This window comes from Aethalodelphis obliquidens, unplaced genomic scaffold (assembly GCF_003676395.1).
Source record: "Aethalodelphis obliquidens isolate GAN/ISIS:26980383/991018 unplaced genomic scaffold, ASM367639v1 scaffold99, whole genome shotgun sequence".
Taxonomy (NCBI): domain Eukaryota; kingdom Metazoa; phylum Chordata; class Mammalia; order Artiodactyla; family Delphinidae; genus Aethalodelphis; species Aethalodelphis obliquidens.
The window spans coordinates 2,551,284-2,839,641 of record NW_020838043.1 but is presented as its reverse complement, the minus strand read 5'-3'; the positions used below and the strand labels follow the sequence as shown (position 1 = coordinate 2,839,641).

At 40.0% G+C, this 288,358-nt stretch overlaps 3 protein-coding genes, 2 long non-coding RNA genes and 2 other non-coding genes across 19 annotated transcripts in view; 1 reads left to right on the top strand and 6 right to left on the bottom strand.

The window, feature by feature from the left end:
- Window positions 1-13,260, bottom strand: part of MAP7D2 (MAP7 domain containing 2) — a 107,834-nt gene extending 94,574 nt beyond the window's left edge. For 2 of the 4 annotated variants that reach the window (XM_027096122.1, XM_027096125.1), the window contains exon 1: window positions 13,143-13,260. In XM_027096122.1, the coding sequence (XP_026951923.1) occupies window positions 13,143-13,194 (52 nt within the window). In that variant the 5' untranslated portion in view covers window positions 13,195-13,260. The remainder of the gene's footprint in view (window positions 1-13,142) is intronic. The other 2 variants (XM_027096127.1, XM_027096130.1) reach the window with 2 other exon arrangements.
- On the bottom strand, window positions 8,607-9,636 carry LOC113614539 (uncharacterized). Its single transcript, XR_003430673.1, has 2 exons — window positions 9,520-9,636; window positions 8,607-9,035 (listed from the first exon to the last, which is right to left on the bottom strand). It is a non-coding gene; the product is annotated as an uncharacterized LOC113614539 (long non-coding RNA).
- Window positions 13,261-19,570: 6,310 nt separating the features above from the next.
- LOC113614553 (uncharacterized) lies at window positions 19,571-23,135 on the bottom strand. The gene is made up of 2 exons (XR_003430674.1): window positions 20,341-23,135; window positions 19,571-20,179 (listed from the first exon to the last, which is right to left on the bottom strand). It is a non-coding gene; the product is annotated as an uncharacterized LOC113614553 (long non-coding RNA).
- A 133-nt stretch (window positions 23,136-23,268) lies between these two features.
- On the bottom strand, window positions 23,269-44,723 carry EIF1AX (eukaryotic translation initiation factor 1A X-linked). Its single transcript, XM_027096182.1, has 7 exons — window positions 44,489-44,723; window positions 33,321-33,404; window positions 31,117-31,220; window positions 29,980-30,030; window positions 27,771-27,852; window positions 26,536-26,627; window positions 23,269-23,591 (listed from the first exon to the last, which is right to left on the bottom strand). Exons 1-7 carry the CDS (start codon window positions 44,502-44,504, stop codon window positions 23,586-23,588), a joined length of 435 nt encoding a protein of 144 aa, XP_026951983.1. The 5' UTR covers window positions 44,505-44,723; the 3' UTR covers window positions 23,269-23,585.
- A 3,427-nt stretch (window positions 44,724-48,150) lies between these two features.
- On the bottom strand, window positions 48,151-165,516 carry RPS6KA3 (ribosomal protein S6 kinase A3). Of its 10 annotated transcripts, none has more exons than XM_027096167.1 (23): window positions 165,103-165,177; window positions 141,596-141,632; window positions 135,758-135,814; window positions 102,374-102,490; window positions 96,443-96,524; window positions 89,042-89,122; window positions 88,210-88,289; window positions 87,521-87,627; window positions 83,242-83,279; window positions 82,864-83,006; window positions 82,593-82,663; window positions 73,740-73,828; window positions 73,483-73,547; window positions 73,304-73,406; window positions 71,217-71,341; window positions 69,479-69,604; window positions 66,069-66,158; window positions 63,959-64,117; window positions 61,731-61,892; window positions 57,832-57,908; window positions 56,963-57,080; window positions 54,224-54,364; window positions 48,151-49,610 (listed from the first exon to the last, which is right to left on the bottom strand). In XM_027096167.1, exons 3-23 carry the CDS (start codon window positions 135,797-135,799, stop codon window positions 49,470-49,472), a joined length of 2,157 nt encoding a protein of 718 aa, XP_026951968.1. In that variant the 5' UTR covers window positions 135,800-135,814; window positions 141,596-141,632; window positions 165,103-165,177; the 3' UTR covers window positions 48,151-49,469. The 10 variants fall into 10 exon arrangements, with proteins under 10 accessions (XP_026951968.1, XP_026951967.1, XP_026951964.1 ...); XM_027096166.1 differs by lacking the exon at window positions 165,103-165,177 and adding an exon at window positions 142,622-142,695; XM_027096165.1 differs by lacking the exon at window positions 141,596-141,632 and adding an exon at window positions 53,487-53,577 and having other exon boundaries at window positions 49,466-49,610; window positions 165,103-165,514.
- On the bottom strand, window positions 75,000-75,102 carry LOC113614558 (U6 spliceosomal RNA). Its single transcript, XR_003430676.1, has one exon. It is a non-coding gene; the product is annotated as a U6 spliceosomal RNA (small nuclear RNA).
- Window positions 165,517-218,369: 52,853 nt separating the features above from the next.
- TRNAG-GCC (transfer RNA glycine (anticodon GCC)) lies at window positions 218,370-218,442 on the top strand. Its single transcript has one exon. It is a non-coding gene; the product is annotated as a tRNA-Gly (tRNA).
- The last annotated feature ends 69,916 nt before the right edge of the window (window positions 218,443-288,358 follow it).

The following is a 288,358-nucleotide window of genomic DNA, read 5'->3' as shown; positions in this document are numbered from 1 at the left end:
AAAAATGCACATACTATGAGTCTATTTTTATAAAGCTCAAAAACAAGCAAAACTAATCTCTAGTGAAAAGAGGTAAGAACAATGGTCACCTTTAGGGGATACTGTCTAGAAGGAGGCACAGGGTACTGGAAATATTTAGTTTCTTGATCTGGGTGTTGGTTACATGGGTGTATATGTAAACGTTCATCAGACTGTATGCTTAAGATCTGTGCACTTTAGTTTCCAAATGCCAACCCCAAGTTTATTTGCACATGATTTGATTTACCTGAATTCGTGTTATCAACACTGTAATGGAAATGGAAGAGAAAAGAAAAACCCACCAGAAGTGTGTGTAGTCAGGGAAGGCTTCAGGGAAGAGGTGAGATGTGAGCCAAGTACTGAAGGGTGAACATGGTAGACACAGACAGGAAGGCATTCTGGACAGAGGGAAGAGCATGTGCGTGGGCGGCGAGGTGCATGCAGAGTGTGCCAGACACTACCAGCTGGGGGTGATCACTGGCCAGAGAAGGGGGGCTGGAGGGGTAAGAGGGAGTCCCATCCCAACACACCCAACCTGGGAAACCCCAGCAGCAGTCTGGACTGTGCTTATGCCAGGCTGATGTCAGAGGAGATCAAACAAGACTGCGATGTGATGAATCCATGACAGGGAGGGGGACCTGGACAGAGACCCCTAAGGCTCTTGTGATTACAGTCGGGACCTAGATGACAGGGTCTGACCCAGGCACTGGCAATGGGGACAGGGTCGTGAGAGATGGAGGCAGAGCCCCCTGCCTTGGCTGTAATGGGAGTGGGAGAGGGGAAGGCTGGGAAGTCTGCTGGTTAAGCCCACCAGCTGGTTAAGTGGCTGGTGATCCCGCTAACCAGAGGGGAGAAGACCAGACTACCCTTTCCCCTGCCTCCTGGGCTGGCAGTGGAGGATCACAGTATGTCAGAGTTGGAAAGCATTAGTTAGATGACCTAGTGTGCCAGTGCACTCACAAGCGACCAAGTTCTTCGCCGAGGCCAGCACAAGGCCACAGTGTGCGGAGCAAGCTGGACAAGAGAGCTAAGGCTCATCTACTTCAGTGAACAGTCCTGGAGAAGAAGGAACTGATTCCTTCAGCTGTGCTGCTCATGGCTCCCCAATGCCCTCGCCAGCCTCGCCTCGGTCTCAGTCCCTGCCAACATCCCCCTGTAAAAGTTCTCCCCACAGCCCATCCATATCCTGCATAGCTCATGGCTTCATCTCATGATCTGATAATGCCTTATAAGTCAACCTGGTTTCTCCTCCAGCCATGCTGTGTAACCCAAACTGAGGCAGGGACGGAGAAGGCACCCCAGGGCCCCCAGGAGCCAGAGATACGTCTTGGCTAGTACGTTCTATCACGGCCCTACAGACCTGATGTGAACCACAGGAGCTAAGTACCAGTTCTGTTCTTGGTGGCCTGTGCACATCTGAGAGGGTCTGAACGACAAGTACCAAATACCAGAGCTTGTAGAGGAGAAACCAAAAATAGACGGGATAAATGAGGAGCTTGGGATGAACACACACACACACTACTATATATAAAATAGGTAATCAACAAGGACCCACTGTATAGCACAGGGAACTCTATTCAATATTCCGTAATAACCTATATGGGAAAAGAATCTGAAAAAGAATGCATATATGTATAACTTATTCACTTTGCTCTACACTTGAAACTAACACAACACTGTAAACCAACTATATACTCCAAAATAAAATAAAAATTAAAAAAAAATAGATGGGTATGAAGGAACTTGTTTGAGGCCCGAAACACACTACTTATTTCTTTTTTAAATAAATTTATTTATTTTACTTATTTATTATTTTTGGCTGCATTGGGTCTTCGCTGCTGCGTGCGGTCTTTCTCTAGTTGCAGCGAGCGGGGGCTACTCTTTGTTGCCGTGTGCGGGCTTCTCATTGCGGTGACTTCTCTTGTTGTGGAGCACGGGCTCTAGGCTTGTGGGCTTCAGTAGCTGTGGCTCATCAGCTTCAGTAATTACGGCTCGCGGGCTCTAGAACACAGGCTCAGCAGTTGTGGCGCACGGTCTTAGTTGCTCCATGGCATGTGGGATCGTCCTGGATCAGGGCTCGAACCCGTGTCCCCTGCATTGGCAGGCGGATTCTTAACCACTGCTCCACCAGGGAAGCCCAACACACTATTTCTAACCTGGCAAGGTCAGTGAACATCTAGTTAACTGCACAATCCAATTCAGGAGCCACTGCCACATGTGGCTATTTAAATTATTTAAAATCAGACACAATTAAAAAGTCAGTTCCTCAGGGCTCAATAGCCACATGTGGCGAGCGGCTACCATTTGGAACAGACGTAGAACAGAAAAGAAAGTTCTATTGGACAGTGCTGCGTAGAGTATCTCCTGCTTGAATTGGCCTGATCATAAGAGGCACTCATTCTGAAGTCATCTTCACACACCTTTACATGTCATCTTTACACACCTTTAAAAAAGGGGGTAAGAATCCTTTTAATTTTTAACTAATAAAGATAAAATTATGTACCACAAGGGACAGTCTACATTCCTTAGTAGAAAGGCACCATGTCTTCTTGGGTCGTTCAGTCGAAACAGAGAGAAAGTAAAAGACAAGTAAGAGAAATGAAAGCTGAACAGGGTAGAGTGAAACAGTCCATTTCACTCCCTTGACTGTTCTGCTATAAAAAGAGTTAATCTCACCCCAGAAGATTAGGGATATGTAGAAATTAATGGACCATTAATAAGAAGCAATTATTCTTTAGAAATAATTCGTGACTGACAAAAACAAAGTCAAGTGAAGTGGAAACTTAGGTGGGTGAGGAGGGGAAAAAAGGAGAGCAGGAACATGTTTTGCAGTAAGAAAAAAAATTACTTATTGTAATTGCAGTTAAGTGCAATTTCATTCCTTATACCTTTTTTTTAAAGATTGTATTTATTTATTTTTGGCTGCGTTGGATCTTCGTTGCTGCGCGCGGGCTTTCTCTAGTTGCGGCGAGCAGGGGCTACTCTTCGTTGTGGTGCACGGGCTTCTCATTGCGGTGGCTTCTCTTGTTGCGGAGCACGGGCTCTAGGCGTGCTGGCTTCAGTAGCTGTGGCTCGCGGGCTCTAGAGCACAGGCTCAGTAGTTGTGGCACGCGGGCTTCAGTAGTTGTGGCTCACGGGCTCTAGAGCGTTTTATAATTGTGGATAACGGGCTTAGTTGCTCCGCGGCATGTGGGATCTTCCCGGACCAGAGCTCGAACCCGTGTCCCCTGCATTGTTAGGTGGATTTTTAACCACTGCACCACCAGGGAAGCCCCACAATCAGTAATTTTTTAGAGGGCTTTTCATCTGAAGATGTAACTAAATCTGCTTCAATAATACTGGTTACCTAGCTGATGAAAATGAACGAAATTTTGTTCATAACACATATCTACACTGGGGGAAAATTTACCCACGTGCAAGGAAAGCTTCCACTGAAGGCTGTCATAATATTTCACCACCATTTGTCACCCCTGACTGGTGCTCAAGAGAACCGAACACACACAGTTAATAAGGTAGAGAAGAGGAAATTCTCCTAAGAGGAGACCCGGCCCCCATGCACAGGGACGTTTGCCTCTCTAGTCAATGGAATGCTGAAAATGCATGCCTAGGTGCTAAGGGAGGAGAACATAGGGGAATCTTGTGTGTGTGTGTGTGTGTGGTGTGGGGTCTTTTTAAAAATAAGCACAGCAGGAGAATCCTGTTTTGCCCAGTTTATGATTCAGATGGTTATTTCAAGTTAAGGGCAAATATTAAGGTGTTGTTTTGAAACAAAGACACAGAGCACTACTTAATAAAGGACTTTTGGTGCCTGGTGAAAAATTCAAGCTGCAGGGGCATTTCCTGCTCTGTATTTATTAATTTCAGGTATTCATTTATGCACTCCTCTCTCCCTCCTTCTGCTTATATAAAATACAGCAGAAATGAATGTGAAAAGTGTGAGAAAGAGAAAAACAAGAGTGGGATAGAAAAATGGAGCTAAGAAGGAAGTTAATCCAATAGCTCGACCATAGCAATTGGGGTTGCACACTGGTTGACCTGCTAAACCAACAGTTAACTCTTTTTTTTTTTAATTTTTTTTTTTTTCGGTATGCGGGCCTCTCACTGTTGTGGCCTCTCCCGTTGCGGAGCACAGGCTCCGGACGCGCAGGCTCAGCGGCCATGGCTCACGGGCCCAGCTGCTCCGCAGCATGTGGGATCTTCCTGGACCGGGGCACGAACCCATGTCCCCTGCATCGGCAGGCGGACCCTCAACCACTGCGTCACCAGGGAAGCCCTTTTTTTTTTTAATTTTTAAAAAAATTTATTTATTTTTATTTTTGGCTGTGTTGGGTCTTCGTTGCTGCGTGCAGGCTTTCTCTAGTTGCGGCAAGAGGGGGCTACTCTTCGTGGCGGTGCGCGGGCTTCTCATGGCAGTGGCTTCTCTTGTTGCGGAGCACGGGCTCTAGGTGTGTGGGCTTCAGCAGCTGTGGCACGCGGGCTTCAGTAGTTGTGGCTCGCGGGCTCTAGAGCGCAGGCTCAGTAGTTGTGGCGCACGGGCTTAGTTGCTCCGCGGCATGTGGGATCTTCCCGGACCAGGGCTCGAACCCGTGTCCCCTGCACTGGCAGGAGGATTCTTAACCACTGCGCCACCAGGGAAGCCCCACCAACCGTTAACTCTTAAAGACTCGGTGTCAAAGGCAAAGACAGACCAACTGCTCAGGAGGGGGACAACTTGGTCTGGGCAGGGACTTGTCCTTCAGGCCCTGAAAGCGAATTCGGGTTAAGTGGCCCTGCCCAGTAAGTCCCCCTATAGCCAGTGCCAGCTCTGCCACATCATCAAACCTAGGACGCGGGAGGCGGGACAAGCCCCTGAATTCACTGGAACTGTCCAATTATGGGGTCTCCAGAGTTAGGGGGTCTGTCCTGTCAGCCAACCAGAACTTGTTGATCATAATCAGAGTGTGGCTTCTGTGAACAGGAACTAGGAAAGCACATCACTAGCCCTGGGGCGAAATGACCAGACCTGCCCTCACAGAGCCCATCCTGACCCAGCCCAGCAGACCCCACCCTGCAGACGGGGTTCCCCACCGGACCCGACACTGAACCTGGGAGAGCCTGCGCTGGCTAATACTGTTCTCCTCCCACTGTTCCATCAGTATCATACCATGCTTTCCCTCCGTAACAGCCCAACATTTACCACAAAGCCGAGCCCACTCCCTTTCCACAGCCTGCCAGGTCCCCGAGACAATCCGTGCCAGGGCCTCGGCACTTGCCCACCCTGGGGAAAGCAAAAGCAGCTTCTCTCCTCCAGAGCCTGAGGGTCCAGGGAGGTTTTGCCTTATTGTAGGGGAGACCGTTTTATCAAAGCATCTTTTGAGTTCCACACAAGAGATCTAAGATAGACTGAATACCGCAGCATACATCCTGTTCTTCATACCACACTCAATACCATGGTGCCCTATGTGACCAACAGAACTTTCTGCCATGAGGAAAATGTTCTAGATCACCGCGTCCAATATGCGAGCCACTAGCCACAGCTGGCTACTGGGCAGCTGAACTGTGACTAGTCCACGTAGAGATGTGCTGAAGCATAAAGTCTTCCACTGGTTTTGGAAGACTTGGTGCAAAGAACAGAATGTCAGATATCTCATTAATAATTCTTTACACTGATTACATGTTGAAATGACAATATTTTAGATATACTGAATTAAATAAATTGTATTATTATATTAATTTCCCGTTTCTTTTTGCTTTTTCAATGCAGTTATTAGAAAATTTAGGAGTACATATGTGACTAGCATTCTGTTGGTATTAGCCAGCACCAACCTATACCATTATTTAGTAGTTTTCTTTAAACTGAATTTTTTTCATTTTTTTAATCATTCTGAAAATATTCGTGAAATTACAGTTTGAAAATATTCATGAAATTACAGTTTGATGTATTAGTTGTATTTTTACAACACAATTAAAGAATCCACAGGACCATTAATCTAAAATTGAGAAGATAAGTTTGTCCACGTGTAACCTAAACCCTCTTAGGTACCACACCCTTTGGGAAATGCTGGCCCAGGACAGAGCTACTCAGAGTGTGGCCTGTGGACAGATGCCAGCCTCCTTATTGTTCATTATCGTCCACAATAAGGACATAAATTGAGAGCACGTATTTAGAAACATTCATAGCAATTTGACAAAGTAATGTGATACCCATTGATATCTTGGAATCTGATATCTAATCTGATATTTTAAAATTGGGACCTGTATTTTACATGTGCTTTATATTTTGTTTCTAGTAAGTCCTTTAAATTGTATTTAAGAGTTAGAGACACACTGGGCTAGAGTATAAGAGAATCTTCCGTGGGCCTTCCAGAGTGATAACCTAAGAGCCGCAGTCCTCAGTCACAGCCAATGCAGTGCTCTAAGACAGGAAAGCATACTAAGGAGATCTTCCAGACCCCAACATAAAGGCTGGCACAGAGGGGATGGGGGCTTAATTCCTGGCAAATAAGAAATTCTGTTAAATGAAACTTCTCTTCCTCTAAGCATTTTTGTTGATAAAACTTTTGCTGTAATTCTAAGAAATGAAGGTCCTCATCACCTCTGTAGAGAAAAACAACTGTATACTATAAAAAAAGGTACACAAAATCCTTATAAAATGTATATCGATAGTACTGAGCTAGAGCTTGAGAGGGGTACAGAAAATGCGGGAGGCATGACCCATGTGCAAAAGGAATTTGTTATAATCTATCTGGAATGGCACAGAGGCATGGAGATTAAAAATACTTAACTCTAGAGTCAAACACACTTACTGTGTGACCTTGACCAACTTATTGAACCTCTCTCTCTTTTTTTTTTTTTTTTTTTTGCCGTGCCACACAGCATGCAGGATCTTAGTTTCCTGACCAGGGATCAAACCTGGGCCCTGGCAGTGAAAGGGCTGAGTCAGGGAATTCCCTTACTTAACTTCTCTTAGTGTCAATGTACTTAGCTGTTACAGTAGAGAATCTCCGAAAAGGGAGATTCCTCCTCTCCTAGTAGGCACTTACCATGCCTCACCTCAAGAGGTGGAGTCTATTTCCCCGCCCCTTGAATCTGGGCTGGCTTTGTGACTTGCTTTGACCACCAAATGCAGCAGAAGGGACATTCTGGGACTTTCAAGTCTGGGCCATAAGAGAACTGGCAACCTGCACTTCCTGGCTCTTGAAGAACAGCTGCCACACTGTGAGGAAGGCCAGGACAGACTCCTTGTGTAATTTGAGACACCCGGACCATGAGAGGCCATCTTGAACATTTCAACCCCACTGAGCTCCCAGCTGACAGCACAGGCAGCAGGAGAACCACTCAACTGAGCCCAACCAACCCCCTGAATGGTGAGAAATAGTAAGTTTGGAGTGTTTCGCTACACAGGAATAGAAAATTACAAATCTCTAAAATGAGAATAAAAACAGTATAAAGGATGGCTATGAGGAATAAAGTAAATAACGTATGACAAGTGCTTATAACGGTGCTTGGGACATAAGTGCTCAACAATTAGCAGCTGTTACTATTTGAGGAGCTAAAATGAACACATGTGCAATATATGACTGCAGACTACTTGGGAGGTTCCATTCAGGTTCTCAGGGCCCTGCAGGCCCCGAGCAGAGGAATGCCCAGGAGGTGAAAAGACAAGGCTTTGCGGTGAACGCAAGTATTGGACCTGAAGAATGCAGCGTGCAGAACGATGGTTTTTAAATCCCTGATGCATGGAGAGCCACCCGAGAACTTCCGGGCAACCACAATATGTGCGCACATCAAGGGCTGAAGCCTAGAGGTCTCCATGGAGACAGTGTAGATGGGTGGCTGCCAGGACCTGGGGAGTGGATGACGGGTGAGGGGGAATGGGGAATGACAGCTAATGGTTATGGGGTTTCTCTGCGGGGTGACGAACATGTTCTAAAATTGACTGTGGTGATAGCTGTACAATTCTGTGAATATACTGACAACCACTGAATTGGGCATTTTAAATGGCAAGAGGAAAGCTACCGCTCCCCAAGAGAGAAGCAGACCGAGGCCTACATTGAGACAGAGCTCAGAGGCGGATGAAGGGGATCCCGAGGCCCAGCGTGCCCCGGAGCCTCAGGTGCCTAGCCGGCAGACTCCTCATTGGAAAGCGGTCACCTCAGACATGAGCCAGGCGGTGAGCAATCCCTCCTGGGCCACGGCGCCCCAAGGGCAGCCACCCTGGACCACTGCCTCTTCCTTCTTCTGGTGTAATTCGTTCAAAAGAGCCTAGAGGGCAGGGCCACGGAAAGTTTTCAAATTATCAGACTGCTGCCAGAGTCAGCTCTGCCTGCGAACCCTCCCTCCCCCACCCCCCGGAACTGGGCAATACCATCATAAGCATCATCAGACTACCTGCCCTGTGAGCACCTACTATGCTGAGCCATTATGAGTTCTACCTTGTTAAATCCTCCCAACAAAGCCCACTAGACTATTGACCAGCATCCCCCAGAAAACCACATCTCTCGTCTACCCAAAGCAACCCTGCAAATCCTACTGTGTTATAAGTCAATCAGTATAGCTACTACAGAAGGCAAGATGTTCTTTTAAAAAGTGAACCATGGCAGAAGATGGGGCATCTGAATGAGAGGAAAACATCCTTTAATTGTGGAGAGGGAGAAGGGATAGAGATAGAAATGACAAAATTTGACCAGTCGGGTCACTAGGGTCAGTACATCAGAAAAGAAACAGTTGATGGTCAGACTTTCAGGAATTTGCCCCGAAGGTCCTGCCAGGTCCGAGTCCTTCAGTGCCATAACTCCACAAAGCCAGAAGCCCCAGATCAAATACAACTTTCTTTCGCTCCTGACCTTGGCCCTTCTCACTGCCGAAGGGACTTGCAACGTTAGGACACACGCACAAGCTCAAGTTGCTCCTCTTGGTCCAAACAGCTCTACGATGACAGTGGTCAATAATGGTTTTAGGGACTTCCCTGGTGGTCCAGTGGTTAGGACGCCGCGCTTTCATTGCTGAGGGCCCGGGTTCAGTCCCTGGTCGGGGAACTAAGATCCCACAAGGCGTGCAGTGTGGCAAAAAAAAAAAAAAAAAGAATGGTTTTAAATGTAGCAACTTTGAGAAAGGATGAAGAACTCTGATTTCTTGGGGCCCTACTCTCAGCCTTTCCTTTTCCCTACTGTGGCCCCTGGGGGGAGGCTCTCCTGAACTTCCAGTCTGCACTCCTCCATTCTCCTGATCTAGGATGGGGGATGGAAGACAGGCAGATGGAAGGACAGCAGGGAACCTCGTCTCAACTCAAAGCAATTCCCTCCTTACCAGGGAACCATGGGCAAATGGACTGAACTCAGTAAACAGTATTTACCTGCAGAAAGCACTGGAAAGTTCAACAAGCCTTAGGAAACATGCTTTGTAATTCCACTATCTCAAGCTCCTCCACCGACACACTTCTTTAATCCAACTCACGAGTATTTCCTCAACCCAGTGGAGCTGCTCCCAGCATAATGCAATTGTCAAACATCAGTTACACACCTGTTGCGTGAAAAAACTGTGAGGAGGGGGCTTCCCTGGTGGCGCAGTGGTCGAGAGTCCGCCTGCCGATGCAGGGGACACGGGTTCGTGCCCCGGTCCGGGAAGATCCCACATGCCGCGGAGCGGCTGGGCCCGTGAGCCATGGCCGCTGAGCCTGCGCGTCCGGAGCCTGTGCTCCACAGCGGGAGAGGCCACAACAGTGAGAGGCCCGCGTACCGCAAAAACAAAGACAAAAACCTCTGAGGGGGAGTAGGATGACCATCCAGTCACCCTCTGCACCAGGCCTCGCCCTCAAGCCAATCATCTAACAGAAGGGACAATGGCTAACCAGCTTCAGCATTTACTGTGTGTCAAGCACTGCTTTACAGATATCAATTCCTTCATCTTCAAGGCAGTGTTTCTATCCCCCCCCCCACGGTGTTCTTAAGCCCATTTTAAAGGTGAGAAAACTAAAGCTCAGCAGTGTCTCCCTGAGGTGAGACATCAGGAAGGGGAGAGGCGGCATTCACACCCAGGCAGTCTGGATCTCGATCGCCCGAGCTCCAATGACAGCAGGAGCCACCAGCACAGGGCCCTGCTCACAGTGGGCACCCAATGAACACCTGCCGAGAGGAACTGGAAGGTTAATGTCGTCACACGTGCAGAAGAAGAAGAGTGCTTTCCTGCAGGTGCTGCAGGCACAGGCAAGACGAGTTCCTTAATTCAGACTGAGAGAAGCCTAGAGGAAGTGAACGCCCGAAGGGAAAAGGGGAGAAGGGGGCATTTCAGACTGAGCGGTGCCCACGACCTGTGTAACAGCGAGGCAGCCTGACAACGGTGACCTGGTGACTCTGCTGGCCCTCTAGAGGTATTGAGGCAGAACCAAGCAACAGGCGCTTGCTCCGCATTCCTGATACTGTGATATAACACAAGCACTAAAGAGAACAGCACATCTGGTAATTTCTCTTCTGGGAGTAACTGAAAGGAAAGAAAGCAAGCATCACTGGTGGGTAATGGGGAAAAAATGCACAGAATTTCAGTATTGGAAGAACCTGTTGCTAGAAGAAACAACCAGAGAGGTATTCCCCTGCGACCTTCTACAACAGCTCCCAGGAAAACCACTTGCCGGCCCATATCGCCCAGCTGTGCTGCCGTGAAATTGTCCGAGAGCCTAAACACCTCAGGCCTCTTAGTCTTTTCTGCCCCTCACAGCACTCAGCACAAGCTTAGGATCAATGGTTGACTCTCAAGAAATGCAGGTTCACTCTCATCAAGAATGGGTCCCAAATGATAAGGCCTTGGGCAGCCAAGAGTAATCAGTACCAAGATGTATTATAATAAAACCTCAAAGGGCTTCCCTGGTGGCGCAGAGGTTAAGAATCCGCCTGCCAAGGCAGGGGACACAGGCTTGAGCCCTGGTCCAGGAAGATCCCACATGCTGCGGAGCAGCTGCGCCCGTGCGCCACAACTACTGAGCCTGCGCTCTAGAGCCCACGAGCCACAACCACTGAAGCCTGTGCGCCTAGAGCCCGTGCTCTGCAACAAGAGAAGCCACTGCAATGGGAAGCCCGAGCACCTCAACAAAGAGTAGCCCCCGCTCGCCGCAACTAGAGAAAGCCCGCACGCAGCAATGAAGACCCAACGCGGACAAAAGTAAGTAAGTAAATAAATATTAAAAAAACACAAAAAACTCAAAAATCAAGACTTCTCTGAGGATGACATTATTTTTCTAAGTACCTAGCCTCACAAAACCCACTTGAAAGAACAAACCATGGTACTACCTGGCACCTAAATTGAACACTCCAATTATTCCACATCAACCCTTATGCACATAGAAGTTTATGAAATATATATATATATGTGTGTATATATGTGTGTGTGTGTGTGTGTGTGTGTGTGTGTGTGTGTGTGTGTGTATATATATATATATATATATATATATACACATTTTGGCCGCATCGCGCGGCTTGTGGAATCTTAGTTCCCAGACCAGGGAATGAACCCATGCCCCCTACGGTGGAAGCTCGGAGTCTTAACCACTGGACCACCAGGGAACTCCCTGAAATATTTTAAACCTTCACACAACATGTCTTTCCATATTTCTAATTTCAAATGAAGGAAAAGAGCTTTAAGCTATTTTTCTACAATAAAGTTTCCAACTAGAACTTAATAAGGATGTCCCCTTATTGAGTGCCTTCAAATAAATTAAAATATCACAGATATTTCAGGCTCAACCATACAGCTCCGCCCTGCCTCTAAAACATCGAAACGACCTAATTGTTTAAACTCGACCAAATAAAAATGTGAACTTTAACAACCTCCCTTTTCCAATGTTATATTCTACTAGGTCCCCCTCCCCCAAGGCTGGTTCTGATGGATGGGTGGGTTTTGGGTTTCTCCCTAGCACATGCAGCCGAGTTTCCCAAACAAAAAGGACGAAAACAGAAGTACATCTTTTTAGTATTTATATCACTATCCTGTGATATTTGTTAAATTCTGCCTTCAAAACAAATGCGTGATGAAAAACGCAAACTGGGAAAGATTTAAGCCACCTCCTCCTTCTCGAAATGATGCAAATGAAGGCCCAATCAGAACATACCCCTCCCCCATGAAAACCATGTTTTAAGTGACTAAAGAACATTGCCCTTGATTTCCTTCCCTTCCTTGGTACACCTTACATAAAACACGCAGATCTTCACTATGTGATAATTCTCCAAATCCTATACTTAAGATCTGTGCGCTTTTGTGGGATGCACGTTATACTGCGGTAAAACACGCCTTAAAAATACCTCACACTAACTTAAAAAAAAAAGGTGTTGCCAGGAAAAACATGAAATCGGTTTCCAAGTTGCTTACACACCCGCACTACCTGCAACCACTTTACAGAACGTTAGAAGATGCGAAACCAGCTTATCTAAAATTCTGCCAAATGTCCTCAAAATCTCTCCCTGCTTCGCTCGTTTCCAGGCAGCCAATCCGGGGACCATCCCTCCTTAGCTCCCAGCAGCTGCAGCCTCTGGGGCCGGGGGACTCATCCGTCGCGCTGCCACGCGAGGGAGCCGCGACCCCGCCAGACCCCTGGGCAGCGCACCCGCGGCCGCCGGGAGCGCAAGCGGGCGGCAGGGGAACCCGGCCCGGGGCTCGCAGCTGGCCACCCCTGCCAGTGGGTGACGCGTCGGTTCTGCCCCCCGGGGACGCCGCGAAGCATGAAGCTGGGCTGCCCCTCGCGCGCGACGCCCGAGACGCAGATTGGGCAGGCGCGCAGGCCCCGGCCACCCCCCGCGCCCGCTCGGTCGGCCCCAGTGCCCCCCACGCCTGCTGCTCCGCGATGCGGGGCCAGCCCCCCGGGCCCCTGGGGCATCAAGCGTGGCCCCGGTCCCCGCACGCCAAACATACCTGCCACCCACCCTAAGCCACCCCCAATCCCACCCACTCTGGCCACTCGAGAGCGTACTCTGCCACCGGCACCGTGAGGGGCGCCGGCCCCGGGGTCCCGCGCCCAGGCGACCCCGGGCTGAGGAAAGGACATTAGCTCAGTTCCCCGCCCCGCCCCCCACAGCCTCGCGCTCCACAACCTCTACCTCTTGCGGCCCGCCCGGGGGGCCTGAGGCTCCCACGCGCCCGCCGCATCCCGGGAGCCCTACCTGAAGGCCGGTGGTTGGGCGGCGAGGTCCGCACCGCGCCCGGTTCGGCCATCTTCCCGGGAAGCGGGGGGGCCCGCGTAGACCCCTCCGTCCCGGCTGCCGCCCCGCAGTCGACGCCGTGCTCCATCGGGATGCCGGGGCCGCACAGGCGCACTGCCCCTGCCGCCGCGCCGTATCGGACCTGCGCGCGTCCGTACGCGCACGCGTCCCCCCCACGGCGTGCACGTGCGATGTGCGCACCGGTTCTCAGGCCGCGCACGAGCACCGCGTGCACACGCGAGCTGCACACGGGTCCTCAAGCAGCAGGCGCCTACCTCCTGCACTTGGCAATACGCACACCAGCCCTCACACAGCACGAGTACACGGCGTGCACGTGCAGTGTGAGCACTAGTTCTCATAGCGCTCCCACACACCGCGTGCACGTTCGATGTGCACACCAGTCCTCACAGCGCGCACGCACACACGGCATGCACACGGTTCCTCATACAGTGCGCACACACAGCATGCACACAACCAGTGTAAACACACGTCCCCACACAGTGCATACACTCAGCATTATATATACATGGGATGTAGTTTCTCACACAGGGTGCACACACATCCTCACGCAGTGTGAACACAGCGCGCACACACCATGTGTACACACCTGCCCACCCAGCACGCACATGTTCTCACACGGCTCGCAGAAGTTCACACACACTAGGCATCCACATACGTAGAGCTGCAGCTCTGGAAACAGGTCCTCTTAGGGCCTCGGGCAGGCGCCGCTTGGGCCAGTGCCACATGTGCAGATGCCTCCCTCCAAGCACAAAGGTGCACGGGTGGCAGGCGCTAGGTCTTCCCTCACCGCAGCGAGGGGCTCCAGGAAGCCAGACTGGTGGACCTTCAAAGAAGAGGAGGGGCACGCAGTCAGCCTTCCAACCATGCCCCCACTCCCAGGCTGATTGCACCCGAGCGCTACTCAATGGCTTCTTCCTGGTGTGCAAATAATGCACTAGAGAAATCTCTGTGAGAACATCTCTGGGAAGACAAATGAGAGTGCACTGAACGTGTAGCCTTGGGAGTAGGCGTCTGGACAGGGTGTGGGGGCCTGTGGAGGTGTGTTTCCCCTGGATGTCCTTTTACCCCTGCCAGAGCACTTAACTTCTTTTCAAAAATATACATATTGAAAAAGACATCTTCGCAGAGCCAGCTCAAGCCTCCAGGTGTTTACCCAGATATAGCCTGCCGAGTGATAACCCACCCCAGGGGAGCCCCAGGCTGCACGTTTCTCTGGTGGGCAGTGACCAGCCCCCGGGTTTTAACTTCCACCCCTGGGGGAGAAAGAAATGCAAGGTTAAAAAGCCGAATAGAGCTGAATCAGGGTACAAGGTTTCTTTGGGGAGGGTGATGGTAACATTCTAGAATTACATTATAGGGATGGTTGACTCTATACTAAAAGCCACTGTACATTTTAAACGGGTGAACTTTATGGTGTGTAAATTATACAAAAAAAAAAAAACACACACAAGTTGAAACTCTCAGTAACTGACAACCAGATTCTTAGTGAAAAGCTTGGGAAGAGTCCCTTTGTTGGCACAAAAATGTGATGAACGTGTTCATGACACTCCCAAAGGTGTGCTAGGAGTAGGGCGCAGCTATGGTGAGAAAGCCAGAAGGGGAGTTTAGACACAAACAAGCAGAAAAGCGGGCAAGTTGGGGCTGGCCCCTTGTTTGTAATGAAAACTGCTTCCAACTCAATAAGATTGAGACAAGTTAATTAGGGCTTGGGAGCTGTTTTCACTTTTTCTTTTTTTCTTCTTTTGGTCTTACAGACCTTGGGTACGAGCTTATAACTCATCCACCTCCTGAGCTCAAGGCTTGCTGACTTGTCAGAATACCCCTGTCTAGTTTGATTCTATTTTTTTCTCTTTTGATTCTATTTTTTCTGTTTATTTTCTATTCCCACTTGCATTCCTCTCTTCAATCATATACACCTCCTGTTTAATATATTTTTGTAGTTCTACTTTCAAACATATAGTGAAGATATGCGTGGTTTAAATTTATATAAATGATAAGGCACACCAGCTATCATTCTGTTTTTCCTTGCTTGGAATTGTTTTCAACATCTATCCATTGCAACTGTATACAAATCTATCAGAAACAGATTAACTGGGACTTCGCCTTCCAATGCAGGGGCTGTGGCAGCTAAGATCCCACATGCCTGGAGGCCAAAAACCCAAAAAACATAAAACAGAATATTGTAACAAATTCAGTAAAGACTTTAAAAATGGTCCACATCAAAAAAAAGAGATTAAGCATTTATTCTGGTTTACTCTTCTGTAAATTACCTGTTCAATCCCTGTCTTTCTATTGGGCTACTTGTCTTTCTCTTGTTGATTTCCAGGTTTTTTGTATTCTAGATAATCCTTATGGGCTTAAATATTTCACGCTAGTCAACTAACGTTTTCTAAGATTAGCAAAACGTCAATTTTTATGCCAAAATCAATCCATTTAAAAAAGCTTCTTATATGGAAATAACCACAAACTTACAGAAAAGTTGCACAAATAAGAATTTACAAATAAGTCATATGCCCTTTACTCAAACTCACCTATCCCTGACATTTTGCCCCATTTATCATTTGTAATCCTAGCTGTGCCTCTTTTTTTTTTATCCTTGGTTCTTTTTCTAGCAAGCTGCATACATATACACGGCCTTCCCCTTAAATACTTCAGTGCGTATTTCCTAAGGATATTGTCTTTTTATTTTTGGCTGTGTTGGGTCTTCGTTGCTTTGCGCGGGCTTTCTCCAGTTGCGGCGAGCGGGGGCTACTCTTTGTTGAGGTGCTCGGGCTTCTCATTGGGGTGGCTTCTCTTGTTGCAGAGCACGGGCTCTAGGCGTGCGGGCTTCAGTAGTTGCGGTGCACGGGCCCTAGAGTGCAGGCTCAGTAGTTGTGGCGCACAGGCTTAGTTGCTCCGCAGCATGTGGGATCTTCCAGGACCAGGGCTCGAACCCGTGTCCCCTGCACTGACAGGTGGATTCTTAACCACTGCGCCACCAGGGAAGTCCTCTCAGGATAGTCTTAAACACCCACATTAGTTATCAACTTCAGTAAATATAACATGGATACAATAATTTTACCTAATTGGCTGCCAGTTTCTCCAGTATAGAGGTGCTATTTTTCTCTTGCAACTAATCAGCAATCTGTGGGGAGCCACTTTAAGGCCAAGCAAATATTCTACTCCTTGCCAAAACTTCTTCCTAAGGTTTAACATCCATTGATAGTTCTTCATTCAATCTTTCCCATGGTTACAAAATAAAACCTATCAATTTTCACCTTATGCTTATGGTTTGTGCTTTAAGAGGTCTTGGTTTTGTTCTGGATACAGATGTAAAAGGTCAAATTGTACGATGTTTATTGTAGTCCCTCAACTCCGGTGGAGATGAACCTCAAGGGGGAAAGAGAACAACTCAAATTGTAGTTAGAAGGAATTAACGAGGGCCATAGGTCTTAATTATATACTTGCCCACTCACAATAGTCTACATTTTCATTAGTTTACAGATTTACCTTTAAAGCAATTTATTTTCTGTATACGGTGACAAGAGATCCATATTTACTTTTCTCTGTAAAATGTAGGTTTGTCCAGCACCAACTTTTAAGTACTCTATCCTTTCCCCGATGATTTTGAAACCACTTTTATCATGTATCAGATTCCCATATGTACATGGGCTTGATTCTGAGCTCTTTATTCTGATCTTTTTGTCTGTTACTGCATCTATTATTTATTACTATGGATTATGGTGTGACAGTATCTGATGAAGTTCTTTGCTCTGCTTTTAAAATTGCCTTAGAAATTCATAATTTCCATATGAACTTATTCTAGAATCAATTTTTCTATCCCCCCCAAATCCTGTTGGAATATTAATCAGAACTGGCATTTTTATGACATCATACCATCTATGAGCAGTGTCTTTCTATTTAAGCCATCTGTTTAACAAAATGACATTAGTTTGCTGGGCTTTTGCCATTAGGCTAACTTCCTAAAAATCTAGTTAGAGCTGAACGACATTTTTTTTCTTTTTAGCATCACCGCGCAGCATGCAGGATCTTTGTTCCCTCGAACCCGTGCCCCCTGCAGTGGAAACACGGAGTCCTAACCACTGGATCACCAGAGAATTCCCTGAACATCTTAAAATCTGTTATACCATCTAGTTGTTAAGTCTAGTGCAGCAATTCTCAATTTTTTTGCCTCAGAGTCCCTTTACAGCAAGGGTTGGTAACCTACGGCCTGTAGGCCAAATGTAGCCCACCACCTACTTCTGTTAATGAACTTTTCCTGCAATGCAGTCTCATTCATTTGTTTACGTGTTGTCTCAGGCTATTGTGCAACACAACACTGACAGAACTGAATAGCTGTAAGAGAGATCATATGGCCTACAAAGCTTAAACTATTTACTATCTGGTCCTTTAGTAAAAGTTCACCAACTCCTATTTTACACCTAAAATTGAGACTCCCAAAGAACTTCTGTAATCTGCTAATGGCGGTGAATGTTTAGTTTTCCAAAACTCAATTTTTACTTGAAAGCGCATGTGTGATATTGCAACAAACACTCAGTTTTCCTTGAAATGACAAGTTCACCTGTGGGAGTATTGATGTGCTAGAAAATTTTTAAAAGATTTGTTACTTTAACAGTAAGCCTAAATAACATACTTTTAATGAAAAGTAACAACCCCCTCCCAATTTGAGAAGAGTGGCGTTGTTTCACATTTTTGCAAATCTCTTTACTGTCTGGCTTAAATGAAAATTGAGTCTCGGGACTTCCCTGGTGGTCCAGTGGTTAAGAATCTGCCTTCCAATGCAAGGGACTCGGGTTCGATCCCTGTTCGGGGAACTTAGATTCCACATGCTGTGGGGCAACTAAGCCCACGCACCGCAGCTAGAGAAGCCCGCATCCTGCAATGAAGATCCCGCATGCTGCAACTAAGACCCGAGGCAGCCAAATAAATAAATATTTTTAAAAAAGTAAAATCGAGTTGCATATCTGCTTTTGTATTCAGTGTGTTACAATATGTTTTCGTTAAAGCACATGAAGAAAATCTGGCCACTATGTAGTTGGAAAAGGGAGAACTATTTTAACGGCTTTTCAGGTAACCGTGTATGCTCTTGACACTATACCCAATCCTGACAAATGGTAACTTCTTAAAGTTAGTTGCATTGTGGAATCTAATACTGAATCAGTGATCTTTTCATACTAGTACGTTAAAACCCACTCATCATTTAGAAAATACTGCTTGACTCCGCTACGATCTTCCAAATGTCAACACACTTCATTCTACAGTATTAAAAAGTCACATTCATTATTACCACCTCTGATCTCTTCACTGCGAAGCCGTCAAGCTAATGGTGGCAACATCAGTTTCCCCAAACTCTTATCACCTCCAACAAATGCTGTCAGTTGTTTTCCTTAAAGTGACAGGGTTATTTTGAGAAAACCTGACCACAAACGCACGTTTGCATAACCAGTTTGTCTGTTGTTCTTTCAAGTCAAAATGGTATTCCAAGAAAAACGATGGCCAGTTCAGTTTGCAACTCAATAATCGCACGAGTGTTTTTCCGTGAGGCAACTATGGTACTTCACAGCACGCAGATGTGTTTCATGGAGCACGTTTTAACCTTGTCACACGAACTATTCAAAACATGTGTACTCAAGGGTTGGATTTAGTAAGATTAATCATTTTACTGCTTGTCAGGGACATTCTTAAGTAAAATTCACTTTTTAAAAGAAATTGTGAGTTTCTATGTTTGCTTTCGGTAGATAAACTATCGAGTTAGGAAAATCCCGATTATTCTTAGATTTACAAGAGATATTTAAAAGCATAAATATGCATTGAACTTTATCAAACGTGCAAAACTCCAACTAATTCTATACCTGACAGTCCAGTGGATCAAATCAGCAATGAGACTTTACTCAGGTTTTGTCCCCACTTTTTGATCTGCCATTATCAGATTGTGAACCGAACAAAGCCTGGATTGGAACAGAAAAGACTGGCTTTTTAAAAGAGAGCAAGTTAAAAAAGAAAAACAAAAGTGAGCAAGTTGACCAGAGGATAAATATCTACTTCACCTATGTCTTTGCACAGTATAAAATAAGGTCCAGTGAATGGGATTCTGGAAATTTGAGATCATTCTGGACAACTGATTTACCATCAGAAAATGTCTTCAGCACAGGTTTGTAACAAATTCACTTGCCCAGAAAATGCAACCCTGTAACTGCAGTCTGACCAAACGGATTCATTCAAATCAAACAACCAAAAACACAAAAATAAAAAACAGATTAAGTATACATTTCCCTCATACATCAAAATTTTCAGAAAAGAATGATCATGAATAAAAGTTTAGTTAAAAATGTCATAAACAGTTTGAAAAGAATCAACTGCATACACTGTTGAAAGTTATTTCATATTTTATTTCTAATTGCAATAGTTTGTATCTGATTACATAATTCCAAATGATGGGAAAGGAAACCTCCAAATCAGTACCAATTAGCTGTCATGAATCTATGGTAAAAGGACTCATTAAAGACTTCAGAATGAAAGATGACCAGAGCTACCAATATTACTAATTATAAGCTTTCTCTAAAGAAATATAGAGCAAGTTGGTACTTTGCAAAATACCTTTCTTTAAGCAATTTAGAGACTTCCATCTGTTAGTCTTAGGCTGAATTAAATGAGGGTGGTAGCAATTATTTTAAATATTGTGTCGACATGAATATACAAATATATATTCTACACACTTCTTTTGTTATAGGAACCAAAGACTGCAAGTAAAAGAAATGGTAAATAGAGAATAAAAAAGACGTGCATATTCTCTCTTACACAGTCCTGGATATCAAGTGAATAGTGGCGGACACTGCTCTAAGTGGATCACACATACGAACACGCATTATTAATCCTCCCAACATTTCTGTGATTCTGCAGGTACTCTTCTCATCATCTCCATCTTACAGGTGAGGAGCCTGAAGCTCAGACAAGCTGGAGAAGGTGCCCGTGGTCACCTGCAGGTAAAGGGCAGAGTGGGGGTTGTGGCACAGGCTGCCTGACCTCAGAGGCCATGTTCTTCACTCTCTACCACATGCCTCCTAAGCACTAGGCGGCTGTGGGAGGAAGAGAAGACACAGTCCAACACACCCTCCGAATTCATCGGTTCACTCCATACCTGAGAGGCTAGTGTCTTATCACACTTATAGTAAGACTTAATTCAGATTTTGTTCTTTTCTAAAATAGGAAGAAAAAAGCAATGATGGTAGTTGAAGGTAAATAAAAAACACAAAGTGGTATGTAAAAGCTGTATAAATGAAACTTCCCCTTACTAAGCAGGACAGAGATCTAAACATCTCACACCAATACAAATCTTTTTAATCTTTATGACAGGTAACATAAAGAACTTACTTTCATTTCACTGCCAAGCCATAGTTAATACTGGATGTTGTTAAATCTGTACACAATACAAATAAAGTATAAATCCAGCTAGGTATTTTATTTGAAACATGCTTTTACCTATTAGATTACTCACTTGCTCTGAAGTCAATACTGACAGCAGTTTGTATCTATTCAAGATGTTATGCAATGTCTTATAATTTAATATTTACACAAGATAGATGAGAGTAAGTTAAACTACAAGTCACCAGGAGTTCTGTAAGCAACTATACTTATAGCCATGATTCCACAGATGTGGTGAGTAAACCAATGGCCACTCCTTAATAAAATACAAGAATTTTCATCATGCATAGTTTACAGGCTCCTTAAGAGGTGGTCTCTTTTGAGAGGCGGGATTTTCAAGAAAGATTCAACAGTCAAACAATTAAATCTTGGCAAGTCTTTTTTTACACAAACACTTGGTTTGGTTATTTAGCCACCTTAGTAATACAACTTATTTATATACTCTAATTGGAGGTGGAATAAACACTGCATGAAAAATGCATGCCTATCGAACTCATTAGTAATAACTATTACATTCTCTTAGCAGTAAGAATCATTATTCTTGGATTTCAAAGACTTTATTTTCTTTCAGGGCATACTTTCTAGCATTGTATTATAGGAATCAAACAGTATAACAACAAAAAAGGTTTTTTTTCTTGAGGACCACTTCCATTCCACCTTTGAAATATAATCAAATCAATGAAACTAATTTCCACACTAAAGACAAGTTAGTAAAATAATTCCTCCAAGTAGTGTTGCATATGAAATACAAGTTTACCCCAACTATTTTAATCATTATAATTTGAGATTTTCTAGGGTACAACAGCACTAGATTGGACTGTTACTACGTAGACAAGAAAAAAAATGTCACCTGCAAACACGTGAATTGGGGTAAGAATCTTTAGACAAACCATATTATTAGAGGAGGTTAAGTAGAAAAACTAATGTTTGAGTTGCACCACCCGTACCATGAACTGTAGCACAGATGCAGAGTCAAAACATTCTTGGTAAAACAATGTGGAGGAAAGATCTGCATATACCACAAATTTACCAGAACACTTTTATGTACAGAAGCCTAAGTATCTTAAGAGGTTTAGATTACCGACGAAGATGATCACTCAGTCAACTCTTCAAGGCTGGTTCCTTATGAGTACTAAAAACCAGTCCATGGTCTCAGACACATTCCACCTAGGTTAAGTGTTCAGGGACTCCATAGAGTAAGAAACATCAACTGCAATTGTCCACTCTTAGTTTCTGGTTTTTGATTTAATATTTTATAGTACCTCAGATTTTTATTCCAGAGTTTGCACACTTAGGAAAGGAAATTATACTAAGCATGGGATCAAAGATGTGCTTACTAAAAAAAAAAAAAAAAAAAGATGTGCTTATTTTCTGAAGCCATGTGAAGGTTTAATCCTCTGTGTATTACTTTTCAACACTGAAGAGTTCTCTGGAGACCAGTAGAATAAAAGTTTCACAAGCTACATGAAGGATTTCTTTTACAGTTGCATACCACTTCAATGTGGCTAGTTAGGTCTAACTAGCCCTGCCCTTAATTTCATCTTACTAGGGTTGATGATGAAAAACTAACAAAGGGTAAATCTAAATTCCCAATAAAATACAAGCAAAAAACACCTGTACACACAATAAAATACATCCTAAACGCAAAGTAAGGGTATAATATACTCTGCAGCATGATACTGTCTTTATTATATTTCTCCACTGTATGTAGTTCTTCCATTCAGAAATAAGAGACCATCTTTTCATTAAGTTGTTATTCCCTCCTCTTTCCCCAGCTTAGGGATACTTTCCCAAAGGCTTAATTTGTACAAACTGTTATGAAATTAAATTTTCATTTACACATAGTTTAAGTGTTTATAAAGCACTCAAAATTGTAGCTCACACGTATATGACTTCTGAAAATAAAACGACACTTTGAACATAATCCTTTTGTTCTGCAAAAATATTCTACATACATGCATGTGTTCAAAACAATCTTTTGTTGTTTGGGAATTTTCTATGCACAGTAAGTTAAAAAAAAAAAAGTTGACAACTATATCAGTATCTCCAATGTTAAGATAACTGGGTGCCACCTAGTGTTTGATTTCTGCAACTACCAACTTTACAAATTCAAAACTGCTATTAAAACTCAGGTTCTAAAAACCGCCTTTTTTGTTGATGTTTATAGTGGCAAAATAAGATCATGAAAAGAATGTATACAATATCAAAATCAGTATAAAAATAGCCACATGCTACTTAAATATGAAAAACAGACCAATCATTTTTCACTTTAAATGCAGATTTCTGCCTCCATTAAACTGTACCAAAATCTCAAGGGAAAATTCATGTAAGTAACTGGAATATACAAAAATTCATTGTACAGTAAACAGGCTAGTCAAAACTAGGGCTTAATTATGATTCATAATGCGTGTACGGGGCTTCCCTGGTGGCGCAGTGGTTGAGAGTCCGCCTACCGATGCAGGGGACACGGGTTCGTGTCCCGGTCCGGGAAGATCCCACATGCCGCGGAGCGGCTAGGCCCGTGAGCCATGGCCGCTGAGCCTGCGCTCCGCAACGGGAGAGGCTCACAGCAGTGAGAGGCCCGCGTACCACAAAAAAAAAAAAAAAAAAAAAAAAAAGTACATAATGCGTGTACGGCAAATGGTTTTACTCAAAACATCCATTTACTTACTGGAAGTGGTCAAAGTGGGAAAGGCAGTTAACGCATTTTTTTTCTTTTAGAAGAGCAGATGTGGTCTTTTACCCACAAGCTCCGTCACATCAAAAGAACAAAGTGGGTTTAACATTTAAGAGAATTCAGCATTACTAGTTTTTAAAGAAATACCTTAGAAACAAATCAGTCTGCTTTAACAAACTGCACTCATGCTAATGAAATTTTAATCTTCTTTAATGGGTCACAGCCCAAATCCAAATTGTTGAATAATCCTCAAAGAAAGTGGAATGTGAAAGGTTGAGTTCGACTTAGATCTGGAAGGAAAAAGAACATCAGATCAACCAAAAGAAGAATTTTTATATTCCAACAGTCTACCACATGTAAGGGACACATGCACCCCCTTTGGCTATCTGGGAAACAAATCCAGTTTGAAGAGGAAATTCTGAACACTAGGTTTTTCTCAATTCTGGTCTGCTGTCATTGAATCTTTACAGCAGCCTTCAGAATGCTATACGTTATGCAGAATATTCTCAATAAAGTTTACTATTTTACTATCTCCTTCCTTTTGTGCTACTAATTAGAAATTTATTTTGGGGGTAGGAACAGACACAGGGAGTGTTACTTCCTTGAGAAACGGAAAAGTGAGATACCAAATTCTCCTCCCAGTCAACCTGGTTATAGGAGTGAAGGCTAGAACACACAGAAACCATTTGGAGAAACACCTTAGGGAAGAAGTCGGGTTCTCAGGTGACAGACAAAGCGACCCTTACGAAATGGCCAAGATAACTCAAATTCCTTTAATAACCACTACCTTTACTATCCCTTACTGCCAGCCTCAGTTCTGAAGAAGCATTGGCACAAACTGAGAAATACTTTTCTTAGAAAAGCTTAACCCTATCTAGATCCTCACCCTATCACCTCTGTGTATGTGGCTTCATATTGAGGTATGTACTCTGACTAGGTTCTTTATTTCCTAAAAAAGGTCTTCTACCCCAGCTAAGCTGTCAAAATGTTGGGATCGCTCCTTAACCTATAACACAGTAGTAGCTCCATGTCAGGTTCTTGTCACAGAGTATCATCGATATATCTACTGTCCAAGTGTCATTCACAGCTTAGTCACAAGAATCCTCTGGCTCAGGGGTTTCCAAAGGGAGATAACATAAAAAATAGAATGATATGGTTCATAAGAACCTAGGGGCAGGACAGGAATAAAGACGCAGATGTAGAGAACGGACTTGAGGACACGGGGAGGGGGAAGGGTAAGCTGGGACGAAGTGAGAGAGTGGTATGCACATATATACACTACCAAATGTAAAATCGGTAGCTAGTAGGAAGCAGCCACATAGCACAGGGAGATCAAGATCAGCTCGGTGCTTTGTGACCACCTAGAGGGGTGGGATAGGGAGGGTGGGAGGGAGGCGCAGGAGGGAGGAGATATGGGGATGTATGTATATGTATAGCTGATTCACTTTGTTATACAGAAGAAACACACCACTGTAAAGCAATTATATTCCAATAAAGATGTTAAAAAAAATAGAATGATGGATTTATTTCTTATCCCTTTTCATTTTTCTATTTTAGGGTATGCTCTGAAATACAGTATTGTATGTTTAAAAATTCATAAATGCAAATACACACTGGAGATATGTACTCAAATTTTCTTTAATTCATCATGTATTCTAAAATGGTTTGGAGATGCATCAAAATGTAAGATGGACTGAAGGATGAATAAAGGTATAGGCAGATATGTGATAAACCAAGTACAGAGATGTTAATTATAGAATCTCAGTGGTAGGTATCACTTAATTCAGACTTCCCCGAGACCAGCCTTTGTTTTTTTGGGGTTTTTTGGCCGCGCCGTGTGGCTTGTGGGATCTTAGTTCCCTGACCAGGGATCGAACCCAGGCCCTTGGCAGTAAAAACACAGAGTCCTAACCACTGGACCGCCAGGTAATTCCCAGCCTTTGTATTTCTGAAAAGCTCCGGTAATTCTGTTGCACAAACAATCCCGGTCAGGAGCAACTACTCTAGGTATACTAAAATTTCACCTTTGAATAAAATCAAACATTACTACTATTATTTTTAGATTTATATACACAGGTGTTCCTGAACTACATTTTTATTTAAAAGGGTTTAAAGAGCCCAACCCAGATTTAAGACTAACTTATAATACCACCCCAGTTATTAAATAGATTTATATTGCCAGAAACTAAGTTTGAATTTCATTGAAATATTTTAACAGCAGAAGGGCAATGAGGCACTTATTCTTGTGAGCATTACTGCTTTATAGTGAGAAAAAAACAACGCATTTGCCTCAAAATTAACACACCAACTCCAAACCAAGAGTTTGCCAATAGTGCATATCCAACAGATAAAATAACTGGCAAAAGGCCTCAATTTTAAGAGGGCGCTTTATTTTTTTGGTGGCTGCGCAGCACAGCTTGTGGGATCTTATTTCCCTGACCAGGAATTGAACCCAGGCCACCACAGTAAAAGCGCCGAGTTCTAACCACTGGACCATCAGGGAATTCCCTTTAACAGGGCTTTTAATATTATGCTGTAATTCCAACACTTCATATGAAACTGGTTCAAACAAGATTATTCTTCTAACATACTAGTGTTTCAATTAAGAGAAGGCACGTTTGTATAACACAGGGAATATAGCCAATCATAGTAACTATAAATAGAGTATAACCTTTAAGAATTGTGAATCACTGTGAACTTCCATGGTGGTCCAGTGGTAAAATTCCATGCTCCAAATGCAGGGGGCCCGGGTTCGACCCCTGGTCGGGGAACTAGATCCCAGATGCATGCCACAACTAAGAAGTCCGCATGTCACAACTAAAAAAAAAAAATCCCACATGCTTCAACTAAAGATCCCGTGGGCCACAACTAAGACCTGGCACAGCCAAAATAAAATAAATAAATAAATATTAAAAAAAAAAAATTGTGAATCACCTTACAGTACACTTGTAACTTATATAATATTGTACAACTATATCTCAATAAAAAAGGCCTGTTTCTTTGATAAAATCTTGTATTTCTCATAACTGTCTGCTAAATTTCTTAATAGCTATCTCTCTAGACACCCTTAACTTAAACAAGTTGAGATTCCAATGCCTAGCATTCATATTGCCAAAGCAAATATTGACCTTTTTAGGAAGAAATACTGAAAAAGATGATAAAATTCTCAAAGCATAAACAGTTTGACTAGCACAAACAAAAGTTGAAAAACTCAAGGTGAAAAATGCTACTTACATCATCAATGTCTTCATCATCATCTCCAATGTCATCAAACTGGATTTCATCATCATCTCCAGGACCAAATGTATCAGTTTCATTGATTTTAGCTAAAGAAACAATAACAAATATACTCATATAATATAACCAAGATGTTAGTAAAATGAATAAATTGCCCACTAAAAGAAGTGGTTGGATATCAAATGTTGCAGTATAAAAGGAGACTCTTACAAGTCAAACTTTTAAGTTTCATTACCAAAAAGACCCTCTTAACTTCTACCTAACAACCCTAGTATATAGAACAGTATTTTACACAACAAAATCTCTAAGTCAAAATGCAAACAAGTTTCTTTTGCTCACAAAGGTATTTTTAGTGAGGCAGGCTCTAATTACACAAATTCTAAAGCTATTACAACTTCCAGCTACACTTCAAAAAACGTCTGAGCACACGCTAACAAGCCACAAATCATCAGATAAACTCATCAATCAGAAAAATTTGGTCAAATCGTGCTTATCCCTAAATAACAGAAATGAACCAGGAAGTGCTAGTCCTATTCCCAGATATATTAGCATTTCCTAGATTGGAAATGCCAAGTAAATAATTTCAGCAGGGTTTTCATGCTCAAGTAAAATTATAGTTTCCTTGATAATATGCAACAGAACCAAAAAATAACTTCCAAGCAAAAAATGTAGGCTTACAAAATAGTATGTAAAGTCACTTCCCCTTTGATGAGGTCATGAGAAACTTATTTTTATTTAAGTTTTATGCGTTAAGAACGCCTAACTTTTGTACTGCAGGGGAGAAACAAAAAACGTTGATTTAACAAAATCCTATGGATACTATGACACTAGGATAAGATGAACTGAAAACTGACTTTTTAATAAAAATCGACAACAGTACCTAATTGCTATCCTTGCTTCACATTTAAAGATGAATAATGACAGTCTCTTTAGAAAGGAACTTTCAAATAAATACTATAATCAATTTATTCCGTTGACTGGCATTACGCAGAAGTTTAGGGCTTATAAAGGATAATTCCTCACCAAAAGTATATTTATTAGGAACAGAATCCCAGTTACTTTTTTCTTAAGGTGTCTAGTATTATGAAGTACAGGCAGGCATACTTGGAATGAATCACGTAAACTCAAAACTAAACATGCAAAATCCACAAAATTCTACCAAAATTCCTTCATCTAAATACCACCAGGTAATAACACCATATAACAGGTTAATGTAATATCTCAGACATTACCATGTTCTGGAAGTTCGCCATATGCCTTCAGACTTCTAGCCTCATCTGCATTGTACTTTAAAATTACATCAGCTTTATTATCCTTAAAAAAAGACAAATAAGATTTACAAATGATTATGCCAAAATATTATCCGTTATTTCATAAATTAGTTTCAAACTGGATAGAAAATTAAATTTTACTGTTGTGTTATAAACTCCTGTCCTTTTTCTAAAAATTTAAAGTTTTCTCCTACCCTCTGAAAAACATCCTTGGGTTTAACCCAGTATAAAGAAGCTTGCATGCATAAATGAATAATGATCAACAAGCTTAGGGAAGACAGTTATAGATTTCACTTCAATGCAGAACTGTACAGACCCAATCTTTTGGATTATTTATAGTTACCCTTTGATTAGAAGTCTTTTGAAGTACAAAAATTCCCTGGGACCATAATTTACAGGTGATTAAATACTCTAATTCAAAAATTGAGAGCGGTATAATGACCCAAGGAAATTATTATACCTTTCCACGTATCAGTGGTTCTTAGGGTACAAATCCATCAGAATCTCCTATGGAGCTTTTACACCTCCTAAAGACAGATAAATTAGGAGATGTGAAGCCCATGAGTGTGTATTTGTAAAAGATATGGGTATTTCTGATGCAAGTGTCCCACTGAAAACTAATGCTTCAGAATGTTCACACTTCCCCATCCGAAAGGAATCTGACTCAGTTAAGGAAGAAAAAAAGGGTTGAAGCTGATTGTTTCAACTTCAAAAATTCTCAAAGGCAACGTAAGTGATCACTATGATCCAAGAATCGTGTGATTCACACCAGCACTTCTTAAAACGGTAATGTGTACAGAAGCCCAAGTGGATTCTAGTTAAAACGCACATTCTGATTTAGGAGGCCTGGGGTGAGGTCCAAGAATCTGCGTTTCTAACAAGTTGCCAAAAGCTAGTGATGCTACTGGTCCCTGTACCACCCTTTAAGTGGCAGGGACATAAAAGAAGGATCATGGGAGATTACGAATTGGAAAACTTAATGTGGCTGTCATTTTATAGTATGAATGTTACACCTTTCAGAACCTTGATTTCCTTATCTGTCAAACAGGGAACTAACTAATTGCTCCTACTTCTGGGGTTATCTTTAGGATCAAAAGAAGAAAATGGACATTAAAATGGTACGAGTTTCAAGCAGGCTATCTCAACCTCAGCACAGTTGATATATTGGACCACATAATTCATTGTTGTAGGGACCGTCCTGTGCATTGTAGGATGTTTAGCATCACCCCGGTCTCTATCAACTAGATGACCAGCACTGACCCCTACCCCCAGGTGTGAAAACCTGAAATGTCTCCAGACACTGCCAAATGTACTCTGGAGGAAAATAATCACCCACGGTTGAGAACCACTGATTTAAGGTAAAGATTTTAATTCTTTATTCTAGAACATATATTTAAAAAAATCAAAGTACGATCAAAGTTATAAAAATAGAAACAAGATCACTCAAAATGTAAATACATGGTGATGAGTTCCAATAGGTGGAAACCAAATGGATTTCATAGCCCTAGCATGAGTAGAGTCTCCAGGTTGACATCATGAAGGACAACTACCATTTTCTTCCTAAGTGCTCATCTAAATTTAGAGCACATACTTTTATCATGGTTTGTACTGCAATTACTTGTGTGCCTGTCTTACCCTCTCCACTACCAGGCCATAAGCATTTTGTGAGATGACAGCTTGACTCATTCAGTTGTATCCCCTGGAGTAATGGTTTCCAGATTTTGATTTCAAGACGTGTAAGTTAAAAAAAAAAAAAAAAAAAAAAAAAAAAAAAAAAATGGAGGCAGGCAGTCCAACATAAAATTATTTTTATCTTGCCAACTAAGAACACCAACAAAACCACCACAATATAGTATCCCTCATTCCAAAAAAGGGAACTTTTTAAATATCAAAAAGGGAAAAAGGACTATTTAGCTTCATGAAAAATTCACACTGTCTGTGATTCTTCTATAGTGAAAATGCAGACTCCACAGACTGGCATTTGGGAACCATGATCCCTGGGGTACCTAGCACAATGCCTAAGACAGAACTGGCCCTTAAGAAATGTTTGTTGACACAACAGTGAATAGCATACTGGCCTGGAACTGGTCAAATATGGTTATGACTTATGTTCTAAACATTAATTGCTCATAAAATTCAAGCAAGTAAACAATGAAAATTTTATTTTTACCTGGTAATCCCGTAGACCAACCAATATAATGTCTGAGGTATTTATCCAGACCTATAAAAGTCACAGGAGGTTACATTTAAAATAAAAATAATCAATCAAGAGCAATGTTGAGTCAGTCTTCCCATAAAATACACATACTATTCACCCAACTGTGGGTAAAGTACCTGTATTTAGAATTAGGAAAAAAACTACAGTAAGCAGCTGAGCCACTTTCAAATTTTCTATAATTTTGGAGATTAGAAAAATAACAATCTTATTTAACTACTTGACAGTTTAATAATTCCAGAGGACCAATGATTAGTTCAGAAATTAAGGGATTCTTAATACTGAACCCCTCTAAGTGGTCAGTTATCCATTACAACATATGAGAATAGTAAATTAGGAATGTGGTTTTATCTCCCTCCCTCCCTCCCTCCCACGCACCCAAATACACACAGGAAACAGAACTCCTTTAGTTTGGTAACATGAGCATTAACGAGACAAATTTTTAAAAAATCATAAAGCCAGGGATGGCGCGACTTTCAACCAACCTGATCAATAAATCTGCCTGAACACCTACCCTGATGAGAAATTAATCACTACTTTCCAAGGCAGCCCATTCATGATCTCAGTTCAGGAAATTTAACAGTAATACAACACTTATTTACTGTAATTCATATTCAAATTTTCTTAACACTCCTTACAGCTATTTCCCCCACCCTCAAACCGGAACCCAAACAAGGGCCACCTACTGCATTTAACCATTGCATCTCTTTAATCTCCTTTACATTGAAATAGCCCGCCCTGCTGTTTTTTTTCCATTCGTGACATTAACATTATATATACTAGCAGTCAGGCCATTTGTTTTGCAGTGTGTCCCTCAATCTGGACTTGTTAATTGTTTCCTCATGATTTGATTCAGGTTAATCATTTTGGGGCAGGAATAAAACACAGGTGATATAAATGAGTCTTCAGACAGATACCTGTATAAAATTACCATCAAAGATCTTGCTGTTTTGACTTAGAGGTAAATCACTGTTCTACTGAAATCTTTTGGGAACTTAGAAAAATGAGGTCCTTGGCCCATAAAAACCTTAGAGCCATTTTTTCCCCTTAACCATAATTTTATATTAAAGTAAAACAAGTCTCCACACTTACCTTTTTTCTCAGTTTCCCTCTGATGTGACATAACCTCTTTACACCATCAAAACACATCGCTTCTAATCGTCCATTTCCCAACATTTTGATTACCTGAGCATACTCTGGAGGAGGGAAAAGTAAAGGGTATAGGATATTGCTGAATTTTTGATAAAAGCAACTTAAAAGTCCACATACAACTGATTAGAACATACAGGTGTGTTGGTTAGGAATAAGTATATGCAGTAAAATAAGTACAAGGGAGTGATAAAACACCAAGCTAGTTAACGGCAGAGCCAGAACCAAGACTGTGTAATGCCATTTCTATGACAAGCTGTCCCTGCTATCAGAAATATTTTAATTATCTACTCATTTTGAGTTAAGTGGACTGTCCACTGTCTTCATGACCGTATGCTCTACTTCTGGAGATCAAGGTGGCCTGGCCCAAAATGTACACTAAAATGTATCTCATCAATCTCTCACTTTGGATCCTCGCCCAATTTTCGTCTCCTTTCCCTCAGAGGGTTAGTCTTTAGAGGCTAACTGCAACACAATTTTTGGTACACTGGCAAATAAAAATCAGCTTATATGTTATTAATGTCTTTGTTAAATTAGAATATCTTAGTGATTATTCTGAAGTTTTTGTAAAGCTGGAAAGATGCCCCCAGACAAAAATGCCAAACTTTTAATCAAAAATCTTTCCAAAAGGGTACCCAGGAAGCCACCCTACTTCACTGCCACTTGAAAAACTGAGATGATGAGCAGTGGCTTGCACACGGGCCGTCTCTTCTGTCATTAAATGACAGAAGACCGGGGGGGGGGGGTCACTTCAGAACCTTTAGTTTACTCAAGTTGTATGCAAGACTGATTCCCAAAGAGGACATCCACCAATTTGTAAATACGCTGAAACAAAACTTTCAAAGGCTCGACTGTGGTATTGACAAGTGGAAGTGAGTTACTCAGACTACAGTGAACCTAGCACCCACCTAGGGCCTCAACACGGTTGGTCGATTTAAAGGCAGGCTCTCTTCCAAAGTGGGGGGAAAACGTGAAAAAGAAAAAGTAATGGCAGTCAAAATAAAGTCAACTGCTAAAGGAGGGCAAGAATCAAGGGTAAGAAATAAAAGGGTCTTTTAGCCAAATAACATGTTTCATCTTTAGTGGCTTATATATTCATGGCATGAACAAATCTACCAAGTTCTATAAAAAGATAATTAGAAAAAGTTCTTTGTTAAAAACTGCTGAAAATTACTGGGATAACTAGAAAAATTTAAATATGGACTATATATTAGATAAATAATATATTCACGAGTGTGATAATCCTACTGCAGTTACGTGAGAGAATATACTTGTTCTTAGGAGAAACATGATAAAGTAAGTAGTAAGGGAAAAGTATCATGATGTCTTCAACTAACTTCCAAATGGTTCAGGAAAAACACACACACGCACACAAAGATGAAGGGGTTAAAGGAATTCATGATACTTAGAGTGCAACTTTTCTGAAAGTTTGAAATTACTCAAAATAAAAACATGGGAAATGGGGATATATGTATACGTATAGCTGATTCACTTTGTTATATGGCAGAAACTAACACACCATTGTAAAGCAATTATACTCCAATAAAGATGTTAACCACCCCCCACCCCGAAAAAACCCCCAAAAACATAACTCTCAAAAACCAAAACCAAACAAAACATGGGAAACTACTGTTATGTATCTGGCACTTAACAAAAATCTTAATCAGTTTGAAAAGGTCAATTGTTCAGTTTCATTTTATTATGTTATGAAATTACATGTAATTTACATGCCTCAGATGCATTCCTCAAATACCCATGGTCTACTGAACATACTATGTAGCACCATTCGCTATCAAAAAAAGTCTACTAAGTCATGGAATTGTCAACCATAGCTTTTGAGGCTTAATTCCCTCTGAACTGCTCAATTCATTCTTAGTTGTAACATGAGTGTTCACATAAAACAGTGAAACATACACATTTACAGAAATGCCATCAATCCTCAGCGCATGCTGAGTATACCAAGAAATAACTACCAGAAGAAAGGCTCTGGAGAAGTGTGGGGGATGAGAAACGGAGAAGAGCAAAAGGGGACATGTGGTTTTTTGCTCAGGATTATGAACAGTATCTCTTTTATGTTGAGAAATTGAAAACCTTACTTAAGAAAGAAAACTATTACTGAAAGAAATCTAACTTATGAAAATGCTTACCTTGCCCATCTTCTTTGAACACCAGCTCTCTCTTTTCAGATTCATTCTCATTCTTACCTCTGCGTCTATTTTTACCTCCTTTACCTGATGGTTTTAAAGAAAAAGACATTAATTATCTGCAAAACAGAAAAAGAAACCAAACTAGGGCTTACAGAATGTTCTTTAAAAGCCACTTAAATTATAAGAAGTACAATCTAGTATGTGTAATATAAATAAGCTACACGAATATATTATACAGCACAGGGAATATCGTATTTTACAATAACTTTAAACAGAGTCTAATCTACAAAAATACTGAATCACTATGATGTACACCTGAAACTAATATAATGTTGTAAACCATACTTCAAACAAACAACAAAAACCTGAAAAAAATGAAAAATTAAAAAATTCACCTAATTTGGTCATGTATCTCCAATCATATTAAACATATACATGTCATCACTTCCCTACCCTTCCTGGAAATCCCTTTTGGGATACTGCTGACATAAAATACAAACAAACCAAAAGGAGATATCATAAACATCACGACTACTTGGTTGAATACACTGCTCAGTGAACTCCTCCTACAGTGGCCCACAAGGACCAAGGAGGGATATATAACGGATCATGATAAATTTTATAAAATGGGGTCTCTCTTGTACCTGCTCCCCCAAATGAAAGGTCTGTGTGCAAAAAGAAGATAATTGGGCCGGGGCGGGGGGTGGGTAAAGTTTTATCAACTGGAAAGGGACACTGATTTTGTGGCAGTAGAGGGAGAGCAACAAGTCTGGCAACCCTGAGAGCTTACATTTTGTCCTATAGCTGTAGGATACATCAAGCAAGTTAAAAAGCAAGGTACTTAGAAACAAAAGACAATGGAGACACGATGACCCAAAACCTATGGGATGCAGCAAAATAAGTTCTAAGAGGGAAGTTTATAGCAATACAATCCTACCTTAAGAAACAGGAAGCATCTCAAATAAACAACCTAACCTTGCACCTAAAGCAATTAGAGAAAGAGGAAGGAAAAAATCCCAAAATTAGCAGAAGGAAAAAAATCATAAAGATCAGATCAGAAATAAATGAAAAAGAAATGAAGGAAACGATAGCAAAGATCAATAAAACTAAAAGCTGATTCTTGGAGAAGATAAACAAAATTGACAAACCATTAGCCAGACTCATCAAGAAAAAAAGGGAGAAGACTCAAATCAATAGAATTAGAAATGAAAAAGGAGAAGTAACAACTGCCACTGCAGAAATATAAAAGATCATGAGAGATTACTACAAGCAACTCTATGCCAATAAAATGGACAACCTGGAAGAAATGGACAAATTCTTAGGAATGCACAACCTGCCAAGACTAAATCAGGAAGAAATAGAAAATATGAACAGACCAATCACAAGCACTGAAATTGAAACTGTGATTAAAAATCTTCCAACAAACAAAAACCCAGGACCAGATGGCTTCACAGGCGAATTCTATCAAACATTTAGAGAAGAGCTAACACCTATCCTTCTCAAACTCTTCCAAAATACAGCAGATGGAGGAACGCTCCCAAACTCATTCTACGAGGTCACCATCACCCTGATACCAAAACCAGACAAAGATGTCACAAAGAAAGAAAACTACAGGCCAATATCACTGATGAACATAGATGCAAAAATCTTCAACAAAACACTAGCAAACAGAATCCAAGAGCACATTAAAAGGATCATACACCATGATCCAGTGGGGTTTATCCCAGGAATGCAAGGATTCTTCAATATATGCAAATCAATCAACATGATACACCATATTAACAAACTGAAGGAGAAAAACCATATGATCATCTCAATAGATGCAGAGAAAGCTTTCGACAAAATTCAACACCCATTTATGATAAAAACCCTGCAGAAAGTAGGCACAGAGGGAACTTTCCTCAACATAATAAAGGCCATATATGACAAACCCACAGCCAACATCGTCCTCAATGGTGAAAAACTGAAAGCATTTCCACGAAGATCAGGAACAAGAACAAGGTTGCCCAGTCTCACCACTCTTATTCAACATAGTTTTGGAAGTTTTAGCCACAGCAATCAGAGAAGAAAAGGAAATAAAAGGAATCCAAATCGGAAAAGAAGAAGTAAAGCTGTCACTCTTTGCAGATGACATGATACTATACATAGAGAATCCTAAAGATGCCACCAGAAAACTACTAGAGCTAATCAATGAATTTGGTAAAGTAGCAGGATACAAAATTAATGCACAGAAATCTCTGGCATTCCTATACACTAAGGATGAAAAATCTGAAAGTGAAATCAAGAAAACACTCCCATTTACCATTGCAACAAAAAGAATAAAATGTCTAGGAATAAACCTACCTAAGGAGACAAAAGACCTGTATGCAGAAAATTATAAGACACTGATGAAAGAAATTAAAGATGATACAAATAGATGGAGAGATATACCATGTTCTTGGATTGGAAGAATCAACATTGTGAAAATGACGCTACTACCCAAAGCATTCTACAGATTCAATGCAATCCCTATCCAACTACCACTGGCATTTTTCACAGAACTAGAACAAAGAATTTCACAATTTGTATGGGAACACAAAAGACCCCGAATAGCCAAAGCAATCTGGAGAAAGAAAAACGGAGCTGGAGGAATCAGGCTCCCTGACTTCAGACTATATTACAAAGCTACAGTAATCAAGACAGTATGGTACTGGCAGAAAAACAGAAATATAGATCAATGGAACAGGATAGAAAGCCCAGAGATAAACCCATGCATGTACGGTCACCTTATCTTTGATAAAGGAGGCAAGAATATACAGTGGAGAAAAGACAGCCTCTTCAATAAGTGGTGCTGGGAAAACTGGACGGGTACATGTAAAAGTATGAAATTAGATCACTCCCTAACACCATACACAAAAAGAAACTCAAAATGGATTAAAGATCTAAATGTAAGGCCAGACACTATCAAACTCTTAGAGGAAAACATAGGCAGAACACTCTATGACATAAATCACAGCAAGATCCTTTTTGACCCACCTTCTAGAGAAATGGAAATAAAAACAAAAATAAACACATGGGACCTAATGAAACTTCAAAGCTTTTGCACAGCAAAGGAAACCATAAACAAGACCAAAAGACAACCCTCAGAGTGGGATAAAATATTTGCAACTGAAGCAACTGACAAAGGATTAATCTCCAAAATTTACAAGCAGCTCATGCAGCTCAATAACAAAAAAACAAACAACCCAATCCAAAAATGGGCAGAAGACCTAAACAGACATTTCTGCAAAGAAGATATACAGAATGCCAACAAACACATGAAAGGCTGCTCAACATCATTAATCATTAGAGAAATGCAAATCAAAACTACAGTGAGGTATCACCTCACACCTGTCAGAATGGCCATCATGAAAAAAATCTATAAACAATAAATGCTGGAGAGGGTGTGAAGAAAAGGGAACACTCTTGCACTGCTGGTGGGAATGTGAATTGGTACAGCCACTATGGAGAAGAGTATGGAGGTTCCTTAAGAAACTAGAAATAGAACTACCATACAACCCAGCAATCCCACTACTGGGCATATACCCTGAGAAAACCATAATTCAAAGAGTCATGTACCAAAATGTTCATTGCAGCTCTATTTACAATAGCCAGGAGATGGAAGCAACCTAAGTGTTCATCATCGGATGAACAGATAAAGATGTGGCACATATATACAATGGAATATCACTCAGCCATAAAAAGGAATGAAACTGAGTTATTTGTAGTGAGGTGGATGGACCTAGAGACTGTCATACAGAGTGAAGTAAGTCAGAAAGAGAAAAACAAATACCGTATGCTAACACATATACATGGAGTCTAAGAAAAAAAAAAAGGTCACGAGGAACCTAGGGGTAAGACGGGAAAAACGACACATACCTACTAAAGAATGGACTTGAGGATATGGGGAGGGGGACGGGTAATCTGTGACAAAGTGAGAGAGTGGCATGGACATATACACACTACCAAATGTAAAATAGATAGTGGGAAGCAGCCGCATAGCACAGGGAGATCAGCTAGGTGGTTTGTGACCACCTAGAGGGGTGGGATAGGGAGGGTGGCAGGGAGGGAGACGCAGGAGGGAAGAGATATGGGAACATATGTATATGTATAACTGATTCACTTTGTTATAAAGCAGAAACTAGCACACCATTGTAAAGCAATTATACTCCAATAAAGATGTTAAAAAAAAAAAAAAAAGCAAGGTAGTAACTGCCTGATCTTGGAAGTAACCAAGATGTCCTTCAGTAGGTGAAAGCATAAACTGTGGTACTTGCATAGAATGGAATACTATTCAGCAATAAAAGGAAATGAGCTATCAACCCCCCCAAAGACATGGAGAAACCTTAAATGTATATTACTAAGGGAAGGAAGCCAATCTGTAAAGGCTGAATAGTATGATTCCAACCATATAACATTTTTGAAAAGGCAAAACTATAGAGAGAGTAAAAAGATCAGTAGTTGCCAGATGGGGAGCGGGGAAGGAAGGACAGGTGAATAGGTGAACAACAGGATTTTTAACGCAGTATGGTACTGTAATGGTGGATACATGTCACTATATATTTGTCAAAAATCCATAAAACGTACAACACAAAGAATGAACCTTAATGTAAACTATGGACTATCTATAGTGGCTCATGTAAGATATTAATAATAGAGGAAACTGGGAGGGTGGGAGTTGGAACTCTGCAATTTCTGCTCATTTTTTTATCAACATAAAACTGCTCTAAAAGACAGTCTGGTAAAAAACAGTAAAAATCAAGGTACACTAGGGATGCAATCAGCAAAATCTAGCTGGGGGTTGGGGGATGACGGGGACGATGACAACATGGGGACGAATCCACAAGACAATCTGTTTTCTTCAACAGATACATTATGAAGAAAAAAACCCCCACAGATGGATGAAGAACCTACCAGTTAGAAAAGACTTAAAAGATATCAACCAATGACAATGTATAGCCCATATGTGGACCCTGATTTGGTGTGGACGGTGCAAGTTTAGCTGTGAATTAATGATGTCCGAGGCCAGGAGTTGAGTACATGGAGGCTCATTATACTAGTCTACTTTTGTATATGTTCAAAATTCTTCATAATGTAAGTTTAACAACAAATAGAGCAAGCTGAAGAAGAGTATAAAGCTACCATTGTGTAAAAAAGGGATATTCATACTTGCTTACATATAAAATGTCTCTGGAAGGGCACGTACAAGAAAGTTAATGACTGCCTGTGAGAAGAACTCATTGGCAAGAGGACACACTTAGGAAAGACATTTCATTCTACACTTTTTGAAACCTGAATCGTGAACTTTACTATTCAAAAATCTTAAGTAGGGCTTCCCTGGTGGCACAGTTGTTGAGAGTCCGCCTGCCGATGCAGGGGACACGGGTTCGTGCCCCGGTCTGGGAGGATCCCACATGCTGCGGAGCGGCTGGGCCTATGAGCCATGGCCGCTGAGCCTGCGCGTCCCGTCCGGAGCCTGTGCTCCACAACGGGAGAAGCCACAACAGTGAGAGGCCCACGTACCGCAAAAAAAAAAAAAAAAAAAAAATCTTAAATAGTTCAACAAAAAATAGAGGTGTGACATGATCCTCTGGGTGGGAAAACTGGTAAGAAGGTCACTGTCCTTATTACACATAGAATGAAGCACACCTAGCCTGACCGTGAAGAGGAAGACACAAATAAGAGGAATATTTCTGAGATGGAAACAACATGGGAATTGTGACCATATGTGAAGGGAGGAATAAAGGATACATGGAGCTTTCACAAAACTTCTCAGGATCTCAATTCCAGCCTCTATAAAATGAGGGAGTTAGTTAGAACAGAAGATTCAAGTGCCTCTATATTCTTTCTACCATGTAGGGTTCTAGAATTCTTCTATCTACCGGTAGCCTTAAAAATCTGTACCCTCCCTCCCATTTTCCATACTTTAAATAATGACACTGCTGATCATTTCTCAACTCTTTTTCTGACTTTTAAAGGGCCACTTGCACTATTCTTGACCTTTCATCACCCCTACCCCTTCACTATGCCTATCCCTTTTGAGCTTCATTAAGTCCAAATTCTCAGCTTCTGCTTACCTACTTTCTAAGGAAAAATTTCTCTCACCTACCACTTCTATGCTAAGAATTTTACATCTCATCCTACTATTTCAACTAAGCTTTGGCCTCATTTCTAATGTGAGGCTCAGCACATTTCCAGTGAATGGGCTACTGTCATTCAAATTTTACTCAAAACTCAAATTACTTTCTTTTACAAAGTTGGTCCTTAATAAACATCCTTATTTCTGTTAGTGGTAACATAACTACCTTAAAGAATATAAGTCTTTCAACCTATAAGCATGACAGCAATCTACCTCTCATTACTCCTCTTCAATTTCCCTATGCTTCAATCCAAGCAGACTTCTCGCTGTCCCAGTAACTCGCCCTTAACAAGCTTATGCCTATGAGATAGGCATTATTTTGTCTTTATCTCACAAGAGAGAATGAAGTGAGAGCTGGTATTTGCATCAGGCAGTATCACCCCAGTGATTATACTCTTAACCAGTATGCAGTAATGCCACCCATTGACTTGTCACTATCACTCTATGAGATAATAAGTCATTTATGCCCAGTTTACCAGTGAGTTTACTGAAGCTCAGAGAAGCAACACTATTAGTGAGTGGGGGTGACCAGATCCAACCTAATCCTTTTTTGTTCCTGGCCCCCACATTAGGGTATCTCTCCACAGCGTTCTGTTCCCATTCTAGAACCTAAACCACATTGGCAGCCATTCCAAAAGACAGAAGAAAGGTGTTAAGTGGTAGCGACACTAAGGGACTCACGGGACGAGCCTGGAAGCAGCAAAAACAGTTCACAGCCCAAACAGAATAAAGAACGTGTACCTGGCCACTGCAAAGACAGACTCTTAACTTCTTGAGTCATGTGCACTTACTCTGTCCCAGGGGCAGTCTCACAATGCTCTGTGCTATGTTCGGCAGGCCTCTACAATGTCTGACCCACCCAGAGTCCTCAGAGCTCATTTCCTAGAAAGAGAAAAGTATCCTCTGCTTCAAGCCACCAACCATGCCAAATCTTCAAAGCAGAGTGGGCATCAGTGCAAGTATCACACCTACTTTGTTTACTGAGTCACATATTTAGTTGGAAAATTCTTTGAATCAATCACTCAAGAGTAGCCCATACATTCCTAAAGGACTGGTGATTTTAAAACTAAAAGTAGTAACTTCTTTAAAGTGTGGGAGCACCTTACCCCAACTGCTCTTCATAAGTGGGCCCAAGGCTACCTTTTTTCCCTGAGGTAATAAACTGACAGAGTCTAGAGGATTCTAGAGGAAATAAGCTGGTAAGAATCAATCCAAATCAAGTCATTCAACACACAGTTAGTGGCAACACAGTTAGCGGCAACATACAGTTAGTGGCAACACAGTTAGTGGCAACACACAGTGACAATACGTGTGTAAACATCACAAAGATTATGTTCACAGGCTCTGGCTTTTCCAAGGAATAAAAACAGAAAAATAATCATGAATTTATTTCACATTAGTAAACTGCATCTCATAAAACTCGGGAGTCTTGAAAAGTACTGTTCCTCTAAGATAACAAGTAAAGATAACAGATGGGTTTTACAACTATAGGAATGCTTAAACACCAAATTCAGAATGGTGGCTACCTCCTGGAAGAGATGAAGAGAGGGAGCGGAAGGGGATTGGGGAGGGGAACACAGAGGGCTTTAACTGAATATGTGTTGTAATTCTCAAGTTCAGAGTAATGGGTTGATTCCCCAGGCATTCACTGCATTATTTATAATTTTTGTATGCCTCATGTGTTATTTATAAAAGAATGATTCATTGCTTGTCAATTTACCAGAATTAACCATACCCTGATCATCCCCTTCCCTATTTTATTGCCATGTAATGAAATGAACTTTAAAGGAGGTTTGTGAACTAGATGTGTTTTAATGTAGTTCAGTCCCTTTGGAACCAAGGGAGAGCCTATTATTCACCTAAGGGTGGAGTCAACAGAAGGGAGGTGACTTAATCCAACAATTATTTACTGAGCATCTACTAAGTGTCAAGTGCTAGCAACCCAATGTGGCGTCTCATTGCAGTGGCTTCTCTTGTTGTGGAGCATGGGCTCTAGGCGCGCAGGTTTCAGCAGTTGTGGCATGTGGACCCAGTAGTTGTGGCTCGCGGGCTGAGCTCCTCCATGGCATGTGGGATCTTCCCGGACCAGGGCTCGAACCCATGTCCCCTGCATTGGCAGGCGGATTCTTAACCACTACACCACCAAGGAAGTCCGAATCGCTCGCTCACTTTAAAGTGGCTAACTTTATGTGATGTGACTTTCACCTCAATAAATTAAAAAATATAGTATACGACATTAGGTATATTATATACTTACACTCTAGACACCCTTGAGACAATAGGGGAAATTTGAAAATGGACTGGATGTTGGATGATGTTAAGAAATTACTGTTAGAAATTTAGCATTGATAATGCAACTGTAAATATGTCCCTCTGCCATTTGGGCCACTGACACCACAAAAGCCCGCCCTGAGCTGTGGGCCTCCGGGAACCCCACCCGGACAGAAGTTGAGCACCAGTGCTGGTCCTGCAGCTTTCCTCTCGGAGCTTCCCCACCCCCGCCCTTCTCCTTGGCCCGCTGCTGCCAGTTAGGCCCTGCCGCTGGGACGCTGCAGAGGGCAGGCTGGAGCAGAAAGGGGATTTGCTTCTCGGTTTTACTGGCATAAACTCAGCAGCAGTCTTCTGGCTGTAACTGCTTTCAGTGGTTGCAGATGATTCCCTTTTGCTTTGCCCCAGAACCAACCTCACAGGGTCCTCAAAGACCCTGCTATCGACAGCGCCCCCTCTTTAGAGGTCTGGGCCCCCCCTCCAAGTTTTGTCAGGTTTGTTTGTTTTTCTTTAATTGGAGTATAGTTGATTTACAATACTGTGTTAGTTTCAGGTGTACAGCAAAGTGATTCAGTTATACATATATATGTATATATCTAAATTCTTTTTTTCTGATTCTTTTCCATTATGGTTTATTACCATAAATTCAAAATACTGAATATAGTTCCCTGTGCTCTACAGTAAATCCCTGTTGTTTTTGTCAGTCTTAATAATAACAACCTCTCTCCTTTTTTCCCTCCAGTTCTAGGAGCCATAGCTGTTTCTAGCAATTGCTACCTTAGGGTGGTTCCCTTTTTGCCTTTTCAGCTCTCCAATACATGGGTTAACCAACCTTTATATTATAATGATTTTTTTTTTTGATGTGGACCATTTTTAAAGTCTTTATTGAATTTGTTACAATGCTGCTTGTTTTATGTTTTGGTGTTTTGGCCGTGAGGCATGTGGGATCTCAGCTCCCCAACCAGGGATCGAACCCGCACGCCCCGCATTGGAAGGCGAAGTCTTAACCACTGGACCACCAGGGAAGTCCCCTATTCTTTATATTAAATTTTGTCTGTGAAAATAACTTTTATTGCTATCTTTTGACAGGACATGACTGATGCATCAACTGCAGACAGTTATTCATTATATTTGCTTTATAGCTTATTGTAGGTCTGAAATCTTTCATTCTAATATTTTCATTTTACCATTTTAATTAGCAACCAAAAAATATAAGGTAGCTAGGAATAAACCGGACAAAAGATGCACATGAAATGTAAGGAGATATTAAACAACACCTAAATAAAGGAAAGATATACTACATTCAGGCATGGGAAGACATATATCCCTAAAGATGCCAATCTTCTCCAAACTAGATAATACTTCTCCAATAGTAGTATCTAGTTTGTGTCTTCTCCAATAGATACAACCTTCTCCAATAGATACTACTATTGCCCTTCAGAACTTACAGTCTAGTGAGGAAATCGGAAATCTCATCGCCAGAAATAAAGGTGAAAAATAAGATTTCTATTGAATGCATCCAGTTACCATCTCAGAGGGGATAAAAGATGATGTAGGTTACAAGAAAACCATGACTTTGAAAACCCTATTTTGTCACCCCGTCTTTACCAGAATAATTAGCAGTATAATACTTGCTACAAAAAGGAACGGCAAGTAAGAGGGCAGTGAGGTGGAGTGCCCTGAGAGAGCTGCACCACATCTCGCACAGAACTGCAACCAAATACATCAAGGAATAAAAGGAGTAGTGACAGCTACAAAGAGGAAATGAGGTAGAATTCCTGGAGCCAGCTGTGAAGTAAAAAAGAGAACAGAGTAGGCCTGGGTCAGGGCAGGGGTCTCAAAGATGACTAATCAAAGGAAACTTGTGGGTTGTGAAATACATGCCTCTCCTGTAGGAAAATACCTTTTCCCTGTTTCGACTTCCACAATTTCCTCTGAGAAATTGTAAGAATACTGAAGACAGAAACACCATTAAGTCTTAAAAAAAGAATTTCTTTAGGACTGTTCTGCTTTTACCTAGATTAGGCCTTCCATTTTGCAAATTCCAAATAAAATTATCCTCAAATCTGACAGTTTGTGAATGTTTGGCCTAAGAATGGTAGGAACTGAAAGGTCTTTACTCCCACCACAATATATACCGATCTGGAGCAAAAGTAGAAAACTTGGCTAAATATGGAACAGGTGTTCTGGGAAAAAGAAAGCCCCGTAAAAGGATGGGTAAGAGTAAGTCTCTAGAGAGGAACCTTAATGCATCGAGGTTTCGTCCACTATTTACAAAAGAGAGAGGGAGTAGTCTCAACAATACCCAACAACTGCCCATAAAGAATTCCATGCAGGAGTACCTGATGGCCACTTAAAACAGGCATCACCCTTTGAAAGTTAAGAACTGCCGGGAAGGCCAAAGACGCCCATTTGCGAAGCCCAGGCGGCCACGGGGGAGGTCTCCCCACAGGTCCCTATAGTGCCGGGGTCAGTCTGGCGCGAATCTGGAGCAGAAGCACACGTCCTCCCGCAGGAGGCCCTACAAAAATGGCGTCGGCTCCACCCCAATGTGACCAAACTGGAAGACAGGAGTAACTTCCCAGCTCCTCTCCCGAGCCCAGGATCGCGTCCGGATCGCCCAGCTGCGTGCAGGCAGGGCGGAGAGGCAGGTTACTGCCGCCTAGGAGATCCGGAGGCCGCGTGCACAGCCGGGGAGACCGGGCCGAGCGGAGTCGTGGTCCCGGGGTCCAGGCGGCATTACCTTTATTCTTAGGCATGGCGGTGACGACGGCCTCGCTGCGTCTCCGACTCCTATCTGGGTGGCGGCGGCGACTCCTCCGAGGGGCGACGCGTGGGACAGCGTGACACGAAGCAGGCGGGGGAGAGCGGATCGCGCGCGCGCGAGAATCTAACAACTGAGCTCTTCCGAGATCCGCTTGCACCCACGCTGGGCCGCGACAAATGGCGTCGCGGCTGCTTGCGTAGCTTTTCCCCGCCTCCCAGCGCCCTCAGGGCCCGCCCCCACTCCCGGCCCTACGGCGTAGGCGGGGCCGACTGACGCCTATTGTCAGAGCGGAGGGTGACGCGGTCCCGGAGCGTTTACCGCAGTTTGCCAAACCCCTTGGGGGACTGGGCCGTGAGCAGGCAGAAGGCGGAATCCGGGAGGGAGTGGGCGGGGCCCACCACAATAAAGGCGGGTTCTGGTAGCGCCCGCTGCTGGCTGCTTTGTGGCAGACTGGCGTCTCAAGGTTTGAGCTGCGGGCTCATTAACTCTAATCTCAACAGCTCAGTCTTAACTTGACCCAAAGCGTAATATTTGCATGACACTTGTTATTACTTTATAAATATCTGTGTTTCCTACCTCACTGTAAACCTTATTTGGCAGAGATCACATCTCTTGCTTACTATTACCAGCATTTAGCAGAATGTCTGGCACATAGTAAGTGCTCAACACACAGGAAGGGAGGGGAGAAGACAAACTGAGTGTTAGGGGCTGCATTGTATCCTCCCAAAATTCGTATGTTGAATTCACAACCCCCAATACCTCAGGATGTGACTTTGGAGATAGGGTCTTTAAAGAGGTAATTAAATTGAAATGAGATCATTAAGGTGGGCCCTGATCCAATATGACTGGTGTCTTTATAAGTAAGCAGAGATTAGCACACAGCACAGAGGGGAGCATCGCGTGAGTAAGAAGGCAGCCATCCTAGAAGCCCAGGAGAGACCTTAAAAGAGACTAACACTGCGGACACCTTGATCTCAGATTGGTAGCCTTCAGAACTGTGAGAAAATAAATTTTTGTTGTTTAAGCCACCCAGTCTGTGGTACTTTGTTTATGGTAACTTCAGCAAGCTAATACAGCTGACTATGCAGGATGAATATAAGTAAGCTTATTTTAAATAAATCACCTTTCTGAAAACATTAGCATTTCAACATTTTCTAAGGAGGTGGACATACCTAAGTGACAGAGAAATAAAGTACAATTGTCAAACAAAGTGGTTCTCTACCAGGGACATTTGACAGTGTCTGGAGACACTTCTGGTTGTCACATCTGGGGAAGGAAGGCCGTGTTGCTGGCATCTCGTGGGCAGAGGCCAGGGGTGCTGCTAAACATCCTACAGTGCACAGTACAGGCCTGTCACCCCTAAACAAAGCAGTATCCAGCCCAAAACATTATTAAGAGTTGAGGATGACAAACCAGTGACAGATGCACTTCTTAGAGGAAATGGAAAGATCCGGGTTTCTCTTTCCATCTGTAGTATTTTGCAGTTTACACGATTGAGGATGAAAGGATAGCTATAAAATTTATTTAAATTTTACTTCCAGGCCAAATAATTGTGAACTTGGGCTTTGGAGTTAGAGAGACCCGGTTCAAATTCAGCTCTGCAGCAACTTATTACTATATGATCTTGGACAAGTTACTTAACCTATTTATAAGGCTCAGTTTTTTTCATCTTTAAATTGGGTGTAGGAATAGAACTTACCATTTTGGGTTGTCGTGGGAATTAAATTGATATAATGCATTCAAGTGTTCAGTAATTATGCCTAGCACGTGGCAAGTAATCAGATTCCAAATATTTTAAGTTTAAATATTTAAAAATCAAAAGTCTCTGTCAATTACCCAATATAAAACACCAAAGGAGAAAAAAAATCAGGCTTCATTTCTGTTACAGGATGGCTCCCAAACATGACTGATCATCAGAATCATTTTGAAGGAGGTGAGTCATGGGGACATCTGGGGGAAATGTGTTCTAGGCAGAGGGAACAGCAAGGACAAAGACCCTGAGTGGGAGCGTGCTTGGCATATTCAAGAAACAGCAAGAAGGCCCATGTGGCTAGGGGAGCTTGGGGAGATGAGATCAGAGAGGTAGGGAGACCAGATCACTTGTTATAATCCTTAGTAGGTTTTGAACAGATCATTTTTGCTTCTGTGTTAAGAACAGACTGTAGAGGGGCAAGGGAGGAAACAGACACCATGCAGGAGGCTACCCCAAATAGTCCAAGCAAAAGACAATGGTGGCTCTGACTAGGGTACCAAGTTTCTTTATGGGATGATGAGAATGTTCTAAAATTAGATTATGATAATAGTCACACAACTCTGTAAATATACTAAAAAACTTTAAATGGGTAAACTTTATGGTATGTAAATTATATCTCAATAAAGCTGTTTAAAAAAAAGAAATGGGAAAATGGGTCTGTCCAAGGAAAAAACAAAATAATTGACAAACGATACTGAGAGCTTAGCTGAGATCGGATAACATAAATCTGCAGTGGTATCCTTTTGCATAATTGTATGGTTTCTTCCAGCATAGTTACTGCTCAGTGGATGCAGTATAAAGGCAACGATGTAAGGAAATTCAGGGTGTTCCTGAGATAGAAGTTCAGGTGATCAACCAATGAGAGGCCTCAGAAGAACACAACCTGGCCAGCACCTTGATCTTGGACTTTTAGACTCCAGAACAGTGAGAAAATAAGTTTCTGTTTTTTAAGCCACCCAGTCTGTGGTATTTTGCTGTGGCAGTCCTAACAGACTAATGCACCATCATAGTATAAAACTACTAAAAATGTCAACTGTGAAGAAAAGGGCTAGCTGCAGGCCTACAACCCATTCCCTCTCTACCAGGAATCAAGACCTCAATCAAATTTTCATTTTATTTATTTTGGCTGTGCCACGCAGCTTGCGGGGATCTTAGTTCCCTGACCAGGGATCAAAAACGGGTCCCCTGCAGTGGAAGCTTGGAGTCCTAACCACTGGACCTCCAGGGAATTCCCCAAATTTCCATTTTAAAAGTGCTAATAATATTTACTAGCGGAAAGAAAATGAAAAATTCTTCTCTCTCAAAAGCTTGTAGCAAGACGCACTTGGTCTATAGAGATGGCTTATTGTAAAACCTGGAATTTATGAATTTATGAGGCATGGTTGGCTGGAGAATGAGGCTCATCATTTAAATTGTGTAATTAATGAGGTATAAAAAGAGGACGATGCAAAACCAAATGACTCCCTTTGTTTATACAATGTCTCTGAAAACACTGCCCAGAAGGAAACTGTCCTTTAATTTGGAATTCAAAATGCACCGTAATGAGGGAGAAAAAGGGCATTGTGGAGCTAAGCGTGGTAATGTTGGACTTCTCCAAGAGAAGACTGTTTCACCTGTGCCTAGTGATCGCCCTGTATCCTTTAAATCATTAATCAAATTTGGTATTGGCTACGATCTATGACTGATGAGTCTGATTTGACAAACTCTTTGGGTTAACCAAGACTTTGCATAGAAAAATTATTTTGCACTTCTTATTAACTCAGAAACATTCCTGTTTTAAGGTCTATCAATCCAATTTGATAAATGTATACTTCAGATAGAATAATTTGATAATATGAAGGATTAACAGTCATATAATTGAAATAATCTCATAAAGGGACATACATGAATTTATTTGAAACTTTATTATATAAATTTTCATTTCTTTTAAAGATTACAAAACCTGTTCTGTGACAGGAATACAAGCAATATTGTTCCAGGATTATTCATGGATACATCTGAAAGAGCTTTGATTACACATTAATAGTATGATTTGAAAACTTCCCAGATTAGACTCTTAAGTAAAACAATTTAAAGTATTCAGTGATATTTAATCCTTTACAAGCATTTCGTAATTATGGCAGCAGGGCCAAGCATCTGATGCGATTTAACCACCAATAAAAGGTACAATACATATGAACTCATGATATGGTGCCTTGGGCTTCTGGCATGCCTTACTAGAGAGAAACTAGTATAAAGTAAAATCATATATAATAGTAGAAAAATATTTGTGATTTTTTTCTTTTTTAAAAACTGTTTAAGTAGATACCCATCCCTTTCCCACCCATGGCCAAAAATGCAAAATAATTACATCCCTTAGGTGTATACCTTCCCTTTTGCTTAGGGTAAGAGTTAAGATAAACATAATACAGGTATGTAATTTTAAGAGTTAAAAACTCATCACCCATAATCATTAAGGATGCTAATGAATGGCAATACCTTGAAGCTTTTTTTAAAAATTAAAAAACAAAGCCTTAGATGGTAAACTACACTTAGAGAAACGCAAACCAAAACCTTTATCCTTATGCCCTTGCTTTGTATTTAAGTTCTATTTTAAGTACTTGTTTGAAAAACTCAGTATACAGTTCACTCAGTACTATAGTGATAATAGGAGTAAAGATTTTCACTTCCATTAGATATTGAACTAATCTACTCAGAGAGGACTATTATAGCGACTCTCTTCTCACATACGTTTACATACATTGTACTCAAATGGTATGTGCTCTAAAGAGGTTTTCTTGAGGTTTGCACCTCTGAACTTAGTCTCTAAATTTTCCTTTCCACTAATCTCTATTCAATGTCATATACTTTGCTAGTTGCTCTGGGAGAAGTCATGGACATTTAAACAGCTTATCATGCACTTCAAGGTTATATGGCAAAATAATGAGGAAAGTGCCTTAAGAGGTAGGAAGTAGGCTCTCATCCCAACCCTTGGTATGCCCTGGTATGAACAGTTAAAAGACTGGAATCAAAGTGGTAAATGTGAGACTGATAGTAATACAAGGCTTAAGAAAATTAAGTCGACTTAGTTACTAGAATTCTTTGCAAACAGTCACATTGGAACCAGTTACAAGTCACTCGATCACACAGAATACAGCAGTGTCAAAAATACATAAAGCGCACTGTAGATACAAATTCTTCTTGGCCATCCATATTTAGTTATTATCATTCTGTAGATTCTTCACTAGAAAAAGTGGTTAAGCGTGGCTCTGCAGAATACCACACTCCCAAGAAAGCGAGTTTCATTCCTTCATTAACTGGTCTCCACCAATGGTCACTTGGGGAGACCAGCAAAATGTAAGCAATCTGGAGGTGAAAAGAGGACTATTTTCATTAATTGAAATAAAAATGCTGAGTTAAGTCAACTTATCTGTGAATTAAATAAGGCTCAAAGTATACATCCAGTTTGTTAGTCACATGGAGTTGGACCTTTCGGAGGGACAGAACTCTAGGACTGGATTGAAACCTCCTGGTTTAAGCACCAAGGTCAGCCATGGAACTCCCCATCATATCTGTTCGTCACAGAAAGCAGACCTTTTCTGACCATTTACATTCCTGAGATATCTGTCCTAATGCCTTCATAAATCTCAAATGCTGGATACCACCGTAAGAGAGAATTCTCAATAGTAAAGAAGACTGAAAAATTTTAGCTCATTTATAAAGGCCAGGAAGTAGAGAAAATCAAAGCCATGTTGAAATGTGTATTGCTGACTTTCATGGTGATGCACATCTATACCAAGCCCCCAAATCTTGAACGCTTTTCTGCTCTCACCTGAGGCTGGACGTACCCCAGCCTCTTTCTTACCCAACCCATGCTGCCCATTCATGAAATCTTTCCTGGGCTGAGGGTACAGGGCACAGCTAACAGGCTAGCCCCACCTCCCAAGATGTCCCCTGGTCCCAACAGCAACCACTTCTTAAAAATAGTTGGGAAATGGTTGGCCCAAACCTGCTCTTTGCAGCCCACTGTGTGTGAAATGTAGAATCTCTACTGCATACACACCACACCCTCTCCAGATACTCACTAAGTGACTTTTCCCACACGTCAGTCTCCAGCCTCACAGCATCTTGATTCTGTGCCCTGTCAAAATTATTATATTTTTGGACTTTTGGGGTTGCTTGTGAATAAATGAATCCATATCAGATCTGTTAAAGTGAAGGGTCTATTGTACTTAAAAGACATATCTATAAATTAGGAGCTGAAATGACTTACTTATACGACAGCTTAAAAGGACAAAAAACTTACCTTAATTTAGCATCATCACTTGAAAGGGAAGCTAGAAAACACATGGTAGTGTGATCCATATTTTCCAGTACGTGCTTGGTAATGTTAAGTCTACCATTCTGGATATTATTGTGGATTATAAGCTAAGAGGAGGTTTGTAAAAGTGGCCTGATAGTTTAGTTCCTTCTTTCATATTGAAATATCTTTCAGATTGAAATAAAACCTCCTGGGAGAAGCCCTGGTAACCAGCAGGACTAACTGGGAAAGGGCCTCACTACCACAACTATAGGGGCCAGGAGGAACTGGACTTGGAGAAATTAATGGAAAGGTTATCCCAGCACAAGCATTACATTTAGAGCACACTGTTGGCCAAGTTTGTCTGCTCTGTCAAAGGCAATAGGAACACCAGAATCACAGATGAAATAAATTATACTCGTGAACTGCTTTTTAGGCAGAAAGCCTCCAGTTTTGTGAACATATAACTTGCTTTTCTCCAATAAAACTGGCAGCTGTACTAGGCAAAGAAGGCATTCATATACTAGTAGAGGACTGCCCCAGGAAATATATAGTTTTTGAACAGCTCAGTTTGTGGTCGAGTGATAATACGAGGGGAAGGCAGCACGGGGTTATGAGGGAAAAAAACTGAAAGGGAAGTTAAGGATTCTAGTCTTTGCTTTGGGTCTCAGGTTCTTTACCTGCAATATGAGAAAGTTGGACTAGATAATTTAAAAGCATTTACACATTTACTTCTGGTTCTAAAAGACGATGATGGGCAATACACCTAAGCACTTATGGAATAGTGTTAGTGTCAAAAATCTGAAAATGCTATCTTTTTTCTGCCTAGAGTTACATTAACATTTTAAAAGTGACAAAAATTTGGGATGACCATGGTTGGGAACACTTAATAGAGGAGAAAGAAAAACAAAGCTTTCTTTCCAGGCATTGGAAAGCAGCTGTTAATAGTCAGCATCCATATACTCAAGAATATTTAAAAACTTTCTCCATCTAGATCTTCTGAAATCCCTCCTCCTATACATTTTTTATTTAGAAGATAAACTTACATTTGCTTTCTATGCAATAATCATTTTGTGTCACTTGGGCAAAAGGCATGATAGATTTCCTCTTTCCCTTTAATTGCACAGAGGAGAAATTAAGGATTAATGAGCGGCTTCCAAGATATTTAGATAAACCATGCTTTCCTGGCTTTGTACTCTCAGGGGAAGATTTAAAGCTTCTGGCAGGAAAAAAAGAGTTCTGATGTAAATGACTTAGTACATGACTAGGAAAGATCTGTTCAGGCACATTCTTGATGAGATAAGTTAAATCACCTTTTCCTTGCTCATATGTTTTTCATATTACATATTGATGTATGCTAGGTAGCTTGGCAAAGATACAGGTAATAATGGATGCAGAAGTTTCTTTAATGATATTGTGGAAACTAACAAATTAGATGTAGATAATGAATACTCTAATCTAAGCAGATCCAGCGACCATTATGAAAAGTGATCATTTCTGAAGTTAAAGAAAGCATTATATGAAACTAACACAATACTGTAAATCAACTATACTCCAATAAAAATTAAAAAAAAAAGAAAAGAAAGCATTATATGGCTATAAATCATCAGGAGGAATTCAGAAAACACTCAATGCTGAACATTCACTTAGCCTACCTCAGCTATGATTGATCAAGAATGTTTTATTCTCTAGAATAAGAAAGTTTAAGTCCAATTTCATAGAGAGGCCTGTGGCCTTTATTACATTCAAATTAGTGTTTAATATAGAGCATCTTAATGGGATAGAATTATGATTTACTTTTTTTCCCCAAAAAAGCATACTTTTCCTGCAGGTATACAAGAACAGGTATCCTGTTATTCATATGCTAAATTCTGCAATTTGATCTATTTAAACATGAAATATTCAATGGGACTTCAATGACCTGTTGCTAAATTTTCCTTCGCCAGTCTCTTCACCATGCCTCTTAAAGGCCTTTGATGTATATTGGGAAAAATCCCAAATTTATGTCAACTACTAAGAATGGATACTATTTAAGATTAAAAGTGCAAGGACTACTTCCTTAATAAAGGAAAAAAGACCCTAAGGAGTTGCAAAGTATATGGACTAACTTCACAGGTGTACTCTTGATGTCATACCACACACATATGATAACTTTCTTTACCATAACAGCTCTCTAGGTTAGCCTGACAGAGCACCTGACTTTAAGAAACAAACGAACGAACCAGTGAAACAGACATGGGGAAAGATATGTACATTTTGGAAGTATTACATTCAACAGCTGTTCTACAATCTGGCCATTTTTAGGGCTGTCCAACAATACCGTTAATCCAGGTGAACTATTTAACCAGAATTCATAGTCAATTGATTAATAATAGATTCCAAGTTAAACAAGGCATGTATACATTAAAGAAAGCAGTACAGAAATGTACTGTATATGAACTGTTTACAAAAACTTACAAAATGTTGGATGGCACAAGGGATACAGTGCTAATATAAACGGATTGTTTAAGCTAAGTGCTTAACATAAACTGTCCATCCCTATAACTAACAAAGAATATTTAAGGGACATGAAATATCTCCTATAAAAATAATGCTATGTGGTGTAGAGTACTTTATTCAGTGTATTTTTAGGTGGTATTCATATGTTCATTATTCTTCTTGTTGATTCAGTGAATATATCTTCATCATGTTTCCATTTTCAATTCAGCCGAAGCTCCAGGAAAATCTAACCTGCTAACAATCATTTAAAGCGAGAAGAGACGAAAGCGGGAGAGCAGCAGGAGCAGCAGCATTATGGGTACCAGCTGGGACAGTGTGTGCCTGCAGGTGTCTCTCAGATATGTGCTACCTGTCGCCAGAACTTGTGCTATCAGCTTACACCATGGTACCAAATATCTCACTGAGGTCACTTCACAGGGCTGTAGAGGTGATTTTTTTAATACCTCTCCGCTGAGCAAGAGTAGAGCGGCCTACTGGTTCCAAAACTGGTGACTGATTACGGTTTAAAGCAGAGTATGTAGCTGCCATGGCACCCTGAAAACAGGAAAGAAAGGTCACAAATAATGACAATGGGTAGTCACCTGTACACAGAATATGAAATGATTTTTTCCCAGATATTTTCTTCATATGCAAATTTATATAGATTTTATTAGGCTCATAATGAAAATAACCACACAGGTCAAATCCTCTGATTTAACTAAAACTGAAGAGGCCAATGTGGGAGGTTGAAATTATCGATGAGAGAGGACACAGGTGGGCTCATAACAAGCAGTCCTTACTTTTCTCAGGACTATTAAATTTGTTTTTCCTTTGCAATCCTTTACCATGAGAGTCAGCACGGCATGCTGTTTTAGAATTTGTATTTTGCCACTGCTGACAACCTCCAAGAGTCTGCTTTGGGTTGTGCGTAAGAAAGACAGGTACAAAGAAAAGTTAGGAAATCCATAAAGTTTATCTGATTGATAAATTCAGAAATCATTCCTAAACTGGTTTTATTATGCTATTTTGGCATGCCTTGACTTTTTCTTTTCTAAATCACCCACTGTAAGAGATTCCCACGCAAGAACTGGATGCAGGTTGAGAGGCAAAGTGAAAGGGCAAGGTGCTGTGGTACGGAGAGGGCGTCTCATAATCTCTCCTGGAGGACATGTGGCACACAGTGCCCAAATGGGCTGCTCACCTTGACTAGATGCGGTGCGTCCTGTCTGTTTAGTTGGTATTGCGGCAGTTGGTCCCAGTGGACGATCCAAGGATGTCTGAGCACAAGGGCAGCAGTCAGTCTCTGATGAGGGTCCACATGAAGCATCTTTGACACCAGGTCCTACAATGGGAAAAAGAATAATAAAATAAACTTAAACCTTTGTTTTTCCATAGCACCTGATACTGTTGAGTATTCTTCCTTGGCTTCTATGACACTATTTTTTTCCCACTAGCAGACCTTTGGGTGCAAAGCAATTTAGTCAGTATGACAATTTGTTTAAAAAAAAGCAAAAACTTAGGTCTTTGTTTTCTCCTCCCTGAGTAACAGTAATTTTGGTGTATTACAAAGGGTAAATTTACCACATTTTATGTATCTTTAAGGACTTTGGCTCTTTTTTTCCCTCAGATATTCTGAGTTTTCTACATTTTTGTGGATTTATTTATAAGTAATTTTCAGCTACTTAAGACGTTTTTGTGCTATTGGTAATGCTGAAAAGCAGTACATAACTGTTCAATAACAGGAATTAACTTGAGGGCTCTAAATGCTCCCCTCAAAGATTACAGAGTTATTTTAATTTTTTTTCTACTTCCCAGTTTTGTGGGTATTCACCGTATTACATTATACTTGTAATCACAGGTCTTAACTGGACAAATTAGCAAACGTTATTAGTAATCACATGGCATTCATAAGATAGGCTGTGAGTTGGATGCAATTTTTTGTGCTCTATTTGTATCTCATCCTCACCTGCCTTGCACTCAAAAAAGCATAATAAAATGCAAGTGAATGAGAACCAAATTATAAAATTATAGAGATAACCTCGACTTGCTTTAACTTATTAAAAAAAGCAGGCAGTATGTAAACTCTGATACTTTCTACGGTAACATTACTTGATATGCTTGACAACCGATCGTGACAAAGTTTTTGGTGGACTCCAATGGATAAGAACTACTACTTCACAGAGTGACCTTGAAAAAGGAAAATCTGATCACTACAATGCTTAGTATTTTTCAACAGTTCCCCAATACTTAGAGTAAACTCCAAATCTTGAGCATGATCAACAAAGCCTTCCATAATTGGGGTTCATCGGCTACCCTCTCACGTGTACCTGGTACTAGTCATACCAAACTCCTTGCACTGCCCTGGAGGCATTCTGCCATTCCCATTCCATCAGGACCACGCATGGGCTGATCCCTCAGCCTGGGATGGACTACGTCCTTCTGCTTCCCAAAGCTGCGTGGCGAATCCCTTCATTGCTTCTGGAAAGCTTTCCCTGAAATTTTTCTGATCAAGCATCATCTGTGAACTTCTTTAGCATACAAAACAGAGCATTGTAATAGCACATGTGACACTGTACTGTATATTTCTGGCTATCTCCCAACTAGACTGTGAGCTCTCTGAGATCAGGAATTCCATCTGAGTCACATCTTTTATCCCTGGAGCCTTCACTTATTAAGCACATTGTAGGTGCTCAATACATGAATTAAAAAGTAAACAAGGGGCTTCCCTGGTGGCGCAGTGGTTGAGAGTCCGCCTGCCGATGCAGGGGACACGGGTTCGTGTCCCGGTCCGGGAAGATCCCACATGCCGCGGAGCGGCTGGGCCCGTGAGCCATGGCGACTGAACCTGCGCATCTGGAGCCTGTGCTCCGTAACGGGAGAGGCCACAACAGTGAGAGGCCTGCGTACCGCAATAAAAAAAAAAGTAAACAAGTACCCAGGAAAATGAATTATCTGGTTTAAAAAATTTTATTGTTAAACAAGGGGAAGGGCTAACCTATCACTTTAAATACAGTTACAAAACTAAGTATTATCTACACAGGCATTAAGCTGGTCAACTGAGGCTTCATCTCTATGCCAAAAGTATCTATAAAAATTTCTGACATACCCTATTTACTAATGCAATCACCTCAACTCAAGCACCCACCTCTAAGCAAAATGAGCCAGCACTTTTTACCAATATGTATCTTCCTCATCTCCTCTATGTTTTCCTTATTTTGAAATGAAAAACTTTGCTCTTCTTTTTAAAAAAGAATTTTCTCTAAATAAAGTGAAACTAAAAAAAAAAAAAAAAAGTGAAACTAGAGCAGGGTTAGAAAGCAAATCAGCGTTATTCAGGGGATGGCAGGTCTTCCAGCGAGAAAGGCTTTCCAAATAGATTTCAAGCAGACATATAAAACTAAATTACTGTCTACTGTGAAGAAGATTGACCCTTTTCTTCATAATATGGACCAAAAATAGAAAATGGTGTAGTTATTCTAGGGAACAAGGGCTTTGGAATCAGCTATTTATTTTTGAGCATCCACATGTGCCTGGTGTGTAACTGAGGATAAGTTCACACTAAAATTCTGGGCCTTGGTTTCCTACTGTGAAATGGTGATACTACCACCTATTTTACAGGGTTGTTAAGAGGATTAAATGGGATAATTTAGGTAAAGTGCAGTGTGAGGCACAGAGGAGACACACAAATCATGAAGACCACCACCATTATTATTCATCATGTTCATCAGTAAGAAGTAGTTTGAGATATATAGATAATAAAGCCAAACCAATATATTCTGGGAAAGAAACAAAATTAGTTGTCAATTTTTGAGTTTGAGTTATTTGGTAACATCATTTCAATACAACTTTATAAACAAGTTTCTAACTGATATTATTTTTTCTCACTAGGGATTATGAAAAATTATTTTCTCAAAAGCTTTTAATAGGAAGCCATACTTACCTTTGCTGTGTCTGAAACAGAATTCCAGTAGCCACCACTGAGTGAGAATTTTCCACTTCCTATCCGTGCCAATATTTCCTCTGGTGTATCATCAGGGCCATTTGCAAATGGAGTGTAACTAATTTATAATAGAATTAAAATGCTAATGAATAAAACTTCTTTTTTGGTTGGTAATTTTTATATTTATTTGCAGTAACCAAAAGTACTCTAAGTAGTTCATTTAATGTAATACTTTATTAAAACCTACTAAAGTAAAAAAATAACAACATGAAGCTTCATAAAGCACCAGGTCAAGATATAAGTTATGAAATATTAATTTAGATTTAATACACAATAATATAAATAAGATATGACACATTATAGAATAAAATATTTAAAAGAGTATATGGGGCTTCCCTGGTGGCGCAGTGGTTGGGGGTCCGCCTGCTGATGCAGGGGATGCGGGTTCGTGCCCTGGCCCGGGAGGATCCCACATGCCACGGAGCGGCTGGGCCCGTAAGCCATGGCCGCTGAGCCTGCCTGTCCGGAGCCTGTGCTCCGCAACGGGGGAGGCCACGGCAGTGAGAGGCCCGCGTACCGCAAAAAAACCCAAAAAAACAGTATATGTTTATGACATAACTAGACTACAAAAAAGATATGGAAAAAAATCAACTTATGACCTCAAGACATTAATAACACTACACTACAGAAAACAGTAATGATATAGCTATAAATATGAGAGAGAGAGAGGGAGATAGGATTGTATTATTAAACAAGATGAGAAAATATGGAAGGAAAGATATTACAACATAGAGGTTGAAAAAATAAACCTAGATAATTTAAACAAAATATTGATAAATAAATGCTTACAACATATGGTACATACTCACCCAGTGAGCATTGTATAGAGGAGGACACCAAGACTCCATATATCACAAGCCGCATCATAGCCTTGTCGTTTTAAAACCTAGAAAAAGTAAAAATTAGTATTAACACACTGCTGTTTATTATATAGATTTGGATAGGCTGTGAACTGAATTATATCTCCTAAATCAATGCACACAAGAAAAACAGAACATGATTAACAAACAAGGCAATATAGTAATCCTATTCTAGAACCTTCTACTACTAATAATTCATATATATAAATTTAATTTTTTTTTGGCATTTTAAATCTTTTTTTTAAAAGCTATTTTATTTTATTTATTTTATTTTTGGCTGCATTGGGTCTTCGTTGCTGCAAGCGGGCTTTTCTCTGGTTGCGGCGAGCGGGGGCTACTCTTTGTTGTGGTGTGCAGGCTTCTCATTGTGGTGGTTTCTCTTGTTGGGAGCACGGGCTCTAGGCGCGTGGGCTTCAGTAGTTGTGGTACACGGGGCTCAGTAGTTGTGGCTCGCGGGCTCTAGAGCTCAGGCTCGGTAGTTGTGGCGCACAGGCTTAGTTGCTCCGCGGCATGTGGGATCTTCCCGGACCAGGGCTCGAACCCATGTTCCCTGCATTGGCAGGCGAATTCCTAACCACTGTGTCACCAGGGAAGCCCCCGGCATTTTAAAGCTTAAAACTTTATTTCCTTCTCGGTGAACTAACAACTGCTTGGGACTCTGGCCATGGACCTATGTCAGACACGTTCATAGGTGAGAATTGTATAAATTTAAATTTTGATATTCAAATTAATTTACTGAATGCTGCTGTGGCACACAGTGGACTATAAAAATAAATTGAAGGTAAATTTCTTATTTAAATGTATTTATATTTTGTATGGGGCTGCAGAAACGATTAACATAAAACAATTAAGAAAACATATAACTAAGTATAAATGGTATAGTGCAAAACTGTTCTTTTATATATATATATAATTTGATTTACTCAAGCATTTAATAATCACCAACTATTATCAGGCATAAACTGTGACAAATACATTGTGACCACCTAGAGGGGTGGGACAGGGAGGGTGGGAGGGAGACGCAAGAGGGAGGAGATATGGGGATATATGTATATGTATAGCTGATTCACTTTGTTATAAAGCAGAAACTAACAAACCATGGTAAAGCAATTATACTCCAATAAGGAAAAAAAACTGTGACAAATACAAAACAATGGTTTTCCTTAAGAAAATCAGAATCTGGCAAAGGAAATAAACATATACATAGTTAACAATTCAACATGATAAGTATTCTAACAAAACTATATGTGTAAAGGATATGAGTACAAAGATGAGGAAGCAATTCATTCTTGATATGGGGAGAGAGGGAAAGCTAGGAGCAGCCTGCTTCTATTGGGCCCATAAGTAAGAATTCAGGAGGCAAAGTGAAGAGGTGGGGGAGGGCAGAGGACACTCAAAGGGCAGAGGCAAGAGAGCAGAGCCTGCTTAGTGCCAGGCCAAGTTCAGTGTGGCCAGATTTCCAGACAGGGGATACTAGAGAGACTGAAGGGCTTTTTAAATTATTTATTTATTTGGCTGCACCACACAGCTTGCGGGATCTTAGTTCCCCGACTAGGGATCAAACCTGGGCCCCAGCAGTGAAAGTGCTGAGTCCTAACCACTGGACCGCTAGGGAGTTCACTGAAGAGCTTTTTATAAAAAGCTTGTTAAGTAATCTAGATTTTTTTCCCTGCAGGCAATCAGATGTTATTGAAGCATTAAAGAGGAAAATAAAATAAGTGGATGTGTATACCAGAAAGATAACTCAAGGCATAGAGGAAATGCTGGCAAGAAGAGAGAATGGAGACAGGCCACCTCACAGGAGGCAATTTGTAAGGCAGGACATGAAGGGGAAGACATAAAGATAAAATGGGAAGGACTTAGTAAAGATTGGATGTATAGGGCTTCCCTGGTGGTGCAGTGGTTAAGAATCTGCCTGCCAATGCAGGGGACACGGGTTTGAGCCCTGGTCCAGGAAGATCCCACATGCCACGGAGCAACTAAGCCCATGTGCCACACCACAACTACCGAGCCTATGCTCTAGAGCCCGCGAGCCACAACTACTGAGCCCATGTGCCACAAATACTAAGCCTGCACTCTAGAGCCCATGCACAAGAGGAGCCACTGCAATGAGAAGCTCGTGCACCGCAACGAAGAGTAGCCCCCGCTCTCCACAACTAGAGAAAGCCCGCTTGCAGCAACGAAGGCCCAATGCAGCCAAAAATAAGTAAATAAAGTAAATTTTTTTAAAAAAGAAAAGCATTAAAAAATATATCTTACTGTATGTTATACGGCAAGATAAAATTTAAAAAAAAAGATTGGATGTATGGGGTAAGGGAAAAGGGGTCTACAATATTTAGGAATCAGAATGGAAAGGATTTGGCAACAGACTAAATGTGGAGAAATAACAGAGAAGGAAGATTTCAGGAGGACTTTAAAGTTTTAACCCAGATGACTAAATGGTAAAGAGGAGACAAAGAGTTAAAGAGGTCTAAGGACAGTATGATCACCGAAGACTTCCTGAAGGAGAATTTAGAGGCAGGGTCTAAAGCAAAAAACATTCCAAAAACCATTCCAGTGTGCCAAGGCATAAAAGCTACATGGTGATTTCAAGAAGCAGACTGCTTATATGAAGCAGGAAACAATCATGAGGAAAAATTAGATGGCTGGATTAGGGGGCCACGCTTGGACACCAATGTGTGTCAGAGGCTGTGGATATGTGGACAAAGAAGAAAAGAATCTGTCCCTCATCAGTTCTAGTATCTCTGGGAGAACAGACTCAAATAATCTTTAAAAAATATTTTTCTATCTAAAAAGTAACAAAATTACAAAAAGTTTGGAAAACAGAGGGGGGATCCAACTATCTTAACATTATCAACTATTACAATTTTTGTGAAATATCTAGCACATGGTAAAAGCATAGACTTTGCAGCCAGGTTGCCTGGACTCAGATCTAGATCTGACCACAGGCAAATGACATCACCCCCTCACTGTGCACCTGGTTTCCTATAAAATGCAAATAAAAGTACTCACCTCACATAAGTTATAATGAGAATGAATTATTATATATAAATTATATCTCTGAGGATGAAATCCGTTAATACATGTGACTGGCACATAAGCCCTATATTAGGATTAACTATTGTAGTTACAATTTTTTACACAGTGATAATCAAAAGGCAAGAAATTTTGAGGGCAAAGCAGTGGATTTTAGAGTTGCTACAGTGGGGAACTGCAATTTCTTAGGAAAAGAAGCAACCTGATCAAAGCAGTGCTTGAAGAAGACTTCAGCAGCTTTGTAGCTTCTTTGTGGACTGATCACAGAACGACAAAAGGAAGCAACGCGCACCTAGGCTGCGGCAGTCATCTGGGGGTGTGGTGAGGGAAGCAGGGGCTAGGATGGCAGTTCTGTGAACAGAAGAGCCCCGAACCGGTTGCAGGGGATAAAAGAGATGGTACCTGGTTATACAGCTAAAGACAAGAAGAGCCCATGGTGTTTTAGCCTTAGAAATACAAGGAAGATGGTGACAAAACCAGGAAATTCGAAGGGTGTTAGGAAAGGGGAAGAATAAGCTAGTTTCCATTTAACTCCATGCACTGACAAGCACGGAAGTGTCAGTGATAGTAGTTAGCTATGGATGTGTGATTATGCAGAAAGACAGAAGTCAGAGCGGGAAAAGCATTATAGGTAGTACTGGATTGATGACAGGATGAACTACCAACAGAAGAAAAAGGGCTGACATTTTATTCTAATTATTTGCTCAGTAACTAACTCTTCAATTAAACAACTATTAACTATTCTATATTAAACACAGTAAATGAGTTTTTAAATATACTGAAATATTGCAAGCAAACTCTTTCGCAATTACCTCTGGTGCAACAAAATTTGCAGTATAACAAGGAGTCATGAGAAGACCATTTTCTGCTCTTAGCTGTTTGGCAAAGCCAAAATCACAAATTCGAATAGATTCTGGATTGCCAGATTCATCCACATAAAGAATGTTGCTAGGTTTCAAGTCTCTGTGAACCACCTAATTGAAATACAAATTAAAGAGGTGCATTAACGATACATTTCCATTATGGAAAATTATTTATTCACAAACTGTCAAGCAATGCACTTAACAAGATGATGGGTACCAACCTTTACATTATCCCAACATTATAAAATGCTGACAGTGTAATATAACTGCAACACAGAACTGGGGCAAGGAGAGGAGGAAGAAAGAACAGTACTTACCTTCCCCCTCTTTGTCCAATTAAGTAAGCGGATTAAGGAAAAATGCAAATAGCAGTAATATCTGTCTCCAGGTTATTCATCGTTCAACAAATATTTATGGAATGTGTATCATGTACCAGGGTATTATACAAGGAGCTGCAGATACTTTGGTGAACAAGACCTGTAAGATCCTTGCCTTTATATGCTAGGAACTTAGTAGTAAGGGAGGCAGAGAATAAATAGGTGAGAGATGGGGCATAACTCGGGCGGGTCAGGAAGGGTCTCTAGAGGAGGTAACAACTGATCCAACATCTGAAGAACAGAATGAACAAGCCAGAAGAGTGGGGGTAGTCATTCTAAGTAGAGGGAATGGCGTGTACAAGGGATGAATACAACAAACATATACAGACAGGCTCAATGGAACAGGCATGGGTTTTAGGAGGAAAAAGGAAAAAAAACTCCCAGATTTACGTAAGTACTGCCTACTTGATATCCAAGTAACAAAGTCACAAACACAAAAAGATACCATTCCTTTAGAGTTTGTATTACTTTCCCCCTTTAATCACCTACTTGAATACTTCTTTTATCATAAGCCTCTCTGACACTCCTTATTAGACTTATGTGTTTCCTCCATCACCAAATTCTGAGTCTATGTTCTAATCAATAACCTCAGTTTTAGGTCCTAACATCCGGAACACTATTTCTCCAGAACATTTTAATAACTAATTACTGCTGAGGCACTGAGAAAAGAACATAGAAGAGTTAGATGACTGCAAACTCACAAATTCTTCAGTGAAAACTGAGTTCTACCAATTTCCAATCCCAGTACTAGGCAAATCTTGAGCAGCTACAAGTCAAGAAGCTCTAGAATTAAATTAACACATTTCATTTGTTAGCTTCTAGGGGCAAAGAAAACGAGAATAACGTACTGAAAATAAACTCCTTAAGAAGAGATCTCTTATTCTTTTCTTGCTTCCCATTCCTCTTCACTCCTCTGCTGTCCTCCTTTCCTTCCTCCCCTCATCTCTCCTTTGTTCCCCTTCCCTCCCAGACTTCTCTTCTTTTAAAAATATGATTTTTTTTTTTTGCCACTTACTAAAAATCTATATGCAGGAAGAAAGGAGGAAAGCATCCACCATCCAGAAACCAGGTGGCTATTTGGCCTCATCTGTTTGAAGGATTTCCTTTTATAAGTGAATACAACCCATGACTCTCTGGTTCACTTCTAAACTCGAAATGGGCCCAGTTCTCAAAAGTACACAGTGGCCTAGCAAAAACGGTGCTACATCTTCCAGGTCACAAACTCTCACTCACTTCTTGGGAAGCATAAAAATTTAATGTTTATAAACAAGCTAAAATTTCAAAGTAGAACTTCAAGCTCATGACATGTACACACTGCTATATTTAAAATGGATAACCAACAAGGAAGGACCTACTATATAACACAGGGAACTCTGCTCAGTATTATATAACAACCTAAATGGGAAAAAAATTTGAAAAAGAACAGATACATTTATATGTATAACTGAATCACTTTGCTGTACACCTGAAACTCTCACAACATTGTTAATCAACTATACTCCAATATAAAATAAAAAGTTAAAAAATTAAATTAAATTAAAAAAAGAAGGAAACAAAAAAGAATTTCAAGCTCAATGGGAGAAGTCTACATAGAGGAAGAACAGTAGGATAATTAAGCTAATATATTTTTCATTACAGGCATAAACTAACTTCTACCTTTGTAATTTCAGCTCAAACATTAAGAAAGAAAAGGTAAGAAAAAGAGTATTTGGTATTTTATACCAAATTTTATAAGATATTATACATATATGTGTGTGTGTGTGTGTGTGTGTGTATATGTAAAACGTTAAAAAGACTTACCCCTTGTGCGTGAAGATATTCAACAGTTTTGGTTATAGTAAACAGGACAGCACTGGCCTCTCGTTCAGAGAAAAATTTCTGTCTAAGTATTTTATCCAGCAATTCACCCCCTTTCATAAGTTCTGTCACTACATACACATATTTTCCATCATCATATACCTGTAACATTTAACAGCAAAATGTAAAAAATTATGTGAAGCTTTACATGTGCTCAGCACACAGTTTGGCATAGTAAAAGAGAAATTAAAACTCACTTTATATACAAGGAAAATTTTACTTATCACAACCAATGAAGGATATAAAATTTGCAAACAATTTTATACACATAAAGATATTAAAATAGGAATTGATGAGACTGAATGTCAGAAAAATAACCTTTAGTTTCCTTCCGTGAACCTTAACTCATGGCAATCAAAATAAGTATGGGTATGGTATCCGAAGGGGCACTGAACTTCTGCTCTTAGGGTGTGTTCCTCTTGATCTTTCTACCTACTAATGATGAGAGGGACTGGTAGAAAGACATGCTGCTGTGATTTTCCTGGAACTTCTGCAACTGCAGAACTTCTGTATTTATACATACAGTACAAAGAATTATTCTGGTTTTGATTAAATCGAAAGACAAGCTGTGGCAAGAACTAAGTAGGAAGATTAAGTAGCAAAGAGAAATTCCATTCAACCACGCAGAAGCATACCAATTTACTCCTAATGTCGAAAAAGAAAGCTCACTGTAATTTTGGATTTGTACTCTAGGCACTCCCAAACTGAAATAACCCTCTCCTTAAACTTCAGGCCCTTTTATTCCCCTCTTCTCAAAGAGTTACTGCACACCTTTGCTTAGCTCCCTAACAGGTACCATGTATTAGGGCCCCAAATATGGAGAAAACAAGGTACCTGCCCTCAAAGTTTTTATTCTAGTAGGGAGAAACAGACATAGAAATAAGAGTTTAAAAAAATGTTGGAGATGCTGTAACAAAAGTGGGGATAATTTTAGAGACTTTGGAATTTGAAATGAAGGAAGGAGCAAAGATGTAAAAAATAGCAACAGCTTAGGGAGTTCCCCAGGCAAGGCTGAGAGAAAGTGTTTTCTACATTTCCTTTTTAATTTACTTGGCTGGATTCTTGGAGGTTATATTAATTAAAGAGTCACTTAAGTGAAATATTTAATGGGACTAAGTTAACATTCTCCTCTAACAATGAACAGTGATAAATTATTCTGAGGAAATTAGAGTTTCAGTTAGGAAGGAGAAGGGAGGATAAACGTTGGTATTCACAGAACCTCAGAGGTGAAAGCTACCTTAGGAGTCCTCTGGCTTAGCTGGCTACATGACACTTCTGGTCTACAATACCCAGACACGGCCTTTCAGCCTATGTGGGCACCATGAGCAAGAGAGGACTTAATGCTGCCTGAGGAGTTCGCACCCTTTGCCAACACCTCTGTTACGATGAAAGCTATAAGTAGCAGGGAAAGGAAACTTCACTTGTCTGGGGGGTGGTGATGGGCAGGGCAGGATTCCTGAAGGAAGTAATGCCTTAGCCAAGTCTTAGTTGTGTGGTAGTTAGCCAGGCAAAAAAGGGAAATGGCATTCTCAATTGAGTGAATCATAAATTCAAAGACAGAGCAGCAGAAGAAAACGAGGTATGTTAAGAAAAATTTGTACATACTTGAGCATGGCTGGAGCATAGGGTGTGTGAGGAAGTGTGAAAACTACTACAGATGGAGGAATGCAGGGACCAGAGGTGATGGGGAACATGAACTGTAGGCAGGGAAGTAACATGGTTAGATAGAAGGGACAGCTCTCTCTGGCAGTACTGTGGAAGACAGTTTGGGGAGCCTATGGAGCCTGAGACTTGTCAATCCTGAACATAATTAATACCCAAGTGTTCCAGTAAATACTGATATTAAAAGCAATAATGTGATACTTTTTTTTCTTAAAGGCAGAAAAATTAAACATTTTTCTCTATAACTGGAATTATGCTATATATGTTGGCCTCTAATTTATTTTTTTTACTCACTATATCGAATTCTTTGTCTACCACATGATATGTGAAAACATTCCAAGTATGAGTTAGACAACTGAGTCAAATGATCTACGTTAAAGAATCTACTTACATCCTTTAGAGTAATAATGTTTGGATGTTGTCCATAACGAAGAAGAATTTCAATTTCTTCTGTAGGGTCTCTCTTGCTTTTATCAATAATCTAAAAGGCAAATATTTATCATAAAATCTCATGAACTATACAGTATAAACGTTAAGTATTTACAGCTACAGGCTTAGGTGTTATTTTGGGTAAACACTGTATTTATAAGCCATTTATCAACCATTTTTATTCAAGTACCTGGCCAGACTGTCTAATCAAAATTTGAAAGCCAGTCTTGATATAGATGGCAAGGCTGTAAAGTAAACTCTACGCCATGAGTCACATTCAAACCAGGTCTGTCTAGTTTAAGTTTTTAGCAAGTTTAGGATTTAATAAAAACTCAAGAGCCTCAAGAAAAGGTACCAAGAACACAGTTAACATATCTTTCTTCCAGCCTTCAATGTCTTACACCTTTGGGAACGCAGTTAACTTTAAAAAAAAAACAAAAATAAGATTTATTTATTTGTTTATGTTTGGCTGTGTTGGGTCTTCGTTGCTGTGCGTGGGCTTTCTCTAGGCGGCAAGTGGGGGCTACTCTTCATTGTGGTGCGTGGGCTTCTCATTGCGGTGGCCTCTCGTTGCGGAGCACGGGCTTCAGTAGTTGTGGCACGTGGGCTTCAGTAGTTGCGGCTAACAGGATCTAGAGCGCAGGCTCAGTAGTTGTGGCACACGGGCTTAGTTGCTCTGCAGCACGTGGGATCTTCCTGGACCCGGGCTCAAACCCGTGTCCCCTGCATTGGCAGGCGGATTCTTAACCACTGCACCACCAGGGAAGCCCTCAGTTAACTTCTAACCCCTATCAATACAGATAATTAAGAGCAAGATGTATTTATAATATCACCGTTAGCATTTGTTTATTGAATTTACTTTCTTTAATAAAATGCTTCAATGGAATATCCCATCAGTTGTAAGCTACTTATAAAAAATTAATAGTTATGTAGAACAAACTTTATTTTTGAAGCTAGGCAGAAAGCTAAGCAGAATACCATACCTAGAATTCTACTTGGCTAGAATGAAGTTTAATTATTACAATAAAGCCCTTTAAAATACTAATTTAGCTTTCCAACTCTTTTATGTCACCTGCTTCTTAAAAATACTTCTCTTAACGTTTTCATCTGTTAAAGTAACATTACATTTTTAAAAAGGCAACAAGGACTTCCCTGGTGGCACAGTGGTTAAGAATCTGCCTGCCAGTGCAGGGGACACGGGTTCGATCCCTGGTCCAAGAAGATCCCACAAGCCGCAGAGCAACTAAGCCCGTGCGCTACAACTACTGAGACTGCACTCTAGAGCCTGCGAGCCACAACTACTGAAGCCTGCGTGCTCTGGGGCCCATATGCCGCAACTGCTGAAGCTCGCACGCCTAGAGCCCATGCTTTGCAACAAGAGAAGCCACTGCATTGAGAAGCCCACACACCGCAACGAAGAGTAGCCCCCGCTCGCTGCAACTAGAGAAAGCCTGTGCAGCAACGAAGACCCAATGCAGCCCCCCCCAAAAAAAAAAACTGAAAAGAAAAAAGAAAAGGCAACAAGTTTTCCTTTCCTTTCATCCAAAATGTAGTCTGAAATAAATTTTGTGACCTTCATACTTTCAGTTTTAAAACAGCTTAGTAATTATGTATGCAATAAATACCCAAACGCTTCAGCATCCTAGGAAAGAGCTTGCAACTCTCAATATGAGCCAAATCTGCTATCTGAAATGGATTTAGTTGTGAAAACAGTTCTTTATTTGGAGAACAGGTAAGTCAAACATACAGGCGTCCACTGTGATCAACTGCAAATGATAGTGTAGAATCAGGCAAATGGATGATTAAGAAGAAAGGTCCATGGAATAGACATGCTGACTCAAGGGAGATGATTTGGGGTTAGTCTTTTGAAAACCAGAACACATTGGGAGGTTTTATTTTATTTTTAAAAATTTATTATTTACTTATTTTTTGGCTGCATCACATGGCTTGTGGGATCTTAGTTCCTGGACCAGGGATTGAACCCGTGCTCCCTGCAGTGGAAGCGTGGCATCCTAACCACTGGACCACCAGAGAATTGGGGAGGTTTTATTTTGGGCAACATTCTCTCTGATCTGCTAATCTTGAGCCCAGCTTACATTATATCCATAACTCTGCTTGTGAATCTTAGATATGTAGTAATTTCAGTAGAATCAAGTGCTGGGATTGGTTTTAGGGATGTAATTTAAGTCACAAGAATCCACATATAGCTGGAGGATGTTCTCAAGGTTTTGGTATACTGCTCCTGGTTTCTATAATTTGAAGGGGGCCTCAGGACACTTCTGCTTTTTTCTGATGTGTTTATGGAGGCAAGATACATTCTTAGACTGCCTACCAAGTACATTATTCACATTCTCTCCTTTCATGTGTGCAGTTTGAAAATTTCTATGTACCCCACATTTCACTGAGTAGAAGAGCAAATTAAAATGTATTTCTATGGTTCATCCTTATAACTGACAGAATGCCTTACAGACACTGATGACTTTTTAGAACAATTACATCCAAGTTTAAGATAGCGGCAACCATTTTTGGGTGTGTCCTCCCAGATATTTGCTATGCATAAATAAAGCACATTTATTTTTACTTTTACACAGTAAAATCATATTAGATCTAGATAAATGGACAGACTGGTGGAAGGATAGAAGTAATAATAATTAATGCCACTTTCCCCACTAACTAAACACGAGCTACCCATAGTTATAGACTAGTTCTAAGGCTCAAATTAAGTTGAAAGCTTTAGACATTACTTGAATTGTTTGTGATGGGAGAGCAGAGGCATCCAACTCAAGAAGTGAAAAGGCAGAAACTTGAATATAGTATTTGTTCACTTATAACTAAAGGTTTGGACTCGAACTTTATTATAGAGGTATGTGCCTTGGTTTTTGGCTTAGGAAATCTTTACTGTCTTAGGATGCTTGACGAACTTAAAACAGCTAATGATAATATATTTTATGACAGTGGTTCTTATTCTTTTATTGGTTCACAGATCCTTCTAAATGTGAAAGGTGGTATGAACATTTTTGCCATAAAAATGTAAACATACAAAATTTGGCATATAATTCCGAGGAACTCCCTGACATCTTGACCATAAACGGGGGACTTCTGAGAGTACACGGGGTGCTACTAAAAACCAGGTCAGGTGTAAAGTGGTACTGCCCTCCGCAAACTGGATGTATGCTGCCTTACCTTTTGAGCTCATAGGAGGATCTATGGTTCCAGATTAAGATCCCTGAAGATCACTAGCCAGACATTTATATCACCTTACCTTTTTATAACAAAAGGCACACTTACCAAAGAAGACTGTAATTTTTAACTGGTACTAGCATGCATGAATAAGAACTGTTAGAGGTGCATTTGAAATCTAAAAACACTTACCTTCACTGCAAACTCCATGTTTGTGGCTTTATGTATACATCTCTTGCAAACGGAGTAGGAGCCAACCCCAATATCTTCTTTTACTTCATATCCATCAGTAAACTGAATACTGTTCCTGTGTAACTGCTACAAACACAATTATAAATTGATGAAGAGCCCTGTAATGACTTTGGTACATTACATAATAGGGAAACATGTTACTCAGCATGCACTGTTGGCCTTAACTATAAATATAAATGAATTTAGTAAAAATAAAAATGAATTTTTCTGCATATATTCTTCTACAACTGTGCATTTCTGAAGTGTCTACGATACAATGCACAGCAAGAAATATGCCTTTAAAAAAAGCTTATGTTGAAAAGAAAAAACTGAATATGTACAACAAGAAACACAGAGCTACGTGATAAGGGGCCGACAGCCTTGCCAGTGGTTATGCCCCATTCTACTCCCCAAACGGCTATAGGTCTTTGAAATACCTTTGCAAACGGGGAGACATTTGAAACCTCTGGTATAGAAGAAAAGATTTAGGAGGATTCAGAATTAGAACATCTGGATTCGTCTCTCCGATGCACCGCACAGAAATCATAAACATACATTCTATAGAATTCATCACATGCTTGTCATAGTAAAAGGGACAGACTATTTCAACATGAACTTTGTTCAAAAAACAGTGCTTAAATTGGTTTTCTAGAAAGTGGAAAGCAAGATAACTGACTTGTGAAAAAAACTTTAGCGCAAAAGCAACTTAATCATCAAGCAAATTCAAGCACTAAGTATACCCTAAAAACAATTCAGTGCTTCAAAAGATGTATCTAGTTCCCTCTATGATTAAGAAGATGAATTAAATTTATCTTTCCATGATACTACGATGGGAAGAAATAAATCTAATGGTTTGTACTATTTGTGTTCCTCTAATAACATTTAATTTAGCAGTGCAGTCGCCTGCTACAAACACACACACTCAGAAACCTGCTTCTGTAGCTCCTTTTTCTCCCACTCTGATCAACAGATGGGATAAGGAGGGAGGTACCCTAAGGCAGTATCCATAACCATTTCTTCCTAATGACAATGGGGCTCCAAAAGAACAAGGACACAAAACTTGGAAAACTTAAAATTTAAGTTTATTTTTATTTCTTATATATTTCTATGGCAGAGGTTGGCAAACTATGGCCTGTGGGCCAAATCTGGTTCACTACCAGTTTTTGCTAAACAAAGTTTTATTGGCACACAGCCATGTTCATTCATTTACATACAATCTATGACTGCTTTTGTGCTACAATGGCAGAGTTGAGTAGTCGCAACAGAGATCCATATAGCCTACGAAGCCTCAAATATTTATTATCTGGTCCTTAGAGAAAAAGTCCACTGACCCCTGTTCGAAAGTATCAGTGAACTAGGAGACCTCAGCTCACCACAGCTGATCTAACAGAGACAGAGGATGAAACAAATTAGGCCCAATAAACATTCTAAGGCACAGGAGACGAGAGACAACAAGATGGTGATACTTATCTCAACTCTCTTAGAATTCTACTTTCAAGTCAGATAGGTATCCAGGATTCTGGCGCATGCAACCTTTTCAAAGGTATATGAAAGGAGTTTCTAAGAGTAATGTCAATGATATAAAATGTATTTTAAGCTGCTCACTTAAGGTCAGCAGATCAAATCTAACATAATTATCCACACGACGAACTGTATCTTACAACACTTCAAATTTAAAATTACTTAGACATTCACTCACCTGAACAATTGAGTGCACACCAACTGTCTGCATAGCTTGGCTTTCATCATCTGAGGTAATAGCAACAAAACTAAACCCCCGAAAAAGCTGATGTGCATTAGCACTAGGTGGAATGCCAGGTGAATCTGAAAAGAATAATAAATTACTAAGAAAGTAATTGCTTTGAAAGGTAATTAAGGGAAGAATTGTCAACATTATGAGCGTTCTCACTTATTCTGGAATTCCACTTCTCAGGTATCCAGTGTTTCCAGGATAACTAAGTAAGGCACTGTATCAGATCTGTCCTGATGGCTTATTGCCATCAAAACTCTAACATCCTAGTCCCTCAGAGCCCAGAAAATTGCTAATTCATTTGAAGAATATACTAAATTAATGAATTACTGGGTTAATATATTCTAAATTAGCACTGTCCCAAAGAATTTCCTGCAGTGATGGAAATTTTCTTTATCTGTGCTGCCCAATACAGTAGCCCCTAGCCACATGTAGCTACTGAGAATTTGAGATGTGGTTAGTGTGACTAAGAAACAAAATTTTTAATTTTAATTAATTTAAATTTAAACAGCCACATGTGGCTACTGGCTACCACATTGGACAGTGCAGCCCTAAATAATAACCTAACAATGCTATGGCTCCCGGTTAGGGGGAGACATAAGGTTGATCTGCAGATAATTTAGGAGAAAGGGATTTAGTCCAGTGGTCTCAACACATAATGTCAGAATCTAGAAATCTAAACTGAAGATAAAATTATTATACGTGTAAAAGATCAAATTTATATATATATATATATACATATATATATACACACACACACACTAGGACGATCACAGTACGTAGTCCTTAAAATGTTTTATGACATGACATGTATTGTTATTCAAATTATTTATGTGGAATCTACTGGCATTAACAAAAACAGAAAAATACTTTCACAATACAGTTAATGCTCACTAAAAAAGAAATAATACAAGTATAATAAATATGTTATTCATAAATATAAACATACAATTAGGCATACTAATATTTATAAACATACTATAAAGGCTAAAGGCAAGCAAAAAACAGGTAAATCTACTTAAACATCAACTCCACATAAAGTTCTCTTTTAATATCAGCTTGATATTCTCAGCAATATATATTGTTTAGTGAATTCTACATCAATGTGACAGTATTATACTGAAGACTTCTGCTAAGAGAACCTATCTGGGCAGAATATAATATAGAACTGCTCTATTCTAAGATTTTTCCTCTATCAGGACAAATTGTATTGAGAAAGCAAAGTAAAACATTACCATATATCATCAGTTCTATGCATATCACTGTCTATACATTTGATAAAATTCTGTTCATGTGTTAATCCAAATTTCTAAGGCTGCCTTACAAAAATAAACACCCATCAATGCTTAATATAGATTGTTAGACTTTTGGCTGTAAAGCTTTATAGCAAGGTTTGAATGATACACTCTATGGGAAATACACGCAAGTACATTTTCTATTTATTTGCTTGTCAATGATAAACCTGGGATCTGATACACCTAAATGAGAGAACATTAGAGTGAAAAACACCATTATGTATAATGCACACACTAATGAATGAAATACAACTTACCATTTCAAAGATCACTTCTCTAATAGTCACTGTTTGTGCAATTTTAGGATAAAGCCTGATACAGGATATGAATCATTTTGAAGTTATCACACCTCACATGAAGTTTAAGTTATGTTTGGGATTTGAACTTTGTAAGTACTTCCAGAATACCATATAATATTAGAATTTTAAAGGGCACTACTTATGCTGTAGTAGTTCATGTGAACATAGCTACAGGTAAATAAACGCACAACCAAATAATTTTTTCACACAAATTGTATGGAAGTTTAAGGTACAACGTAATTTGCTAAAAGATTTAACAAGGATCTTAACTTCTATAAAATGCTATAAAGGATTTACTAATGATCTAGTTATTACAGCAGGGGTAGTGTATGAAGGGAAAAAATGAGGACAGTATATAGAGTTATACTAGATAAGATTTTCTGATTGAACAAGAAAAAAATATATATTGTCTTATATTTGGGTTTTCACGTTTTCTCCTTACCTTTGGGAGTTTTCGCAGTAAACTCAGGATCAAAATAGAAAGTATCTTCAGGCCTGCCAGTTGCAGGTTTAAAAGGTGGATGAATTTCTCTTCTATACAGTTTCTGGAGGAAAAATAAGAGACTTAGACATGTGTTAATTATAAAAAAAATTTCAAGCAAGTTTTCATTCTATACTTACATTCCAGTCTATTGTTGAGAAAAATGAATGTCTTTTAATTTCTTCAACTCCATCTGGTCCTGCGCCTATCAAAAATTGACTAGTTTTGATTAAATGGTAATTTTATTTCAAGGATAAATATATTGTTTATTCAGTCTTCACTTTTAACATTTGTTCTACTATTTCATAATCCCACAACAAACACAAATATCCATCTCCCCCCTAGAAAACAAACACCAACAAACACACAAAAGAAACAAATTAATTAAAAATTTTACCTAATCTGTTTGCAGGATTTCGTTTGAAAAGCATTCGTAAAAGACTCTGGGCTTCAGGACTCAAAAACTGTGGCATCCCAAGTTTGGCTCTAAATAATAAATCCATATATTTTATGTTTTGGAGGTATCTGTATTTTATTTTTAAAATAAACTTTTAATTTTAAGATAATTATGGATTCAAAATCAGAAATAATACAGAGAGAGCCTACGTACCCTTTACCCAGTTTCCCCCAGTGGTAACACCTTACAAAACTATAGTGTGATATCACAACCAGGATACTGACATTGACACAATCCACTGATCTCATTCAGATATCTCCAATTTTCACTGCACTTATTTGTGTGTGTGTTTAGTTCTATGCCATCTTTTAAATTGAAGTATAGTTGATTTACAGTATTACATTAGTTTCAGGTGTACAGCATAGTGATTCAGTATTTTTGCAGATTATATTCCATTTTAGGTTATTATAAGATAACAGCCATAATTCCCTGTGTTATATTGTATATCCTGTTGCTTACTGATTTTATACATAGTGGTTTGTATCTGTTAATCCCACACCCCTAATTTGTCCCTCGCCCCCCCTTCCATCTCCCCTTCGGTAACCATACGTTTGTCCTCTGTATCTGTGAATGTTTCTGTTTTGCATATACATTCATTTGCATTATTTTTTGACTCCACATGTAAATGATATCATACAGTATTTGTCTTTCTCTGTCTCAGTTATCTCACTTAGCATAATGCCCTCAAGGTCCATCCACATTGCTGTAAATGGCAGAATTTCATTCTGTTTTATGGCTGAGTAATATTCCATTGTGTGTGTGTGTGTGTGTGTGTGTGTGTGTGTGTGTGTGTGTGCACGTGCGTATGCCAAATCTCCTTAATCCAATCATCTGTCAATGGGCACTTGGGGTGCTTCCATGTGCTGGCTATTGTAAATTGTGCTGCTATGAACACTGGGGTGCATGTATCTTTCTGAATTAGAGTTTTCCCATCAACAGTGTACAAGGGTTCCCCTTTCTCCACATACTCTCCAACATGTGTGCTTTTTTTTTGGCCACACCGCGCACCTTGCGGGATCTTAGTTCCCCAACCAGGGATTGAACCTGGGCCCTCGCAGTGAAAGTACGGAGCCCTAACCACTGGACCGCCAGGGAATTCCCATCCAACATGTGTTATCTGTAGACTTTTTTTTTTAAAACATCTTTATTGGAGCATAATTCCTTTACAATGTTGTGTTAGTTTCTGCTGTATAACGAAGTAAAAATATGGAATGCTTCACGAATTTGCATGTCATCCTTGTGCAGGGGCCATGCTAATCTTCTCTGTATCATTCCAATTTTAGTATATGCGCTGCCAAAGCGACCACTATTTGTAGACTTTTTGATGATAGCCATCCTGACAGCTGTGAGGTGAAGTTCTATGCCATTTTATTACATTTCTAAGTTCCTGTATCCACCACCACAGTAAAGGTACTGAACAGTTCAACACCACCAGAATCCCTCAAGTGGCTCCTTTATAACCACACCCAGCTCCCTCCCTCCCCAATTCCTAACCTCTGGCAACCACTAATGTATTCTCCATTTCTATAATTTTGTCATTTTAAGAATGCCATGTAAATGGAACCATATAGTATGTAACTTTTTTCATGCAGCATAATTCCCTTGAGATTCATCCAAGTTGTTGTATTAATAGTTCATTCCATTTATTTATTTATTTATCTATCTATCTATTATATTATTTATTTGGTTGCACCGGGTCTTAATTGCAGCACGTGGGCTCCTTAGTTGCTGCTCCAGGGCTCCTTAGTTGCAGCAGGTGGGGTCCTTAGTTGCGGCTCATAGGCTCCTTAGTTGTGGCTTGCTGGCTCCTTAGTTGCAGCACATGAACTCTTAGTTGTGGCATGCATGTGAGATCTAGTTCCCTGACCAGCGACTGAACCCGGGCCCCCTGAATTGGGAGCATGGAGTCCTATCCACCGCACCACCAGGGAAGTCCCAATAGTTCATTCATGTTTATTGCTAAGTAGTATTCCATGACAAGGATATTCCACAGATTATCCATTTATCTGTTGAGGGACATTTGGATTGTGTCCAGTTTGGGGCTACTATGAATAAAACTGCTATGAGTATTTGGGTCTAGGTTTTTGTGTGAACACAGAATGTTAGCCCCAAATCTTCTAATGAACTTCTTCATTTTTCAGAATTTGGTAAAAAGCACTACTGTAAAAGTAAGATCACCTGAGTCTTAGTTCTGGGTCTGTTACTAAGAACTTTGTGACCTTGGGAAAGCCAATCCCCTTGAGCCTGTTACCAGTTCTTCATGAGCAAGGGGATTGGATGTTAGATTAATGGCTGCCGAACTGTAGACTTGGAACCCTTTCTCAATAGGAATTTAAGAAATCCAACATTTAAAACATTTAAAAGAACATGTGCTTCACACACCTATTTTTTTCCTCCCGTTCCCTTTAATAGCCCTCCAGGGAAGGGGAGCTGGTGGGAAAGGGGTCTGTGGAACATCTAAGATGTCTGTGGCACACAGTCTGAAAACCACTGGCCTGGATGAGCTTGAAGGTCTGTTTCACTTCTAATATATAATTTTACTCTTTTTCTCAACCTACAAATTAAGGAAACCAATGATCCTGTAAGTATGAAAATAATAACAGAGCTGGAGAAAATGGCTAGCAGAGAAATTTCTATTTCAGAAATAGATCCATTTATTATTCAGTGAGTTGTTATTGAAGCTACTATGTGCTAGACACTGCTTAGGATACGGAGATAAAGACAGCCCCCCCCCCACAATCAGTGGGGAAGACAGATATAGATAATGCTAGTACATTAAGAGACAAATTCAGAAGGACACATGTAAAGAGTGCTAAGGGAACAGTAGGGAATATCTATTTTAACATGGGAGGTTGAAAAAGGCCTTAAATGCAATTTAAAGGTTGAGAATCTATTCGTTTGGCCAGTGTCCCCCAATATTTTACTAAATAATATTAATTTCCCTAGACACTTAGCAACAACAAAAAAATATTTCATGATCCAGTGAGTTTGTGGAATGCTATCTATTATACCCCTTGTTAGAGACATAAAAATAAAATACGTTGCATATAAAAGGCCGATAAATTTAGAGTAATGAAATCAGTATTTTTCTAAACATTTGTTTTTAGCACCTCTTCTTCAGAGAATACCTATTAACATCTTGTAGAATTAGCATTCTGTTGAACGACAGAAACGAGGGGAAACACTGCCGTATTTGGTAACAGGAATATAGCAGAGGTCTCTAAACAGTGGACTAACGGACCAGATTTATTTTCAAGAGGGAACTCCAAGGGAAGTATAGAATGATCTGGAGTAGGAAGCGGTGGTAGGCAGTGAGCAATCTACTTAGAAGCTCGGCCCTATAGTGTGGGTAGGAGATCACCATGGGTAGGAGATCTGAGAACTGTAAGCAGTGCAATGCAGAAGGAAGGCTGGGACAGTGAAATATTTCTGAGAGTGAATTTGGTGAATACCTTTGTATGCAAGAGAGGAAGAAGTCAAGAATGATTTCTAGGTTTCTGGCTTAGGAGATAGGGTACATGGAAAAGCTGTTAATTGGGAATACAAGAAGAGGAACAGAACAGCGAACAAAGATAAATTTAGTTTAAAAATGTTAAGTCATGCAGGTGAGTAAATGGAAATAAAGGTCTGGTGCCTGGTAAATTAAGGTAAGAAAGAGTGATTTGGGAGTAATTAAAATGTTCAATAGTTATTGGAAAGACTGATGTCAGTCAGGAAAGTGAGTCCAGGCGGGGAGAAAAGCATATCAGAGATGGAACACTGGGTAACGAGAACATTTAAAAGGTGGTCAGAAAAAGAACAATTTGGGCATTAAAAATAATGAATGCAATTGGCTGAATCACACTGATTATTAAATCCCATGACTTCGTTATAGTGAAAAAGGAAAAGGAAAAAGCCAAAACTAACATAAAAACCCAACTCATCGGACATCACCCCCACTGGGGCTCATCTTGTTTGAGCCTTATTTCAAGGTAACTAAATAGCCCTAGTTGATGAGGAAAAGCTCATTGTTTTGGAAAATACCAGCTAATAAGTGAAGGAATAACAGTAATAGAAAATACACAATTTAAAATCCCTAATAAAATAACTGTTTCAAGTAATGATTATCAGTGGATGAAACTATTAGATGAAAACCGGACAGGGAACTTTACAATGGAGGGATCAGCTGTAACCATGGGAATTCATCACTTAAAGTGGGGCAACATGGTGCTGTAAGCCTCCTGATGTGATGCAATAGGGTGCAAAAGCACGAGCTATGAAATAATGTTGCCAAAAAAGTTTAACCAAAAACAGGATAAAGTAACAAGTGAAAAAACATCACAAGGAGAATAAAAAAACTTCACACTCCTGGGAAAAGACTAATTATTATGTAACCATGGTAACAAGAGAGGCGCCAGAACCATTCAATTGATCAAAGACAACTTGCCTAGGTGAACAGAGTTTTTTGTTTTTGCAAACCAACGAATCAGTAACTGCTCTTCATCTGTGAAAATTAGCCAAATAAGAATGAACTGACGCCAATAACCACACCTGAGTGCCAAGAGTCCCACCCAAGTAACCATACTTACAGATGATGTCGATTCATTTTAGGCCCTGAAAACCTGCCAATTCTTGAACTCCACCCTTCCCCAAAACCCTATATAAGAACAATGGTCTACTCTGCTTGGAGAGATTCTACTGGACCAGCACCGCTTTCCCTACTATAGTAAGCAATACAATCACCTTTATGCTTTTTGTTTCAGATATTAAGAAGTGGTCTCATCTTTTAACAAGATAAATTCAGAAAGTGAAATTCTATAAAAGTGACATGGTTTCTACAAGTAAATGGCAGGGGAACAACAGGGGTACACTGTTCTAGATGAACAGAAGCTGAAGAAATACAACGAAAGGATATGTGCAGACTTGATTTGGGATACAGTTTTGGAGAAAACCTGAAAAATCTGGTTAAGGATTGGTATTAGATAACTATTACCAGTTTACATAAGAAAATATCCATACATTTTAGCAATGCAAACTGCAGTAGGTGAGAAATGACATGTCTGGAATGCTTAAACTATTTCAGTAAAGAAGAAAAAAAGAAAGGAGGAATAGACAAAGCAAATGTGGCAAAATCTTTATGACTGTTGAATGTGGGTGATTGGTATACGTATGTTCACTGTATTATTCTATTTTAGCGAATTTACCCTTGAAATTTTTCATAATTAAAAAGAGAAAAGCAGGCAGAGAAGGAATGGTCAAGCAAAAGAGACCAAAAGAGGAATGATTAGAGAGGTGGGAGAAGCAGATGAAAGTAGGAAAAATGAAGGGGGGAGGGGGTGGCCAGCAGTGTCAAATACTCCTCAGAGAGACCTTCCTTAAATGTCTCATCTAAAATGATTCCTGCCCCTGCCCCTTCCCTCAGACTTCAAAAGTACCCTGGTTTATTATCCCCACTGCTCCTGTTACTACGGGAAATTATTATATTTATTTGTTTAAATATTAATTCCTTGTCTCCCCCACTAGAATGCAAGCTCAGTGAGACCACAGAAGATCTTGTCACTCTTGTTCACATTGCATCCTAAGTACATATAGAAAGACCTCAATCATCTGTTGAATGAATTGCGTGAACAAATCATACAAAGAGTCACCTTTCTGACAATCTGCCACTAGTTTAAGCAACCAGGAAATTACTGATGACCATAGTGAGAGAATGGAGCCGCTCAATGGAGCAGTAGAAATGAACGACAAACAGGCTATGGGATAAAAGCAGCCAAAAAAAAAAAGTAAGAGAAAGCACAGACCACTCTTTAAAGAGGCTTTTTGTTGAAAGAATGCAGGAAGATGCTGCAGAAACTTGAAAGATAGGCCAAGTCAAAGAAATGGTTTGTTTCTCTCAACACTAAAGTGTGTCTATTAGCTGAAAGGAAGGGGCCAGAGTAGATGGAGTGATGAAGGTTCACTGAACATTCATTTGTATAGCAAATATTTTTCAATGTTTTTTATTGTGAAGAATAACATAAAGTGCAAAAAACAAAACCAAACCTCCCAAACCCAAAACCAAAGTACACAGCTCCATGATTGACCACAAAGTGAACAGTCATCTGGCCAAGAAATATAACATTGCCAGAACCCCTCATCCAATGTAACTACTTTCCTGATTTTGCCGCAGGCTTCTGCCATCTAAATAGGGACCCTAAAAACTATGCTTTAGTTTGTCTGCTTTTAAAACTTTATAAATAGGATCATCTGTGTAGTATTCATTCTTTTGTGTCTGAATTGCTTTTGCTCAACATTCTTGTGAGATTTACCCAAGTCATTGTATGTAACTGTGGTTTGTTCATTTTCTTTGCTGTATAGCACACTACACCCACGGGCAAAAGGCTTCAGCCTATTTTTGTATGGCTTTTGAGCTACAAATGGTTTTTACATTTTAAAAGTGCTAGAAGCAAATAATAAAAAATACAAATATGTGACAGAGACTGTGTGTGGCCTACAAAATCTAAAATATTTATAGTCAACCCCTGCTGTATTCCATTGTATGAATATACCACAATTTATTAGTCCATTCTTCTGTTAACAATCTAGTTTCTACCTTTTGGCTATTATAAATAATGCTGCTATAAATATCTGGGTACTTGTTTCTTGATGTGCAAGTACCTTGATGCATAAAAACTGGGTGCATGCCTAGGAACAGGATTACTGGATGAGGTTATACATGTATTTGACTTTAGAAGAAATGCCAAAAACTGCTTTCCAAAGAGGTTATATGAGTATTTACATTCCTTCCAGCTATGTATGAAAGCTGCCACTGCTCCACAGCCCGTCAGCACTTTGTATTGTCAGTCTTTGTACCCTTAGCTACTCTGGCGGGTATGTAGTTGTAGCTCACTGTGGTTTTAATTTGCATTTTCTGATTAATGAGGGCAAGCATCTTTTAATAAGCTTATTGGCCATAGGATATCCTCTTTTGTGAAGTCCCTACGTCTCTTCATGTTTCTACTGGGCTGTCTTTTTCTTATTGATTGACTGGAGTCCTTGACATCTTCTGGAAACAAGTCCTTTGTTGGTTATATGTTATAAATTTCTTCTATTTTTTCAATGGAATATTTTGATGAGAAGTTATTAATTTTAATGTAGTAATAATTTATCAATCTTTTCCTTTATGGCTCATGCTTTTTGTGTTGAAAGACTACTTTTTCTACACCAAGGTCATGAAGATTCCTCCTATATTCTCTTCTAGAATCTTTCTTCCCTTTTCCCATATATATGTTAAAATATATATATATATATATATATATGTAATATACTTGGAAATGATTTGTGTATGGTGTGAGGTAGTTTTATCTTTTTCTGTTTGAATATCATTTTTTCCAGCATGATTTACTAAAAAAGGTGCTATTTCCCTACTGCTCTGCAATTTCCAATGGTTGTAAATCGAGTGTCCATATATGTATAGGTCTGCTACTGGCCTCTCGAGTCCATTGCACAATTCTGTTTTCTATACTTGTTTTAATGCCATATTGTCCTAATTATAGTTATAGCAAGGCTTGATACTTGGTAAAGCAAGTCCTCCTATCTTGATATTCTTCAGGAGTGTTTTAGCTATTCTTGGTCCTTTGTATTATCATATAAGAACCAGTTTATTAAGTTCCACACAAAAAAATTGTTAGGATTTAAATATGATTTGCATTGAAACTACAGTTATGCTGTCCAATATGGTAGCCACTAGTCACATACAGCCACTGAGTACTTGAAATGTGGCTAGCTCAAACTGTAAGTGTAAAACCTGCAGTGAGTTTCAAATAAAAAAAATAATGTATCATGTCTCGATCATTTTTTAATGCTGATCACATGTTGAAATGATAATATCTTGGATATACTGGGTTAAATAAAATATATTACAGTTAATTTTAGTTGTTTCTTTTTACTTTTTTAATGTTGCTACTAGAAAATTTAAAATTATGTATGGGGTTCACATTATATTTTTTTATTGGATAACACACATCCTTTATAACACTTGGGTCTGTCATAATGTGAATATTGGAAGGTACAACCTTCCAAGTTACTTTGGTCTTTTAAAATTTCCTAGCATTTTCTAAGTTCTCTGCATAAAGTTCTTGCATAACTTCTGCTAGATTTATCCCTAGGTTTGATTTTTTTTTACTATTGTAAACAGTATCTTTTTAAAAAAATTCCATTTTCTGTTGCTAGTATACAGACATGAAATAGATTTTATTTATTGACCCTTTATCCAGCAACTTTGCCAAGCTCTCATTAATTCCAAGGATTTATATGAAGATTTGGATTTTCTATGGACACAATCATGTTAACTAAATAATGACAATTTTTTTTTGGCCGCGCCGTGGGGCTTGCGGGATCTTAGTTCCCTGACCAAGGATCGAACCCAGGCCCCTGGCAGTGGAAGCGTGGAGTCCTAACCACTGGACCACCAGGGAATTCCCAATAATGACAATTTTATTTCTGCTTTTTAAACCTTAAGCTGCACTTCTTTTGGATGCCTTACTTTACTTGCTAGTACCTCCAGGACAACGTAAACAGAAGTAGAATAATGGGCATCTTTTTCATATTCCAAATCTCAAAGGTAAACCTTTCAGTAGTAACATGAAGATAATTATGAGTATTCTAGATCTATGGGGTTTGCTCATATTTAAACCACGTAATATTGATGTCATAATATCAATGAATTTCTTAGTTATTTCTTATACTATAGCTAACACTCTAAAAATCTCATTTTTTAGTTTGAAGCATTTATTTTTAAATCTCATCAAAACACATCCACTAGGGAGTACTTACTTAAGAATCATAGTCATTGTTTCTTTTCGATCTTTTCCTTGGAAAGGTAGTGTACCAGTGAGCATCTCAAACTATAAAAAGGCGAAATAATCAGAGGTATTAGTCAGTAGGTATAAAATCTGAAGGCTAGAAGATAAAAAAGCATCATCTTAATTACAACCACATCTTCTAAAATTGCTATACAATAAAACAAGTGATTTATATTTCTACTATATTCACTAGTGAACTTCAAAAAAAAAAAAAACAAACAAAAAAACACCCCAAACCTTACCATTAACACACCGAAAGACCACCAGTCCGCACTCTGAGTATGACCTCGACGATTAACTACTTCTGGAGCCATGTATTCCACAGTTCCACAAAAAGAATACGCTTTCTTTTCATGGTCAATAGACTCTTTACTTAGGCCAAAATCTGCCAAAATAAATATCAAGTTCATAAATATCCTACAATAATTTGCACACGTAAAGTTTAAACTTTGAGTTCCAAAGTTTACATTAATAGTTCCAATATTTACATTAATTATTTAAAAATTCTAATTCAAGTTTTTAACACAATGTGTTACTTAATATTTATACCATGATCAACCTTAAAGGAAATTAATTATATAGAGTAGGAGAGACTATTTTAACAAAATGAGGATTTTTACCTGTTAACTTGATGTGACCTTCTTCATCAAGAAGTATGCTGAAAGAAAACAAAGTTAGAAAATCTTTTCAAACCATTAAAGAGAGATTTTTCGAAGTTAAAACTGAAATTACTCTGTTAAGTATCAGATCATCACATTCATTCCAAAATATTGCTTTAGACTCTGAATAAAAAGGCGAAGGTAAAGGAGGAGAAAAATTATTTTTTTGGACACACATACATAACGAATCCCAAAGGCAAAGCCTTATAACTTGTATTAATGAGCCAGGGACACTTGAGAACTATGAGGAAAGGAACCAAGACCTATATTCTAAGTTGCTCTTAGTGCCTTTCTGCAGAGGTGGCCTAAGTAAACTCCCTAGTGCTTGCACAATAGACAGAGGTCTGGATAGTTAAGTCAAAAGTGTTAGAGCTGTCATTTTACAGGCATCTGACTCAATCATTCTTTACTAGCTTTTTTTCTTTTTCTTTCTTTCTTTTTTTTTTTTTTTTTTTTTTTGGCTGTGCTGCGCAGTTTGCGGGATCTTAGTTCCCCAACCAGGGACTGAATCCAGGCCCCGGCAGTGAAAGCGATGAGTCCTAACCACTGGACCGCCAGGGAATTCCTTCCTAGCTTTTTTTCTGACACAACTTACACAATCCTCTTCTCCTCAACCCACCTTCCTCATACTCCTTGTTCTTCTTTGACCCATCACTACATTGTATATATTATCCAGTGTTTTCTCTCTTTTTCAGTAAACTGAGAGCTCCTTGAGACTTTGACCTTATTCATCTTGTAGCTCACTGTTTGGTAGAGCACAGATAAAGAAGAAATGTATATTGCATGAATGGGGCCAGTCTACAAAGAGCTGATAGAGCATTCCAAAGAGTTGGGATTTCTTCTTAAGGGCAATGAAGATCATAAAAGGTTTACATGAATGGAAGGTAAAGATAATCAGATCTGCAATTTTAGAAAACAATTTAGAAGGAAAAATAAAGAATAGTGTGCTCTTAGGTATGACTTATGATAAAGAACAACAACTGGAGAAGACACTCAAGTTTCTGGCTTTAGCAGATACTTGAGTGGAGAGTAAGGTCGTTAATTAAGGAGCTATAGAAAGGAGTAAGTACTAAGCTGTTAAGCCAGTTACTGCATTTCTGGATGGGTATTTGAGTATACTGACTTGAAAGGTCAAGTAATAAGGTCAACTATTTCACTCATATTCAAAACTATTCCATAATATAGGCATTTCCTTACTTTTAATACATTTAATTCCTTTTAATTCCTTACTTTATTTCCTTACTTTTAATTCTTTTAATTAACTAAAAAAATGTGCAAGCCAAATTTTGTTATAATAAAATTTTACTATGTAAAAATACTACCAACCTTCCTATATCATCAGTTCAACTATGATTACAATAATGTTTACCAGTGAGGGTAATTCAGTAGGGACACAGTGTTCAAGTCTCTTTCACTACAAAGGACTTGTTATGAAAAAAATACTGATCTTGATTATGCTTGACTAGAAAGCAGACCAACACATTTAGGGAATATAAAGGGAATTATTAGGTATGGTGGGAATCATCCTCCCTTCTGTCTAATCAATACCTGGAAGACAGTTCTAAAAACAAAACAAAACAAACCTCAAATCATTCTTGGTAGTTTTGAAAAAATTAAAAAAGAAAACATGGCTAAAAGGGAATTACTTATACTTCCTATAGCAAGTGCATTCTAAGATAACCATGCCCGTCCTTTATCTTTGAAAGAAAAAGTCAACTGTATTACTCTCAATAGCAAAGTTCCCTTTCAATTATTAATAATTATTTTTAGCCATATTTATTGTAACAGAGTTCTAGTTTAAAAGGATCTGGAAAACCCCTTATAGTGCGTAAAACAATTGGTCTAAAAATTTAAATTTCTCCTAAGCTCTACATGATGATATCACTTGGATCATTTAACAATTAAATGTTATTTCAGTTTAATAGTGTAGTCTAGACATTTACGTGAAAAATCTCACTATAAGCAATCTTACCCACATTAGATCTTATTTGATCTTTGAGACAGGATCCATGCTTTATATATAATTTTAAAACCAACATTAATACAATGGTCTACAATAAATACATTCAATTAAATGATATAAAACACGAACACATTTTTATTATGAATGTTTAATCTTATGTTCACAGTAAATTTTTCTTCTAAGGGCTATATGCTTGAATATTCATTCTCACTAGGAATTATATTTTATGTTGTGATAGTTAGAAATTGGGAAAATGATGAGAAAAACTCAGTCATTATCTGGGGAATAAAATCAGAACCATATGAAACTTATCCGAAAACAAAATACCTGAAAAAAACCGTAAAATATGAAAGTATAACAATTTCTAAATGATCACTTAACAGGATTCCAAAGGAGTATTTCCTTTGTTTCCCATTGTAATATATAATTTAAATTTTGCATGTAACATTTTAAGGTAAGTAATATCCAAATTCTTGATAAAGATGATAGTTACACAACTCTGAATATACTAAAAAACATCGACTTGTTTACTTTAGTTTTAATAGCTGGATATTAATATATCATATAGGTCCAAAGATCAGGACACAAAGATTTATGTACAGTATTTATTTAATAAAGTTTAAAACAAATGAAACCTATATTGTTTAAGAATGCATACTTAGGTGGTAGAACTATTTTTTTTAATTAAAAAAAATTTTTTTAGTATAATTAAAGGTTACTTTCCATTTACAGCTCTTCCCCAATATTGGCTATATTCCCTGTGTTGTACAATACATCCTTGAGCTTAACTTACACCCAATACTTTGTACCTTACCGCTTCCCCACCTCTATATTCCTGCCCCACCCCCCAGCAGCCACTAATTTTGTTCTTTTTTATGGCTGAGAAATATTCCATTGTATATTTATAACACATCTTTATCCATTCATCTGTTGGTGGACAGCTGGGTTGCTTCCACATCTTGGCAATTGTAAATAATGCTGCTATGAACATTGGGGTATGTGGACTATATCTCAAAAAAGCTATTTTTAAAAATTCTTGATAGAACAAGGCTCTTGTTTATATCCTTAAAAAAGGAGAAAAGAAAACCTTTCTTTCTCAAAGTGGTAGATAGTAAACACTAACAAATTAAAACACAGAAGTGTGTACAATTTAAATAATATTAGCTTCTTGATAACCACTACTATAAAAGTAAAGGGAAATTTGCTTAACTCTCATTAAAAATGTGAAATCATGTGGAGAAGAAAATTTTCAATAAATGGTATTTGGAGGAAACAATTAGCTCCATGCCATCCCTCATACCAAAAAATTTCTAGATGGAGTTAAAAGTAAAAAAAAAAAAGAAAGAAACCATAAAATTAGAAGAAAAAAATCTTATCATGAGAATTGGAAAAGCCCTTCGAAGAATAAAAGTCACAGAAGAAACCACAAAAGGAAAGACTGGTAGATCTGAGGGAAAAATACTTGTGTAGGTTAAAATAACACCAAATTAAAAAATAGGGACTTCCCTGGTGGCGCAGTGGTTAAGAATCCGCCTGCCAATGCAGGGGACATGGGTTCAATCCCTGGTCCAGGAAGATCCCACATGCTGCGAAGCAACTAAGTCTGTGTGCCACAACTACTGAGCCTGCGCTGTAGAGCCTGTGAGCCACAACTACTGAGCCCGAGTGCCACAACTACTGAAGCCCACACGCCTAGAGCCTGTGCTCCACAACAAAGACAAGCCACTGCGATGAGAAGCCCGCACACCGCAACGAAGAGTAGCTCCCACTTGCCACAACTAGGGAAGGCCTGCGTGCAGCAACAAAGACCCAACACAGCCATACATACATACATACATACATACATACATAATAAAATAATAAAATTAAAAGATAAACTAGAAAAGTGTATTTGCAACATATGTCAAATGGTTAAATTCTTAATTTGTATAGAAAGGTCTCTTACAAAACAATGGGAAAAAAACAACACCCCAAAAGAAAAATGAGTGAAGGCCATGAACAGAAAAATCACACAAAAATACAACTGCCAATAAAGCTATAAGCATAGATTTCCACTTCATTAAAAATCAAAGAATGCAAATGAAAACAAGGGTAACGTTAACAGGTATTTTGATTAACAGATATTTAAAAGTATGAGCACATAAAGGGTTAGCAGAAATGTGAAGCATAGGCATTCTAATCCAGTGTTTGTGGTAGTTCTATGAAATAATATTATTTTATATTACCCCCTAAATAATTATATTACACTGTATTCAACTTAGCAGCATGATTCCTTACTTTTCTGGTTTTAAGTCTCTATAGATTATTCCCAGGCTATGTAGATGGTCTAAAGCAAGCGCAAGTTCAGCCAAGTAGAATTTGACATCTTCTTCTGTGAACATGACCTAAAATAAAATAATAATTTTTCTGTCTTTATTTTCTTTTTGCATTTGCTATTTTTTTAAAGTTCCATCCTACAGTTTAAATATCAAAAAATTATAAATATGCTAATTACACAATTCACTTATGAAAGGAAATTTCAAAAATGACTGAGTTAGTCAACTAATGACTTACTAAATGCTAAATATGCACTGTGGGGAAAATAATTTTACATTTTGTTAAGTAACAACTATATTCAGATTGTGCCATTGTTGCTCCATCACAGTAACATCTTAGAAATGAAAAATGATCTTTACAATGCAGGTTGAATTTCCACTACTGATTGTTTAAGGATATCTTGTTGTTATATTATTGCTTCTGAAAAAACTATAACTAAAAGAAGCAGGGCAAAAGACAGTTTATCAATTTAAAATCTACTTTCCGAATAAATTCAGGAGTTAGGAAAATAACTCTTTTTGGCTCTGATTCGTCATTGTAAGAATCTTGTGCCACTTGACAAAATACGACAAGCATAATATTGAAATATAACAAAGCTTTAGTTGAAAAAGGATGTGTATAAATAGATTTAAAACAGATTAATTATATACCTCTTTGGATAAGCGTGTAAACAAATCTCCTCCCCTGAGAAAGTCCAATATAAGATACAACTTCCCTTCAGTTTGAAAAGCTGAATGAAGAAACGAAAATTTCCATTTAATTCATAGTTTAATTTGGGGGGCTTACATTAGGTCAACTCATTCACAAATGAATACTATTTTAGCAAATTAATGACTACATCATAGATCTAAACTGATTTTTATTTAGAAGTTAACCAATGATTCCTCTTAATTTCCACATAGAAATGTTAAATGCAGTGTTTCTTATTATGGAACCACTAAAACATTTGTTAGATTTTATTCAGGCAACAGTCTCTCAGGAATACAACAGTTCTAGAACATGCAGTCAATAAGAAAAATTCCCAACAGAAAGGACTTACTTAACCATGAAACAAAATACAAAATACCATGTCACTTAACTACAAAAAAAGGTGGATTGGTTAGCTTTAATTACACAGAATAAGAACATCAGGACGTCGATATTAGGGATCTTTCTTGCTTGTAAGTTAGGCTAACACATATAGACTATAAAATACTGGTACATTATTATTATTATAATTTAAAAATGATTATTATTACCTGTTCCTATGGCTATCACTCAGAAACTATAATGTTTAAAAGAAACACGAACCTAAATGCAATAAAAGCTTCTAAAATTTATCTAAGAAGTAATGGTTTAATTTCCATGACTTTACTATATGTATCTACTAGACACATACAAATATACACAAATAAATATTTATATACATTAGTATATCTGAATGCACTCAGGGAGTGGGAGAATGAGGTAAAGGGATGAGATGGCAGGTTGTTCATAACTTACCATAATGCAACTTGACAATAAAAGGATGGTTAACTTCTACCAAGATATCACGCTCCATTTTTGTCCGAACACGGTCTCGAACTATAAAATATTACACATATGGCTATACTGTAATAGCTTCCAGAGACAATCTTTAAAACAAAATCTCTTTGGTGACTATTTTAAATAAAATTTTGCTTATATGTATAAAAGCGTGAATTCGCATATAAATAAAATTACTTATATGTATAAATAAAACTATTCATTACTCTTGAATTTTCAAAATTAATAACCATTTTTTAATAAATTATGTTACCAGAAGAAATTGTATATACTTATAAAATCTGTGCTTTACATTAAAAAAGTACAGAGAACATATTAGATGTTGGCTTTAACATCAGATTTCCAAGTATTTTGATCAAAGTTATGAAAAATAGCCAAAAAAGGAGCAACTTTTTAAAAACAAGGCATTCCAATGAAATGTTAAAACACACACAAAAAATGAAATAGGTTTTAACACTTCTCCCTACCAACCTTATCAACTCAATTCAACAAACATTCATTAAGCATCTAAAATATGGGGCAGACATGGTGAAGGACAGATATACTCCAAAAGGTGTATTTTGAGGGAGGCAGGAGAGGAGAGATACTGAGAGGAAGTACTGTGGTGCAGCTGAAAGAGCAAAGGCTTTTTGGAGTTAGAAAAATCTGGATTCAGATCTGTGTCATCTTGAGCAAGTTACTTATTTAAACTCTCTGTGCCTCTATTACACCTCTCATCTATAAAATGGGGATAACACCACTGTATCTTTGGGGGCTATGTGACCATTTGAGATAAGGTTTGTACATCGAGAGCCTCGCATATAAGAGATATTCAATTAAATAGTAGTTATAGCACCATGAATATGATAAAGGGATAAAATGATGTATTACCACCAATAAGCAGTACAAGAATTCAGAAAAGGGAAAGATCAGTTTTACTTGCATAGGAAGGCTAGAGCAAAGAGGTGGGGTTAGGGACTTTTAGAGTGGCATTTATATGGGCAACAAGGATTGGACCGAGAGAAGAAAAGTCCAGGTATCGAGTACCAGTGCAAGCAAGGACATGGAGGCATGCATGATGAGCAAGAAGGAAGCTAATCAGTGTGGAAACTGGGGGGCTGGGGGTGGGTGGGGGTGGGAGGGGTGGTGAAGTAGGGAGGATCCAGATTCCTGACAATTTGGAATGCCAGGATGAATTTACATTTGACCCAGTAGGCAAAGATCTCTTTTACCAACCAAATATTTCCTGAGCAAACTCTGCATGCCAGGCACTGTGAGATACAAATAAAATAATCTTCAAGAAGCTAATAATCTGGTGGGAATGACAGACAAGTAAACTGATGATTAATCATCTGATAAGTACTCTGTTGGTAGCTCAATGGATTTAAGAGGTGAGAATGATCATTCATTAAAGTTTTTTTTTCTGTTGCATAATAAGGATAAATCACACATAACTTCTATTTTTCAGGCCAGAGAGACTGAATGGTTCTGCCGAAGATTAAATAGAAAGAATGGAAAGAGCGTCTTTTTTGGCAGTGGGGGCGGGAACAGACAGAATGATGAGTTTTCTTGTCAATTTAAGGTGACCACTGATATCTAAAACTCAGAACTAAGCCCTCTGGGAAAAATAAACAAATAAACTTAAAAATTTCCTATGTTTCCCACTCTACCAGTTTTCCACTCCAACTGGGAGATTTTGGTGCCAGTGACTGAAAATAGGCAAAACAGGAAAAGGACTCAATTGCTCTTGATATCAACGCAGCTCTGTCTTTTTATTGACTTGTTTTGTGGATGTATCAAATTCAGGATCAATCTCTGATTTTGTTATCTTGCCCTATCACTACAACTCTGATGCCTTATGTCCAACAGGCCCTTTCTATTATTTGTGTGAATGAGGTTCATCACCTAGGCCTGCTGACAATTCTAGTCTAGTCTAGCCCAAAACTGCCCTTTTTTCCATCGCTACCCATACAATCTTGGATTATGTTCCTATTACCTTAAAGCTAGATTCCAAGTTTCTACCTCTTTCAATACTTATACAAAGCTTATTTAATAAGCAGCAAAAATATCCATCAGTATATTTACTGTATATCCCTCTTCTATTATTGTACCACTATGGAAAGAACAATTACTTGGGAGTCAAGAGCTATAGTTTAGTGGCCATGCTAATAACTAGATGAGTTACCTTGGTCAAATCCTTTCATTGCTCAGGGGCTTCCTGCTTCCTTCTCTATAAAATGAGAGGCTAGAACCAGATGCTTTTCTTTCTATTATGATTACCTTGTGAGATAGTTTCCTTATATGCAACACTGATGAGACCTTGTTTAGTTCAAAACGAACAGTAAGATTCACTCACTAAAGAATTCCTTCCTTCTGTCTGAGATAGGACTGTGTAATAGTTCTAATCTGGTTTCTTTTATGTATATAAAGACCTAGTGACAAATATAAATCATCCTACAATCAGGAATTTTGATTAGGATATTAGTGGTTCAGAAGAAGGCATGCTTTACATTGGTTAAACTCTAAACCCCCAAAACTGAATTTGTTAATACTGACTCATGTTGGCAAAGCAACTACATTCCGCTGAAATAATTTTTATCACATACTAGTTATTACATTTTAAATTCTACTTGACTTGAACATGAGAGTGAATAAGAAGAAATGCTGTTTATGTTTCTAGAATTATGTATTAAGAAAATGCTTTAAGCAATAGTTTACAAAACCTTTTAGGCCCACAGACTACTTTATTAGGACAAAAGTCCCCATAAACTCAACCTAACACTTTTGACTTCTTTTTGTCCCCATTTATTATATTAATAGAAACTTTAAAATGGAAAGAGACTTCTGGTTAAACATGGATGTTTTACTTTCTACTTTCTTCTAAAACCCTATTGAAATTACAATAATGGAAAAATTATGCATAAACTCACAAGGACAAAAAAGAGAAGCAGTAGCAGAAGGTGACTAAGTGGTAACTCACACAGCAAATCAGAGAAAGCTAAAATCTAAGCTTAAAGAAAGGAGGTCAATGAGAAATAAGCAAATTCTTGCCATAGAACCCCTTCTAATCAGCTTTTTGGTACCGCACTTTTTTTTCTTTAAAAAAAATTTATTTTATTGAAGTATAGTTGATTTATAATGTTGTCTTAATTTCTGCTGTACAGCAAAGTGATTCACACACACACACACACACACACACACACACACATATATATATATATATATATATATGAATATAGGTACCTCACTCTTAAATGAGGAAAAGACAGCAAAGAATTCCCAGGAATTTAAGGAAAGACTCTAAACACGAAAAATAGCTATCAAAATAAGTAGAAAAATATAGACCTTATATAGATCCCGATTCAAACAAATTACAAAAAGAAAAATGAATTATAACAATAGGGACAACTGGAAACTTGAGCACTGATCAGATATTTGTATATTAATTTTTCAGGTATAATCATAGAATTGTATTATTTCAAGAGTCTTTATCTTTTAGAGATACATACTAAAATATCTATGGAAGAAATTATACAATGTCTGGGATTTGCTTCAAAATATCAAAAGAGGGGAAGGGAGAGAACACAGATAAAAAAAGATTGATTATGAATTGATAAATGTTGAAGGAAAAAGAAGGGTATATGGGGCTTCTCTATATTTTCTGTTTCTTTCTGTAGATGTTTGACACTTTCCATAATAAAAAGTTTTTAAAAATGTAATAATTAGGGCTTCCCTGGTGGCGCAGTGGTTGAGAGTCCGCCTGCCGATGCAGGGGACACGGGTTCGTGCCCCGGTCCGGCTGGGCCCATGAGCCATGGCTGCTGGGCCTGCGCGTCCGGAGCCTGTGCTCCGCGGCGGGAGGGGCCCCAACGGTGAGAGGCCCGCGTACCGCAAAAAAAAAAAAAAAAAGGAATAATTAGAGAACAAGGAAAATCTAGGAAATTAAAAATAATGGTAGAAACATGAAGTTAATAGAAGGGTTGGAAGATAGATGATAAAATTTCCTAGGAAACAGGAAAAAAAGACAAAAATGGAAAATAGGATGGAAAAAAAATAAAAATTAGGCAACGACCCAGGAGGTTCAAAATATCCAAAGAGTAGCAGTTATAAAATGGAGAAGAAATGACAAACTACTTTCCCAGAACTGAAGAAATGAGTTTCTAGATTGAAAGAGACCACCCCATATCTGGTATGATGAATTTTAAAAATCCACACTAAAGAAATACCATTATACAAATTTCAGAACACCAGGGATAAAGAGTAGCTTGATTCTAAAGACTTCTAAGGAGGAAAAGCAGCTTATACACAAAGGACTGGGAACCATAATGGTAATAAATTTCACAATTGCAACACAGGAAGCTGGAAGACAATGGAAACAATGCCTTCAAATATCTGAGGGAAAATTATTTCTGATCTAGAATTTTACGTCCAGTCAAATTATAAATTAAGTGAGGGGCAGAATAAAGGCATTTTCAGACATGTAGTTACAAAAAGTTTACCATCCATTCAGCCTTTCTAAAGTAGCTACTGGAAGATGTGTTTCAGCAAAACTAGAAAGTAAACTGAGAAAAAGGTAGGTACAGAATTTAGGAAAGGAGATCTAATACAGCAAAGATGTGAAGGATATGTGACTTCAGTACAGGAACAATTTGTATAAAGCATTATGAAAACATTACTAGGAGGACATGAAAAGGGAAACTGTGTGTAAGAGAACTAAATCCTAATCTTCCACGGTAGGAAGTCAAAAGATTATGTCTCCAAAATGAAAACAATCAAAGAATTACAATATAAGAATATTGAATGTGGAGGTAAAAGGCAGAAGCAGCAGCTAAAGAGACGGAAGTCATTGTCTCTGGGGGTCAAGAACTGGGATAGGGAGAAGGGTAGGAAAAGCACTGCTATTTTATAAGACTCTATACACATATTACTTTGATAAAAATAAAAATAAAATTTAAGAACACACCAGCAGTCTATAATTCCAATATGTCAAGTAGCTTCACTTTTCTATGGTCTCTTATATCGCTAACATCTATATAATTTTACATACTTGTGGTAGCCAAATTCGTTATAATGTTCACTTACAAATTTTTGTTACATTCATTTTTATGATTATATTTGAAATATTTCATTTAAATAATATTCTATTAAGTGGCATACCATACTTTTCTAAACATTCAATATTTATAAGATTTCTAAATTCTCGATATTCTAAATAATGTTGCAATGAAAATTTTCAAGTACACAAAATCCTTCTTTGAGATTATTTCCTTAGGTTACTTTAGCAGCAATAATGGTTCGTTGTACTTATTGCAAAACCGCTTTCTAACTTATGTTGCCATTATATGAAATAACTCATTATTTTATATGCATTTACCAGAAAACTGGGACATTTCCCCAAATGTTATTTATTTTATCCCCTTGCATAAAAATGTATTCTAAAACCCTTTAGGTGGAGGTTGTAAAGTTATTTCTTAGGAACTCCTAACTCAATCATTCCTTTTACATTTATTAGTTGGAATTCCATTGTAAGGAAGAGCTTTCCCTTGTTCTCCATTAATTTATGGATTAACGCATGGATTCTTTATTCAGTGGGTTGTAATCGATCACTGTCATTAATTATTGCAATGTTTAAACTGTCCTAGATTTGGCCAGTAGGAGCCTTTTAATAAATTCCTTATATATTAATATTTTGTAATATTTGAGGCAAATAATTTCCTGATTTCCTATTTATACTATTTTTCACTGTACAAAAGGCCAAAAGTTTTTGTACTGTCAATTTGTTTGTAATTTGTGCTTTGCTCAATATCTCTTCACAAGTTTCCTAGGATGTGTTAAGTTGTAAAATTCAGTTAGATTGTTTATTATGGTATATGGTTTAAGAGAAGACCCTAGTTTTTTTGCAGGTTGTTCATAAGTATTTCAAACAAAATTTAAAAAATCAGTATTTAATTTCCCATTGTTCTGGCCACCTGCTTTGTCATACAGCACAGCACTTACTCAATATTTTTGTAACAAATACATGAAACTTTAATATATAATACTTTTGTACTGTTTTGTTCCACTGGTTTACATGCCTGTATTATTCTCCCCCAAAACACAATGAATTATTACTGCTTTTAATAAGCCTTAAACCTGATAAAACTTGTTCCTTTCTCATTCTTCTTTTTTAGAATACTCTTTGAGGCGTATGTTTTCAAGTGAAATTTTCAATATTTCAAGGAAAATGCAACAGGAATCTTGAGGATATGGAGCTAACTGGATGATTAGAGGAATACTAAGAGTCTTAACAGCCTTCTCTAAAAGGAATTGGGCATGTATTTCCTTTCCCAATATCTTTTAGGTTTCTCAGAGTTCATAGTTTCCTTTACATATACTATGCACAACACAAATCCTCTTATATACATGAAAAAAACTACTTTTGTTGCTTTTGTAAATGAACTCTCAAATAAGTTCCATCTATGCAGCTTTATAACATGGAATTCATGAGTATAAAATTATAAAAGTAGTGATGTAGAGTAGGGCACTGAGGATATAATTTAATTTCCTGGCCCTAGCAAGAAATCAAGTAAGTAGTATGCCCAGGGATGGAGACTGGATAGGAAAGAAAATACATTCAGGAAGGGAGCAAGAGAACAGAGGCAAAGGATGGTGTTTATAGAGGAAGGTGAAATTTCTTGAAACGATGATAATATCCAGTGTGAGTTACTAATTGGGAAAAATAACATCAGAAATAATAAGTGATCATCACAGATATTCCTTCCAGAATATTTCAAAACCTTTAGAAAATACAGGTACGTTGAAGAGGAAAAAAAGAGATGTCAGGAATCAACACACAAAATAATTAGAGGTTATGTGGTAAAATAACTGATACTACTTTAAAAAAGGAAGATCTAAGTATTTAAAAATCTATGTACAATTTTTTCTAAGTGACTGTTTACCTATAAGAGCCAAATCTGACATTAGATTTTTCAAAATCAGAGGCTTAGAATAAAAACTTATTTGGAGACCAGAAGTCAAAATGATAAAGTCCTTAGAATAAAAGCTATTTTGCATCATAAATCAGTAAGTTTTCAAAACATTAAAATAATAATATGAACTGGAAGATGCATCAAACCTAGTTTTAAAATTCTAAACTTCTACTTGCCTAAAGCCCAAGAAGAATTTATAGTACTTCTTTTAAAGCATGGCAACTCCCATTCTCACTAGTCATATGATTCCTAGCCTTGTAGGAAAAATCCACTAAAAGAAAGTCTAAATTTAAAGACAGTAATGGGAACAGATTCTGAATTTAAGTAACTGGCCTAGGAGTCACATGAGACCTATTCAGATTTTTCAGTTTGTTCATACTACGCGAACACTACAAATAGCAGTAGCACTTACCTTTCAATGTGGCCTTCTTCAATACTTTCATGGCGTAAAGCTGTCTAGCATCAGAGCCTGAGATTTTTTTGACTAAGAAAACCTGTATTTAAATAAGAGAAAATAAGTCTTACAAAGTATCATAAACTATACTATTGCTAAAATAAGACCCCCTACTGTAATATAGCTTATTATTAGAAAGATTCTGATACATTAACTATTTTCCTTAAAATATTACCAATTATAAATATAGTGAGTTGTAAACACTGGTTATAACTTTGGGTGTCAATATAAGTGAATACATTTTTTGTGGTTGTTTGCCAATTCCCAAAGACCATGTAACATGTAAGACAGAAACAAAAATCTTTCAACTATGAAGCAATTAGAGAAAAGTCTAACATGTTTAAAGTATAACACAGGTGGTGATTGCTCTGCTTCTAACAAAACAAAAATTCTGATTCCATAAAAACTTTAATACAGAAGTTCCCCTTGACCACAATTTTCTGTTGATTCAATTCTGTTGATAGTCTTTTCTATGTATGAAAACTCCACAATTTCTCATTGCTGGGCAGAACAATTTATTTTTATTTTTTAATTTTAGTATAGATGATTTACAATGCTGTGTTAGTTTCTGGTGTACAGCAAAGTGATTCAGTTATATATATAAATATATATATATATATATTCTTTTTCATTATGGTTTATTACAGGATACTGAATATAGTTCCCTATACAGTAGGACCTTGTTGTTTACCTATTTTATATACAGCAGTTTGTATCTGCTAATCCCAAACTCCTAATCTATCCCTCCTTTATCCTCTTTCCCCTTTCGTAACCACAAGTCTGTTCTCTATATCTGTGAGTCTGTTTTTGTTTCGTAGATATGTTGATTTGTGTCATATTTTAGATTCCACATACAAGTGATATAATAAGGTATTTGTCTTTCTGACTTCACTCAGTGTGACAATCTCTAGGTCCATCCATGTTGCTGCAAATGGCATTATTTTATTCTTTTTTTTTGGCTGAGTAGTATTCCATTGTATATGTGCACCACACCTTCTTTATCAATTCATCTCTTAATGGACATTTAGGTTGCTTCCGTGTCTTGGCTATTGTAAATAGTGTTATGAACACTGGGGTGCATGCATCTTTTCAAATTAGAGTTTTCTCCAGATATATGCCCAGGAGTGAGATTGCTGGATCATATAGCAACTCTATTTTTAGTTTTTTAAGGAACCCCCACGCTGTTTTCCATAGTGGCTACACCAATTTACATTCCCATCAATAGTGTAGGAGGGTTCCCTTTTCTGCACATCCTCTCCAGCATTTGTTATTTGTAGGCTTTTTAATGATGGCCATTCTGACTGGTGAGAGGTGATACCTCACTGTAGTTTTGATTTGGGCAAAACAATTTAAAACACTTATACTGAAGAAATTTACTCACAACTATTTAATGTAAATTAAGTCGGAACCCTGCCTCCCCATCTTTTAAAAATCAAATACACACATATACCTAAATATTAAGAATACAATTCCCAGGGGAATTCCCTGGCGGTCCAGTGATGAGACACTATTGCACTTCCACTGCAGGAGGGGTGCGGGTTCGATCCCTGGTTGGGGAACTAAGACCCCGCAGGCCGTGTGGTGTGGCAAAAAAAAAAAAAAAAAAAAGCAAGCAATCCCCAGGTATGTTACTGAGTATCTTGATTTTCCAAATATTTTTGGCTGTTTTCAAAATATAGTGTGGGATTTATACAAAATGAATAAAGTCTGCTCTAAATAACTCACGGTCATGCTATGACTTGTCTAATACAATACCAAACTATCAATAAATCCCCTCTACTCATTTTGACCATTAGTTTCATTATCTTTTCCAGCAAACCTTTACACAGACTTGCTAAATGGACCTGAATTTCAACTTTTTTTCTCCTACCCATTCTTTCCTAGCAGTGCTACTGAGCTGCCACAGATGGTAAGAAGAGACTCAATTACAATCAAGAATTAACTCTAGGGTCAGCTCTCTATTACCTGCATTAGCACACTAGGCTATTAGCACAAAATAAAAAAATGATTCATTCAACTGATTCTAGGGCAAGGCAGAGTTCCTCACTTCGAGAAATTGTGCCGAAGACAATGGTCAGTGACCTCACGTCCAGTGAAAAGTGCCACAATGTGCACAGAAACCCTGATGCAGGGTGTGTTTCTCTCCCCAAATTACACCCATTGTCCCCCTTCACCGTGGCCCATGGTGAAACTTCCTTTTAGCCAGTTAGCAGTGAGCCAGCCTAGGGAGCGAAAAGTGTATTCTCAATCAGGGTTGTTCCTAAGATGGAATGATGTTTAAAAATTAAAGGCAATCAGAGATTATGAATATTTTTGAACTGAAATAAATTCTAACTAGGTGGGGATAATTAGGATTTACCTGATATTTATTATTCATTCATTCTTAAGATTCCCTAATCAAGCTTCTTCATACTATTCTACAAGAAAAATTCTCCTCATGGGTTCAAACTTTCTTCACCCTACTTTGAAAGCACCCTCTTGATACTTTTCAGCACATCTTAGTTTTTGCAAAGGACCTTCACAAGCATTTGTAATGCATCATCATGATAATTTTGGGAGGCAGGCCTACTAAGCAATGCCTATTTTATAGCTAGGGCTTTGAGATGTTAAATAATTAACGCAGTGTCACAGTGGAGGTATTGGGATAAGAATCGGGCCAGCCACCCAGTTCTGTGCTTCTGCTCAGGGCACTCAATCTGTTGCCTCTGGCTGGTCACCAGTCAAGTGCAGCAGGAGCAGCAGCAGTCCCAGATGCCATCAGACCTTCCCCCACCAGCACTTCTGACTTTTCGAATCCCTCATGAAGCTATTCTAGGCTGTGACAGGTCATCCCTGTTTCCTTGGCTGAGACTGGCTTTTGAGGATGAGTAAGAAAGGAGACGCCCTATTTTTAATGTTTGCTATTTATAGTAAGGTATTTAAGTTACTTTTAAAGAAATAAAGGGAGAAGCATGCTAACTCCTGGAAACTTCAATATTATGTTCCCTGAAAATATAATGTGTAGAAATAAATCCATCTATTTTGGTTTATCCATAATAAATTGCATGATAATACAATCTCATAGCAGATATTATGTGCTTGGCCTTATATCATTTAATTCTTACTACTACCCTATGAGGGCAGGACTATTATTTACTCATTAATTCTTTCCAGAACTATATGTTAGGTACCGTGCTACTGGTTCCATGCTGAGACATGGTTCAAGGCATACATGGCCCCTGCACTCATGGAACATATAGTCTAGTGGGGGAGACAGCCAATAAACAAATAATTACACAAACAAAAAACTGCAACTGAGGTTAGTGCTGTGAAGACGAGGTATGTAATGTTCTGAGACGGTAAAAATAGACAAATATGACCTAGGTCAGGATGGCTGGGAAGACTTCTTTGAGATCCTAAGCTTAAGAGGAGCCAACCAGAGGAGGAAGGGATGGGGGTGGGGCAGTGTTTTTCAGGCAGAGGGAACAGCATGTGCAAAAGGCTTTTGCTTATGGATTAAAAAAGAAGGCCAATGTGGCCAGAACACAGGCAGTGAAAAGTATATAAACTGATGTTGATGAGGTAGCTAGGGGGCAGACTGAGGGGCTCCTCAGCCATCTTAAGAATTTGTCTTTCTCCTAAAAGCAAAGGGAGGCCTCTAAAGGGTTAAGTGGATGGAGTATAAGACTAGCTCTTGTTGGCTGTCATGTATTGATAAATAAAGGCTTGAGGCAAAAATAAATTTGGGAAGCCCAAGGTAGGAGCCTCCTTCAATAGGCCAGGGAGAAATGGTGGTGGCACAGACTGGAGAAGTGGCAGGGAGAAGGAGAGAACAGGCATGATTTGAGAAATCTTCACTAAATCAGCATAACTTGTCAATGGATCAGATTGGTGGGGGTGGGGGGAGAGGGAAGGGCGGGGACTAGAAGGATATGTCAAGAATGCCTCTCAAGTTTCTGGCTTGCTTAACCAGAAGTCATTCATAGTAATAGAGAAAAATGAAATAGAGGTTTGGGGGTTAGGGGAAAATCATGAGTTTGGTCTTAGATATGTTGAGTTTAAACTGACTTTGGGGCATGCAAAGAGGAAAAAATAAGTAGCTGTACATACAGTTCAGAGTTTAGAGTCACAATCTAGATTGGAGATATAAATCTGTTACATCAGCTGTATGTGGGTTTTATTAAGATAGTGGGCATAAAGAAATTAATTAGTAGGGAGTATAGAGTGAGAAGGGAGCCTAGAATGGAACCTTGAGAACTTCAATACCTAATGACTGCCTAGAAGAGGAAAATGGGGCTCCAAGACGTTAAGTAACTTGCTCAAGTGCACATAGCAATTAAGCAGAAAAAACGAAACAAAACTAGAATCCACGTCTGGCTGACCTAGAGCTCAAACTTGCAACCATTATCTTCTTTTGGCTACTTAATCTATATCTGGATTAAAAATATCACTTTGGGCTTGAAAGAGGTTAACAGCTGTAACAGATTACCTATGTTAGCCAAGAATTGCTAAACAGTCCCGTTAAAATACACAAGAGAGCAAAACGGGTGTTGTTTTGAAGCTTGCAAAGTCTATCTTCAAATGCTTCCTCACAGAGAGGTGGCAAGGAAGCACTGCACTGTGAAAGCTGAATGCAATCTCAGAACGTTCCTCTTGCTGAGAAATGGACTAGATAGATCAAATAGTAGTGATTATAATGCTGTACTTCTCAAAATGGAGTACAGGAAGCGCTCCTGAGGTATGCAGCAGGGGGACAAGGAATACTTGAAAAATGATAAAGATGTTGCAATTTTAGTTGGTGGATTTGGGAAATAGTTGAGAAATATTTTTGGATATTAAAAACAGACACAGAGGGGCTTCCCTTGTGGCGCAGTGGTTGAGAATCTGTCTGCCAATGCAGGGGACACGGGTTCGAGCCCTGGTCTGGGAGGATCCCACACGCCAGGGAGCAATTGGGCCCATGAGCCACAACTACTGAGCCTGAGCATCTGGAGCCTGTGCTCCGCAACAAGAGAGGCTGCGACAGTGAGAGGCCCCCGCTCGCCGCAACTAGAGAAAGTCCTCGCACAGAAACGAAGACCCAACACAGCCATAAATAAATTAATTAATTAATTAAAAAAAAACAAAAACCAGACACAGATATCACTGAATAGAATGCAGCCTTTGAGTTCATTTTAAAGACAAGCTATAAGTCCCCCAAATTTCGTACATGTAGTGGTAACCCCCCACCCTATTTCCTTGGGAGTACCTATTTGCTTTCTGCTGGTATTAGGGGTACTCTGGAGGAAAGATTGAGATGCACTGTTATAATGTATTGTAAGATCACCTTCCGATTCTACATGAAGACTCAAAAAGAGGCCAGTGTGTCACGGGAACATTTTGTGATTTTTTAATCATTCAGGAAGTGCAATTAGGGCTTCCCTGGTGGCGCAGTGGTTGAGAGTCCACCTGCCAATGCAGGGGACACGGGTTCGTGCCCCGGTCCGGGAAGATCCCACATGCCGCGGAGCGGCTGGGCCCGTGAGCCATGGCCGCTGAGCCTGCGTGTCCGGAGCCTGTGCTCCGCAACGGGAGAGGCCAAAACAGTGAGAGGCACGCGTACCGCAAAAAAAAAAAAAAAAAAAAAAAAAAAAAAAAAAAAAAAGAAGTGCCATTAGAGACGTCATATAGTCTTGAAGATAAAATGAATATGAAGTGAACACTGCCAAGTTATGAAAGTTCCCATTGTACTTCTGAATGACTTTATTCACTTTGTCACACTTACTGATAGTGAGAATTGCAAAAACACAGAAAATACTGCATTGTAGGGAGATCAGTAGTATTTCATAAAATATTTCTGTTCCCCATTTGTATGAAATATATATGAATTCCAAAAAGCAACTTTTTAAAAAGCACATATTCATGGCTTACCTTTCCAAATGATCCCTGCCCTAGTACTTTTAAAAGTTCAAACTGGGAAGGATCTGCCTTTTCATGTCCTTCCTTTACATGATGTGTGATTGCAATTTCTTTGATACTGCCTTCTTCCTGTTGATGCAAATATAAGGGGATAAAACAGAGTTAGAGCTACTTCCTCTGGCTATAAATCAAGCAATGTAAATTTATTGTATCATATTAGAAATCCTCAAATTAACATACACAAACCACCTTTACTGACCCACCAAGTAAAAAGAGAACACATGCCAAGCAAATATACTTTCAAGTTAAATGCCAGAGAAAGAATAATACCAGCCAACCACATAGGCCAGTTTAACCTCTACATAACATTAGTTCTGAATACTTTCAAGTCTTCACTCTTCCTATTGGAGATAATCAGAATGATTAGTTTCATGGGGTGAGGGCAGAGTGTGTAAAGAAGTCTGAAAACAGATCAGAGTAATCTGGTGTGCTCTGATATGTGATTGTATTAGGTAGAACCAACACTATACACAACAAAACCTGATTATTGGGGAGAGGGGTTGAAAAATATTCCAGGGTCAACGTGGAGATTTCTACCCTCAGCAAGGCCGTTTGAATTAGCCTGTGAAGTTTACTGTGTTTGAAATATCTAAGTTACTTTCTGTTTCTAGGACTACCTGAGATCTGAGATGGGAGAAAGGAATAACTCTAAAACACAAAATCAAAAAAGATTTAACATTTGGATGGAGGATTAGACAGAAAAAACATGTTCAGCATGATGGAAAAGTAGAAGGTCTTAGAGTTAAGAGAAGGATACTTAAAGAATGTGGATGCTTTACTATACCTGAGAGAAGGTGTCAGAAGAGAAAGGTTGAAAATACATGTAAGTAAACATAGAATTTCAATTACTTTATTACCCTGAGATCAGCAGATTAAGTACACCTTATTTATTCAATAATCAAGACATGTACTTTATCAGCCCAAAACTACGACAATAAAACAAAACCCAACAAAACAAGAAACATAAGCCTGTCAAAGACTATCTTTTCTTTTTTTTTTGCCTATAATGTTTTTTCTAGTGCATACGTACTATGAGTAGAATCTAAATGTGTTATACAAACATAAATAATTCATTATTTTTATTACCATTGTATTCCATATAAATGCTTGAACTCAAATAACATTCTCCGAGACACAGAAGGCTGGCAATATAAGGAATTACAAAGATTTCTCAAAAAGATATACCAAGGATATCCTAATGTGGTAGCTTTTGAAAATGAGTAGTAAAAGGAAAAAAAGCTCCTATAAGAGAACAGAAAAGAAATCCAGGCCCACCAATTTACTCTGTAAGACAGAAGCTGTAGTTTGTAGAATGTTCTACTAAGGCAGCTTAATCATTTTGGACTTTCCCGGAACTTTGACAACAATAATAAAACAATCCCCTAATATGGTTTAGTCTTTTATTTTGTAATTCCATACGCATTATCTCATTTAATTCTCACAATGATCCTATGCAATAGGCATTAGGGTAGAATCAAACATTAGCTGACTCCTTCCTGGGCACCCCTTCTCTCCAAATGAGACCAATGTGTACAAGGTCTTGAGAGTGATAGCTGTTCCTAGGCGCATTAGGAAAGAAAGGAAGCAAATTACCAAATTCTCTAAAAAAAAAAATTTCAAAGAACAATGTATATGTGGGATTGATTAAGTAAGAAAGATTCAGATTAAAATCCAGCAACTATTTACTAAATACCTAACATGTATCAAGCCCGGGTTAGGTGTTTTTTCACCTTTTCTATTTATGCTTCATGCAAATCTTTGACTACATATCAGTATTAGAGAGGGCTAATGATAACACAGAGTATACCCCAAAGCAAGCAAAAACATTTCAGAACTCTCTACAGACTCCCCCATTCACCATTAGAAATTTTAAAGGTAAAATGGTCTGAATATTCTACAGTCTGAAGTTTAAAGAGATCAAGTAAAGATCACAAACTAGTAACTGGCAGACTTAGGGCCCAATTCCAGGTTTTCTGACTTCTAACAACTTCTAAAACAAGGATCTTAGCATTACACCACATTGAGACTGTCATGAGGCTCTTGGTGGTTCCCCATCCAAGATCAATGACAGTAACATACAGACTTATTCCCCTGGCCTTTGTAACTGGTCTGTATCTCTTCGGTCAGTTAGCTAAACTGATTAGTGGTCTCTGAACTTTTGGTAGTACACCATTATTAATAAAAAAAAATAGCATATACCCAATATTTGTATACTTATTGGCTTATATATACTTTTTGTATTACTAAATTATATATATACTTATAAATTATATACTTTTTGTATTACTAAATTATATACATTATACATGGAAATGAAACTATAAAGAAGTTCTCCTCTTTCTTTTCTGTACCCTAAAGTGCTGTCACATCAAACTTTGAAGACTAATTGATAACAGACTTGAACTCATGAGGCTAAGTTCATGGGTTGGATTCCAGCATGTGCCAGTGTGCCTCCTGTGGGAAAAACGAACTGTTCAAGAGCCTAACTGAAATCTAATGGCTATTTACGCCCTTATATCATGACGCTGTGAAGAACTATACCCTGTAATGTTCTATATATTTTACCACTTTTCTTTCTTGGGTTAAGTGGGATGTAATTCATTAGGCTGCAACATTATTTCATCTTATATTTCATAGCAAATACCTACTACAATTGTCTGTCACAAATAAAGATGCAACATAGGCAAGGAAGGACTACTGAATTATAACCGTTCTGCATTTTGTCACAGGCATACAGCATCAAGCCTTACTCTCACAGTGTGAGCTACCATCAGGCCATGGATCTCAAAATAAACAGCAGTTACTATTCAAGAAAGATTTCATCTTTGATGACTATCCTTCCTTTCATGTCAAAAAATTACTAAAAAATGTAGAGTCTCCCTTTGATCCCTTCATTCAATAAACACACTTAAGCACCTATTATGTATCAAGCTTGGTTCTGGGAATACCTTTCATTCTATTTCCAGTAACATCGTCCTGCTGTAATCCTTCGTTACCTTTCCTGCAGGAAATTGAAACTAGCTTGGTCACTCCTAATGCCCCTTTCTGCCACTGCCACTCCAATCCATCCTCCTGACAAATTCATTTTCTGAAAGTAGACAGCTCCAGTTACATGCCCAGACTGCTCAAAAACTCCTCCAAGTTTTTCCAAATTAAATGCACTGCTTGACCTTGGCATTGGAGGCCTTCTACAATATGGTCTCAACCTGCTTTTCTGGTATTATTTCCCAACATTCCCTTACACGTAGCCTTCTGTCAACTTGGGTTATTTCCTGTTCCCTAAATTTTTTGTTTTTAAAGTCAAAGTAATATATGCACATGGGTAACAAATCAAATAGTGGTAGAATAGCTTATGGTGAAAAGCAAGTCTCTTCTCACCCCCATACCTAAGTTTTAAAAAAATTTTAATTCTTTCTGCACTTACTTTGATCATTTCTTAGTTTATTAACTTTAAGACAATACCTATTGATTTAAAAATAAGAAAGATGAGGGACTTACTTATATTATGCCCCTTCCATCCATCACCTTCCTCCCCACTGTTTGATAATTATATTAATTTCACATAAACTTCTTGTTTTTTCTATAAGTTTTAGACAGAATCCTAATTCTTCACTTTGTAAAAGGAGGGTAATAGTGCCCATACATTCTTTCCCTCAAACTTCCCCCCACCTGCTAATAGCTTATTTTTATTAATATTTAAGGTTATTAATATTAAGAAAATTAACATTCCCTCCTGTAACCACAACCAAATCCTTCATGCTCTCACTACAGCTTGATTCTCAAAGCTGAAAGCCTATATAAGCAGCAGCATTTTCATGACAATATATTGCTCAAACGCAGGCTAGGAAGTGTATTAAATTTCCTTTCATATGGGCCCCTAACAGTGACTTGTGGGACAATCCAAGGGGACTTTAAGTCTTAGATTTTTACCATACTTTCCATTCTTCTGAGAGCCCTCTCTTACCCTCCCATCAGGATGGGTTGTTCTCTAGGCCTTGCTGCGTAGATATTATCTCGGGATATATCTTCAGTGCTTTCCTGGTTGAATCCACTATTTTCAGTTTCCCATGTCTCTCTCTTTCTTAGACTACTCCCTTGTAACTTCCAAAGAAAGGTGATGTGGAAGAAAACTTTCTGGATCTTGCACATCTGAAAATGTCTCTATTTTGTCTTCACATTTGTATAATTTGGCTTGCTACCAAATTCTAGAATAAAAATAATCTTGCTCAAGAATGTTGGCGCCATTCGTCCACTGTCTTCTAGCAGTCAGCACTGCTGATGAGCTGGATGATGCTAGCCTGATATACACTTTTTGGTACGTGACCTGGTTTTTCTTTCTGGAAACTTTAAGAATTTTCTGTCCTTGTATTTCTGAAATTCCACACTAAGTGAGATAAATATGGTCTCCTTTCCTTCAGAATGCTAGATGCTTGGTGAACCTTTATAATCTAAAGACGTGAATTCTTTACCTCTGGGGGAATTCTGACATTTCTTTGATAATTTCCTTCCATCCACTCTTCAGGGTTTCTCTTTTTGCAACAACTCTATTAGCTGGATACTGTATGCCTGGAATTTAATTTTCATCTTTTTTCCTCCTATTTTCTGTCTCTTTTCTGAGAGACATCCTTGACTTTATTTTCCCACCCCCATACTGAATTTTTTATCCTGGCAAATCTTATTTTAAAATAAATCTTCAAGTGCTTCTTTTCTCAATATTTCTTTCTTTTTTTAAATAGCACCTTCCTCCACTCCCTACCACTTCCTCCCCAAAATGGATGCAATCATTCCAAACCTCCTTGAGGATAGTAACTAGACTTTTAAAAATCTTTTTTCTAAATTGGGATGCAGAGGATACAAAAAATGTTCTTGGGGGTGGAGAGAAAAGATCAATGCCTATGGCCCAAGTTGCAAAAACTTGCAAAAACTATCCCCAACACATTTTTCTGCTCCTTCCCAGTTGAAATTTTTACTAATCATATCAGCAAGCCATTTTCTATCTACTTTTATGTATATGTGAAGTCACAGTAGCATAATAGGCACAATATCCTTGGTTGGTATCTTGATCCCCAAATTGTGCTTTATGTCACCAGTCTTTCCAAGTTATGGGACCATGAATATTTTCGAAATGAATTTGAGGTTCAATTAGGACATAATACTAATGCTTGGGCAATCTTGGACAACAGAAAGGAAAGCAACAATGTGCCCTTCTAGCTCATACCTGGAATCCAATGAGATGGATGCAGAGAGGGATATCAAATTTCTGAAGACATTGATAACCAAGGACAGACTGATATTTGCATGTGACAAACCTACCTTAGGTCACTAAATCACCTGTTACTGAAATAAATCTGTCACATGACAACACAGAACTACAGTTTGATAGTTTGTAAAGTTGTGTTTTTGACTGTAAGTATACAGTGAAGCAACTGTAATTTTATGGAAAAAGAATTTTATCAATGAAGTAGAGCAGAGATGTAAGTTATATCCATTATAATTACTCTGTGAAGCTAACATTTTTACATTTTCTGGCACAATTGTACTTGAACTGATACATGGATACCTGCCCAGTCATTACCACAAAAACTTACTTTGTGTATTTTTAAAAGTTATAAAAAATTCCATGTTTTTATTTTTACAAAGTCTACGTTTATTTGCTAGATAAAGGTCTACCTGTAGGCAAAATTGTGAAGCTGCCAGCTGGTCTCCATCACAACCCTGTATCCTTCATCTACATTCCCAGCACTTTCAGACATTTGGTACTCACAGTTACCAAACTCAGAGGTGTTCAATACTCTCAAGCTATGAATGGGAATTCATTCGTTCATCTATTTAAACATTTATTTATTGAACACCTAATACATGCCAGGCACTCTTCTAGCTGTCTGAGATATACAATAAATGAAACAGACCAAAATCTTTGCTGTTTTGGGGAGAGACCTAATAATAATAATAATAATAAGGCTCTTGTACTTTTGCTTCTTCCTGACTGCCTGGTCCTGATGGAAGTGTTTCTGATCTATGACATATTCTCTTAGGCTCTTTCCTTTTTGTTAGAAGGCAATTCAGATTATGGGCCAGGTACTGCACTAGGTATTAGCAAAACTACGATACAGAAGAGTATCTGCTCTCTAGGAATTTACCTAGGGCTTCAAAGATGTACTATTGGGAAAATACTTGTTGAGATATGACCCTGATAGATAAAACAAAGTCAGTTCAGTTAAAAAATATCTATGGGACTTCCTGGTGGTGCAGTGATTAAGAATCTGCCTGCCAATGCAGGGGACACGGGTTCAATCCCTGCTCTGGGAAGATCCCACATGCCGCGGAGCAACTAAGCCCATGCACCACAACTACTGAGCCTGCGCTCTAGAGCCCGCGAGCCACAACTACTGAGCCCGTGTGCCACAACTACTGAAGCCCGCGCACCTAGAGCCCATGCTCCGCAACAAAAGAAGCCACCGCAATGAGAAGCCCGTGCACCGCAACGAAGAGTAGCCCCCGCTCGCCGCAACTACAGAAAGCCCGTGTGCAGCAACGAAGACCCAACATAGCCAAAAATTAAAAAACAGAAAAACAAAAAAACCCTATAATTTTAGGAATTTGTAAAGAGTATCATTTTAAACGTCACAGAAAAATGGCAGAAGAAAATTCATGGACAGGTGGATCTTTTGTTGTTCCTCCAGTCACAGAGAAAGCCACCTCATTTGTTTCCCAGGACCAACAAAAGGTTGATAGGTTCCATCTTAAATGGTCTTTGAGGTTCACCCCTTACTGGGAAAAAATTAACGGGAAAAAATTAACTCAATGTTTCCTTTTCAAGTTGAAAGAGAAAATATAAAATTTTGTTCTTAAAATGTTTTTTAAAAGGATTAAAGAAAAGGGACTGAAACAGACACTGCTTACCTGAGTTATATAAAACCTAATACTGTAACATGCAAATATCAAGAAAACAAACTGGGTGACATTAACTGATTTTAAAGAATGATTCAACATTTGGCATTATGCCCTGCCTTGTATACATAATTTCCTTTTTCCTCCCCTCCCTTGAGTCAGGAAGTGTGTTCTTAAGGCATTTGTATTTTTTAAATTGTTTTTAATGTCAGAAAATATTGTTGAAGCTCAAAATAAAATATTTAAATATTCCTTAGTAAAAGCCAATAAATAAGTATTTTCTACTCATAGATACGTAACCATTTTTTGGCCTATCATAAAAAAAAGACCCGACAAATGAAATTATAAGATTTTATTTACCTCTTAAATATAATCCAAAAGTAAAATGAATAAAGCATCGCTTTCTATATAGATAATTATAGTTCAACAATATACTTTTTTTAATCTGAAAAAGATATGTTAATTTTTTTTTGATGACCAAGATACATAAAAATTATTTGGCTGTGACACAAAATTAGTCTTGTCATTCAAGCTATGGTGAGAAACCACATTTTAATTTATTCTAGATTACAATTTGACCAAATCTGATTTACTTGATTTGCTAACGAATAATACATTCAGAATTTTTCATTTAGCCAAATTCTTTAAGAGAGTATTCTAGGCCAGCTTCTTGAATCTATGTTTGAGAAAACAGCATTGCTGGTTCTCCAGACTAATATTTTCAATAACTGCTGGAAAGAGCACTGAGTTTTCTCCCAATTGGGAATCCCGATCAACAAATTTAATTCTCTTTAAAGAGCAGCAGGATAGCACAATTCTCATGGCAAAATATCAAGTTGATTTTGGCAGGATTTTAGATTAAATACAATACAAATTATCATTCACTAAGCACATTTTAACAAAGTTATGCTTTGAAAAGTGTGCCTACTGTAAGATAAAATTACTTGCTTAAAGCTAAATATAATTGATTAAAAACGTCAAAGTTTTTAAAGAACCAATTTCAACAAAAATCTGTTTTTAAATTCTTGACTGTTTAAAATAACACATTCTCCTACTCATCAAAATGTTACTTACATTATTATTACATAGTAATCTCCTAAATATTAGCAGGTTCACAATTTTGTTCACGCCTAGTTCAATACTGAGAGTTACAGTCATCTGTTTTATTATACAAAATTACAAACACTAACAAGATTAAAAATTACTTTAGCACTAAAAAGGCAATGTAAAATAAGTTTACAAAATATACAGAGTTGAAATATATAATACAAATAGCTGGCTTAATTTTAGTAAATAGAAATATTATTCTTTAAATGTTCTATAAGAACTGGTTTTGAATTTTGAAAAGCTTCTTAAAAGAACATTAAAGTGAAATAATTGTTTAATTAGTATAATTATACTTAGCTCTAACCGAAACATTTTAGTCTCTAAAGAAGTTGAACAAAGCTTACCTGTATAGAGCGAACACGAAAAGACAGAAATTTAAACATGGCTATGAAACCATGATGGTGATAAAGAATTTCTAACGGTAAAACTTAAGTTAGAAAGGAAAGGCCAAGCCCCTGCAAAGTTTTCCCCTACCAGCTGTTCCGGCAATTAGAAAATTTCCTGTCAGGCGGGTCCTGAAATGCTAGAGAAAGAGGCCTGACAATTTTCCTGTGGTAAAAGAAAGGAGAAACGTAATGGCGAGGGCACTAATGTAGCTGATAGGTAGAGAGGCCAGAACAGGAAACCAAAACAGATTTGCTGATAGCAAAATCCTGTTGAAATGTTCGTACTCCTGGTTCCCAGAAATCCAGACAATTTTCACAACCCGTGAAACGAACATTATTTTACTTCAGAATCCTGAGATATGCTGGTATTTCTTAACTATACGACACTTTAAAAGCAACTGAAACTAGTCAGCACAATTAAAATAACAAGTCATCAATTCTCATGTGAAATTTTACCCTTCGTAATGTTTATACACACACTCCAAAGGACAGTTTCAAGACTATTTTAAGGTTATATATAGACATGTCATGGGTGTTCCCTGTCAATGAGGAAGAGTTTCCGAACTATGGGAAGAAAATGACTACAAGAAGCTTTTTGATTGTGATGTAAGGACAAATTCTTCCTGTCTTCAATGAAAGTGAATTACATATAAATTCACAATGGTTATAAACATCAATTATCAACCAGGTTAAAGACGTCAAGGCCCACAGTTAAAACTCACATTCCTAGCTGATAAAATCTAAATTAAAAAAAAGTCCACTCCCTGGGCTATTAGTGAGCAAAAGGAACATTTACTGAAGAAGTCAACCTGGAAAAGAAGGAGGGGTCAAGCTACCAGACAATCCCTTACTCCATTTCATCCTCTAATAGCTTCCAGAAGTTATTCTAAGGTATTTTTGCTTTGGGAAATATTTTTGAAAGTATGCCAGTATTCAGAACATGATCACCGAGATAGCGGCATTTAAACAAAACCAAAGGACAGAAGCATCGAGAGCTGTGGGAAAATACTTTACTTAATGTACACAATCTATGTGGAACCAATAAAAACCTCAAATGTTAATCTACATACCCTATACAAATTTAATAAAGTCACTGAATTTTCAAAACCTGAAGATCCTCTAAAAATCACCAAGCTTGCTCCAAGCTTGAAGGAACTATGATCAAGGCAGGGACATATTTGATGACAGAGCTATCTATCATGGAAGCTCAGTGCTGCTGTCCTGCATTGAGCAAACATTAGAGGGTCCATTAGGTGCTACAGGTACCATGTGAAAGGCCAGGGCTCTTCCTCCTAGATCAAATTTTTATGGCAATGTTCTATAAATGACCTAATGCAAGTTGAAGAATAAAAAAAAAAACCTGCTTGGGACTTCCCTGGTGGCACAGTGGTTAAGAATCCACTTGCCAATGCAGGGGACACAGGTTTGACCCCTGGGCCGGGAAGATCGCACATGCCGTGGAGCAACTAAGCCCATGCACCACAACTACTGAGCCTACACTCTAGAGCCCGTGAGCCACAAATGCTGAGCCGATGTGCCACAACTACGGAAGCCCGTGCGCCTACAGCCCATGCTCCGCAACAAGGGAAGCCACCGCAATGAGAAGCCCGCACACCACCAGGAAGAGTAGCCCCCGCTTGCCGCAACTAGTGAAAGCCTGCACACAGCTACGAAGACCCAATGCAGCCAATAAATAAATAAACAAACAAATAAATAAATTTATTAAAAAAAAAGACTGTCAAGAAGAGGCAAACATCATGGTTACTATAGAACCAATTAAGGGGTACAAAATAAAACAGGAGTGTCTCTGTACAGAGCAGTCATCAATTTTACTCAAGTAATACTTAAGAACAGAAGCAACTAAATAACCTTTTCTGAATTTGAAGGATTAGTCTAAATTGGCTTTAATGACTAGTGATGCTCAGGTTAACAATTCACATTTTGCTGTGAGTTATGCTTTTTACTACTACCCCTAAAAAATGAAGCAATATTTCAGATATCAAAATCTGAACTAAGTCTCCCTCAGTTGAAATGATACCTAAATTAAAACAGCATGGTACTGCTGTATAAAAGCAGAGTGACAGAAAAGAATGTGACACTTTACATCTGAGGGAGATGTTAGGATATTTGGCTACCTGTTTAGAAAATGTAAGCCATAAAGGAAAACATTGATATAGATTTGATTATAAAATTCAAAAACTCCTCTATGTCAAAAAGCACCATAAAGTTAAAAGACTAGCTCACACGATTAGAATCCCTTATATACAAGATATCACCGAGCAACTGCTTTACTTGGGTGTTAGCTATCTCCGAACCAGAACGAACCCATATCTCATTATAAGCAGTTGAAACACCGAAAAATGCCTCAGTGCTCCTTTTGCGTGTGCTCAAATATCCATACCATGTCTAAGTATCAGAGGTATTCCAGGAGTCTTGTCAGGCTTAGAAATATTTTGGCAGTAAACCCCAGTGTCTACGAGAAATGTTTGGATATTTTGTCAATTTTGTATGAGTACAGAAGGGACACTGCTTATGGCATTTATTAGTATTTAAGCACAACCCATTGTCCCTATCAGATTAAGCTTCAGAACAGGCAAACAGCACATAGGAGGAACTCAAATAATGGCTGCCCAATTAAGTATCATACACTGAAATCTGAAATGGACACTACTTGTGTGGTTGTGCACATGAAACCAGATATTATTGTTGATATTTTCCTGCCTCTAACTTTAACTATCTTGAAATTTCTCGTATTAAATTTTCAGCTAGTTTTTCATTTTTGTGTCTTATTGGTTTTATCATTTGCCTTACTACTTGAAAAGTAATTTTATTATAAAAACTATGCATGTCCAGTATAGAAAACTTAAATAATAAAAAGAAGAAAAACAAAAGAGGGAAAAAATCCTCTATGTTGGTGCTTTCTAGTCTCTGTCTGTATATACGCACATATACACATGGACCACAGTACACATATTATCACTTTTTTTTTCTGTAGAGGGCCAGAAAGTAAATGTTTTTGACTTTGCAGGACATATTGGTCTCTGTCAACACTGCCACTGCAGCGTGAAGAGGAATGGGTGAGGTTGTGTTCCAATAAAACTTCATTTACAAAAATAGGGGGCAGGTCTCAGGTATAGTTTGCTGACCCCTATTTTCTATTATTAAATCATCCTCAATGCATTATTTATTTTTATTTTTATTTTTTGCAATACACGGGCCTCTCACTGCTGCGGCCCCTCCCGCCGCGGAGCACAGGCCCCGGACGCGCAGGCCCAGCGGCCACGGCTCACGGGCCCAGCCGCTCTGCGGCATGTGGGACCCTCCCGGACCGGGACACGAACCCGCGTCCCCTGCATCGGCAGGCAGACCCCCAACCACTGCGCCACCAGGAAAGCCCCATCCTCAATGCATTATTAATGACTGCAGAGCATTCTACTATATAAATCCCCTATTGTTGGGTATTTGATCTTCTATATCACTGGGATGTCCCCATCTTTTGTGCACATTCACAATTTATTAGAAATAATTTCTGGAAGTGGCACTGTATTTCTAGAGGTAGAGTATGCAGCATTTTAAAGTTTCTTGATCGTAACATATTTGCCAAGTTGTCCTCCGGGAGGAACCTAAAAAACAATGAGAGAACCACACCAAGACCTCAGGCAGGGGTAAACTACAACCAGGCCGGGCCAGTCAAGGGCTAAATCTGGTCATGCCCATGTCTATTTACATAAGAGCTCCTGCTGTTTTTTTCCCTACATAATGGCTACAGCTGACTTGAGTAGTTGCCACAGAGCCTAAAATATTTACTACCCAGCCCTTTATAAACAAAGTTCGCTGACTCATGGTCTTGAGTCCTCCAACAGAATGAGCAGCAAATGCGAACGCCCTGAGATTAGGAATCGGCTTAATGAATTCAAAGCACAAAGGAAAGACCTTGGTGTCTAGAATGTGGTGAACACCAAGGAAAGAGAAGGAAATGGGGAAGTAGGTTTGGGCCACATTAAGCAGAGCCTTACAGACTATCAAGAAGTTTGGATTTAGATTTGAAGCTAACCTTACTCGTTTTAGGCAGCGGCATCAATACCAATCTCCCAAACCTGTAAGTCCTTTTGGGCTTTTTCCTTTCTAGTCTAACTTCCTTCCCTTCATATTTAATCCATCAATAAATTCTACTGATTTTATCTCTGAAATAAATCTCAAATCTGTCTATTTCTATTTTCTCTGACACTGTCAGTACAAACCATTATCATCTAGTGCCATCTAACTGGTTTTCCTCCTTCCAAATTTTTCCTGTGCAATCCTTTCTCTTCATGGCAGCCAGAATAATTTTAAAACAGAAATCAGGCTTGGTCGTACCCCCACCTCACATTCTTCAATGGCTTCCCATCCCAGAATAAAACTCAAATTTCTGGGGTATTATTTAAGAAGACACCTGGAAGATGGCGGAAGAGTAAGACGCGGAGATCACCTTCCTCTCCACAGATACACCAGAAATACATCTACGCGTGGAACAACTCCTACGGAGCACCTACTGAACGCTGGAAGAAGACCTCAGACCTCCCAAAAGGCAAGGAACCCCCCACGTACCTGGTTAGGGCAAAAGAAAAAACTAAACAGAGACAAAAGGATAGGGACGGGTCCTGCACCAGCGGGAGAGAGCTGTGAAGGAGGAAAAGTGTCCACACACTAGGAAGCCCCTTCGCGGGTGGAGACTTCGGGAGGCGGAGTGGGGGAGCTTGGGAGCCGCGGAGGAGAGCACAGCAACAGGGGTGCGGAGGGCAAAGCGGACAGATTCCAGCGCAGAGGATCGGGCCGACCGGCACTCACCAGCCGAGAGGCTTGTCTGCTCGCCCGCTGGGGCGGGCGGGACTGGGAGCTGAGGCTCCGGCTTTTGTCGGAGCGCCGGGAGAGGACTGAGGTTGGCGGCGTAAACACAGCCTGCAGGGCGTTGGTGCGCCTCGGCTGGCCGGGAGAGAGTCCGGGGAGGGGTCTGGACCTGCCGAAGAGGCAAGAGACTTTTACGTCCCTCTTTGTTTCCTGGTGCACGAGGAGAGGGGATTAAGAACGCTGCTTGAGAGAGCTCCAGGGACGGGCGCGAGCCGCGGCTAAGAGGGCGGAGCCCAGAGACGGACATGGGACACATGGGACGCTAAGGCCGCTGCTGCCGCCGCCAGGAGGCCTGTGTGCGAACACAGGTCACTAGCCACACGCCCTTCCGGGGAGCCTGTGCAGCCCGCCACTGAAGGGTCCCGGGATCCAGGGACGGCTCCCCCGGGAGAACGCACGGCGCGCCTCAGGCTGCAACGTCACGCCGGCCTCTGCCACTACAGGCCCGCCCCGCACTCCGTGACCCTCCCTACCCCCCGGCCTGGGTGAGTCAGAGCCTCCGAATCAGCGGCTCCTTTAACCCCGTCCTGTCTGAGCAAAGAACAGACGCCCTCCGGCGACCTACACGCACAGGCGGGGCCAAATCCAAAGCTGAGCCCCTGGGAACTGTGAGAACAAAGAAGAGAAAGGGAAATCTCTCCCAGCAGCCTCAGAAGCAGCGGATTAAAGCTCCACAATCAACTTGATATACCCTGCATCTGTGGAATACCTGAATAGACAACGAATCATCCCAAATTAAGGAGCCCTGTGGATGAAAGGCTCTTGGTGCTGCAGCCAGGAGTCAGTGCTGTGCCTCTGAGGTGGGAGAGCCAACTTCAGGACACTGGTCCACAAGAGGCCTCCCAGCTGCACATAATATCAAACAGCAAAAATCTCCGAGAGATCTCCATCTCAACGCCAGCACCCAGCTTCACTCAACGACCAGCAAGCTACAGTGCTGGACATCCTATGCCAAACAACTAGCAAGACAGGAACACAACCCCACCCATTAGCAGAGAGGCTGCCCAAAATCATAATAAGTCTACAGACACCCCAAAACACACCACCAGACGTGGACCTGCCCACCAGAAAGACAAGATCCAGCCTCATCCACCAGAACACAGGCACTAGTACCCTCCACAAGGAAGCCTACACAACCCACTGAACCAACCTTAGCCACTGGGGACAGACACAAAAAACAACAGGAACTACGAACCTTCAGCCTGCAAAAAAGGAGACCCCAAACACAGTAAGATAAGCAAAATGAAGACAGAAAAACACACAGCAGATGAAGGAGCAAGATAAAAACCCACCAGACCTAACAAATGAAGAGGAAATAGGCAGTCTACCTGAAAAAGAATTCAGAATAATGATAGTAAGGTTGATCCGAAATCTTGGAGATAGAATGGACAATAGAATGGACAAATTGCAAGAATCAGTTAACAAGGACCTAGAAGAACTAAAGATGAAACAAGCAACGATGAACAACACAATAAATGAAATTAAAAGTACTCTAGATGGGATCAATAGCAGAATAACTGAGGCAGAAGAACGGATAAGTGACCTGGAAGATAAAATAGTGGAAATAACTACTGCAGAGCAGAATAAAGAAAAAAGAATGAAAAGAACTGAGGACAGTCTCAGAGACCTCTGGGACAACATTAAACGCACCAACATTCGAATTATAGGGGTTCCAGAAGAAGAAGAGAAAAAGAAAGGGACTGAGAAAATATGTGAAGAGATTATAGTTGAAAACTTCCCTAATATGGGAAAGGAAATAGTTAATCAAGTCCAGGAAGCACAGAGAGTCCCATACAGGATAAATCCAAGGAGAAATACGCCAAGACACATATTAATCAAACTGTCAAAAACTAAATACAAAGAAAACATATTAAAAGCAGCAAGGGAAAAACAACAAATAACACACAAGGGAATCCCCATAAGGTTAACAGCTGATCTCTCAGCAGAAACTCTGCAAGCCAGAAGGGAGTGGCAGGACATATTGAAAGTGTTGAAGGAGAAAAACCTGCAACCAAGATTACTCTACCCAGCAAGGATCTCATTCAGATTTGATGGAGAAATTAAAACCTTTACAGACAAGCAAAAGCTGAGAGAGTTCAGCACCACCAAACCAGCTCTACAACAACTGCTAAAGGAACTTCTCTAGGCAAGAAACACAACAGAAGGAAAGGACCTACAATAACGAACCCAAAACAATTAAGAAAATGGGAATAGGAACACACATATCGATAATTACCTTAAATGTAAATGGACTAAATGCTCCCACCAAAAGACACAGATTGGCTGAATGGATACAAAAACAAGACCCATATATTTGCTGTCTACAAGAGACCCACTTCAGACCTAGAGACACATACAGACTGAAAGTAAGGGGATGGAAAAAGGTATTTCATGCAAATGGAAACCAAAAGAAAGCTGGAGTAGCAATTCTCATATCAGACAAAATAGACTTTAAAACAAAGACTATTAGAAGAGACAAAGAAGGACACTACATAATGATCAAGGGATCGATCCAAGAGGAAGATATAACAATTGTAAATATTTATGCACCCAACATAGGTGCACCTCAATACATAAGGCAAATACTGACAACCATAAAAGGGGAAATTGACAGTAACACATTCATAGTAGGGGACTTTAACACCCCACTTTCACCAATGGACAGATCATCCAAAATGAAAATAAGGAAACACAAGCTTTAAATGATACATTAAACGAGATGGAGTTAATTGATATTTATAGGACATTCCATCCAAAAACAACAGAATACACATTTTTCTCAAGTGCTCATGGAACATTCTCCAGGATAGATCATATCTTGGGTCACAAATCAAGCCTTGGTAAATTTAAGAAAATTGAAATTGTATCAAGTATCTTTTCTGACCACAACGCCATGAGACTAGATATCAATTACAGGAAAAGATCTGTAAAAAATACAAACACATGGAGGCTAAACAATACACTACTTAATAATGAAGTGATCACTGAAGAAATCAAAGAGGAAATCAAAAAATACCTAGAAACAAACGACAATGGAGACACAACGACCCAAAACCTGTGGGATGCAGCAAAAGCAGTTCTAAGGGGGAAGTTTATAGCAATACAAGCCCACCTTAAGAAGCAGGAAACATCTTGAATAAACAACCTAACCTTGCACCTCAAGCAATTAGAGAAAGAAGAACAAAAAAACCCCAAAGCTAGCCGAAGGAAAGAAATCATAAAAATCAGATCAGAAATAAATGAAAAAGAAATGAAGGAAACAATAGCAAAGATCAATAAAACTAAAAGCTGGTTCTTTGAGAAGATAAACAAAATAGATAAACCACTAGCCAGACTGATCAAGAAAAAAAGGGAGAAGACTCAAATCAATAGAATTAGAAATGAAAAAGGAGAGGTAACAACTGACACTGCAGAAATAAAAGAGATCATGAGAGATTACTACAAGCAACTCTATGCCAATAAAATGGACAATCTGGAAGAAATGGACAAATTCTTAGAAATGCACAACCTGCCAAGACTGAATCAGGAAGAAATAGAAAATATGAACAGACCAATCACAAGCACTGAAATTGAAACTGTGATTAAAAATCTTCCAACAAAGAAAAGCCCAGGACCAGATGGCTTCACAGGCGAATTCTATCAAACATTTAGAGAAGAGCTAACACCTATCCTTCTCAAACTCTTCCAAAATATAGCAGAGGGAGGAACACTCCCAAACTCCTATGAGGCCACCATCACCTTGATACCAAAACCAGACAAGGATGTCACAAAGAAAGAAAACTACAGGCCAATATCACTGATGAACATAGATGCAAAAATCCTCAACAAAATACAAGCAAACAGAATCCAACAGCACATTAAAAGGATCATACACCATGATCCAGTGGGGTTTATTCCAGGAATGCAAGGATTCTTCAATATACGCAAATCTATCAATGTTATAAACCATATTAACAAACTGAAGGAGAAAAACCATATGATCATCTCAATAGATGCAGAGAAAGCTTTTGACAAAATTCAACACCCATTTATGATAAAAACCCTGCAGAAAGTAGGCATAGAGGGAACTTTCCCCAACATAATAAAGGCCATATATGACAAGCCCACAGCAAACATCATCCTCAATGGTGAAAAACTGAAAGCATTTCCACTAAGATCAGGAACAAGACAAGGTTGCCCACTCTCACCACTCTTATTCAACATAGTTTTGGAAGTTTTAGCCACAGCAATCAGAGAAGAAAAGGAAATAAAAGGAATCCAAATCGGAAAAGAAGAAGTAAAGCTGTCACTGTTTGCAGATGACATGATCCTATACATAGAGAACCCTAAAGATGCCACCAGAAAACTACTAGAGCTAATCAATGAATTTGGTAAGGTGGCAGGATACAAAATTAATGCACAGAAATCTCTGGCATTCCTATATACTAATGATGAAAAATCTGAAAGTGAAATCAAGAAAACACTCCCATTTACCACTGCAACAAAAAGAATAAAATATCTAGGAATAAACCTACCTAAGGAGACAAAAGATCTGTATGCAGAAAATTATAAGACACTGATGAAAGAAATTAAAGATGATACAAATAGATGGAGAGATATACCATGTTCTTGGATTGGAAGAATCAACATTGTGAAAATGACTCTACTACCCAAAGCAATCTATAGATTCAATGCAATCCCTATCAAACTACCACTGGCATTTTTCACAGAACTAGAACAAAAAATTTTGCAATTTGTATGGAAACACAAAAGACCCCGAACAGCCAAAGCAATCTTGAGAACAAAAGAAGGAACTGGAGGAATCAGGCTCCCTGACTTCAGACTATACTACAAAGCTACAGTTATCAAGACGGTATGGTACTAGCACAAAAACAGAAAGATAGATCAATGGAACAGGATAGAAAGCCCAGAGATAAACCCACGCACATATGGTCACCTTATCTTTGACAAAGGAGGCAGAAATGTACAGTGGAGAAAGGACAGCCTATTCAATAAGTGGTGCTGGGAAAACTGGACAGCTACATGTAAAAGTATGAGATTAGATCACTCCCTAACACCATACACAAAAATAAGCTCAAAATGGATTAAAGACCTAAATGTAAGGCCAGAAACTATCAAACTCTTAGAGGAAAACATAGGCAGGACACTCTATGACATAAATCACAGCAAGGTCCTTTTTGACCTAGAGAAATGGAAATAAAAACAAAAATAAACAAATGGGACCTAATGAAACTTAAAAGCTTTTGCGCAGCAAAGGAAACCATAAAGAAGACCAAAAGACAACCCTCAGAATGGGAGAAAATATTTGCAAATGAAGTAACTGACAAAGGATTAATCTCCAAAATTTATAAGCAGCTCATGCAGCTTAATAACAGAAAAACAAACAACCCAATCCAAAAATGGGCAGAAGACCTAAATAGACATTTCTCCAAAGAAGATATACAGAGTGCCAACAAACACATGAAAGAATGCTCAACATCACTAATCATTAGAGAAATGCAAATCAAAACTACAATGAGATATCATCTCACACCAGTCAGAATGGCCATCATCAAAAAATCTAGAAACAATAAATGCTGGAGAGGGTGTGGAGAAAAGGGAACCCTCTTACACTGTTGGTGGGAATGTAAATTGATACAGCCACTGTGGAGAACAGTATGGAGGTTCCTTAAAAAGCTACAAATAGAACTACCATATGACCCAGCAATCCCACTACTGGGCATATACCCTGAGAAAACCATAATTCAAAAAGAGTCATGTACCAAAATGTTCATTGCAGCTCTATTTACAATAGCCCAGAGATGGAAACAACCTAAGTGTCCATCATCGGATGAATGGATAAAGAAGATGTGGCGCATATATACAATGGAATATTACTCAGCCATAAAAAGAGACGAAATTGAGCTATTTGTAATGAGGTGGATAGACCTAGAGTCTGTCATACAGAGTGAAGTAAGTCAGAAAGAGAGAGACAAATACCGTATGCTAACACATATATATGGAATTTAAAAAAAAAAATGTCATGAAAAACCTAGGGGTGAAACAGGAATAAAGACACAGACTTACTAGAGAATGGACTTGAGGCTATGGGGAGGGGGAAGGGTAAACGGTGACAAAGCGATAAAGAGGCATGGACATATATACACTACCAAACGTAAGGTAGATAGCTAGTGGGAAGCAGCCGCATAGCACAGGGAGATCAGCTCCGTGCTTTGTGACCGCCTGGAGGGGTGGGATAGGGAGGGTGGGAGGGAGGGAGACGCAAGAGAGAAGAGATATGGGAACATATGTATATATATAACTGATTCATTTTGTTGTGAAGCTGAAACTAACATACCATTGTAATGCAATTATACTCCAATAAAGATGTTAAAAAAAAAAAACAAAACTCAAATTTCTCACAGTCTATGGAACATAAAGCAAACACTAATAAATGCTACCTTGATTCTGACTTGGGAATATATTCAGTAAGTTATTCAAATATGATATCAATATTTGGTTTTAGACATATTTTAATCATGTTAATATCAGACTATTTCCTCTTTACTAAAAGAAGAATGAATATTCAATTTAAAAAAATGTCTTTTTATTATCTATTAATACACTTAGTTTCTCTCCTTTGACCTACTGATTTGATAACTCATATCAACAGATGTCCTAATATGCTTGTATTCCTAGGAAAATTCCATTGTTTTAATATAAGTCTGTATTTGATTTGTAAATTTTTAAAAGGATTTTTCTGTCTGTATTCATAAAGTGGCACAGTTTCCTTTTCTGCGTTAACTTTCATTTTCAGGGCTATGCTAACTTTATAAAACGGACTAGAAGGTGATACAATTTTTTCCTATGCTTTAGGACAATCTATTTCTTGAAAGTTTCCAAGATTTCTCCTACTGGAGCCTGGGGCCTGGCACTGTAGTGGTGGGGGGACCACTGTAGTGGTGGGGGGACCACAGTAGTGGTGGGATGTGTGTGGCGGTACGCGTTCTTTAATAACTTAAATTTCTCCCTTGCTATTGGTAAAGTCATAGTTTTTCTATTCCTTCCTAAATATCGTTTAGATTTTCTTAGAAAACCACATATTTCAGCAAGACTTCCATATCAGTACAGAGATATATTGAGTATACTATTATGTTTTTTAAATAAAATTTAAGGAAAATTTCAAGCGTATCTAAAAGTAGACTGAATAGTATAACAAAGCCTCATGAACCCACCACTCAACTATAACAATTATCAACTCATGGCCAATCTTGCTTCATATACTCACTTCCCCCCACTCTCATAATTATTTTGAAGCAAATCCTAGACATTATATCATTTCATCTGTGAATATTTCAGTTATTATGATGTTTTAATCTCCTTCCTATCTGTGGTTATATACTGTTTTGCTTTCCTAATGTTGTGCATTTGCTTTTTTTATTTTTCCTGTTTTCTAATTCACTGATTTTGGAATTTAAATTTAAATCCTTTCTCTTGCTTTTTTTTTTTTTTTTTTTTTGTGGTACACGGGCCTCTCACTGCTGTGGCCTCTCCCGTTGCGGAGCACAGGCTCCGGACGCGCAGGCTCAGCGGCCATGGCTCACGGGCCCAGCCGCCTCCGCGGCATGTGGGATCTTCCCGGACCGGGGCACGAACCCATGTCCCCTGCATCGGCAGGCGGACTCTCAACCACTGCGCCACCAGGGAAGCCCTCTCTCGCTTTTTATGGGTTTACTTTGTAGTTCTTTTTCTAGCTTCTTTCACTGAATCCTTAGTTCCTTTATTTGAATTCTCATTTATTAATAATTTTTTCTTTCAAGTATAATTCTGACAATATCATATAAGGTACTACTATATGCTAAGAACCATGCTTTACATGAAATTACTTCAGTTAACTCTCACCACAATGAGATAAGTAAATACTATTATCTACACTACAGATGAAGAAACTAAGGCTTAGAGAGAAGTTAAGGAACCTGCTGCCCAAGTTCCCACAGTTTGGAAGTGGAAATGGCTGTGATGTTGGTGGGAGCATAGACAGGCAATTCTATCTGGGGAAGGAGCATGTATATGTATGGTCAGTGGCTGACTTAGGTCAGAAGCCAGGAGGTGCTAAACCTTTTGATAAGACCCTGAAGGAAGACAGCTCGATAGAGGGTCCACAGCAGAGTTTCTGAACACTTTTTCTACACCATACGTTATATTTGTCTGGCGAAACCCAAACCTTGGTCAAACCCAATTATCAACCATCTTCATGACTCCATGATGGCTGAACCCTGCTGGAGAAAAATAAACTGCTATAATAAAAGCTTAAAATTAACATGTTCTTAACCAATTCCTTCAGATACAGTTTTTTTGTATGAATCAATTTTTCAGATACTAAAGGATTTAATATCTAAGGATTTCCATTTAAGTACAGGAGAATTATTCTGTAGCACACATCCATCAGTAGATAATGTCATAAAGTGCTATGGTTCTAAGGTTTTAAATCAGAGATGGGAAATAAGTTTTATGATCATCAACCTGAACCAAATGGTAGTGGCTTCCTAGAGCGCTGAGAGGGGTTGCTTCTAAGGCCCTGTGTCAATGGAAAGCATGCTATATTCCACTCACAATATCTCCCCTGAGCATGACGAGAGGGCGAGGGGGCAGCACCACCGATGTCCCAGCTGGAATCTTGCAGTAAGCAGCAATACACCCTAGGTGGTATTGCTGGTCACTGTATTCACGCATTTTTTTTCCTGCTTAGCCTGAACTTTTTTTTAATAATTTTTTTTCTCTCTTTCTATTTATTTATCTATTTTTGGTTGTGCTGGGTCTTCGTTGCTGCATGCAGGCTTTCTCTGGTTGCAGCGAGTGGGGGCTACTCTTCATTACAGTGTCTGGGCTTCTCATTGTGGTGGCATCTCTTGTTGCGGACCATGGGCTCTAGGCACGCAGGCTTCAGTAGTTGTGGCATGTGGGCTTCAGTAGTTGTGGCTCATGGGCTCTAGAGTACAGGCTCAGTAGTTGTGGCGCATGGGCTTAGTTGCTCCGCAGCATGTGGGATCTTCCCGGCCCAGGGCTCGAACCCGTGTCCCCTGCACTGGTAGGTGGATTCTTAACCACTGCGCCACCAGGGAAGCCCTGGAGTTCTTTTTACTTAGTCATTTTTGTCTAAAATGGTTAAATTAAGAGACTCATTTAAGTACAGGAGTTACAACGTTCAATACACCAGTATTTCAGGTTGACTCAATAAACCATTCATACTTCAAGAGAACGTACATGAATTTTCTTTCTTTCCAATTATGGTTTAGATCAGTCAAATTGAACAAATGGGTATTGTGATAAGTAGACTACAGCAGAGGAGAAGCAAATTTGGATCAGAGGGATCATATGAGTTAGGCAAGCCACGATTTTTTTAAAAAAGGGGGTATTTTTTTTTAAAGCTCTTAGGGGTGGAGAAAAGGGACACTAGAAATAAAAAATAGCCCTGAAAGAGGGCCAAAAATGTAGTAAAGGAAAACTTACATGCTTGGAAATTTTGCCTATTATACACACACTCTATTTAATGTGACCATGCAGTGTTAATTATAATGCTATTTATTCTCGGAAATATTTTCCTAAGTGGTATATACTTAAATCTACTAGAGCATATCTTCTCTAGTAGATTTAAGTATATGCTCTAAGTGCTAAAATATACTCTCAGCTAATGAGAGTTAGATAAACAGACAATACTCTAAACAATTAGTCAGTGTCATTAATGTAACACTCCACAAATGTTCCCTGCCAACGAGCAAGCACTCTACCGTACTTTCCTGTTTTGAGTGGGTTCTTCGCTGTCTATTGTCTACTCCTCTAGGGTTTCTCTTTTTTAAAAAAATTTATTTATTAATTTTATTTATTTTTGGCTGCCTTGGGTCTTTGCTGCTGCACACGGGCTTTCTCTAGTTGTGGCGAGCAGGGGCTACTCTTCGTTGTGGTGAGCGGGCTTCTCGTTGCGGTGGCTTCTCTTGTTGTGGAGCACAGGCTGTAGGTGCGCGGGCTTCAGTAGTTGGAGCACACAGGCTCAGTAGTTGCGGCACACAGGCCTTAGAGCATGCGGGCTTCAGGAGTTGCAGCGCGTGGGCTCAGTAGTTGCAGCACGCGGGCTCTAGAGCGCAGGCTCAGTAGTTGTGGCGCACGGGCTTAGCTGCTCCACGGCATGTGGGATCTTCCCAGACCAGGGATCGAACCCATGCCCCCTGCATTGGCAGGCGGATTCTTAACCAGTGCGCTACCAGGGAAGTCCAGGGCTTCTCTTTCTGTAGTTTATTTTGTGTTTAACCCATGATAACTGAAAGAGTTATGCAAGTGTATGCTGGACTCACAGCTATGAGTATCATTTTGGATGTTCAAATGCAAGTTTTAAGGGAGCTTGAGGGAACCTTCAAAGAAATGGAGGAAACCAGCAGAGAACAGGGAACTGGTGAAATTCCCTGGATATTGTGAAGGCCGTCATACAAATCACTGCTGCCTTAGGGTTACTATATGAACAGTAGCTATGGCATGCATAGAAGTTGGAAGAAACTACCGCTAAAGGCCCATGAGGAGATTTGAAAAGAATGGGGCACTGCTGGTGTACTCCTGCCTGTGACCTTTACAGGGGTGCTGCTCTTTAACTTGGCATCCAAAGTCATCTACAGTCATCTCCATTTTATCTTTTTAAACCATTTTTACCACTACTACTTTTAACAAGCTTTCTCCAATTCTTTTTTTTAATTAATTAATTTATTGTTTATTTTTTGGCTGCATTGTGTCTTTGTCGCTGCGTGCAGCTGTCTCTAGTTGCAGCGAGCAGGGGCTACTCTTTATTGCGGTGCGCGGGCTTCTCATTGTGGTGGCTTCTCTTGTTGCGGAGCTCAGGCTCTAGGCGCGTGGGCTTCACTAGTTGTGGCTCACGGGCTCTAGAGCACAGGCTCAGTAGTTGTGGTGCACGGGCTTAGTTGCTCTGTGGCATGTGGGATCTTCCCGGACCAGGGCTTGAACCCGTGTCCCCTGCATTGGCAGGTGGATTCTTAACCACTGTGCCACCAGGGAAGCCCATGTTTTCTCCAATTCTTAACAATCATGCATGTGACTCTGATACAAGAGCTACAGAGACTGCGTTGATAAATATAGTGTTTAGGACTGTAGTAATATAATATTCACAAAGTTAATGTTATGAGTGATTAATGTATGCATGGTTATTAGAAATAAACAATAAGGGGAACAGAAGGGTCAAAGGACCAAATTAAGAGAAAGTCAGTTCACAGTTTTGTCTGAGGCCAGGCCTACTGTCAGCCAGAAAATTACTGGATACCACCCTAGTTCCTAAGAGGAACTAGGTGAATAGTCTGAGAGAGCAAGATCAGCATCTGGGAGGAAGAGGACAGGAAAATTAACACTTACTGGGCTCTTCCTTTGTGCTAGGTACTTATTTATCTCCTTTAATTCTCAAGCCTCAGAAGAACCTTTGCCTGCTACTGTAAGAACCATTAAGAGAATTATTTCCCCACTAAGCAAGAAACTGCTTTAATGATTCTTGGATGATTATGGAGACCTAAACAGCCCAGACTCCCTATTTCCTCTGCATGGATCATCAGAGCATGGAGTCCTCTGGCCAGCTGAGAAAGGATAGAAAATTCTGGAGTCCAGGAAGGTATCTTGGCTTAAGGGGCTATACAGCACCCTACCTTCTGCTATGAAGGCAGTCTCTCTCCCAGCCCTACTGGAATAACGGATAAAAATAATCAAGTCTCTCCAGCAGGGAAGGGAGAAAACAAAATACACTGGCTGGAGCAAGTTAACTGGTGAGAAATTCAACTAATTGTGCATAAATATGAATTAACACGCAACCATTCCTGGGGAGGGAGATGGTGGAAGGTGATGACTACCTGTTATATTCTGGTATGGATCAATTTAATTAGATAAATTTCGTATACTTCATGAGTGGAAGAAGTAAAAATTTTACTTCAGGTGCATAAAGACAAGAAAGGATTGAGCCTTCAGAAAGCCAGAAGAAAGGAAAACAGCATTAAATTCTAGAAGATGAAAGAAAAGTAGATCTAGGGTATAGGAAGGAGGCAGATCGGAGGGCAAAGAACAAAGGGAAGAGAGGAAAACATGAGGTGTGAAGCAGGGAGAAAAATCCAGACAGAATGAAATGGCTCTACCACAAATAGAAACCAGGAGACATGCTCAAGAGAAATCACAGGGGCAGCTCCATATGTCAAGAAGGTCTGAGTGAAGATTAAAGGGTCAAGTAATGATGCAAGGCTTGTATAACAAAAAAGTAGCAGTACCCAGTGTTCTCGATACCCTTTCAGCTCTGTTCATTGTTCCCTCTGGTATTTATATGATAGCTAATAACCTTATACTATTTTCTCCTGACTCAACAATTTCAGATATCACCTTTAGACATCCTATTACAGCTGACGTGACACTCATATCACACATTTTGGTTAAATCAATATTGAGTCTTTACAAATATTATGACTATGTAAACACTGTTCACTGCTTGAAGTAATATACTCTAGTTACATTTCTTGTATGCAACGTTTCTATTTTTGTTAAATTTATAGTTGCTTTGTTTTAAAACTTGCTTTCTTTTCTTTGCACCTATCTCAAATTCTTCTCACTTTGCCTCTCAAGTGGATTTTCAATACTCAAACCTACTGGACAATTCATAACTTCTTTTTTTCCCCTGAAGACAGCCCTCCTGGAAACATCTGTCTGCTTCAATCTGGACTGAGTACTCTCTAAGCCTACTGAATGAACTAGTCTTCTGAAGCATCCTTTATTCATCATAACGGGAAGGAACTTTCTTCACTGTGCTTGTACATGTTGGGTCTTTGCTGCCTGAATCTCATGTCTTTCCTTTAGTTAATAACCTTCTACTGTTGGCAGAAGAAGGTATTCTTCTTCCAAAGAATAGGTAGGTACATGTCTGAAAATACCTTCATTGAAAATCATTTTCACTAAGCATTTCAAAGGCACTGCTCCTTGACTTTTAACTTTCAATGTTGAAATATCGTATATTATTCTTATACCCAGGCCTTTATTTTATAAATTTCTTTATTTTTCATTTTTGGCTGCGTTGGGTTTTTGTTGCTGTGCTTGGGCTCTCTAGTTGCGGTGAGTGGGGGCTACTCTTTGTTGCAGTGCACGGGCTTCTCACTGCGGTGGCTTCTCTTGATGCGGAGCATAGGCTCTAGGCACGTGGGCTTCAGTAGTTGTGGTACAAGGGCTCAGTAGTTGCAGCGCGTGGGCTCTAGAGCGCAGGCTCGGTAGTTGGGGCGCACGGGCTTAGTTGCTCCGTGGCATATGGTATCTTCCCGGACCAGGGATCAAACCTGTGTGCCCTGCATTGGCAGGCGGATTCTTAACCACTGCGCCACCAGGGAAGTCCCCCAGCCTTTCTATATGGTATGAAAAAAATTTCTAAAAGCTTGTCTTAGTCTGTTTGGGCTGCTATAACAGAATACCATAGACTGAGTTGCTTACAACAAACAGAAATTTATTTCTCACAATTCTATAGCCTGGGAAGTGCAAGTCCAAGTCGCCAGCAGATTCTGTGTCTGGCGAGGATCTGTTTCCTTGTTCGTAGATAGCCATCCTCTTGCTGTGTCTTCACAGGGCAGAAGGGGTGAGGGAGCTCTCTGGGGTCCATTTTATAAGGGCACTAATCCCATTTATGAGGGCTCTGCCCTTCTGACCCAACCACCTCCCAAAGGCCCCACTTTTAAACTTCATCACATTGGAGCTTGGGCTTCAACATACAAATTTTGAGGGAACACATCCAGCCCACAGCAAAACTTTTAGGATCTTCTCTTTATCCCTGGTGTTTTGATATTTCATAATAACGATCCTTCTTGAGTAGGGTGGTTCTTCTTCTTTTTATTTTATTTTATTTTTTTGGTCATTATTAACAGGCTTTCAGTAGGCTGTTTTAATCCGGAGACTCGTGGTCCTCATGTTGGGGGAAAAAATTTTTTTTTTTGGCATTTTAGTATTCTGCCTAATCTAAGAGCACGATTAGCACTGTACCATTAAGAAAGAGAAAGTGCTGCCAATTAAAATGTGTCACACCTTTGATTATAACAAACATTCTGATTTCAGAGATATTAAGATGTTGGGGGGGAAAACATGTATCTTATGGTATTTCTTTCCTAATTTCTTCCCCTCCATTTCCCCACTGTCTCTTTCTGGAATTCCTATTAGGTAAATGTTAAATTGCTTCTCTTTCTTTTTCTCTCCTACTTTCTATTTGTCCTGTTCTATTTTGGGGAAAGCTTCCTCCATTTTAGCTTCTAAATATTCTACTAAAATATAGAATATTACTATCACACTTTTAATTTCTAACAGTTTCTTCTTTTTCTGTTTTTAAAAAAATAGCATACTGGGCTTCCCTGGTGGCACAGAGGTTAAGAATCCGCCTGCCAATTCAGGGGATACGGGTTCGGGCCCTGGTCCGGGAAGATCCCATGTGCCGCGGAGCAACTAAGCCCGTGCGCCACAACTACTGAGCCTGCGCTCTAGAGCCCGCGAGTCACAACAGCTGAGCCCACGTGCCACAACTACTGAAGCCTGCATGCCTAGGGCCCGTGCTCCGCAACAAGAGAAGCCATCGCAATGAGAAGCCCGTGCACTGCAACAAGGAGTAGCCCCTGCTTGCCGCAACTAGAGAAAGCCTGCACGCATCAATGAAGACCCAATGCAGCCAAAAATAAATAAATAAATAAAAGTAGATTTAAAAAACAGCATTCTACTCTTGTTTTAGGAAATCAATTTCATCTCTTAGCACTCAAAGGATATTAATTTATTTTTTCTTTTTCCTTTTTCCTGCATTGTCCGTTTCCCCCAAGATCTTATTCTTTCATGTTGGAATCCTTTCTCAAGTGTCTGGTGATATTTGGCTTTTAACTCATTTTAAGAGTGATGCACTAAGAAGTGGACCAGATGTTCTGGAGCTTGTCAACTGGTAGGCTTTCTTGTAGGTTAAATGGTCAAGTAGCCAGCCTTTACACTGAAGATCTCCCAAATATCAGTATCTGAAGGTCTTTTATCAGGTATCATTCAGTTTCTTCAGGAAAGATGACTCCACTCTCCTGTCTGGAGGATATGGTCTTGGTTGGTGAAATGGGGAGGGGAAGGGGATCATAACACCATTGAGGAGTAGGCTTTCCCTTGATCTCCCTGTTTCCAGCCCAGTGTCTCACCCCACTTCCTACTATGCCTGGGGTTCCCCATGTATGGAGCCTCTCTGGTTCATTTTTCTCTATAAAATACTTCGTCTCTTCCAGGGGTAGGAGAGGGGTTAGAGTAAAGGCTTTTCATATCGACATTCAACCAATCTCTATTTTCAGCCTGGGCCATACCTCCACTTTCCACAATACTTAGTGACCTCATTCTTGAGCTCTTCTGGGGCTTTGGGGCCCTGAATAAGGCTTGCTTCTTGATGATATACTCCTCACCAGCACTTAGGTCCTATAACTTCATCTTGTTATGACTCTTTTATCTGCTTTTCATATTTATATATTGTGGTTCAAATAACAGAAGTGTTCTAATTACAAAGACCGTGTTTCCGTTTCTTATTGTCCTTGTTGTTTTGGGTGATAATTTCCCAGAGGACAAGAGGACAAAAACAGCTTTATTTTGCCATTTTAAAACTGCAAGTTTCCCTTATGTGTTTCTGTGTCTCTAACAAGTTAGCAGAGTTCTTGGCACCAAACAGACACTCATTAACTACTTCGTTAATGAATGATTAGATGTAGTCAGAGTACAGACTAAGCTGCTCTAACAAAAAGGCCCCAAAATGCAAAGTCTCGAGCAAGGTAAGTGCCTATTTTTCTCTCTTGGAGCAGTCCATAGGCACGAGGCTAGGTTAGAGTGAAGAGGTGTCGCTAGATCCTTAGGTCACTAAGGATCCAGGTTTCTTCTCTCTTGTTATTCTCTATCTGCCCTATAGTCTTGTTGAGGCCAAAACTGGCTAATCATCACACTCTGCATTCTAGCCCATAGAAAAGGGGTCAATCAACCTACAAGAAAGCCTACCAGTCGACGACCTCCATACATACAGTTAGCCTCTCACAGTTCCTATGGGCCAGGAATCTGGGCCAACAAACATGTGAGCTTGGAAGCAGATCCTTCTCCAGTCAAGGTACAGATGAGACTCTAGCCCTGGCAAACTCCTTGACTGTAGTCTGTGAGAGACTCTGAACCAAAGAAAGCCGTGCCCAGATTCCTGGCCCACAGAACCGGTGAGATAATAAATGTATGTTGTTTTAAGCTACTAAGCTTGGGGTAATTTGTTATGCATAAAATAACTACTGCGACATCTCAACTTTCATTATTTAAATGATCAGTAATTGACAAAAACTTTTAACTGTACATTAGAGGCAAATACAATTTCAAAGTATAAGGCTAATACATATTTGACCATCTTTTGGATTTAATACCATTAAAGAAATATTAGGTTTTCATCTTATACTCAATTCCTATAATGTGGAATGATCTCAACAACTTTACCCACGTAGTATCTTAGTCCTGCACCTTTTCAACCTACCTCTAGAATGCAGTTCACTTCCAGATGTAAATGTTGCTAATGCTGTGAGTACTCAGAGGGAAAGTATGAGCCACGTACGCAGAATACCACAATGGAAAATTATTTGATTTTAGACTTCAGAGAATAAAAAATTTAGAGGTTTTCCTTCCAAAGGAATTGTTGCAAAAATAAAAAAGGTGGCTGATGGCAAAAAAAATCAATATTAATACTTACTGATTGTTTTTACATTTGCTTAAATGCTAATAAACATATACTATAGACCAATGAAGTAAAATAACCCAAATGGTTTGGAAGATGCAGAAATCTAGACCAAATCTGAAGGCAGCCTTGGGCACTAGGCCCCATGATAGCCAAGACTTAATTCACATGTTCCTTTAATTAACAAGCACTGATGGAATACCTACTGGGTACTGGGAGCCAGATACGTGGATGTAAAAACAAGGAGTAAGTCAGACATGGTCACTGCCTCATGTAGCTCACAGTTTAGTAGGAAATACAGACAAGTAAATAAGCAATGGAATCTAGTGTGGTGTTGTCATGTAGCATACACATAGGCTGCTAGGGCAGCACAAAGGAAAAATACTCAATTCAAGGTGGAAATGAAAGTGGTAGCTGTGTCAGGAAGACACCTCAGTTGAAGTGATAGCAAAACTTGGACCTAAAGGATGACCAGGACTTCATTGGAGGGGAGTGGTAATGGAAAATAATTCTGGGAGAGGGACTATCACCTATGAAGGCTCAGGAGTAAAAGAGAACCGGAAACATACGACTGATTAGACTTTCAGTAGAGGGTAGAAGTGTGCAAAGGTTTTATTACGCAGGGTTTGTCACACTGCAGAGTTTGGACTTTATTTAAAGGAAGAAAAAAACTTATGAAGGGTTTTGAGAAGAAGAGTACAATGATCCCACTCTTTCATAACTGATGTTAAAAAGCACATAGAGGGCTTCCCTGGTGGCACAGTGGTTGAGAGTCTGCCTGCCGATGCAGGGGACACGGGTTCGTGCCCTGGTCTGGGAAGATCCCACATGCCACGGAGCAGCTGGGCCCGTGAGCCATGGCCGCTGAGCCTGCGCGTCAGGAGCCTGTGCTCCGCAACAGGAGAGGCCACAGCAGTGAGAGGCCCACGTACCGCAAAAAAAAAAAAAAAAAAAGCACATAGAAACATCTAATTTTTTTTACATACTAGCAATAACTAAATGGAAGACACAACAGAAAAGAATTCCCACTTACAATAGAACAAAAACTATAAAATGTCTATGAATTATCTTAATAAGAAATGTACAAAACCATATTAAGAAACCATAAAATTTTGATAAAGGATATAAAAGAATATCAGAATAAATGAATGTTCTTGGAAGTGAAGACCCAATATTTATTAAAATAATTTTCCTCATGTTAATTTATAAATTTAATGCTATTTGCATAAAAGTCTCAATAAAATTTTCAGGAGTGTTTGATAAACTGATTCTAAAGTTCATCTAGTAGATGTATAAGACTACAATTTTGAAAGGTAAAAAAGACAGGAAGGCTTGCCTTGCCACATATAAAAAACATATAATAAAAGTACAGTAATTGAAAAGGTACGTAAAGTCAAAACATTCAGGGATGTTGTGGGTTGAACTGTGTCCTCCAAAAAGGTATGTTCAAGTTCTAATCCCCGGTACCTGTGAATGTGATCTTACTTGAAAATAGGGTCTTTGCAGGTGTGATAAGGTTAAGATGAAGCCATACTGGAATAAGGTGGGCCCTAATCCAATGACTGGTGTCCTTATAAGAAGAGGGAAATTTGGACACAGACCCACAGGGAGAATGCCATGTGACAATGGAGGCAGAGATTGGAGTGATGTCTACAAGCCGAGGAATGCCAAGGACTGCCAGCAGACAACAGAAGCTGGAACAGGCAAGGAAGGATCCTCCCCCAGAACTTTCAGAGAGAACATGGATCTGTCGACACCTTGATTTCAAACTTCTAGTCTTACAAACTGAGAGAATAAATTTCTGTTATTTAAGCCACCCACTTGTGGTACTTCATTAGGGCAGTCCTAGGAAACTAATACTAGGGGTATATGGCTATTTTACATCTGGTAAAAGAGGGATCTCAAATGAGTGGGAATGAATGGGTTTTATTTATTCAGTAAGTAGAGATTAGGACAACCCATTTGGAAAGAAAAGTTATATTTCTGCATCGTAACAGGTACTAAAATTCCAAGTAGACCACAAATCTAAATGCAAAAAACAAAACCATAAAAGTGGTAGATGAAAATGTGAGAGGATATTTTTATAAACTTGATTCAAGGAAGGATTTTCTAACTAAAACATGAAACCCAGAAGCCAGAACTGACCATTTAAAAATGAAAACTTCTGTACACATACAGTGAAAGACAACATAATCACTGTTAAAAAAAAAGTAGGGGGAAAACATTTGCAAGATATATTATAGACATGGAGTTAACATCCAGAATATATACAGAGATCATATAGACCATAATGAGACAGTAAGTAACCCAAAAGAAAATTGGGCAAATACAAAAATACAAAGGCCAATAATGCATGGACACTTCACTAAAAATCAAATGAGATGCAAACTGAAAAGAGAAAGTATGATTTATTTAGTGTGGGTCAAATTAAAAATAATTTCTGATAATATCTAGTGTTGAATAGGGTATGGTCAAACAAACACTCACATATAGTGAAGTTTTTACAACTTTTTGGTTTGGAGGGCAATCTGGCAATGCTTATTGAGATTTAAATGTTCATATCCTTTGTTCCAGCACATCCTTTTCTAAGACTATGTCCTACTGAAACACAAGTTCACAAAAATAAATGGGGGAAAATTACATTAAGTACAGGACATGCACAAAACAGAATACTATGAAACCATTTAAAATAAGGCAGATCTACATGTATTGGCATAAAAAGATGTTCAAGACATATTAAGTGAAAAAAGCAAGTGGCAGAGTATATATATTTTGTAAATATCAATAATAATTGTCTTATATACAGAAGAAAATGATGATAATAACTGAGCTGCTAACAATGGTTTTCTTGCAAGAGGAGACAATTTATTAATTCATTTATTTAATATTTAATGAGTGTCTATTACGTGCCAGGCACTGGTCTAGGTGCTGGGGATTCAGGACTGAACCAAAAACACAAGATGAGGAAATGGTGAGCAATCATTTTCAACATTAAGTATCTCCAAAAAATAATGACCTTTATACTTATTTCACTAATAAATCTATGGTTAGTTTGCTTTTTTTTTAAGTTTTTTTTTTTAAATGAAAAACCTTCAACAATGTAAAGTAGTTTGTCTTGTCCTTCTCTTAAAATCAGTCTCATCAAACAGTTTTTAAAAATGTCACTGGCACATTCAAGAATGTATTTTGGTAAAATTAATGTGAAAGCATCAACAAGTTTCTAACACTGTAAAATCATTACTTTGTTCAGTTTAAAAATAAGAATACTTAAATTTTATGGTATCTGATTTATCTGTATCCCTTATGATACAATATTTTACTTACAGTTTGTGGATTAATCTCCTCCTCTCCCATAGGTTCATCCATAATTTGCTGTCCATTCTGTGAAAAGTATAGCAAGTAGAAAGTTACCAAAACAGATCTCACATCAGTTTAAGTCAAATGAAGACAGGTAAAACAAAACCGTATAGGAATATTTTCACCCCTAAAGGGTTCTAATGAAGTACAGAACCACCATTTAAGTATGCAGTTGCCAATTTGCAACAGGTTGTGCTTCAAAAGTTAATGTGTAAATTGATTATTTAAAACTATAAAAATATTTTTTCCATGGAAATGATATAATAAATGATGGTTACCTTTCCAGGTAAGCTCTTGAGTTTACTAGTTAAATGCACTACAGTGGTCTTATTTAAACCTCACCAAACATTGTTTACAATACATTCTGTGTCAAAACACATTCTAAATTCCAACTCCATTGAAAATCAGGGCAAATGATTAATTATTTGGGGGAAAATTAAGCTAGGTCTCTACATCAAAGAGATTCCAGATGGATTAAACGTTTAAATGTCAAAAAGTAAAATTATACAAGTATTAGAAGAAAATATAGGTGAGTGCTACTTATGAGGTAAGGAGGCAGAAATCATAAAGGAAAGAAAAATGACATTTGAATCCATAAAAGTTTAAAACGTCTTCTGCCGGACAGTAAAAAGATAAAGACAAATTGATTACAAAAAAATAAAAGCAACATATGACAAAGGGTTGGTATCCTCAATACATAAAGAACTTCATTTTACAAACCTGTAAGAAAAAACAATGAACCTCAACAGAAATGAGCAATAAGGGAAAAAAAGAGTTCAGCCTTAATACTAATCAAAGAAATGCATTTAACCAAAAGATACCTTTGCCTTTCAAATTGCTAACGATTTACAGAAAAAATAATACCCAGTGCTAATACGGATATGGGGAAAAGAGCACTCTGGATATACTGCTGGAGAAAGTGTAAATCAGCACAACCCTTCAAGAAGGCAATCTAAGTCTGTATTTAAAAAACAAAAAGAGACACATAAAACTTTGAAATGTCCCATCATTTCAACTTTAAAAAAAAAAAAAGACAAGTGTGCAAAGATATACATATAAGAATGCTCACCATAACTTTTTCCAAAAAGAACTCCAAATTGTAAACCTAAATTCCTAACAATAGAGAACTAGTTAAATATATCATGGTACATCCATATAATGGAATACTATGCAGTCACTAAAAATGATGATAAAGATGTAAATTTATTGACATGGAAAGACAGTCACATGTAATAAGTGAAAAAAGCAGTTTACAAAACAATATGAATTGTAATGATCCCATTTTAAATAAATATATACATGTTTTAATGTATATATTTGTATGGGAAAAACTCTGGAAGGATATACACCAAAATGTTAACAGTGGCTATCTCTGAGTGGTAGAATTTTAGACAATTTAAATTGTTTGTTTTGCTTATTTGGATTTTCTAATGTGTCTACAATGTCTATGATGAATATGTATTATTTGTGTAATTAAAAACAAAACAAAACCAAAAGTCAGGTATACGTAATGTCTTCTCTAGTTCCCTCACTGGGAAAAGGAGTAAATGCCCCTGACCACTTGTTAATTCAACAAATGTACAAGGATCTAAGCTAACCATCTTTGGAGAATTATCAACTGGGAAATAAAAGGTAGCCCACCCATTACCCCACATCGCACATGAGACAGCTGCTCTGAACTTGAACTCCTCTCTCTACTCTCCCTATCTCTATTTATTCACCCAACCATTCATCCATCCATTTCATTTCATTCATGCTATGTTCTAGGCACCAAGCTGGAGATGAAAGGTTAATGAAACATGCCCCTATCCTAAAGATCCATCTTACAGGACCTCACAGGTCTACTGACCCTTAAAAAGGGTAACTTTCATTTTCAAACACTCAGAGTATGTTCCTAGGTTAGGGAATGCCCACACAATATTACAAAGCACAGAAATGGTGCCAAAATGCAGAAAAGGGGGAGGCAGGTATAAAATCTTTACTTTCCAAAGACACTTTCAGAGGCTATGTATTGCCCACTTCTTTGGTAAGGACTCAAATAACTCCAGGATACATCCTCTTAAAAGCCACAACCATTTATTCAACTGAACACTGATGATTTTTATCCAAACATTCCAGACAAACCTTAAACTAGCTCTTAAGAACATTGGTTTTGGAGTCAGACACCTAGATTCAAATTTCTGCTCTTACACTAATTATGAAGCCTTGAACAAGTTATTTAAACTATCTAAGCTCTACTTTCTTCATATGGAAAGTGGAGATTGAAAAGTCTTCAGAGAGTTGTGAAGACTAAATGAGATAATGACATAAGACCTGTCACATAGTAAACAATCAAAGTTAGCTATTTTAATTATAGCCAAAATTCAATCACTCCCTCTGTGGCCCACCAATCTGCTACTTCTCCTGCATTTGCTCTTAGTAAATGGTATCATCATTAATCTAGTAGCCCAAAGTAGATTTTCTCATTAATTATACACAGTGTTCTCTTCCAACTGACACAGATCTACTCAATGGCTCCCCATTATTTGGCTTTTAGAACCCTTGGTTTAACTTGAGCTACATTTATATTTTCCATGGGAATATAATTTGAGAATCATCTGCTCCTTGTAATTTTCAATGCAAAGTAACAATCACAGCTTATAACTTACTTTTTGGTGTGGTAGAAACAGCACTAAAATCAGAATTGGTAGACCAGGGGTAGAGTCCTAGGTCTGCCACTTAAAAGCTTTATGATTTGGGGCAATTCAGACTTTCTCCTAACCTATTACTTGATCTGTTCAAAATGGGGATACCTGCCCTGTCTACTCAAAGGGTTGTTGTTAAGCTCAAAACTGAGATAACTCATAAGAAAATACATTATAAACTGTAAGAAGCTGTACCAACGCAAATTACTATTATTAAGGTAAGGTAGCTTCATGAGGATAAAATAATACTGCATAAAGACCTTTTGATCTTAGAAACAGAAAAAGTTTAGAATTGGTAAGGGATCTTGAAAGTTTTCTGTTCCAAATATACAAATATACTCATATCATATGCTTAAGTTCTTTCTATCCCATTCTCACCTATATTTGAACACTATCAGGACAAGAAAGAAGTATCTCACCAGGCAGCTTACTATACTAACTCAGAAAAAGCACTGGCTGCTCGATAATGCTCTTCTTCATACAGTAACTTTCCTCAAATGCAAATTTCCTTTAAGAGGATTACTAATACATGATGACTAACTTGCCTGTACTCTATCTACAAAGTCACAGAAGTAAATCTACAGCTATGACTATAAACTACCCCAAGTCTGTTCTTTCCTAGATAACTCGAGGTCCTTCAAACACTCCTTTTAGGAGATGAGACCACTTTCTTCTCTGAGCATGCATCCAATTCATCTGAAAGGGTAGTAAAGAGAATTGTGTGCAATTAACATTGCAACCTTGATATGACCAATGCAGAGTAAAGTAAAGGGCATATCACCTCCCTTGCCCTACATAATAAACTTATATTAATGCAGTTCACATATGCATTATTTTTGGAAGGTCCACGACACATTGCTCGGTCATATTATTTTTTTCCCTGTTTTCTGTCTGTTACTTCCTTGTTTTCTTCACTTACACTGCAACTAAGCCTTCTATCCTCTATTCCGTACTTAGTCTCATGAATAAAGCCTTACTTTAAATTTTTGATTCATCTTTTTCCAGTTCTGATTCATTGCTACAACCTCTACAGATTAGATTCCAAATCTGCCAATCAGCTACTTCACTATTTTCAGCTTCATGTAATCCATAAATTGTACAACGTATTTTCTTTTCCGAACTTTTCACCCAGCTAATTAATAGCGATATACTAACAAAACAATCTAAGAAAAAAATTAAGTGAAACATCTAAAGGTATTTTATGCTCTACTTTTTGCAAAAACAACTACTTCCTTTCTGAGTTTACCAAAGATTTAAAATTTTGAACAATTTAATTTTTAAAGCAGGAAAATATAAAAGCTAATGTTATCCTACATACCAGTGAAGCTTTACCAAAACCGACCCAAAAAAGCACCTTTATTTCAACAAACCTTTTGTATCACTTTGCCAAAACAAGGATTCAAATGCTATCTAATAGAAATGAGTATAAAGTTACCTATGCAGCTAAGAATTTTCACTTTTGAAAAAGGACTCTCGACTTCACTAGAGATTAGGTTACATGGACCACCAGTCTGACTCAATATTGTAATACTTATAGTTCCAAAAGTTCAAGGAATAATACCAATTAAACAAGAAAATTTATTTCTCTAATTTTAAGAAACAAATAGAAAAAAACATGTGGTCTGAATCTGGCTAGTACCAGGTTTAAACCCCAGTTCTGTCACTTACTACTGTAGTTACCTGACCTTGGGTAAGTTACTTAACATTTTGAGCCTCAGTTTCTTCATTTGTAAGATGCATATAATATCTACTTCACAGGGATGCTGTAATTAAAAGGACCCACCAAGGGACAGTAGATGCTCAGTAAATGCTACCTCCTGTCCCCTCTTTGGCCTCAATTGACTGTGTAACATTTACATTTCTACAGTTAGCTTCCAAAGTGTAATGCAATAAAGAAGTACAAGAGAGTGTTGAGATACCTGTTTCACCACTTACTACAGCCAATTTCCTGTCAAGCAGGGTAGAAGAGATCATTCATATGTGTGATATATTTTTATACAATGTGGCTATAGAGTACAAATGCAAAAGAATAGTTTAAACGTGAGGCAAATGTATTTATCCTCTCTCATCCCACCATAATGCCTTCCAGCCAAAAAATCGCAGATCTTGGCAGACTGTACATATGCAAATATTATGTGAAATACTAGAAAAGGTTAGGAAATGCTAATCAAGCTTTACTCTGGTAGTCTGAAATGTGTAGAAGTCAAAAATTAGAATAACGTACAATATGGGCCTTATCAGAACAAATCAGAAAAAGGAGACTGTTAGCTTGAGTTTCAGCAGGTATTGTTTTCAACATTAACTTCTAATGTTGTGGTATAAAATTATCACTTAAGATAATTTTCCTGCTCTTAAGGCAATAAACAATTCAAGTCAGTAATTCTGAACGAACGTTTCAGGACTTCTAGAATATCCCAAAGTATTTTAAGGAAAATTTTGACGTGTTAAAAATAAGAGTATTTTTCTAATTAAAAAAAATTTATTTTAAGCAACCCTATTAAACAGATTGTTTTGCTGTAATGGCATGTTACAACCACACACATTTCCAGGCCGTTTGGCTGTTTGATACCTCTGAAAAAATGCACTGAGTCCAGCAGGAGATCATCTTGTATAAGTACACTAGGACTAAAAAAATGATCTGTGATTCAAAAATGCTACCTTGAACTTAGTAGGACATATCATCTACTGACATCCTACTACCTGGAAATGAAATGTATATATGAACACTGGGAGAAAAGAATTCCTCACAGAAAACAGCCTGAAGTAACAGGAAGGGAGGAGGAAAAGAATGGGGCCAGAGCCCTAGTGTACTAATTTGGAGACCCAGGTTGTAGATATGAGCAAGAATCATGCCTTTTTTTTTTTTCTTTACTGTCCTCAAGTTTCCACAAGTGTATCTGCCTTCCGAACTCCCTGATATCAGCAGTGGTTTTCCTGTCCAAAGCGTATGCCATAGGACTTCCGTGAAGGTGCTGAGGATGAGGCATGAGAAACCTCTCTAAAACTTCAGTTAAGATACCATCAAATTGTTCAGAATCCAAAGAATCTTCTATGCAATCACATTGAAACAATAAGAAACAAGCATTTTATATTCTTAATAAGGAATGTATATAATCCTTACCAATGTGACAGGATTAAGAATCAGCTCCTCATTTATCCTAAGGAAATATCAGAGATGTGCATAAAGACTTATGTACAGTGATATTCATCATACTCATTATACTGAAAAATAGAAAACAATCTAAATGACCAACAGGGGACTGGTTAAATAAATCATAATACATCTATTCATATGTAGGAATACTATGCAATGGTTAAAATCAGGGCCTCAAAGAAAAATTAATGATGCAAAAATATGATTGCAATATATTAAGTTAAAAAGGATACAAAACTAAATAGTATGACCCCAATTTTGCATACCCCCCTCCCAACATGTGTGCATGTAACTGGCAAAACATATATAAAATCTCATCAGTAGTTACCTGGGTCATAGGATTTTCTTCTTTGTACTGTATTTTCAAAATTATATGCATTTATTATATATTTTTTTATAAAGAGAAAAACAATCAATGTAACTAGAAAAATCCATTTATTTCTAGTTAAGGTGCCCTTACATGTGCTTTGCTATTCCTCTAGCAACTAAAGGTCTGCTAGTACTCAAGACTATTCTATTTTCTAGACTAGGGTAGGAATGACCACTGGTTATATTTACATTATTAAGTTTTAGAGGAAACTTTCAGAAGCTTTTTTTTTTTCCTCTCTGATGGTTTCCTGTGGTTGTGGCCTCAGAAAATAGATACGGTTTTAGGCCTGAATCCATCTCATTTTTTTGGAGTGTACCCCTAAGGGGAATTCTGCTTATGAAACAAGAGTATGTTGAGATAAGAATAAAGAAACGAAAACACGGTAGCCAAAATTAAATCTGCATTGTGAATAGCAAGTATTGGAACTGACACTGCAGAAAACAGAATCCATGCCAAGGAGGACAAACTTGAGTAAATGAAAAAAAAATGAAAGAAAAGATTAAAAAACGATGGAGGACAGACGTAGAAATAATCTATGAATAACAGATGCTCCTAAAGAAAAAACCCCAGCAGTTTAATCAATCAAAAGTATAAGAAAACTTTCCAGTTCCGGAAAAAAATACCTGAGACTGGAGACTGAGAAGGTTCAACAGAGATCATCAACACCAAGACATGTCCTGGCAAATGTTTTTAAATTTCAAGGATAAAGATATAATCCTACAAGCATACAAGCAGAAAAAAATAGGTTATTTTCAAAGAAACTAAAATCAGATTGACCTCAGATTTCTCCTCTGCAACAATAAAATGCCAGAAGACAATGAAGTAATGACTTACAGAGAGTTAAAAGGGAAAAGTTATGATCTAAGAATTTTATACCTTGTTCTACTTGTTCATATACAAAGATCACAGGAAATTCTTCTTAGTTCTGCAGTCTTATAAAATTTCACCATCCTGGTAGTACCTTTTTCATAAACTGTTCAAAGGTATGTCTTAGACCATTGAAAGAGAAACAAAATAAGAACTCAAGAATACTGAGGTAGGAAAGAATTGGTGAAGTATATTGATACCAACTTAATATCTAGAAATAACTGAATAAAATAATTAACCCCAATAAAGGAGAAAGGGTCAATAATGAAGAATAAATAACTGATATAAGTATATAAACAATATAAACCTTTAGAAAGTTAAAGGTAAGATTTGTAACCTCAGGATAAATTAATGTGGACTCAAATTAAAAGAGGTAGTGGAAGAAGGGAGAAACTAAGATTCTAAATTCTCTGTCTTTCCTAAAAAGATATTTTAAAACCACTACTTTTAGTAACTACCAAATAAATATAAATTTTGGCATGCTTTGAAAAAGCATACAACAACCGAGAATTATACTTATTCATTGCAGTCCAAATCAGTGGAGAATATAATAACTGGCAAAGACTGTGAACAGTACTTTATGCAGGCATCACATTCAACCCTAAGCACGGAGGTAGGTATAATTACCCCTATTTTACAGATGAGGAAACCAAGGCTCAGCAAAGTTAATTTGTGAATGGCAGAAGCAAGGTTCAAAGCCAAGTCCTTCTAGCTCCATAATTCTTTCTTCAATATTTCATAACCTCTTCAAACAAACAAATCCATAAGGCAGAAGAAAAAAAACAAACCATAAGGAAAAGAATAAAAAACTTAAAATAGGATGACAGAAATAATTCCAAAAGTAATAATGTAAGAAATGTAAAGTATCTAATTAAAGCAAAGTGTCTTACTGGATATTGGATGCTATTACAGAATTATTGATGTTTTTATGAGTGATGATGGTATGTTTGATGTTTATAAAAGTCTTTATCATTTAAGAAATATAAACGTAAATATTTATGTCTGAATTGATGTACCTAGGAGTAGCTTCAAAATAATCCACTGGAGCCAGGGAGGGGAAGAGAGAAAGTAGTGTGTATGATGGGGAGTACAGATGAAACAAGACTGGCCATGAGATAATCTTTGAGGCTGGGCTATGGAAATATGGTGGTTCATTATACTATTCTCTCTACTCTGGTATGTGTTTGAAATGCTTGATAATAAAAATTTTAATAGTCTTAGGTTATATTTTTAAGAAGCTTAAAAAATCCACACCAGTATTTACCGCTTTAAAGAGAAAGCCAAGCAAAAACAGATAAGCATAGAAAAGCATAAAGAAAAAGAAGAAAGCAAGTGTATGTATTATTAAGGCCAAAAATAAAATGTGAAGCAAAAACCTTAAGCTGATTAAATAAAAAGGTGATTTGATTTGGACTAAAAATATAATTAGTACTTAATACATACAGTAATAATAATTGTTATCATTTACTGAGCAATTACTGCACACCAGGCAAGTACATCCTTGATGCTTCTAAGAACTCTGTGAGGCATTATCACTAATTTACAAATGAGGACATTAAGCTAAGATGGGTATGTCAATCTTTTAAAGCGCTGTATCCTCAGCCCCTAGCAAAATGCCTGGCTGGCATACAGTAAGTGCTCAATAAATATTTGTTGAATAAATGAAAAAGTCTAATATCCTGCCTAAAGCAAATAAGTAGAGCTTAAATTCAAACCTAACTCTGATTCTAAAACCCCTACTCTTAATCACATTTAAATCTTTTCATAATATTTCATAGTAAGAGTGAAGATGTTTATTTCCTTCTGTGTATGTTTCTGTTTGTCAGATTTTCTATAATCAGCCTGTGTAACTTTTTTCAGACGAGTCATTAAAAAAAATAAATGCAAAATAGTACTGAACACTTAATCACCGACTAACCTAACCACAAAACACAAAAGGAGATGTTCTGGGGACTATAACATGAAATAAATGGACACAAGTGGAAGGGGAAATTTTAGCACACTAACATCAACTAGCATAATGAATAAAACAGGACAAAGCATTTGATGTAACTTACATTAGAATAGGTAGATATTGAATTTTATAATGTAAAAAGAATATGGGTTCAAGTTATCTATGAAAAGTTATAAAAGACTGACCATGTTCTAGGCCATGAAGTAAGTCCAAAATTCTTAAAAGCAGGAACTCTACAGATATTTTCTGATTATGACAAAAAACTGAATAAGGAAATAAAGCACTCATTCAGAAATCAATATTATTCTAAATAACTACTGGCTCAAGGAAATAAATAATAACAGCTATCATTTATGCAATGCTTATTTTGTTCAAAGTACAGTGTTGGCTATGTTGCATATATTCTCTCATTTAATCCCAATTAATCATTAATCAACTATGAGGGATGTTATTATATAGAGAAGAAAAAACTTAGGTTGAGAATTAGTAACTTGTCCAAGATCACAGGGGTATTAAGTTTGCGGATAAGACAACTGAACCCAAGTCTGAATCCAAAGCTCACACTACTACACAGAAATGATGTCATATTACTGTTAGAATTCAAGTATAGGCATCTAGCTGTGCTCATTTTTCTCTATTTATAAAATAAAATTTTGTAATAAAAAGTGGAGAAAACTACAACTCTTAACACATGTTCTGAAAATGTCCGTTTGCTAAATACACTACACTAAGAAGGTAATGGTTCGTTTTTCTAACGTATCATTGATCCGACGTAATATTTAAAATTGCATAATCTCCTAAAAGAGACTCCTTTGAATATATTCATATTCTCGAGAGGGCAATTAAAAAGGAAGAAACCATAAAATCAGATAAAGTAGGGAATATAAGGTAAACATGATTGTCACTAAATTTATTTCTAAAAAGTCACTGTTTTCTGGTACTTATCTGCAATCCATAAGAGTTCAATGGAATCTTAGCCAGCATGGATTTGAATCCACCACTAACTGTGGGCAAGCCCTTAAAGCCTCTCTGATTTGTGATTTCTTCATGCATAAAATATGTGGATATCTAAGGGCTTTTCCAGCTTGAAAATGTTATAATCCTGTGACTTTAAGGATTAAAAGTATTTAAAATTTTGTGGGGTTTTTACACCTGAGGAAATTACTAATTCTGTATTTAAAGCTGTTTTGTACGTTATTGCTAACTGTAATTCCTTCTTTCTTTTCTGCATCTAAAATACAGTTTTATCTATATCCTTCATTGGTACCTTTGTATCCAAGTGTAAACAAGGATAATACCAAAGAATGGATTGTAACAAATGCTGTCACCTGAAAGAGAAGTACTAACAAAGAGAAAATAAATGAAACATTGTTTTTCTGTGCAGATTAAGGAACCTAAAGCAATTTTATAATTTCCACAATCCAATCTTACCAGTCTTATTTTACTAGTAAAGTGTCAACTTATTTTTTAAGCTACTCTGTGTACGCCCACTGCTATTTATGCCTTCCTAACACCTTCAAACTCCACCTCTTAGTACCACATGGAGTTGGCAGTGTTTCCCAAACCTGTGTGATGATCAGAATCACCTAAGATTCCTGTTAATAATACACTACCTGGCCTTACCTCAAACTGAAACTGAATCAGAAGTTCCAGAAGCCCCGTGGCTCGGTATTTCATTTTTTAAACAGGCACCTTAGATGACTCCTGTGATTAGGTTAAGTCTGGGAAATCACAGTGTAGAGAAAAGATCATGGGCTTTGGAGCCTGACATACCAAGTTTCAGAACCTGGCTTTGTCCTTTATTATAGGTGTGACTTTGGGCAAGCTACTTAACATGAGTCTCAGTTTTCTAATCTACAAGATTTGAATACCAGTTATGCCGGAGGTTGTACTAAAGTTTAGTACGCTTAGCCATGCTGGGTGCCCAGTAAGTGTTAGCTTCTCTTTCCTCCTGCTCATCTTGCCAGAGGAATTGACAAATGCAAATACTTGAGGGTATTCTGGTGAGTCCCTTACCCTAATGGGTCCACTTCCATTTCTAGGGCTAAAAGTCTGAGTACTAGATAATTCATTAATGCATTACTTGGTTTGGCTAATTTAAGTCTTAGGAAAAAGTCTAATAATTTCTTCTGGTTTCCAGAGGCTTAGTGAAGTCCTTTTACCTAAAACAGATACACCATGATGCCGAGCCGAGCTTCAAAGCCCAAGCTTTATTTGTTATGTGACTGTGGCAAAATTACCTGAACCTGTTTCCTCATCGGCAAAACAAGTGGTGCTTAAATGTTTGATGAACTGAACCCAACATGTGTTACTGATAACATAACTGTTAACTAAAAGTCACTTTAATTAAACTTACACACAGTCTTACAAACATTCTTATGAACAAAACGACAGCAATGATAGCTTGCCAGTAAGTGAAACAAGACAGAATAGGACTTGCTCAAATACACAAAAAAGAGCTTAACAGCCAAGCAATATCAACTGTACCTTAACACAAAGTGTATTAGACAAGTTTGGAACTGAACTTACTTAGGAAAAAACAATCCAAACTACTCACTCATTAAATATATATACATATATATATATTTAAAAGTACCATAGGTATAAACACAACCAGGCAGCAAGGTTTATTTTTGGAAAAATGAGAAATATAGTTTATAATTACAGCTCCATAATGAATTCTAGCTGTATATGTATTAAGCATAAACACTATTAATAAGAGGACTCTACTAAAAATTGTTAGTATTAACTGTCCAGATAAGCTACAAAATAAAAGAAACCTAAAGAAATAAGAAAAAAACTAAAAATCTGGGAACATTCATTCAAGACAGAGGAAAAATTTTTAAAAAAATAAACAAGAAAATAACAAACCTCAAATCCTACTGAAAGTAATTTAAAGAACCATAGCTTTTCTCTCAACTTATTTATTCTTTAATACAACTATTTTCTTTCATTTAGTTCCTGCCCTTTGCTTATGTTTATTTCCAGACATTTAATATTTTTACTGCTATTTTGAATGAGCTCTTTTTTCCCATTATCATTTCTAACAAGGAAAACTATTTATTAATTTTTAAATATATATTCTGTTTAATACCACCTTATTAGACCATCATTAGTTTTCACAAAGCTTTTTAGTGGTCTCCATAGATTACCTAAGAAGATGATTATATCATCTATGAATAGTTATCTTTTATCCTTCTTTTGAATACCTTTTGATTTTCTTGTCTAACTTCATTAGCAAACTCTTGTAGAATGTGAAACAGAGGTGAAAACAGCAGGCACAATTTTAATGAGATTGCCCATAATATGTCTCCATCAAGCATGATGCTGGCTACTGGTCTGAGACTATTTTTTAATAATGTTAAGGACACACCCTCTTATTCCTATTTTACTGTTTTTTTTTTGCGGTACGCGGGCCTCTCACTGTTGTGGCCTCTCCCACTGCGGAGCACAGGCTCCGGACACGCAGGCTCAGCGGCCATGGCTCAGGGGCCCAGCCGCTCCGCGGCATGTGGGATCTTCCCGGACCGGGGCACGAACCCATGTCCCCTGCATCGGCAGGCAGACTCTCAACCACCGCGCCACCAGAGAAGCCCTATTTTACTGTTTTTAATTGAGAATAGACACTGAATTTTATCTAATGCTTTCTCAACTTTTTTCCTAACTTTTAAATTAGAAATGATTATATATTCACAGGAAATTGCAAAAATAATAGAGAGGTCCCATATACCTTTAACCCAGTGGTTACATCTTACACAACTTCCTGTCAAGACCAGGAAAATTATACTGGTACAATGCCCAGACCTTACTCAGATATCACTGGTTTTACAGGTTCTCGCGTGTGTGTGCGTGTGCGTGCTCATTATTACACACTTTATCACATGTATAGGCACCTGTGTCTACCACCAGAGTAAAGATACCAGTTCTTCGCCATCAGGATCCTGCATGTTGCCCCTTTACATCCACCTCTCTCCCACCCTTCTTCCTAACCCTGGCAACCACTAATCTAGTCTCCAATTTTGTCATTTCAAGAATGTTATATAAATGGAATCATATGGTATGTAACTTTTTTCCACTCAGCACGAATTCCCTGAAGATTCGTCCAAGTTGTTGTATCAATAATTCATTCCTTTTAGTTTAGTAGTATTCCAGTATTCCATGGTGTGAACATACCACAGCTTGTTTAACTATTCACCCATTGAAGGACATTTGGCGTCTAACTTTTGGATATTACAAATAAAGCTGCTATGAACATTTGTGAACAGACTTCTATGTGGACATACATTTTCATTTCTCTGGGATAAATGCCCAGGAGTGCAACTGCTGGGTTATATAATAAGTGTATGTTTAGTTTTTAAAGAGATGACCAAACTATTTTCCAGAAAGGCTGTATAATTTCACTTTCCCATCAGCAATGTATGAAAGATCCAGTTTGTCCATATCCTCACCAACACTAGGTACTGTCACTATTTTTCATTTTGGGTATCCTAAAAGGTATGTAGAGATATATCTTTGCGGTTTTAATTTTCATTTCTCTGATAGCTAACCATGTTGACGTCTTCTCATATGCTTATGTGCTATCCATATATCCCCTTTGATGAAATGTCTGTTTATCTCTTTTGTCCAATTTCTAACTGGACTATTTGCCTTTGTTACTGTTAAGTTTTGAGAGTTCTTTATATATATTCTAGATACAAGTCCTGTCTCAGATACAGGTGTGCAAATACTTTCACTCAATCTGTGGCTTGTCTTTTCATCCCCTTAACAGGATCTTTTTCACAGAGTGAACATTTTGAATTTTGATCAAGTCCAATTTATTATTTTTTTCTTTTATGGATTGTGCTTTTGGTGTCTGGTCTATGAACCCTTCACTTAGCCCACAGGCCCAAAGATTTTCTCTTATATCTAAGTTCTAAATGTTTTAGAGTTTCCACGATCCATTTTGGATTAATTTTTGTATAAGGTGTGAGGTTTAGGTTGAGGTTCACTGTTTTACCTATGGGTGTGTAATTGCTCCAAGCACCACTGTTGAAAATGCTATCTATTTTTCCTTCATTGAATTGCATTTGCATCTTTGAAAAAAATCAGTTGGCCGTACTTGTTTGGGTCTATTTCTGGGCTCTCCATTCTGTTCCACTGATCTATGTATTTATCCCTTCACCAATACCACAGGATTTTGATTACTGAAACTATTTAATAAGTCTAAAAGTTGGGTAAAGTGATTCCTCCCACTTTATTTTTATCCTGTTTTGGATATTTTAGTTCCTCTACCGTTGCATATAACTTTTAGAATACGGTTGTGTTAAACCTATAGAAGAATTTGGGGAGAACTGGCATCTTCACTATGTTGTGTCTTCTAATGTATGAACATGGTAGACCTCTCCATTTATTTAGACCTTTGATTTCATTTAACATTTTTTAGATTTCAGCACACAAGCCCTATACATGTTTTGTTAGATTTATACCTGAGAAATTTTTTAAGCAATTACAAATGGAACTATGTTTTTCCTTTTGGTTTCCACACATTCATTGCTAGTATATAGAAACACTATTTTTGTATGCTGATCTTGTATCTTACAACTTTGCTGAACTCACTTATCAGTTCTAGATTTACGTAGATTCCTTGGGATTTCCATTGGAGACCTCATGTCACTTGCAAATAGAGACATTTTTATTTCTTCCTTTCCAATCTGTATGTCTTTAATCATGTGTTTTGCACATTATTAATATTTTTATTCAACTTTAATATGGTGGACTACATCAATTGATTTTTTGAATACTGAACCAGTCTTACACCCCTGGAATACAACCCACTTGGTCATGCTGTATACTTCTTTTTATATGTTGCTGGATTTGTTTTGCTAATATTTTGTTGAGCATTCTGTGTCTATATTCTTAAGGGATACTGATGTGGAGTTTTCTTTTCTGTACTGTCTTTAGGTTTTGGTATCAGGGTGATACTGGCCTCAAAAAATGAGTAGTGATATGCTTCCTCTTCTATTTTCTGGAAGAGAATGTGTAGAATTCATGTTATTCTTGATGTTCCAGATCCTTCTTTTATCATTTCCTTTCTGCTTGAAGAACGACCTGTAGTCATTCCTTCACGGTCTGTTACAGACACATTCTCTTAGCTTCCCTTCACCAGAGACTGCTTTGATTGCACCTTCACGCTAGAAGGATATTTTCACTGGGTATAGAATTCTGGGTTGCAGATCTTTTCTTTCAGCACTTAAAAGACAGTGTGCCATTTCCCTCTGGCTTCGATGGTTTTTAATGTGGGATCTACTGTCATTTGAATTATTATTCCCCTATAGGTAATAGTTCAGTTCTAACTGCTTTTAAGATTTTTTGTCTTTTACTTTGATTTAGAAACAAATTTTAACTGTGGTAAAATACACCTAGCATGAAATTTACTGTCTTAACTGTTTTTTAGTATGAAGTTCAGTATGCTAAGTATATTCACATTGGGTTTCCCTGGTGGCGCAGTGGTTGAGAGTCCGCCTGCTGATGCAGGGGACGCGGGTTCGTGCCCTGGTCCAGGAAGATCCCGCATGCCGCGGAGCGGCTGGGCCCGTGAACCATGGCCGCTGAGCCTTCGCGTCCGGAGCCTGCGCGTCCGGAGCCTGTGCTCCGCAACGGGAGAGGCCACAACAGTGAGAGGGCCGCATACAGAAGAAAAAAAAAAAGTATATTCACATTCTTGTGCAACCAATCTCCAAAATTTTTCATCTTGCAAAATTGAAATTCTATACCCATTAAACAATTTCACATTTCCGAAGGTTTGATTTTGACGTGCCTAGGTGTGGATTACTTTAGTTTACCTTATTTGGAGTTCAATCAGCTTCTTGAATCTGTAGGCTTACATCTTTTGCCAAACTGGGGAAATTTCAGGCATTATTTCTTCAAGTCCACCTTTTTTCTCTGCTTCTGAAACTGTGGTGACATGAATATTAAATCTTCTGTTAATGTTCCCAGGCCCCTGAGACACTCCATTTATTTTTCAGTTTATTTTTACTCTGCTATTCAGATTGAGTAATTTCTATTGCTCTATCTTCAATTTTATTGACTCTTTCCAGTCACCTCCATTTTTTTTTTTTTTTTTGGCTGCACCACGTGTGGGATCTTAGTTCCCTGACCAGGGATCGAACTCGCACCCCCTGCAGTGGAAGCACAGAGTCTTAACCACTGGACTGCCAGGGAAGTCCCTCCATTCTTCTATTGAGCCCATGTAGTAAGTTTATTTCAGTTATTGCATTTTTCGGTTCTAAAGTGTCCATTTTCTACTTTATTTCTTTTCTGAGACTAATTTTTCATTTGTTTCAAATGTGTTTGTGGTTGCTCACTGAAGTATTTTTATGATGGCTGTTTTAAAATCCTTGTCAGACAATTCCAATATATGAAGCATCTCCGTGCTGGTATCTGGTGCCTTTTTTCTCATTCATGATGCAATTTTCTTGGGTCTTAGTGTAAGTGAACTTCAGCTGTATAATGGACATTTTGGAGATTTTAAGACTCTGGATCCTATTTAATCTTTTTTAGCAGGCAGTCTACCAGTTGAGGTGTAGTGTGAGGGCAGGGTGAGTGTGTATGTTCAGCTTCCTGCTGGGCTCCGCCAACACCACCCTGGCAAAAGTGGAGCAATGACTCACATTGCTTTTTTGCAGATGGGTGGGATGGAAGTTCAGCTTCACTCTTGTTCCCAGTGAGAGTGGGGCACCAACCCATACCACCTCATTGCCTCTGAGCAGGGGTGCAAGCTCAGCTCCCTGACAGACCCTACTGACAATAGGAAGAGGGGAAGTGGAGGGCTGACTCACACTGCTTCATTGCTGCAGGGTAGAGTGGAGTTCAGCAGAGTTCAGCGGAGTTCAAGGTAGACTTCAGCTCCCTGAAAGGCCCAGCTGACAACAGGAGAGGGGAGAGGGAGAAGTGGGGTGCCAATCAGCCCTGCCATCTACCACTCTGTTCCACCTCGTAGATGCCAGATGGAGGTGGCATCTGGGCCCTACTGCATCAGCGGAGGGGGGAAGCAGCGTTGACCAGGCCACCTCCAACCATCTTGTTCTGCCTTGTTGATGCTGGGTGAGGGTGGACCTCACTGACACAGGGCGGGGGGAGGCTTAGTGGGGACTAGTCCTACCTCACACTACCTTGTTATGCCTCATTGCTTCCAGGTTGGAGTGGAGGCTCAACTGGCTGCTGGACCCCACTGACACTACCCTAGTGAGAACACCACCTCCTTCTGTAGGGAGTGGGACAGGCGTGGTGGTGAGGGAATATCAGGTCCCTGCACAACCTGCCAAAGCCACCGAGCAGGGGGAATCAAAGTGCTGTTTGTTTTTGCTAGGCAGCGAAGGGGAGAAGGGGCGATTAGGTCCCTGATCTGCCCAGCCACAAGCACTGCCACTTGCTTCTTAGAAGCAGGGTGGGGTTTTTCTGTTGGTGTTTGGCTACAGTAGGGTGGGTATTGTCAAAAAGGTTTACTGTTGTTAGCCCACCCTTTCTTTAGTCATCTGGCTAAAGAGAACAGGCTTTTCTTGGAACCCTTTTTGTCTGCGCCTGTTGGTGGTTCCAGGTTGGAGGCTTTTAAAACACCCTGTCCAGGATATATGGGAGGCAATAAGAACACCCAGGGAACTCACTACTTGTGTCATTCCTTTAATCCCAAAGTCTGTAGGCAGTCTGCTTTCTAATTTCCACCTTTCAGAGTGTTCCTGTACTTGTTTGCTGTGATGTCTTAGGTGTTTTAGTTGTAAAGGAAGACCTAGGAGGAAAAGGACTCCTCCACCTTGGCAGAACCAGAAGTCTCCACCAAGTGATTAATTTTTATGTTGAAAATAACATTTTCTGTGTGTGTGTGTGTGTGTGTGTGTGTGTGTGTGTGTGTGTTAAAAGAAACTTTACTGGGTGTTTGGGGTAATGACATTTATTTTCTAGGTTTCCACATTATGGTTAAAAATGCACTATGGAAAACTGCTATATAACATCATAGATCAGAACTTTCCCCTAAAGTTCCGATTATGTTTATATCATTCCTGGCTAATTTAGCTTGCTTCATGTTATTCAACTGCCAGTCCACCTCAGTACTTTCACACTATAATATTCCAAAGGAAAGAATTCTATCTCATTCATTATCACCTAGTACTATACCACACAAATTCAGAACAGCCAGGGGGAAAAGATCCCTTTAAAACTCATTTTGAGCTCCTCTTTTTAATAATCCAAGGCAAATCTTATTTTTAACTTGCCTGTGACATTTCTCTCTTTAAGTAACCCCCCTTACTGCTATCAACATCCATTGTGATAGTTATTTTTCTTGAATTATACCAAGAGCCAGGAGGAACTTGAAGGAAAGAAGGCCAACAGGGGTTTTGCTTTGCATTTTCACTACTTTAAATGAAACGTCTGTATATCTCACTTTAAGAGATGGATCCTTGAAAATTCATTTATTTGTTGACTTATATTTAATTTCAGAGATTCTAGACTTTTTGTTTTGACTGACCTTCAATTAATTCCTGTACTCTTGCTTTAAATAAGAAACTATAGAATAGTATAACAAGACTGAGGAGACTGTAAGGAAAAATATCACTGCCTCAATTTTTGCTTTCTTTGTATAATTTGTTTTATAATTAATCTTTTAACTCTTTGTTGTGTTCCTCTAGAAACTGTTCTGGCTGGGAGAAGGTGTGGCCCAGGTGAAGCAGGGCTCTATTCACCCAACTGGAAAGCCATTGTTCTAGAAAAAGCTTTTTATTTATCACATCTAAAAATAAAGGAAATCTTTTAAAAGTGCAAACTGAAACTAAGTTTTCTGAGAACTATGTATATAACATGACACAGATAAGGATCTTCTATATCAGCATTAGAGCAAAACTCCATTTAAGTCCCTAAATCAGCAGCAAAATAAGCACGAGAACTATGGATACAAGTAGACAATAAGCACATGAAAACATCCTTCACATTCCCAGTCATTAGAGAAATGTAAATCAAAACCACAATGAGATACCACTTTCAAACACACTAGGGTGGTTATAATGAAAAAAACAATAACAAGTGTTGGTGAGGATGTGGAGAAACTGAAACCCTCGTGCATTGCTGGTGCGAATGTAAAATGATACAAACAAGTTGGAAAACTATTTGGCAGTTCCTCAAAATATTAAATATAGACTTACCATATGACACAGCAATTCCACTCCTAGGCAAACACCCAAGAGAACTGAAAACATGTTCACATAAAAGCTTGTATACAAATGTTCATAGCAGCATTATTTATAATACCCCCAAAATGGAAACAATCCAAATGTCCACCAACAGATACACTGATAAACAAAACTGCTATAACCACACAATAGATTACTCAGCCATAAAAATGAAGCATTGACACATGCTACAACACTGATGAACCCTGAAAACATTATGTTAAGTGCATGATGTCGACACAAAGGCCACATATCATATGATTCCATTAACATGAAATGTCCAGAATAGGCTAATCTACAGAGACAGAAATTAGATTATTAGTTGCCAGGGGCTGGGGGAAGGAGGGAATAGGGAGTGACTGCTAATGAGTATGGCATTTTGGAGGTCATGAAAATCTTCTGGCACTAGATAGTGGTGATGGTTGCACAACTTTGTGAATATACTAAAGACCACTGAATTGTATACTTTACAAGGGTACAATTTTGTGGTATATAAATCATATCTCAATTTTTAAAAAGATTAACTAGGGCTATTTAACCTAAGAATCAAAAAACCCAAAGGGGGGGGAAAAGTCACCAATGATCAACGTTTCTTTAAATTTCCTTTTCTTTTACTGTAGCAAGATAATTGGCAACTTTTTCAGGTTGTGCCACATCCTGTTTTCTGGCACTCTGAGGGAAAGTCAAATACATTTTTCTGAAAAGAAGATGCAAATATAAAGAGGTAATGATTTAATAAGCTGCAATTAAAAAACAGAGCACAGTTACTCAAGCACACACCTAGGGGCTTCTGTATGGAGAGGTGTTAAGTTACATCTGGACAAACCCCCTTTTTCAAGTACAGTAGTTTTTGTTTCAAATTCTCACTTGTAAGATAGTTGTTTAGAAATCTCAAAAAAATTTCCCATACGATGTCACATACGATGCTGTTTCTCAGGCCAGCTCACAAAAGCTTATTTTACCCATGCTGTATTTGGAGAGTAATATCAATTTTGCTTTTCTAAGTCTCCCTGTACGTTCCCATGAAAACATCTGCTCAATACAAACCACCTGGACCCTTTTGCCCTTAGGAGGAGATGTCATCTAGACCGAGTCACTCACCTCTACGCTGTTTTCAACCAAAGCAGGGCAGTCTAGTGGAAAATCAGTGGGATTGCAATCTGCGAGACCTGGTGTTTGAACCCTGCCTCCTCCACTTAACAGCTGTGCAACCATGAACAAGTTACTTAACCTCTCTAGGCTTCAGTTTCCTCACCTGTAAGTTGAGGTTAATTACATCTACCTTATTCAAGTTGATATACACAAAGCGTCTAGTCAGAGAGGGCATTCAGTATATGTTAATCTCCAAGATGAACCAATCTACTTTCCCAGTATTAATTAGCATAGTATAGTGAACAAAATGCACCAATTCTGATAGCTAAATTTCCCCAATGCTTCGATGTTATCACTTGAATGAGAAATGTCACTGTAAAGTTAGTAAAGTTGTAGAAAGTGCAGAATGGTTATTTGAGGGGCATGTACCACTTAGGAGGGCTTATCAAAATCTTCAGGGTAGAAGAGAGACAAGACGAAGCTGATTAAACATAATTTGAAACAGCATATTAAATATATTTTTCATTTAGAAAAAGCTTTAGCCTATTAATTTCAAACTACAAGTAAGAAAAGGTAGAGTTGAAAAACACTGGTGTAGAAAAAAGGGTTCAGTTTGTGCTAATTCTATAATCTAGAACTGTGCTGTTCAATGTGGTAGCCAATAGCCACAGATGACTATTGAAATTTAAATTAATTAAAGTTAACTTAAAAATTCAGTTCCTCAGCCATACTGGCCACATTTCAAGTGCTCAGTAGCCACACATGTGGCTGGCTAGTGGCTACTGAATGGTACCCATCTAGAAGCTGGGGTTTTTTTTTAAGTGCATCTTTCCTATTATTTTATATTCTTTTCAGGTAGACTCCTCTGCTCCTAAATGTGAAAAAGTGAAATAACATCCTGGGTAACTGAGGTTTTTAGTAGAGATTCTACAAGATTTCTGGAGTGAAGATTTCTCCCAAAACATTGCACTTGAGGTGCACTTCAATCTATTAATGTCAAAATGAACTTTTGTTTCAGGCTATCATTTGCCATCTGCTTCTAACACATATCAAATGGCTGAACCAAGTTTCCTATAACAAGTTTTGTGGGCCAAAGGATTAGACGCAAGCTCACAGAAATCTAGATGACCAGGTCAGACATGAAGATGAGATCATCATCATATGTAAGATTATAAAAATCAATTAACATGGTGGATAAAACAATTAATTTTTAAGGTATGTAAGAAACCATGGATAGAGTATTAGTTAAGATGGGAAAATCTGATTTAAGTTATGCTACTGCTGTAATTCTATTTATACTAATAGAGGGGAAGACTGATAGGAAGTATAAAAGTGCTTTTGGATTTACACATAAATGTAGGATTATCTAATATTCAGGCAACTAGCACTATTTCATGAAAAAACAAAACAAAACACAAAAATACCCTCCAAAAGACAATGTGGAGAGCTGACTCCAGGTGGGGCAGTAGGCTAGCCTCCTGATCTTTCGTTCATTCACATTCCTTTCTAGCTGATACCTTCAAGAGAAAAAGGTACATATTCAGAGTAGGTAATGCCAGTAATTGAGCTATTCCGTTATGGTATGCTGAAGCATAAAATCACTGTTTGTTAGTAGGTAATACGCCCCTCGAATACCCCTGACTCCAGAGGTATGTGTATATAATGGGCAGAGATCAGAAAAAGGGTGAGGAAGTCATTTTACATCATTGGTAAGCTGTAAGTAAACTTTTTTTTAAAGATGAAGTAACAATGTTCCCAAGTTAAAAACAGCTGCATCAAAATGTCATTAATCCTAGCTGTTGTCTAGTAACTTCAAGTTTGAAGCAATTAATTAAAAAAGAATGGGAGAAGTAGACAGATTGACAGCAGCATAAAATAGCAAATGATAAGAGTTTTTAAAAACTATGAATATTAAACGTAAATTACAGAGTAAGTCCATGAGGGAGCCATTTAGTAGGGGCAATTAGCTTGATATTAAGGTAGAATATGACCATTACCTTTCAAAACACTGAATTTTAAAAGTTTAAATTATTTCAAACTTTTATTTAAACTACTGCATTTAAATTTTTAGTCCACTATTAAGATGGAAAATTGTTACACAAATTAATTTAGAAAGACTCCAATTCAAAATGAAACAAAAACTCGTTTGACAGTTACAGAGAAAAAGATTTGATACAGTCAATTAAACATTAACAGCTTGTTTCCAGGCAATACTGGATCATGTTACTGTAGTTATCAGACTTTCCAAAACTGTGTTCTGCAAAGCACTTGTGTCCTCTGAGACTTCAATAGATGGTTCATGAAAAAGGCGGTGCTGACATCAAGTCTCAAATGCTGTGAGCTATTTCCTTTTTGCAGATTCAGCATGTACATTATCATCTTAAAAGTTCTAAGATGTTATGCAGTAAAGACATTGGTCAGATCTCATTTAATTCCACAATCCCCAAATTTATTTGATGATGTCACGCTCCTTTGGTTTTTTTGGAGGGAGAAGATGGTTGTTGGGGCACAGACACACTTTGAAAATTTTCAGAGACTTCTCAGTTGAAAATACCATGTGGACTATTGAAAGTTCCTTAAGTACCAGTATCACATAACAGAACAAAAACCAAAGGATTGTATTTCTAGACAGGAAAAGCCAGTCACTCATGGCATATTCAAATAACCAAAATAAATGTGTTTATAGTAATGGGGAGGGAAGTGTGCCATATTAATTTCTGTCCCTAAAAAATGAAATTAACAGAACTGATCCTAAAATATAAAAAGGTGTGCACATTTTGTTTTGGTACTTTTTAGAAAGTAAGTTAAAATTCTACCTATTGATGCTATATATTGACTTTATTTCTTCAGAGACACACTTCCTTCAAGAGGTTGACATATAGGGTATACCATATTTCAACAATTACAAGACACCATCGTGTGTGAGATATACTATTATCTTATATATCACTAAGAGAAAAAAGCCCCTGCTGATTAAACAATGACATGCTGTGGACTGTGAGAGGGCTTCCAATTTGAGCAACGTTGAAATATGAACATTCTTTTTTTCTTCCTTCTTCCGCACATATTCTTCAAAATGTTTTTTATGTGTTTCCCCCCTCTAAAGACAATATTGAAGAGGGGAACAATATAAAAAAGGATAAGATTCAAGAGATTTCTGTTCACCTTACCCTTACAGTTATATTCAGATATTATAAAGGTTCTCTTTAAACAGATCAATCAAACAAACCATTTTGTTTGTTTGTTTTTCTTTTTGTTTTTTTTGTTTGTTTGTTTGTTTTTTGCGGTATGTGGGCCTCTCCCGTTGCGGAGCACAGGCTCCTGACGTGCAGGCTCACAGGCCCAGCCGCTCCGCGGCATGTGGGATCTTCCCGGACCGGGGCACGAACCCATGTCCCCTGCATCGGCAGGCGGACTCTCAACCACTGCGCCACCAGGGAAGCCCCAAACAAACCATTTTTAATTGTTCTGTTTGATTCTGGAAAAATTACCCCAGAGGAAAAACACAGAACTTCCTAAGACAGTGCTGTTTGAGAGATGATTCATTATAACTATTATTTATTAAATACAAACCATGTACTGACCCAAGTGCTTTACATATATTATCATTCGATTCTCACCACAACCCCATGAGGTAGATATTATTTTCATGCCTATTTTACAGATTAGGACGTTGAAGCATAGAGACATTAAATAACTTGCATAAGATTACAAAGATATTAAGTGGCAGAGACAGGGCTCAAACCCAGGTCTTCATGGCTCCAAAATTTATGTACTTTAACACTTTGCCATACATCCAAATTATCCCACAAAGTAGAATAAGTAAAATTGAAATATTTAATTGCCAGTAACTAATGTATTTGCTTAAAATAGCCAAATGTATTAAATGATAGTTATGTTCTACACAGATACATTTTATCCTGTTTTATACAACGAATATAGTATATTTGTGTTTGTTTTGTTAACTTGACACATTTTACTTAACAATTAAAATTTACAGTTGTTTTATCTTTGCTTCTATGCTATTTGGTATTAAATTGAAAAACCAGAGTATCTGAGATTTGGTAACTTTCCCAGATTAACGAAAGGCACAGGAAACTGTATCAACTCCTAAAGATGGGGGGGGGGGGAGTGCGATAAATCTAATGCCAAGTATTAAAATGCAACTGCTTGTTTTTTCTTTCTATTACATGAAATGGGGAACGGGATGTGTAAAATATACATTTGCTCGATTGCATTCCAATGCTTTAAAACTTGTCATTCACCAAAACACATAAACAACTGAGCACTATCACACTCATGCATTACCAAGAGACCACCAAGATGTCACTGTTGTACACTGTAATCTGAACCACTGGGTCTAAAGCATCCAGTCTGCACTGGACAAACTGGGCCACTTGACGTCATCCATCATTCACAGCCTGGAAGATCACATGTCCCTGAACACAGAACTCTAGAGCAAATCTTCTCAACGATCACAATGGTATAAATTTTTTAGTGGATGATAAATTAAAAAAAATCTTTAGAACAACTCTTCTGCAATTCAGACTTCTGAGAAATGATCTGCTATATATATATATATATATATATATATATTTATTTATTTATTTTATTTTTTTGCGGTACGCGGGCCTCTCACTATTGTGGCCTCTCCCGTTGAGGAGCACAGGCTCCGGACGCGCAGGCTCAGCGGCCATGGCTCACAGGCCCAGCCACTCTGCGGCATGTGGGATCTTCCCGGACCAGGGCACAAACCCGTGTCCCCTGCATCAGCAGGCGGACTCTCAACCACTGCGCCACCAGGGAAGCCCGATCTGCTATATTTTTGATCATTCTATAATTTACTGAATGTCATGTCCTTGGTCAAGAGTGCACATCCCAATTATGCCACTCTTCTTATATAAAAATAAGACATACTCATTGTGATTTCCAGAAACATACTAATGAAAAGGCAAAGTCTGCCTATACTTGTTTCTTTAATTGGATAAGTTTCCCTCTTTATCTTAAAATTTAAATGTATCAAAGAAGTTTCTCGTTTTGGATTAACCCCATCAGTATAGGATCAAGCTTCCAAAATAACGCAAACCTTCCTAAATTCTAGTTTAACAAAAACTGATATTATAATCACTGAAAACAACAAAGTGCTCAATAATGTGTCACAGTTACTCGACAGTTGACATGTAACAATACCTGTCCTCTCCTCAGATCTTCACTTGGGGGAAAGAAAAAAACCTGAAAGGTGGTAAAAATGAAACAGGAAAAGGAAAAGAAACTTAATAAAACATTATTTTTTCAAAATCAAAGATCACACTTTAATAGAATGTTTTTCCCTACAGATGAAACATAAGAAACCTAATATTGATACAGTGGAAATATTACAGAATCCAATAAAATCTTTGAGGTTAAAAATGGTTGCACACCCACTGAAGATGGTTTCCAAAACAAGGGTCTCATTTTTTATAAATAAAATATTTATACAGTTAATATTTTTCAATGCACTATGGAACTTGTCATTTAAAGGAATTCGAGGTAACTATTTTTACATAACACATTTCTATAAAGCAAAAAGAACCTCCTTAATTTTATTATTTTTGAAAATTGTTCATATTTACATTTACTATAATATATCTTTACTAAAAATGAGAAAAAGGTGTCACTTTAGGTCAGGTTTATGATCCAGTAAATGTCCCTAATAGCAGTGGCAAGAGTTTGTAGAAAAGAATAGCCACAATTCCTGGATATCCATCTCCTAAACAGTCAAATATTCAAAAACACACTAGCGTCTTTAACTCATTAAAGAGTTCTGAATTCACCTGGACTATTTAGGAAGCTATTTTGTTTTTAATCTTGTACCAACCTTGACTTTGCTCACATAGTACTTCCTTTATTATTCTAAATTTGCTTCTTTAAACATTTGGCATAGTTCTAGCCTATCATGTTTTGACCCATGTTTGAGTTCAACCACAAGGGTTTTTTTGTTTTGAGCACCATGAGACCCATGTGAGGTCAAGAAGACATGTAAAGGAATGAAGAAACTGCCTGTACTTTTAGTGAGGTACTCAGTTCTTTTAAGATTGCTCATATTTCAATGTAAGATTAAAATGATAAGAACAGAGATAAAATTGATAATTACCCTATTCCTGACCTTCATAATTAATTCGTCGGTCATCTAGGGGGCCTATACTATGTATGCGCCAGGCACTGTGTTAAGAGCTGAGGATACAGAGAAAAAAAAGAAGTCTCAGCTTTGAAGAATTCACAGTCTCCTAGGGAAGAGACCATAAATGTAAATTTCTATAGAGATCAACCCTGAAATCTTTTAGCCTGAAGAGAAACAATCTGATGTTTTTTTACTCAAATGACTATTTTTTAAAAATCGTAAAATACAACTATTCACTGATAAGAACTTACTGAGGAGGAGATGGCATAATGCTAAGCATAATACTAAGTTCAATATCAGACTTCCAAATGAAAATTTTCAACCTTTTCCTTACTGGTTTCAGTATTTCCAAATTTGCGTCAGAAGTAATTTACTTGAAACAGCTGAACAACCAAAGGCAATAAATATCTAAAGGCAATTTGTTAAAATCTAATTTTAATAAATCTAGGCAACACTGGCTCTGACTGACATACCTTATGCCAGAATATCAAGAAAATTACTTGAAAATGGCAAATTGTGGGAACCTATCTGCCAGGTTCTGGAAACCATGACAGTAACTGAAATAACCAGGCTTTAACAAATGAGATATCTTATAATACCATAATTGTTTTTGAAAAATACTTGACCTCTAACTACCGGTTTACTTATTTATACTGATTTTTTTCCACAAAAGATTTGAAACAGCTACCCTAGCATAAAGCAAAGCACATGAATTATATCCATCTGGCTCTGAATTATGGCTCTGCCATTTACTATTTATAATCTTTGTGCCCTTAACTTTTGAGATCAGTTTCTTAATCTGTAACAATGGGGACCATAATCCTACTCTGTTGGGTCATAGGAAGGATAAAATGAAATAGCATGAGCACAGTATCTGGCATATAGTAAGTGCTAAATAAACATTAGCTTTGTGCTTTCTTTATCCAATTGTATGCTATATAGAAAAAGGATCAGGTGGAATTTTAAATGACTTTTTTTTTTAACACACTGATGCGTGCCAAGCAGAAGTGTGGACTGATTACGAGTTGCAAATGTTAACGTTTGCATTTAAAAATCAGGCTCAAAGCAAATTCAATTTCTTTCCATAAGGTCGGCACTCTGAGAACACATTTTAGCTATATTACTTAATATAACCTTTTAGCTATATTACTTAATGCAAAAATTTTTCTGAAGGAAAAAAATGAATGAAAAGAGCCCCGGGAGCACTATGTTTCATACTATCCAATTCCAAAGATGATTAAACATTCTAAATTTGATTTTCTTACAAAAAATTCACAGTATTAGACTGGCTAACAATTTTAAATGAAATTCTCGTAGATTTCCTTTAAAAAATTATTTTTCAGGAAACATCTATTAATGTGTTTTCTATTGAAGAGCAGCGTTTCGTTTAGGTTTTAAAAATATGATCCAAGTCGCAAAATACTAAGCACCAACCGTAAGCACTATTACAATTCTGCATGCGATAAAGAGAGAGCAAGTAAACATTTTATACAGTAGCGGAGGTGACTAGGGAAAAAGTGCAAAGTGATTTGAACTGATCCCCGTCCGCCTCCCCCTCCATTCTACCCGAGAATGCAAGTGTCCCGCATCTCAGATCAAACTGAGCCTCGGTCTTACTGACGTAACCAGTAACCCTATCCACCTCTCACACTGCGGAGGCCGGCAGGGCAGCGGCTGCCGCCAAGTACACCACTCATCAGAGCCTGCCCCATTCCACCCCCGCGCTTCAGTCATGCTTTCCAGAAATGGGGTCACTCGCTCAGTAACTATTACACACACGCAGCCTATCATCCTGTAATCCCCCAAAGTCCGCTGTGGGGAATAGAAGACAGCAAAAAGTCAAGAAGGAAGAATCACAGACGCGCCACCATCAGGAATTGATTTTCCGCTCCGGAGAGGAGCGCTGATGCCCTGGAATGGGTCTCGTCTGGATTATTTTCGCAGACCCCGAGTTGGTTCTGGGACAGGGGCGGCTGCGAAGAGTCGGGCGAATTCTGTTTTGCCCTGTTTAGGTATAGTGTTTGGGTCACTCGGGTGGGTATCTCAGGGACGGTCACCAGATCGCGGACAAGGAAAACCAGAAACCCCTTTACTGCGGCCGCTGATCTCCTTGAATACCACCCTCTCACCTCCATGGACAGGAAACTCAAGTTAAACTCGCAGGGACGGGGTCCTCGAGCTCAGGGACCTCAGAAACGGGGCGGGGGGGGTGGTGGAGGACCTCAGGCTTCCACTCTCTCCCTTACAGCAGCAGAAACCGCTGCGGCAGATGGGGGGGGGGCAGAAACCCTTGGCTGTCCCGCACCCCTTACCCGAAACCCTCACAGGTCGCCACCCCTGCCCTGGGCCGTTCCTGCCCCCGCGCGCCCGGCTCCCCGGGGCAACCCCCTCCCCCGGCCGGGCTCGAGAGTCCCCTCTCCCCAGCGAACCCAATCCACACCCCTCCCGCATCCCCCAAAGTCACCGGGGTCCAGGGAAGCCCCCGACCAGGCAGGGCCAAACTTCTCAACTCCTCGCCAGCCCCCGCTGCGCCTCCCGCTCCCCCCACGCAAAGTTGATGAAAATCGGCTTCTTGCAGAGCCCCGGCGCCCACTCCAAACCCCACGCGCCACCACACCACAGCCCCCCGAGGGAGGAAAGGGAGGGGAGAGTGCGGGTGGGAGGAACAGAAGGGCAAATAGATCAACCCCAACTATCCAAACCGGAATCCCGAACCAAGGGGAGACGCGAGCGGCAGAGGAAGGGGCCGAGTGGTCGGCTCCCGGGAGGGGAGCGAACTGGCGGGGGCGCGGGGAGGGGGCGCGCCGGCCCCGGCCGCTCGGCTGCACTCACCTCAGCGCTGTCGGACGGGCTCTCCACAGCCATCTTCTGCCACGGGTCCGCCAGCTGCGCCAGCGGCATCTTCCCCCCCGGCCCGCCGCCTTCACCGCCTCCTCCCTCCCCGCCCGCCCCGCGGCCGGCCCCGCTCCGTCGCCGCCCGAGCCACACGGCAGCAGTGGCGGCAGCAGCTGCAGCAGTAGCGGCGGCTGCCCGGGAGAGGGCTCGGCGCCGACACCGACCCTCGAACGCCGCGCGCCCGGCTGGAGACGCCCGCGCGCCGAGCGAGAGCCTCGCGCCGCTGCCGGGCACCGGGTCTCGCCCCTTTCTTCCTCTCCTCCTTCCGCCGCCGGGACTACAGCTCCGCCCCCCCGCCGGTTCCCGCGCCCGCTCCCAGCAGAACAGCAGCCCCCGCGCGCTCCGCTACTTCCGCTCACAACATGGCGCCTAAGCGATACCTGTCTCTCAGAGCGAGGCTCGGCCGTCGCCGCCACCGCCGCGCGCACCCGGGGGCGGGGCCTGGGAAGACACGCCCCTGGCCGCGGCGCTCCGCTAGTCCCTCCTTCCTCGCCCCAGCCACTGCTTCTGGGCCTCGCCTTCTTTCTGGAAGGGCGAGCGGGAGAGATCTGGGGGCGTCGGCTGGAGGTGGGGGAAAGAGGGAAAAGGGAAGAGGTGCGAAAGGCTGGGAGTTTCTAAGTGCCGCGAGTCCGAGCAGGTTGAAGGCTCCTCGGGGATGCAGAGGAGTGGTCCCCGCCCAGCTGGGGAGAGAGATGGGCGAGGCGCAGGGGGCGCAGTACAGTGCCGAGGACCCGGGGAGGGGGCGTCGGGTGTCTTTTCGGCGCGATTCTTCCATGGGTGCACGTGGGCGCGCCGAGTCTATGGGCACATCCCGTAGTGGCCCAGGACCCGCCCTCTCCCAGGGTCACACGATGGGCATTCACCTGCCCCTCCACCCCCCACGACGGGGACACGGAAGGGTATGTGTCCCGGAGCCGCCTGGGGGTTCGGCTCTCGGTTTGAGTCAAGGCTCTCCAAATTGACGCTCTTGTGTTATATTTTTAATATTTGGAATTAGTTTGTCTTGCATGACTCGACCCCCCGCCCCAAGTCCGCAGAGCCCTGGGGCTTCAGGCCCGACCCTCCAAGCGCGCCCCCTCCCCGGGTCTCCGCTGCCTAAATCCCTCACGAAGGAGAAAACAAGGAGGTTCTTTAAGGCTGCCCCTCTCTGCAGAGGTTGGGGAATTATTTATAAATATCTTGTTGGCAGGAGCCCGGGGTTCCTGCTCTTCTGTTGACTTTAAATAAAAGATTAGATTAAAAATCAGGCTGGCGGTGGGTGGAGGAGGGGGGAGAGGGAGAGCTTCTAACTCCTCCCGCCCGAGATAGGGAAGCCCTAGGTTAAGGAAACCCAACCCCCAGAAGGCAACGGAGGGCCGAGGACGGGGAGAACTTGAGGAGAGAAGCCTGGGCGTCTGGAGTGGGTTGGGGGGAGGGGGCGGAGGGTTCGACCCCCTGTTCCCCGCGCCAGGTGCCGCGGCGAGCTCAGTGCGTCCGGGCAGAATTGTGTAAAAGTCCCCAGGCTGAGTGGAAAGCTACCGCAGCGATCGGCTAACCGCCCTACAAGGAGAAGGAAAAAAGTAAAGGGAAATCTCCAGGCGGGCCAGTGCCTCTATCCCCTCAGGCCTCGGCCCAGGCGTCCCGGTCCTCCCACGCCGGGCGACCACAGCGCGACCACCGCTGCGCTCCTGGTGCACGCCTTTTAACAGCTTCCTTTCATCCTCGCGGGACCCGCACACCTGGAGAGCCCTGGCCTCCCTCCCTAACGCAGGTGTGAGGATGAGATTAGAGCCCCACACCTAGCCGGCCAGGTCTGCGCGGGCGGTGCAAGGTTTCTCTCTGGGCCGAGAGAGGCAGGTGTTAGGCTCTTTCTGCTGCCTTCGCCTGCGCGCCCCTGGGCACAGGCTCGAGGCCCGGGAGCCTCGCGGCCACCTGAACAGGCTCCATCTGTTCAGGGAGCCTGAGGAGGCGGCCGGAAATACTCGCTGCGCGCCCTCTCCCGCAGCCTTGGACTCAGGGGGACAGCTCAGGGTTGAGCAACATCTGGGCAGGCTCAGCGTGGTCTGTTGGGTGGGGGTGGGGAGGACTGAGCTCGTGATTTTGTCACCTCCCCCAACATGCTGATTCAAGTGCTGCAAATCCAATCTGGACCCAAAACTCAGCTAATTTGGCAGCCACCGTCTCTGTAACTCCTGACGGTAAAACCAGCTTGCAGAAGTTTGAAGATAAGGAGTTGTGTATTGTTTTTCATTTATGTACAAAGTGCCTAATTTATCTTTCATTTATATTGCAAAGCCACGTTACCATTCCTTACAGCGAAAAGAAGTTGGTCAATTTGGTTACTTTAAGGTAAATTAGCCCCCCAACGGTGATCAATTATTCCAATTAACATTCTTTCTTTAGTAAAAACATACATAGTTGAAAAGAGTTACTGTGTCTAACACTGTCCAGCGCTAAATACGCCGCTCAAAGGGTGAACTAACCTTTTTAAAAATAAATCAAACTGTATACTGAAAAGTTGATTTCGGTATCAATTTTTATTCATTTCCTTTTACCTTGAGAACTAGAGGAATAACTTTTAAAACAGCGAATTGATCTGTAAAAGTAGTGTGAACAGTGATCACATTGCAGGAGTTAAGCATTAAATGAACTTAATAATGGGCTAAAGTACCACTAGCACAGCTGTCTCGCACATAGGATCAACTTGTTAAGTATGTGAATTGATTCGGGAAAACACTATTCTCCTTTCTTTTGCCCAAAAAGAAAAGAAAGCAATTTTTTTTTCCTTTTGGTTAACAATAAACTTTTTTCATTTATTAAATCCAAGAGTGGTGCAACCACTCACTCAGGCTGGGAGAATTTGGGAAAATCAAATGAGGCTGGGGGATTTTTCTTGCAGGTGGCAACAAAAAGAGTTATTTGAACATAGAAGGTGATATTGCCCTGAGCAGGATTACTTTTTTTTCCCCCGTGTTTAAGAAAGGAAAACTCTTAGGTATTCAAAGAATAGCTGCCTCTAGAGAGCACCTGTGCAGGGTAATATGGGAGCCTCTTGAGCATTTAAAATAGGTTGGCTGGTCGCTACCGAGATGTGCTATAAGTGTAAAGTTCACACCAGATTTCAAAGGCTTAGTACCAAAAAAAGAATGTAAAGTAGCTCGTTAATAATTTTATAATGACTATGAGTTGAAATGATACTTTCAATATATTGAGTTAAATAAAATATTTTGTTAAAATTAATTTCCTGTTTCTTTTCACTTTTTTTTTTAATGTGGCTACTATAAAATGTATACTTCCATACGTGGCTTACTTGTCAAGATTGGCATTATAGTTCTACAGGACAGTGCTGCGTTAGCATTGAGCCTTTTATATATTCCTACAAGTCCTGTAATGTTAAGTGATATCCTCACATTCCACTGTCTTTTTGGGCTCCTCTGTGCAAAATCAGCAGAAAGGGTGGATTCAGTTACCTACTGATTCTATACCCCTCCCCCCAACACACACATAAGTCTCTCAGTCAGAACCAAAATATTGGAAAGTTATTACTTGAAACTACAGCAAAGGGAAACAGCAAACCTCAGTCGAAAATCTGGACTAGATTTCCAAGAAATGATTCCTGCTGTATGACAGGACAACCAGATTTAACCTCCTCTGTCCCCAACAATTTCCTGCTATAATTATAACCTTTGTATACAAGTTCAAATGGGCATTTACTTAACAAAATAACATTTGTTCAAAAAATGGAGTTACATCAGTCTGGAAAAGTTACAAGATGACTAAACTATGGCTCATGGCACAATCTCTACCTCATATACAACCAATACTCACAGCTATAGGTTTGTCCCTATAGAAAACAAAGTGTAATCATCAGTGCCCCTCTGAAACAAGTGTTTTCCCTCTACATTATCTGAGCATTTTTACTTTTCATACAAAAAAGAAAAAGTAATCACTAGAGACTATTTAACTATTTCTTTCCAGTGAGAAAGAAAGATAAAACTTAGGCTCAAATTTTATCTTGCGTAAGACAATAATTAAACAAAATATGTGGTGACATCTTTTTTCGTGTGTATGAGTTTCATCTTTTCTTTGAAATTTCCCAAGTAAAAATTATTAACAATATCTTCCTGAATGACACACATCTTAAGAGACAACAAATTCTTCTACACCCATTCGAACGTGTTTTTTACGAGAATTCAAATTTTGGAAAACGTAAGATCTTCTCTAGATTCTCCTGCAGATACAAAGTTCAATGATTCTGGAGTTGCATGTGATGAAAGATGCTAATAAAATCTGTAAGGAACTAAGGGGAAGACAATCTATGATACAAATACTTGAAACGTTTAACATTCTTCAGGGTAAGGCGGTATGGGATCATGATAAGACCAGAGCTAGGCCTATGTCCAAACTCCAGTTTCCTTTACATGTCTAAGCTTCAACTTAAAGGCCTAAAAGAGGGTCTGGTACATAATAGTTGCTCAGTAGATACTGGCAAAATCAGCTTTGTTTTCCTCATCTGAAAATAGGATAGGGACTTCCCTGGTGGTGCAGTGGTTAAGAATCCGCCTGCCAATGCAGGGGACACGGGTTCGAGCTCTGGCCCGGGAAGATCCTACAGGCCGCGGAGCAACTAAGCCCGTGCGCCACAACTACTGAGCCTGCGCTCTAGAGCCCGCGAGCCACAACCACTGAGCCCGCGTGCCACAACTACTGAAGCCAGCACACCTAGAGCCCATGCTCTGCAACAAGAGAAGCCACCGCAATGAGAAGCCCGTGCACCCCAACGAAGAGTAGTCCCCGTTCGCCGCAACTAGAGAAAGCCCGCGCACAGCAACGAAGACCCAATGCAGCCAAAAATAAGAAACAAAATTTAAAAATAAATTAAAAAAAAAGAAAATATGATAATAACACCTACCTTGTAGAATTTTGAGGAAGATTGAATGGAAATAATGTCTGGGAAGCATAAAGCACAGCGCCTGCCACATAGGAAGAGCACTCAATAAATGGAGCTATTGTTATGAGCTTCAGAAAGGGAGTATTCCTGCATATATAATGCAGTTCAAATACTTCACTCCTAAAAGTTATTTCTTTCCATTTGTTGTGTGAGCATTTCATTATGGTATAATCTATTTCTTTAGGGCACTCTTGTATCACACACACACACAAAAGAAACCGTGAGTAACTTCCTGTGGAATTCAAATAAAAGAGCATGTAGGGTAACGTCCTGTTCTGTTTTTCAAGCCACATATGTTGAAATGCAAATGATTACAGGTCAGTTGCCTCATAGGCTATGATCAAAACTTTGTTTACGTAATGCTCAAAGGAAACTAACTAATGTATGATTCAAAGTTAACATTACCTGACTCATACTTATGTAGGGAGGACTGGAGGAACAGGGAAGTATGGAGGAAAGGTCTGTGTCAGACATGCTTTAATGTTTTCTTTTATTGATTTCCAAAATGTTTAATCCTTAGAGGTGTCAGTTTGTTTCAGAGTTGTTAGAAGAGAAAGAATTATGGGGCTTTGAGACTTGACAAGGAACTAAGAACCCATTCTTGGAGCTTTAATAAGCTACTGTTTTCCTCCAGCTTTCATTCTACTAGAACAGAAAAGACCCACTAAATGTTCTTGTTTATAAACACTAATTCATAAGAGGGAGATAATACGTTAAAATTTCATTTTCAAACTGATATTAAAAATGACTGCTTTTAACATTAACCAAAAATCGCAGTATAAAGTACTCCTTCAGAGGATAAACATTCCCATTTTATAACTATCAATTTAGTCTGGTTGGTTAGAGCAGTGGTTCTCAAATTTTTTTTCAGTCCACAAACCATTTTGAAACAAAAACCCAAGAACCACCAGTTCCTACTCACCACTATGGAAAAAAACCAAAAACCAAAAACCCAAACTTTATGGAACTGTTGCTTTAGAACGTGGCTGTTATTGTGGTTACGTTTCTTATTTTTAAAGTTTATATTTGTGCTTTTGAATGTAGATTTGCGTCTGCAGCTAGAAAAGATTCTTTAAAAAATATGCTAACTTTTTTAGCGACTTGCATGTAAGATCAGTCTATGACCAGACCTTAACTGGGGAAGTGACTTTGGGGAAAGCTATGGCATCACATGGAACTTGATTCCTTGACCACCGAATGAACCTCAGATCTCTATGTTTGGGAAATCTGAAGCTTTAATCACAAAGATGTGTGAAAAATTATGTGAATGGGGCAGTGTCAAATCAGGTCTGGTGCTGGAAAAACTGGTTGTGGATAATAATGCCATATTTGTAAATGAAGTACATTTTCATCAAACAACACTTCACTTATGATTTCAGTAGCTTGTTTTCAAGTCATGTTCCTGGTGACTAGTAAATAAAATAAATACTTTGGGGAGGTATAAATATTAAGGAATTCCTTTATTTTAAAAAATCAAATTTAAATAACTTACAATTGCCTACTAAATAAGGAATGAATTCTATAGATTACACAAAATTTAAAGAAACCCCACCGAATGAAACTATATGCAAATGTTGAGTGTATGTGTAAGCCAATTAAACCAATTAGAAGTTGCATTGGCAGTTTTGGACACTTTACCATCTTATCTAATGATTGTGATCTTGACAATAATAGATAGACATTTATTTCATACATACTATGTGTCAGGCACTATTATAAGTGTTTCATATATATTAACTTCTTTTTTTTTTTTTTTTTGGCCATGCCGTGTGGCACGTGGGATCTTAGTTCCCAGACCAGGGATTGAACCCATGCCCCCTGCATTGGAAGCATGGAGTTTTAACCACTGGACCGCCAGGGAAGTCCTATATTAACCTCTTTAATCATCATTGCAATCCTAAAAATACTAAATACATATTAATAGTAGCTAACAGCTATTGAGTACTTAAAAACTGTTAAATGGTTTGCATACATTGTTTCTTTCTAACAATAGGTATTTGTTAGCAAAAGTGTTTTATTGGGATAAAGAATGAATGTTTTTCACTATAATTAATTCCTTCAAAAAATTCAGGAAAATGCTTGGGGAAAATGTACCATAAGATATAGTCAAATAAGTACTTAAAGCATCCTTATTAAATATATCTGCATGTCATGTTGCTTTCTTATTCTTTATTTCACCTCGGTGGAGACAGCAAGATTCTGTGAATATCATTTTGAAAAAAAGAAAATAAGTTTTAGTTTCTCCAAAGAATAATGTAAGGCTTTTGAAAGGATGCTAAAGGAGATAATTTTCAAATGAAAACTTTCCCTTCCATAGTTCATCATGAGTCTTTAGACCACTGTTTCAGGCTGAATTCTGCCCACCCTACACCCCACTCTCACAATGATATGTTGAAGTCCTAACACCCAGTACCTCAGAGAGTGACCTTATTTGGAAACGAGGTCATTGCAGATATAATCAGTTAAGATAAGGTCATACTTGAGTAGAATGTGCCCCTAATCCAATGTGACTGTTCACCTTATAAGAAGAAGGCCATGTAAAGGCAGAGGATTGGAATAATGAATGCATCAACAAGCCAAAGGTTGCTGGCAAACCATCAGAATCTAGGAAGGGGCAAGGATTCTCCCACAGGTTTCAGATGGAACATGGCCCTGCTGCCACTTTTATTTTGGACCCCTAGTCCCTAGAATTGTGAGCAATAACTTTCTGTTGTTTTAAGCCACCCAGTTTGTCGTGCTTCATATGGCAGTCCTAGCAAACTGATACAACACAGAGAAGATTTTTGCTTATACACTTGCATAGCATTTTTACTTCTGAAAACACTACATCTTCTACTAAGGAATTTCTAAAATAGTAGGTGCATCTCTGTAAGTAATAGGGCAAAAAATAATGATAGAGAAGAATTTGAAATATGTTTAAAAATGGACTAGGAATAGAATTTAGAACTTAATTTCTTCAGGTTAAACACTTACTGCTAACAAAAATAATCCCTGATTCTTATTTATAGATCTCTGGAATCCAGACAACTCTATATGAGCAATCCCCCCTCCCCGACAAGTATAGTATGCACTCGCTGTTATTTACTAAACTCAAGTGGAAAAAAAAAATGCTGTAGCATCCTAAATCTGTCCTTCTGTCTGGGAGGTCTGTATTTGAGCCATATAGTTTTTTTCCTTTAGAAAGTAACTTGCCTCTACTTCTCTTCCTGTATTTCTCAAGGTAGTTTTTGGCATTATCATCTACTTAGTTCACCAGATTAGAAATCAAGGGTTTATCCTGTCATCCTACCACACTTCCTCTCGCCTCCATCCCCTATGTTATTTGACAGCTAGATTTTGTTGATTCTCCTTTCTAATCTATCTGGATTCTGTCAAACTTTCCTATTCCACCACCCCAGAGTTTGCCGTATCCGGCCTGTATTATGACAGCTCCCTTTAGAACCTTCCAGACTTTCACCAGTTCTCCACACTATGGCCAACAGTTGCTTCCTAAAATGAAAATCCCATCTTATTTATCCCTTGCTTAAAACCCACAGCGGCTTTTCTTACCTCAGGATAAAATCCCAGCACCTTTGCATAGATGCAAGACACCTGCCTTTTTCTCCAGTCATTAATGACAATTAAAGAGAAATAATTAAGGATTTATCATGCCTTTTCTTGTAATAAACAGTATTTCAGGCCAACCATGTAATATTAGTTGATGAAAGTTCTTTACAGAATTATATCGAAGGAATGACAGACTTAGAAAAGTGCCATTTTGAAAACCATAATGAAGGAGCTGATTCAGGCAAAAATTGTAAATGAATGAAGCCATTAGATGAAAGGTGGATGGAGAACTTGAAATTGGAAGGATCAGGCTATCACCACCTGAACACAATGACCAATCTTAGCATCAAAAAATATGGCACAACCAAGCACTGTAAGCCTCCTCTGTCATGCGACAGGAAGCATATAAGACCACCTATGAAGTATTCTTTCCAAAAACCTGAAATGGAATTCAATTAAGCCTCTAGAGCTGTGCTGTCCAATATGGCAGCCACTTGTCACAGGTGGCCATTTAAATTTAAATTAAATATGATAAAATTTTAAAATTCAGTTTTTAAGTCCCACTAACCACATTTCAAGTGTCAATTTTCACATGTGGTTAGTGGCTATGGTATCGGTACACATTATAGAACATTTCCACTGTGGCAGAGAGTTCTATTGAACAGTACTGCTCCAGAGCTAACTTCTGTCTTTGAGAAAAAGGGGGTTAGAGAAATTAAACGACACCAGAGGCAAACAAGTAGACAAATATAAAGAATGTGATATATTCTGCAGGTTTAGTTGATTCGGTTTCTACAATAAATCAATGGAATGAATAAAAAGGGGGAGGGGGGTTTCCCTGGTGGCACAGTGGTTGAGAGTCTGCCTGCCGATGCAGGGGACACGGGTTCGTGCCCCGGTCCGGGAGGATCCCACATGCCGCGGAGCGGCTGGGCCCGTGGGCCATGGTCGCTGAGCCTGCGCGTCCGGAGCCTGTGCTCCGCGGCGGGAGAGGCCACAACAGTGAGAGGCCTGCGTACTGCAAAAAAAAAAAAAAAAGGGGGAGGGAGTGATGCTTTATACTGAAAGAGACAACCAAATGTAATGTGTGGACCTTGTCTGGATCCCGATTTCAACAAACCAACTGTAAAAATACTTTTGAGATAATCATCAAAATGGGATTATGGATGGAATTTGGTGGTTTTAAAATTTTACTGAACTTTGGTATCCCATTCAGCGCTTGAAATGCCCATTTCCCTGACTTTAACATCTTCAGCAGCTTTAAGTGAGAAGAAGGACTCCAGGTCTGGCCACAAGACATCCTGAGTGTAATGAGTGAGGAAGCGGGGCGCAAGGCAGAAGCAGGCAAATGTGAACATCTGGAATGGCAGAAGGGTTGTCTCTTCTCTGACAGCAAAAGGACAGCAAAACAAATCCCTGAGTGCAACAGAACTTTAGAACTACCCTAAGTTTGGAGCACTCTCCTAGGGATGTGTGCTGTCTGGGAGCCAGGCAGGGCAGTGGTTCTGAGAAGGATTGGAGGCAGATTGTGTTATTAATGGGGAATAACCAATTTGAGGTGAAACCAAGAGACCAGAATTGAGGTCCAGGATCAGGAGATACGGCTGGTATGAATGAGAAAAGAAGGTGAGAGTGGGGTTGGAACTTCCACCATGCTATTCTAAGCCGGGATAATTGGAAAAATCATGCGAACTCCAGAATCCTGGAGACAAGAAGGTCAGATGAGCAGATTGGTCTCCTCTTCCCTCCACTGAGGAAAGGCTAAATTCTAAAACGCTTTCTCTGACAGTGGTCCTTATAAACAGAAGAGTAGAGAACCATTTTCAAACCCCACTTGCTAGATTGGTTTCCCTTAGTTCTGGACTGGGCAAAATTGGTTTTCTTTGGTTCTCTTTTTCCTTCTCTCCCCAAAATATGGGTTGTGTCTGAGGTCCTATCTTCTACAAAGTATTTTAATTGTGATAACAAACAAATAAAATGTACTATCTTATCCATTTTACAGTGTATAGTTCAGTAGTGTTACGTATATTCACATTATTATGCAACCAACCGATCTCCAGAACTTTTTCATCTTGCAAAACTGAAACTCTGTACCTCTTAAACAACTACTCCCAATCTCCCCTCTCCTCTATGGCCACTGCCATTCTACTTTCTGCTTCTGGGAATTTCACTACTTTAGATCCTCATATAAGTGGAATCATATAATATGCCTTTTTTTGTGGCTGGCTTATTTCACGTAGCATAATGTCCTCAAGGTTCATCCATATGTAGCATGTGTAAATTTCCTTCCTTTTTAAGGCCAAATAATATTCCACTGCATGTACATACAACAGTTTGTTTATCCATTCTTCTGTCAACGGACACTTAGGGCTGTTTCCACTTCTTGGCTATTGTGAATAATGCTACTATGCACGTGGGTGTGCAAATCCAAAGTTCTTTGATGACGTGGTAGATTGCAAAATGGCCATAAATTATTCCCTCTTTTGTATCCATGCCCCTTTGTGATGTGACTTTGCAGTTTCTCCCATCAAAGCGCAGAGTTTATTTCCCTATTACTTGAATCTGGAACAGCCTGATGACTAGCTTTGGCCAATAGCATGAGATGGAAGCAATGTGGTACTTGTTCCAAGTCTGAGCCTTAAGAGGTCTTACACACATCTGTTTGCTCTCTTGGAACCCATGTGAACAAGCCTAGGTTAAACTATTAGAGGATGAGAGAGCATATGGAGCAGAGGTGAGCCATCTCAGATGAGGCCTGAAACACGTACATTCTATATAATGCATATGTAGCAATTATGGAGTCATACAGTTTGAATGGTGAGTTTTATCAAAATCCATTTCGACATAATTCCAACAACTGTCAGCAAAGTTGACTTGGCAGCTCTACTGGCAGATACTGAGTGAGCCCACAAGAGACCAATATAAATGTCCAGCTGAACACAGACCAAATTGCTAGCCTGCAGAACTATGAGCTAGATAAACGGTTGTTGTCTTAAGCATTTTTGATTGGCTATGGAGCAATAGATAACTAATAAATATTACTTCCCTTTCAACTATATTCATTCTTCCTTGGAGATCTAATCCAATTTTATAGGGACTTCAGTGATCACTTCCGTATTGAATGACTCCAACTCACTCTCCCCAGCTTTGACTCTGATCTTTTGCACAGCTCTACCTTGAATTTGGAACTCCATATTGGATACTCCATCTGCATATCAAGTTAACACTCCAAACTGAATATTTCGAAACCTGGGTTTGTCATCCAATATTCAAGCCTTATATCCTCTATTGATGTTTCTATTTCTGTTGGTGGTACTACCATTCTTTCAGTCAACCATACTTGAAACCTCAGTGCCATCTCTGATTCCTCTCACTTCTTCCCTTAGTCAGATGATAGTTTTCAGTTATTTTTTGCCATATTCCCTCACTTTATATCTGTAGAACTATGCACTCATCAAAACTTCCTCACTGTTCTCACATCTCTGGCCTCTGCACCCTCCAATTAATCTCATACAGTGATTTTAGATTCATTCTTCTAAGATACAGAATGATGAGTTCACTTCTCAGGTTTATTCATTACCAGCATATTTTCCTTATGTCTACTGATCTTAACATCTGGGTCATCTCCACTGATTCTGTCCACTGATCGTTTTCTTTTTTTTCTCTTGAGTATGGGTCATGTGTTCCTATTTCTTCCTATGTCTAATAATTTGGGATTGTATCCTGGATACTGTAAATGACATGTTTTAGAGATTCTGGATTCTGTTCTGTTCTTCCAAAGGATCTTCTGGTTTGTTTTTGCAGGCAGTTAACTTGGCGGAGCTCAAATTCCAAACTGCCTCCCCCATGGTGGGCAGCAGCTGAAATCAAAGTTCAGTTTTGTTTTCTTTTAAACCTTACCTGGGCTTCTTGGAGTCTGCCCTGTACTTGTGTACTTCCAAGATCACCCAGAGATTTAGGCAAAGTTTAAATACAGAACTTAAATTACTCCCTTTCTGTCTTTCTCCATTCACAGATTCCTGCCCCCACCCCTCCCCACTCCAAACTGTCCTCTGGTTCTTCAATCCAATAAGAATGCAGGTTTAGCCGCCCTCCTTGGTGAAGACTGGGACTTGCCTTCACGCAAAAAGCTGTAAAATGAATATGGGAAACTCACAAATATTTGATGTTGTCCTTCAAGTGTTGACCCCTACCCCCCAATACCTTCCTGCTTGTTTGCTCTCCAGTGTCTTCAGGTAAGATTTAAAAAAAAATCTTGTCCAGCATTTAGAGTTGTTATCTAGAGAAGGGTGGTCACAAAGGAGCTACTCTCACATTATCAGGAGCAGAATCATTCCACAGATTTAAAGCCTTCCATGATTCTCCACTGAAATCTGTGGACCAGATCTAGGACTTGGTATCTATTATAGGTTCTTCTTAAATGGATCACCCGTGCTTCCCCACTCCTGCTAAGCACTTTCCTGTCTCTGAGCTTTTGTTCACTTTGTTCCTTCCTGTTAAATGCCCTTCTCATCTCCGCCTATCAAAATGTTATCCATCTTTAAAGTGCCCCAGGACTTGGTCCTAGGTCTCTGTTCTACTCGATCAACACTTTCTCCCTATTGATCTTATCTAGGTCCATGGCTTTAAATACCATCTATATGCTGATGATTCACAAATCTATAGCCTCAGCCCTTATGCCTCCACTGAGCTCCAGATTTGTGTGTGTAACTGTCTGCTAGATATTTCCACTTGAATGTCCAACGGGCATCTCAGACTTAACGTGGTCAAATTAGAATTCTTGTTAATCTTCCTCCTCAGTCCCATTCCCTCTGCAGGCCTTCTCAATAAATGTCAACACTATTCATAAGCCAAAAGTCTAGGAATCATCTCTAATTGCTCTAGTCCCCTTACACTCCACGTGCAATCCATCAGGAAATCTTTTGGCTCTATCTTCACAGTAGATCTTGAATCTATCCACTTCTCTCTAGCCCTCTGGCTACCACTGAAATTTAAGACAACATGATCTCTCACCTGGACTCTTCCAGTTGCCTCCTGAGAGGCAACTGCTCCTACTCGTATCTCCTTACAATCCCTTTTCCACCTTACAGCCACAGCGAACTTTTACAAATGCAAACCAGATCACGTTACCCTCTTGCTCAACCATTCAATGCCTTCCCAAAGCACTTAAAGTCCAAAATCCTTCCTATGGCCTACATGGTCTTACACAATTTGAACCCTACCTACCCCTTTGACTTCATCCCCTATCACTCTCCCCGTTTCTCATTACACTCTGCCTCCATTGGCCCTATTCCTACATCTTGATTTCACCACTCTCAAATCTTTATTTCCTCATTGTCTGTCTTCCCTGTTGGATTGTACCTTCTGTGAGGGCTGGGACTTTTCCAATAAAATTTTTTTGGAAGAAGGAATGAATTCAGCATCAATGCACTTTCTCCACAACGCCTTTCCTGTACCTCTATGATGGCAATATACTCTCACTCTCCTTGAATTTTATGTCCACATCTCTTTTAGCATGTACCACTTCCTGTCTCATGTTGTAGTCATTTGTGTATGTGTTCTATTGTCCCAAATTAACTGTGATATCAGAATGGGCAGAATCCCTGCCTGATTCATCTGAATATTCCCCACATGGCCTACTATAAGGCTTTGCACAGAGCGATGCTGATAAATGTTGAGCAAAATGAATAAATAACCACGTCATTATTTATTTCTATCGAAGGGGAGTATCATTAACACTAAAAACAGTGCCAACAGCTGTCTTTGGTTAGGCTACTGCTAAATTCCTTTGGAATTAAGAAAACATATTTCACTAACATCTATTTTATGAAATGTTTTAAGTGGTTTGTAATGTTTTAGAGCTTCATTAGAAATGGTGGAAACTACTGAAGTATTCTGCCTGAGAGACATTTGAACAAAACTGCCTGAAATGTTCATGCAACCAATATATCTAAATGTTCTAAAAACATACCAATGAGTCATGACTAATTCAGCCAGCAGAATTTCGTGGGTACATTCTATATAATGGATAGGTAGCAATTCTGGAGTCATGCTCGTAAAGTTTGAATGTGAGTTTTATCAAAATCCATTTCAACATAATTCCAGTCCCTGAAATGGAAAAGTTTTCACTTTAATTATACAAATCTCAGACCTGAACCTTAAATAGACTGCTTTTTATGATCTCGTCTTTCTCCTTGGCTCCCTTTTACCTATTCTTTCTAGTTTCCCAGCCCTTGCTGCTGAACTCTGCTTTTCCCGGTACTGTTTCAAGCTTCTACTCAGCATCTAAACTCATTCACAAAGCTCATTAATGCCATAACAGCTTCACCTCAGAGAGAAATACTTTTTAATGTATTTTTTCATCTCATAGAATGATTCACAAGTTTTACTGCTATAGTTTGCTCGTCATTTTTAGCTCTTTTTACTTGCTTTATTAACTTTTTGTACAGTAAGACCAATGTTTTCGATTGTGGATTATTTATTTGGTGGGGGGTGACTGTTTCCTTATTTCCATTTTCTCTACTTTTGTATTCTGCATGTATTCTGTTGTATTTTGCTCAGGTTCAACAAAGAAGAGTTTTAATAAATTGAAAAGAGAAATTGAAGCAAAGCCAACATGGAAAAATATATGACTGAAAACTATGTGACCAAGGTAAATGAAATGCAAAGTTAAGATGCTGCTAATCTTGAACTGCAAAAGACATTGCTCATAAATGACACCGTGGAACAAAGTATTAAATAATTCAAGACCACTGATGTCATTGTTATCCACATGAAAACATTGTGCAGATGATGAATAATCTTTTCTCTTTTCAAGTTACTTCGTGTAAGAGATTTTCCGTGTTCTACTCATCTTTTTATCCCAGTGGTTAAGCTTTTAGAGTACTGCACAAAAGTCTAGGTAACATGCAGTGAAGCCAAAGTATTGCTCTTTTGTATTTATACCAGGGGAGACTTATCAGTTAGGATGTTTTTTACTGCAAAGAGCTGAAGACCTAACTAAAGGAAGCCTAAGGAATAAGGAAATTTGTTATTTTATATAAGGAGAGAACTAAGGGTAGAGTGATTGCAAGGTTAATTAATTCAGTGACTGACAATGTTATTAAAAGCCCAGGCTCCTTCCATATTTTTGCTCTGCCATTCTTAGAGAATTGGTTTGCTCCTCAGGCTTGTCCCATCGTGGCTGCAAGACGTCCACAACAGTTCCAGCTGTCACACGGAGACAACATAAATTTATGTTCTCATAGTTCTGTTGCCTAGAAGTCCAAAATCAGTTGTTGGCAGGGTTGGTTCCTTCTGAAGGTTCTGAGGGAGAATCTATTTCGTGCTTTTCTCCTAGCTTTTACTGGATGCCAGCAATCCTTGGCGTTCCTTGGCTTACAGATGCGTCCCTCCAATATATGCTTCTGTCTTAACATGGAGTTCTCACTTGTGTGTCTATGTGTCCTTAAATGGCCTGCTTATACGGATACCAGTTATTGGATTTATGGCCTTCCTAATCCAGTATGACCTCATCTTAACTAGTTACGTCTGCAAAGACCCTATTTCCAAGTAAAGTCACATTCTGAGGGTCTGGATGGACATGAATTTTGGGACACCATTCAATCCAGTACAGTGGTTAAATGCTTTCTAGACCCGTATGACCCTTGACAACTTAATGGGAAAGAAATAATTTTTCTAAGGGAAAGTCAGTAGCCTGTCTGAAGGCAAGTGATATGAAGAACATTATAATGAACTTCTTTCATTATTAAAATAATTACACTTCCATACATAAGTGTTTAACACATTCCTGTACATACAACTCCGTTAAACCTGCTATTTTATTTTTGAAGGGCTCCTTTTCTATTCTCTGAATACTTTATAGGTATTGAGCAACTCTCTGTATAATGTCCATCCATATACATGTGTACATGTGTGAGACTACATGAGTACTGTAGGTAGCAGATAGCTTGCTTTGCAGTGAATGATTAATGACAAATATATATTTGATGAGGTTTCAAGGAAATTATATTAAAAGAAAGAAAAACAGAAACAGAAAATCCGCAAACCCGGATTTGATAATATTTAACAATACAATTTCCCCAAGTATGTCCAATCAGTTGTAAAGGTCTTGATGCAATCTTCCCCAAGTCTTCTTCCCTCCATAAATATAAACTCAAGGAAACCCATTCTTAAATATCTCTGGTACTGTTATTGCTCTACCCTTAGATATTAAGATGAACACAGATTTTAGCATGCTGGACTCTCAGGGTAAAAACTGGCCAGTAATTTATTATGGTTCCGTGGAAAATTGGTGAACTCAGACCACTTCCCAGCATTGCTAGAAGGGGCAGGAAAGAAGATAGGTGAGTAAGGAACTAGTTAATGTCATAGAAAACTCCATTTTGGTCTTTGTGACAAATATGGATAATATCATGTTCTTCCCCTGTCCAGAGAGTCTTAGAGGAGTTGGTGGATAAATTGCCACAAATATAAAAGCACCCTGTTCTCTTATGCAACAGTCATCACACTTATAATTACATATTTATGATCTTCCCCATTCTAATGTAAAGCCCATGAGACTGGGGACTAAGCCTGTCTTATTTATTTTTGTGTCTCCAGAGCCTGGCACAGTGGCTGGCAAAGAGAAACAAATGAAATATTTGTTGAAGTGAATTGAAATAGAAAAGGTCTTAACTCCTTATGGGTATGGATAACTTTACTACTAAATATTGAATGAGATTTCCTGGTACCCGCTGACTGTTTAGATGATGTATGGGGCTGACACTGCAAGGTATTCCCAAGTAACCATTCTTCCCATCTTTAGTTGGAAACATGGCCATCCAAAATGAAGACTATACTTGCTGGTTTCCCTTGCAACTCGCTGTGGCCAAAGGGATATTAGCAGAAATGATGTGTGGCAGTTTCCAAGGATCTTCCTTAAAAGATGGCCAGTGTGTGATCTTTGCTTCTTATCTTATTTTCCCTTTCTTTCTCTTGCTGCCTAAAGCACAGGTATGGAGCTCTAGCCACTATTTCAGACCATGGGGATGAGGGTCACATCCCAGAGTTATATGGAGCTTGGGTTCCTGAGGACTTTGTGAAGCAGGGCTGCTGTAGCAGCCCTGGATTGATTACTTCTTCTTTTTAAAAAATTTATTTATTTATTTATATTTTTGGCTGCTTTGGGTCTCTGTTGCTGTGTGCGGGCTTTTCTCTAGTTGTGGCGAGCGGGGGCTACTCTTCGTTGCAGTGCACGGGCTTCTCATTGGGTGGCTTCTCTTGTTGCAGGGCACAGGCTCTAGGCGTGCGGGCTTCAGCAGTTGTGGCACTTGGGCTCAGTAGTTGTGGCTTGCGGGCTCTAGAGCGCAGGCTCAGTCGTTGTGGCGCACGGGCTTAGCTGCTCCGTGGCATGTGGGATCTTCCCGGACCAGGGCTCAAACCCATGTCCCCTGCATTGGCAGGCGGATTCTTGACCACTGCGCCACCAGGGAAGCCCTTGAATTGACTACTTCTTAATTTTTATGTGAGAGACAAAAAAATTTTAACCTTGTTTAAACCACAGGTATTTTGAGTCTTTGTTATTTGCTAGATAATATAAGGTAATCCTTCACAACTGGTGTACTCATACACAATATGATCTACCCTAACTTGATAATCTTTAGACATAATTTTAGGATGATACCGAAAAAATAACCTACTTATTTTATCAAGTCCGTATGCCACATTTATCAATAAGACATACTTTTTTGTGGACGGTATTCTAAAAGCTGAACAAGGAGGTCATGATGGAGTTTCCAGAAATTAGTACCTTACAAACAAGCTCAGGTTTTATGAGAAATCATTAACTATAAAATATATAAAGAGTAATCAAGAACAGAGGCATGGACTTCTCTAGCTGAGTTCTGGTTATCTGTCTGAAATAGTTCATGCCTCATTTCTTACTTACTATAAATCTTTCGACTGTCATTGTCAGGCATTAATCAAAGATCACACACATAACAATAATTCTTCTGTAACCAAAGACACGATTGGTACCTCCAATTACAGTAAACTTAATAATAATATATAACTAGAAAAACAGTCAAACATTGCCAAGAGATTGACTATGGAATCTGTCTGTCTGGCATGATAAAGTTGTTTGATCCCAATAGTTTAGACTTTGTGGGAATTTCATTGTATTTACCTTGTACAATCCTTAAGAAAGTTTAAGTAATAATGTAGTATAGAAATATTGAGGGGAGCACATATGTCTTTATCTGCCCTGATGTGGGAGAATGCTAAAGGACATAAGTTGCGCTAGGGTAGTAATTCATCAACATTTTGAGGTCAGGATCCCTTGAGAATTTGATGAAATTTATGGATCTGTCCCAAGAAAATACCTATATTCAAGGTGGCGATATATATTGGAATTATCTCCTTAGCACCTTTCTTCTGGAAACTGCCTTTCCATCTACTTGGTTATCATAGGAGCCCCAATGCTGGTACAACATAAGCTCATCCCTGGCTGCATCTTCTTGGTCAATGGACGATCACATGACCCAAATCAAGCCAATCAGAGTCTGAGCCCAGGACTTTTTAGAACAGGAAAGGAGAAAGAGGGCCAGTCTCTCTTCAGATACTCGAAAAAGTAAAATGTAAAGCTCTGAAGTAGTTATTAGCCATGTTTTCCAACACATAGAGAAAGTCAGTTCGCAGCAAAGGAGAAGAATAAAGCCAATGAGCAGAGAGAAGTATGACAGAATTCACCAAATGTATATTTTATTTTAGTAATTTCTAAGGCACAGCCAATCACATTGCTGACTTTGAATTCTGTGAGAAATCTTTATTCTACCTTCCTCTTTCTGCATGAACAACTTTAGTTTGAGTATTTTTAACCTGCAATAGAGAGAGTACTATCTAGGACACACAGGTACATGTGAAACTGTTCCTTCAGTATCAGGGCATTAACCAGGGCTTAAGGACTCCGCGTATTAGTGTAATTACTCGGGATCAAATGGATTTTGCTAATTAGACATGAATCAGCTATTAAATGAAGTAAATTCAACATGTCTCATATTTACAATAGTCTGATAGCAGGTTATGTTATCGTATATATGTATGAAACAAAACTTTGTTTCATTAGCAGTATCCTACAATTCACCTTTCCCCTATTTCATACTTTTCCATCCATATTTATCAAGATTTTTAAAACATTTTAAGTGCTTTTAACATTAGCCTATTGATTTTCCTTTTGAATATAAAATGAGAGAGAAAAGAAACAACAGCATGCCAGTTTATTTCCTGCTGCTCTAGGAAGCAATCAGGTCCCAGAAAACTATAAAATAAAATTTATAGGAGTCCGTTCTGTGAACCAGAATGAAAATTTTATTAATTTAGAGAGAGGTGTAGACTTTTCTAGTGACTTGAACCACAGAGTCTTTTCTCCAAGGTACTCCCTTCCTGATATAGCTAGAAACTATCTTATTTATCAGCAGGCCATACTGATGAGGATGGAATTACAGAGAAGAAATCAAATGATGATAAGAGATAGACTATCCAGGCTTTGCTATATCCAAATGAACTACTCTTCTCAAAAACAGAATAGTAGTCTATAGGAAAGTTCTAGATATCCTTCTCATTGCATTGAAAAGTTTTTTTCTTGCCATCTATTCTGCTGGATGGATCCCGGCTATCTTCTTGAATTTTATTAATTTTCATCAAAGACATTGCCTTCTTTCTGATTTTTGACTGATTCACTGTTCATGTACTTCCTGGATTTCACCTCTACCTTCTGGGCCTGGAACTCTTTATTACTCGCCAGGTCCAGCAGGCTTGACCAGGAGAAGGTCCACAGAAAGCTGAATATTGAACGCAACTCCAATTCCCATAATGAGAATTTAATGAAACTAAAAGAAAAATATGGAATGACTTATGCAAATTCTAGGGTCACAGCCTGAGAATAAACTTGTAACCTAATTCTGAAAGGAGAGACTAAGCTCTTGGAGGATGGAATAATTCTCTCCAGCCAAGTCTGTTCCCATTTCATTTACACGAGGCCTCCCCTTTTATAAATAGGTAGATGTGAGAGAGTTTCCACACTAGAAGATACTGCCTTTTATTACATTTGCAATAGAGTAGGAGCTACACATAGTAGTTCATCAAAGAGATTCTGTCAAAATCTGGAGGCCCCCATATTTTCTGCTTTAAAATATTCAAGCTTCCTTTCTTACTATCCTCTTGCTTGCATAAATGCTATTGTGTTTCCAAAAGAGAGCATTTATAGGCTGTAGAAATGTACATGGGTTGTGACATTTGTAGCCAGGGTCTGACATTTAGATGGGTTCATATTCAAAACATGTCATTCAAAATTAGCACAGGAGCCAAGGAAAAACAGTCAGAGAAAAGTGACGATACACACACTTCAGGGTTTTACTTCAGGCATTAAGTAGGAATTGAATTGATTGAAATAAAAAATGCCTGCAACAGGGTTCTTGTGAGTAAACCATCTTAGAAGTAGATCTTTCAGCCCCAGTCAAGCCTTCAGATGACTGCAGCCCTGACTGATATCCTGAATGCAATCTCAAGAGAAACCAGGAGCTAGAACCTCCTAGCTAAATGACTGGCAAATCCCTGGCCAACAGAGACTGAGATAATAAATGTTTATTGTTGCTTTAAATTGCTAATTTTGAGGTAATTTGTTATGTAGCAACAGAAATTGATACAGCCTATAAGGTACATAATCTTGCCCAAGGCTACTTCTCTGACTGCATCTTGTACCACTGTTCCCATTGCCCACTGCCTCTAGCCACGGTGATCTTTTTAGTATTTATTGACTCATTAAGCATGTCCCCTCCTCGGAGTCTGTACTCTTACTGTTTCTTCTACCTGGAGTGCTATTTCCCCAGCTTTCTACATTATTTACTGCTTCAATTCACTCATGTACAAATAAGAAGATATATTTTAAAAATCAATAGTTTAAAAAAAAAAAATCAATAGTTTTTCCTCTTTTCTAGCAATAAGTACCTAGAACAGGAAATTGAAAAAATCTATTCCATTCATAATATTGAAAAAAACCCACATGAGATTCATAACAGAAAGCTAATAAGAAAGGTTCAGAACTACCATGAAAAGGCGAATAAATTCAAATTGAAGGTCATAAAACAAGATCTGACCAAACGGAAAGACACTTTAAATATCTTGTAGGAGACAAGACAAAAAACTCGATTTTCTCCAATTAATATATTAATTCGATTAATTCTAGTTAGAATGCCAGTAGCTGAATTTTTATAAGTTTTTTTAAACTGAATAAAATATCCTTTTTCTCTTAGGTGGAAGAATAAATGTCTGAATGTCTGAGAAGAGTCAAGGCATTTTTTTTGGAAATATCACAATACAAAGGGCACCATTTTGCCAGATGAGCGAACACATTATAAGGCCCAATCAATACGGTAATTGAATAAGAATAAACAAATATTTCAATGGAAAAAAACAGTCCATAAAAAATTCCAAAACATGTAAGAATTTAGTAATGACAAGTAATTGTGGGAGAGAATGGAGAGTTGTGGGAGACAACAGAGAATTGTACGAGAAACATGGAATTATGTGAGAGGGAATTTTGAGGACTGAGAATTATGAGAGAGGGAATTGTGGGAGAGACAAGGAATTGTGGGAGTGAGAAAAACTGTGACAGATGTAAGGAATTTTGGAAGAGACAAAGAATTGTGGGAGAAACCAAAGAATCACGGGAGAAAATGGAAAAATGTGGGAAAGACAGGGATTTGTGGTAGAGAATGGGGAATTATAGGACAGAATGGGGAAATGTGGAAGAGATAGACTTCTGGAAGTAAATGGAAAAATGTGGGAGGAATAGGGAATTGTGGGAGAGAATGGAGAACTGAGGGAGACATTTGGAATTGTGGGAGAATTGTGGAGAGACAAAGAATTGTGGGAGACAAAAGGAATTGTGGGCAAAACCAGAGAATCCCAGGGGAAGATGGAGAAACATGGAAGAGACAGGAAATTGTGGGAGAGAGTGAAGAGTATTGGGAGATACAAGGAATTGTGGGAGAGGCAAGAAACTGTGAGAGAAATCAGAGAATTTAGGGAGAAACTAAAGAATCTGGGGAGAGACAGGAAATGTGGGAGAGAACGGAGAATTTTAAGAAGAGAAGGGTGACGTGTGGGAGAAGGATGGACTATTTAATGCATGGGGTAGGCATAACTGGCCTGTGCATCTAGAAGAAAATAAAGCGAGACCTTATACACTGTACACACAAATAAATTTAAGATGTATTAAACACTTAAGTGATAAAAATAAAATAATAAACATCTTGTTAGAAAATCTAGGAAACTACACATAGCAAGTGATTTTCTTAACCAAAACTGAGGTCAGGTATATTTGACTTTATAAAATTGTAAAAATGTCCTTAACTTTAATGGACTAACAGTATATTTGGAAAAACATTAGCAACATCAGACAGACATAATAATACATTTAATAAAAAGAACTTTTAAATTCAATGTAAGAATGGGTAAAAGATTTAAAGAGGCAAGTATTTCAAAACATTGTTGAAAATAATTGACCTAAGTTCTTGAAGGAACACACCTTTTTTTTTTTTTTTTTTTTCGGTACGCGGGCCTCTCACTGTTGTGGCCTCTCCCGTTGCGGAGCACAGGCTCTGGACGCGCAGGCTCAGCGGCCATGGCTCGCTGGCCCAGCTGCTCTGCGGCATGTGGGATCCTCCCGGACCAGGGCACGAACCCGTGTCCCCTGCATCGGCAGGTGCACTCTCAACCACTGCGCCAACGGGGAAGCCCAGAAACACACGTTTTTTATTGAACGACTGAAGAACATTTAAAAAGTCTAGGGACTTCCCTGGTGGCGCAGTGGTTAAGAATCCACCTGCCGATGCAGGGGACACGGGTTCGATCCCTGGTCCGGGAAGATCCCACATGCCGCGGAGCAGCTAAGCCCATGTGCCACACAACTACTGAGCCTGCGCTCTAGGGCCCACGAGCCACAACTACTGAGCCCGCATGCCATAATTAATGAAGCTCACGTGCCAAGAGCCCTTGCTCCGCAGTGAAGAGTAGCCCACGCTCACCGCAGCTAGAGAAAGCCTGCACGCGGTAACGAAGACCCAACGCAGCTAAAAATAAATAACTTAATTTAAAAAAATAAATAGAAAGTCTAGATCAGCTAACACTTTAGATGCTTCAACAAGGTTTTTTTGTAGAAGAGCCAATTTGAAGATAAGTATCCAAAACACGTGCAGTTATAGGTCCTAAGCTTTCTGCGTTTCTATTTTATACATATAATTTCTCTGCCTATAGAAAAAGAGGCTGAAGTGCAGATCCAGATGGTCAACATCAGATGAAAAGATACTCTTAGCAAAGGGAAATGCAAGTTAAGGTAACAATGAGACATTGCCCAAGGAACAGGTACAAAATTTTAAAGTATCTATAACTTATTGCTGGTTGGATCAGGGGAAAGGACACTCTCATTCACTGCTGGATGAAATTTGACCTGCTACAGCTTTTTGCAAGATAATCTGGCAGCATCTATCAAGACTAAAAATATCCAAGCCATTTGATCTAGTCATCCCTTTTCAGGGTATCCAGCTCTTAGGAATTAAAAGCAATAATTGTGAATACACACACACACACACACACACACACACACAGCTTGTACTAGCAGAAGATTATCAAAGAAAATGCCCATCAATAGGGAATGGTTGAATAAATTATGGTATACCCACCCAATGGAATATTGTGCAATCAGTCATTTTAAAAATGAATGAGAGGTATACCATTTTACTTGGAAATTTCCAAATGGTGTTTTTGAATGAGAAAAGCAAGATGAAGAAAAGCAGTATAATATAAATCCTTCTTTCTAAAACAATGACCAAAAGAACCCCTTAAATGTTGTATGTGCAGGTGTGTGTGTGTGTGTGTGTGTGTGTGTAAAATATGAACTTGGAGAAAATATGTATCGATAGAGACTAAGTTGCTATCACGGATTACTTGAAAGGGGGATATAGGTCGGGGAGGCAGGCGAGAAATGGGGAGAGGGAAGCCAAGTTGAATGGGAAAAGAAGAAAAGACTGCACCAAAAATCCAAATGTGTATGATATGATCAGATTTATGCATTTTTGTAAAATTATATTTGTGAGTAGAAACATAAAAAAGCAAATTTTTTCAATGTGAATACTGGATTTAAAAAAAAAAGTAAATGTTCTAAGCTCAGGGCATTATTTGAAAACATTTTTATAAGGTGAATTCTTGCCATGAAATTCTTTTCATTTTTGTGCTTTCCTTTTCCTCTTTCACTACAAGTTGAAGGCCAGAAAAAAGTGGTAATGCAAAAGTTCTAATTGAGTTCTGGTTCTCATAAATTTTCTCTAAGGAAAGAGAATTATATTTGCCAGTCTGTCCTGAAATTTTCCACAGAGATGCCCTTTAGCAGACGACAATAAATTCATACTTTGCATTTTTCTCTTTAATATTTGCATGCTTGATAATATAAAAATATTGAAATTACTTAGTCAAATTAGTTAATGTCCTGTTTGATATCAGTTAGGGTCTTGCCTGGAAACAGATGGCACATTCAAACTGGGTAACTGAAGAGGGTGTGACAGAGGGACTATTTACAAAAGCATTGGCGGGGAAACCAGGAAGGGGTAGTGCATCACCCTGCAAATAGTAATATTGAGAAGCTGTTACTACCTCTAGGTCTGGAGAAGCAAGGGGAGAGAGTGGCTATGGGGACTCAGCTGTACGAAGTGGGCTGTCTGACAGTAGCCAGCCTTCAGCCGAGGGATGGAGCTGACCTGTGGAGATCCTGTGGAGACAGAGCTGAGGGAATCGATACCCTCTAATCTTCTGCTGATGCTCCCCATTCTTCAAGCTCAATCAGAAACCAAAAGACAAAAGGGCCCATTGATGCAGTCTATACAGGTCAGCCTCTAGGAGCACAGAATTGGGTAGAGAGGGATAGAGAGTGGATGTGAAGGGGCAAAGATTTCATCACTCTTTTCCACAATTTCTTCAGATAATTTGATGGTTGGTAAAGACGAACTATAATATTTAATCTATGGCTTCAATTACCCCGTGAACTTGGCCTTATACTTATGGGTATCCATCAGTATATTTGAACAGCTTAGCGTGAAGCCATATGATACTGTCATGTGACTTAGATGCCACTCAACACACAGAAGAGAGGCTCCTGAGTTTAAGACTCAAGGCAAGTGAGCTCTGGTAGGAGTTGGGAAGGAGAAAAGGGAAAGAAAAATTTAAGTTTTCTCAAGGAGGAAGGAAAAGCTTGGGGCATAGGGCGTGAGGTTCAGAAGATGTATCTCACTAATATAGCTATTTTGCCTAAAGTTGGTTATATTCAGATGTATGTATGTAGACCAAAGATTATAAGTCTAGGAGTTAGAATACCTGGGTTCTGGATCCCTGCTACTCCCTATATCTTGCATTTTGGGTACATCATTTATTCTCTCTGAGCCTGCTTCATTCTCCATATAAGTAGAGGGTAGGACTAAAGATTGAAGCTTCCGTTCGGTTCTGCAATGTGTGATACTATTATTTCACCCAAACTGACACCTTAAGATGACTTGATAAAAACCTTAAAGCTGAGTTGGAAAAGAAGTTCAGAAGTTCAGAACAAGAGTCTAATTAAAATTATGATTTCAAGCAACTTCTAATTTTCCCCTTAGGATACCTCACCATAGAATTCAGCAGGCCGCTAAGATACAATAAGCCTCCCTATTCAATGAGCACTAAGTTCAAAGCATTATATCCTTAGGGAACACTTTCATTAGGTAATGACAATAGAGTATTTTAGGAAGAGGCAGTCAAAAGCAGGGGATAAGGTGGTTTTACTGTATTATAGCTGAAAACCATTGAATAATCCCCATCCTACTTCTCGTAGTATCACATAGAAATCTTAAAAGAAAAATACTAGTAAGAATGAAAAAAATACAAAGATGGAACCATGTACACGATGGTCAATTGCACCCCTTCCTATTTAGCAGAGGGAGTGACTATCTCAAGGTCACCCCTAAGTTATATGAATGGGTATAAAAACCGTAATAATATCGCAGTGGTATGCTGAGACAGTGGCAATGGAATTCGCAGTTTGACTTTTTCTTTCTTATTTTCTTACGCATTAAATGTTCTTGGAGCATTTTTATCAATCCATTCTCTCTCTCTCATAACTGGAGGAAAAAACTAGTATCTACAAAGATTTTTTGGTGATGGTACTTGCTACCTAGAGCGTCTCTTAATTTTAGAGCAACATTGATTTCGGTCTACTAGATCGCTTCATACCAACAATAAAAAAGGAGAGAGTCCCCCCCAAATAGGGGAAAAGTAGAAGCATCTTATACTTTATGAAGATATGAAATGAATAACTTTATGTTAGAGATACAAAGCCCTGAGAGTTGGCAATAATATCTAGAATCCTAGAAAGCCAATATTCTATGACAGTTATTCAATGCTCCATGGAGGAAGATGTTCTGTGATAGAATATGGCATAGCCTGTTAGTCAATGTTATATGGGGGATTAAGAAAGGTTAGGACCTGTGATTTGGTCCATCTGCTGGGGGCAGAGAAATCGAGAAAAGAGAAATTGTTGGGAAAACAGAAATCGAGTTTAGCAGATAAAGTACAACATCCAAAGGGAGTGGTCAAATCATGTTGTAATTTCAGGCAAGCAACCAGCACTAGGAGTTGGAGAGATACCTGGGAGTCCTAATGAATAGGCTGAATGCATTTAGAAGGAACCTGGGGAGGAGAGAAATGGATGAATCCAGGTAGACAGGCGGTTAAGGTAAACAGGTAGCAGGGCCACCTGCTGGAGTTTAGGAACAGGATTGTATTGGTTTGCCATGGCTACCATAACAAAGCACCACAGACTGGGTGGCTTAAACAACAGAAACTTATTGTCTCACAGCTCTGGAGTCTAGAAGTCCACAGTCAAGGTGTTGGCAGAGTTCCTTCTGAGGGCTATGGGGGAAAGGGTCTGTTCCAGGCCTCTGTCCCGGGCTTGTAGATGGATATCATCTCCCTGTGTTTCTTTACATTATTTTCCCTGTATGCATGTCTCTGTGTCCAAATTTCTCCTTTTCATAAGGACACCAGTCATATTGGATTAGGGCCTTCCCCAATGACCTCATTTTAATTTGATTATCTCTGTAAAGACCCTATGTCCCAAATAAGGTCACATTCTGAGGTACCAAGGGTCAGGACCTCAACATGATTTTGATGGGGATGAGGGGACACAATTTAACCCATAACAAAGACTGAAGACCATAAGATGAAGCCCTAGTGCTAGCAGGGATGGGGGATTACCAAGATAGCAATTCAGACACAGTCCAAGACAGAACTTGGATGTTAAAGCGGGGGCACATGGTAGGCAGACTCTTGGAAATGAGACAATTGTCAGAACTGGAGTCTGGGTCCAAGCCTGATGCATTCTCAGGTACCTGAATTGAGGTACAAGAACTACTGAAGGGCGGGATAGGATTGGCTGTCCAAGCCTGCATGCAGTTAAGAGGAGGTCTCAACTTCTGGGAGAGGGAGGCCAGCAAAAATTGAGGTTCCATGGGGCTCCAGGAAGAACTGGGAAATTCCATGGGAAATGGAAAATCAAAGTGGAAGGCATTGACTTTTTATACTCCCTAGTGAAGCCTGTGTAGAGACGTTTTGCCAAGACTACTTGTTCCCCCTTCTTGCCCCAGTGGGTGTAGTCAGAACCTGACTATCTCTGCTCCTGATTTCCTCAAAACTGGAGTGCGCTAACCCTAGGTTCTCAAAGGCATTTTATGGACAGGTACTTGAAGTCACAGGATAACTAGGGTTCATACTCCTAGAGCATCACTTTAACATGGAGATTATAATGGAATCAGATGCAAATTTAGTGTGAATTTTTATAATAAATTATGAGATGAGAGAAATTTCATGCTTGCAGAGAGTACAGCTGACTATTTGGGTCACACCCATGTCTCCTTGACACTCATCGTTCCTGTACAAGCCAATCGGTGTCTTATGTTACTACAAACACCTGCGACTCTGCCTGCGGGCTTTCTCTTGGTCAGAGCAGCAGTTAACAAACCTGGGATCCATCCTAAGCCAATGATGAATGGGAGTTGAAATTTCAATACCTCTGCTTCCTTGACTTTGGGTGGGGGTGGGAAGGGAAACTTTGATTTACGTTCTGTACTGTTTCCCAAAGGTCCCCTGTGGGACTGAGCCCTCGGCCCACAGAGGTAACCTGCTCATTAGTGTACCCTGGATTGGCTTCCTTCCCTGTTTAGCACACTTCCCCCACTCTCCCATTGGTGCTTCTTGGGTTTACTTCCCAAATAACCACTCAAATCCTACTCTCCAGGTCTGCCTCTGGGGCCACCTGCCCAAGATGCTGAATCTGGTTTGAACCAAGTCCCCAGACTCTAGGGTGGGTAGGGTGATGGTGAAGTTTTAAGAGTTTATGTCCATCTGCCTTTAAAGGAACTTTGCTGGTAAATTAAGAAATACTGGCTTAAAAGACAATCGTATTGCACTTGAAACTGTTAAACCAGCGGTCCTCAACCTTTTTTCTTCCCCTAACTCATCTGTGAGGTTCCACATATTATCTTCAACAATTCAGGTGAACTCTGACAAAAACACTTTAGGTTATTCTCCTTTCTTTACCCTCCAAACACAGAAACATAAAAGTAGCAAGAACCCCAAAGCAACACACCAGCCCACACCGAACCCCAGTGCCCTAGGAACTCACCACGGATCATCGAGGACACACCACCATGATTCCCCCAGAACTAGCTTCGTTCCCCCGAGTGTGATTTACCTTTTATTTGAAAGATATGTGTATAAAAATGTGCTAGTGGTTTTCTGTGTTGCTAGAAATGGGTTTTTTTTTGGCTCTTATTTAAAAATGAGAATTACAAAAGAATCTCCCAGGACTCTTTATTGCTGCTTAATAAAACACACTTCGTAGCAGAGATGTCCCTTGACTTGAGCTCAAACAGTACAAACTGCTAAGTGGGAATTATTCCATTATCCTTCACCCTGCTCATGCTTTATTACTTAATAACACTGCTTTACACGGCTGTAAGTGAGATTACAGTATCAGGCTAAAGAGGTGGCACATTCAGTTGCTGCTGCTGCTTCTACGAATATCGCTCCATGATCTATGCGCTTTTTATTTCAATCTCCCTTCACTATTTCTGTAAACAAATTTTGGTAGCATATAAAGGAATACAATAAATAAGTGAAACAATAAACAACCTGCTCTTGGAGTAAATTGAATGCTAGTAGAGGCATTTCTATCGATAACTTAAAATGTTTATAGTTTACATCATTCTTTATTAAAAAGTGCAGTGGTATTAAACTGTACCAATTTAGTCTTCCTGCCTCTCAAAGGAGTCCTTAAGATAAACAAGCAGGTATGTTTGAAAAAAAATTTTAAATAACAGTAGTAGAATTGCTAAGAAAGACATATCCAAAGTGAACCTACTGGGATGCTGGAATGGTTCCTATTTAATTTTCTATGTTTTTACTCATATTTCTACACAAGAATGTTGACTAATAATTAAGGTACTCCTAAGGAAATGAACATAATTATTGATTTGCAATGTTACTTATGGAGAAGCCACTAGCAAAATTCATTTATATCTAGGGTTTACTTTCGTCATGTTTATAAAGTAACCTCATGAAGTTAGTGCTATCATAAGTGGATTATTCACCTCATTTGTTTACTGAAACGCTGATTTTTTTTGGATGAACCTGAACCTGAAGGGAATGGTAGGGCCCTTTCCTCATTTTTCATTAGGTTTAGAGAGTAATCCAGCTTTAAAGATATTTCTCCCCCTCCTCCTGCAAGAATTGAGTCTTCGGGCTCTAAGTTTTCACTTTTGGCCTTGGAAAAGGTTTATGTATATATTATGAGGTAATTTTAGTAATACATTTATTATTTATAATCTTTAAAATATAGTTGTCTTTTCATGAGGCTTTATAGTGATTTTCTCTTGGAACTTGATCCAGACTCTGGGATCATGCAAAAAAGCTCTCTGTATTCTGGGATTTAAAAAAAAGGCTGGTAAGACATTTGTAATAAGTAGGACGCATGTGACCTTAAAACTACAGGATTCTAATTGTCCTACCGTGACACTTTGATTTGTTTAGGACATTTATTAAAGGTCAGAGAGATGCCCACTTCTAGGTGTCAATGGAACCAGTGCTGGTTTGAAATTCAAAAGAAATTTGAATATTGTAATGACATCACACCCTCTCTTCAGTAAAATTGGCTTCCTCTCCCTCCTCCCTACCCTATCCTCACTTTTGATTGTAAAAACAGTATTATAACACCTAAGAGCATTAAGAAACAAAATTCCTAATACTACTATTATCACCTCTATTTGTTGCCTTCTACTCTTTGCCCACACACATTTATATTTTTAAACATAGTAGCAATCACAGTATATATACAGAATATCGTATTCTGCTTTTTTATCGCCAATTCTTTTTTGAAAAGAGAGCTGGAATTTCTATAAAGAGATTATAAAATAGGACTAAGGAAGCTACATCACTCTAGCAGGAAAAAAAAAAGGGAACATGTGTTGATTGCGTGAATTTCAAGCTTTTCAAAAGTGATGTAACATTTACCTTAGATTCTTTAACCATAGATTTGAACCCAACCATCTTGGGTTGGAAAAGGGTATGGAATGTAATTAAACTAAAATTTGTGAATGAAAGTAGAGCAGCATTTGCTTTCTGACAGATTGCTAATTAAATGCCACGGAAGACTTGCATATTTAATTTTAGCCATGTAAAGAATGTGCAATAGTTCGTAGGCAAGAGTTTGGGCCAGGAAAGAAACAACTATATTTTTAGATCATTTCGCTATCCTTGTTAATTTATTATCCTCTGATGTAGCTGAAGTGTAGAAATGGAAAAGTTCCTTGACTTGATCCAGACTTAGGGTTTTGCCAGGCAAAAGGGCAAGATACTTGAGGATAACGGCAAAAGAATGGTTGAAGTGATGTGCCATGAGTTCTAGACAGATGAAAACAAAGTAGAAGATGTCAAGGGGCTGGAGGTCTCTGTAATAAGAACAGACGTAATGGTAAAAATAGAGCAAGATAACTGGAAGAACGGAGGGTTGTGTTCAGCAGGTTTATTAAAACTGAAATAAATCTGAAATGCAAGTGAGTTGGCCTATTTAAAAGTTGTTTTGGTTTTGTTTTGGGTTTTGTGTTGTAAAATATCAATGCTCGAATAGAGAATAAGGCATGGGAATTGAAATCCATTCATTAACTCACTCCTGCATTAATTCAACAAATACCTTGCTAAGACCCACCCTAGGTGCCAGGTGCTATTCTAGGGACTGTAAATATAGTAGTGAGGAAGGCAGAAAATTTTTTTTTGATGGTTTGGAATTTATACTCTAATGGAGGAGCTAGGCACTTAGCAAATAAATATCAACTTGTAACAAGAAAAAGAAATTATAGCAAGGGCATAGAGTCATGAGGGCGGGGGAGCTATTTTAAACATGATGGTCAGAACAGTCAAGCGGGGGTGGGGGGGGGGGCGGGAATGCGAGGAAGAACACAAAGGAAATGAGGGAAGAAGCCAAGCAGATACCTGGGGAAAGGACGTTCCAGGCATAAGAATAGCAAGCGCGCAGGCCCGGAGAGGGGAAAAAACTTGGCAGGCCTGTCCCTAACATTTGTGAAGCCCAGGGCGAGAGTGCAAACGGAGGCTCATGAAATTTATGTCTAGACATTAAAAGTTATAAAACATATCCTATCATCCAAACTTGACCAGTATACCTCCATATTGGCCAGGAAGGACAGGTCTAGATTTAGAATTCTCGGACTCCTCAGGGTTCTACACAAGCACCTGGTGGTACCGGGTGAGCCAGCCTCTGGCATCTGGTCCCAGCCAGAGGCCAATCCCCCTTTCTCTTCCCATCCCAGGATCCTCCCATCACCATGAGGGGTCTTGCACCATGTGAGTGGACATCCCTGCCTACAGGTCCAAGTTCTGTTCACATACCCCCAAACAGCTGCCCTCTGCTGGCTCCTTGGAACTAGGGATGTGCACACTCGTGACACAGTCTGCTCTCTGGGAAGATGAACCAGGGCAGAGGCCCATGCTGTTCCTGGAAGCCAGCTCTTGGCCATTTGGGCAGCCTATCCTGGGGTACTGGGCACCCAGAATGTGGTCTAGATGGGGCACAGCCCCTTGACCCCACTGACTCTGCCCTGTAGGGAAGGGTGTGGCTGGGGGAGGATCAGAGCAACACCCTCGAAATCACAGAGGCCAGGGCAGTGGCCCCTTTTCCAGGACCTAAGGGTGGCGCTTTTGCTTGTCATGCTTGACGAGGAACAAAGAGACGAGTCCCTATATCCTCAGGATTTGAACTGTGATGATGGAGGAGATATGAAACTTCCGTTCTGTGGAGGGTCTATAAAAAGTAAAGGAAGGAAGAAAAGAAAATCAGAATGTATGGAGCATCTGTGCCGAGCCTGGCTGTGTGAAATACACTTTGGCTCGTGTGATCTAATGTAATCTTCCAAATAACCCTGGGAAATAGGCTTCGTACTCTCCTGCATACAGTTAAGAAAAGAAAACAAGGGAGGTCACTTCCTTGCCCAGAGTCACACAGCCAGTGAGTCATGGAGCAGAGGCACAAACCCAGGGCTCCGACTCTTTCTAAAGCCCGTATTCTTTCCACAACAGCACGTCACCTTTGAAAGACATCCTCAGAGAGAGACTTCATTTGGAAGGAGAGTGAACAGCAGTAAACAAGGAAAATCCTATACTTTTCAGAGAGGAAAATGGCTGCAGGGGTCCCTCATCCAGGGCTGGTTCCTCTCCCGAGGTCTCTAGAGCTCCTGGGAGTCCATGAGGATAGTATGTTAGTTTATGGTCTTGAGGTATTTTTTTTAAACTGAGGTAAAATTTATATACAGTAAAATGCACAGGTCTTATATGTATAATTTGAAGAGTTTTGTTTCGCAAATGCAAACACCCGTGTAACCACCACCCCAATCAAGACATTTTCTCAATCCCAGATATTTCCTCAAAATATGTCCCTCATCCCAGAAACTTCCCTGTGCCTCTTTCCAGGCACACTCCTCCCATGATAGGCAACCACCGTTCTGATTTCTATCACTGGGGATTCGTTTTGCCTGGTTTAGAACTTCATGTAAATAGAATCATGCAGTCTGTATTCTTTTTATCTGGCTTCTTTTGCTCAGCGTGTTTTTTGTTTGTTTGTTTTGTTTTTGTTTTAGATTTATCCACATTATGGGATAAAAGGAGTTCTCTCCTTTTTACTGTTAAGCATTCCATTGTATGACTATACCACCATTTGTTTATCCATTCATTTACTGATGGGCATTTGGGCTGCTTCCTATTTTGGGCCATGATGAATAAAGCTGTTGTAAATATTCCTGCACATGCCTTTTTGTGAATGTGTGTATTCATTTATCTTGGGTCTAGACACAGGAGGGGAATTGCTGGGTCACATGGTAAGTATAGATTTCACTTTTTAAGAAACTGCCAAGCTTTTCCAAGGTGGTTACGTCAGTTTACACTCCCACCAGTAATGTATGAGTTTCCATTAATAAACTTATTTTTAATTTAATGTATTCAATTTTGAAATGTTCCAAACATAAAAAAGAATAATACTAGCTGACAGCCTTGTATCTATCATTCAGATTTAATACATTAAAATTTCCTGTATTTGCTTCCCATCTTAATAAAGGAAATATTACAGAGGCACTTGAAGACTCTCTTCCCATCTCCTTCCCCTTCCTCCTCCCTGGAAATTAGCATCATCCTGAAGTTGATGTGTACCTTCCCACATCTGTCTATTTTTAAGTATATGACAGAATATATGAACTATTTTCAATATCTCACCAAGTCTAACAAAGATGGCATATTTTCCTGTGATAAGTCTGGCCACGGTATTTGAAACAGCAGCCATCTTAATAAGCTCAATTTAATTCTTATTTCCTATTTATTGTTGTTTATCGATTCTAATGTCTATAACTTAGGCTGTTTATGCCTGCAATTAATAGAAAATGGGGAATATTAATTTTATTTTAACAGGCAATTTACAAGGCAGATGGAAATCCTTCAAAGCTTGGAATCCTTGAAGGAAAAAATAATGAGGAAGTTTTTGGTGACTGCGCTGGTGGGAACTGTAGAGCTGATGTAACCCTCCCATATTACAGATAAGGAAACTGAGTCTCATACCGATCGTGACTTGCTAGGTTTTTATGGCTACAGAATGCCAGTACCAGAACCAGGCCTTCAGATGTCCATTCTAGAATTCTCTTGACCACAGCATGCAGCTTCCATGTCGCTGAAGGCGATCAAAGATGGAGAAGGAAGAAAGAAGAAAATGTGATGTGCAGGGGGGAGGAAGGAAAAACTTCATAAAAACAAGACGGCAGAAATGTGGTATTTTAAGGAAGAGGTTTGCCCTTCATATGAATGATTCTTGGATTTTGGTGTATATTTTTGGTAGCAGTATGTGGTGAGTCACTAACAAAGAGCTTAAGACAGATGAGTTAACATAAATGGACCAAAATAAGCTGTGGTCTCTAGGCTGAGCAGCTGTTGGCCAAACCTGCCAACAGTTTATTTCCCAGAGACACTTGCAGCAGGTTAAAGTGAGCAGGCGGTGAGTGCCACATTAGAAAATTCCATATCGTTCAGAGCTTCCTGTGCCTGAGATGTAGCTATCCAGGGGGAAGAGGAAAACTCGCAGGTATTTATTGAAGCCCCACTTTGTGGAAGAGGGTCAGCAGGGCTGCAGGCCCCAGGGGGGTGTGTTAGTGGAGGATAAGGTGGGGCACAGGAGTCAGAACGTCCTGGGTTTTCAGCCCTGATGCGCCACTAGCTGTGTGACCGAGGAAGATTCCTTTGGCTTCTCTGTGGCTCTCTGTTTTTCATCTTCTGAATGAGGGGCTTTGATTGGATGACTTCCTAAGTCCCTTCCAGTTAAAACATGTATAGTTCACATTTATTGAGCGCTTACTTTGTGCCAGGCACTTCATGAAGTACTTTACCTATGGATCTTTCGCCTCCATTAAACCTTTGAGGCTGTTTCAACAGTAGTCCCATTTTGCAGAGAAAGAAACTGAGGCTTCAAGAGGCTAAGAGACTTGCCTGAAGTCACGTAGCGATGTCATGAGCAATGGCAGAGCCTGGACTCAAATCTGAGACTGTCTCGGAAACCTGGCTTCTTAATCACCATTCTGCATCGTCCCTTCTCTCTGGGCAGGAAATTAGGAATGAGTTAGCGTCACATCCTTCTCCCTCTCCACAGCTTTTATCTGCTTCTAATTGTTATGCTTTCATTGCACTGCAGTGGATTTCCCGATCCTAGCTGGAGTCCTGTACTGCATCCACACACTACACTGTGGGTGAATGGCTTTAAAGATAGTAAATCACATTCAAGACACACACCTCACACAGGACAGAAATAGTGTTGAGCAGGGCACAGCAGGGCTGATTCACAGCATCATTGTCGTCTTGAATATTTTGTACATACTCTCTACTGGACACGCTGTACTTGGTGTTCCTGCTGATGTCACTGGCAGAGATGTCTCCTGAGGAGACACCCTGTTTGAAAAGCCAATTCAGTATCCTCCTCTATCCTGATTTAATATGATAAGGCCATGGCAATGGCTGTGATAGTGGCAGCTCCTTTGTTCCCTTTCATAAATAACACGTAATTTAAGCAGCTTCCTGCACTGCCTCTCTTCCAACGAGAACATCAGACACAGGAAAAGCACCCCTCTTTCTAATAGAAAACAAAACGAACTCTAAGATTGTGGGTGATTTTATCTAACCTCTGTTCAAGATCAGCCTTTAGTTGCTGACTACAAATCCTGTTAAAATCTGTCAGGATGGTTATAACTGAAGTCACACTTTCCATAGTTCTTTCTTTGATGTCTACATATATAAAAATGGAGAACTGAAGCATATCTAATAATTCAAACCAAAACAGAACTGCTGGTTATATTTATTGTGATGTTTTAAGACACAGAAAGTTTGAGCTGAAAAGGGAAGGGAATATACACTCAACCTTCTAAGTCAAAAGGCAAGCAGTAAAATACAGCAGATTGCATTAATGACCTTGATTCTTCACCTCTTCCTTTAGTCACATCCATTACCACGTGACCTTGGAATTTCTTTCACTAAAGAGTCAATTTTCCCTCCCCTTGAATATAGGTTGGCCTTGTAGCTTTTGGCCAATAGAATGTGGTGGAAGTGATGCCATGTCAGTTCCAAGTCTAGGTCTCAGGAGACCTGAGTGTTTTCATTTGCTTGCTCTTCTTCTGTTTGCCATGAGAGTATGCCCCGATTATCCTGCTGGAAAATGTGACATGAGGAACAGAGCTGAGTTGCCCGTCGTTGCAGCTGAGGTTACCCCAGATCAGCTGAGCTGCAGCTGACTGCAAGACCTCTGAGCTCAGTTGAGATCAGAAGCACTGCCAAGTCTAAATTGCCAACCTACATATTTATGAACTAAATAAATGCTTATTGTTTAAAGACCTTGAGTCTTGGAGTGTTTTGTTACACAGCATTATGCAGTAACTGATGATTGACACAGAAAGTGAGACTTTAGTTATCAGAGAAATATCCAGGAAGTACTTAAGGGTTGGGAGGATTACAGGGAGCAGCAAGAATCAAACTGAGATTTGACACAAATCTGAAGTTTTTCCAAATCAGCACAGTTATGTATACCACTCCAACAGTCATTCCGCATGCATATACCGAGTCTATGATTGGTAAGACACTATGCTAGGAGGAATACCTAAGGAATGGCAGCCCAAGAAAAGCAAAAGTATAATGACAGACACGATTCATAGAGGTTGGCCATGGGAATGAGGTTGGTCAAATGGTTGAGGATGTTTAGGCTGATGGAGAAGGGTGAAATCAAGGAGCTGGCTCTGGGGCCAAGGGTCAGGGAGAACAGTGACAACGGGATAAAGTTAAAAGCCTCCATAAAGAGGAAGGCATTGAATCTCAGTTATGGAAGGAAATACCGATATCAGATGTGTGTCTGTGTGACTAAGTATTAAAATAGAAAATAGGTAAGATTAACATAAGAAAACATAGCAAAGCTGTCAGTACACCCCTGCCCTGAAACTGTCCAGTTGAATGGGCTCTGGACAGTTTCTAGCTGCCAGTTTCTGTATCCCTGTACCTGAGGGCTTTTTTTCCAGAATTATGGAAGGTCACTTTACAGGTCAGAAGTGCTGGGAAATTAACGTCTACCTCCCCCCTCAACATCCCAGCAGCAATCCTCAACCAATGACTACGGCAGCTGGTACATAAACATCCCAGCTGTCTCAGCTCTTGGGTGGGATGATTTTGAAGCATGTATTTTATACCTTTCCCATAGCTTGCCCACAGAATGAAGCTCTGGTCACCTATTGTGGCAGTTGGCTTAACATACCCTTCATCTGTTGCCTTCCCTTCCCTTCCCTGTCTCACTTCCCTACTCACTCCAAGGCCACTAGCCTCCTTTCCGCTCCTCTTCCTGCCCAAGAGCCTTTGCAGTTGCTGCTCTCTCTCTGCCTGAACTGCTCTTCCCCTGACATATGCACGACAGACTTCTTGTCACTTACGTCTCAGGCTAAATTTCACCTTGTCAGAGAAGCCTTGCCTGGCTACCAAATCTAACATAGTTTCATCATCTGATCTTAATTCTCAATGTCAGTCACTGTTTTCACTCAGATGAGTTTCTCGCTTGTTGGTTTTCAAATGCTTTTGGCGAGAGTGCCAGTTGGCACGACCCTTTTGGGAAGGCTGTTGGGTAGTAATGTCCATCAATAGGAGAATGCATAAATAAATTGTGAACTATTCTACAATGGAATACTACACAGAAATATAAAGAATGAACTGCTGCTACACACAGCATATGGATGAATTTCATAGAAATTAGGATGAAAAAAAGGGAGCCAGGCACAAAAGAGAACACATTATATGATTCCATTTCTATGACATTCACGAACAGGCACAACTAATCTATGCTGGGAGGAGTGGGAATAGTGGTTACCTCTGGGTGGGAGGATATTGCCTGGGAGGGAGACTGAGGTCCTGGAAATATTCTATATCTTGATGCGAGTGGTGATGACATGGATATGTACTTATGTAAAAGGTCATTTAGGTGTATACTTATACGCACACTCTATATATGTCATACATTAAAAAAGAAAAAAGTAAGTTCCGTGGGAGCAAGGGTATTTTGTGACTTGGGCACTACTGTCTGACACGTAGTATGCCATCAGTAAGTACTTCTTACTTACTAAGTGAATAGATATGGATCTGTATTAAAAAATTTTAACCCCCAAATTAAGTAGAGTTTTATTGAGTACCTATTCCACTTGCTGTATAGAGGAGAGGAATCAAAGGTAAATCAGCTTAATGAAAAATACACAATCATATAAAATGGCAGCCTGTGATAAATGCTGTAAAAACAGATGCCAAACAAAGTGGTAGCAGAGCTAGAAAGAGAGAGCCATTTCAATTTTAGCTTTGGGGGAAGTGAGATTTGATCTGGCCCTGGAAATATTTCTGCAGGTAGGGCTGGGTGGGAAAAGAGACAAAGAAGGGGGTGGGTGGTGAGTGGCAGGGAACAAAGACTCTGGAAGAGGAAGCCCAGGGCACGTTTGGGAAATGGAGAACCTTGAAGCAGTTGAAGTCAGGGGTGGAGAGTCCTGGGGGAGGGAAAGATGAGCGTCTGTCCAAGCAGGTTGGGGCCTGCTCTAAAAGGGCCTGGACTACTTTGCAAGGAGTTTGGCCTTCACCTGTAGGGATGGAGTTTCAAGTGTCTTAAAGCAGTAGAGTAACTTTGAAGAGAGAATTGTTATCCTCCCTAAATTAATATTAAAAAAGATGTTCACTTACAGAAAAATCTGAAAAGCCATCCAACACAAAGGACACACACCTGATATAATCACTGCGATCGCCTTCATATGTCAACTCTGAAATACTCTTTAAAAAATGAGATATAATTCACATACCGTAAAATTGGCCATTTTAAAGTGTACAATTCAATGCATTTTAGGACATTCACAAGGTTGTGCAACCATCACCACTGTCTAATTCCAGAACTTTCATCACCCCCCCTCCCCAAACTCATGAGCAATCACTCTCCATTCCTCCTTCCCAACCCCCGACAATCACTAATCTACCTTCTATCTCTGTTTTTCCTAGATACTTTTCTATGTATACATGTGCAAAACATATACACACACACACACACACACACACACACACACACACACATACTTCTCTCCCACCCACAAAAATGGATTTGTTAATACTGCGAAGTGAGCCGTGTTGACTCTTGAATATATATATCTTGATTCTTGACATATCAGATTGGCTTGTGAAAAATTAGCCTGGGTGGCAGGGCAACAACGGATTGGAAAAAGAGGTTGGGGGCAGTGACACTGCTAGGCAACACCTGCAGTAGTGGGGCAAGAAGGTCATGCAGGTACGAATGAGGACGCCGGCAGTCTAGTGAATGGTGTGGTGTGCCTCCAAGATCCCCACTTCAGGACTCGGGCATGCGGTAGCTCAGCTGCAGGAAGGGCTGGTGGCTGGTGGCTCTCAGCTGAGTCTCCTTTGGGGCCTTGTACTCACCAGAGGAGAGCTCCCAGCCCCAAATCACATTCGTTCTCTGTGACAGCTTACGTCCAATAATTCATCAGTGGTGTGGGGGAGGGCAGTGGGGGCAGTTTATAAAGGCCATCCCAGCTCTAGAGCTCCCTAAACGCTGAGGCTTTTCTTGTGACTGTATTTCAGCCCAACTCCACTCCTTCTTCCCAGCCCTGCTAACCTCGCTCCTCCCCAGGTGCTGTTCCTAATAAACTTCCTGCACTGATCTCTCTTCCTCAAAGTCTGTTTTCCAGGGGACCACAGTCGTGGCAAATATTTAGGCTAGAAATGGAGTTGGCATAGGTAGATATCTTTGTGGAGCAATTGAGTGGACAGAGCCTGGTGACTGATTAGAGATATGGGGTGGGAAGGGTGGAAGAGTTAAAGAGAAGGAGCAAAACACATACACATATATAATTTATAATATATATAAATACACACACACACACACTTTATATATATGTAAATGCACAATGCATTCTCAGGCACTTACTCAGGGTCTACTTTGTACAAGAAACACTTTTGGAAGCTGAAGGTGCAAATCTTTTTTTTTTTTTTTTCCGCACCTCACAGCTTGTGGGATCTTATTTCCCTGACCAGGGATTGAACCTGGGGTCCCACAGTGAAAGCGCCGAGTCCTAACCACTGGATCGCCAGGGAATTCCCATAGATCTGGTTCTTTTTATTTATTTGTTTGCTTGTTTGTTTATTTATGGCTGCGTTGGGTCTTCGTTGCTGCACGTGGGCTTTCTCTAGTTGTGGCGAGCGGGGGCTACTCTTGTGGAGCACGGGCTCTAGGCGCGCTTCAGTAGTTGTGGCTCGCGGGCTCAGTAGTTGTGGCTCATGGGCTCTATAGCACAGGCTCAGTAGTTGTGGTGCACTGGCTTAGTTGCTCTGCGGCATGTGAGATCTTCCCGGACCAGAGCTCGAACCCGTGTCCCCTGCATTGGCAGGCGGATTCTTAACCACTGCGCCACCAGGGAAGTCCTAGATCTGGTTCTTTTGTTCAATTAATCCACAGTATGTTGGGGCGGACAGAGAGTAAACAACTAATTCTAATACAATTTGTTGCACACCCTGGTAAATGATAGGGAAAAGTGATGAGGAAATATTAAAAGATGCCGCCAATGTTTTAAGCCGAGGTGTCTTGAAAGATGGTAAAGCCATCACGTGACATGGAGAAGGCAGAAGAGAGACGTTGTAATTAGAAAATAAATATCAAGGTTAATATGTCCTCCAAAGAGTTGGAAATATGGGTTTGGAACTCCTGAGAGAGGTCATGAATAGAGATACATATTTAAGTGGTATCTATACAGAAATGACAGTTAACGCCTTGGGAGTAGATGAGATTGTCAAGGGAGATCATGTAAAATGGAAACCTGAGAAAGATCTACAGCAGAGCTGAACTCAGGCCGCCAGTCCCTATGTTAACACCCATGGCAGACATAGGTAATTGAACATAGGGCCTCAGAATCCTTCTCAACACATGGCTTCAGGGAGTCACTGCCAGCAAATCCATTTACCCTTTCTGGTTTCTTCTCAAAGTCTAGGTGTGGTAATCAGGAACAACTGTGGGCATCCAAGGAAGGTGAGCTGCTCTGGTTATTAGGGGCAGAGAAAGCACCCAGGAAAGCAGGGGAAGTACTAGAAGAGTGGGGAGGGGGGTCCCAGAAGAAGAGTGTTTAAAGAAGGAAATAATAACATTTATCAAATGGCTAAGTTGAGGACTTGAGGAGACAATGAGATTTGAAGGGGGAGGCCAGTGGTGACCAAGGAAAGTGGTTTCACTAGTGGTTTGCAAGAGAAGAGAGATGAAGGAAGTTGGAGTAGAGAATGGGAGGAGTTCCAAATGCTCAACTATAAATGCACTGCCTTGAACCTCCCTGCAGAGCGTATTAAATACGCATTTCTAGGACTCACCCCAGAGCCCTGGCCTCAGGGTGTACTCTGGCCTCCCAGGAGCTCTTCTATCAGGATTATCTGTGTGGCAGCGAGAGGCTAGAAGCCACAGGTGGGTGCTCGCTGTAGCAGATGCTGTTGATATCCCTTTCACATGCATTCAGCACTCACCGTTCAGTACACACTGCTGGCGTGATACACAGGCACATGTACTCTCTGCCTGAGCTGAGGACTTTCTCTGGAAACTGGAGCATGCTGGCCTGCTTGCCAGAAATGCCAGAGAGGTAATTTCCTAGGGAGCAGCCTTCAACCAAGAAGGACAGAAGTTGGTGGATAAATAGCTCAACTTGCTCACCTCTCAGGTGGAATAACTCAGGGCTAATTTTATATCATCTCCCAGTACCCCCCAGTAGGTTTGAGCCAGAGGATGCTCATTAACATACTCTGTATTGGCTTCTTTCCCTCTGTCTCACTTCCCTACCCTCCTGTTGGTGTTCCAAGATCACGTCTTGCCTAAACTATGAGTACCCATATCCCGGTCGGTCTCGGAGTTGGCTCTTGGGGAAACCCCAAACTCACCATCTCATTTCCTCTTCCTGGGCACATAGAACAACTACATATTCCAGTGGCTCCTGCAGTCTGGTCGAGCCCAGGTGACTAGGCTCTGACACATGGGCAAAAGTGATATACGTCACCTCTGGGCCTGGCCACAAAACTCCTGGTGTGATCCTCCGTCTCAATCTTTCCTCTCCATGGTGACTCCAGAGGCCATGTGTTTAAGACGGCAGCATCACAAGATAGAAGTTGCCTGGATTCCTGAGTCAGTGATCGGAGGGGACCTACTAAGGAGAGCTGTCCCACTTGTACCAGATTGTGACATGAATGAATGAGAAACAGAACTTTACTACGTTAATCACTGAGGTTTTTTTTTTTTGTTACAGCAGCTAGCATTAACCACCCTGATTAATATACCTGCCCTCTCAGTCTTCCCTCACTCAATTCTCAAAAATTACTGCTCTCCATCCTTCTTTAAAAATTTCCATTCCCTCAGCATGGCTAATAACACAGCTGAAAACGGCCATGTGTTAAATGCAAGACACAATTATCTGATGAAGTACACTCAGTTGTGAACAAGAAGTACCAAATTATCTCCCCAAAGATAGTTCTCTTTTCAAATGGATTCCTTATTGGTACAATCTATGAAGGAGATGTTCCTTAAGTATGCTGAGCCTTCTCATTGTCTTTGCATAATCACTGCCCCAGCCTGTTCCCAGCTTTATCTGTACTGTCCACAAGAAAGAGGGGTCAGCCACTTCTAAGAGATTGCTGAACTCTGGCCTCTGTAATAAAGCCCAAACTCCTCAACCTGGCATTTCCAGCCATCCCTGGTTGGCCCCAACCTGTATTTCTACCCTGATCTTTGCCCCGCTCCCCCTCCTCCATGAAACCTCTCGAGAATCGTACTTTTGACAGGGTGTGCTTTCCCAACTCCACACCTCGGCTCCACTCTACTCTCCAATTGGAGTGTCCTTTCCTCACTTCTGCTCCTTTCTAGATCCAGCCCCCACTCACAGGCCTGATTCCAACTCTACCTCCTCTCTAAGGCCCTGAAATCCCATTTTGCCTTCCCTTTTGTTGCTATGACGCAACTGAATTTCAGCATTTGCCGCTTATTATTATTTACATCTTTTTATGTGTTTATGTCCTCTCTTCTGAGCTAGAAATGAACTATTTAAAGAAAATATTACGCCTTTTTCTCTTTTTAATCCCTTTAGCTTTTAATATATAGTCAGGGACATGATTACTGAAGATAGATAGAGATACAGCAAATTGAACTTCTTAAAGATCACAAATGCAAAGTCTCGTTAACACATGATTAAAAAAAAATATTATTTGGAAATAACTGTAAATTAACAGAAAAGCTGCAGGAATAAAAATAGTATAAATAACATCTGTAAATACCTTACCTAGATTCACTTATTCACTTACTGTAAATATTTTACTTCATTTCCTTTATATTTCCATATCTCTATCATCTACCTATCTTTCTGTCATATTCTCGTCATACACACACACACACACACACACACACACACACACTCACACAGTGTTTTCTGAAGCATTTGAGGGTAAATTACATGCATGACGAGGCTTTACCCTTAAATACTTCAGTGTGTATTTCCTAAGAATAGGGCTAATCTCTTACCTAATCACAAGAGAGTGATCAACTTCCATCAATTTAATACTGACATAACACATTTGTATCAATAATTTGTTCCCATTCCAATTTTGTCAAGTAACCCAATAATGTCCTTCATGGCATCTTGTCCCTCCAATACTGGACCCACTATAGGGTCAGATATAGCACTTAGTTGTGTCTCTTTAGCCTCCTTTAATCTGGAACATTTCCACAGCCTTTTTTTTGTCCTTTATGACATGATTAGTTTTCAAGTTAACACACCTCCCCCTTTTAAAGAATGTCAAAATTTTTAAAAACACTCCTAGGTTGGCAGGCTATTTTATATACATACATCTGGATGGATGTGGAGTTTCTGAGTAGTGTCATAACCAATCCCAGTGCAAGACTCCAAACTTGAACCTCCTTTTATTCTCATTCTGAACTTATAACCAATGGCAATAGTTTTAATGCTGCCATACAGGAACCTTTGCCTTATTTTATTTACAATGCCTTTCTCCTTATTCAAGTGGAGTTGGAGTGGAAGAGGAAATCACAAATCTCTTTCTCCTCCAGCTTCTGCTGGGCTGCAGGCTGCATAGGAGGAAAAGTCAATATAGGAAGTGAGAGAGTAAACTGAGAAGTTGAAATCAAAGTGGTAGGCCGCTAAGTCTTGGCTGTGGTGTATCTCAAAGCATTTTTACAGACAGCATTCAGCCATCATTAAATAAAATCCCTATGCTGTGGAAAGCGAAGGCATTAGTAATTTCCGTTGTCTATGAGTGGAAACAGAGACACTGACAGGCGTAATGGCTTTTCTACTTTGAGTCTGAGAGGCAATGAGGAATCATGGAAAGAGAGCCGATAAAGGAGTGAATCTGTTCAGGAGATTTGAATCTATTTATTACCATCGCTGCCAAGGAGTTATATAGCTCAGCAAGTCATATCCTCTCTGAACCTTGATATCATTATCTGTAAAATGAGGGTTTGGAGTGACTAGACTCGCCCCAAGTTTCCTTCAGTGATTCTAAAATTCCACGATCATGAATTCCAGCACACATTCAATGCACACCTGTGCAGTGTCTACTGTGTGCTGGGCACTGCGGGGCAGTAGCAGTGGAGGGAAGGCATGTCAACAAAGAATTGGGAGAAGGGCCACAAAAGGGGCAAGTTCAAGATACAGGAGTGTCACAAAGAAGACAGTAAGCAGCTTTCCCCGGGGAGTTGCACGCTTCATAGAGGAAGCGTCTGACAGTGGTTGTTGAACCAAGTCTCGAAGATGGAGGTAGGGCGTTCCAGGCAGAAGACGCGTGGCTCTTTGTGGATTGCACTTTGGATTTGAACACAGTGTGCTCGAGGTTAAGTGAGGGTGGTGAGGCTGGAAAGGTAGCCGGGCAGGGCCAGATCTAGGAGAGCCACTTTTCCAGGTAGAGAGGAGTTTGAGGGGTGGGGTGAGACTTGAGGCCAGGAGGTCTATTGCAGAAGATAAAGGATAACTGCTTGAGAGACGCAGGGGAGATGAAGCAGCAGAGTGGTCGGAGACATGTTTAGGAGAAAGAATTGAGAAGGCTCACCAATTGAGGGCAGGGGGAGGGAGAGAAAGGGCTGTCACAGGACTTCCACGTTTCGGATTTGTGCAGGGGACTGGACTGTGGTGCTATTAACTGCAGTCGGAAGTCCCCAAGGAGGAGCAGGTTTGGGAGACGTATGAGTTCACTGTAGGATGTGTTGGCTTGGCCTAGAGATGTGTATGGGACACCCAAGTGGAGATGGCTAGCAGGCTGTTGTGTAAGTGCACCTGGAGCTCAGAAGTCTGGGCCGGAGACACATCTGACGGTTAACATGTTACAGGTGTGAAGGATGTCACTCAGGGACGGTGTAACCTTAGGAAAGGACTGTGCCTGAGAGGGAAGGACAGGAGTTCTGTTGTCTTATTAGGTCTGGATTCATACTGCTGAGACCTTCTTAGCAGGTAACTTTGGCCGGGTAACTTTGAACCTGTTTCTTCACTTTTAACAATCAGCCCAATTTGTAGACTTATGAGAGTTTGAGATTAAAAGAAATCCAATCGATGGCACTTGTAAGAAGAGCAGAAAGGGCACCCCAGGAAACACCGTTAAGCTGATATCTAACACACATAAGATGGCTCCTGACTGTAGGTTTCAGGAGGAGCCATTTGCTAAGTTGCCACATTAGTTTGTTACCAGTTGCTTAATTTCTCTGAGCCCTGGCTTCCTTTTCTTCAAAATGGAGATAATAACTACTCTTCCGGTTATCTCAGAGAACTCTTTTGAAAAGCAAGCAAGATAAGGTTTGTGTGAACACTGCAAACTGAGATATAATGTTAGTTATTATCAAAATGAATGGAACAAAAAGATGTGGCCAATTCCTCAGCGTATTTTGTGCTGTTACCACCACGGAGTGTCTGTCAGCATCAATACTGAGCAACGTTCTAACTAGTCAGTGGCAGAACGGGAATAAAACCCAGGGTCTCTGACTCTGGGCCATAGTTATGCTAATCCCTGTATGAGGCCATCTTACTACCTGGGAAAGAAGAAGTAGAACTGTGGACTGCAAACCTTGTGAGACCACCAGGGGCTTGGGGTCTCCTGTGATGACGACTTCATCTATTCTGCTTTTCCTCCGATCAGGAAGTGTAAAAATGGGATCACAACTCCTCCTAAAACTTCAAGTTCTCGTTTCCAGGTGGGGAAAGATAACCCCCTCTGCATAAATAGTAGCATTATTGAAACAACATGGAAAGCCTGCCAGCACCCAGAAAGCCCTCAATAGATGTTAGTTCACTGGGCAGGCCAGATACAGTATTCAGAATGGAAGAAGTCAGCAGTATCCACTGGGTGAGGCAACCTCAGGTCCAAACTAGTCCACGATTACACAGGGACTAGGCCAGATTCTGGTCTGGGGGCAACGATGGGCGAGATTGACAACCGGAGCTCACCTCCAGGTTGCTTTTACTTCCATTTTCTCCCAAAGCAGCTAACAAACCATGCGAATGATATAGATGAGATAAGAATGCAACGATGGAGACGCAGCTCCCCTTCACTTCTCTTGCTTTTCTTAGTGATCTTGGCAGCCTGAAAACAGTAAGACGTTTCCTAGGCCAGAGGAACCCAGAGTCGTGGGCCCGCAGCCTTTAAAACTCCATCCATGTCAGCATCCAGAAACAACTTGTACAATCATGTAAGGCAGTAGCCTGGCACTTAGCAAGCCCCTCACTCAGGCCTGAATTCCTGCTGGAACATCACACAAGGGCAACTGCCTCTTATCTGTGCCTACACTGTGGGCCCTAGGAGCTTTCCATTTATGGTTACTTACAGGTTTTCTGTAGCAGGCCTGGTGATGGCCTATAGCACAGAGCTAAACCCTCCATCTCCTTCTTTCTCTTCCACTCCTTCCCTTCCTCCCTTCTTTCCTTCTTACCTTCTCTCTCTCTTTTTAAAAATAGACTTTATTTTTTAGAACAGTTTTATGTTGGGCTTTGTCTGATGCTTTTCTTATGGTTGAACTGGGCTTATGGGTTTGGGGGAGGAAGATCACAGTGGTAAAGTGTCATTTTCATCGCATCACATCAGGGGTACATACTAGCTACCTGACTGATGACTTTCGACATTAACACTGGTCATCCGGCTGACACGGTGTTGGCCAGGTCTCTCCACTGCAAGGTTACTCCTCGTTTTCCTTCTTTCCATGCAGTCCTCTTTGGAGGGGAGTCACTCTGCACAGCCTACATTTAAGGAGTAGGAAGTCAGGGTCCACTTCCTACAGGGTGGGGTAGCTACAAAATTTATTTTCAATTCTTCTGCATGGAAGATTTGTTTCTTCTCCCCATTTATTAATTTATTCAATCATTTATTTATATCAGTATGGACTCATGGATATTTATTTTATACTTTCAGTTATAATCCAATACTACTTTCTTTCTTTTGTTATTCAAACTGTTCCAGCTTTGACCACTGGGAGGTCTTTAATTATTTTTCATTTATTCACTCAACCAAAATGCAGTGTGAACTTACTGGATACTAGTCAGAGAAGATTCAAGAATAAACAGGGCTTGGAGTAGCGCAAGATGGTGGGGTAGAAGGACGTGAGCTTACCCGCTGCTTCGGAAAACACCAAAATCGCAACTAACTGCTGAACGACCGTTGACCAAAAAACGCTGGAACCTACCAAGAATGAACAGGGCTTAGCTCTCCCTTCAAGGAACTCTCAGTAGGGGTGGCAGGAGGGAGGAGAGACAGGCAAGAAAAGATACAAAGACATGATACCATGGTGAGTGCCTTGGCAGACGACGGAAGTTCAGAATGTTGGGCTCGGTTACGCGGATTCACTTCCCTGCCTCTCTCCTGAGCATTCCTGACTGATTGTCTTAGGAGAACCTTCCGCTCCACACCCTGGGTTAGTTTCTCTTTCTTCCCTTGGTATCCAATCGCTGCACTTTCCTAGGCAGGGCAGTATTACAGAAAGAGCATGGCACCCACCACAGATAATCTAGATTGACACTTAACAGATATATAAGGTGGCTCCTGACTATAGCAAAGAAGGACTGTGATAGCCCTTTGTTAGCCCTTTGCAGTTCCTGTGGGCATGGAGTAGCTTATGATTATGCAGAACAGGAAGGGAAAGTCAGTGAGACCTGCAATAGCAGGAATTTGATTTTAGTCCCTCCCAACCTGCAGCCTTATGGGGGTCCCAGGAACCTGCTCTCTCAGCCTCCAGCTTCACATTTCCAAAGTCCGGCTCCTGGCCAACCCTTGGTTAATCGACATTTGAGCAGTAATTATTTTTAGATTGCCCACTATACGTTCTGCCACTCAGTGTTATGCGATCATGTAATGAAATCCATGCCCTAGTGCATTAACTAACCTTCTGAAAAAAACCTTTCAATAGCATCTCCCCCGCCTCCCCCTTCACAAAGAGCTGGCAAAAAGCTCCTGGACTTGAGTGCTAAATGTCGAACCATTAAAAACGCTGGTGAAAGCTATGAAGTCATCAAGTATTGACCTGAGAGAACATTTAGCACCATCTGATTTCTCCATCCTGACATCAACATGAAACGGACCTTACATGCCAATGAATCACTTTCCCTATTTAAGTTCACAGGGTTTGTCTAAAATAGCTCCCCTGGTACAAAAGGAAATTTCAGCCTAGGGATTATAATGGTGAGTGGTAGACTCAAGTTCTATTGCTTTCTCTATAAGAAAAGGAGGGCTTACTAAAACTGGATTCTTTTGGGGGGGCGGGGGAGGGATGATAGAGTAGAAGTGTCTTCTTCTTCACAGAAGCCATTAGGAAATCAGAAATCCAATCTCACGTGTACTACATTTTCTTAATATTCTATGTTCTCCAACTATAGTGTGAGGAACTTGTTCAAAATGTAGGTTCCAGCCCCTCACACAGGTATGCTGATTTAGCTGCTATAGCAGATGATGTGGGGTCCCTGCCTATATTTCCTCAACCCTTACAATTCCAATGCACCCAACCTGACCACCAGTTCCTAGCACCTTCATCTTGTTGCCAGAGGGCTATGATTTTGCAGGCCAGAAGTACCAGGGAATTAACACCAGCCAAGTGCAGCTTCAATCTATGACTGAGGAGAGTTGGTGTCCAAACACCTCGACTCCCTCTCTTCTTCACTGGCAGGATGCTGAGACGAGTGTACTATGTTGTTTTCAAAGTTCCCAGTGGGATGAAACTCCAGTTACCCATAGTAGTAACTGGCATGACAGGACACCTTTTATTGGCTGCCTTCCCTTACTAGTGTTTCCTGGGACCACCTCCCCAAATCAGCTTTCTGCAATTGAATCCTTGTCTCAGGGTCTATTTCTGAGGGAGCTCAGACTAAGACAGTTGGTCTGGAGTTGAGCCCAGTAATCTGCATTTTTAACAAGCACCCTAGGATGATTTGATGCACGTGGCACAACATAAGACATTTTGAGAAGCTCTGTTTTGTGACTTTTATGATAATTAAATGTAAGGACACTAGCATTCTTTACTGGTCTACCATCTTCTAGAGCCTTTGCAATTCCCTTGAGTCTTACGACTATTGCTTGCGGGGAGAGAGATGGAGAGGGAGAGGGAAGGATTATCTGCTTGATCTCTTTCCTCCAGGATCCAGGCTGGGGTTGGGAGGGGGAAGCCGGAGGGTGTCCGGTTAAGTTTCATCAGGAAGTCAGGGGGGTGTGAAGGGCACTTGGAGAGGAATTGAAGGGGATCATTCCTGAAAGAGCTGTTTCAAGGAAGCACCACGAGCGGACAATGAAAAGTTGAGGAATGAAATAGGACTGCTGAGTGTTGGAGCAGTAGAATGGCTGGGTCATGACCTGGAAGTGCTGAGTGAAGATAAAGTCAGAGGTGAAGGGCCAGGCCAAGGGCATAAAGAGAGGCCTGCTCAGGGCTGATCGCATGAATGCTGGTGGTTCACTCTGGAATTTCCCATCATATGTCCTTGATGTTCCCTGTTGGGCTGGGGACAGACCAGTATAGATGACCCCTGAGACAGACTAAACATGAGATCATGGTACACACACATGCCACAATGTGTGCCCCACCCCCACCCCTACAAACACCCATTTGAAGGAAATGGTACTGAGACAACTTTGAAGACGACATCATGCAAAGAAGCAGAACTTTGTTGGATTTCCTTATACTTATTTTCTGGTTTAGGGTTGTTTTCATTTGACATTACATGTCTTTTCACAGTGTGGTGCCTTTAATGATCTTAAACTGGATCTGGAACACACCCTTCAAAGAGCTCAGCAGGAAGCAGCCACATACCCGCTGAACTGCTCTTTGTTCTGAATCCAATCCGGAGTGTCCATTCCAGCCTGTGAGCTGGTTTCTGTTCCTGCTACTAAAGCTCCCAGGTGAACACCAGCTCATCTGACAAAGACCCTTCCCCTGCCAAGCCTTCACCAGGTCCCCTTCTTTGAAGGAGATGTACCCTGTCCCTTGTGCCTCCAGACACTGGCTGGGATTGGGTTCCTCCTACATCCCACTGAAATCAAGATGCTGCCACTCTTATTGATCTTGCCCAGAGCCTTTTGCTGTTGGGCTCCTGCCCACCAGATTATCAGATGACCTTGACTGTTGGAGCCAGCAGGCCTGGGAACACTGTGATATAGATTGCTGGCCATGTTCCTTGGGACCGGCTTTATGGACCACTCAGGATATTTTGCCAAGCTCCTTTGAACCCTGCTATGTTGCTCCAAAATTCCAGCACGTTTTGCAGCTGAGCCTGCGTGGCTAATTGGAAAAAAATACTTTAAAAAGTAACAACTACAAATGTAAGCTCTACCAACAATATCCATCTGTTTTTTCATTGGTGTTTCCCAAGCCCTTTGAACAGTGCCTGGCACAGTAGGCATTCAATCGAACTTTGTTGAATAGATGAATGATATGATGTTGACAAGGAAGAAAAGGAATATGGCATGTTACATAGGGAGCTTTTCAATTAGCTCAAATATGTATGTGTTATAAATGGAAGGGGGACTAGACATAACTTTTTAATGAAGAGTTTCAACTCAGTGGGGACAGAGACATGAAAGTGTTTTATTTAGCTTTAATCTCTGTTTCCAACTGTGCTCTGTCTTATTGCCCTTCCCGTTTTCTTAATAACATCTTGGGCAGGTTCCATAACTTTCTGGTCACTTTTGATTATTAGAAGTCCAGTCCAGCTTAAAATTTCAATTTCAACTTTGATCTCAATCGCTCATTTCCTCTCCTTGCCCAAACCTAAGGTTGAGCTGTGTTGGAGTGGCCTGATCTAGCTCTAAAATATATCCTTCACTTAATACAAAAATGTCTTTTACTTAATGGGATGCTATTGTTACTCTCTCTTGGTTGTCATGGCTTTTTGGGTGCACACTGCCAGGCCTCTGTACCCTCTTGGTGGCAGCTTTCCAAATGCTGACTTTCTTATGGGGCACATGGTGAATTCCTTAGGGCAGTGGTCTGTGAGATCAGAACTATTTGCTTATTAACACTGAGATGTCATTTGTCTTTTTCACTGTGTTGGCATCTCCAAGGATAATGCAAAAGCAATGGGGGATAAAACTGCCTGTCCCTTAGCGTGAAGCAAAGCAGTGACACTAAGTTCTACTAGTAGTCATGGTATTCTTCATTGCTGTCACTCTTGGTAACAAAACAAAACAAAACAGAATCCAATTTCAATTAAGAATCCAATTGCAATTAAGAATGTCCTTGACGAAGCAGTAAAAATTACTGTGTTAAATATTGACCTTTGAGTACACACCTTCTTAATACTCTGCATGATAAAATGGGAAGTGTGCAGAAAGCGCTTTTGCTGTATACCGAAGCATGATGGTTATCTTGAGAGAAATTATGTGTATGCTTGGTTGAGTTGCGAGCTGAACTAGCAACTTATTTTCCTGGAAAATCATTTTGACGGGAAAGAATTCCTGACAGACAAACTCTGATTATTTAGACTCAGGTATGTGGCAGCCATTTTCTTGTAAGTGATTAAAGTAAACCTGCCACTTCAAGGAAAACAACTGACACCATTTGTTGTCAGGGATAAAATTTTAGGTCTCAAGCAAAAATTAAAATTTTGTAAAACTTGTATTCATCATTTTTGAGCATGAAAGCTTCCCAGTTCTTAAAAAAATTTCTGGTGAGCTGACTGGTGAGATCACTGGTCATATTAACAAATGTGACTTTTTGAAATTATATAATGAAATATGTAAACATTTGGAACATCTATATAACTCAGTGAACCAATATTTTCAAATTATCAATGCATGATTTTACAAAATACGTATGGGCAAAAGATTCATTCAAAGTACAAGATAGATGGATTTTAATGTAAGAGTATGAAAAGTTCATCATTGTGGTTTCAGATTTCACATTGTAACTAACGTTTAAGAAAATATCTCTTATAGACTTTTACTGTGGCATCAAAGAAGAGTACTTCTAATTACCTGAAAAGGCCATTAAACTATTCTTTTCTTGGGGACTTCCCTGGTGGTCCAGTGGGTAAGACTCCGTGCTGCCAATGCAGGGGCCCCAGGTTCGATTCCTGGTCAGGGAACTAGAGCCCACATGCATGGCTAAGAAGAAGTCCGCATGCTGCAACTAAAGATCCCACATGCCGCAACTAAGACCCAGCGCAGTCAAAATAATAAATAAATAAAAACAAATAAATATTTTTAAAAAATTCCTTTCTTTTCCAACTACAAAGCTGCATGAGGCAACAGACTGAATGCGGATGCAGATGTGTGAGAATATAGCTATCTTCTAAGTCAGAGGTTTGCAAAAATGTAAAACAATGCCACTCACTAATTTTTTTTTTCCCTTGGAAACTATAGTTATCTTTCCATAAAGATAGGTTCTTTATGGTAACCTGTAGTGGGCTTTAACGTTATTTTTAAGTGAATCAATTAATAAATATTAAACGTTCTCAGTTTTAAGTTTGAATTCAGTAAATATCAATACTTAAAATGCACATAAACAAAAGCTCCTTGGGACCTCAGTAATTTTTAAGACTGCAAACGGATCCCGAAACCAAAGAGCTTGAGAACTAGTGATTTAGGGCTTTGACACTTCAAGTCAGTTCACGGACCAGCAGAATCTGGATCACCTGGGATCTTGTTAGAAAAGCAGAGCCCCATCCCAGACTCACTGAATCAGAACCTGCATTTTAATAACATGCCCAGATGATCCACGGGGGCCACATGTACTATTTTAGAAGACACTGGAAGGCCTCCCCACTATATAGGTCCCTGATGGAGGAGGTCTGGCTCAGTCTCTTTTTCCTCCCTCTCTGTCAGCTACCACCACTGGGTGTCTGCCCCAAGCCCCTTGCCACTGGGGGGGGGTCCCTTGATCTAGTGGGCAGCCCTCTTGAGTGGGATGAGGTATGATTGCTTAATCCCAGATATCTTCTTCCTCAATGTCTCCTTGGCCTGCAGGAAATGCACTCATTCTTGTCTTGCCAGATTGTGCCATGCAAGCACATCCACTGCCGGCGTTCCTCACCATCCTTCCAGGTTGGGCTGTTCCAGCATCCACCTTGCTCTACCCTGTTCTACACCTCCAGGCTAGAAGCAGGCTCCAGTATCCACGCTCACATAAACCTCCAAACTCCCAACACTCTCTCATCTTTAGCATGTGGAGCTACTCACTACTTCTCTGTCCTCAACTTTAGGTCCAAAGTCCCATCCAACATGCTCTAATTTATGAAAGAACAAACACAAGCCTGTAAAACTATTATCAGAACAATTTTAACCCCAAATGAATCAAAGCTAACTCTTTGGGGGCTAGGGTTTTCAATTTATCTTGGCTCACAGAGAATAAAATGGGATTAGCCTGACTGCTTGGGTCTGATGGGGTCATGTCAGTGGGCAGTAGAGAGAATGCAGAAAGGTCAGAACACATCTGGTTAAGAGGGATTGAAGGCAGAGATAACTGAGGGGATCAGCAGAGAGCCACAAGCTGCTATAAATGGATTTATGTCTTCTGACACAGAAAAATGACAATCCAAGAGAATTTAGACAAATGCAGATGAAATTTCTGAGCCACAGCTGGTAATTCTGAGGAACTATGGGGAAGAAGAGAGCTCAAAGACTGGAAAAGGGAAGATGTCCGAATTTCCCCAGACTTCTCACCTCAAAATGGAAATTGAGTTTGCTCAAAACTCTAGAATGAATTATTAAATTGAGTGGTTTATGGGTACTCAGACAGGGAAAAGGGGGTGGCCAGCAAACAGCCCGGAGTCACGAACTCATGCCCGGTGAGTCCCCAGATCGTAAGTGCTCTGGGCAGATTAGGGGCGTGTTCCGGTGTCAAGACTCCATGACCGGATTTTAATCCTGTTTGTCACAGTGATTTATAAAAATCCATTTCCTGATAAGATGGAGAATTATGGACTGGATGAAAAACAGTTGGGGGCGGTGTGCCCATGGAACTGGTTGAACAACTCTACCCAGAGAGTGCTCATTAATGTTCAATCTGAAGTGGATCTCCAGTGATAACAGTAATCATAGCAATTATAATAATGATGACAGTAACAGTAGCTGTCACTTACTGAGTTCTTACTATGTGTCAGGCAGTGCTAAAAATGCTTTATTTGTATTAACCTATTGAACCTTCACAGTTAGTCCAGGAGATGGGAGCTATTATTAAGGCTGGGTGTACAGATGTGGAAAGTGAAGCTCAGAGCAATTAAAGCATTTGTCTAAGGCCACACAGTAAGTGATGGGGCAGGTACCCAAACCCAGAGGCTGGCTGCTCAGCAAGCATGCTCCATCCTGTTGAAGATGCGTGTAGATGTTGGAGGATAGATTCAGGATTCGTCAATAGAAATCCTGGCTCCGGGAAGTAGTATTTTATTTTTTCTGTACTAGGTCGCTGTTTGGGGGCATATGATTCAAAACGGATTGGGGGGGCTTCCCTGGTGGTGCAGTGGTTAAGGATCCGCCTGCCAGTGCAGGGGACACGGGTTCAAGCCCTGGGCCGGGAAGATCCCACATGCCGCGGAGCATCTAAGCCCGTGCACCACAACTACTGAGCCTGCGCTCTAGAGCCCGTGAGCCACAACTGCTGAGCCCACGTGCCACAACTACTGAACCCCGCAGGCCTAGAGCCTGTGCTCTGGAATAAGAGAAGCCACTGCCACTCTTGATGAGAAGCCCGCGCACTGCAACGAAGAGTAGCCCCCGCTCGCCGCAACTAGAGAAAGTCCGCGCACAGCAACAAAGACCCAATGCAGCCAAAAATAAATAAATACATAAATTTATAAAGAAAAAACCAAAAAACCAAAACAAAAGGAATTGGGATGTGAATGGGGTGTGAGTGCAGCCACCTCAGGCCCAACCCCTGGGACCTAATGCTCAGGCACTGCGGTTGGTCCCTATTTGCCCAGCACAGGTTTTTCTCACTTTCCGTGAGCAGACAAGCCAAGGTGGTGGGAAAAACCGGAGCTGTGGCGTCAGTACAAGCAGGTATGTGTGAGGATGTAGTCAGTATCCTCCCAGGAGCTATCTTTTCTTAAAACTTATCTCTGATTGTGGTGTGAAATGCTATGACCTCTATTTAAGATATCTATCTGCAAACAGGTGGATTGGGATGCCTCTTTCTGAATATCCCCCTCCTCCCTGAATTTCCTCCAGAAAGGTCCCATCACATTGGTGCCTGTGTAGGAACTATTTTTTCCTCAGTCTTTTATATCAGAGCTTCTCAGACATGAATGTGCATGGGACTCTCCTGGGGATCTTGTCAAAATGCAAATTCTGATTCCTGAAGTCTGAGGAGAGGCCCCAAACTCTGCATTTCTAACAAGCTCCCAGAGGATGCTGGTACCTCTGGTCAGTGGACCCACTTGGAGTAGCGAGATTCCACATCACCCTTCAGAGCTCAGAGCCTATTAGTAGCTCAAAAATGCTTAGTAACCTGTAAATTGACCTGGAAATGTCTCCTATTTAAGAACATTAGTTGTTAGTTACCAGGCTATAGAAAACACTGTAGAATATAAGAGGGGGTGGTTTATAGAAAAGGATACTTTATTTGTAATTCAGAGCAAGATCTGACTGACCTTCTGACTTTAGTCATTTGAGGGTTCAAAGATGACTGGGCTCTTATGGAGAATCAAACATCACTGTTACATAGATGGCCAACACAAGGCTTAATTCCCATGACAAAGATGGAAAGACAAGCATGATAGAGATTCGCTACTCACATGATGAGTCAGTGGTGAAGGAAACCCGCTTGGACGACGACATCAAGTCATCTCAATCTAGTATATTTATTTAAAAAATTCATGTATAGGTGGACCCGTGCAGTACAAACCCATGTTGTCCAAGGGTCAACTGTATATTTATTACACAATCTATGTAGTTCCTTTCTTCCCAGTACTATCTTTAAAAAGGAGAACTTTTAATCAAGACAGTCCTTTCCTCTTTGTCACTCTGGAGCTTATGGAAAATATTATGGTTTTTAGCTAAAAAAATTTAAAATACGAGATCTAAATTTGGTTTTTCAGATATTTTTTCTTCATAAAAGTTATAAATATTCTCATTTTCTACATCTTGCACAACACTCTTCTTATCCCTTCTAAAATGAGCCAGGCTCCCTCTCTGCTGCCCCATAGCAAGAAAAATGGAATGGGTCATGTAAACATTCTAAAGCCTGGTCAAACATACCGGAAATGAAGGCTTGCGAAGACTGACAAAGAAGAAAGATGCAGAGACACACCCAGCGCAAGTCCATTGTCCATTTCTAGATTATTCTGAAAGCAAACCCATTTTAGGGTGAGGGTAGGAGGGGGAATTAAGAATGAGAAGCCAAAGATTAAGTTAGAAGCTCTCTTGTTGACAACTTGTTTTTGGACACAACTTTTGAGTAGTGTGCCAAGATGATTATTGATATATGTCTAGGTTTCTGTAGCCCTCGCTGACTTGTGTTTCCTCTCTGTGGCCTTAATGAGTTCACCCATGAATGTTAATTATAACTTTAGGAAGGTAGCAACATCCACAAGCAGCAAAACGCTACACAAGGGTACGATAATACATCCCTGCAAAGCTCTGTTATTTAATATCCCTTTGCCTTATGAGATCAATTTCTGCCCTGGTGTAGAGATTTCTGTAAAAGGTCAGTTCTGATATTGGGAGGGAACCTTTAATCAAAAATAGTATGTGAAAAGATAATGAGAGATTATATCAAATAAGAACCTTCATTCCCTCTGACATAAACCAACCACTACCAAAAATATTGAAACGCAAAACTATTGTGTGCTGAGTCATATCTAGAGAGTTAATATTAGCTGTAAACTGGCTACTATACAGAATATTATAATGCAAAACCATTGTGTTACATTTAGGGAATTAACATCATCCATGGAAAAAAAGAACTTATTTTTTATATGATCAAAGTTAGCAAATGCTCTTGTTTCATTCAAGGCAATGCACCATTTAGTTTTTTTTAAAACATTTTTATCTTTATTTATCTATTTTTAAAATTTATGTTTATTTTTGGCTGCGTTGGGTCTTCACTGCTGCGCGCAGGCTTTCTCTAGTTGTGGAGAGGGGGGGCTACTCTTCGTTGCGGTGCGCGGGCTTCTCATTGTGGTGGCTTCTCTTGTTGTGGAGCACGGGCTCTAGGCATGTGGGCTTCAGTAGCTGTGGCACACGGGCTCAGTAGTTGTGGCTTGCAGGCTCTAGAGCGCAGGCTCAGTAGTTGTGGTGCACAGGCTCAGTTGCTCTGCGGCATGTGGGATCTTCCCGGACCAGGGCTCGAACCCGTGTCCGCTGGATTGGCAGGCGGATTCTTAACCACTGCTCCACCAGAGAAGTCCCCATCATTTAGTTTTACTTTTTTTTTTTTAACATCTTTATTGGAGTGTAATTGCTTTACAATGGTGTGTTAGTTTCTGCTTTATGACAAAGTGAATCAGCTATACATATACATATATCCCCATATCTCCTCCCTCTTGCATCTCCCTCCCTCCCACCCTCCCTATCCCACCCCTTTAGGTGGTCACAAAGCACAGAGCTTATCTCCCTGTGCTATGCGGCTGCTTCCAACTAGCTATCTATTTTACGTTTGGTAGTGTATATATGACCATGCCACTCTCTCACTTTGTCCCAGCTTACCCTTCCCCCTCTCGGTATCCTCAAGTCCATTCTCTAGTAGGTCTGCATCTTTATTCCCGTCTTGCCCCTAGGTTCTTCATGACCTGTTTTTGGTTTTAGATTCCATATATATGTGTTAGCATACGGTATTTTTTTTTCTCTTTCTGACTTACTTCACTCTGTATGACAGACTCTAGGTCCATCCACCTCACTACAAATAACTCAGTTTCATTCCCTTTTATGGCTGAGTAATATTCCATTGTATATATGTGCCACATCTTCTTTATCCATTCATCTGTTGATGGACACTTAGGTTGCTTCCATCTCCTGGCTATTGTAAATACAGCTGCAATGAACATTTTGGTACATGACTCTTTTTGAATTATGGTTTTCTCAGGGTATATGCCCAGTAGTGGGATTGCTAGGTCGTATGGTAGTTCTATTTTTAGTTTCTTAAGGAACCTCCATACTGTTCTCCATAGTGGCTGTAGCAACGTACATTCCCACCAGCAGTGCAAGAGGGTTCCCTTTTCTCCACACCCTCTCCAGCATTTATTGTTTCTAGATTTTTTGATGATGGCCATTCTGACCAGTGTGAGGTGATACCTCACTGTAGTTTTGATCTGCATTTCTCTAATGATTAATGATGTTGAGCATTCTTTCATGTGTTTGTTGGCAATCTGTATATCTTCTTTGGAGAAATGTCTGTTTAGGTCTTCTGCCCATGTTTGGATTGGGTTGTTTGTTTTTTTGATATTGAGCTGCTTGTAAATTTTGGAGATTAATCCTTTGTAAGTTGCTTCATTTGCAAATATTTTCTCCCATTCTGAGGGTTGTCTTTTGGTCTTGTTTATGGTTTCCTTTGCTGTGCAAAAGCTTTGAAGTTTAATTAGGTCCCATTTGCTTATTTTTGTTTTTATTTCCATTTCTCTAGGAGGTGGGTCAAAAAGGACCTTGCTCTGATTTATGTCATAGAGTGTTCTGCCTATGTTTTCCTCTAAGAGTTTTATAGTGTCTGGCCTGACATTTAGGTCTTTAATCCATTTTGAGTTTATTTTTGTGTATGGTGTTAGGGAGTGTTCTAATTTCATTATTTTACATGTACCTGTCCAGTTTTCCCAGCACCACTTATTGAAGAGGTTGTCTTTTCTCCACTGTATATTCTTGCCTCTTTTATCACAGATAAGGTGACCATATGTGCGTGGGTTTATCTCTGGGCTTTCTATTCTGTTCCATTGATGTATATTTGTGTTTTTGTGCCAGTACCATACTGCCTTGATTACTGTAACTTTGTCGTATAGTCTGAAGTCAGGGAGCCTGATTCCTCCAGCTCTGTTTTTCTTTCTCACAATTGCTTTGGCTATTCGGGGTCTTTTGTGTTTCCATACAAATTGTGAAATTTTTTGTTCTAGTTCTGTGAAAAATGCCACTGGTAGTTTGATAGGGATTGCAATGAATCTGTAGATTGCTTTGGGTAGTAGAGTCATTTTCACAATGTTGATTCTTCCAATCCAAGGACATCCACCATTTAGATTTCATTCATACTGTTGGTAAAATGTCATTGAATTTTTAAATATATCTCATTTAGGTTCAGCTGCATTATGTTTTCTTTTAGCAGAAAAGGAGAGACACAAGTGCAGCAAACATTTCATTTTTAAATGTAAAATCCTCAAGCGTTCCTAATGTAAAACCATGTCAAAATTACTTGTATATGTCCACTTTTCAACAATTTATTAGGAAACATGTATATTCTCCCCATCTAGTACTAGTCCCATCTTCTGCCCCTCTTAGTCTCACACCAGTTTCCATCACTGGGTGCAGCATAATCAGAGCCTTGTAATGGCTACTACAAAATCCTGCAATTAGGCCTGCAGAGGGACAGGTGGGTGTCTCCAGGGACTGCGAGTTCTGGAAGCTACACAGTGAATTCTGCCAAGGAAAGGGCTGCACATGATGCATCCCCAACACAAGCCCAATGCCTGGAACATAGTGGGTACTGAATAATGTTGATGGCATAAATCCACGGTTGCCTCCTGCCACCAGGGGTCCCAGACTGGACTGGAGGAGAGAATAGAGGCGAGCACTACATTGCGTAAGTAAGGACTCCTAGGGTAATTTACCTCAGGACTCCAAATATTTCACCTGGAGTCATCTTCCCAGTTTACACTGTGCTTTCACATTTCTTATCTGATTTCAGATAATAGTTTACTCCAAACTACCCTCCATAGAGCCTTCAGAGTAATTTTTTTTGCCGCAGCGCACGCCTGCGGGATCTTAGTTTCCTGACCAGGGATTGAACCTGTGCCCTTGGCAGTGAAAGTGCAGAGTCGTAACCACTGGACCCCCGGGGAATTCCTGTAATTTTTCTTAATATGAACCTAAACTTGGCGCTCTCCTGCTTGAAATCTTTGAGAGCTGACTGGCTGACCTCAGGATAAAATGTAAACTTCTTCACAGGCATGCTCAGTCCTTCTATATGTAATCTCTGCTCCCCCGATGGTGGTTGCCCACCCTCTCTTCTCCTTAGATATACAGAACTCTCCAGACACAGAGAACCCCCTACTAGTCCCACATTCACACATGCATTCTGCCTTCTCTTCCTGCTGTTCCCTGTAGAATGTACCGTCATGTATCTGGGCTGTAACATCCATCCATCCAGTTGAACTCCGAGAACTGATGGGGGTATGGTATTGGTGATGGAGGTATGTGGCACGATTGGCTGAGGGTGCAGGGACAGGAGACATGTTTAGAAAGTCTGCACACAGGATATGAGGAAGGCGATGGAATGCGGACTTAGGACCAATCTGGAAGTTGGTAGTCAAAGCGGAAGTATTATAGTTGCTTAAGGCCAAGGAAATATTTTTGAGTAGAACTGCTTCTTCATACTGAAGTCTGGAAATCCCAACCAGGAAGTCAGGTTGGGATGAGGGGGCATACATGTTGTCTTAGTTGGGGTTCCCTCAGAAGCAGACCTTGAGACAGAATTTGAGTGCAAGTAGTTTGTGTGCCAGGTGATCCCAGGAAGCACTGGTAAGAAAGTACTGAGATAGTGAAGGAAAAGAAGCTGGTAGAAGGAGTATTACTGAGCAGGACACTGATCGATGCACCTGAGAAACAATGGGAGATAATGGAGAATATCTTCCTATTCTACCAGTGAGGTAAGGGAGCTGGGGAATTTATCTACCAACTTCCATTAGCCACTGGTCGAGGGCTGTTTCTGAGTGTGTTGCAGGGAGAAGGGTATTAGCTACCTACACACAGGCTGAGAGGGTTCCAGCAGCCTGAGAAAGCCCCTAAGCAGAGTCACAGGTGCTTGTATTTGGGAATCATTGGGTCAGCATGTAAAGCAATGGTAAATTCCAAGGGGATATAAGCAAGGCTCTTAATACCATCTGCTACACACTTGTACATGATGGTCAGAGATGAGACAGGGAGAAACAAGGGGACACCAATCTCAAAGACAGCAGTGCCAAGAAAGTTCAGGCAAATGATCGGGATGCATAAGGGTGGCTCCTTCTGGAAGATCACGGCCAGGCAAGGAGGGGAATGATTATCAGAGCCCTGGGTTAGGTAACAGGAGTTCTGGGTCTGACTTCCTTCTCTATCACCTTCCACCTGGGAGCCCCCGGCCAAATTACTGGATGCCTGTATATCTCTGTTTCCTCACAAGTAAAATGTGCCATACCTGCTTACAGATTATAGAGAAGAACGAGTGAAATAACTTACAGGAAGCTCTCAGAAACCTGTGCAGGACCATGAAACTCAAGAGGAATGAGATGGTGGGGAACAAATTAGGAAGCAGTTTCATTCTAAAATGACTTTTTTTGTTTGTTTGCAACTAGGGAGCTTCAAAGATGTCTTCTATGAAGGCAAATGCCAATGTCAGGTGAGCAAACAAGCTTGAACACTGAGTTGTAAACATCTGGCTTGGGTAGGGAGTATGTGGATAGGATGCAGAAGTTGCTTCTGGCAGCAAGGAACCGACTAAGTACTGCCACTGAGACCAGCAAAGGCCACTGAGTACAACACTGACAGGTGACACCAGGAGGAAAGGTGCTAGCGTGAAGAGGGAGATGAGGATTTCAGATTTTTTTTTTTTTTTTTTTTTGCGGTACGCGGGCCTCTCACTGTTGTGGCCTCTCCCGTTGCGGAGCACAGGCTCCAGACGCGCAGGCTCAGTGGCCGTGGCTCACGGGCCCAGCCGCTCCGCGGCATGTGGGATCTTCCCAGACCGGGGCACGAACCTGTGTCCCCTGCATCGGCAGGCGGACTCTCAACCACTGTGCCACCAGGGAAGCCCGGATTTCAGATTTTTAAAAATGGGGGCCTGAACCTTAAAAGGAGTGAATTGTAATTCAAACACTAATACTTTTCACTTAACTTCTCCAAATCAGTCATCCCAATTAGACTTGTTAAACAAGGCATCAACTAGATATGAACTTTCTCCTGAAGTAAAGGTCAGAATTTTTGTTGTCAGAGGGTAGTCACAATTCTACATAAAATGCAAGTGTGCTGAGATAATCCTTATACTGGCTCTTGCTGAGTATAATTGCTCCTGGTGCAAGTGTGAACTGTCACAAAGGGAAAATAAGAGGGTTGTCACAGCATCTTGGGGATGGCTGTGATTTTCACCAGGATGTCTAATGTCTTTTTCTCAAGGGATCTTGATAATGGTATAATTTTCAGTGAACACTATTTAATGGAAAGAGTTTTGTGAAGGTTTCACAAGATCTAAAGGCTCGACTTGCTGGTGCAGCCCATACACTGGGATTTTCCAAGTGTGGTGTAATAGTGCTCTGAAGAAAACCAGTGAATGAACTAATGAGGGAGGATGGTGCCTGTGATAACAGAGAGAATGCACGACCGCAGTTTTATTAGAGTCAAGTAATATAAAAATACCGTAGTGGGTCTATCTGGGAAGCCCCTAATTCCGAGAACAGGAAGGACGTCACTAGTATTTTACAAATAATCTCTTCAAATAGAATTTCCCCCACTTTATCAGATTCCTCTCCCGCCTTATGCAAAAAGACTTTTATACCTCACTTTCTACTTGCCCGTTACTTCCCCGTCATTTCCTAGTTTCCCCCACTTCATTTCTGACCGGTAAACTGCCAGTGACATTTGGCTTATTTTCAAACAGGCAAAAGAAGATACTGGAGTTTGCCAAATGATGATGCACTGTAACTCACTGCAATCCAAAGTCGGAACTCCAGGCAATTACTGCTGGGCTATGAGAGGTAAGAGCTTCCAAACAACATGACTTTATTTCACTGAATAGTAGCCTTTTCAGTTCTTTAGCACTGCCTCTACACCTCCTGGAGCACAGAGAAATAAGTCGGTGTTGATTTACACAGATTTCCTAAGTTCCCGTCGGCCAATTCTAGCTTAAGTCCTTTCCTCCTCTACTCTCCCGGCTGAGTACCTATAGGGATGCCTGGGTTTAGCAAACCCACCTGGAGTCTCTCCTCCTGGCCCCTCCATAAATATGTGGAAGGACCCCTATGACATCCCTTTGTATCTGTTAGCTTAGTCATTGCCTCACAAGAGACAGAAGTTGCCTTCAAGTTTTCATTTGCTTCACATGAAATAATGTATCTTTACTCCAAAGATGTTAGTCACCTACTCATTATTTCTTTCTGGAGCTTCTCTCTGAAGTTACATCTATTTCTCCAAGACTCTCTTATTCATCTATTTGGCCCAGAAGTATAATGAGTAGTTTAGGAGAAAACGATCACTAAGGATACAACGAGTGTATTACGTGTCTCTCCTACCTCACTCTCTGGAGGTTGACCTTGTTGGAGCTTGCAGTTGCCAAAGCAAACACTGTGAGGTTATGTCCCTTGACCTGACCTCTGCCTTCCCCTCCAGTCTGATCCATTGCTACACTTTCCTTTGCTCTCTATCTTCCAGTTTACTGAACTATCTTCAGTGTCCTGAATTTGTAGCCTCTGTTTCAGTTCTGTCCCATCTGCATCTTTAGGGTAATGCTAGTTGTTCAAAAGATGCTAGGAAGAACATATGTCTGCTGTCTTAGTTTGGGTTCCCTTCAAAGCAGACCCTGAAAACAGACTTGGGTACAGGTAGCTTATTTGGGAGATGGTCACAGGAAGCACGAAGAACACGTGCCTCATTGACCTGGTTACCCTGTGGGCAACTGAGCTCAGCGCCTCTGGGGGCCCTTTGAAGAACCGTGCAGAATGCACCTCAGAAATGTCTTCCCAGTGTTGGACACTGGAGCATTTATCCACCTTCATTCGCCATCCCTTGAGGGTTTTCTCTGGGACAGTAACTGCATCCTCCCACCCTAACTGTGCTTCTGGACTGCCCCGGAAGAAACAGCCTTGGGAAAAGCTTTGGGAAAAGTCCTGAGGCAAAAAAGCAGAGAAATGTGGAGAACTATGAGGTGGGGTTCTTGCAGCATGCACGGTACTGTCCACACAGCTGCAGTGGAATCAGCAGTGGGCTGAGGCACGTGGTGCAGAGCACAAAAAGTGCTTTACCTTTTATTGGCCTCTTGATGGTTGCATCTTGTCGCCTGCTATGGACTGGACTCTGTGACAGGCACAAGATACAGAATGAGGAACAAAAGTGCATGGTCCTACCTCTCATGAAACTTAGAGCCGGTGGGGGAGAGAGACGTTAAACAACTAGGTAACACATTTAGTTATGAGGCATGATATCACCACAAGGAAACTGATGTGATCGGGAGTGCAGGCAAGGTGATGAGGATGGTGCAAACCGTGTAGGGCTTTGTAGAGAATATTAAAAATTTGGTTTTTTCCCCTGAGCAGTATCAGTAACTACTAAAGAGTTTTAATCAAGGGAGTGACATAAAATCAATCGTCATTATTCATAGGTTCTGTACTTGTGAATACTGATAAGGTCCAAAATTTACTTGTAACCTCCAAATCAAGACGCTCAGTGCTTTACTGGTCATTTGTGGACATGGGCAGAGAGGTGAAAAGTTGGAGTTGCACGACATGCATGTCCCCAGCTGAGGTTAGATAAGGCAACACCCTGCCTTCTTCTGTTCCAGCTCTCAAACTGTAAACAAGTGTCCTTTTTGCAATGTATTTATTCAGTGCCACATTTTTCATATTTTTGAGATTTTTTTTGTTGTTTAAAATAGTTCCCAAGCTAATGCTGAAGTGCTGCCGTGTGTCTCTAAGCACAAAAGTTGCAATGTGGTTTGTGGGGAAAATACATGTGTCAAAGAAGCTTCGTTTGGCGTGAGTTACAGTGCTACTGGCTGGGAATTTAATGCTAATGATTCAACAATATATATTAAATAAGGTGTCTTTCAACATAAAGACATATTAAATAAAGTTGTGTGTTGATTGGTTGATGAAAATGTGACCAGAGGCCCACAGGAGCCTAAGTCTGTATTTCCCCTAGGAGCAGGGCTTCAGTTTTTGCGAATTCAGCGCTAACGGCAACTTCTAGAACATAACTACTGTGAATAACAAGTAAGGGCTCTAAAACAGAAATACAGATCAATGGAACAGGATAGGAAGTGCAGCGATAAACCCACACACGTATGGTCATCTGATCTTTGATAAAGGAGGCAAGAATATACAATGGAGAAAAGACAGCCTCTTCAATAAGTGGTGCTGGGAAAACTGGACAGCTACATGTAAAAGAATGAAATTAGAACACTCCCTAACACCATACACAAAAATAAACTCAAAATGGATTAAAGACCTAAATGTAAGGCCAAACACTATCAATCTCTTACAGGAAAACATAGGCAGAACACTCTATGACATAAATCACAGCAAGATCCTTTTTGACCCACCTCCTAGAGAAATGGAAATAAAAACAAAAATAAACACATGGGACCTAATGAAACTTCAAAGCTTTTGCACAGCAAATGAAACCATAAACAAGACCAAAAGACGGCCCTCAGAATAGGAGAAAATATTTGCTTGCAAACGAAGCAACTGACAAAGGATTAATCTCCAAAATATACAAGCAGCTCATGCAGCTCAATATCAAAAAAAGAAACAGCCCAATCCAAAAATGGGCAGAAGACCTAAATAGACATTTCTCCAAAGAAGATATACAGACTGCCAACAAACACATGAAAGAATGCTCAACATCACTAATCATTAGAGAAATGCAAATCAAAACTACAATGAGGTATCACCTCACACCAGTCAGAATGGCCATCATCAAAAAATCTAGAAACAATAAAAGCTGGAGAGGGTGTGGAGAAAAGGGAACACTCTTGCACTGTTGGTGGGAATGTACATTGCTACAGCCACTATGGAGAACAGTATGGAGGTTCCTTAAAAAACTAAAAATAGAACTACCATATGACCCAGCAATCCCACTACTGGGCATATACCCTGAGAAAACCATAATTCAAAAAGAGTCGTGTACCACAATGTTTACTGCAGCTCCATTTACAATAGCCAGGACATGGAAGCAACCTAAGTGTCCATCAACAGATGAACGGATAAAAAAGATGTGGCATATACAATGGAATATTACTCAGCCATAAAAAGCAACAAAATTGAGTTATTTGTAGTGAGATGGATGGACCTAGAGTCTGTCATACAGAGTGAAGTAAGTCAGAAAGGGAAAAACAAATACCATATGCTAATGCATATACATGGAATCTAAAAAAAACACAAAAACGTTCTGAAGAACCTAAGTGCAGGACAGGAATAAAGATGCAGATGTAGAGAATGGACTTGAGGACACGGGGAGTGGGAAGGGTAAGCTGGGACGAAGTGAAAGAGTGGCATGGACATATATACACTATCAAATGTAAAACAGATAGGTAGTGGGAAGCAGCCGCATAGCACAGGGAGATCAGCTCGGTGCTTTGTGACCACCTAGAGGGGTGGGATAGGGAGGGTGGGAGGGAGATGCAAGAGGGAGGAAATATGGGGATATCTGTATATGCATAGCTGATTCACTTTGTTATAAAGCAGAAACTAACACACCATTGTAAAGCAATTATACTCCAATAAAGATATATATATATATATATATATATATATATATATATATAAACCTCCAACAAATAACGGATACCCAGAATAAATAAAGAATTCCTACAACTCAATAAGAAAGAGAAAGACAACTCAATAGAAAAATGAGCAAAAGACTTTAACACAGACTTCACATTAAAAGGTATCCAAATGGCCAATAAACTTAAGGAAAGGAGCTCAACTTCATTAGCCGCTAGGGAAAGGTAAATTAAAACCACAAGAAGATAACCTTCCTTTTCAATCCGTATGGCTGAAATTTAAAAGAAGGAGGCTAATACCAAATGGAGCAACTGGCATTCTCGTATGCTGCTGGCAGGAGGGTCAGTTGGTACAAATACTTTGTAAACCTGTTTGACAGTATCTGCTAAGCAAAGGTTCTCAAAGTGTGGTCCCCCCAGACCTATGGAATGAGAAACTCCAGGTGAGTCCCAGAGATCTGTGGTTGAACAAGCCCTCCTGGTAATCTGATTCATGTGAATTTTTGAGAACCACTGTGCTAAAGATAAACATATGCATACCCTGTAACCCAGAAATTGTACTCTTAGACAGAGGTAACACAAATGTGTACAAATATTCCTCAAAAAATATGTACAAGAATGTTCACAGCAGCACCACTTATAATAACCCTAAACTGGAAACAAGCTAAATGCCCATCATTGGTACAATGGATAAATAAACTGTGATATGGTTACTTCATAGAAATCCATACAGCAATGAGGATGAGAAGTCTACAGTTTCATGCAACAATTCAGATGAATAAAAGAAACCAACACAAAGCAATACATCCTGTATGATTCCATTTATATAAAGTACAAAAGTAAGTCAGGATAATGGTTATACTTGGGAGAGACCAGTGGGTAGAAACTAGACAGGGGCTGGAGGAGGATTTCTGGATGCAATTAAGGTTCTGTTTCTTGATCAAGGATTGGTTACACTGGTGTTCAATTTATGAAAATTCATTCAGCTTGTAATATTCACTGTAGACTTGTAACATGGGTACATTACTGTGTCTATACACAAAGGTTTTTTTAACTTGACTAAAATAATTACTTTCAAGTTGAAAAAACAAAACAAAACACAAGTGAGGGCTCTGTTAAGCGTTGGCTGCCTCCACCTTTCAGGCACTCTTAGAATACGGTATGCCGCAATGTAAACAGATCAAGAGCATTTATTCAATTAAATTCAACATGTATTATGACAAGACTTACCAAATTAGACAACTGAAGTATGTGCATTTTATCATATCCCAATCCATACTCATTAACACTGTGAATTTTAAAAGTTCCAAATGAAAAAGCACGAGTGTAAAAGGAGAGGTTAGGAGTTTGTTGCAAACATCCAGGTGACAGATGACAGTCAGGTGGGTCAAAATGGTGGCAGTGGAAATAGAGAAGAGTGAATTCTTTCCAGGTACATCTTGAATGTAGACCAGGCATGACTTGGTGATGGATTGGATTGGGAGGGGGACTGGAGGCAGTTGGTGGCAAGGAGAGAGATGTGTCAGCCATGGATGGCTCAGCAGGTTTTCTGCTTGAGCCAAGGAGCCATCTGCCAAAATGGGAAATTTTGGAATTCGATCAGATTTGGGAGGGAAGATTTGCGTGTCCTTTCTGGCCATGTCATGAGCTTCTAGGTGCTTAGAATGCAAAGAGCAACAGTAAGGTTTTTGAAAGAGACTGTCACGTAAATTGATACTTTCAAGATAATGTGTTGAGAGCTGCTGTAGAGGAATGCATCCAAATGTCTGACGGTAGAGAGAACAGGCTGGCCTGGCTGGGTGTCCAGACATGGCTTCCTTGGTGACTTGGCATCTGAGCTGAGACTTGGAGGATAAAGTCTAGTTGTTCAGCTGAGTGTGGGAAGAATAACCCAGTAGTCGCATGTTTAGATCTCCAGCACTTTACATGTATTGTTGTGATGGCCTCCCAACTGGCCTTTTTGGATTCCTCTTCTCAATTAATTCTATACATAATTGGATGATAAAAGTGCAGCTATAGTCATACTATCCCTCTGCTCAGAAACTTTAAAATCCATGCCTGACATTCACAGCCCTCTAAGGCTTGGTCCCAAAGACCTTGCTAGCCTTCTCTCCTACGGTCAGTATATGAAGATGCATCATGGCGCTCCTAGGACTGGGTGATATTTGCACAGCAAACAAGAAAGACAGGGCTGTGCTGAAATCTTATCAGAAGGCTGGTATCAAGAAGAGATGCCTGCCATGTATACGTGAGGCTAGCACACCTCGATGAGACCACCTAAAAAGCCATCTCCCAGACTCCCCTTCTCTGGAAGAATAAACTGAACTCTGGATGACTTAAATGGGAAAAGGTTTAATGAAAAGATTTTGGGTAGCTCACAAAGTATCTTCAGGACAGGGCTTCCCTGGTGGTGCAGTGGTTGAGAGTCTGCCTGCCGATGCAGGGGACATGGGTTCGTGCCCCGGTCCGGGAAGATCCCACATGCTGCGGAGCGGCTGGGCCCGTGAGCCATGGCCGCTGAGCCTGCGCGTCCGGAGCCTGTGCTCCGCAACGGGAGAGGCCACGACAGTGAGAGGCCCGCGTACCGCAAAAAAAAAAAAAAAAAATCTTCAGGACAGCTGGACCCTAGCTCAGACCTTGGCCGATGCAGCCCAAACTACCAAAAGTCACACCTCAGTGTGACATTCTTCTTGCTTCCAGTCAACACTGGATGTCACAGCTTGTGTCACTGCACCAGTGGCATTGGATGCTGCCACCTCTGCCCTGGAATCCAGATGTGACTACCACTGCTGCCAGTGCTGTTGCCACCACCATCAAAATGGATTCTCCACTGTCCCTGTTGCTTTCTTTTGTTAGCTCCCAACTCCAAGTCTGGGAAGAGTGTGTGCAATTGTTGGAGCGGTCTCACATGGGAAAGTAATGTGAAACAATAAGTGTAATAAGACATTATCCACCTTGAGGCATCTTTTTCCCATCGCCATACCTACTGCTTCCAAAAACTAAATTGCACAACTTGGTCTACATAATACCAGATGATCTCTAAGGTCCTTTTTGCCTCTGAGAGTCTATGATTTGCTCATTTTCTACAGCAAACTACTTTTTCAGTGGGGGATTTATTCTCCAGGGCAAGGCTATTACAAAAAATATGGGTATCTTTCCTGGTTCATTTACTTATCAATTTTATGCTACCAACTTTTGTTTCAAACTAGAATGGAAGAGCAGCTTCCACATTTCTTCAGAGCAACAGACTGCATTAATGTCTCAGTATTACAAGACAGCCAAAGGGCTGTGTCAAAGATATTTAGTTGTTTTCACTCTCATAATTACACTGGTTTTAGCAAGATGGGTGTGATTTCTCAGGCACTCTATTACAGTTGGGAATATGAAACTGCCTTTCAAAATCGCTAAAAGCAACTCAGTGTATCTACAATACGATAATACTAATCCTAGCTTGACAATAATGCTAGTTTTATGGTTGTACACTCTGTAAAAAGTATATTTTAGCCTGAAGAAAATGCCAGTGTTCAGATAGTTTTGACTTTATTTTGTCTCTCTTGGTCTGTAATAATCATGTTTAATTTTGACACAGTTAGATAAATCCCAAATGCTCTGTTACAGTAAAAGAACTTGGAGCTGAACTAAAAGTTCAGTAATTTGTTGAAAAATTGCATAATCTACCGGGGAAATTTTAGCCCTGTTGACACTGTCACTTAATTATATCAAAATGTAAAAATCGCTGGTCACATTTCTATTGGGTCTTCAGTGGAGGATAAAGTAACAGAATTATAAAATCTCTGATTTGGTAAGGACTGTTAATGTTCATCGTTTACAGTGTTTCATTGAATTATTATTAGGTTTTCTATGAAAAAAACTTGTTCTGAGATCAAAGAAGTATGGGTAATTCTGCATTCTCTATCTCTCTTGTGGAGATTCACAGTGCATGTTACTACTTTAAAGGCACTGAGAAATCCTGCAAGACAGAAACCTGTACACCTTTGTAGCATGCTTCTTAAATTTGGTCATGGAATTTGGGTTTTTTTTTGTTTGTTTTTTTCTTTTTACAAAAACATGTTGACATAATAAGATAATCAAAGGTTCCATGCAGTTTGGGAAACACATCTATCATAGCCTCCTGCCCCATTCATAACATTCTTGTCAGACATATGGCCATCCAGGCTTTGTTTGATGGTTACCTTGGCAAATTCGAAGAGAGCATTAAACAAATAGACACGGGTATTCCGGTGAGCAACATAGTGGCTCTCATTACTACATTGGGACCTTCAAAGAGAGAACACATGTAAACAATTAAGTTGCAAAAGAGTAATTTGATGAGCTAAAACATAAAGCCAGCCATTTATCAGTGTAACTTTTATCAAACTATCTCACATTTTCTTAGGAAGACTGTCTTGAGAAATTAAGTACTGCCCTCAACGTGTCACCTCATAGTATTTGGTTTTAAATTGACTTTCTTTTGACATAACTACTGTACTACATTTAGTTATAGTTGATGGACATCAGTAACGTGCTACAGTATTGTGGTGTTAGTGCCAAAATAGAAAATTTCTACGTGAGTCAAGAGGCATTTTCACACATTTGTAGCCATAGAGTGATCGTTGCCACCACCTGTCACATTTGGAAATGGAAGGTGTGGAGCTACCGGATGTTTTTTGCTTTGGGGCCACGCCCTCTCCCCAGTTCTGCGATACGGCTCAGGCCTGGCCAGTCAATGCAGTCCTTCCCCCTGACTGAAGTGACTGGTTCAGCAATGCAGATATGACCCAAGGCAAACCAATGAAACTCAATTCTGGAATTCTCTTTTGGGAGACAATTCTCCACGGGTATCTCACATTTTTGCACATGTTGTGAGTGAGGCACTGAATGTCCTTTGCTCCAGACTATCTTTTCCAGGAGGTTTATGTAGCCAACAATCTTGGAAGATTAAGATACTGTCTTCTTCCAAGACTCAAATCAATAGAATTAGAAATGAAAAAGGAGAAGTAACAACTGACACTGCAGAAATACAAAAGATCATGAGAGATTACTACAAGCAACTCTATGCCAATAAAATGGACAACCTGGAAGAAATGGACAAATTCTTAGAAATGCACAACCTGCCAAGACTGAATCAGGAAGAAATAGAAAATATGAACAGACCAATCACAAGCACTGAAATTGAAACTGTGATTAAAAATCTTCCAAAACAAAAGCCCAGGACCAGATGGCTTCACAGGCGAATTCTATCAAACATTTAGAGAAGAGCTAACACCTATCCTTCTCAAACTCTTCCAAAATATAGCAGAGGGAGGAACACTCCTAAACTCATTCTACGAGGCCACCATCACCCTGATACCAAAACCAGACAAAGATGTCACAAAGAAAGAAAACTACAGGCCAATATCACTGATGAACACAGATGCAAAACTCCTCCACAAAATACTAGCAAACAGAATCCAACAGCACATTAAAAGGATCATACACCATGATCCAGTGGGGTTTATTCCAGGAATGCAAGGATTTTTCAATATACGCAAATCAATCAACGTGATACACCATATTAACAAATTGAAGGAGAAAAACCATATGATCATCTCAATAGATGCAGAGACAGCTTTCGACAAAATTCAACACCCATTTATGATAAAAACCCTGCAGAAAGTAGGCATAGAGGGAACTTGCCTCAACATAATAAAGGCCATATATGACAAACCCACAGCCTCAATGGTGAAAAACTGAAAGCATTTCCACTAAGATCAGGAGCAAGACAAGGTTGCCCACTCTCACCACTATTATTCAACATAGTTTTGGAAGTTTTAGCCACAACAATCAGAGAAAAAAAGGAAATAAAAGGAATCCAAATCGGAAAAGAAGAAGTAAAGCTGTCACTGTTTGCAGATGACATGATACTATGCATAGAGAATCCTAAAGATGCTACCAGAAAACTACGAGAGCTAATCAATGAATTTGGTAAAGTAGCAGGATACAAAATTAATGCACAGAAATCTCTGGAATTCCTATACACTAATGATGAAAAACCTGAAAGTGAAATCAAAAAAACACTCCCATTTACCATTGCAACAAAAAGAATAAAGTATCTAGGAATAAACCTACCTAAGGAGACAAAAGACCTGTATGCAGAAAATTATAAGACACTGATGAAAGAAATTAAAGATGACACAAATAGATGGAGAGATATACCATGTTCTTGGATTGGAAGAGTCAACATTGTGAAAATGACTCTACTACCCAAAGCAATCTACAGATTCAATGCAATCCGTATCAAACTACCACTGGCATTTTTCACGGAACTAGAACAAAAAATTTCACAATTTGTATGGAAACACAAAAGACCCCGAATAGCCAAAGCAATTTTGAGAACGAAAAACGGAGCTGGAGGAATCAGGCTCCCTGACTTCAGACTATACTACAAAGCTGCAGTAATCAAGACAGTATGGTACTGGCACAAAAACAGAAATATAGATCAATGGAACAGGATAGAAAGCCCAGAGATATACCCATGCACATACGGTCACCTTATCTTTGATGAAGGAGGCAGGAATGTACAGTGGAGAAAGGACAGCCTCTTCAATAAGTGGTGCTGGGAAAACTGGACAGGTACATGTAAAAATATGAGATTAGATCACTCCCTAACACCATACACAAAAAAAAGCTCAAAATGGAGTAAAGACCTAAATGTAAGGCCAGACACTATCAAACTCTTAGAGGAAAACATAAGCAGAACACTCTATGACATAAATCAGAGCAAGATCCTTTTTGACCCACCTCCTAGAGAGATGGAAATAAAAACAAAAATAAACACATGGGACCTAATGAAACTTCAAAGCTTTTGCACAGCAAATGAAACCATAAACAGGACCAAAGGCAACCCTCAGAATGGGAGAAAATATTTGCAAATGAAGTAACTGACAAAAGATTAATCTCCAAAATTTACAAGCAGCTCATGCAGCTCAATAACAAAAAAACAAACAACCCAATCCAAAAATGGGCAGAAGACCTAAATAGACATTTCTCCAAAGAAGATATACAGACTGCCAACAAACACATGAAAGAATGCTCAACATCATTAATCATTAGAGAAATGCAAATCAAAACTACAATGAGATATCATCTCACACCAGTCAGAACGGCCATCATCAAAAAATCTAGAAACAATAAATGCTGGAGAGGGTGTGGAGAAAAGGGAACCCTCTTGCACTGCTGGTGGGAATGTGAATTGGTACAGCCACTATGGAGAACAGTATGGAGGTTCCTTAAAAAACTACAAATAGGACTACCATATGACCCAGCAATCCCACTACTGGGCATATACCCTGAGAAAACCATAATTCAAAAAGAGTCATGTACCAAAATGTTCATTGCAGCTCTATTTACAATAACCAGGAGATGGAAGCAACCTAAGTGTCCATCAACAGATGAATGGATAAAGAAGATGTGGCACATATATACAATGGAATATTACTCAGCCATAAAAAGAAACGAAATTGAGGTGGATAGACCTAGAGTCTGTCATATAGAGTGAAGTAAGTCAGAAAGAGATAGACAAATACTGTATGCTAACACATATATATGGAATTTAAGGGAAAAAAATGTCATGAAGAACCTAGGGGTAAGACAGGAATAAAGACACAGACCTACTAGAGAATAGACTTGAGGATATAGGGAGGGGGAAGGGTGAGCTGTGACAAAGCAAGAGAGAGGCATGGACATATATACACTACCAAACGTAAGGTAGATAGCTAGTGGGAAGCAGCCGCATAGCACAGGGAGATCAGCTCGGTGCTTTGTGACCACTTAGAGGGGTGGGATAGGGAGGGTGGGAGGGAGGGAGACACAAGAGGGAAGAGATATGGGAACATATGTATATGTATAGCTGATGCACTTTGTTATGGAGCAGAAACCAACACAACATTGTAAAGCAATTATACTCCAATAAAGATGTGAAAAAAAAAAAAGGGCTAGAAGGATACCAAACTCACAATGTAGCTTACAAGTGTGGAGGGCAAGATTGGGGGTTGGGGAGTGGGGAACTTGTGATTTCAATAGTTTATTTCTTGAAAACAACTACCAAAAAAAAGAAAAAGGGAAACAAATATGACCAAATGTTAAAAGTTTTAACTCTGCATGATAGGAATATAGGTATTTATTGTGTTATCCTTTGTGTTTTTCTGTATTTTAAACAGTTCTAGAAATGTAAATAAAAGTAAAATACAAACATCCAAAAAGAAAAAAAGATACTGTCTTCCTCCCGAGTAAAGGACAGGCAGGCTTCCTGTCCTGCGTAGTACAGATAATAGTTCTCTCCAGACAGTTATAAAAGATTAGGTTCGTCAAGCTCAAGGCTCCTCTCCTATAATACAATCCCCTGTGTACAGGTGTCACTGGGCCTTCTTTGTATTGCCCTGTGGGAATTGGGTCTGGGGAACCAACACAAAAATGCTGATACTCTAGTTACTGCTATTGCTGTGAGTAATAAACTATCCGTCATCTCTGACCTAGGAGTTTTGTGTCTTCTCCCAGCATCCATGAAACTGTGGCAGGATAAATTGTTAGTTTGCAAAGAGGGTAAAATCTCAGACCCTTCACAGTCCCTGGCACTTCGGTCGCATCCCTTGTTTTCCTGCTGAAGTTGCTGGGGGGAGGGGGTATATATAATACTTGAACCTGCTGGCAGCCATCCTGCCACCACAAGATGTGAGCTTGTCTGACTTGGAATGAAATCAACACAGAGGAGAAAGTAAAGCATAGAAATGGGGACAGAGGGTGAAGGAACCATTATTACAGCTGCCACTTATTCATCACCTACTGCGTACCAGGAGGCATTAGGCACGGTTTGTACTTTTGTTATCAAATCCTTCTAGCAATCTTAAGAAGTTGGTATTTTACCCGCATTTTACAGAAGCAGCAGCTGAGCATCAGCAATTAGGCTCTTCTTAAATGTGGACAGTAAAGAGAAATACAAATATCATTCTCTTTCCTTTTTATGTAGGTTTTTTCTACTAAAACATTAAACAGGGACTTCCCTGGTGGTGCAGTTGTTAAGAATCTACCTGCTGATGCAGGGGACGCGGCTTCGAGCCCTGGTCCGGGAAGATCCCACATGCCGTGGAGTAACTAAGCCCCTACGCCACAACTACTGAGTCCGCGCTTTAAAGCCTGCGAGCCACAACTACTGAGGCCCGTGTGCCTAGAGCCCGTGCTCCGCAACAAGAGAAGCCACCGCAATGAGAAGCCCACACACCGCAACCAAGAGTAGCCCCCGCTCGCCGCAACTAGAGAAAGCCCGCATGTGGCAATGAAGACCTGATGCAGCCATAAAAAAATAAATATATTTTAAAAAATTAAATAGTATAAACATTAAATGATTTTCCAATAATTATTTTTAAAAATATGTTAAAGAGTAATATTCAAAGGAGGACAAAGTCTTGGGTTTAAATGGCACATTTCTCTTATCGTAAACTGAAACCATTATCCGCTCCACCAAAACCGATGCTTTTTTTGTCCCTCTTAGAACTCTTAGGCTCAGAAGCGCAAAACCCTTGGACAATTACTGTACCTTTGTGTGCCTCAGGTGTCTCATCTGTAAAGTGCGGCTTGGCAAGAGTACCCACCTCATAGGCTTGTGGGACTAAACGAGTTGCTACCTGCAAGTGTTCAGAACATTCAAGGTCTCAATGCATGGGAGCTACTTTTGTTACTGTTGTTATCATTTGAGGGGGTGAGAGTGGGTGAGGGGAGCCAAGGAGGAAGAGGCACAGCAGAGGCCTTCAGAGAGCCCTGTTTACTGGGAGAATATCCCTCCCACCTCCCTGCTGCCTGTGTTCCTTTGCTTACTCCCACTTGAAAGAGAAAAACAAGCAGAAAAGAATATAACTATCCAACATTTTGATAACTTCCTTCAGATCAGCATCTTAGGGTCCAGGCTCTAGGTTTCTCTTTTCTATGTCATTAATATTCAAAACTTTGCTATGCTCTTCAGTTTTATTATTTGTTCAGATACTTTTTTCTTTTAACATCTTTATTGGAGTATAATTGCTTTACAATGGTGTGTTAGTTTCTGCTTTATAACAAAGTGGATCAGTTATACATATACATATGCTCCCATATCTCTTCCCTCTTGCATCTCCCTCCCACCCTCCCTATCCCACCCCTCTAGGTGGTCACAAAGCACTGAGCTGATCTCCCTGTGCTATGCGGCTGCTTCCCACTAGCTAGCTATTCTACATTTGGTAGTGTATATATGTCCATGCCACTCTCTCACTTTGTCACAGCTTACCCTTCCCCCCCCCCACCGTGTCCTCAAGTCCATTCTCTACGTCTGCGTCTTTATTCCTGTCCTGCCCCTAGGTTCTTCAGAGCCATTTTTTTTCTTTTTAGATTCCACATATATGTGTTAGCATACAGTATTTGTTTTTCTCTTTCTGACTCACTTCACTCTGTATGACGGACTCTAGGTCCATCCACCTCACTACAAATAACTCAATTTTGTTTCTATTTATGGCTGAGTAATATTCCATTGTATATATGTGAATATTGTTAATACTACTGGACTATACACTTAAACCTAATTAAAATTTTGTCATATTTTAGATTCCACATATAAGTGATATCATAAGGTATTTGTCTTTCTGACTTACTTCACTCACTATGATAATCTCTAGGTCCAGCCATGTTGCTGCAAATGGCATTTTTCATTCTTTTTTATGGCTGAGTAATATTCCGTTGTATATATATTATGCCACACCTTCTTTATCCATTCATCTGTTGATGGACACTTAGGTTGCTTCCATGTCCTGGCTGTTGTAAGTAGAGCTGCAATGAACATTGTGGTCCATGACTTTTTGAATTATGGTTTTCTCAGGGTATATGCCCAGGAGTGGATTGCTGGGTCGTATGGTAGTTCTATTTTTAGTTTTTTGAGGAACCTCCATACTGTTCTCCATAGCGGCTGTACCAATTTACATTATCATTAAAATTTATAATCATTTCATACAGGTAGGAAGCATTGGTGAGTCTATAGTTAAGAGACTTGATTATTTCCCCAAAGAAAGTGAGTGTTGAATATCCCTTCATCTGTTTAAGGAGCCCTTCCTCTCCTCCGTCCTGACTCCCTTTGCCCACAGGGACAGAGCAGTTTAGATATATTTGCACATGGCTTCCTCCTGTATGATTCTGACACTTTAGCAAAAAAAAAAAAAAAAAAAAAAATTCTCACGAAGCTTTAACAATGTGAAATAGACACTTCTTTAGAATTTCTTAAAAAAAGAATCGACTCCTAGAATACACAGTGCATATTTCCCCACTCCTTAGTTCATTTCTTAATAGTTTAATACCAACCTTATTAGCAGCCACTGATTCGAATGCCAACCTTGTTCAGTTCAGTGTTCCCGGGGCATTGCATGCTTTGAGTTTAGCTTTCTCTGTTCTCAAGTTCTGGACTTTTCTCCAGCTCCTCTCTTAGGTCAAGAGGGAAAAAGGGCTAGGGGGTGGGAAGGACATTTCTGCAGTGCATTCTCATCACCTGCTGCTCCACTTCCTGGAAAGATGTTCATTTTGCTAAACTACAAGTGAGACAACAGAGCCCTTGTTCTCCTATTCGCATCGGTTTCATTCTATAAGGGATTGGAGATGATTGCCTCCTTAATGCTGCGGCAAACGAGCTGGGAATAATGGGAGAATCTGGGATGGGACCAGTCTTTCTTATCTAGTGATGAGTATATGTCAAAAACCAGAATGAAAACAAAAATGAGCAACGATATCACTAATAACATAGTTTGGCAGTGCTCAAACTTTTTTGTCTCTAGTCTAGTGTAAAAGCACCCTTAAAAATAATTGAAGCCCCCAGAATGTGAATTGGTACAGCCACTATGGAGAACAGTATGGAGGTTCCTTAAAAAACTAAAAATAGAGCTACCATATGACCCAGCAATCCCACTGCTGGGCATATACCCTGAGAAAACCATAATTCAAAAAGAGTCATGCATATATACACTACCAAACGTAAAACAGATAGCTAGTGGGAAGCAGCCGCATAGCACAGGGAGATCAGCTCGGTGCTTTGTGACCGCCTAGAGGGGTGGGATAGGGAGGGTGGGAGGGAAACACAAGAGGGAGGAGATATGGGGACATATGTATATATATAACTGATTCACTTTGTTATAAAACAGAAACTAACACATCATTGTAAAGCAATTATACTCCAATAAGGATCTTAAAAAAGAAATAATAATAATTGAAGCCCCCATAGAGCTACTGTCTACATGCGTTATAAATATCAATATTTACCATATAAGATACTAAAACAGATATTTAAAATTATCAATTCATTTAAGATAACATTAATAAGCCATTACATGTTAACATAAATAACATTAAAAAAAATAACTCCTTTCCAAAACAAAAGACATTTAGTGAGAAAGTAGCATTTTTTTTCTGATATAATGTAATCTTTTTTTAGCTTGAAGTATAGTTGATTTACAGTGTTGTGTTAGTTTCAGGTGTACAGCAAAGTGATTCAGTTATACATACATATATATATATCTATTCTTTTTCAGATTCTTTCCCATTATAGGTTATTATAAGATATTGAATTTAGTTCCCTGTGCTATACAGTAGGTCCTTGCTGTTTATCTATTTTATATATAGTAGTGTGTATATGTTAACCCCAAGTTCCTAATTCATCGCCCTCCTCAGTAGCACTGTTTTCACATTTTTGCAAATCTTTTAATGTCTGACTTAATAGAAGATTCATGGATTATCTTATCTGCTTCTGTGATATCACACATCGTGTAGCTTTTGGAAAACTCCACTCTACATTTGAAAGGAATGAAAATGAAAAAGATAATGTCTTAGCATTACTATGAAAATAGTTTTGACCTTGCAGACCCCCTGAAAGGGTCTTGGGGACCTTCAGGGATCTCTGGGCTCTACTTTGAGAACGGCCGACACAGATGAACTTATTTTTAAAGTGAACTCGGTCAGTTAAGAGTCACAGAGGAACTAAAGGATGACACTAAAGGCAAAATCAGATTCTGTATAATTAAGGAGAAAATGATTTTTTTCTTTCTAGGTGACTTCGAGAAATAAGCTTTTGAATAAATCGAGGATAGAGAAAGCCACTATACCAGCACTGTCCAACAGAACTTTCTGCAGTGATAGAGATGTTTATATCTGTGCTGTCAAGTACTGCAGCCACTAGGCACAAGCGGCTACTGAGCCCTTGAAATGTGGCTGGTGGAACTGAAAATGGAATTTCTAATTTTACTGTTCAACTGATTTAAATTTGATCTGACATAGCCGCATGTGGCTAATGGCTACCATACTGGATGGCACAGTCCTACAAAGAGGAACTGCCTGGAGGAAGCCACTCCATCTAAGGCATGAGAAATCTTCCCAATGTAAAGAGACATCACATGTCGAAAGAAGCCTCCACTCCCAAATGACCTTTAAGGACACGGTTGATGACATGAAGATGAGGCTACAGTTGGCTTTTCTGGGTGGCTGCCACCACTCTCCTTTTTATAAAGGAGTTCATGATTCTTAGAACCTAAGGGTAACTTCTCATTGACTAATATTGCACGACACCATCACTTCCCAGGGTGCACTGTTCTGCCATAATCCCAAATACAATGTCACTTGAGATGACGTGACTCCGTCAGGGATGCCAGGATCAGGGCATCCCCGGAGGGTGGCTGTTCCCGCCCTGAAGGTGGTGGTTCTGGTCAGGGTTGGGATTAGGTACTCCTCTTGCCTCGCCCTAGTCCTGCCGTTGGTCTTGGTGAGATGTGTAAGGGAGATAAAGAGGTGGTATACGTGATAACCCCGGTACATTGTTTCAAACACACCAGGGCCTCAGTAAGTGTTAGCTTCATTGTTTCCTGGGGATGAGGAGCCTGGAAAGCAGGAGGTGGAGCCGGAGCTGGTGAACTAACTGTCGCTGAAGTTCTTGGGCTGCGACAGGCCCAAACCTGGGGTCCTCATCCTGGATCCCAGGCTGGGATGCTCCCAGGACAAGGGGTTGTGCGTCACTCTAAGGCACATGCCTGCGAGCGGGGCCTCAGGTTCCTTATCTCTAAAATGTAAGGTTCGGAGATCAGCGACCTACCCCCACGCAGTTCTGAGAGCTGTTCCTTTGCACACAGTGCCACCACCCCACGAAAACGATTGAACTTGATGATCTGTATATGTTTTTCTAGAAAAGAATAGTTAGCACACGGATCGCTGGCAAGGAACTGCAGCAGTGCTTCCGCTGTTTGAACCCATGTCAAGCCCTCCCTGTGGCACTTGCAGACAATTAAAGTGAGATAATTACCTTGTGGTTTTAATCAGGGTAGCCAATAAAGGTAATTCGCAATAGGTCCCGCCCTTTTCTGTCTATGTAATAATTACCCTTAATCTAGGTCTTGATAAAATAAGAAGCTGCCCTGGAATGTCAGCCACGAGAATGGAGAGGAAGTACCTTGGAGAAGATTCAAAGGGAGATAAGACGGTCCTGAGATTGGCTATATAGGAAAAGGAGAGGCAAGAGGCAAAGATATTGTAGGGCAGTGGTTCTCAAAATGTGGTTTCTGGACCAGCAGCAAAGCATCACCTGGGAACTTGCTAGAAATTTCCTGCCCTTACTGAATCAGAAACTCTGGGGCTGGGACCTAGTCATTTGTTTTGAGAAGCTCTCCATGGGACTCTGATGAACAGTGAAGGTGGAGAATCCCCAGTGCAGGGGATGCTGCTGGTGCCCCACCTCCACCCCCTTCCCAGGCTGTGCACCTACCCGCCAGCTGCCAGGAATATTGGTTGCTGGCTGCTCCCAGCTGGCCCCATCTCCATCTCTGGAGACTTGCCTTTGGGCGAACAGGAGCCCCATGGCCTGAGAGGTTACAGCCCCCTGCTCCTGACCCCAAGGCCCAGAGTGTGATATTGGGGTATGAAAGCTGGCCCTTTGGTCTCGAGGAATGACAATGTGTGGTGCAATTTATGCTCTGGACTTTACCTGAGACCTCATCCTTGCCTGCCTCTTTCCCCACCTTCTTCTGCCTCCCCTTCTCCAAAACAGGCTTTTCAGAGAGCAGTCCTTCACTCCATCATGAGCATCTGAATCCCTGTCTCAGGCTCTGCTTCCAGGCAAAGCAGGTGGGGGGCTGGAAAAAGGGCTCCCAAGATGGAAATGAATATGTAGAGAATACATGACTTAGAATCACTCAATCTGACCTTGAATTTAAAAAAAATATTTTTTCAATGAGTAATACATTTACACGCTTCAAAAATCGAAAAGTATAAAATATGTGGTGAAAGATCTCTCTCCTAACTCATTTCCTGTCTGCCCATTCACCTCCTTTCAAAGGTCACCACAACTGTTAATTGCTTCTGAATGATTCCCGGGATTTAAAAAGTGCATATACGAGTAAATACAGATTTCTATTGTCTTCCTCATCCCTTTTACACAAAGGATAAACTTCTATACTCAGTGCCTGTATCTTGCTATCTTAAAGGTTGGGGGTTGTATTGTGGGAGAATCTCCCCTTTACAAAAACCTGATGTCTGGAATGACACATTAAAAGAGCACATAAATTAGGAGGGGATGGTCTTCTTTTAAAAATGCTTCATTTAATACGAGGTTTGTCAGAGTTCTCCTTTAGATAGAGAATTGTTAGGTCTCAAAAATATGATTTAATCTAACAGAACTTAAGTTACCTTTATCTTTGCAGGAACATATCTAGTGTTTTGTATAAAGCAAGCCACTCCTATATTGTTTTGTGTTTATCACGCACTGTATTGGAATTCGTAAGGACCATTTAAACACTAACACTACTGCACTGAAATTTTGTTATAGTGAATGGGTGTTGGTTAGGGTTTGGCGATCCTATCGTTGAATAAACATTTTTTTGCCAAAATGGTACTTATTTTTTATGAAATTCAATCTGGAATGATCCTTGGGGATCTTGAAAGATGTAGTTCACTGTTTAGAACCTGGCTTTGGAAAATATTTTGGCTTGCCATTCTAGATATTCGGTTTTTCATCTGAACAATCTTTTCAACTCTTTTTACCAGTTCTTCTCTTTCATTTGTTATAATCCTATAACTAAAAGAATAATTAAGGTTTTCTCCCAGAAGGAAGGAGGTGTTCTAAATATTTTAAAAATCGATTTCTTAGAAACAAAAAAATTTGTTTTTCCAATTGCTGAAGAAAGCCTAATTTAGAGCTATTCTTGGGATATTCTGAGTAGTTTTCTGAGCGTTTTCTCCCTTTTTTGACATATCAGATTTATATGGCATAAATTACAATTTCAGGTTCAAAATTTGTCGTCCAAGTTCACTTAAGGTAACACTTTACTGTTAATTTCCACCAGTGTTACACCTAAACAGATTGCAAATATAGAGCAGTGTTACCAACACTGTTTCCACGGAGCAGGGAAGTTGTGAGGTGTTAACTGAATGGAAGAATTTGGTCTTTATAACAGATTAGTGGGTCTTCACTATCTCAGTTATCTTGGAAATCGGGATTTAAAAATCCTCAGTCCTATATATCACCCCTTGAAAGTGCAAAATAAAAATAGGAGTTGTTGCCGCTTCAGCATATGCAGGTGAACGTGAGTTCAGGTAAGAAAGGAATGTGTTACCTAAGGCGAGAGAGAAGACTCTCATTACACCGGGGAGGAGTTTTAACTGAAAGGGCACTTTCTAAATTTCCGGATGAGCCCGCAGAAGTGACAGACAGGGGAGAGTCACAGACTTTTCTCAACAGAATTTTGTGGCAAAACATGGAAAACAGGGAAAGCATTTCATGTTTTACCCATGTGCTCAGTTGTGCCAATATTGGCTGAATGTTGCATAACAACACAGTAGCTGTACTTACCGCAGCTGTCGTTTAAGGAATGTGGCAGATTTGCTTGACTTAAAAATTCTTCCAGCAAAAATTCCATTTTTACTTTAGGAATTTTCCTTAGGAATTGGGGCAAAGGCTCAGAGAAACGCACAGTTGAATGCCCACTGCTCTTTTACCTGTCCCATCCTGTCTCCCCTGCTATTTGGGGAGGGCACAGCTGGGGCGGGATCCCAAGGGCCTGGACGGGGTGGGAGGTGGGGAAACTACGTGCTTCACCCAGGGTTGCAGTCTGTGAAGCTGGTGGGCAAACAGAATCAACTCTGTTGAAGTTGGGGATGGAGGCGCTCACCCCCAAACAAGACGAATTGCAGAAACGAGGCCATCTGCGTAATCAGGACCTAGGAAGCCAGTGGCGGGAAAGTGAGCCTGCAGGAATCGTGGAGCCCAAGTGCACTTTTTGTGCAGTTTCCTTGCAGGCTCTCCTGGGCAGCGTGTGCCTCTAACTCTCCCTTCTCTCCCTTTCTTCAGAGGTCCCTTTCACCAGTTGACCTGGTGTGGAACTCTGAAAATCTAAGAGCTCACCCATCTGGAATGTTAAGTGGCAGCATCTAGATAAGAGGGTTTGGGTTACAGGAGAGAAACGAGGCTGCTTTTTCCTTTTTCCTTTTTTTTTAACCTTCCATCGACTTGGTTTATTAAAGAATGTTGTAAATTATACATCACATACATTTACCATTTTAACCATTTTTAAGTGCACAGTTCTGTGGCATGAACTACATTCACATTACTGTGCAACCGTCCCCACCATCCATCTCCGGAACTTTTTCATCTTCTCAAACTGAAACTCTGTCCTCCCTTAAACCTTAACCCCCAACTCCCGCTGCCGCCAGCCCCTGGCAACCACCATTCTCCTTTCTGCCTCTAGGTGCCTCACCTAAGTAGCCTCATCGTTTGGGGGAGCATAAAAATCCTTCATTTGGCTCTGTACTTGCTGGCTGAGGGGCTTGCATTTGAATGTAGACACTACTGATGCGGGCAGACATCAGGACAGACGTGAGTCTGTCCAGTTGGGCAAACGCTGAGCGAGGACACACAGCACATCAACAGCGTGCCTGCGTGCCCATGCGGACCCGGGCAAGGCCCAAGAGGAGGGTGCCATTTTAGACTGGAGCTTGGGATGGAGAGCCTCTGTATTTCAGTTACTCACTGGTAGACAGAGGAAGCTGAATTTTAAAAGCTGTTTAATGAGGGAATGGTGAGGGCTGGGCAAACACGATTAGTCACCGAGCTCCCAGCCTAGGTTATTTATTCTCTGGAGAAGCCCAGCGTTTGTGAGTGGGATGGATTGCCGACTGGGAAGCTGAGTAAATTTGACCAAGAGGCCTAAACCGAGGGGGAAACTGGTCTCTTTATGAGCTCTATTGACACTGAATAGAAACGTGGGCTTAATTCCAGTTTGTTTCCTAGCAAAATAAATACACAAATATCAAGGGAACTTCCTTGTTTTCAGAAAGAGGAAAGAGTCGAAGTTATTATGAGTATAAAAGGCAAATGCAAAGGAGATGAGTGGTTTTGAGGATACGATAAAAATATCTTGGGAGGCAGTTCCACGTAAGTGTAAAAGGATACTCTGAAATCTTTCCTGGCTGCAAGGGCGAGGAGGAGTGAATTACATTCCCCAGAAAGGTTGTGTGTGGGATTGTATTTGCGGATATGCTGGGCTTGGACACCGGACCAAGTCACAACATAAACCTTAGAAAAAACTCGTTTGTTTTTTTGCTAAAATCACAACAAACTCATCTCTCTTAATATGCCAACATTATATTAAAGTCTAGAACCAAATATGCATGAAAATATTTATCGAGTGGATGAGTGAACAATACGCATACTTTAGAACTATAGAGTTCCTGGTTTAAAGAAATCCTATGCATTTTAAGATACACTGACAAAGCCCCTATTCTTGACACTATGTGGCTCTCAGATCTCACTGCTGCGTTAACTTTGATTAAGGATCTTAAGACTACGAAGTAGACCCCTCCTCATTAGGAGCTAAATTGTTAAAACCAGTTTTTTGCCCTTCCAAGCAGAGACTAGTCTGTCCACGGGCAGTGTCTGTTATTACATATAATAAACCGAACATTTAAAAGTGAACTGAGAATTCAAGGTGGGTCCTTTCACACTTCCAGTTTCTTATAGCAGTTTTGAGACTTTGTTATTTACTTAACATTTTCATGTCCTGCTTCTAAAAAACAACACATGCACATTGTAGAAAGTTTAGGAAACAGAAATAGTTGTAACAAAAAAAAAAAAATCACTGGTAATCCACTATAAAGAGAGAAATTCTGTTCTATTCTGACGTATTTTCTCTAGTCTAATATATACTAAAAACAGAGATTACAGCTTTATATCTCCCTTTTTCATTTAATATTTCATCAGGAGCATTTTTCTCAGCCATTAAAGATCTTTCAAACATGGTTATGATAATGGCTGCACCATTTAATCATGAGGCTGTAACATCCTTTATTTAACTATTCTGCTGGTGTCAGAGATTTAGGTTCTTTCAGGTTCTTGTTATCAGAAATGGCTCTTTGATGAGCATCTTTTCCCCAATAATCTTTGACTTTTCCCTCAGGTCAGAATCCCTAGGATTGGGAATGTACAGTTTTTAAAATTCTTGAAATCTTGTGCTACATTCTTTTTCCTCAATCACACTCTCACCAGCAGAGTATAAGAGTGCCTGTTAGTATTACCCTCGAAACAGAGTAAGCACAGGAATGTGAAAACAAACTTTTCCACTTTGGCAGGTGTAAAATGATTATCTCAGGGTTGTTTGAATTTGCCTTTCTTTGATTGCTACTTAGGCTGAATAGCTTCACTGTGTTAATTGGTTATTTGTGTTTCTCCTGAGAATTGCCTGTTCATGTCCTTTGCCCACCTTTTTTTTGTATTTGCTTGTCTGCCTTTTGTATGCTTGATTAGAGTTTTTATTGACCCTAAAAATAAAGTTCTTTGTCACCAGGAGTAACCAATAGAAAACTCAATAGGAAAACAGAAGTTCATGACAAATTATAAAGTTTTGGGAGGATTCTATGGAGAAAAATTTTAAACTTTATTGAAGGGGGACTTCCCTGGTGGTGCAGTGGTTAAGAATCCGCCTGCCAATGCAGGGGACACGGGTTCGAGCCCTGGTCCGGGAAGTTCCCACATGCTGTGGAGCAACTAAGCCCGTATGCCACAACTACTGAGCCTGTGCTCTAGAGCCCGGGAGCCACAACTACTGAGCCCACATGCCACAACTACTGAAGCCCGTGTGCCACAACGACTAAGCCCATGCGCCACAACTACCGAGCCCGCGTGCCTAGAGCCCGCGCACCTCAATGAAGAGCAGCCCCTGCTCACCGCAACTAAAAAAAGGCTGTGGGCAGCAACGAAGATCCAATGCAACCCAAAATTAATAAAATAAAATAAATAAATTTACAAAAAAAACTTTTTGAAGGACTAAATATATGGAAAGCTTGCTACATTTACACTTAGTAAGACTTAATACTCTATAGATGTAAATTCTCCCTAGGTTAAGCTATATATTTAGTGTAATTAAAAGCAAAAACCTTTACAGGATTTTTTGGGGTGGGGGACTCAACAACAACTGATTCTAAATTTAATATGAAACAATGAAAGTGCACAAAATCTTAAATAATTTTGAAAAAGAACAAAAGATGGCAGTGGGGAGAAAGAAGAAACCCATCCTTGTAGATATCAAGACATAATTCAAAATTACGACAATTTGAATAGAATGGTATTGGCACAGGAACAGACAAACTAATCCATTAAACAGAATAGAGACCTTGCCCCAAAAGAGCCACTGATATGTAAAATGGCTTGTTTCACAAATCAATTGGTAAAAAGACCAACTATATTCAATAAACAGTGTTGGGACAATTGGCTCTCCATATGGAGAAAAGTTAAAATTAGATCCCTAACACGGGGAGGGGGAAGGGTAAGCTGGGACGCAGTGAGAGAGTGGCATGGACATATATACACTACCAAACGTAAAATAGATAGCTAGTGGGAAGCAGCCACATAGCACAGGGAGATCAGCTCAGTGCTTTGTGACCACCTAGAGGGGTGGGATCGGGAGGGTGGGAGGGAGACGCAAGAGGGAAGAGATATGGGGACATATGTATATGTATAGCTGATTCACTTTGTTATAAAGCAGAAACTAACACACCATCGTGAAGCAATTATACTCCAATAAAGACGTTAAAAAAAATTAGATTCCTACAACATGTCCCCAAGTAAATTCTGCTACATTAAAGTCCTAAAGGTTAAAACAACAGCAAAACAATGTTTCAAAAGAGAAGAAAATGGGGCTTACCTGGTGGCGCAGTGGTTGAGAGTCCGCCTGCCGGTGCAGGGGACACGGGTTCGTGCCCGGGTCCGGGAAGATCCCACATGCCGCAGAGCAGCTGGGCCCGTGGGCCATGGCCGCTGAGCCTGCGCATCCGGAGCCTGTGCTCCGCAACGGGAGAGGCCACAACAGCGAGAGGCCTGCGTACCGCAAAAACACACACACACACACACACAAAAAGAGAAGAAAATGTAAGAAGAAGATCTTGATGACCTAGTTCATGCAGTTATTATCTCTTGCCTGGATACTGTGGTCCCTTCCAACTAATCTCTCTGGTTTCTCGCATGCCTCCCCCGCAACCTGTCCTCGGTACTGGAGAACACAGTGACTCTTTTAAATTGTGAGTAAGATAAGGTCTCTTTCTTGCCTCTCCACAGTGGCCCCCAGGAGGCCCCTGCCCTGCCTACCTCTCTCGCTTCATTTCCTACCACCTGCCCCTGCTCGCTGGACTCCAGCCCCACTGGCTTCCTTGCCAATTGCTCCTGCAACACCGCAAATGTCTGTGCCCTCTCAGGGCTTCTTCTCCACTTTTCCCTCTGTCTGGAAAGCTTCTGCCCCTGATACGTGCATTGCTTACTCCCTCATTCCTTCCAGGTCTCTGCTCAGAGTGGCATCCCCCCACCACCCTAGGTGAAGTAGCTCCCTTGTCCCTGTCTATCCACTTACACTTGTTTACTTTCCTTCACAGCACCTTCATTCCCCACAGTCAATTCTATATTTATGTAAACTCCACAAGGGCAGGCCTTGTCTGTCTTATTTATTGCTGTAAGTAACAGCAGAAGAAAGAACAACACAGACACTCAATAAACATTCATTCAGTGAATGAATGAGTAGATGATCTTGGGTTAGATTGCTTCATTCCCTTCTTCTTTCTCTCCCTCCCTCCCTCCGTCTTCCCTCCGTCTCTGCCTTCTTCTCTCTTTCTTTCAACAAGACATAAAAAGCACAAAGCAAAAGGGAAAAGATGAATAAATTTGTGCATCAAAATACAAAATGTCTGTTTGGCACATGCTATCACAAAAATGTTAAAAGCCATATGATGAACAACAGAAGACACTCAAAAATGATGAGTACCCAGAATATACAAAGCAGCCTTACAAATCAATAAGGAAAAGACAAATAACACAATAGTAATGAACATAAAATATGGCTCGGCAATTCACCGAAGAGGAGACACTAAGGACCACCACCCCCAGGAATGAAAGAGCAGAGGGAGAAGGTTAGAATGTTTAAACCTTAGAGGCTTGGAGCAGGGGCCCCACGGGGCTTGGACTTGGACCTGTGAGGAAGTGGGGCTGACTGGCTGGTCCTGGTGTCCTTGAGCTCAAAGGATGCATGAGGACCTTGTTCTGGGAGCCTTGGAAAAACTGCAGTCTGGAATCTACTACTACTACTACTGGTGTGAATCACCACTGCTGGGGCGAAGAAGCATTAATAGATTAATGCTGACAGGCACAGGAAGTAAACAGGAAGAAGCCTTCACTTTTCTTTCTTCCCCAGACTTCTAGTTTTCTTCTAGAATCCTCTATTGGCAGTCAATATAGAGAGCAGCTGGCAAAGGAGAAATGCGGTTTACAGAATCTCAGCCTCAGCATCACAAAGTGGTATACAGGAGACAGGGTTTGAAGCCGAGGGAAAAAAATAGCTTAGTAACTGACACTCTCCATTATTTGTGAGTCAGCTGGGGAGACAGGGTCTTGTCTCTGCAAGGGGGGTTAGATATACCCTCTCCCCAACCTTGACAGCTAGAGCGTGACCCAGGACATTTGAATGGACTTTGAATCTTGAGAGAGTGATGCCAAGATTGAGGAAGAGTTGAAAAATTACTCAGGGTCGAAAGAGCCATATTGAGAGTCCAGAGGTGGGGATGTCTAGTGTGCAGGTGTGGTAGGACCAGCGGTGGCTCCAAATAAGACTGTTCTTGTGCCATAACTTGGCTGTGCTACCTACTGTCTAGTTGCCCTTGTACTTGCCTGTCTTATGAGGCCATCTCAAGACTTTCCTTCTCTACTTTAATGGCCCAATAACCAGTGTATCCTTTTTCTGCTTATTTGAATTCAAGTACTCAAACTAATAAAAAATACCATGCATGTGAATTTTAAACAAATGACCAGAAGCAAACATTAGAAAATATCAACAGCTATTAATTTGGGGTGATGGGGCTATAGGAGTTTGTTACATTTTTCTTTGTATTTTTATAACTTTTAAGTTCTCAAAAATAGAGAAAATTAAACAATCATGTGAAAATTACTTTAAAATGCATAAAGGACAGAAATCAGCCAAATATTCAATCACATATTTTCTTATATTTTTAAAAGATGCATTTAACTCTCAAATAGATCTGAAAATGAATTGGTAGATATAGGAAGTGCAGCCTATAGCTGGAAATGTTTGCCCAAAGAGTCAATTATCCCAGTGGCTAATTTTCTGGTCCCATTTGCCAAGTAATACTAACTTGAGTTAGCTTTTGAAAGTCATCATACATTTTAGGGGTATTTTTCTGGTGCTTTATAAATCTTTTGGTAATAGGTTTGCACAAGCTGTATTAGTACCAGCCAGAGCTACACACCATTTTAAACCCTGAATTCCATACTCTCCTATTGCAGGTTGGGTTGCCCGGGAAGCAGGCCCTGAGACAGAGTTTAGTGGGCAGGATGTTTACTATGGGTGCCCTGCGAGTCAACACCTGTGGAAGGGCGCAGGGGGAAGCAGGAGTGGACAGAGGGAGAAGCTGACTTGCAAAGCAGGCCTGGCGACAGATTAGGCCAACCCCACTGGGAGCAGTGTGACTAAACGGCCCATCCAAGTTGTCCTATGTTGGGCCCAAATGGTCAGGCCTTTATACCCCTGCCAGCACTCCCAGCAGCGGGGGCGACCAGCCCTTCACAGAAGGGGGCTCTGTGTCCACCACATGCTCTAACGTTCAAGGAGCACGTTCTCTGGGTCAGGCCTGTGCTGGGGCACATTCACATTTGTTATATCACACCATTCTCATAGCGCTCTGAGGTACAGGTTGTGTTTTGCATTTTACACATGAGGAAACTTGACGTGTGTTTGTTTTTCCTGATGAAAACCCAGCATGGGGCAATATTTCACAGGTGGCCAACTGCTTGGAGCAGCCTGCCGGCTTCCAGAAAAGGAGAGCCAGCTCTTTACAGGGGAGGGACAAAAATTTGGACTTGCTGTTCTGCTTTGAACTTCCTCTTGTCCCCTAGGGTAAGGGTAATCACTCTCTCTCCTTGCTCTCATTCCCTTTCATTTCAGTTTCTCATTTTTACAAGATGTGTAAGTTAAAACAAGACTCACGAGAGCTAGAAGGAATTCTCATTTCCCTTTTCCCGTTAAGGTTTTTTTTGCAAGGGGGCGGTTCGCCTTGACCTAGCAAGCACGACTGTACCAAAGAATCGATCTCTGCTCCTCTGACTTGCTGCCCCAGAATCGTTTCCCTGCCCTTCATTGAATTTCTCATTAGTCAGCAAGTGGATGGCCTAGCCGCTGGGAACACAGAGGTGACTCAATTCGTTATCTGATGATCTGGAAAGTTAACACCAGCAGGGTGGTGCTTTAGTATCATCAAGGGAAGCAAATCGGTACCTATTATAACTTCAGAAGCCGTTTCTGCTAGGGAAGCGCAGACACAGCTTTCTCTGTGAGCAGTTTGACAGGGAGCCTGAAGATAACCAGGTACCAGGAGGAAACCAGTGGGAATGAGGCAACCCTGTGGCAGAGCGGGAGAGAGGGGCCTGGGGTGTCTCTCCCGACTGGCTCTCACATCAACGTGTGAGGCCAAAAAACAGCTCTCTGGGCCTTCACTTCTTTCTCTGTAAAGGTTCCTCAAAGCTCTGTGTTTCTACAGAGAGTCACTTGGAAACCGAGGCATAGCACTGGTAAAGACACAAAATTTAAAAAAAATCATGTAAAAGCATAAAAGATGAACCAAAGGGGTTGTATTAGATATTCCTATTCCTTTGCTTTTTAAAAATCCTCTGAAACTGTTAAAACGGTCCAGTTCTTTTCTTCTTAAGATTTGATGATCACGTGAACTGATGCGGGAAGAGAGGACTTCTCAGCATTTCAGAAAAGGAAGATTCAGTCAATTTTCTTCTGGTGAGGGTTATAAAGCTGAGTCTTGAGGTGGCCAGCTTCATACTTGGAAAGGTTTTAAAATGGACGTTTTCACAATGAAAGGAGGATTCTGAAGAGCTTGGCACATAATAGAGACAATGAAAAATTCCTGGATATAGCAGATTGTGGCTCACGTTGATGAAAAATACTTTGTTGGCCCAAATAAAATGATGAAAGAATAATAATTCAGATGAGCGGCGGCACCAGAGGTGAATTAATTTTTTTTCTTTATACATTTATGTATGTATTTATTTTTGGCTGCGTTGAGTCTACGTTGCTGCATGCCGGCTTTCTCTAGTCGCAGCGAGGGGGGGCTACTCTTCGTTGCGGTGTGTGGGCTTCGCATTGCGGTGGCTTCTCTTGTTGCCGGAGCACGGGCTCTAGGCATGCGGGCTTCAGTAGCTGTGGCACACGGGCTTAGCTGCTCCGCGGCATGTGGGATCTTCCCGGACCAAGGCTCGAACCCGTGTTCCCTGCATTGGCAAGCGGATTCTTAACCACTGTACCACCAGGGAAGTCCCAAAATTAATTTTTAAAATACACAAAGATAAAGACTCAGTAGAGACTCTCTGCTACGACAACTTAAAGGAAATGAGGCCTCTACCTTTTATTTAGTAAAAGTGATGTCAATGAGTTCAAGGACATTAGCACAGCGCCCTGCTTCAGACTCTAGCTCCCAGCTTACTAGATTTGTGTGTCTGGGAAATCTACTGAAACCTCTTTGAGCCTTAGTTTGTCCAGCTATAAAATGGAGAAAATGTCAGTACCTATGCTTTGAGGATTAAAAACACCTGCACAGTGCCTGAAACAAAAGAGAAGCTCAAAAATATTAGGAGAATATAAATCTGAAATGAACGCCTTCATTTTTACAGGCTATTCTGAAATTGGTAGCAGTTACAGAACAGATAGAGAAGCAAACTGAGGACGTCTGACTCATGAAACTAAAGTCATCTACAAATTCAATTGTGGAGATTTTAGCACAGGGAAGAGAAGCCAAGAATTGAAATTCTATATTCTAGTCATTATGCCTTTTTACAGCAGAACTCCAAAGCTTCATTACTATTTCCTGTCCCTTTAAATATTGCACTAATTACTATGTCCTCTGAGAGTGAATTAACAAAATTCCGTCTAGACTCCTGAGTGTAGAAATCACCTTATTTTTATAAAGATTTTAAACGGTTCCGTCGTGAGTAGATACACGTGCAGCAGGCTATGCATGTCATCGATTCTCTTATCTTAGAAAAAAGGTTAATCAAATGCCCTGTTTGAGAAAGAGATAGAAAACAGCCCCTACTGTTTGTGCTTCTTTAAAATGCTTTCCTGCCGTTATCAGTTGGTTGACTCAAAATGTGACCTTAGCCTCCTGTGGGCAGTGAACCACATCTTTTCTAACTCAAGAAACATAGATATATATATATGTATGTGTGTATGTATATATATGTATGCATGTATATATGTGTATATTATATCTATAATATATATTATAGTTTATATATAATATATGTGTATATGTATATAATATATGTGTAACTGTCCCCCTTTTGACTCTATTCCACGCTGTACCTGTTCTGAATTACCCAGAATGGAATGTTTCTTCTGGCTCCTTCCTTTCTCCTTGTTGTTTCAGTAGTTTGTTGCGTGTAAATATGTATGTATGAGTGTGTGTATGAGTAAAATACTGTGATAACGCTTCACCTCAAATGAATGCAGGGATGTAGCAACCTGACCTTTCAGGAACTTGGGCGAGAACTAATAAATAAGTAAAACGGGCCTCTGAGTGGCTAAAGTAGATTGATCACTCAATCCGTGCACAAAAGCTGGTGCATTTTATTGTAGGGAACCCCCCTAGACCCTTATTCAGCACATACTTATTTGTACTGAACACACAATTCTTATCCACACGATTATCTGCCCTCACTCCCACCCACCACAGTTCACAACAGATTAGAAGCAGCAAACTCGAATTGCTGTTTTGGGAAAGTACACTCCAGGGTAGGGGTGGGAGTGGAGTGGGGCTGGGGTGTGTGTCACCGCTGATGACTTATAGGAAGGGGGGGAGAAAGAAAAATTATAAAGCAGTCACACGGATTGAAAAAGCGCAGCAATCTGGGACCATTTAGTCTTGGGCAAAATTGACTCTGAGGGCATCAGTTTTACACAGAGGAGAACAATCGTTGGAATTCCTAATTCTTTTCAAATCCCAAAGCAACAAAGAATGGTCAGGTTATGTTTAGAGGTAGAAAATGTAAGACAGTAGGTAATAAGATTTCAAAATATTTCAGTCTGAATTGATGAAAACATTTTAAACAGGTTTGCTGAGGCATAATTTACATACTGTTAAATTCATCCTGTTTAGGTGTGTATAGTGCTATGAATTCTAAGAAATGTATATAGTTGTGTAACTACTGTACGTAGCCCTTCAAGTCTGGCTTCTTTCCCTTGGCATAATGCTTGAGATTCATCTATGTGAACTGATTAAAATTTTAAAAAATGTTTTGCACCTTAAACTAGAAGAACTTGCTTATCACGTAAGATTTTCTGATAACTGAGAGTTGCTCTACAGATAATATAAAAATAGCGAGTTGTCTTAAAATAAATCCACGCTGTGGGAAAACAGGCAGCGGCATTTACCAGTGGTGGGAAGAGTAAATTTTCAAACTTTCCTACTCTTTCCTAAGTTCTTCCTTCTCTCCTCTACGCCTTGTCAAACGAACACACCAGAAAGCCTGTGGGAAGTGCCCATAATATTGTATGGCACACAACAGGTGTTCAGTAAACAGTCCTTCCTTTCCCTTTCCCCTTTCTATTCTCCGTTTATATCCCACTTTCTCTTTTTTCCTCACACCCTTTAATACTCTCCCTTCAAGCTGCTTTATAGGTCAGTTAAGGTGAGTAATTATGATAAGAGTTGCTTATTATTGCCCCAATTTCCTTGACTTCTAAGAGGTGCTGTACAAATGTTAATCTTTTTCCAAGCCTCTGGGACTTAGTCACCTGTTGAAAAGTTATCCAAAGAGAAACAGGGCTCACAGCTTTGGCCTTTCATACTGTATTTATTTACACATGTGTGTCAGGCCCATTTTAGGATGCCCGTGGAACTCACCCCTCTTTGAAATTGTCCTTGAGGAAGGGGAGACCTTAGGCTGCCATGTTTGTACTGTGTAACCTTTGGCCTCAGCTGATTAGGCTGGGAGTGGACACCTGATTTGGGGCAACCAATCACAAGCTGGCTGGTGTAATCAGGTCACCAACTGAGACAAAAGAATTGAGAGAGAGAAACTCTGTAGTGGATGGAGTCTTGAATTGAAAAGTTATAAGACTTTTCTCTGGGGGCATGAGAGGCCCCAGAATTAGCCTCTGTCCCCAGCATGCCAGCTGCTGCCTCTTAGTGGCCTGACAAGACTGTATGTCCTCCTTGGATGTCTGTCTGAGGGCTTGCCTGTTGTATTCTTACAGTTACCACTTTCCCTTATTCATGCAAAAGGGAATGGCTCCAGTTCACTGCAACCAAACAAGGTCTATTAGGACAACTGCCTTGCAGTCAGGATATTTATGTTTTTGGTCTTCTGATGGAAATGTGCTTATATATAATAGAATCTTCATGGAATATTTCAAAATTGCGATGTAACCTGTATTCATTTCTTAATACTGTTGTAACAAGTTACCACGAATTTAGTGGCTTAAAGCAACATAAATTCATTTTCTTACAGTTCTAGAGATTAGACGTCAGAAGTCCAGAGTCAGTTTCACTGGGCTAAATCAAGGTGTTGGCAGGACTGTATTCAGGCTTCAGGAGAGAATCTGTTTCCTTGCCTTTTTCACAACGTCTAGAGGTCACCTGCATTCCCTGGCTGTGGGCCCCTTCCTCATATCACTCCAACCTCTAGCCTCTCTCTAACCTCTTGCTTCTCTCATCATATCTCCTACTGCCCCCCTTAACCTTCTTGCCTTTCTCTTATAAGGACCCTTGTAATTTTACTTAGGGTCCACTCACATAATCCAGGATAATCTCACCATCTCAAAATCTTCAGCTTAATCACATCTGCAACGTTCCTTTTGCCATATTAGATAACATTCACAGGTTCCAGGGATTAGGATGTGGCTATCTTTGTGGGCCATTACTCAGCCTACCACACTGAGGATTTTTTTTTAGTCTCATAAGGTCACAGTATATCAGAAGGAAGATTGTATTACTGGAATGTGTGAAGCTGAGTGAAAGTGGAAGAGGAATTAACGGACAAGAGACACAGAATCTTGTAGATTCTGAGTCCCGAAGGCCAGGAGTGGGGAAGTAGAAGTATGTCATTGCAAGGTTCTTATACTATACATGAAGTGGTATATTACTTGAAGGTAGACAGTGATAAGTTAAAGACATGTACTGTAAATCCTAAAACAAACACTAAAATAACAAAGCAAAGATTTTTAGCTAATGAGCACATGAAAAAGATAGAATGTAATCATAAGAAAACTCAATCCAAAAGAAGGCAGAAAAAGAGGAAAAAAGGAACAAAGAACAGATGGGACAAATAGAAAACACGTAGCAAGATGGTAGATTTAAACCCAACTGTATCAACAGTAAGATTAAACGTAAATGATCTAAATACCCCAGTTGAAAGGAAGAGGTGATCAGATTAGATAAAAAAGCAAGACCAAACTATATCATGAAGAAGACATGTTAGTTATATTAATTTGATTTTGATTATTTACTTGGTTATTTTCTTTTAAAAATAGTTAAGCATACTAAATATAACTTGAAGTGAACACCTTAGGTGTGTTCTGTATTGAAATTTTACTCATCAGGTGAAGTTTAGATGTATATTTATTATTGTAAGACTGTAAGATCTGTTAATTTTAACTACAAAAATGATTAAGAACTCTCAGCTAAATAAATAAATGTACAGAAAATAGGAATATTAAGAGAGTGCGCTAGCTTAGTAACTTTAGGGACTTCATTATATCCTTTTCGAGTCAACAGATGTTTATAAAAGTGTAATAATAATGTAAGAAGAAATTCTAAAATCACACATAACAACATTCATGAGATATCATCCTCAGTCCCTGCATAATGAAGAACATAAAGAACATGAAGATAAGAGGAAATTACGTTTAAAAAATGAGCTACATGAAAATATCTCGTTTCTCCACCCACCTCAGGTGAAAGTGAGCATTTATTGAATACCCTAAATTATTGTTTTGATACTGTAATGGCAACTTCAAATTTTTTGACTACTAAAAATTTTATAATGAAATTGCAATTTTAATTAAATTTTGGATAAAAGTTCTAATTTATTCTTGTATCTCAGAAGTTCATTCTGTGATGGTGAGATTTGGTTTCAGCCAAATATCAATTTTAACGGTCAGTCACACGATATTCAGCCGAAACATGCATTCAGTGTGACTCTGTGTGTAGATATTCATATCCTGTTTTCTAAACTAAACATTATAATATAAACATGAAATGCCCTAAGTATCTAATATTCTTTTATGATTTTAAATAACTGTATAAAATAGAATCATTAGACTATCATAATTTAATTATTCCCTTACTGTTGGCCATTCAGTTCTTTGCAAACTTCTGAGTGAATATAAATGTTCTGAATGTCTAGTATAATATATCTTTAACTTCATCTCTGAAATTTTTTCCTTCCCAGAAACCTAACTTCCACTCCTAACGTATAAGAGTGCCATTTTCCTAAAGCCTTGCCTACGCTATTATACGTTGTATAATTTCTGACAATTTGATAGGCAAAATTGGCATCTCATTATTAATTTAGTTTGCAGTCTCTTTGCTTACTTGGCCCAATTTCTTCTTTTGTGACATTCCTATTTATGTCCTTTCTCTGTGGTCCAATTGATGTTGGTATTTTTCATGTTTATTTACGAGTTCCTGCTTTATACAGTAAGGATATTAACATTTACTCACTAAAAATGAAAAATGTTGACTTAGAAACGCCTTCCATATTCTCATGTGTTAGTTACTTTGATAGGCTCAGATGGAGTGGGCGGAGAGGGAATGCGAGGGTGCTTACTGGGAACATTACTGGTGGGGAGCATGTGAGAGCGGAAATTCGATTCATCCTCCAGACACCTCCAGACTGAGTCTCCTAAAATAATACTGTCAACATGCCTTCTTCTGCTCAAAATCTCCCCATTTATCTTTATCAGCCATCTAGCAAAGCATAATTTCATCAGCCAGGCATTAACATTTCTCCATATTTTGGCTCTAAATATTTATTTTCAAGTTGTGTTCAACCCAACCCAACTCCATGTATACTAGTGCAATGTTTCAGTGCTCAGGATACAGAAGTGACAGGTCCCTATCTTCAAGGTGCTCACAGAGGAGGTGGAAGTGATAAACAGAAGATTGCATTCGTGATACAGACCTTGTGTGGGAAACATTCAAAATGCACCATGGGGGAAGAGGGGATGGACAGGCTGACTAGAAGAGAGAGGCCATGGAATCTTACCAGGAAAGAGGATGGCTAAAATATCTTGATGGATGGATAACTGTCAGTCAGCCGAAGAAAGGTCACAGGCGAGGAGGGATATCATTAGAAGAGGAAAAATCAGGTGAGATTCAGCTCAGGTCCGGTAGAGGAATGTAGGGGGAAGGGGTCAAAGCTGAGCTGGGCAGAGTCCAGATAGCCTGTTTCGTCAAGGGGGTTGCATTTTAACCTTACGGTAGTGGAAAGTAATCGAAGAGTTTGTAAACAGAGGATTGACCCGATCAGGGTCACGCTTTAGAAAGGCCACCTTGGCTGTATCCTGGAGAATCAATCAGGGGGGAATATTCAGAGTGAATGTAAGTGCCAGTTGGCTTGAGACAGTTTCGATTTACACCTGTTGTCCTGGGATTCTGCCCAGTTTAGCGTCTGTCCTAGGTTTTTCATTTATAAATTAAGTATTGTAATTACAAAGCATTAACTTAAACCTAGGTGAGTCTGGTAGACTTCCATTTTGTGCTTCCAGCTTCCGCCATGGTCTTGTCTAGTAGTGAGAGGCATATTCACTGAGCAGAGGTCTCACTTCATCATGTGGTTAAATCTGGAACAAGACCAGTGATAGCTTACCTCTCTTTTCCTGACCCTTTCTAGATGCAAGGTAGCTAATACCTGCCTTTTAACGAAGGGGAACTTGCAGGTGGCTCCCTGATAAAACCAAGTGGGTTCAGACTTTAGCCGGTAGAGGAATCGAAGCCCTTCCCGTCTCGGGTGGTGGTTGGAGAGATATTTGAAGCTACTGTCCTTGCCAGCCTCTTTGTGTGCCAGGCAGTTGCTGTGATTCATGCTCAGAGGCCACCTCTTGGCAGTATCAGTGGGAAATGTAGAGTAGTCTACACTGCTACACTGTCTACACTGCTGCAGAATGTAGACAGAGTAGTCTCAATGCTTTTTTAAAAAATAAATTTATTTATTTAATTGCCTTCATTTTTGGTTGCATTGGGTCTTCCTTGCTGTGTGTGGGCTTTCTCTAGTTGCAGCGAGTGGGGGCTACTCTTCATTGTGGTGCGAGGGCTTCTCATTGCGGTGGCTTCTCTTGTTGTGGAGCATGGGCTCTAGACACGCAGGCTTCAGCAGTTGTGGCTCGCGGGCTCTAGAGTGCAGGCTCAGTAGTTGTGGCGCACGGGCTTACTTGCTCCACAGCATGTGGGATCTTCCCGGCCCAGGGCTCCAACCCGTGTCCCCTGCATTGGCAGGCGGATTCTTAACCACTGCGCCACCAGGCAAGCCCAGTCTCAGTGCTTTTGCTACAGTGGTGTTGTTGTTTATTGTACAGTGCTAACCTATGTCTATTTCCTCATTTACTGTATTATTTGCTAATGCTTCTTTTTTGTTGTTTTTGCAATAAAACATTTTGACATCAAACTTAAAGGGAATGTTAAATGAAAAATTAAGTACTGAGTTTTCACCTCTCAAGTAGGTTGATGTTGAGTATATGACCTGCACAAAGTTGTTGGTGCACATTTTTCACCTGCCATGGAGGCCACAGAGACACCACTAACCATGTGGGAAACAGAAAAGCCAAAGCTGCTGAAGAAGCACTATCATGTGCTTCAAGAGGTAACTGCCACTGTGGGGAGACTGCCTGGAGATGGTGGTGATTTACCACATGCAGCTGCAGACGTGGGTTCTGGCTCTTCCTGACACTTGTGGGCCCCGGGCAAGAGGACAAATGAAGGCCCACATTCCATTAGGTTTAAATATTTACGAGAGATAAATCAAACTAGCAAACTGTTAAATAAAATATGTTCTATGCTCCCACCTTGACAAAATACCTTCATAATGACTGCCCCCCCGCCAAACGTGTGAAGCTACGGTATTTATATGGAGTTGGCAAAAACTCACAGATGACTGAACTTAAATACTGAGCACATCTGAATGTTGCCTTGATGGGCTGTCAAAGTTGAGATGAGTAATACAAGTAAAGTAATACGTAACACATGATTTATTATATATATTTGTTCTATAGTTTTTTTCCCTTCACTTCAGCAAAACCACTAATTACATACTTATATTTGCGATCTTCACATAACTTTTTTCTATTGACAGTTAAGATCTGAAAGATTAAAAACTAAAATCTAATTATCTGAAATGTATAAAACTTGAATATATGTTCATCTAAATATGTAAATTAAAGTGAATTTAAAATATAAAAAATTAAGTTACTTTTCATGTTTTCAAAAATGGTGTTTTTCTTCTAAAATAGTCAAAATTATCAATTAAAATTAAAAGGGAAATACAAAGTATAATTCATGAATATCATCAAATTTTATGATCAAAATTAAGAAACGTGAATATCCCAATTTAAGTCTGAAATTGAAATTTAAAGTCCAACTGTATTAAGGAATTTTATAAAGATATAAAATTCACAATTCTAGGGTTCACTGTCTATCCAGTTACAAATTTAAAGAATCTGCAGCATGCTTCACCCATGTTATAGCTAGATTTATATATACTTACACATAATTATATAAAACTAAATATATGTATGTGTATGGATATAGGTAGACACATACCAATTTAAGAATATTATGAATTGTTGAACATTGAAAACATTACTAATACATAGTAACTCATTAGTACCTTTGGAACCAAGAGGTGGAACAAAAAGAAAAGCAAGGCAATGGATGCTCAGGACTAATTGGAAATAATATGGTTATGCATAAATCTCCTGCATTCTTGCTATCTGCAGGGAAACATTTGAAAAATTAATTTGCCTTTTCTCTCACATAAGTCCCTGTACCACTCAGCTCCTCCTTGCAGTCTAAAACTGTTTCTGTCTTTGATTTCAGCAACAGCATTTGCATGCAGTTGCTTTTTGTTTCTAGAACACTGGGGAAGAGTTGTGGAAAAGAGATTCCTGAGCTTTGAAAGGTGTTAGCCTTGAGTGTGGACGTTTAGGGTTGCGGTTCATAGTCTACCGGTACTGAGTTTTGGATCACGAGCGACAGGGCTGTCCACGAGTTTTTATTTATTTATTTTTAATTAATTAATTAATGGCTGCATTGGGTCTTCGTTGCTGCGCGCGGGCTTTCTCTAGTTGCGGCGAGCGGGGGCTACTCTTCATTGCGGTGCGCGGGCTTCTCATTGCGGTGGCTTCTCTTGTTGTAGAACACGGGCTCTAGGCATGCAGGCTTCAGTAGTTGTGGCTTACGGGCTCTAGGAGCGTGGGTTTCAGTAGTTGTGACACATGGGCTTAGTTGCTCTGCGGCATGTGGGATCTTCCCGGGCCAGGGCTTGAACCTGTGTCCCCTGCCAGGTGGATTCTTAACCACTGCGCCACCAGAGGAGTCCCCCACGAGTTTTTAAATGTAGTTAGTTTTCATGTGTTTGTGATGGGCCAGGCCCCCTAAAGTTCATGGCCCAGGGCAGGGATCCTTCTTGTCTACATCTAGGGGTATTTACATATCACTTCATGGAGCATGTATTTTCATATAGATCAAACGGCTGAACTGCATTCCAAGTTTTCTTGTGCACATAGAAAAAGTGAAACGAGAGCTGTCAATGTGTTGGTTCCATCAGAAGATGAAGAAGTTCACGAAGAGTTAAATGATACATTTTGTATTAGTGTCCTTTGAATAAAAAATTAGTTCATTCCAATTATAATTTGATATTTTCATCCAATTCATGGAATCAAATGAAGCTTTTGGAGATTCATTCTGTCAAAGGTGAAATGTCTGCCATTACTTTTAGTAAATTCATTTTAGAAGTTTAACATTTGAAGATAAAATTGTTTTGAGGGTAATGGTTAAAATCCAAATATTGGTGCAGTACAGCATGACGGTAAAAACAACGTTCTTACTAAAATTGAGAAATCTTTAGTATACTTGGAACTTAACAAGGTACATACATGATTTATAATTAACTGTGTACAAACAAGCTGCAATATTCCACCAATGAAAATAGAAGACGCAGTTTTCAGAATTTACAAATGTTTCTATGTATACAACGTCAGAGCAATGGAAATACAACATTTTTATGACAAAGCTGGTGCTGCATTAAAAGTACTTAACATGACAGTTTGTGCTTTCTCTTTTTCCTGGCAGTCATCAAGTAGATTTGAGAAATCTCTGAGGCTTCGAAGAATTACTTTGTAAATCAAACTAAGTGTTCTACATTGCCTTTGAACATTGCTGTGATTCCTCTAAATTTTATTTCATTGTTTTCTCAAAACCATTTGGAAATCTTTAATCAAAGCATTCAAAGAATGTTCACATTTGAAGATTTCAGAAAAAGAAAATCGTTGCAAACAGAAAACCAGAGATTTATTTCTTTGAAACAAGAGGGGAACTAAACAAACACGTGGCATTTAAGATGCTCGCTTAAAACTCTTCAGTGATTTCCCAGTGGCTTTCCACCAGCCTTAGAATTAAACTGAAATCCTTCAAATCCCAAACAACTGACTTATGAACAGACTTGGAAGAAACTCATTCTCAAGTTCGGGAAAGGAGGTGGGAAGAAGGCAGTATGTGCTTAGTTTTTAGGAGATGGTGATACAAGACTGAGACGTGGTCACCAAGGAGGCATAAGATAGAAATGTGGGTGCTGGGATTGGCTAGGAATGCAGGACTGGCAGCAATGTTGCTTCAAGGTTGACAAGCAAGTGACCTGGTGTTAAATTGGGGTAGTTTGGAGAGCAAGCTTGGGAGTGAGGTGAGACGGGGAATCAGGCAGAGCAGGAACTCCTGCTTACTTGCACTTTTTCTGAATGCTGAAAACCAGGACTAGGGTCAGGCAAGAAAGCTGCCAGAGGCACAAAATGTAAGGTGGCATTCACTCACAGATGTGTGCAAGTGTACACCTGAAACCTTGAGAGTGAGTTCCTCCTTAGATGTTGCACCCTAGTTGCTTCTCTTTCTTGGCTCTAATCCAGGCTTTGTAGAAAGCACTTTCTCTCTACACCCAAACAAGAGTTATCAAATCTAGCTGAACATCATAGTTACCTACGGAGTTATTCTTGGTTTATTTATTTTTTTAATGCAGATCCCTACACCTACACTTCAAATATACTGAAGTAGAGTCTCTGAGGAATCTGTATTTAAAAACAAAACTACTTCAGTGATTCTGATGTATGGTGTCTATAGGATCAACTGGCTTTCCACACCTAGGTGCTATTCCCTTATGCCTGACCTCACAGCTTGATCCTGGTAGGTAAATGGGTGCAGGATATTAATAAAACACACTCTTTGTCATATGCATTCTGAATCAACTGAAAGATAGATGCACGATCCATATATGAATTAAAGAATAGCATCCTTGTGTTAAAGAAGAAACCACCAAGGAAATTAGAAAATACTTGGAACTGAACGTATCAAGAACTGTGGGATGCAGATAACACAGTGCTTAGATGAAAATTTATAGCATTAAATGGTTGTGTTGGAAATAAAGACAACTTTCAAATCAATGGGCCATGCTTCTACTGTAAGAAGCTAGTAAGAGAAGAGCAAATTAAATCCAAAGCAAGTAGAAGGAAGGAAGTAATAAAAATAAGAGCAGAAATCAGCAAAACAGAAAAAACAGAGAAAATCAAAGCATAAGTTGGTTCTTTGAAAAGATCAATAAAATTTATAAGCCTCTGCCCAGACTCATCAGGAAGAAAAGAAAAGATGCAAATTACCAATACTAGGAATGAAAGAGGAGACACCACTAAAGATCATACAGACATTAAAAGGACAATAAGGAAATACTGTGGACAGCTTTATGCCAATAAATTTGATAAAGTAGATGAAAATTTTTGAAAGGCATCAATTACCAAAAGCTCAATCAAGGCACAAATTTCCAAAAGCTCCAAAGTTATACTCAGGATAAGTTTATAGCTATTAAAAAATTTCTTTCATAGTGAACCTTCTTCCCCCACAAAAAAACTTTACTAGAGAATTCTACCAAGCACTTAGGGAAATAATACCACTGCTATACAAACTCTTCAATCAAATAGAAGAGCAGCAAAATTTTCTCAACTCATTTTATGAGGCTTGTGTTATCCTGATACCAAAGCCACATAAAGACATAATAAGACTATAAGGGGACTTTCCTGGTGGCACAGTGGTTAAGAATCGCCTGCCAATGCCAGGGACACATGTCCGAGCCCTGGTCCAGGAAGATCCCACATGCCGAGGAGCAACTAAGCCCGTGCACGGCAACTACTGAGCCTGCACTCTAGAGCCCGAGTGCCACAACTACTGAAGCACGCGCGCCTAAAGCCCGTGCTCCGCAATAAGAGAAGCCACCGCAATGAGAAGCCCGCGCACCGCAGTGAGAAGCCCGCGCACCGCAACGAAGAGTAGCCCCCACTCGCCGCAACTAGAGAAAGTCCGCGTGCATCAACGAAGACCCAACGCAGCCATACATAAATAAATTAATTAATTAAAAAAAAAGAAAACTATAGGGTCTTCCCTGGTGGTCCAGTGGTTAAGACTCGGCGCTTCCACTGCAGGGGGCACAGGTTCGATCCCTGGTTGGGGATCTATCCCGCATACAGCAAACAAGATATTATTAGCACACCAAATCCAGCAAGGTATGAAAATGATATTGCACAATGAAGAAGTGGGGTTTATCTCAGGAATGCAAGGCTCTATCCTTCAATGCAATCAATGTAATTTACCATATTAACATATTTAAAAAGAAAAATGATCATTTCAATAAATGCAGAGATTTTCTGATAAAATTCAACGCTCATTTTTTAAAATAAAAACTCTCAGAAAACTAGCAATAGAAGGGAAGTTCCTTTATAGCTAAACTTAACGGTGAAAGACTGAATACTTTCTTCCTCAGAACAAGAATAATGCAAGTATATTTTCTCTGATCATTTCTATTCAACACTGTACTGGAGGTCCTGGCTAGTGCAAGAGGGCAAGAAAAAAAAAGGCATAGAGATTGAACAGGAAGAAATAAAACTGTATTTATGAACAGATGAAATGTTCATCCACATAGAAAATCCAAAAGAATCTACCAGAAAGCTACTAAAACTAAAAGTGAGTTTAGCAAGTTTGCATGATACAGAATGCGGTATAGTAGCAATGAATAACTGGAAATTGAAGAAAAATATCATTCAAAATATAAAAATCGGAAATACTTCGGTGTAAATCGAACAGACTGTTATAAGACTTTACTGCTGAAAATTATAAAACATTGCTGAGAGAAATTAAAGAAGACCTAATAAATGGAGAGATATGTCATGTTTACGGATTGGAAAACTCAATACTTAGATGCCAGCTCTCTTTGACTTGCTCTATAGATTCAACGCAATACTAATCAAAATCCCTGCAGGATTTTTTGATAGAAGTTTTGCAAGTTGACTGTAACATTTGTATTCATGTGCAAGAATATAACATCAGCTTTACCGTTAGATAAAATGCTGGAAAACATTTACTGCACGCTTACTGTGCTGCAGGGATTGCTTCACGTACTTTGAGTGTATTAAGAAGTCGAATTTTCACAACAACCTTCTAAGGAATATGAAACAGTGTTATCCCCGTGTGATGGATATGCAGACACAAAGAGGGCAAGTAACTTGGTCTGAGCTTATCAGCTTTTGGATTGTGAGTTTACCACTGACTCAACTGAAACCAGACTCTAGCTGTTCAATTACTTGGAACCACCAGTTTCTGTGTCAATTAGCTACTGCTGCAAAAAAATCCACAAATCTCAGTGGCAAATAATAATCAGCATTTAGTTTCCACACGTCTGCAGGTTGGCTGGCATGGCTTTGCCGACTTCGGCTGGGCTCAGCTGGGCAGCTCCAACTGTAGGTTGAGTTCATGTCTGCTCTACATGTATCTCACCGTCCTTGAATTACTGGCTTAGTCATGGCCTGTTCGTCACACGGTGACAGCAGAAGCAGGAAAGGGGGCCTCCCATTAGAACTAAGGCCCACATCAATCTTTCTACTATTTTCACCTTTAATTGCCTAAGCAAAGAGGGAGCAAGCAGAAAACTGCAGGTCTCTCCTGCAGGGCAAGGAAGACCCACTCTGGTATGCTTATAACAGGGAAGAGACAGCAAGGCCTAGGAATTCCCCCCGTGGTGGGGGGGGAATTTTCCTCCAGAAAGTCACATGCGAGAGGAGGGGTCATTTCTATCAGTGACATTTCTACCACCTGATGGAAGATCAACAGATGTTAGATTTTTGTCTCTATGCGTGTCTCACCAGGAGAGGAGTGAAGGGTGAAAGCTTCTGTCCACCACTTTCCTGAGGACACAAAAGTGTAAAGGAGAACGTTCTATTTAAGGGCCAAGGAGAAACAAAGAGAAGAGCTTTTTCTCTCCCAGAAGGTGAGAACTGGGTTCTATACTTCATGTCATCCCTCTTCCAGTATCGATGAGAACTATCAACATAGAAGGGTCGCAAGAAATATTTGCAGTTGAACAGTAAGAGAAAGTGTTGTGTTTTTCACCCTTGAAGAAGAACCTCCCAAATCTCCCTTTCGCACTCACTTCCTGGGGGTTCTTCTTGGCTGGGCAACAGAAACACTAGTCTATTCTGCGCAGTATTTTGGCCATTTGTTTTAGTTGTCCCAAGTTCCTCAAATGTGGCGCAGAGACGCTTGTCCTGCTGGGGTTTAGAACTGATTGCAAAACTAACCCTGGCTAGTGAAACTGGCAAATTTTGGTGTGTGTGTGTGTGTGTGTGTGTGTGTGTGTGTGTGTGTGTTTTGTCGCATTTGTGTTTGTGATTTGTGTGTGCTTTGAACAGAGTTTCCATAGGAAAAAGAAAGGCAAGATGTTGCCCAGCTGTACTGTTCGGGCAGGACTTTTTCACATAATTCTCTATAGAAGTTTCTGCAGTGCTCCTATCCCTTCCTGGCTTCCTGTTTATATAGAATGGCAAAGGTTTACTGAGTCTTTCCAGCTGTAGCCAAAGTCATCACTGAGGTAGTTTCAGACGTCCATTCTGAGGTGGGAGGGTGGAGGAGGGGAAGTAAGGAGGCCTGTGCCCTTATTATATAAACCACTCATTAGTGGAAGGAATCTGGGGTAGGCAAGTAATAGTGTCTGCTCCAGAGGTTTTGTTACTAGCAATAGCTTCCAGCGTGAGTTTTCTAAGCAATCATGACAGAAATGCTAATGTCTTAAGGATGGAAATGCGGTTCCCACTCCCGTCTGGGTTTTTGTCAATGGACTCTACAAGCTCATTGTGCATTAGACCTACCTCCGTCTCCTCTTCACACTCTCTCAACCTCACTTGTCTCCTGGACTCTCTGCCACTTGTGTTGCTATGGCAATCATCTCTGTGTGGGCCCAAGTGGTCCCCTTTCTGGAGGCTGAGGCCTAGACTCTTTGGTTTTTCTCACTGTTCCTCAACTCAAATACAACCAATGGGTGTGGGATCTGGTTTTCCCAGCGAGGTAATGCAACAGGGAAATATGGGTGACTTAACTCCACATGGAGTGAACTCTGACCTATGGGAAATGGGAGACTGAGGTGAGCCAGCAGGTAAATTCTGTCTCCATGCCTCCCTTCCATGGACTGTTCTGAGACATGACTGAACTGTGTATAGCCTGTCTGGAGGCATCTAGCATGGCTCAGTGATTGGCTGTGTCTCTTTGAGAAGCAGTGTCAGCTCAGGAAAGCATCACTTTACTTGGCTGTTAACCTTTCCCTGCCCTACTTCCTTTGTCTCCCTCTCTCGCTGTCCTAGGATTGCACCTTCTAATAAAGTACTAACCCTTAAGCTTTGACTCAGGTTCTCTTTTATAGAGGATACAGGCTAAGACAGTATGGTCCACGGTTTCTGCAATCTCCTAAAAGCAAGGCTTTTGCTAAACTGTGTGGCTAATGTGGCCTGGACTGGAGGCTTCTTACCTTCTACCCCAAATGTATACACTTTGGGGTCCACATTCAGGTATGCTCAAGGGGATACGACTGAGCTTGCAGAACAGATTCAGTAACCAGCCAGTCACGAAGACCAGAGGCCTGCCCCCCACCTGGTCACAGGTTGGACAGAGGGTAACAGGCAACACAGGTATCCCACCATGGGGATACCCTGCTCGGTGTTCCTTCTGCACAGAGACAGGGAGTGACGAGGTGGGCAAGAGTTGGAGGTTCCCATGCACCTGAGTACCAGCAAGTGAGAGGAAAAGAAAAATGGGAATGCCCTGTTGTTGGGTGGGCTTACATCATGGGAGCTAGAAGCAGAGGCGAATCCAGGACCCCATACCCAATGCATGAGGCAGGCCCTAAGAGAGGAAGCGTGGAGCTATATTCTTACATTAGAGGCATGGCCATCCTGCCCAATGGTAAATATGGCCAGATTAACATTTCCTATTTTTTTTTTGAAAGGAACAAGAGACTAAACTTGACAGGGGAGTAGAAAGCCCATTCTCTGGGGAAATCTGAGGAGAAAAGGATAAGTCGTGCCCCTCTAGGAAGAAAGAATCTCATTTCCTCCTTTCAAAGGAGGTAACTAGAATTTTCAAAGTAAAATCAGGGATATATGCTAGAAAAAGTATGTCTGGATTTCAACAAGACATGTAACAAAGTCTCTCAGGCTACCCTTGGGCTAGGGTTTGTCATCCTTGGCACTACTGACATTTTGGGCAGGATAATTCTTTGTAGCGGGGATGGTCTTGTACATTGCAGAATGTTTAGCAGCACCCATGGCCTCAACGCAACTCACTAGTTGCTAGAAGTACCCCTCTCCCAGCTGTGACAACCAAAAATGTCTTCAGACAGTGTCAATTGCCCAGGTGGGTAAAATTGGCCCTGGCTGAGAATCAATGCTTTAGATGTTGACGTGCCCCGAGGTTCTACCTCTGATCATCCTATTCTCTCTCTCTGTACACTCTTGGTGATTTGCTCACCCGCTTTATCCCTTTTCAGTGCAGGCTATTACCATGTTATCAAGTTGCCCAAGTGAGCAAAAGAGTCATCTTTGACCATTCCTCTCTGTATCACCACCACGCTGAACTAGTCACCACACTTTCAATCCTGCTTCCTTAATAGCTCTTTAAGCATCCACTGTCCTCCAGCCCCAAGACTCCAGATAAGGCCTTATAATTTTTTTGTCTGGATCTCCCTGCCTCCAGTCTTACCTTCTTCCAATCAATTCTCTACATAATGGCAAAAATTATGTTTCAAAAACCCGAATCCTTTATTTAGTTTCTTTCAAAGCTTCCCCATAGCCATCAGGATGTAATCTAAGCTTCATGCTTTGAAAGCAAGGCCCTGGGTGCACAGCTGGAAGTAGGATGAGGCAAGTGAGGCACCTAGGGTGCAAAATTTAAGGAGGCACTCACCCTCAAGGTTCATAGGCGCACTATGAGTGAATAGAGAGTGAATATCACCTTAAATTTTACTCCTTAGGTAGCTTGCTTGCCCCAGCCTTGTTGCTTTGTCTTTGCACATGCCCCTGTTACTCTCTCTGGTCTCATCTCTTATCACATTGCCACTCAGGTCCTCATTTCTAACACATTGGGCTGTTTGTACACCTCTGAACTCACCTTATTCTTACCATTGCTACAATAACACCTGTCTGAGCAGTGGATTATTCCTGAGGCTTCAGGGTAATGATAGAGGGACAGGAACCCAGAAAATATTTGTCTCATGATGAGCCCAAACATCAAGAGAGCAGGAAATGTGATTTAAGAAAAATTTACAGTGATAAAATACACCTAATATAAAATTTACCATTAAGTGTACAGTTCAGTGATATTAAATATATTCATACTGTTGTGTCATCATCACCACCATCCAGCTCCAGAATTCTTTTCATCTTGCAAAACTAAGACTATAAACCTACCTAAGGAGGCAAAAGACCTGTACTCTGAAAACTATAAGACAGTAATGAAAGAAATCAAAGATGACACAAACAGATGGAAAGAGATACCGTGCTCTTGGATTGGAAGACTCAATATTGTCAAAACGATTATACTACCCAAGGGAATCCACAGATTCAATGCAATTCCTATCAAATTACCAATGGCATTTTTCATAGAACTAGAACAAAAAAAATTTTAATTTGTATGGAAACACAAAAGATCCCAAATAGTGAAGGTAATCTTGAGAAAGAAAAACAGAACTGGAGGAATCAGGCTCCCTGACTTCAGACTATACAACAAAGCTACAGTAATCAAGACAGTATGGTACTGGCACAAAAACAGAAACACAGATCAATGGAACATGACAGAAAGCCCAGAAATAAACCCACGTACCTATGGCCAATTAATCTACAACAAAGGAGGTAAAAATATACAATGGAGAAAAGACAGTCTCTTCAGTAAGTAGTGCTGAGAAAACCAGACAGCTACGTGTAAAGGAATGAAATTAGAACATTCTCTAACCCCATACCTAAAAATAAACTCAAAATGGATTAAAGACCTAAATGTAAAACCGGATACTATAAAACTCCTAGAGGAAAACATAGGCAGGACACTCTTTGACAAAAATCACAGCAATATCTTTTTTGATCCGTCTCCTGGAGTAATGGAAATAAAAGCAAAAATAAACAAATGAGACCTAATGAAACTTAAAAGCTTTTGCACAGCAAAGGAAACCATAAACGAAACAAAAAGACAGCCTACAGAATGGGAGAAAATATTTGCAAAAGATGCAACTGACAAGGGATTAATCTCCAAAATATACAAACAGCTCATACAGCTCAAAATCAAAAAAAACAACAACCCAATCAAAAAATGGGCAGAAGACCTACATATACATTTCTCCAAAGAAGACATTCAGATGGCCAGCAGGCACATGAAAAAATGCTGAAGATTGCTAATAATTAGAGAAATGTAAATCAAAACTACAAGGAGGTACCACCTCACACCAGTCAGAAAGGCCATCATCAAAAACTAAAATAATAAATGCTGGAGAGGGTGTGGAGAAAAGGGAACCCTCTTGCACTGTTGGTGGGAATGTAAATTGGTAACAGTCACTATGGAGAACAGTATGGAGGTTCCTTAAAAAACTAAAAATAGAACTACCTTATGATCCTGCAATCCCGTTCTTGGGCATATATCCAGAAAAAATCATAATTCGAAAATATACATGCACCCCAATGTTCACAGATGCACTACTTACAGTAGCCAAGACGTGGAAGCAACCTAAGTGTCCACTGACAGAAGAATGGATAAAGAAGAATGGATAAAGAAGAATGGATAAAAAGAATATTACTCAGCCATAAAAAAGAATGAAATAATGCCATTTGCAGCAACATGGATGGGCCCAGAGATTATCATACTAAGTGAAGTAAGCCAGACAAAGACAAATATCATATGATATCAGTTATGTGTGGAATCTAAAAAAAAGTGATACAAATGAACTTATTTACAAAACAGAAACAGACCCACAGACATAGAAAACAAACTTATTGTTACCAAAGGGGAAAGTGGGGGAGCGATAAATTAGGAGTTTGGGATTAACATATACACACTACTATATATAAAATAGATAATGAACAAGGACCTATTGTATAGCACAGAGAACTATACTCAATATTTTATAATAACCTATATGGGAAAAGAATCTGAAAAAGAATATATATATATATATATATATGAATATATAACTGATATTCAGTGATATAACTGAATCACTTTGCTGTACACCTGAAACTAACACAACATTGTAAATCAACTATACTTCAATTAAATAAAACCCGAAAAGCAAAAAACACCAATGCCGCTTTCCCCAATCCCCTAGCCCCTGGCAGCCACCATTCTACTTTCTGTCTTTATGATTTTGACTACTTTAGGTACCTCATATAAGTGGAACCATACAGTATTTGTCTTTTTGTGATTGGCTTATTCCACATAGCATAATGTCCTCAAGATTCATCCACATTATAGCACATGTCAGAATTCCCTTCTTTTTTTAAAGTCTGAATAATACTTCACTGTATGTATATACCATATTTTCTTTACCCATTCATCTGTCCATGGACACTTGGGTTGCTTCCATGTTTTAGCTATTGTAAATAAAGCTGCTATGAACATGGGTAAACAAGCATCTCTTTGGGACCCTGCCTTCTACTCTTTTGAGTATATACCTTGAAGTAGAACTGCCAGATCATATGGCAATTCTAACAAATGTGATGTTTTAAGCCTAGCTCAAAGGCTTTCATTCTGACAAAAGCCTATACATGTAAAACGAATAAAAATACTAAAATCCATCTTTTATTGTAATCATTGCCATAACAACATCATATCTCATAGCATATGGTTGCTGTGGTGTAATTTACTTTAAAATACTTCAGCAAAGATAGTATGACAGATATTTATGCCTCTTAATTTTAATCTATACCCTAGGGGCAGTTGTTAACATTTGAGTTCCTCTAATTGAGGATATTCATTCCAGGGATTCTCTTCTCTTGACTCTAATCAGAAATCAACATTCCCTGAGCAACTACTATAAGCCTTCAAGTATCTTTATCTCAGATCAGTATCACAGGCTTTGTTAATTAGCCTAATGGATGTTAGAAATAATTTCACATTGATGAAATGAATTGTATTTAAACAGTGTGGAGGAGCTAGAAATATTGTTCAGGAAGTCCTACCTTGCATGATAGGGGTATAAGAATCTGGTGAGGCTGACACCCCACAGCCCTTTAGAATGGCACTCAAGGCTTAGGATCCAGACTTGTGCCTTGTTTCATTATTTTGTGGGGACCTGGTTACCTGATTCTGGCTAGAGGTTTTGGTAAATTCAACAGTCCCAGTATTGCACATGTAACTCATGTGAACCTTATATACGAGGTGCAGTAGGAGTAGCCAAAGGGTCACAAAGACGGGACTTCTTTGAACTTCCAGGGCAGACTGTATGGCTGTCTAGGTGTCTCCTTGCTATGAACGTTTGCGTAAGTGTCAGAATTTGGTCTGACACTTGCTTTTATTGTAACATACTACCTGATAGTGAGATTGTTGGAGAGAAGAACTATTGCCCTCAGCTACTTCTAATTATTGAAGGCTCCTCCTATCCAGCCAAAAAACCCAAAAACTTGTGACTCAACAATTCTCTCAGGTCAGTTTGCAGTGGGTACCTTAGCAGAAACAAATGGGAGGGTAAATCTGCCTACGCAATCTTTGTCCCAATTTGGATGTGCTTGCCTGCTTGTCAAGGAGATCTCACCCAGTAACCCTATCATCCTTTGGCCCTTAGCATCTTGTAGCATGTATCCCCTGCCCAGTAGAACTGAGAAAAAAAATCATCACTGTGGAGCTGGTACTCCAACACCTTGATAACTTGTTCCCAAATACTGCCTCCTCAACATCCATCAGCAAAGCTCAGATAGATTAAAAGATTACATATACAACATTGTAGAGCAACTATACTCCGATAAATTTAAAAAATATTACATATAGATGAAAAGTGAAGGTAGAATATTCTACTTCGTTTTCCTTTTATGGTCCTGGTCTAGGAAATACAAGATGCTAGATGCACTAAGCATAACTGAATAGAAACACTGCATATTAAATGTCTGAAAGAAAGAACAAACATTCCATGGTGCCACAGCCAAGCATCATTGACTTCTTTAAACGGAAAATCATAGAATTTTTATAAACAATTAAATGGAGAAAAAGCCATATATGATTTGAGTAATAGTTAACATTTTCTTTAGTTGTTTCAGCTGTGGCCGTATTTTACGAGCAGCAAATTACAAAGATGGCAAGTTCATGATATAAAGAAGATTAATTTTCATATATTGCTCACAGAGTAAGTCTCATGGATTATTGCCGTAATCAAATATAACTTGAAACCATAACAACAGAAGAGATTTTAATGATATGCACATAATTGCTATTGTGCTGAGTGGTGATTTAGCTTAAACAGTAAATAGATCGCTTAAAGGATATAATGAGTATTACATTTATAGAATTGAATCAATTTTTGTGTTTTTCTCTTGTCACTCTGATGCAGATTATACATCTTGGAGCATTAAGGCTGACAGTTTCCTCCCATCTTCAAACTGTCTCACGTGTACACACGAAACGGCACCCACTTAATGCTGAGGCTGGGCTCAGACATACCAACCTTTGGGGTTTCATTGTCCCTCATTCATCAACCCTCTAGGGCCCAAGGGGGAGGCTCCTATGCTGCCACTCCCCACTTTGGGTCCCTGTATCAGCGTGAGTTCTAGCATCAACCCAGTGAGTGGGGCGCTGTCATAAGGAGAAGAAGAATCTCCTGGGGTACAGGGGAGATTATTAAAAGATGGGAGAACCTGAAATGTGAGTAACAGTGGGCCCAAGAATGACTCAAGCAGGCCCTCTCTTCTCCTTCTCACTCTTGGTTCAGTCTCTTCTCCAAACCACCTTGGAGCCCAGTGCTGGGAAAACACGAAATGAAATTGGATATTCAGCGCGCTTGCTTGGCACCAGACTGCTATGAAAAGCTGTCAACGTCAAATTTTCATGTCAATACGTTTTAACAGTTATGTGTCGATAGATTAAGTCTCTGCATAAACTTTTTGGAATATCAATTAATAATAACACTAATACTAATAAAGTCCTTCCCTGGTGGCTCTCTTGGCACTCCTACTCATGGGTCCCTGACTATACCCTGAGATACCCTCTCCTCCTTCTGAGACTGCCAGTCTAGGCTTATCAAGCTCAGCTCAATGGCCCACAGTCTACAGCCTTAAGAACTCATAGATGATACCACCTCGGCTGAAAGCTTTTACAAGGACCCCAAGGTGGAGGGTGGCAGGCAGAGCAGCACCTTTGAGCATATGGAGAGCCTTCACCTTGGGCTTTGGAGGGTTGGGGAATCAGGGACAAGCGAAGCTCAAGTGTAGGTGTATTTGAGCTGAGCCTTAGCTGTTCAGTGGGTGCTGTTTTGTGTGTGGCAGCGAGTGATTAATTTTGTGCCTGGAGAAAAGCAGATAAAAGAATGAGCTCTGGAATCTGAGTTGCTGCAAGTCCTGGAGTAGGGGATGATAATGTTGGGGTTGAGGCTAAACGGGAGAGAATGGAAGATGAAAGGGTGTCTTTGTTTTGCAATCTACCAGGAAACACCCGATGGAAACACCCAATAAATACATTTCCAGGAAATGAACTTAATTGCATATTCCAAAGCTAGTATGACATCCTATGGTTTGTGGATTGAGCACTGTCTTTGAAGTAAAATCTAACTGGGTAACTTTGGGATAGTTTCTTTTCTTTTCTTTTTTTTTTTTTGCGGTACGCAAGAGTAAGGCAGATGGGTAGAATCCAGGAGTGAAGAAGTGGGATAGGGACCTGCAATGTAGCACCAGAGCAAAATGGAGGATGGAGAGCAGAAGGAGGAACTTAGGGAAATTTACTAAGCCTCTTTTCAGTGCACGGGTAGCTTTGGCAATGAATGAGAAGAGAGTTTTTTTTTTTTTGCTGTACGCGGGCCTCTCACTGTTGTGGCCTCTCCCGTTGCGAAGCACAGGCTCCGGACGTGCAGGTTCAGCGGCCATGGCTCACGGGCCTAGCCACTCCGCGGCATGTGGGATATTCCCGGACCGAGGCACGAACTCGTGTCCCCTGCAACGGCAGGCGGACTCTCAACCACTGCGCCACGAGGGAGGCCCTGCGATAGTTTCTTAACCTCTATAAGCCTCACTTTCATTATATACAAAATGAGGATGCATCTGGATTTATTCAGCAAAAGACCAGACTAAAGCACCTAGGACTGTAGTACAGGGAGGTTGTGCTGGTCTCCTACATCCAGAGCCCCCATGAACCATATCTCCCCAAATTCCTGCCCTTGTGTAGTTCCTGTCCCTTGAATCTAGGCTGGCGCTGTGACTCCCTTTAATTAACGGAGTGTGTTCAGCTCCTAAGCCTTAGAACACCTGGTAATTTCTGCATTTGTACCCTTGGGAGCTCTGAGACACCATACAGGAAGTCTGCCTGCCATGAGGTAAGTTCTCTGAAGTGAAGGGAACATGTGGAGACAGAGAGAGGCCTTGAGAATCCATGGAGAGAGGGAGATCCAAGCATCGTAGTTTCCCAGCTGAGTCCAGCCCTCAACCAACCTGCCAGCTGAATCCAGCCACCTGAGTGATTGCTGGTAAGACCAGCAGAAGAACCACCTAGCTGAGTCCAGCCCAGATTGTGGAACTGTGAGCAAATAAAATGTTTGTTGCTTTGAGACACTGGGGTAGTTTTTAACCTAAGAATAGATAACTGAAAGGGTTCATGAATACTCTGCAGATATTATTTTGTATAGTAAATCCACATCATTCATATGGTAGGTGTCCCAGGCCCTTCTTGAAGACATTCTGGCATTCAAACTCACAGTATGCAGTCAGGCAAGATGAAAATATCTGAGCAGCCCCTTCAGGCTTATGATGATTTTTGAATATAGTGTTTTTCTAGTTTTTATAAAAGACTCTGTCACTTCTTCACTTCAGAGCCAACGTTGATAGTTGCTGTCACCTGAGGGAAGCTTTCCTTAAGGAACAAGGTTTGCCTCTTATTAGAGCTGTGTAGATGCAGGAGAGAAGAACAAAACCACTCTGAGATGCTTGACAGGTGGTCGGCTAGGCTCATTCAATAGCTAAGCACTTTTCCCTGCTCTCTGGTTTTGCAGCATGGGCAGTGCAATTTTTAAGAGTGTCATGGATATTCGAGGTGACTCAGGAATAGCTGGAACCATGAACGTTAAATCCACAAATGGAAAGTGTAGTAAGCCGGGGCAGGTATAGTTATTGTCAACCTAATAAACTGTCTTTCCCTCCCCAACCTTCTTCTTGTAGTGAGAATTTATTTTGCTTACGGAAAATCCATTCTGGATGAACTTTGTGGAAGTGACCCCTGTTTCTTGCCACAGGGTTGGGCATGTGATCCAGCCTTGATGTTCAGCAAATGTTGGGCTCCCTTGGTAAGTGTTGGGAGCCTCTGGTGGTTAGCAGTTAGTGAAAGTCATGTTTCCTTTCCTGTTAATCTGACTATCCTACAATGAAAGCAAGTCTTAGATAAATACTACAAAAGGTATAATTATTAGCAAGCAGCCCCAAATATACCATTCAGTCTGCTCTGTAGAAGTTCCGTACTTTTTTTTTTTTTTTAATATTTATTTGGCTGTGCCGGGTCTTAGTTGTGGCATGCGGAATCTTTGTTGCAGCATGCAGGATCTTTACTTGCGGCATGTGGATCTTTAGTTGCGGCATGTGGGATCTAGTTCCCTGACCAGGGATTGAACCCGGGCCCCCTGCACTGGGAGTGCGGAGTCGTAGACACTGGACCACCAAGGCAGTCCCATTCCATTCTTTCTAGACACTCAAAACAGCACCTTGCATGAGAGTCCTTTGTAGATGCGACAATATTCTAACAATAGGACAGGTCAGCCCTGTAAGTAGGCTTGGTGACAGGGTTCTTCTGTTTTTTTTTTTTTTGCGGTACGCGAGCCTCTCACTGTTGTGGCCTCTCCCATTGCGGAGCATAGGCTCTGGACGCGCAGGCTCAGCGGCCATGGCCCACGGGCCCAGCCGCTCCGTGGCATGTGGGATCTTCCTGGACCGGGGCACGAACCTGTGTCCCCTGCATCGGCAGGCGGACTCTCAACCACTGCACCACCAGGGAAGCCCAACAGGGTTCTTCGTGAAGGGAGCGACACAGGGCAGCGGGGTTCCATCCCCAAGTGCTGCCTATGGCATTAGGCTGCTGGGTCTTGCCAGCTTCTCAGGCAACAGTGGTACAACTTGTATAGCTCTACTAACAATTTACTACTTGGATTATTATTCATCAATAATATTTTTCTAACATTCTTTAAGTTAACTAAGAAACATCCCATGTTTAGATTTTTTTTACATCTTTATTGGAGTATAATTGCTTTACAATGGTGTGTTAGTATCTGCTTTATAACAAAGTGAATCAGTTATACATATACATATGTTCCCATATCTCTTCCCTCTTGCGTCTCCCTCCCTCCCACCCTCCGTATCCCGCCCCTCTAGGTGGTCACAAAGCACCGAGCTGATCTCCCTGTGCTATGCGGCTGCTTCCCACTAGCTAGCTATTTTACGTTTGGTAGTGTATATATGTCCATGCCACTCTCTCGCTTTGTCACAACTTACCCTTCCCGCTCCCGATATCCTCAAGTCCATTCTCTAGTACGTCTGTGTCTTTATTCCTGTCTTACCCCTAGGTTCTTCATGACATTCTTTTTTCTTAAATTCCATATATATGTGTTAGCATACGGTATCTGTCTTTCTCTTTCTGACTTACTTCACTCTGTATGATAGACTCTAGGTCCATCCACCTCATTACAAATAGCTCAATTTCGTTTCTTTTTATGGCTGAGTAATATTCCATTGTATATATGTGCCACATCTTCTTTATCCATTCATCCGATGATGGACACTTAGGTTGTTTCCACCTCAGGGCTATTGTAAATAGAGCTGCAATGAACATTTTGGTACATGACTCTTTTTGAATTATGGTTTTCTCAGGGTATATGCCCAGTAGTGGGATTGCTGGGTCATATGGTAGTTCTATTTGTACTTTTTTAAGGAACCTCCATACTCTTCTCCATACTGGCTGTACCAATTCACATTCCCACCAGCAGTGCAAGAGGGTTCCCTTTTTTCCACACCCTCTCCAGCATTTATTGTTTCTAGATTTTTTGATGATGGCCATTCTGACTGCTGTGAGATGATATCTCATTGTAGTTTTGATTTGCATTTCTCTAATGATTAATGATGTTGAGCATTCTTTCATGTGTTTGTTGGCAGTCTGTATATCTTCTTTGGAGAAATGTCTGTTTAGGTCCTCTGCCCATTTTTGGACTGGGTTGTTTGTTTTTTTGTTATTGAGCTGCATGAGCTGCTTATAAATTTTGGAGATTAATCCTTTGTCAGTTGCTTCATTTGCAAATATTTTCTCCCATTCTGAGGGTTGTCTTTTGGTCTTGTTTATGGTTTCCTTTGCTGTGCAAAAGCTTTGAAGTTGCATTACGTCCCATGTGTTTATTTTTGTTTTTATTTCCATTTCTCTAGGAGGTGGGTCAAAATGGATCTTGCTGTGATTTATGTCATAGACTGTTTTGCCTATGTTTTCCTCTAAGAGTTTGATAGTTTCTGGCCTTACATTTAGGTCTTTACTCCATTTTGAGCTTATTTTTGTGCATGGTATTAGGGAGTGATCTAATCTCATACTTTTACATGTACCCGTCCAGTTTTCCCAGCACCACTTATTGAAGAGGCTGTCCTTTCTCCACTGTACATTCCTGCATCCTTCATCAAAGATAAGGTGACCATATGTGTGTGGGTTTATCTCTGGGCTTTCTATCCTGTTCCATTGATCTATATTTCTGTCTTTGTGCCAGTACCATACTGCCTTGATTACTGTAGCTTTGTAGTATAGTCTGAAGTCAGGGAGCCCGATTCCTCCAGCTCCGTTTTTCGTTCTCAAGATTGCTTTGGCTATTCGGGGTCTTTTGTGTTTCCATACAAATTGTGAAATTTTTTGTTCTAGTTCCGTGAAAAATGCCAGTGGTAGTTTGATACGGATTGCATTGAATCTGTAGATTGCTTTGGCTAGTAGAGTCATTTTCACAATGTTGACTCTTCCAATCCAAGAACATGGTATATCTCTCCATCTATTTGTACCATCTTTAATTTCTTTCATCAGTGTCTTATAATTTTCTGCATACAGGTCTTTTGTCTCCTTAGGTAGGTTTATTCTTAGATATTTTATTCTATTTGTTGCAGTGGTAAATGGGAGTGTTTTCTTGATTTCACTTTCAGATTTTTCATCCTTAGTGTATAGGAATGCCAGAGATTTCTGTGCATTAATTTTGTATCCTGCTACTTTACCAAATTCATTGATTAGCTCTAGTAGTTTTCTGGTAGTATCTTTAGGATACTCTATGCATAGTATCATGTCATCTGCAAACAGTGACAGCTTTACTTCTTCTTTTCCGATTTGGATTCCTTTTATTTCCTTTTCTTCTCTGATTGCTGTGGCTAAAACTTCCAAAACTATGTTGAATAAGAGTGGTGAGAGTGGGCAACCTTGTCTTGCTCCTGATCTTAGTGGAAATGCTTTCAGTTTTTCACCATTGAGGACGATGTTAGCTGTGGGTTTGTCATATATGGCCTTTATTATGTTGAGGCAAGTTCCCTCTATGCCTACTTTCTGCAGGGTTTTTATCATAAATGGGTGTTGAATTTTGTCAAAAGCTTTCTCTGCATCTATAGAGATGATCATATGGTTTTTCTCCTTCAATTTGTTAATATGGTGTATCACGTTGATTGATTTGCGTATATTGAAGAATCCTTGCATTCCTGGAATAAACCCCACTTGATCATAGTGTATGATCCTTTTAATGTGCTGTTGGATTCTGTTTGCTAGTATTTTGTGGAGGATTTTTGCATCTATGTTCATCAGTGATATTGGCCTGTAGTTTTCTTTCTTTGTGACATCCTTGTCTGTTTTTGGTATCAGGGTGATGGTGGCCTCATAGAATGAGTTTGGGAGTGTTCCTCCCTCTGCTATATTTTGGAAGAGTTTGAGAAGGATAGGTGTTATCTCTTCTCTAAATGTTTGATAGAATTCGCCTGTGAAGCCATCTGGTCCTGGGCTTTTGTTTGTTGGAAGATTTTTAATCACAGTTTCAATTTCAGTGCTTGTGATTGGTCTGTTCATATTTTCTATTTCTTCCTGATTCAGTCTTGGCAGGTTGTGCATTCCTAAGGATTTGTCCATTTCTTCCAGGTTGTCCATTATATTGGCATAGAGTTGCTTGTAGTAATCTCTCATGATCTTTTGTATTTCTGCAGTGTCAGTTGTTACTTCTCCTTTTTCATTTCTAATTCTATTGATTTGAATCCTCTCCCTTTTTTTTCTTGATGAGTCTGGCTAATGTTTTATCAATTTTGTTTATCTTCTCAAAGAACCAGCTTTTAGTTTTATTGATCTTTGCTATCATTTCCTTCATTTCTTTTTCATTTATTTCTGATCTGATTTTTATGATTTCTTTCCTTCTGCTAACTTTGGGGTTTTTTTTTCCTTCTTCCTCTAATTGCCTTAGGTGCAAGTTTAGCTTGTTTATTCGAGATGTTTCCTGTTTCTTAAGGTAGGATTGTATTGCTATAAACTTCCCTCTTGCAACTGCTTTTGCTGCCTCCCATAGGTTTTGGGTCATCATGTCTCCATTGTCATTTGTTTCTAGGTATCTTTTGATTTCTTCAGTGATCACTTCGTTATTAAGTAGTGTATTGTTTAGCCTCCATGTGTTTGTATTTTTTACAGATCTTTTCCTGTAATTGATATCTAGTCTCATAGCTTTGTGGTCGGAAGATACTTGATACAATTTCAATTTTCTTAAATTACCAAGGCTTGATTTGTGACCCAAGATATGATCTATCCTGCAGAATGTTCCATGAGCACTTGAAAAGAAAGTGTATTCTGTTGTTTTTGGATGGAATGTCCTATATCAATTAAGTCCATCTTGTCTAATGTGTGATTTAAAGCTTGTGTTTCCTTATTTTCATTTTGGATGATCTGTCCATTGGTAAAAGTGGGGGGTTAAAGTCCCCTACTATGATTATGTTACTGTCGATTTCCCCTTTTATGGCTGTTAGCATTTGCCTTATGTATGGAGGTGCTCCTATGTTGGGTGCATA

What these genes read in the sequence shown, in the direction of transcription:
- RPS6KA3 (XM_027096163.1), bottom strand. Translation starts at nt 165,171, where the DNA reads ATGCCGCTGGCGCAGCTGGCGGACCCGTGGCAGAAGATGGCTGTGGAG. An exon ending in GAAGAAGGCCACATTGAAAG is followed by an intron (nt 89,123 to 96,442) that starts GTAAGTGCTACT and finishes AATATTTTATAG; the next exon opens with TTCGAGACCGTGTTCGGACA. An exon ending in ACATTATTACTCTAAAGGAT is followed by an intron (nt 64,118 to 66,068) that starts GTAAGTAGATTC and finishes TAAATGTTACAG; the next exon opens with GTATATGATGATGGAAAATA.
- EIF1AX (XM_027096182.1), bottom strand. An exon ending in GTTCAAAGAAGATGGGCAAG is followed by an intron (nt 31,221 to 33,320) that starts GTAAGCATTTTC and finishes TCCCTCCTCCAG; the next exon opens with AGTATGCTCAGGTAATCAAA. An exon ending in TGGCGAACTTCCAGAACATG is followed by an intron (nt 26,628 to 27,770) that starts GTAATGTCTGAG and finishes TTGTTTCTTTAG; the next exon opens with CTAAAATCAATGAAACTGAT.